Raw genomic sequence first — 288,358 nt, 5'->3', positions numbered from 1 at the left:
TAAATACCGGCCATGAAATTTTTAATATAAAAATACTGTCAGGGTGGCCAAAATACTAGCTGTGCCGGTAAAATACCGGCCAGGTGGCAACCCTATGCCCAATAGACCCAATTAACTTCCAATGGAATCCATTGTGGATCTGATGGGCAAAACTGCTGCTGGAGGCTCAAATTAAACAGTGGAAACTGAACCTTATGTTCCTTTTAAAGTTTAACTTTTTTTTAAAGAATTAGATGATGAATCTAGGCAGTCAATGTGACTCCGGGAGACAGTACAAGAGGCATGCCTGGAATGTACAAATATATTGACTGTAGGAGATTCAATAGTGTTGTGTTCCTGATTATCTGTATTTGACAGTGCAAAATGTCATCCGCTCCTGTAAGTGAACATCAAAGTCAACGCAATCTATAAATGCCTTAAGAGATACTGAGCACAATAGAAAACCAATAAGAGCCTCTTTTGTAGGGTGTATCCCTTAACTATACACCTTCCAGATTGATTGAATGGCAGACATCTAAGTCTTGTTAATCAATCTATGTATCTTCTTCACTCCGGGTATGGTATTTGGCTTCGCCAAGTATCCACCAAGACTGTGTATTACAGACTGACCACAGGGATGTACACACCTTAGAGGTCACCCCTGACTTCACTTTTTTGTGGGACTTACAGTTCGCTAAGCAAGTATGCAAGTAGTCACTATTAGGCAAATTTGGTCCATTAGAGACAATGGGCCCACTGTGGCTACACTGCGGTATACGTCACCGTACATTTTTGCTGTTATCCCAACATAAACTAGTGAGGTACCCCAAAATGAGATGTGAATTGAGCCTAAAGCACACCCAGGAGCTGTAACAGGGTCACTAATAATACAAATGCAGTTATAATACTAATGGCTTCCTATGACACAGTGGGTCTCCCCTTACACATTGGAGGTCCAGGGGAAAATGCTATCTCTGCACCTTCTATAGCAGGGCTCAAGTCCTGCAGGAACACATGGGCACAGAGTTCCTGCACTTTTGCTACAGCAGGAACACTGTTTCCATTAGCAGGCGTCCTACAGGACCAGCCCTTGAGTGAACATTTTGGGTGAGTTTCCATACTTTTTTTCCAGGGACCTGACCCCTGTTTTATAGCTGTGTTGCGGAAAGTGGCCTTATAGAAGCGCCAGCTAAGATGGTACAACGGTAACTGAAGTGTTTCTGGGCTCCAGGAGAATAAAAGTATCTACATAAGGAGGTGTTTAAGGTGAACTGTTGGCCAGAATTTGAAGAAAGTAATTTACACGTGCATCTGCGTTTGGAACATTGGTGATACACTGAGAGCACCTGCCAGAGTTATCAACCTGCTGTAAATATACCTAATGCTAAATCTAACTAGTTATGCAGTAATATTGGAGAAGGGAATCAGAAGTGTTATTAAGGCCAGGTTTAGATGACATTCGCAATCTCTCAGAAAGGAACACCGACATATATCAAGGTGTACCCATGAAAGGCCCGTTTAGCTTAAAGGGGTACTCCGCCCCTAGACATCTTATCCCCTATCTAAAGGATAGGGGATAAGATGTCTGATCATTGGGGTCCGGCCGCTGGGGACACCCGCGATCTCTCCTGCAGCACCCCAGCCGTCAAGCCCCCTCCCATAGACTTGCATCGAGGGTGTGGGGCGTGACCTCACAAGGGAGCGTAGCCGTGACGTCACGATACTCCATCCCCTGAATCGCCCGTCATCAGCCACAGAGCTATCCTCGCTCTGTGTAGCTGAGAAACCGTTGTGCTGCTGGAGAGATTGCAGGGGTCCCCAGTGGCAGAACCCCCATGATCAGACCCCTTATCCCATATTCTTTGGATAGGGGATAAGATGTCTAGGGGCGGAGAACCCCTTTAATTGACCAAACTTGTGAACTTTTCACTAGTGACTTATATTGGTCCATTTTCTGAATGTATATGGACTCAAAAGCTGAGCAGACCACACTTTGAGTTCTGCAATATACCAGTATATGTTCACAAAATGGACCAAATCTAGCTATTGACTAAGTGTTAAACTGCAACAGCCCTTTGAGTATATGTCAGGGTAAACCTCCACAGGGCTGTAGCTCCCATGAGGCGTTCGCCTCAGGTGCGCTGTTGCAAAGGGACGCAGCGCACCCAATCGGGGTGCTAGGACACTCTGGTGGGAAATATGGTGCTAACTTTTAGATTTTCCTGCATAGGTGAGTCACAGGTGTGCAGGCCATACGGGAGGGAAGTCTGTGTGCAGTGCTGGGACGGGTGATGCTGCAGCTCCAATCCTCCTGTATCCTCCCTCTCCTGTGGAGCAGCTCTGGACTCTGGATTCTCCATGGTCCCTCAGCAGAATGATGGGGATAGAGGGAAGGAGCAGGGGTGGCGCTGACAGAGGCCTACTCAGCTTCAGGGTAGTGCACCCCCACCCTTCTTTTACTCCTCTACACCTCTTTGTCACCCCTCGTAACCCCTGGATACCCCTCTGTTATCCCGTACACCCCTCTGTCATCCCTCTGCACCCTTCTGTCACCTCTTTCACCCCTGTACACCCCAGTTACCCCGTACACCCCTCTGTCACCCATGTACACCCCTGTCTCCCATGTACACCCCTCTGTCACTGTGTGGAGTAAGGCTGGAGGCATTGGCCCTCATTTACTATTCTAAACCTGACTTGTTTTGTCGGGTTTTTTTGGTGCATCTTTGTCTGCGACATGTCGCAGACATTGTGCGCCAGTCTGCGACACGATGCAACATTTTTTCCCGACGGACCCGATGTGGATTCTCCCAAACCCGAAAAAGGGGCGTAACCCGACATTTCTGAGCTTTCCCACGTATTTATAAAGGTTTCCAACCTGAATTTGTTGAATTGTTGTGGATTTTTTCCCGACAACTCAGAGGAGTTGGAAACCAGAACCAACAAAACCCACGTGCGACAAAGAGGATGCGACATAATAATAAATACCAGGGGAAAAAAGCAGTCGGGTAAGAAAGCAAGATAGACTTACAACACGATTTTCTAAGTAAATGAGGGCAATTGTGTGTGGGGAAGGCTGGATGAATATGGGTAAGGCAGGAGGCATTGGGTGTGCTTGGGGGCTGGAGGCATTTGAGTAAGGCTGGAAACATTGGGGGAGATTTATCAAAACCTGTGCAAAGGAAAAGTTGCCCATAGCAACCAATCAGATTGCTTATTTAATTTTGCAGAGGTCTTGTTCAAAATGAAAGAAGCAAGCTGGTTGCTATGGGTAACCTTTCCTCTGCACAGGTTTTGATAAATCTCCCCCCTTGTGCGTTGTGGGAAGGCTGAGGCATTGTGTTTGGAGGAGACTGGAGTCATTTGTAGGGAAAAGGGGAGGATAATGCTGGAAAAGTGCAGAGCCTAATATGTTTGTGTTGCAGGTTTTGCCCTGAAGAGTTTTGTACCGGAACAGATTATCAAGATGTCCTGGGCCAGATGAGGAAGAAAAAAAAAGTGACTCTGATCAGTGAATATGTCATTTGTGAGTCGCTGCAAAAAAACGTAATAAGAAACATATTTAAAAAAATAATTTGGTAGGGGTCGCCCACAAATTTTTTTTTTTCTGAGGGGTACCCGAGTCCAAATGGGGAGGGGGCGCAATCTTTTGTTCTTGCCTCTGGCACAAAAGGAGCTAGCTACAGCTCTGAACATCCGCATACCTTTTTGACAGGTTGCCAACATATACCTTCAATTGACCCTTTGACCCCAGCCTAACCATGGTAAAAATTGGAATGGAGTTGCTTTGTTAGTATGTGGAAGGCTTAATAAAGATGATCGTCTCATTTGCTGGGCCCCATTGCATTGGCTATCAGCCTATATACTATGAGGGGAGATTTCTCAGTACCTGTGTAGAGAAAGGGTAGTGCAGTTGCCCATAGCAACCAGATTTTTTTTCTTCTTCTAAAAGTCATCTGCAAAATAAAAGAAGCAACTGGTTGCTATAGGCGCCTGCACCACTTTTTCTCTATACAGGTTTTGATAAATTTCCCCTTAGACACCTTAAAGTATACCTTTAGTAGTGGGTGACAACCCCTGGTGTGAGACAGATGAGAATGGCAATGGTTGGTACCCAGCTGTCCTAGAATCAGACATAGGTTTTGGGAACTTGTGATGTAATTATACAGTAAGAAGGATTAGATTACATAACATCTGAGGTTAATTTAATTACAGGCATGCTACATGTATTAGACAGGGACAGACAGTAGCGACAAGTCATCCTGCTCCTCCCATGGGGAAAATGATCACTGATGCGCTACAGACTGAGACTAGTTCATTATTTATAGAACCAACCTAAAGCTGAACTATTGCTCAAACATTCATGAAGCTTATCTATACAATTTATTACATTAGGCCCGGAGCATGAAAAAGCTGCCCTAATGCATCCCCTGACCTCTGCCCATTGCACAATAATGCTGAGCTGCCCTAATGCACCCCCTGACCTCTGCCCATTGCACAATAATGCTGAGCTGCCCTAATGCATCCCCTGACCTCTGCCAATGCACAATAATGCTGAGCTGCCCTAATGCATCCCCTGACCTCTGCCCATTGCACAATAATGCTGAGCTGCCCTAATGCACCCCCTGACCTCTGCCAGTGCACAATAATGCTGAGCTGCCCTTATGCATCCCCTGACCTCTGCCCATTGCACAATAATGCTGAGCTGCCCTAATGCATCCCCTGACCTCTGCCCATTGCACAATAATGCTGAGCTGCCCTAATGCACCCCCTGACCTCTGCCAGTGCACAATAATGCTGAGCTGCCCTTATGCATCCCCTGACCTCTGCCCATTGCACAATAATGCTGAGCTGCCCTAATGCATCCCCTGACCTCTGCCAATGCACAATAATGCTGAGCTGCCCTAATGCATCCCCTGACCTCTGCCAATGCACAATAATGCTGAGCTGCCCTATTGCATCTCCTGACCTCTGCCCATTGCACAATAATGCTGAGCTGCCCTAATGCATCCCCTGACCTCTGCCCATTGCACAATAATGCTGAGCTGCCCTAATGCATAAGATGTCTAGGGGCAGAGTACCCCTTTAAAGAATATTGCTCTTCTAGGCCAGAATGTTTCACCTCACACATGATACCTTGGAGCAGAGTTGTTACTGACACATTGTGCTTTGTAAACACATCGTGACACATTATTGTCAGTTCTGCTCATGCTTCATGCAGACAAAAGTTGAAACACCAGTAGAGGTGAGGCTGTCAGGATAGGATCTTGCATTGTTGCTTTATGCAAAGCAAATGCTCAGAATGTTAAAAAAAAAAAAAAAAAAAGAAAAAAAAAAAAAAGGAACTGTCCAGAGCAGCCTATGTTTGCTATGGGGATTTTCTCCTGCTCTGGACAGTTCCTAAAATGGACAGCAGAGGTCAGCAGAGAGCACTGTGGTCATGATATCAGAGGAAATGCATTTCTTTTTTGGATTTCTCTTCAGTATACAGCCCCTAAAAAGTACTGTAAGGATTAAGATTTTTTTATAGAAGTGATTTACAAATCTGTTTAACTTTCTGGCACCAGTTGATTTAAAAAAAAAAAAAAAAGTTTTCCACGGGAGTACCCCTTTAATATCCTAGACTGACTACTGACACTGATGATGATGTGGAGAAGAGTGCTGATACCCAGACACTGTAATAGATTCATAAGCAATAACATCAATTATGCAAATGACAGCACAATGAAACTAAGGGTCCTTTAGGTTTCCAGTGCTGTAACTGCATGTGGAAGTCCAGTGACTCATTTGTACGTCCTCTTGCCACAAATCTTTGGCACATTGGTTTACTGCAAGTTGCCACAGTTAAACCTACCTTGTCGGACCCCCCGCGATCAGACACTTCTCCCCTATCCTGCGAATAGGGGATAAGTTGTCTATGGCTGCAGAACTCTTTAATGGTACATGGCTATACTAAAGGGGTACTCCGTCCCTAGACATCTTATGCCCAATCCTAAGGAGGGGATAAGATGTCTGATGCTGCACACGGCATTCCTTTAGAGGGTCAGGTTCAGTGCCGGAGGTTCGTGATGTCACGGCCACGCCCCCTCACTGCAAGTCTATGGGAGGGGCGTGACTACCGTCACACCCCCTCCCAAAGACTTGCATTGAGAAGGCGTGGCCATGATGTCACGAGCCTCTGCCCCGCATCGCCAGTCATCTGGCACGGAGCGAAGTTCACTCCATGCACGGGATGTCTGAGGTGCCGCAGCAGAGATCGCGGGGGACCCCCGAGATCAGACATCTTATCCCCTATCCAAAGGATTAGATGTCTAGTGGCAGAGTACCCCTTTTAGGGTGCGTTCCCACAGGGCGTATACGCAGCGTATTTCACGCTGCGCAAAATTTACCGCAGCAGCGGGAAGGAAATACGCTGCGTATTCCTTGCTCACTATACACACAGGGCTTTCCGGCGGCAACCCTATGTGTGCAATGAGATTTGGAGGGGGAGCCGCGCGTCAGTCACGCCGGCACATGGCCCCGCCTCCAAAACTCACTACACACATAGGGCTGCCGCCGGAAAGCCCTGTGTGTATAGTGAGCAAGGAATACACAGCGTATTTCCCGCTGCTGACGTAAATTTTGCGCAGTGTGAAATACGCTGTGTATACGCCCTGTGGGAATGCACCCTTAAAGGGTTTGTCCAGGAATAGACAACCAGAGATAATTACTTCCAAAAATAGCATCACCCCTGTCCTCAGGTTGTGTGTGGTATTACAACTTGTCTCTATTCAGTTCAATAGAACTGAGCTGCAATACCACATTCAACCTGAGGACAGGGGTAATGCTGTTTTTGGAAGAAATTAGCTCTGGTTTTCTATTCCTGGACAACCCCTTTAATAGCTATTACAAATTGGATGATATCAACTTATTAGGCCCTGCACTCCCAGTTTGAGGCATCTGAGATAATGATACATCAGTAGGTGGATTAGTCATTAGGTAAGAATAGTAGTCATGTATGGTGAAAACAACAGGGGTCCTGAAATTCACTGCTTGTAGCCTTTTAAGAGTCCATGTTGGTTAGATATTGAATAAAGGTGAGAAGATGTGATGTCATCTAAGTAAACCCTTATAAGCATTGCAAGACACAAAGCAGGAATCTGGGTGTCAACTCTACTTCTTGGTAATTGCTAAACTAAAACAGAAGATGACTCTGGAGAAGAGAAAATGATTTGGATCATGCCTAATTTTGTAGTCCTAAAACCTAGAAGTCCCCTCACTTGTTGCTCACTGCTGCCATGTTGGCCATTAGAACACCAGTCCTCCCACTTCACACAGAGCATTTTAGGGGTACACCTGTCTCCTAGCAGGTGGGAATAGAGTGTACACCCCACTTGTGGGTTACACTCGAACCATTTGACAGCTACCATCTTTGGTCAGACTGAGTACATAAAGAAACTTGGCAAGTGGTGGCATATGATTTCACCTGGAGGTTTTACAGACTATGCTGTTACTCTTTCTTAGCCCCTAACTTGGGCCAGAAACCCCCTAGGAAGGCCGATATGTCAGGACCTTCTCTGGCTGTGTACATTTGGCTGGAGATCCTGTTTCTAGGGCTGATTGTTCTCTTTGCACACCTAGCTCCATAACCTGAACCCTCAAGTGTGACAGGTCAGCATCTCTATGTTGTATACAGCAACTGCTAAGTACTGGAAGGATTAAGATTATTAAATAGAATCAACTAACAAATCTGTTTAACCTTTTGACACTAGTTGATTTGAAAAATATATATATATTTTTTTTTACATCTGAGTACCCCTTTAAGGTCCAATAGGGCATTGTTCCATTAGGATAAAACTTTTAAAAAGGGTATTCCAGGAAGAAGGGTTATACTGAAATGTATGAAGGAGCTGGCGTTCCGGTGGTTCCTCTGCAGGTTTGACTTCTATGGTAATGTTTTTGCACTTTGCTTGTGTTATACTCTTATTGTTGGAGCAGCAAGCAATAGCTTTGCCTAGTATTATGTTCATTCACTTTTGCAGTGTTGTTTTTTGTACACATTGTCTAATCACTCATAATACATTGTCTAACTAATCATACTAGCCATGTGAAGGCCATATGCATATTTTGCTAATGTTCGTCTATAAATATATATACATATACACACATATATAACAATTTGCAGCACTCAATATGGAGAATTAAAGTGAAAAAGGTGAAAATTTATTCCATCCAAATTGCAATGTTTCGGTCGCCCAAAATGGAGAATTAAAGTGAAAAAGGATCAAAATTTATTCCATCCAAATTGCTACATTTCGGTCGCCCATGGGCATGAGTGCTGCAATTTTTTATTTGTATTTGAAGAGCCCTGGACCGGGGCTGTTAAATTGCTGGCACAATTTGTGGTGGATGGATGGATATCAAAAAAATGTTGCAGTATCTTGTAATACCTTTTTTATTGGACAAACAGAATTTTGTATAGACAAGTCCAAAGCAAATCTAACTGTGACTTTCTTTGGACTTGATAAAGGGAGGAATCTTGAAAGCTTGTCTCTATAAAATTCTGTTTGTCCAATAAAAAAGGTATTACAAGATAATGCAACATTTTTTTGATTTGCATCTGCATCTGCATATATTCAATTTTTCTGGATATTTGCTATCAACAATTTTTTTCTGGGTATAGTATGGTCTGGCACTGTTGCATTCGGCATTATACATTGATTGGCTACTCTTGCCTAGGGCTACAAGGAATTGCATGACCCCCTGATTTGCATATACCCCCTGATTTAACCCCTGAGCATTTCCCGTGCAGTTGTTTGTTGAATAACAAGAAGCACAGATCTTAAAAACCATCAGAAATGAATACAGAAAGCATATAAGGAAATAGTATAGCTTCCTTATGTTTTCTAATGAATTATTATTTACTAGAGCTAAATAAAAACTCTACAGAGGCCTGAGATCATACAGGTGTGTCTCACTATTGGGTAATATATAAACCTTCGTCCTCGTGGTTTGCCAGCGTGCCACCTCCCTGCTTGGTATTCTACATGCTACCGAGTCCTGTTTGACGTACATTATATTTATCATCATTTACATATCTGCCAGGAACCTGGAGGTGTAAAGGGAGTTAATATTAGGGCTGTGGTTAAATATTTACAACCTATGAATGTTGGCACCTGAGAGTTTGGTGCTGAGAGACCAGGCAGTGGCGCTTACTAAAAACATCCGTTACTGATGTCTCACCGGTACTGAACCTGTCTGACCGGTGAGACATTTCTGACCTTTTCCTAGAAAAGCAGGCTTTTAAAACCACTTAAATGTGCAATATCGTAAGTAAATAGCAGCTCATTAAATCCTTTGTCCTTATTTCTTTGGCTGGGTTGTCATCTACCATGCTTCAGTGTAATATTGGGCCATAATGAAACTGTTTTACACATAATGCAACCATATTCAGTACCTACCATAAAGGCATGTCACACTGCTGCCAAGGAACCCGGCACTGACCCTACTATAGACTACTACCAGTTACCTTTTTTCTCACTGATTTCTTCAGCTACAAATTAAAGTGCACCTGTCACCAAACTAAACTTTTAATATGTTGTTCCTTATGTAATTATAAGACACTTTGCTATTTACTTGCTGTTAAAATTCTCAACCTTTATATGTTTTTAATGTGACTGAAAAAAATGGCCACTAGGTGGCTCTGTTCTGTTCCCAAACAGTTAATTTGGTCTCCACCCTGACTTGCAGAAGTCCAAACTCAGGAAGTGCGTGCGGGGCATGGTGAGGCACAGCTCTCGCAGGCTTCAGTGACGTAGCCCCTGCTGGGGAACACCCACTTTCTCCTGCCGGGAGCTCACACAATGTGTGCAAGGGGAAAGGTATGATACACAGCATTTTAGGGCAGGAGGGGTGTTGGAGTAGTTAGGGAATATAATCTGAGTTAGTTTAGAAAATATGGTTTGATGACAGGTACTCTTTAAGTTCAGTACTACTTGTAAAAATCCATATATAGTTATCTCCCCCTAGTGGTGAGGAATATTAGCCAGAACACAAATACACCAATTGGCCATACCCTTTTCAGCTGGAAAGGTGATGTGAATATATTAGTCAGAAAATGAACAGTCAATTGCAAAGGGGCCCTCCTCCAGAAGAAAGGGAGCTTACTGTCTGGTGCCACCTATTGGAGTTAGTATCCCTGCAAGTCAAAGAGCTTTCCAACACGACTGGGGAATATTAGCCTTTTGGCACCCTCATCAAGAAGAAACTTTACCCCTGCAGTCCAATGACAAGGGCCTCTCTGTTAGCCAGCCAGGACCTGCTGTGGACTGATGGGTGCAAGAACCCCAAAACAGCTGTCTATAGACAGACAACCCTTTCTTCCTTAAAAAAAAGTAAAATTTCAAGACTCTTTTTAAATGTCTCCGAACGAGGACGTGTCTCGCCATGTGCACGGAGAGACATGTCCGCTTGATGGGAGCGCTGAAGATACATCACTGCTGGTTATGATAGGAAGGTGTCAGAACACACAGGGTATTCCTGCTTGCTGTACATAGCGCTGTGCAGCCGCATGATACATAATATTAGGCAGGGAGCTTTAATGTTATGGTTGACCTTTGTATCATTTACCAAAGTATCCCAATACAGATATATTATGTCATTATTTTGGATATTAAAGGTTATTATCTGGCAGTCAGGCTGCCTTTAAAAATATGCCATACCCATCTGACCTTTTCCCCGTCCTCTGTGGACCAGTGCTTTTTGGGTGACACTTTGACACACAGGAAATGCCTGCTTTGGGCCATTGCTGCAAAAAATATTGGCTATAGGGTTATCTAATTTGTATCAAGACAGGAAGAGATACGGTATTTATCAACTCATGCCTTTTCTGATAGTTTTCAGTAATAGTTTTCTACATGCCACAACTATAATATATATATATATATATATATATTTTTTTTTTTTTTACCGCTGACCTATATGCATTTACATCAAATGACATAAATGTCTAAGTTAGGACCGCTTAAATTTCTGATAATATTTATCCTAATTTGTGCTACATAATGAACTCAGCTCTGCTACATCTGTGGTGGCCCAGTACGGGAGGTGTTACCCTGTGCTCCTGCTGTCCTGTCAGGCAGCCTCCTTCAGTATCCCCAAGGCCCCCTGCACTTGTTTCCCCATTGTAAATAAGTTTTACCATGTAAAGTGTTATAAAATGTAATGTTGCTTTAAGAGTTATACCATGTGATATGTCATGTGATTGTTACCCAGGAGGTACCAGTGACCAGGTGATCCCAAGAGTGACCTATGGGCTCCTTGCTTGTCTCCCCCCTATAAGCCCTGGGTGGAGCTTCTCTCTCTTTTGAGCTCTGCTTTTCTGCTAAGCTGAGGTCCAGTGCAGTCTTGTCTAGTGTGTGTGTGTCCAGAGTGTTGGAGACCTCAAAGTCAAGTCCTGCAGCCACCATTAAGTCAAGTAAGCTGAAATCACAGCTTTATGAGTCAAGTCAAGTCAGTCCCTGTCATCTGTCAAGTCAGCGTGGTCTGCATTCAATTGTCCATTCCTACTACAAGTCCCAGCAAACCCTTAAGGTCTCTACATCACTGGTCACCTCCTTGGGCCCTGACTGAACTGTATAGACCTTACCAACTGTCTAACCTCAGTAAAGCTACCATTGTCTCTAACTTGGTGTTGGAGTCTTTATTGCCCCCGTGCCTAGCCCAGGATCCAGCGGTATACCTTTGGGTGGTTATAGGCTAAACCACGCCCTGGCGTCAAGAATACAAGGGGTTAATGCCATCTGCCCCTAGGGTAACAACATCTTCCCTCATCACACCCCACCACAACACATCTTTCTGCCCTGTACATGTAACTGTTCTGTACAAATACTCCTCCCCTTATAGGTGACGATCGTTGCTTCTGCAATCCTTCCAGCGCAGGTCATGTGACTCTGAATTTACCTTTGCACCCTTTCTGTCTCTGCACAGATGAACAATACAACAACTGAACAGACTGTAACGATGGAGTCAAACGTGTCGCTGTCCACGCCGGTGGGTCAGACCGTGCTCAGCACCCTGGCAGACATACTTATTATGGACTCTGATACTGCTGCTGAGGTTCGGGCTGCTTCCAATACCTCCAATGGGGATCAGTTGTTTCTGACAACCGCGGCTGCTAAGGGCATCTCGGGGGTGTTTGTCTGGACGGCTCTGCTGCTTACTTGCCACCAGGTATGAAATGTTTTAATTGTTTAAATAATAATAATACAATAAAAAAAAATTTAAAAAATTAAAAAAAATATATATATATATATATTTGTTGAAAAAGTTGTATGGTGGATTGATCAGTCAGCTGTGCCAACCAGGTTTGGAAATGTTGAACCTATGTCAGTGGTCTCCAAACTGTGGACCTGCAGATGTTGCTAAACTACAACTCCAAGTATGCCCGGACAGCCAACAGCTGTCCGGGCATACTTGGAATTGTAGTTTAGCAACATCTGGCGGTCCACAGTTTGGGGACCACTGATCTATGTTATCTAAATATACCCCCCCCCCCCCCCCAAAAAAAAAAAAAATCTTAAGGCACCACCCCTACCCACAGGTTGAGCTTCAGTGGATCAGAGCTGCAATACCAGATACAACCAGTAGACCATTGTGGTGCTATTTATAGAAGAAAAAAAAAAGCAGTCTTGTTTTTTCTAATACTGTGCATATGCTGTTTTATGACAGCCTGAAGCCTACAGTCCATCGCCTCCCTATAGTTATCTGATCATTTCAGCCTTGCTTAACATTATCTGGGAGAAATGTAACAGATAATAATTCAATATGAGCAGGGGAAGGAGCGAAACGATCACTGGCACAGTGGAAGGGGGTGGTCCACACAGGGATTCTCAGTAAGTCTGGGTTCACACATACAGGATCCTGCTCAGATTTGATGCGCAGGATTGGTAAATGCCGATTAGAAGCTGTGCTCAGTCATTTAGTTTACATTGAAAGCTGCAGCAGAAAATCCTGTGCTTCAAATCTGCTTACGTGTGAACTTACCCTTATCACAGCTTTCAACTGTATTTGTGTCCTCAGGATGCACTCACAGTTGGAAAACATGACAGAGGGTGAGGGGGTAACTGCAGTCTCAGAGGCTGTTGGGGACTTCTCATTGCATGGAGTGTCACTGTACCCCGCTTCCTGCACAGAGAGCAGAGAAAGGGTGGACTGAATTATTATTATTATAATTTTTTTTTGAGGGGCCTAATTACTATATGGGGGTACAGGGCAGTGGCCTACCATGTGGGGGCAAAGAGGAGTCTAACTACTATATAGGTGCATAGTGTGTAGACACAGATGATCTTAATACTCTATGGGGTAACTCTATCAAATACACCATACGACAACTATAACAATTAAAACTGTATTAGAAATAACAAAAAAAATAGATAAAACCACATAAAAGGAGCGACCGTTATCAGATAAAAATGGTGGATTAATGGAGGAAAATTGAAAGTAACTATGGTTGAACTCACAATCTTTTAGGACAAGAGAATAAATAGAGTACAAATAAATATCAGCCGTATCACAAGTGCCAGCATAAAAATCTAGTATTGGTATGTGACACCAATGGTTTTGAAGTATACAGAAAGGGAATACACTATACTATATGGGGGCATAGTGTGGGTGCCTAATATGTGAGGACACAGAGGGGGTCTAACTACTATATGGGGGCACAGAGAGGGTCTAACTACTATATGATAGCATAGTGTAGGGGCCTAACATGTAAGGACACAGAGGGGGTCTAACTACTATATGATAGCGTAGTGTATGGGCCTATCATGTAAGGACACAGAGGGGGTCTAACTACTATATGATGGCATAGTTTAGGGGCCTACTATGTAAGGACACACGGGGTCTAACTACTGTATGATAGCATAGTGTAGGGGCCTACTATGTAAGGACACACAGGGGGTCTAACTACTATATGGGGGCACAGAGAGGGTCTAACTACTATATGATAGCGTAGTGTATGGGCCTACCATGTAAGGACACAGAGGGGGTCTAACTACTATATGATAGCATAGTGTAGGGGGCTACCATGTAAGGACACAGAGGGGGTCTAACTACTATATGATAGAATAGTGTAGGGGCCTACTATGTAAGGACACACAGGGGGTCTAACTACTATATGGGGGCACAGAGAGGGTCTAACTACTATATGATAGCGTAGTGCATGGGCCTACCATGTAAGGACACAGAGGGGGTCTAACTACTATATGATAGCATAGTGTAGGGGCCTACCATGTAAGGACACAGAGGGGGTCTAACTACTATATGATAGAATAGTGTAGGGGCCTACTATGTAAGGACACAGAGGGGGTCTAACTACTATATGATAGCGTAGTGTAGGGGCCTACCATGTTAGGACACAGAGGGGGTCTAACTACTATATGATAGCATAGTGTAGGGGCCTACCATGTAAGGACACAGAAGGGGTCTAACTACTATATGGAAGCACAGAGGGGGTCTAACTAGTATATGGTGGCCACAGAGGAATCCAAAATTTGTCCTTGGGCCCACATGACTCTAGTTCTATCACTTCCCTAAGTATTTCGGGGAAAACAAGGAACTGTACTGGGAGCGCTGGTACCTGTACACGTGAGCATTACAGCATTGTACTATGTCATGTGGAGATATGAAGCAGGATTAATAACTAACGCGGCAGGAGAGATATGAAAGGATTTTATCTTTTCTCGTCCTACAATATGATTAGAATTATGGTTGTTTGTAAATTAGTTCTGTATGTAAAGTGAACTGATGTGATCAGCGTATATGCTGGTACCTTGTACATTAATATATCTATTACACCAATCTGGTCCCTGAGAGTGAATAATGGTATGAGGATCTGTACAGAGGACATGACATGATGAATGTCAGGAAACATGTCTGACATCTATGCAGGGACGGTTCTGCCTATAGGCAAAATAGGCAGCTGCCTAGAGTGCTCTCTTGATGGGGGCGCTGCTCTGGCCGCTGCAAGAATATTAATAACCAGCCAGCACATGAAGCAACCACCGCTCATTCGAAGCACCCGCCCAGCCAGAACCACCGGTTGCGTGAGGAGGGGGTTTGTTACAGTGTATCACCCCAGTAGAAAGAGATCACATGAGGAGGAGGTTTGTTACAGTGTGTCACCCCAGTAGTAAGGTGATTACATGAGGAGGTTTGTTACAGTGTGTCACCCCAGTAGTAAGGTGGGGCGTGTCAAAGGGCGGAGCCAATGGGAGGGGGTCAAGGGCCTGCAAAATTAGCTTTTGCCTAGGGTGGCAATGATGGCCATGTGCACACAGGTATAATCTTTGCCCATGTGTAGTGCTGCGCCGCGGCCCTCTCTAAAGTAGGGGCAGTAATGGGAAGGCCTTCATGAAGTTCCCATTGACTTCAATTAAGGGTCAGAGCATAACAAGTTGGAACTGACCTTTCTTTTCTTCAAGGTTTTGCATCTCCACATGGTTCCTGTAGTTCCCCTGCCAAAAACCATGCTTGTCCTAAAGGTCTGCTCTGATTCTGGCAGATACAGTCATGGCCGTAAATGTTGGCACCCCTGAAATTTTTCAAGAAAATGAAGTGTTTCTCATGGGAAAGGTTTGCAGTAACACATGTTTTTCTATACACATGTTTATTCCCTTTGTGTGTATTGGAACTAAACCAAAATTGGAAATAATGTCACACCAAACTCCAAAAATGGGCTGTACAAAATTATTGGCACCCTTTCAAAATTGCGGAAAAATAAAATAGTTTCAAGCATGTGATGCTCCTTCAAACTCACCTGGGGAAAGTAACAGGTTTGGGCAATATAAAAATCACACCTGAAAGCAGATAAAAAGGAGAGAAGTTCACTTAGTCTTTGCATTGTGTGTCTGTGTGTGCCACACTAAGCATGGACAACAGAAAGAGGAGAAGAGAACTGTCTGAGGACTTGAGAACCAAAATTATGGAAAAATATCAACAATCTCAAGGTTACAAGTCCATCTCCAGAGGTCTAGATTTGCCTTTGTCCACAGTGCAACATTATCAAGAAGTTTGCAACCAATGGCACTGTAGCTAATCTCCCTGGGCATGGATGGAAGAGAAAAATTGATGAAAGGTGTCAACGCAGAATAGTCCGGATGGTTGATAAGCAGCCCCAAACAAGTTCCAAAGATATTCAAGTTGTCCTGAAGGCTCAGGAAGCATCAGTGTCAGCACGAACTATCCATCGACATTTAAATGAAATGAAACGCTATGGCAGGAGACCCAGGAGGACCCCACTGCTGACACAGAGACATAAAAAAGCAAGACTACATTTTGCCTAAATGAACTTGAGTAAGCCAAAATCCTTCTGGGAAAACGTCTTGTGGACAGATAAGACCAAGATAGAGCTTTTTGGTAAAGCACATCATTCTACTGTTTACTGGAAACGGAATGAGGCCTACAAAGAAAAGAACACAGAACCGACAGTGAAATATGGTGGAGGGTCAATGATGTTTTGGGGTTGTTTTGCTGCCCTTGAATGTGTACAAGGCATCATGAAATCTGAGGATTACCAACAGATTTTGGGTTGCACTGTACAGCCCAGTGTCAGAAAGCTGGGTGTGCGTCTGAGGTCTTGGGTCTTCCAGCAGGACAATGACCCCAAACATACGTCAAAAAGCCCCCAGAAATGGATGGCAACAAAGCGCTTGAGAGTCCAGATCTAAATCCCATTGAACACCTGTGGAGAGATCTTAAAATTGCTGTTGGGAAAAGGCGCCTTCCAATAAGAGAGATCTTGAGCAGCTTGCAAAGGAAGGTGTAAGAAGCTTATTGATGGTTATAGGAAGCCACTGATTTCAGTTATTTTTTCCAAAGGGTGTGCAACCAAATATTACGTTAAGGGTGCCAATAATTTTGCCCACTCCATTTTTGGAGTTTTTTGTGACATTATGTCCAATTTGCTTTTGTTCCTCCCTTTTTTGGTTTAGTTCCAATACACACGAAGGGAATAAACGTGTATAGCAAAACATGTGTTCCTGCAATCCTTTTCCATGAGAAATACTTCATTTTCTTGAAAAATTTCAGGGGTGCCAACATTTACAGCCATGACTGTAGATGACTACTCCCAGAGTAAAAGAGTGCCACTTTATTGTCCCACCCTGTAAACACTTGGGGACATGTGACACCCCATGTCCTGATTAAAGGGGTTCTCTGCTTTGGATAATTCCTGTTTGTTAGAGCAAAGTGTACTCCTACTGGAACCCCCAATGATTAGCTGGAATTTATATGGAAACCTGGCAGTAAGTGCTAAGTTTCCCTGCAGCTCCACCACAGGGGAAATGAAGCATTACACAGCGGCCATTCATATCAATGAGTAATCTGTGTGATGCAGGACAGGATTCAGAGCAAGACACACTTTGGCTGTATGGACATACTGGGAGTTGACATTTTGCAACAGCTGGAGGCACCCTGGTTAGGAAATACTACTATAGACTATAATAGAATCCATCAGTCTGGCTGTGCCAGGTAGTGATGTGTGCACTTGACCCGGCTATAACGGCTTGACCCGGCTTAAATCTTCTGGCGCATCATGCCGACATATAAAAAGCTTTGATCACTAGATGCAGCCAGGTGAAGCGTGCGGTACAGCAGTGACTGCAGTACATGGGCTCCATTGTAATCTAGGGAGCCTGTAACCTGCAACATGAAGGATTGAGTGCCGAGTTGGGGAGTGAAGTGTGGTGCCACTCACTTCACCCAGCTATATCTAGAGATAGGTGGGGGTCTTAATATTGAGATCCAGATCGCTTAAATTTTTTTTTATAATGACAGTAACTCTTAAATTTGAATAGTTTTTATTTTATTATGGAAGTGCAAATTGTTGAACGATAGGAGTCAATTTTCCAGACCCAACCAGTCCAGTGCTGAAAAACTTATCCGCTATCCTAAGGGGGGATATGTTTCAGATGGCAGGGAGTCCATCCGCTGGGAACCCCGCAATCTCCTCCTGTACAGGGCCTCGGCAGCCGGCGGGAAGGGGGCGTGTTGACCACCACACGAAGCGTCGGCTGACACGCCCCCTCAATACAACTCTATATGGCAGAGCCGGAGCGCTGTATTGAGGGGGCGTCAGCCGCCGCTTCGTGCTGTGGTCGACACCCGCTATCTGGCCAGCGAGCCGGGGCCCCGTTCGGGAGATCGCGGGGGGCCCCAGTGGTTGGACCCCCTGCGATCTGAAACTTATCCCCTATCCTTAGGATAGGGGATACGTTTTTCAGCACTGTACTACTCCTTTAAGTAACCCTTTGTTCCATGTCAGTAGTTGATGCTGATATAGAACCAGCTGTTATGTAATACCCATATTCTTTCATCCTACATCTCTGATTCCATGGACATGTGACCCGGGTGAGATCATTACTCAATGTGTTACTCATCTCTCATATACGGTATGTCACAAGTTGTTATTTTTTCTATACTTTTCCCTAGCCATCTATAGCTCAGTCATATTTTCCTTTCCATGATGGCACAGGGGGCGGCTCTGAGATAATGGTGGATCCCACGAGATATTGACTCATTTCTGACATAAGGTTACATTGCTGACGATCTGACTCATTGCCCGTGTCCTCTAATCTCGAGCTGGACATGTGCAATAAGGCAGAGGTGCTCGGATCCCGTGGTTTATTGCCTGTTGTCATACCTACAGCGATATCTCCATCTGTCACTGGCCCAAATGATGTTTGATCAGGGAAATGACCCTTGTACCATGTTTGCTGACAGCCGAGTGTCTCCCTCTTCCTGTTGGTTCAGGACAGGTATTGATCGGTCTATATACAGACCTGATGAACTCTATACTGACTGGGTCATCCCCAACACACCTGTACTATTGTTAACCTGTGATTTTTAATTATTTATTTATTTTTTATCTATCAGATCTACCTTCATCTCCGGAATTACACCATCCCGAATGAGCAGCGTTACATCATCCGGATCCTCTTCATCGTCCCCATTTACTCCTTTGACTCCTGGCTGAGTCTCTTGCTTATAGGCAATGACCAGTACTATGTGTATTTCGACTCGGTCAGGGATTGCTATGAAGGTGTGTCTCGATGTTTAAACAACAACAACAAAAAACTTTATTACTATATATAATAAAAGATTCTGTAATTTTTTTTATATATAATATACATTTTTTTAATTTATCACCATTTTTAAGATCTCTGTTGGGTGATGGTGAATGAAATCGTTTTTGAGCTAAATAGTCCTATATTGCAGTAATAGACGCAGCCACATATATGGAGACCCTTCGGTACCAGCCATTCTTTCCTGATCCTTCTATTCACATGAAGACTAGGGTTGCCACCTGGCTGGTATTTTGGCCACCCTGCCAGTATATTTATATAAAAAATACCGGCAATGCAATGGCTTGCATTTATCCAACCAATCCTCCAACTCCCGAAATGTTGCACCATATACTATACCAGTGTTTCCCAACTAGAGCACCTCCAGCTGTTGCAAAACTACAACTCCAGGCATGCTGGGAGTTGTAGTTTTGCAACAGCTGGAGGCCCTCTAGTTGGGAAACACTGACCTATACTATTATATAGTCCAACATGTTGAGAGTTGTAGGTTTCATTTGGGGCAGCTACTGAGGCAGAGGCTGTATCAGGGCATGCTGGGAGTTGAGTTAGTAACTAACTACAACTCCTGAATTTAATTTAAAAAACAGCGATGAAAAAGTCACATCAAGACAAAACTGTTAAAAACTGATCGGGGCGCAAAACTGTCCAGAGCAGCAGAGGTTTGCAATGGGGATTTTCTCCTGCTCTGGACAGTTCCTGATGCGGGCATCGGGTGTCAGCAGAGAGCACTGTGGACAAGACAAAAAATAAATTCAAAAATAAAAGAATTTCCTCTGTAGAATACAGCTGCTAAAAAGTACTGGAAGGATAAAGATTTTTTAATAGAAGTAATTTACAAATCTGTTTAACTTTCTGGCACTAGTTGATTTATATTTTAAAAAAAATTATAATAATAATTTACACCAGAGTACCCCTTTAACTTTGTGGAGCCAGCTGGTTTGAAAACTTTTGCTTTTGACCGGAGTACCCCTTTTGACTGACTATTTCTCTTTTAAATCCCCAAAAATAAACGCGCTACACATAATGTGAACTGAAAATCTACTTATGAGTCTGAGTTTGCCTGGCTGAACTCCAGCAATAGCAGCTTAAAGCGGTATTCCAGGAAAAAAAAAATTCTATATCCACTGGCTCCAGAAAGTTAAACAGATTTGTAAATTACTTCTATTAAAAAATCTTAATCCTTTCAATAATTATCAGCTGCTGAAGTTGAGTTGTTGTTTTCTGTCTGTCAACAGTGCTCTCTGCTGACATCTCTGCTTGGCTCGGGAACTGCACAGAGTAGAAGAGGTTTGCTATGGGGATTTGCTTCTAAACAGGGCGGTTTCCGAGACAGATGTCATCAGAGAGCACTTAGACAGGTAAGAACAACTCCACTTCAGCAGCTCATAAGTACTGAAAGGATTAAGATTTTTTAATAGAAGTAATTTACAAATCTGTTTAACTTTCTGGAGCCAGTTGATATATAGAAAAAAAAAATTTTTCCTGGATAACCCCGTTAATTAAATTACCAGATACAGTGATCAAACACTATACCCAAAGCCAGAGAATCAATGGAAAATGTAGACAGCATTACAGAATGACTTCAGGGATGGATTTACAAACCAAAATAGAGCCAATGTCATGCCTGCCACATCAACTAAAACAGGTTAGCACAAGGCACACACAAGAACCTCTACATTAATATCGTATAATAGCCTATTCTGCACTGTATAAGTAAATGTAAATTCTAGAATCATTTTATAAGGTCAGAAAACCCCTCTAAGGATAGTGTGTGGTTAAAACCACTAAACGTTTGAAATAATATTGTAATGAATAGCAACCAATGTGCTTTTGTGTTTGCTTTCTGTTATCAGCCTCATAAACTCTCTCATTTTGGTCTTACAGCGTTTGTTATATACAGTTTCCTCAGCCTGTGCTTTGAGTATCTCGGTGGAGAGAGTGCGATAATGACTGAGATACGTGGGAAGCCCGTAAAGTAAGTACCGTCCATTCACGGATTATGTAGTGAGGGGGAGATTTATCAAAACCTGGGTAGAGTAAAAGTTGCTGAGTTTCCCATAGCAACCAATCAGATCGCTTCTTTCATTTTTAACAGGTCTTTTCAAAAATGAAAGAAGCGATCTGATTGGTAGCTATGGGCAACTCAGCAACTTTTCCACTGGACAGGATTTGATAAATCTCCCCCTGTACAGTGTGTGTTTATTTTTCTGCTTCCTATTCGGCTCATGGTGTGTACGTCTTTCAGATCCAGCTGTTTCTATGGGACCTGCTGTCTCCAAGGCTTGTCCTATTCCATTGGCTTCCTTCGATTCTGCAAACAGGTAAGGGGAATTGTTCTGCTGGAGCTGGGATGGGGTTACTATACGTATATGATTCTTAGTAGGGCATTATTATAAATTATAAGAAGCTTATGCCCTCACTTTCTCTGTGTGGCATCTTTATATACATAGAGGTCTGAGAAATCTTCAAATTACACAGGCTGCCTAGATGTACTAGACTCATCCTGCAGGGGGCATCATTCCAGTAATAACAATATATTAGGGAATTACTTAAAGGGGTACTCTGGTGGAAAACTTTTTTCTTTAAATCAACTGGTGCCAGAAAGTTAAACAGATTTGTAAATTAATAGTATCAAAGAAAAGGGAAGTGGCACCGATACCTTAAACCTCCTAAGACCACGAGATGGAGACGGCGTTCCGCTAGTCTGGAAATCCACCCTGGCAGCGGAGGTGCTAGGACAATAAAGACCGTAGTCACCAAATAGCAATAAACAAAGAACAAAGGTGTCCTGCACTCACCGCTTAAATCCAGGTAATCCTGCTCCCATCTCGGGTCGCAGCTCGATAACGGAGGACATGGACAGTGGAGCGCTAGAGGCCTCTGAGTGCTCCACTGTCCATGTCCTCCGTGTTCGAGCCGTGACCCGAGATGGGAGCAGGATTACCTGGATTTAAGCGGTGAGTGCAGGACACCTTTTGTTCTTTGTTTACTGAGATTTGTAAATTACTTATATTAAAAAATCTTAATCCTTCCAGTACTTATTAGCTACTGAATACTACAGAGGAAATTATTTTCTTTTTGGAACACAGTGCTCTCTGCTGACATCTCTGTCCATTTTAGGAACTGTCCAGAGCAGCATATGTTTGCTATGGGGATCTTCTCCTACTCTGGACAGTTCTTAAAATGGACAGAGATGTCAGCGGAGAGCACTGTGCTCGTGATGTCAGCAGAAAGCTCTGTGTTCCAAAAAACAAAAAAAGTATTTCCTCTGTAGTATTCAGCAGCTAATAAGTACTGGAAGGATTAAGATTTATTTAATAGAAGTAATTTACAAATCTGTTTTAACTTTCTTGCACCAGGTGATTTAAAAATAAAAAGTTTTCCATCGGAGTACCCCTTTAAAGGAGAAATATCATGGGGAAAAAAGTATCCCCTTTGGATAGGGGCTAAGTTTTAGATCGCTGGGACCCCCGCAATCTCCTGTACAGGGTCCCGGCTCTACTTGATTAGTATGGGGGGATGTGACGCGCTGCTCCAGGGGTGAGCCGGGGCCCCATCCAGGAGATCGCGAGGAAGTCTGACTGCTTGGATCCCCCAGATCTCCTGTACGGGGCCCCAGCTCTCCCCGGGAGTGGCGGCCCCCTCCATATATCTCTATGGGAGAGCCGATCAGCTATCTTGTAGAGATATATGGAGGGGGTGTGTCGGCCGCTGTACAAGAGATTGCGGGGGTACCAGCGTGTGTGTGTAGATATAGATGTGGATGGATAGATAGATAGATATAACCTCTTTACATAGCACCAACATAGTCTGTAGCACTTGGCAACTAGGGAAGTAATAAACAAATATAATAAGAGAGACTGATAGGTCAGGCTGAAGTTCAACATGCCTGATCATTTGGTTCTCAGAGAAGATAAGCTGCTGCTATGTATATGGGGGTTGATGGAAAGGATAGCTGATATAAGAATTAGGCTGCGTTCACACGGCCGTCTAGACCCGTTCCGTTCTTCTCCCGTCAAAATAAAAAAATGACTATAACGGATGTTATCCATTTGGATCCGTTTTTGTTCAGTTAATAAACCCCAAATTTTTTTTTTTGTTCTGAGCATACTCAAAAGTAAAAACGGATCAAAAAACAGATTGAAAAAACGGATGCAAACGGATGACATTAAAGGCTCATCCATTTTCCATAGACTTCAATGTTAAATTTACTGTATCCGTTTTTTCTTCAGTTTTCTGGACAGAAGAAAAAATACTGCATGTGCCGTTTTTTCTGCTGTAAAAAAAACGGAAATGAGTGCAAACCGGTGCATTCGGATTGTAAAAAAAAATCCCATTGACATGAATGGGATTTTTTTTTAAACCATTTTGAATCGGTTTATAGCCTGCAAGAACAGAACCGAAACGGGGCTAAAAAAAAACTGGGACAGACGGCTGTGTGAAGGCACCCTAAATAAAGTGTATGGGCATAGTACATGGTGTTACTTTTGTCCTGTTGTATTGGCAATGGGGGATACAAGGAAGCCAGTATCACCAACCAGTATATCAGCCAACCTGATTATACTGTATAAGTGTAGCGTGATGCCACAACAGTAGATGGCTGAGATCAGGCAGAGATAGTGGAGCAAAAACATCTTACCATAGTACAGATGTTATGTGCACCAACACCAACCGCTACATGGTGTTACTGCAGCATGCAGGCTCCTGTGTACACGAGCGGTGGTGAACACTGTAAGCATCGGAGATCAGAATGGGAGGATGAGAGTTGTAGGTCATAGGCAGTACAAAAAAGCAATACAGCAGTGGTCTCCAAACGGTGGACCTCCCGCTGTTGCAAAGCTACAACTCCCAGCATGCTGGGAGTTGTAGTTTTGCCACAGCTGGAGGTCCACCGTTTGGAGACCACTGCAATAGAGGGTTAGTAGATGAAGCTAAGAACTAACCTATATCTATGGCCCATATTTGGGACCTATACAGTGGTCCCTCAACATACAATGGTAATCCGTTCCAAATGGACCATCGTTTGTTGAAACCATCGTATGTAGAGGGATCCGTGCAATGTAAAGTATAGGACAGTGGTCTACAACCTGCTGACCTCCAGATGTTGCAAAACTACAACACCCAGCATGGGAGTTGTAGTTTTGCAACATCTGGAGGTCCGCAGGTTGAAGACCACTGGTATAGGAAGTTATACTAATGTGTCCCCGCCGCTCTGGACCGTCACCGCTGCCCTGGCTGTTGCCTTCCATCGCTGTCGCCGCGTCCCCGACGCAGCGGCAAGGCCTCTGCTTCCCCGGCATTCTTGCTCTCAGTCGGCACCATCACGTCGCTACGCACGCCGCTCCTATTGGAAGGGACGGCGTGCACGTGATGACGACGATGGAGAGCGCCGACGATGCAGGGGATCCCGAAGAGGACGCGCCGGAGCCCCGAGGACAGGTAAGTGATCGTCAGCGGACCACACGGGGCACCGTAAACGGCTATCCGGTGGCAGCTGAAGCAGTCTGTGCTGCCGGATAGCCGTTTATGTGATGGCCCCAACATACAAAACCATCGTATGTTGAAATGATCGTATGTCGGGGCCATCGTAGGTCGGGGGGGGGGTCACTGTAATGGACAGTGTTTTTAGGGGGCACACAAGCTGCTGAAGGGGGTTTATACTGCAGACCTGCATAACAGCCTATGTTGCTTCCAAATGCCTAAAGCACTTAGAAAGGCAGCATATTAACCCTATAATTATACCAATACACCTATAACTAGAGAGGAATGTCTGCAGTGAGTCAGCACCCATCACAGCAATGCTTGTCCACTGGACACTAACTCTATACATAGCTGTCGCCTGTCTGGGGGGCTGCAGTGGGGATTATATCAGAAAGCTAGAGCATATAAAGGGATGTTCTTACCCATAGTCACCAGTCTGATCTCTCTAGTGCAGTTTTTCCCCAACCAGGGTGCCTCCAGCTGTTGCAAAACTACAACTCCCAGCATGCCCGGACAGCCGTTGGCTGTCCAGGCATGCTGGGAGTTGTAGTTTCGCAACAGCTGGAGGCACCCTTGTTGGGGAAACACTGCTCAAGTGACTACCTAATCTCTGCTAGACAAATGGCAGGTTGAATCTTGTTGCCTACTATAGACTAGTCTGACTTTATAAATATTTAGTTTGCATGCACTGAGCATCTGGGATTAATTGCTTTATGGGAATATGACTTTTTATAACTATTTTGCTTTTAAATAATAATTTAAGAATTTAATATTCATTATAAAACGGAGGGGGAAAAAAGGTGGTTCCACTGGGGCTCGAACCCAGGACCTTCTGCGTGTAAAGCAGACGTGATAACCACTACACTATGGAACCAGCTGATGTGCACAGCTTGTACAAACAGGAGATGTGGTTCAGTGATGTCACTTGTTTTAAGACATTTTTTTAATTTAATTTAATTTTTTTAATATATTTGCTTCTCTTTGTAGAAATTTCCTATATGGAAATAGGTCATTGAGTTGACGGATCACATGTCACATATGAAATAAATTACACATCGTCCTGCAGAAACTTGTTGTTTTTTTTTTTTATTTTTTTTTTAGTTCTTCACTTCCCAACCTGTTGCAAAACTACAACTCCCAGCATGCTGGGAGTTGTAGATTTCCAACAGCTGGGGAGCCCCAGTTTTGGGAACATTGCTCTATTTAATAGAATTTGTGTGACAGCTACACGTCCCCATCCTAACGTACACATGCACGCTCGACTCCACTGAGCGTGCATGCATTTCGAATGGGGACAGGGGAGAAAGCTGCCTAGCAGTGGCATATCTCCCCAAAAACAATACTATCCTGCATGTTGGATTTCGATATGCTCAATTCTTTTTCTCAGGTGGGGGGAGAGTCGGGCCCCTGTATGGCTCCTTTACACTAATAGGTTAACAGACATGTATACAGTGGTCCCTCAAGTTACAATATTAATTGGTTCTGGGACGACCATTGTATGTTGAAACCATTGTATGTTGAGACCAGAACTCTATGGAAATCTGGTAATTGGTTCTAAAGGCACCAAAATGTCATCTAAAAATAGGTAAAAGTGAGGATTAAAGAAAAACAAGTAGATAACTAATATAGATAAAGCAAATCCTTACATATAAAAGTAAGAAAGATCTGCTGGGAGCTGTAATCACTGTCTATTTCAGTGTTTCTCAAGCAGGGAGCCTCCAGCTGTTGCAAGACTACAACTCCCAGCATGGCCGGACAGCCAAAGGCTGTCCGGGCATGATGGAAGTTGTAGTTTTGCAACAGCTGGGGGCACCCTGCTTGGGAAACACTGGTCTATGTAGCGGACAGGAGCTTCTTCAGGGTCCTGTACAGTACACAGTGTCCTAAAAAAGTAACATGTAGTCGCCCTCACCTGGTGTCCAAAGGAGCAGCTAACCCTGGTACAGGTAAGGAGTACAGAACATGTAATACCTCCCTGTACTGTAGGGGGCGCTACCAGACACCAGTCAGTGCATACGCTTCAGTAATACAGATGTTTTACCAGTGAAATATCCATTCTGATTGGTCGTTCTTCCGGCCATTTACATGTTTCACAGATCTGGACTGTCTGTACACTGTATGTTGAGTCTGGTTTCAGCTTACAATGATCCTGAAAAGACCATTGTATGTTGAAACTATTGTATGTTGAGGCCATTGTAAGTTGAGGGATCACTGTACATTGTATATCATAATGGTGTACTATTTTTTTATTTTTTTTATAAAATTGTTTATTTATAGATTTGAAACATTTTAACCATAGAAAGGAAAATAGAACAGTTACAACAAAAAGACATTTTAATAATATGTGCATATAAAAAAAATAAAAAAAAAGTTTTCTATAGTAGGACACGAGAGAACAATAAGTAAATGTGACCATAATTAACTATGACATATCTGAGCACTGATAATATCAATTCTTACCAGTACCTAATTTTTTAGGATTCACCAATGGTGTACTATTTTTACAGGCAACCCTACAGTTCTGCATAGTGAAGCCCATCATGGCCGTGGTCACAATAATCCTACAAGCATTCGGGAAATACCACGATGGGGATTTCAAGTAAGTGATTCTTTGTGGCATTTTTACTTGAAATAAATGAATAAAATAATTATATATAAACAACAATAATAATAGTATTTATTATCATTATTATTATATTATTTATAATAATTATTATTATTGTTATTATTATTATTAAAATAAATAAATAATATAATTAATAATGTGGGTTTCTTTAAAGGAGAACTATTAAAATTAGGAAATGCTAAATGGGGTTATCCAGGCGTAGAAAACAGAGCTAATTTCTACAAAAAAAAAACAAAAAAAAACAGCACTACACTTGTCCTCAGGTTGTATGTGGCATTGCAACTCTGTTCTATTGAAGTGAATGGAGCCAGGTTGTAATACCACACACAACCTGAGGACAGGGGTGATGCTGTTTTTGGAAGAAATTAGCTCCTGATAATCCCTGGGGTATTACCATCTCAAATGACATATCGCTATTATTGGTGGGGGATTTAACTCTGGGACCCACACCGATTGTGAAAATAAAGAGGGACACACAGCAGCGCTACATCCCCTCCATTTTCATGACTGATGGGGAGTCTAGGAGCGAGACATCCCAACCAGCCTGATTCCACCTGTTGCAAAACTACAACTCCCAGCATGCCCGGACAGCCAACGGCTGTCCGGGCATGCTGGGAGTTGTAGTTTTGCAACAGCTTGAGGTGTCCTGTTTGGGAAACACTTGGTGTGGTTAATGTTCTGGTAGATAATAAGATAGTCTTACAGTACAATAGTGTTTTTTAAATAGCTGTCATGTTTGCAGAGAATATAATTTATTTCTTATAAAAATATTTACTTTATAATTTACATATAAAGTAATAGTCATAACACTGGTTGTGTGTGGGATTGCTCTTGCTTCTGGACTCTTCACTGCTCACATTCCAGCATAGACAACACCACGTGACAAGCAGTAACTCTATAATAAACTGGTGCCACCTACAGGCAAGCGGTTGAACTGCATATCTCTTGTAAAACTCTTAAAGGGCCAGAAACCTAAATTTGTAACAAGTACTTTTGAAGCTTCTTACTAAATTTTAAGACATAAGTCAATTTCATCTCTTTTCACATTAATATATCTATTATTTTTATCTATAATAAATATATATATATATATATATATATATATATATATATATGGGAATATACAAATCAGCTCATTACATCACCTTTTCAGGCGATGTTCCCTGGTATCAGCTTAGCTCCAGTTACGGAATATAAAAAGCTAATCGGGATTAATGCCAAACCAGAACTCTTTCTCCAGAAGGAAAGAGAGACCCATCTGCAGACAGCTGTTTCGGGGTTCTTGCCCCTCGTCAGTACAGAGCAGGGTGATTTGGTTTGACTGAGATGAGGGGCCTTAGACCAACTTAGACCCCTCATCTCAGCCAAGCCAGATTACCCTGCTCTGTACTGACGAGGGGCAAGAACCCCGAAACAGCTGTCTGCAGATGGGTCTCTTTCCTTCTGGAGAGAGAGTTCTGGTTTGGCATTAATCCTGATTAGCTTTGTATATTCCGTAACTGGAGCTAAGCTGATACCAAGGAACATCGCCTGAAAAGGTGATGTGATGAGCTGATTTGCATATTCCCCTACCCAGAATGCCTGCAGAGTGCTTAGTGGCCCTTGAAAGCTCCGTCACACCAGGAGTGGTGAACTCGCCCTGAGTTAAATACTCCTCCCGTATATACACATATATATATATATATATATATATACATATATATATACATATATATATATATATATATACATATATATATACATATATATATATATATACATATATACATATATATATATACATATATACATATATACATATATATATATATATACATATACATATATATATACATATACATATATATATACATATATATATATATATATATATACATATATATATACATATATATATACATATACATATATATACATATATATACATATACATATACATATATATATATATATATATACATATACATATACATATATATATATATATACATATACATATACATATATATACATATACATATATATATATATATACATATACATATATATATATATATATACATATACATATATATATACATATACATATATATATATATACATATACATATATATATATACATATATATATATATATATATATATATATATACACACATATATATATATATATATATATATATATATAAATATAAATAATATATATATATTATACTATTTATTACTAAATCTCCCTATTATCTGATCTTGTCTTTGCAGCGTTCAGAGCGGTTACCTGTACATCACGATTATATATAACTTTTCGGTCAGCCTGGCGCTCTACGCCCTATTTCTCTTCTATTTCGCCACCAAGGAGCTGCTGCATCCCTTTGAGCCTGTGCTGAAGTTTCTCACCATCAAAGCTGTCATCTTTTTGTCATTTTGGCAAGGTTGGTACACGTGACCCAATACTATAAATTTTATAATTTGTGTATCGAATCCTCACCCCCATGAGGCTTAGTGTCCACTTGGCAAAAATAAAAACATAGAAAAAAAAAACCTTAATTAAAACCTTAAAAAAAACCTCACGCTTCCAGATGTTAGCTTGGAGCCAATAGGATGATATGAAATGCCAAACCTACTTGACATTTTTTTATTTGGCATTTTTACACTCTTTATTGGTTCAGCAGTAGTTTTAAAAAAAAACTATGGCATTTTTTTAAGGGAATCTTGTTGTTTTTAACTCCCAAAGACTTCTATGGGAGGAAAAATAAAACGCCAAGAAAAAATGCAGTGTGGGCGTAACATTTCCCCCCATTCATCAATAGAAACCTTTGAGTCACAGGATAAAAGAAATCACACCAAAAAAAAAAAGGCAAAGAAAAAACGCCTACATTAAGATTTGATGTATTTAGGCTGTGATAACAGATAGAATTTTTACTGCATTTTAGCTGTTTTTGCAAGGCTTTTCCAAAATCTAATAAAAAATAATGCACTTTTACAGTTATTTGCACACATGCGGTACAATATCGCCATTTTTGCCATGATGTTGGAAAAATCACAGCAAAAAACTGAAAAAAGGCTGTAAGATATGCAATGTATGGACTCAGGGGACTTGTTTAACTACTATATATCCTGATCCCATAGAGATAGCAGTATATAGATAGAGCTGAGTGAAGGTGTGTAACTACTATATATATCCTTTTGTGTTTGGTTAATATATCCTGATCCCATAAAGATAGCAGCAGCAGTATACCGATAGCGCTGAATGGGTGGTGTATAACTACTTTATATCCTGATTGCATAGAGATAGCAGCAGCAGTATACATATAGAGCTGGAGAGGAGGTATATTACTACTTTATATCCTGATCCCATAAAGATAGCAGCAGCAGTATACAGATAGAGCTGGAGGGATGTGTATAACTACTATTTATTCTGATCCCATAGAGAAAACAGCAGCAGTATACAGATAGAGCTGGAGGGGGAGGTGTATAACTACTAAATATCCTGATCCAATAAAGATAGCAGATGGAGCTTGAGGAAAGGGATCTGGTAGGTGATGATGTCATCCTGTAATCCCCAGGAAATCAGAACCCCAAACGGACATCCTGTTCTAACTAATAAGCACTAGAAAATTTGGAAAGTCAGACTAGTGATCACATGACTTAGCTGCATCTATTACTTTTTTTTTTTTTTTTACTCTGTGTGCATTATATGGGCAAAAAACAAACTCCAATAACCTAGAGTGCTTCTTTAAGATCTGGAAATTGGGTAAAAAAAACTTTAGAACTACTACTACAAACATACTTCACATTTAGAATGTTTTAGCATGGCTGATGGGTAACTACTTAAAGCAGTTTTTCCCAACCAGGGTGCCTCCAGCTGTTGCAAAATTACAACTACCAGCAGTGCTGGAGGTTGTAATTTTGCAACAGCTGGAGGCACCTTGGTTGGGAAACAATGATTTTAATAAACAATAATGGCAAAACTGATGTGTACAAGCCCTGATGGTCATGTCCCATTCCCTTACGTCCCGTAAAAGTCAGATTATCATCAGCTTTGCCCAGAGAGTTCCTAGACATTTGGTATGGGATACGCTAACTTACTATATCTTACCTTTTTCTTGTAGGAATGCTCCTGGCAATACTGGAAAGATGTGGCGCAATTCCTGAAGTACAGATCATCAATGGAAACACGGTCGGCGCAGGGACAGTAGCTGCTGGATATCAGAACTTTATCATTTGCATTGAAATGCTGTTTGCAGCCATTGCTCTGCGCTACGCCTTCACCTGCCAAGTATACCGGGAGAAAAAAGAGAACTCTACAGGTAATGATTCCATATTGGGATTGAGACATAATGTAGGGGGTCACTGATGGACACTCCTGGATGGAGATTAGGACTCTTAAAGGGGTACCCCAGTGGAATTTTTTATTTTTTTTTAAATCAACTGGTGCCAGAAAGTACAACAGATTTTTCAATTACTTCTTTAAAAAAAAAAAAAATCTTAACCCTTCCAGTACTTATCAGCTGCTGTATACTATAGAGGAAGTTGAATTGTTCTTTTCTGTCTGACCACAGTGCTCTCTGCTGCCACCTCTGTGCATGTCAGGAACTGTCCAGAGCAGAGCAAATCCCCATAGCAAACCCTGTTCTGCTCTGGACAGTTCCTGACATGGACAGAGGTGTCAGCAGAGAGCACTGTGGTCAGACAGAAAATAAATTCCTCTGTAGTATACAGCAGCTGGTAAGTACTGGAAGGATTAAGATTTGTTTTAAATAGAAGTAATTTACAAATCTGTTTTACTTTCTGGCACCAGTTGAATTAAAAAAAATTCTTTCCAACGGAGAATTCCTTTTAAGAGGTCACACAGTTACGGCATCCTCGCTGAGTCTTTACGAAAAAATAAATAAATCAGATACATGTCGGTCTGCTAAGTAATGGCAGAAAACCTATCCTTACCTCTCAATCAGTCCACGTAGCTTATGGTATCACTGCTCCCACTCTTCGCCATGATACACCTCCTGGGTGCCACAGCGGTGCTCTGCCTAAGCCAGTAATTGGCTAAGCTGACATATTGACCCCCAGTACCCAGGAAGTGTATGACAGCGAAGAGTGGGAGCAGTGATACCGGAAGCTGTGGAGACCAAGAATGGTAAGGGTTTTTTGTTCTGTTTTTAATTTTTTTGGCAGTCTGGGTATGTTTGTAGACAAACCCTTTTTGCCGGACAACCCACATTTTAAAATGTATTATTATTGAAAAGGCCCCAAATGCATTAAAATAACAAAGTTAGCTAATTACCCATACAGGCTGCGGTGTGCCCCCCAGCCTTCTTTTTGGAGCTGACATCACGTGACCACCTCAGACAATCGGCAGTCTTGGTGGTCATGTGGTGTTTCGCCACCATCATAGCTACTAAATGGTGTTAAATGAAATCTAAAACCTGGATAAGTAAATATTACACAGTAACGTTTTAACAATACCTATGTGGATGCTCATAGTACTACAGGAGAAATGCGGCGGAAAACTTTTAACATCCCCTGTGCCCGGGCTGCAAAAACAAACAAACAAAAAAAAATAACTTTAACTCCCCTTCCTTCCCCTGTTGCGCCGATATTGGCGTTCCGTTACTCTGGCGCTGCTCGGGTCCCTGCTTCTTAGGCTCGGAGCGTCACACTATGCTTAGCGTATCGCTGGCCACAGCAATGTCCAGCCTCGGCTGATGATAGGCTGAGCGCACTATCATGTAAGGAGCCCGGGCAGCAGGGAGAAGGCAGGGGCAGAGCTCCTTACATGACAGTGCGCTCACCCTATCATCAGCCGAAGAGGGACTTCGCTGCGGCCAGCGATACGCTGTGCACAGTTTGACGTTCCGAGCCTAAGAAGCAGTTTGACGTTCCGAGCCGTGCAGCGCTGGAGGAAAGGGACGCCGATACCGGGGGAACATTGGAAGGTGAGTTAAAGTTTGCTTTTGCAGCCCAGGCACAGGGGATGTTAAAAGTTTTCTGCCACATTTCTCCTTAAGCATTTACTGAGAAAACAAAATTTTAAGCTTTTAGCAGTTAACCCTCCTAAACCCCTCCTTTGTAAATGGCTATAAGCAGTACCAGGACTGGTGTGATATGACCCAGGGCACCTCTACAGCCATTACTCAAAAGCAGCAAAGAGGGTTTTGTAGGTTTTACTGGCAAAAGCTCAGGTCACTAGACAACTAGGCATCACCGCTTTGGGTCCTTAAGAGTGTGAGAAGGTGATATGATTCTTTGAGGAGATCACCTACCTGGCCTACGGAGTATTATAGGCCAAGCAAGAAGCCCAAAACAGATGTCATTGTATTTAGTAGGAAATTCTGGTTTGGTTGATAATCTCTAGTCATGTTCCAAGGCTTGTCATGGGGTGAAAGCTTGTTCCAACAGGTAATGGGAGTATAGATAGGAAAAAACCGATTCGGCGAGGCGCTGCTCAGTCTGCGGCCGATAAATGAGGACTCGAGTAGCACAGGACATTAAAAAAGTTATTGATGTATTGGGGACAACGTGTTTCGGCATCCACTGATGCCTTCCTCAGGTCCACTAACAGTTCTAAAAGAATAAATGCATATAAACACATGTGGAAGGTGTATACCTTCTGGAGGGATAGATGGGGGGGGGGGGGTTGTATAGAAGGTATAAACCTTCCACATGTGTTTTATATGTATTTATTCTTTTACAACTGTAAGTGGACCTAAGGAAGGGATCAGTGGATGCCGAAACGCGTTGTCCCGAATACATCAATAACGTTTTTTTTATTGTTCTGTGCTACTAGAGTCCTCATTTATCGACCGCACACTGAGCAGCGCCTAGCCGAACCGTTTTTTTCCTGTCTATACTCCCATTGCCTTACTATCGGACACCACTCTGGGTGATCCGATACCAGTTAGAGAGCAGCAGCCAGTATACCCTGCACACCGCCACCTTCCCTAGCGCAGCCTAATCCAGCGCAAGTACATACAAGGTTGGTATATCACCCGGGTGTGGTGGAGGGTACACACAAGTGGATACACCTTACCAGGGAGCGCCCCCTGTATTTTTCACCCCTTCTCTCAAGCATCTTCCAACAGGTGGTACTAGGATACTTTGCATACTTTTTTTTCCCCCCAAAGAGCATTCCATGACCTGCAAGACTCCCAACACCAGCTTAGCTGTATCTCATTAGTCTTTGAGAGTGACTGGGAGAAACTTTCTATAACAATATTTAATTATATTTTTCTTACAGCAAATGTAGCACCCATGCAGAGCATTTCCAGTGGATTAAAAGAGACAATAAGCCCACATGACATTGTGCAAGATGCCATCCACAACTTCTCTCCAGCTTACCAACAGTACACCCAACAGTCCATGCAGGACATGCAGCAAAAATCTCAAGGACAGAACGGGCACGCAGTTGCCAGCAATGGGCAACAGGGCAGGAAAAAGAAACAGAACGAGAAGATGATGCTTATCATATCAGACGATGAACTCTAGGGCTCGAGAGGGACAAACCAAGATGTTCAACCAAAACTTTGGAGTTCCTGGGGCCAGTGACTCCAGCTGCTTTTGTTTACCATTGTTTCTGACCAGTGGGTGTCTTAAAGGACCCATTCCGTTCATGGGATCGATGTTCACCCACAAGATTGTACAGAAACTCTTGTATAAATTGAATTGGTCTGCATCAGGTCATGACCTTGCCAAGGATGGAGCGACTTGATTCTATGTATTAGCATCCTTAGCCAAACGTCTTCTGTCTGTTGTATTGTATTTGTGAGTAGATAGATCCTTTATACTGTTTTTACATTGTTTAATATTTTTGTAACAATTTTGAAGTGATGCCAAAAAAAAAATCTTTGTATGTTTTTATTAATTCTTGTAAATCGTTCTCTGCAATCACCAATGCAAATAGCAGAAACCCACTGGGGGCCTAATCTGTGAGTCCAAGGTCAGCGCGGCGTCCGGTCCGGTCTCCTCTTCATTTAGAGTTTACATTGATATTCTTCTCACATGCAATAACAGATGCTGAATAAAAATGGGACAATGCGTTAAAGTCATTTCAAATAATATGCTCTGTGTGTGCGCTGGCCGCTCCTCCGGGAAGATTGATGGAATAGTTTTTTACGGACAACCTTGAGGATTTCTGAAACCATTTTTGTCTCCTGGATTATTACGGGACAATGGATTGGCTGTGTTTTTTTTTTTTTCATTCGTTTGTGTAAATTTCTAAGAGGATACAGGAGTTCATTAAAGATGTGGATCCAGAAAAAAATAATTTAAATCATGTTTTTGTGTTGTTTTGAGTATATAGTAGGAACCATGCCTGAAGATGGATGCAATGATCATTACGTTACAAACCCTGTACATTATACATTTACATTTACACCAGTTTTTGGCTATGTTCCCATGGGGGAATTTCTGCACAAACATTCTGCTGCAGCAGAGTCCCATTGTTTGCAATGCGATTCTGCAGCACTGTGCACACAGTGGGACTTCCTCTATTTTTTATTTTTTTTAGTCTGCCCCGAGGGCCCTGCGACAGTTCTCATATTACACACACATATATATATATGCAAATCAAAAAATGTTGCAGTATCTTCTATTACCTTTTTTTATTGAACTAACAGAATTTTGTAGAGAGAAGCTTTCGGGATTCCTCCCTTTATCAAGTCCAAAGCAAATCTAAGCTCACAAGCAGAAGACACAGGTTACATCTCACAAATATGCAGGGGTTAAGACAATAGATGTGGAGAATTCACACTAAGATAGGCCATACATTGTCCTGCTATAGGAACATGTTCTCCACATCTATTGTCTTAACCCCTGCATATTTGTGAGATGTAACCTGTGTATTCTGCTTGTGAGCTTAGATTTGCTTTGGACTTGATAAAGGGAGGAATCCCGAAAGCTTCTCCACAAAATGCTGTTAGTCCAATAAAAAAGGTATTACAAGATACTGCATCACTGGACTAATATGGCTATTCAAATTTACAATATTATATATATATATATATATATATATATATATATATATATATATATATATATTCGATATTAAAATATTTTTATACATTAATTCTGATTATTTATAATCGGACTAGTTATTCTATCTATTATGTTTTCACCCTATATTCTCACATATCATATACCTTTTAAAGGCACTGGTTGGAATGATATATTTTTATATAATTTTATCTCTTAGAAATCCAGATTCCGGTGTCCATAAAAAGAATAGACTTGTCTATTCTTTCTGTGGAATCCGCTCGGAAACGCGTTGCCATTGATGGAAAGAGCGTATTTCCAAGCGGTCCTAACGCTGGCATGTTCTGTGGGTGTCTGCGGGATGTCCACCCAGAAGTTTTGTCAGACATGCCACCATGTGAACAAGGCCTTTGGCAACGCATACATGGACCACTGTCATGGTCCATGCCGCACCATCTAGGATAAGGATCCCATTCCTGTGAGGCTGGAGAGGGGTTTATCATGCATGTCCATTTCTCATCCCCCTGGGGTTAAAGAGAGTCAAGTGAAAAATTTCGGATTGCAAAGTGCATGAAGATCTATCATGGCGCTAAAGGAGTAGAAAAACACAGCTGGTTTCTTTTACAAACAGTGCAACTCTTGTCCTCAGTTTGTGTGTGCTATTGCAGCAGAGATCCATTAAAGTGAGTGGAGCAGAGTTGTTATACCACACACAACCTGAGGACAGGGGTGGTGCTGTTTTTGGAAGAAAACAGCTAAGCTTTTCTAATCCTGTATAACCCTCTTTAGGCTGGCTGTATACATTAGACCAGAATTTCCCAATCAGGGTGCCCCCAGCTGTTGCAAAACTACAACTCCCAGCAGGCCCGGACAGCTTTTGAATGAAACCCTTTTTAAGCTAAATAGCAGCACTGCAGTATTAGATTAAGCCATATAAACGGATACCATTCTGTATCAGCTTATCTCTTCTGATCCTTCCAATAACATGAACACTCAGCTCAGCCAAGTGGTCATGTGTTTGGAATGGAGTAGAATGGGTAACTTTCCCTAGGGGTTTGCTGTGTTGTGTTGATCAGTAGGGGACCCAAGGATTAGAACCTGCCATAGAAACCTTCAAGACCAGTGTTTCCCAACCAGGGTGCCTCCAGCTGTTGCAAAACTACAACTCCCAGCATGCTGGGAGTTGGTTTTGCAACAGCTGGAGGCACCCTGGTTGGGAAACACTGCATTACATTTATTACTCCTACTGGCCAATTTTAGGAGAACCAAAGACACCCATCTGTTGCAAAACTATAACTCCCAGCATACCCAAGACAGCCTGTGGCTGTCCAGGCAAGCTGAGAGTTGTAGTTTTGCAATGACAAATGGAACACTGGTACAGCATATCCAGCTTAAAGGGGAACTCCGGTAGAAACAAATGTTTTCAAATCAACTGGTGCAAGAAAGTTAAACAGATTTGTAAATTACTTTTATTTAAATATCCTAACCCTTCTAGCACATATCAGCTGCTGTATGCTCCAGAGGAAGTTGAGTTGTTCTTTTCAATCTGACCACGGTGCTCTCTGCTGACAACTCTGTCCATGTCAGGAACTGTCCAGATTAGAAGCAAATCCCCATAGAAAACCTCTCCTGCTCTGGACAGTACCTTATATGGACAGAGGTGTCAGCAGAGAGCACTGTGGTAAGACACAAAAGAACTCCACAACTTCCTCTGGAGCATACAGCAGCTAAGTACTGGAAGGATTAAGAAGATATTTAAATAGAAGTAATTTACTAATCTGTTTTAACTTTCTGGCACCAGTTGATTTGAAAACATTTTTTCCCACCGGAGTACCCCTTTGAGATAGTGGTGTGGCTCGAAATAAAAGAAAACTCTGGCATGATCCACCTGATTCTGTATGTAAAGAGGTATTTTTTATCCTAGAATATCTGTGTATGCAGTAAAAGAGTTTGTACAGAGCTGCTAAGCAGCATAAACAATGGTGGCAAATGTAGTGCCTGGTACAAGGTATTACCATAGTAATGGTTTTATAACCGTATGGCATAGTAAAAAGCTATAAAATTCATCTATAGAGCCAGTAGTGTTTCCCAACCAGTGTGGCATGGCTGTCTGGGCATGCTGGGAGTTGTAGTTTGGAACAGCTGGAGGCACCCTGGTTGGGAAATACTGACTGTCCATATATACCATGTTTGTTGTTTACAGGCCTAAGCTGGTGATCATTGTATGTATTAGCTTTCCTAATGCAAGCACTGAAGTACATCTGACATCTAGCGCTGGTATCAGCTATCACTCACCAACAGAGGATTACACAACCTACTAAAAGCAACACGCTGCAAACTGAGACCATGAAATGGCTGATTCAGCAAAAGCCGTAGCACACGGGGAACGGCTATGGGCACCCAGAAGACATTACTCATAGGGGAAGCTCCAGCCATACATCATTGGAGCGGGCCAGCTGGTGGAAGTGACAGTAGTTACAGCTGATGTAGAAGTGTAAATAGGCTGGAGATCCATATTAATGCTGTTTTAGAATCGGTTTTCATTAATTGGGGTTATTTCATGGCTTTACGGGGAGCTGTTACACTCTTATCATGAGAAATTTCCCTTGTTGGTCCATGGTAAGTGGGAGGGTGACTTGGGGCCCTTGTCATATGAAGAGTGGTCCTCTACTTTGTCCTATACTCCCCTGCTGTCCCTCTCTGAGGCTATCCGCTTGTCGCAGCTGTTCCTTCTACACAGGGTGTAACTCCTGGCTCCTGCGTAGACTGGGTCTTAGACCTGACTCTTCATGCCCTAAATGTGGCCAGTTGGGGGCTCATCTGTTTCACATGGTGTGGGAATGCCCAGTCTTGGTTCCTTTCTGGAGGGAGGTGCTGTCACTCATCCGTAGTGTGTATGGGATAGTGATAACATTGGAATCGAAGCCCTGTCTGCTGGGCCTAATAGGGTGTGGAACAGAGCCATTGGGGGGATTGAACTGGCAAGAAAGCTAATAGCAAAATACTGGATACGAGCGAGTCCCCCTATGGTAGCTAATTCAGTTGCTAGGGTTACACTTATTCGTTTAGAGAGGGTTATCTATGAAAAGCGTAAAGCCATGCGTAAGTTCCATATGGTTTGGGATCCCTGGGTGCAGGTTTATAGGTTAGGCCCCAACAGTTGGTAAGGGACCTGTTTGTATTATTATGTGTCTAATGTCTCATTGTTGCTATGACCTTTTTGGACGGTATTATTTCTTTGATCTTTCACGTGCACTCTCACTTTGGTCTCTTTCTCCAAGTGATGCTCTGTATTTCGACTCGTGGTGGTGTTAGGTGACAATGGGGAGTTGGGTTTCATGTAAATTGTACTTGTTAAAATTTTTTTTTTAAAAAAGCGTAAATAGGAACTTTTCATTGTACCGTCTAATTCTGACAACTATCACTACACCACCCATCCCATAGCAGTGCTTCCCAACCAAGGTGCCTCCAGATGTTGCAAAACTACAACTCCCAACATGCCTGGACAGCCTTTGGCAACAGAAATAAAAGTTCAATTGGGCTTTTCCGAGCTGATTCTGCCGAAAGAACAAAGAGGTTAGTTCTTTTGGTGGAATCTAGATCCTCCTTGGAGATTTATCAAAAACCTATCCAGAGGAAAAGTTGCACTCTCGCTTTGTTCTCTTTCTCCAAGTTGTGCTCTGGATCTGGAGTCGTGGTGGACTTGGGACCATTTTGTGTGTGTAAGAGATGTGTTATGTGACAATGGGGATTTGGGTTTCATTTAAATTGTACTTGCTGAAAAAAAATTTAAAAAAATTTATATATATATATATATAATCTGATTAAAAAAATTAAAGTGCATTTAGGAACTTTTCATTGTACCGTCTAATTCTGACAACTATCCCTATGCCAAATCCACACATCCCATAGCAGTGTTTCCCAACCAGGGTGTCTCCAGATGTTACAAAACTACAACTCCCAGCATGCCTGGACAGCCTTTGGCTGTCAAGGCATTCTGGGAGTTGTAGTTTTGCAACATCTGAAGGCACCCTGGTTGGGAAACACTGTCCCATAGAGTTGTATGGAGCAGCAGAACACAACCCTGCTCCACACAGAGCTTCCACACTGCAGACAAGCTAGAAAATGGAGGAAATTCAACGAGGAATCCGCACCGCCCTGAATCAGCTAATCTGTTGCACCAAATTTAACAACAGAAATAAAAGTTCAATTGGGCTTTTCCGAGCTGATTCTGCCGAAAGAACAAAGAGGTTAGTTCTTTTGGTGGAATCTGGATCCTCCTTGGAAGTTCCGGTACAGAACATCCAAAACACATAGAGAGCAGCAGAAACCCAGTGGAAACAAGAGGAGGCTGCTGTAAGCAGATTCAGCTAATCATTTCCTCTTGGAAATACAATTACCTTAGGGCGCATGGCCCCTACAGGATCATTCACACTACTGAATTTTCAAGCGGAAAAGTTTTGCCACAGAAATAAAAAAATGTAACTCATCAGATTCTGATTGGAAATACATTGCTGTCTATGAATGGTCTTAATGCTGATTTAGTCGGTGCCAGCAGTAGAGGGAATCTCTGGATGGAGATTCTGTAGTGTCAGGGTACATTCCATGCCAAAATCGCCAACAACAAATAGTGCAGATTATTTTAAAGGGGTACTACGGTGAAAACCTTTTTTCTTTTAAATCAACTGGTGGCAGAAAGTTAAACATATTTGTAAATTACTGTAAAAAATCTTAATCCTTCCAGTACTTATAAGCTGCTGAATACTATAGAGGAAATTCTTTTCTTTTTGGAATACTCTCTGATGACATCACAAGCACAGTTCTCTCTGCTGACGTTATTATAATAATAATAACGCTTTATTTATTGTTGTCCTTTTTTTGAACCCAAGGCCCCAGCACTGCAAGGCAGCAGTGCTAACCACTAAGCCACCATGCTGCCCTTAGCATACATCTGCTATGCATGGTTGCTAAAATGGACAGAGATGTCAGCAGAGAGCACTGTGCTCGTGATGTCGTCAATGTTCCAAAAAGAAAGGAATTTCCTCTGTAGCATTCAGCAGCTAATAAGTACTGGAAGGATTAAGATTTTTAATAGAAGTAATTTACAAATATGTTTAACTTTCTGCCACCAGTTGATTTAAAAGACAAAAGGTCTTCACCGGAGGAACCCCTTTAAATGGGCGCTGTCAGATATAAAAACTGTTGATATGGTGTAAAGCATGCAAAACCAATAAGTTTTGCAATTGCTTTCATTAAAAAAAAAATTCTGTATTTCATACTGAAAAAGCCAGTCATAAAACAGCCTCCCTGCCTCCTGGGATATATACCAGCCTGGCTATGTCCACTCGTCATCACCTACGTCATGGACCAGCTTCATGATTGACAGGTCTGCAGAGCTAAAGCTGCTGTGATCGGCTCCCTCACTGTCTGAGTTTACTTCACAGCCTCCTCTGTGAGGAGAAGGGGGGAGAAGGGGAGTACACTGCTGCCTGTGAGCAGATGATGAAAGAAGCTGGTGACTGAAGATGGGGACTGAATGGAGGATTTTTTTTTTTTTAAAGTAAACGTCCTTGCATGTATATATATGTGTGTGTGGATATATATGTATGTGTGTAAATCTGTGTTGTCTAGGTAATGTGCATGTGTATGAATAAATTAAGTCAGTGTGTGTGTGTGTGTGTGTGTGTGTGTGTGTGTGTGTGTGTCTAATAAAGAGGGACTACAATCATATGCCTCCAGCTGTTGAAAAACTACAAGTCCCAGCATGCCTGCACAGCCAAATGATGTATGGGCATGCTGGGAGTTGTAGTTTTGCAACAGTAGGAGGAACACAGCCTGCAGCAACACTGCTGTAAATCTGAGTTTTACCAATAATATGCCTCCAGCTGTTGCAAAACTACAACTCAAAGGATGGGTGGGAATGGTGGGAGCTGTAGTTTTGCAAAAGCTGTAAGCACACAGTGTGGCCGACGTTTATCACTGTCTCTAGACTGTTTTTTGTGCCTACAAAAAGGCACAAAAAAGGCGCAGGCAGGGTTTATTTGCGCTTTTTGCTTTACACATTTCTGCTGATTTTGAGTAGAAATCCACAGATTTTGGCAATACACAGGATATGGAAGGGTTTTATGAACTGCGACTTTTCACAAAAGGAACAAAGCCACTGAAAAGTCTCAAACTACACCAGCCCAGGCTTGGCTTCGCTTTATGGTGTATGTGAAGAGAGACATTTCAGAAAATGGGACCTGCACAAAATTTATCAAATGCTCTGTGACCATTTAATGACTTTGCTGCTCCTACACATTAACAGCACACAAAAAAAAAGGTGTAGAAAAATAATTCACTTACACCTACAATGATAAATGCCGGCCTGTGTGTGTATAGCATAAAACCAGAAAGGAAAGGGTTACAGAAGCTCACTCGAGACCAGTGACTGAGGAGAGTGAGGGAGGGGGAGTGGTTATGACCTGAGGAGAAGAAAAGGACCTGCCCCCCTGCTTCTTGTCGACAACGTTAAAGGGGTACTCCCGTGGAAATTTTTTTTTTTTTTTTTTTAATCAACTGGTGCCAGAAAGTTAAACAGATTTGTAAATTACTTCTATTACAAAATCTTAATCCTTCCAGTACTTATTAGCTGCTGAATACTACAGAAGAAATTATTTTCTTTTTGGAACACAGAGCTCTCTGCTGACAACACGAGCACAGTGCTCTCTGCTGATATCTCTGTTCATTTTAGGAACTGACCAGAGCAGCATATGTTTGCTATGGGGATTTTCTCCTACTCTGGACAGTTCCTAAAATGGACAGAGATGTCAGCAGAGAGCACTGTGGTCATGATGTCAACAGAGAGCTCTGTGTTCCAAAAAGAAAACAATTTCCTCTGTAGTATTCAGCAGCAAATAAGTACTGGAAGGATTACGATTTTGTAATAGAAGTAATTTACAAATCTGTTTAACTTTCTGGCACCAGTTGATAAAAAAAAAAAAAAAGTTTTCCCTTTAAGGTAATTCAAAAATAAAGCTAATTCTGAGAGAAATATAGGTCAGAGACACAAAAATAATATGTTCATGATCAGGATGAGATACTGAGAAACATATACCATATAACAGTTTAGTTTTCTTGGGGTGATCTGACAGGTACACTTTAACATTATACCTAATGTATTTAAAATCCAGTTGCAGATTCTTGCTGCAGATCTGCAGCATTTCATTTGCAGAATACCGTATACAAAAAGTGCAGAACGTGACTTCGCTATAAAAAAAAAAAAAATCTATGGGGAAAATCTACAGCATAAATGGACATGCTGTGTATTAAAAAAAAAAAAAAAAAAAAAGCGGAAAACTTCTACCATCCCGCATAAAATGACTAAACAAAGAGGGAGAATTATCAAAACCTGTCCAGAGGAAAAGTTGACCACTTGCCTATAGCAACCAATCAGATCACTTTTCATTTTTGAAGAAAGATTAAAGAAGCGATCTGATTTATCAAAACATGTGCAGAGGAAAAGTTGTCCAATTGTCCATAACAACCAATCAGATCGCTTCTTTAATTTTTCAGATGCCTTTTCAAGAATGAAAGAAGCGATCTGATTGATTGCTATGGGCAAGTGGTCAACTTTTCCTCTGCACAGGTTTTGATAAATCTCCCCCATATATTTGACTGTGTTTATGAGGTTACTTTAAGACAGTGAAAGAAGTGATGATGTATCACTAGTTTATGCCATTGCTTCCTAATAAGAGGGAGTTTTACTGTCTGTATACATGCATGCTAATACTAGAATGTTAGTTTTATCTCATTTACAGATCTTCCCTGCCGTATGATGCGCGCTGTCCACCAGCTATGCTACTCCGGTGGAGATTTAAAAAAAATATATATTTTTTTTTACTGATGCCAAAAAGTTAAACAGATTTGTAAATTACTTCTATTAAAAATTTTTTATCCTTCCAGTGCTTATTAGCAGCTGTATACTACAGAGGAAATTCTTTTCCTTTTGGAATTCTTTTCTGTCTGGCAGTGCTCTCTGCTGACACCTCTGTCCATGTCAGGAACTGTCCAGAACCCAGAACAGGAGAAAATCCCCATAGCAAACATACTGCTCTGGACAGTTCCTAAAATGGACAGAGGTGTCAGCAGAGAGCACAGTGGTCGTGACAGAAAAGAAATCCAAAAAGAAAAGAATTTCCTCTGTAGTATACAGCCGCTAATAAGTACTGGAAGGTTTAAAATTTTTTTTTTTTATAGAAGTCATTTATTTTCTGGCACCAGTTAAAAAATTTTTTTTTTTTTACACCGGAGTAGCCCTCTCTAAGTCATTCACATGAATGGGCCTCAGATACTCCTGCCCACCTGCTGTAGAGCATCACTGCTGCAAGACTAAAAAGGACTTCAGGGATAAGATGTTTAGAGCGGAGTACCCCTCTATCCAAAGTACAGGGTATAAGATGTTAGATTGCCGGAGTCCCGCCACTGGGGACCCACACGATCACCGGGCCAGCTGCGGCGGTGTCCAGCTTGCAGCTTCCGCATTCGTGTAGTCACACCACACCCCCTCCATTCATGTCTATGGGATGGGGCGAGGCAGATAATACATAGCAGTCACACCCCCTTCCATAGAGGTAAATAGAGGGGGCATGGCTGCTGGCATCGCCAGTCATCTGGCACTGAGCGGAGTTCGCTCCGGGCACCAATTGACTGGGGTGCCGCAGCTGAAATCACAGGGGTCCCCAGCGGCAGGACCTCCATGATCTAACATCTTATACCCTATCCTTTGGATAGGGATAAGATGTTTGCAACAGAGTACCCCTTTAAGTACCTTTGTTTTCCAGCTCGTCACGAGCCATAGGGTAGTGTTTTTCCAAGCAGTGTGCCTCCAGTTGTTGCAAAACTACAACACTCAGCATGCTCAGACAGCTGAAGACTGTCTGGGCATGCTGGGATTTGTAGTTTAAGAGCTGTAGTTGTTATAGCATACCCATAATATGCTTATGTGAGAACACCCCTGTAATGCTTAAATACGCCTTACAATTCCAGCCATTGTAAATCTGTCGTCTCTCCAGCCACTTACCCTTCCTTTTCACTTCATAGATTTGAATGGGCAGCATGTAATGTGATCCATCAGTAGGTTCATAATCCGTCTTCTTTCTGGACAGGAGCTGTTGCAGAGTTAACGATCAGTTTAGGAGAGAGGAGAGCAGGAAAGGAGACAGATATACAGAGAAATAGGCATTTCTGTTCTACTATAGGGTTTCTTCCTTTGTACAATTAAAAGGGGTTGTCCAGTGAAAACTCTCTTATCCACTAACCACAGGATAGGGGATAAGTAGCTGATTGGGGGGGGGGGTCCTACTGGTGGGACTACCTACGATCTCCCGAATGGGACCCTGGCTTCCAGTGAGGAACTCTTGCGCTCCATTCATTTCTATGGGAGTGGCGGAGAGGCCGAAGTACAGCAATTGGGCATCTCCGGCGCTCCTATAGAAATGAATAGAGCACATGCCGTCTACTGCACATGCTCCTCACTGAGGGCCAAGGTCTAATTGAGGAGATTGTGGGGGGTACAAGTGGTCAGATAACAGTTTTCATTGGACAACCCCTTAAATCCATAAATGGCCGCTGTGGTTTCAAACAAACCTATATAAAAAAAATTTTTTTTAACACAATCCACATAGATTCACAGATTTTTCAATGAGAACTCTTTATTGGAAAGGTACAAAACCAGTCACAGCAGTATTATATACAGCAATAAATTACTTTGTGGCTGTCAGATAAGGAGAAATTGGTGCACACATACAGTACACAGGATTACGGTCTTGACATACAAACATAAATCCACAATTACTTGGATATATCCCAATAATTTATTTTTTATTTTTTTATATTTATAATATGTATAAAAAAAAGCAGCACAGGAAAAAAAATAAAAAAAAAATAAATATTGAAATTAGGCCTACTGAATAAAACCACAGAGACGAATCAGGAGGCGATGAACTCTACAAATTATCTCTATTCTTAATGACAGGAAAGAAATTTGACTGCCCTTGTGGTTATGTTTTTAACCTAAAGACTCAGAAAAGTAAGAAAAAAAAATGATATGAAGATAAATAGAGGAAATAAAATCACATTTTAAAAACAGCATTAAAAAAAAAAAAAAAAAAAAAAAGAGGTATGGGCAGAACAAGGCCTCATTCTTATCTGCGTTGGAGGCTCAGTTCGGAGCCGGATAGTCCGTTGCGCAACGATCACTGATGGATCCCATTGACTTTAATGGGGTCCATCTGGTTTCTGTTTATTTAGCAGGATCTGACCAGACAAAAGATCACGGTTTGCAGCATTTTCTGTCCGCTCAGGTCCTGTAGCATCAATGCAGATGTGAACATAGCCTAATGGACTGTGAAACTATGCTTACATCCAGCTGAGGTTCCAGAATATTACAGCTCTGGATATTAAAATGGAGGATAACTTTTTTTCCCGCTAATATTCTCGTGAAGGGTGAGGGAAGCAATAAGACGGGTGCTTTCACTCTTACAAATATGTGCAATATAACATTGTAAATGCTCTTCCACCATACAATCACTGTTCACTTCAAAAAAGTACATACTTTTTATTTTATTATTTAACATTTGTTCAGGGAATTTTTTTTGTCTATAAAAAAAAAAAAAAAAAAAAAAAAAACATAAATTCCAATTATAGTTTTCTACACATCGAGTTCTCTGGTCATGACATGTGAGCATGTTACCGAAATCACAGACACGCGGCATGGACAGGTGCGATACACATAGTGGCGGTTTTCGATTATGGAGACGCGATGCCATATAGAGGCGCCTCTGTTGACGCAACCAGATAAAACCCCCAGTTAATAAAATTTTTTTAAAAAAAACACTTAACAGCGGCATCTTAGCTTTGATTGATAACAGCTACTAACACTGATACAGCGATTGGGTTATGTTGGCTTAAATAGATGCTCGGAGATTAAGGCAAATGCACCATTTAATAGTTGGAGGGGTTGGTTTATGAATCCATGACATTATACAGAGTACCAGCTGTTCAGTGACTTTCTGACTTAAGAAAACAGGATACAATTTTTTCAGTTTTGACAATCTTTCATTGAAATACACATACTAGAAGGAAACAACACAGCTACTTAACTGGTACAATACTGACACAGTGTGCATGGAAAGAATACACTGCAACCACCTATAGAGGCCACAATACCATAGAACATGTATTATTACGTGACGACATCTGAAGGCTTCATATGTGGTAAAGAACTTTAATCTGGAAGAAGAAGCAGCATGTTACCCCCTAGACCAGCATTAACAAGATTAACAGTAGACTGTGAAGGAAAGCGTGGGCCTCTGTCTTGACAGCAGCATATACTGACTACATGAGATAGCACAGAGTCCTCAAATACAGAGAGTAACAGATTCGACATGTATGGTTGTTATGGATTTCGGGAGGGATGTTGGACATTTTTTTTCTTTTTTTTTAACACACCCCTAACAGTCAGCATCTCTATATTCATTCATCTACTAAAATTTAAAACAGGTGAGTAAAGTACATTTATAGTAAGGCAACCATGGATGTAGGTTAATACTGCGAGTGCAATTCGTTCCCAAAGGATTCCCGGCATCAGTAGGATGATCCATCAAAGCTGAAGGGTGCTCACTCAATGACCCCACAAAATGCACATCAGGGGGTTAAACAATAGCTTGTTATTTAGACTCCTCCCTTCTGTGAGCATTTCCAACCATTCAGCAGTGGTCACATGACACTGCCAAGCAGCCCCTGGGTCCTAAGAACCAAGGATTGGTGCTGGCCATTGTAGATGCCATTGCACGCTCTAATTCAGAACTAGTATAAAAGATTTGCAGTCAACCAATTTTATTTTTTGTTCAGCTGGTATTTACAATAGATAAATATTTGAGGTACTCGACCCAAACGTCCACATATTTTAGTCAAACAATTGCCATCCATCTTTTGCGGTGGCTGAAAGGGAAAGTCCGGTACTAGATATCAGATCCCCTTTCCACTGTGTTGACCTCAGTTTCGGGTTGTGGTCGACAGTAATCTGGGAGAGATTGTGGAGATGGTTTCATGCATGTGGACTACTGGGCAGGAGATCATGGGGGACCAGACACTTTTCCCGTATCCTGTCGATAGGGAATAAGATGTCTAGTACCGGAGTTCCTCTTTAATGAAAACCATGGCTGCTTTCTTCCACAAACAGCGCTGTCTTGGATCAGAGCTCCTTTAGAGTTGCAATTCCACACACAAGAAAAGCAGCTATATATTATTTTTCGAATCCTGCCTGGAAACCCCCTTTCTAGAAACTGAACTAGCAGGCCAAAGGCAGGAGCTGCATGTTCACATGGATGCAGGTTCTGTTTTATAGCAAGTTATATGACGGCATTAATAGTTTAGATATAAAATATGAACTTGAGAGGGGAGCGGAATGGAGCAGTCCAAACTCTGCAATAAGTTCATGGAGAAAATAGGATAACTTGATTCCATCTCAATAGACCCGCATTTCCCAACCAGGGTGCCTTCTGCTGTTGCAAAACTACAACTCCCATCATGCCCGAACAGCTAACTGCTGTCAGGGCATGCTGGGAGTTGTAATTTTGCAACAATTGGAGGCACAGCGGTTGGGAAACACTACAATAGAGAAATTTCCTGGACAATAGGAGTGTTTGGAGGGACATGGGAAGAATTCTATTACGAACACACAACAAAAAACAAAAATAAAATCTGTATAACAGAATTACATAAACATGAATCCATAGGTGAAAGATGGCTGTGCAGAAAGAAAGAAATAAAAAAGAAAATTCAGAGGAACATTAACCCCTTGTACACCACAAGAGCTTAATACCAATGTTCACTTTTAAGCTATTGCAGGAAGCAAAGGGTTGATAATTTATTGTTTTTCTGATAATTTATCATCTTGACGTCAATTCTGGCTGGCCGATAGGGATTCAAAGGGAGGATTATTTTTTTTTTTTTCCTCTTCCCCTAAATTATTTTCACAGTAACCCATATATTTGCATTGTCTTCCAATAAAGAACTGCATTATTAAACATGAAAAAAAAAAAATAGATTTTTTTCCCCCATTAAGAAAAAAAATCTCTTTATGATAAAACTTTTTTTTTTCTTTTTTTAAATCTCTTTAAATATTTCCATATGTTCCTTATGGATATCCAATATGGATTACTTACCATTTTCATGGTATCAACAGCATAATGACGCCCAGGTCCCTGTTCTCCCTTTTACTCATTTAGCTTATCCGCCTCCTATAGGGCAGGAGGAGAGGAGTCACTTTTTTTTCGGGCTAGCAACTTCGTAGCCAAAAAACAATTTGGCACACGTCAAAATAAATAGATAGATCTCGAAACATATAATAAAAATAAAAGAAAAAACCTCCTCTGTGCAGCAGACGGCTGCTGTATCTATGTTTCTTTCTGTAATATATCACTATTAAACCTATGTGAGGACCACGTGTGGTCATATACTCTACCCACTAAGAGCGCACAGGCTCGGCTACGCAAAGGACTTGTCAGACAGGTGAAGGTAGAATTTCTTTTTCCCCTTGTTACAAAGAAAACATAACTTGGCTGTCTTTGAAAACCCATTGTCCGATTCGGGAACTACAAGCCTTGTTTTATGAACCAGGGAAATTGCCTGCATAGGTAAAATGGATATGGATTCGGACACCTTCAAAAACTGACAGTGTTCTTGTACTGCCTGGAAAAAAATATATTTTTAAATAAAAAAAAAGGCAACAACAAGTTTTACACACAATGTATATGTGTGTGTGTGTGTGTGTGTGTATGTATATATGTGTATATATATATATATATATATATATATATATATATATATATATATATATATATATATATATATACACACACACACACACACACACACACACACACACACACACACACACACACCCTATATCCCAAGACTTAAACAGATTTAAAAAGACTAAAATCTGACTAGCCAATCACAAGGACAAGGGTCCCTGTGGTGGTGCCTGTGCTGCATGCTCAGCCCCCACTAGAGTAACTCACTTTCATCTTTAGTTGGGGTCACAGAGGTCAGACCACCTCTCCTGAATCACATATTTATCCCCTATCCTGTGGACAAGCAATAACTTTAAATCTTGGGATATAACCCCTTTAAAAGTGGGTATCCAGGATTAAAAAAACAGCAGTGGGTGGTGCCGTTTCTGAAATAAAATAGCTCTGTTTTTCTCATCCTTGATAACTCCTTTAATGGGTTTGACTACATTCCTAAATTGCACGGTAAGGTTCCCATACTTTAACAACTACGATATGTGGCAGCCAATAAAATAAAAAAAATCACTTGATGTGATTGTGTACGACACTCCAATAACGATGAATAGCTAGCGATGTCCAGCTATCATACAATATTACATATACGAGACTTTAGAATGGAAACCTCTTCAGAAGACCACCTCCTTATCCAGACCATTTTTTGAGTTTTAACCTCTATTATGCATTCTCACCATCTTCTTTAAGAAGACTGTTTTTTTAGTTTGTTTTTAAATGCAATTTTTGGTGGTCTCCCCAAAAAGGCTTCATTGAATACGAAGCTTCCGCATATTACAGTATGTCATCATTCGCCTGTGTTATCTTAGAAATCCTCCCAACATGGGTGGAGATTACTTTTCACACGACACTGTGCACCTTCCAAATGACACATCTAGTCAGAAGGACACAGCTTGTGGGAAATAACGTGTCATTCAGATAACAGCCACTGGCTAATGCAGTGTAGACACCATACTGTAATAGTGAATGCAGGAATATACTATGTGATAAGCCGATTTAACATATGTGACTGCAGTTTTCCATTATTCGCACAAAAAGTAAAAATAGCAGCTATGAGTTTAGTGCTTCTGAAATGACTTCAGTCAATGTAACTGCAAAATGTTGGAAAGTGGAAAAAAAAAAACACCACATTTTTGGCCTATGCATCTGCAAAAATAAAATGCAACACCTTCACAGAAGTCAATTGAATGGTAGAGGAGCAGCAAAGTGAACAGGAACATGTTGCATGTGCGAGTTCTCAAGTATAGATTACAAAAAAACAAAACAACATAAAATGCACCTAAATAATCTTATGCACAAAACCACCGATCTCCAAACCTGTCCTCCAGTCAGCTCGTATACAAATGCATTTCCATTAACACTCACCCATTGAGAAAATCCTTTTTGGTCACAGACAGCGAGCCCTTACATCCTCACAAGAACATCACTATGACAACACTTCCAGATTGGCTACATTTTATCAGCTATTTTTGGAATTTTTAAAACATCACTAAATGAGGACGTCCCCCCCACCCCTTTGATGATCTGATTTACAGCTGTACTGTAATCCTATCCTTGGCATATGGTTACCATTTCCAAAAACTTGCCAACCACCAGTCCCTGTCCTAAAGTTCTTTTTTAAAGAAAACCCCCAAAAGGTACTGTGCATTACATTCCATATACATGTTTTGTCTAATCTATTACCAATGTGTGACTAATTCACTTTATAATAATACCATCCAGTCCCATCCCTGCCGATGCAGCAGTGGTCAATTCACACCAGGTACGTTAAAAAAGAAGTTTCCTACAAAACACCTACTAAGTGCAAACAAAACACTATAAACTTTATTTCGTGATAGCCTCAGCAACAAAATGCTCAAGAAGATTTGTCAGTAACTTTGTCCAATACTTTCAGGATAAACACAAAGGATTATGGTAGCACTCCTAAACATACGATACATGTATAAAGTGTAAAATAAAAATTAATAACCTACCAAAAACGACCCACAACACAATACAAAGGTCTTTCAAAAAGGTATAACATCTGCTTATCATACTGATAACACTTACTGAAGCCATCGATACATCTCCCTCTGTATGCAGCCCCTACAATAATTCGAACACCTTCTAAGCACAACGCCATTACCGGCTGTAACGTTCAACCATCACATCATCATTGTGACACTATTAAAGGAGTACTGCAGGAAAATAGGTACACTGGGGGATATTTATCAAAGCTGTCTGTCCTGCATCAATATAGACCAAACTACAGAGTGTTTGGCTGGTCTATTGTGCGCCTAATTTATCAAAAGGCGCACAGCTCTTGATAAATTCTGTGCACAGACTTCGGGATCTATGCTTTAGACTGTATTTAAACCTGCTCCAACATGGTCTGACATTTCGGCGTACTTTCAGCCGATGTGACTTGTCGCTCAAAAGTCGCTTTTGATAAATTAAGCACCAATGCATTTTTCCATCTAAAATAGACTAGAATGCACTAAAATAGACTAGAATGAATCATGTTCTAAAAATCCTCTAAAGCAAAAGTCGCAGAAAAGTCGCACATATTTAGACTGCGACTTTCTGTGCGACAAGTTTAGACAGGAAAAACGAGTCTAAATCCTTTGATAAATATCCCCCACTGTGTTATGCCTGGTAGAGGACCTGGAGCATTGAGAACTCTGAAGTACTAGTTTACACTATAGAATTTCTGTGCAGAATGTCCGCAAGGAACTTCTGCAAGCAGCAGCCTCCCATTGAATTTAATGGAATTCTGATGCTCTGTTAACACATCAGAAGTTCTGTCGTGGAACTTTCGGACAAGGAATTGGATTCCAGCAGAAGACTGAACATGTTCAATATTCTAGTGGAATCGCTAGAGAGGAGCCTTCTGTCATTGGAAGGTGCTTTTGTATGTGTCAGATTCCCAGAACATTAAGAGCCAATTATGGACAGCATGGATCCACTGATCAAATTCAGAAAGCAAATTCCTTGCTGAATTTCCTCAGTGGGCATGATTTCTTTATTTGGGATCTGTTCAGTCTCCTCAGGCCATTTATTAGGCATAACAGTCTATTAAGCTGGCCATACATTCCAAATGTGTTGGCTGAACCCTCCAATTCCAGTGGGACCAATCCACTATCCAATTTACACAGCCCAGCAGGCACATGTATGCGGGGAAACGGGAGACATAGCCAAATGATAATCATAGGTGTATGGTCAGTTTAAGTTGATGTGTTCCTTAAAGCCATCAACAACAATCAATTTGGGGAAGCTCAGACATTGCCAGTAGAATGTCTGGGATTTACAGGAAAGCAGTGAATCAATCTGCCAAAAGTAAATCCAAAAAATGTATTGGTGTGATCAGGCAGATCGACGCTCTACTGTAAGGATAACTCATCTGACTGAACAGGATTCAGCTCCTTCCAAAAAAAAAAAAAAAGAAAAAAAGAAGAAGAAAAAAAAAAAAACAACTAAGTAGAAAACTTGCCCTCTAGACTTATGTCATCATAGCCGAGGATGCCACCTCAGTATACTGAAATATATAAGGAAATCCTGAGTTTCATTACAAAGGCCATGTAAAAAAAAAATATCCCTTCAGAGAACAACATGCAACAAACCCCTCTCAACCAAATAACTTCACAGGTGCTGACCACAATCCTCACAAGGACAGGACGTCGGTGACATATAAATTATTACATATTCTTATCCAGCTTTGATTTCTGGTTACCCAAAAAAAGCAAAGCGAATGTCTTATTTTTCAAATAGAAAACATTTTTGAATAAATAAACAACAGGTTAAGCCGCTATCACTTTTCTAAAGTGACGTTTTTGAAGGGTCCAAGAAGATCCATAACTTAACATAAAATCCTACCGATAAATAAAATAAAAGATTTACCTCATCCAACTCAACAAGACATATTCCCTGGTACAATTACAACAAGGCCATAGTGTCCTGAACCTGTGTGTAACCTCTATGCGTCATGTTGGGGTGGGCTATGGAATAAAAGGCAATGCCTAACATCTCAATAGGCAGGAAAGGATCTGAGAAACAATATTAAGTGAATCCCATAATGTCCCACTTAGAACAGGCAGCTAGTTCTCTCTCCACTTTTTTCCCTCTTCTAGATACTAGGATGCTGCAGAGAATGGTATGGAGGTCGATGATAAATCGGTAGACTTCACAATGGTGATGACACTGGTGGTGGCAACCTTGGTCGGGGTGATGGGGCCCCTGGCAACTGTGCGGGCAAAGGTTTGGAGGGCTTCGTACTTGGACCGTAGAGCATCCAACTCAAGCTTCATACTGGAGTTTTCTCGCGCCAACTTATCCACTTCTTGCTGCAACTCCACACGCTGTCTCTCTAGCTCCTCTTTTTGGGTGACGCGCTTTACTCGGCAGCTGGCAGCGTAGCCGCGGTTCTTTAATGTACGCCTACGCTGCTTTAGGCGGATGATATCCTCTTTTGAGAGACCTCGGAGGTGCTGGTTTAGCTCCCGCACAGACATTGACACAAGCTCATCATCACTTAATACTGGGGCGTTCTCTCCCGCCTCCTTCTTTACCTGGAAGAAATGTTATATGTTAGCATATTGATCTGGACACATTTATTGCATAATATATTAATTAAGGTCAAACAATAAAAGGGATTATTCAGACACTCTCTCCTGTTGTATTGTCAGAGCCACAGTGAACGTTATAAGGTCAGGATGGCGGGTGAGAGTGAAGCTTCTGGACAATCACAGATGCAGACACACATTCTTACTCTTTCTTCAGAACAGAGCAGCCATGCCCTCATTTCCTTTAATTCATCATGGTGTATGCTAATAGAGACAGATTTCCCCGACCAACTGGCAGTGGACAGCAGATTGAGGGAAGGGAGACACCTAGTGGCTAAGATTTAGAGCAGTTTTCCTGGGTTAAAAGTAATGTTGGGCAAACAAAGCGATTTACAAAACTGTTACCACTCACACAGGGTAGCACATGGAGGGAAGTTGTTTGAATTGATATTGACCATTTATGTGTCAGTGATAACCAGAAGTGGCACATGGACAAAGATAAAAAATAAAAGAGCAGAACAATCCCTTGGAAATGGAGAAAGTACCAGGAAACAAACCCTCAGCAAATATCATGAAGTGAAATATTAATTTACAGATTAACCAGAATTTCACTTTAATACTAAAGATATTAATGAATCAGACCAAAAAATATGCAGTAAGACAGCAGGTCCATAATGATTAACAACATGGATTACTCCAAAAGCAAAACGTAAAAGACAAAGTTCAGGAGACGTTCACAGCATAGGTTGTGTATGTAAGCATAAAGGAAATTTACAACTTAAGCTACTTTTATATCAAGAGAGACAAAATATGAAAAGTAAATAAACTTTAACTTTACAGCCCCAACCTTAGATGCTAAGGTGAATTTTTTTTTAATACAGCAAATAAATAAACAAATTATTAATAATAAATAACTGTGGAATTTCCCTTAATGCAGAAATGATAAGTTATCTAAGAAGTAACAGCCAAATTCTAAGAATAACATTGCTTTAAATACAGATGTCTACATGGAGATCCTGGAGTTGTCCAGTTTGGAAATCCCCATTTTCATACACCCATTTAGTGAATTCTAAAAGAATAGAAGGTGGTCCCAGGTCCCATCCCTTGCCTTGCCAGAGTGGAGAAAGGTTACAAAAATGATCTCTCACTCTGGAAGACCGATTAAAATGTATGGGCACTAAGTAATGCTTAATCTTTCCCGTGGAGGCCATGCAGGTAAACTGAACACTTACTAGCAGGTTTCCACCCAGATTACAGCGGGTAACGGGGGGATTTATGACAAGCTTACTATCAAGTGATTCCATAACATAAATACCCTTGGTAGTCAGTAGGAGGATAGCCTTGTCTGCATTCCCTAAAACCCTGGTTCACAGAGCAGAAAAATAAGCGTTGAATTTTCCTTTAGGAGAGTATTTCCTTTAAAACAAAACGCAGTCGTTTTCTTCAGATTAATGACAAAAAAACAATGTGTAAAATATATATATTTGAACCCGGCCTACAAATAAAACACACAGTGGTGTGGCTTTCCAAGATGGCTCCTTTCAACACGGTGTTGTGTCCTCAAGTGTTGGGCTGAACCCAGGCGGTGCCGATAGTTTAATGTTTTCATTTTACAGTAGGAAAATAAGAAAATTCTGAGTTTTTTACCTTTAATGCCTTGTTTGGTTTGAGATTAGTCGTCATAACCTGTAAACAATCACCAGGACAGAACGGTGCAGAAAAAGCAACTAAAACAAAAACAAAAAAATAGTTACAATTACCATTATGTTCTTCAATCGTTACATCATTTCCATATATACAGCATTCAATAGAGCAAGAAATAAATAAATAAATACATCCTTGCAAATCAACTTACCATTGAGATACACAATAAAACGAAATCACCTAAAACTAAGTTTTGGCAAATGGCAGTAAAGTCAGCCTAAAGCAGTAAATGACAGAGATCCAGTGAATCTGACCAGTAAGCAATTTCTAAGATCATAACCAGCAGCAGCTTGGCGCAGTTGCCATTCGGTAAGAGCACGGAGTTGCAGTATCAGAGGTTGGGAACCTCCCTCCTTGCAATCAAACAAACGGCACCGGAACTGGATTCTTGCCCCCCCCCAATACAACAAAAATCACACACAGCTTATTACAAACCCCGGCATTTAAATCATTGATGAAAAGAAAATGTAGCTGAGACACTACAGATTTCCCAAGGATGGTTGTCATGGAAACCATCAAAAACCAGCCAACTTGGAGACTGTAACCATGGAGACAAAAGAAGACGACGAATAAGGGGGGGGGGGTCCAAGTGTGCAGATGACTTGAGGGCAAGTCCAACAAAGAAGGCAGAAGAAAAAGAGCAAACAATCTCATTGATGGCATGAAGGAGGGTGTGTTGGGAAGAGAGCCACTCGAAAGATGAAAGGACGCGTCCTGTATGCTTATGATGTGGAATTAGATCGCAGAGGGTCAGGACGACATTGAGACGGCTCAAAAACTGGAAGAGGTAAAAATAAATTAACGGCCTAGGCTTCCTAATTTCTTGGTACAAATGGTTAACACCTCCCTAACTCTTGTAGAACAGCCATAAGTTTTCCTTCCCTCTACAAGTTAAAGCAGTGAAATAAAAAAAAAGGATGGCTCTCCAAGCGAAGAATACAGCTTGTTTACTTCGCTTTGCAATGCTAGGCATCAGAAATTCATAAAAGAAACTCTAGACTTAGAAAGAAAAAAAAAAAATAAATAAGAAAAATAAGATGAAGAAAGTCATTACTAACTACATAGGACGCTCGCAGTTGGCTGCCTGGGGATCGTTCGTAATGAAAGGAAAAGTGCCACAAGTGAGATCACAACAAACAGTGCTCGCTTTCATTAACAACCAGATTATCATGTCTTCTTCAACCGATCTCTAAGATATTTGCCAGGATGCCGGTCGGCTACAACAGTAGTGGTGAACCTCAGCTCTAATGACTGTTTTTCCAATTCGGCGCCTTGTGATCTGTCTGCACTCAAATACACCACAAAGCCACCTGTGAACCGAGCTTCAAACAGAAGCCGCTGCTTATCATCCCCTGTGTTATGTACAAGGATAGGAGGACCTGTGCTCATGCCAATGTGTGCCCGCTTCTGCCAGCAACAGTGTGAATATATCAATCACTCTAATTTACTATAGTAAACAAACAAAATCCATTCAAAAAGTAAGATCTGCCATCGCCTTATACTTGTCAAATGTACAACGTGTTTCCATCCTACCAACTTAAAAACAAACCAAAGCTTTAAGTCCATAAATTTACACCATGCCAAGTCATAAGCTTAGTAACCCATGTTTTTAAAATGTGATCTAGTTATACGTTTTTCAAATAGTGTGCCCCCAGCTGTTGCAAAACGATAGCTCTCAGCACATCCGTACAGCGCTTAAAGGAGTAGTGCAGTAAAATATAACTTATACCCTATCCAAAGGATAGGGGATAAGTTATAGATGTGAGGGGGGATTCCGACAGCTGGGACCCCCCACGATCTTCTGAACGGGCCCCGGCAGTTTGCTGGAAGCGGCCGTTCTGACCCCCACACGACCCCCACTATAGGATACATGGAGGGGGCGTGTCGGCCGCCGCTCAGTGGGGGTCAGCACACCGCCTTTCAGCAATCTATAACTTATTCCCTATCATTAGGATAGGAGATTAGTTATATTTCACTACTACAGAAATCCTTTAAAGGAGAGGGTATAGGGGATAAGTAGCTGATCCTACCAGTGGGGCCCTCGCAATCTCCAGAACAGGACCTTGCTCCCAGTGAGGAGAGCACGTGCTCTATTCATTTCTATGGGAGCGCCAAAGAGACCCAAGTACAGCAATTGGACATCTCCGGCGCTCCTATACAAATGAATGGAGTGCGTGCAATCTACCGATACCTCCTCACTGACAGCTGGGGTCCTGTTGCAGAGATCCAGCTGGGACCCCACCTGGGATTAGCCATTTATCCTTTTGGGATACATTAGTTTTGGCTGGAGTTCTCCTTTAAAATATCCCCCCCCCCCATCCACACACACACACACAACCTGTGGCACGCCTATCATGTCAGGTCCTGATGAGAATAGTAGGTCTGCAACAGCTGGAGGGTGAAAGGGTTAAACACAGCTTACTCCATGTGGCAAAGCAAAACATTTTCTCACTGCACAACATACATGTGAGCATCAGGCCTGTGGCTGTAATACCAGCGCCCTCCCAATGCATTCAAAAGCCAAAAGAAATGAAAAAAAGAATCCAGCGTGAGGGACGGGAATCCAGCCGTACAGGACTCTGCATTCTCACCTGGTACAGCGATGGTGACCTAGTGCGGCGCCTAAAGTGTAAATATGCTGGAGGAGGCCCTGTTCCCTGTAAAGACATTGCAGGAGTACACCCACTGGCTTACACAGAAGGAAGCCACACTGAGGGAGGCCCTCCTCACTATGTGACATAGCAATGCTGTGACTCATCTGCTGTTTACAGGCTTTGCAGAGCTCGCATTCCCACAGACCAGACCAACACTCCCCCCAGCTCCCACGTGCTTGTGGCTGAAAACTATAGTAGTGCATAAGGAAGTCCCTCTACCACCACCTCCTCCTCCTAAATTCTTTATTTATAACTCTTATGTTCTGCACATGGAAAGCTCCGTGCAACAACACTGCGCACAAGTTTACACACTGGCCCTGATTTACTAAAGTACAAACAACTTTTTTTTCCTAGTTTATGCGCCTACATTTTTGTCGCACCATCCGTGCGACTAATTTTGCACCCAAATTTTACACCGCACAACCTACACTTTTGAAAACAGTGTTTTATTATTACAAGAAAATGGGTAACCAAAAAATGGGCGTGTTCCCAACAAAAAGCAGAAATGACTCGGAGTACTTCCAAAATCTCTCCTGAGAAAGTGTGAGTTTGCCTCACAGAATAACCGACAGCCAAGAGGATGTGTAGAAGCTACCAAAAGAGAGTGATTTTGGCAAAGGCACAGCTTAACGTGGTGGGGAGTGCTTAACCCCTTAAAGGAGAACTCCGGAATATAAAAATTGTTGCCCATACTGTCGGCAGTAAAAAAAATAAAGATGTACATACCTTCCTCCGGTAACCAGCAAAATTTTAACCAAATTAGTAATTTGAAATCCCCCTATTTTGAAGACCTATAACTTTTTCATTTTTCCGTATAAGCGGCGGTATGAGGGCTCCTTTTTTTGCGCCGTGATCTGTACTTTTTATTGATACCATATTTGCTTATGTAAAACTTTTAATACATTTTCATGTATTTCTTTTAATACATATCAATCAATATTATATAAAATGTTATAATAAAAAATAAATTAAAAAAAAGCAGCAATTCTGGACTTTTTTTTACGTTAACAACGTTCAGGATACGGTATCATTAACATTATATTTTAATAGTTCGGATATTTACGCACGGGGCGATATCAAATATGTATATTAATTTTATTTCTTTTTTCTTCACTTTTTGGGGCTGAAATAGGGAAAATGGGACAATTTACGTTTTTATTAGGGGAGAGGTTTTTCAAATTTTTTTCACTTTTTAAAAAAAAATTGTTACTTTTTTTTATTATTTTTTTTTTAACACTTTATTAGTCCCCATAGGGGACTATTTATAGCAATCATTCGATTGCTAATACTGTTCAGTGCTATGCATAGGACATAGCACTGATCAGTGTTATCGGTCATCATCTGCTCTGGTCTGCTCGATCTCAGAGCAGAAGACCCGTGGAAGGCAGCGGAGGCAGGTGAAGGGACCTCCGTCTGCCGTTCTGGATGATCCGATCATCCATTTTAGTGACCGCAGCGCTGCAGATGCAGTGATCTGTATTGATCACGGCATCTGACGGGTTAATGGCGGACATCCGCGCGATCTCGGATGTCGGTCATTACTGGCAGATCCCTGGCAGATCCTATCAGCAGCCGGGACCTAGCGCACATGACCCGAGCATCGCTCCAATGCTCGTGGTTATGTACAGGACGTAAATGTACATCCTGGTGCTTTAAGTACCAGCTCACCAGGACGTATATTTACGTCCTGTGTTGTTAAGGGGTTAAACTATTTTCTTTTCTTTTCCCATTGTTTTACAGTTCTACACAAGGTGTTTTTCAACTCCTGTATTAGATAGTCTAAGTCCATATAATTTTTTTAGTTCTATTTTGTTGCTTAAAGGGGTATTCTGGGCAAAAACATCTTATCCCCTATCGAAAGGATAGGGGATAAGATGTCTGATCGCGGAGGGCCCACCGCTGGGACCCCCCGCGATCTCCCTGCAGCAGCCCGCATTCTATACGTAGCTGCGTCTGCAGTTTCAGAAACCGCCGGGCTTCGGAGACGGGGACGTGACGTCACACCACTCCCCCTCCATTCATGTCTATGGGAGGGGGCATTGCGGCCGTTACGCCCCCTCCCATAGAAATGAATGGATGGGGCGTGGCGTCACGTCACGTCACGTCACGTCCCCGTCTTGGAAGCCCGGTGGTTTCCAAAACTGCAGACGCAGCTACGCATAGAATGCGGGCTGCTGCAGGGAGATCGCGGGGGGTCCCAGCGGTGGGCCCCCCGCGATCAGACATCTTATCCCCTATCCTTTCGATAGAGGATAAGATGTTTTTGCCCGGAATACCCCTTTAATTCCTGTTAAATCTTGTGTTTTGCTTGTTTGGTTTCACACATGCTATTGAGGATTTGGATTCTATACCCATGTTTTAAAGTTTTTTCCCTTTTAAGAGGGGACGCTGAAACGAGTCAGAGCACAACGGATACACTTGAATGGGGTCCATCAGGCATACAGTAGTTGAGCGAAGAAAAAAAATAAAATAAAAAATGTGCATGCACAATTTTTCTCCACCATTTGGAAGGAATTGCCGACAGAACTCTGTATAGTGGAGTCCAATGGCAATGTGAATTTAGCCCAATCCAGTGTTTCCCAACCAGGGTGCCTCCAGCTGTTGCAAAACTACAACACCCAGCATGCTGAGAGTTGTAGTTTTGCAAAAGCTGGAGCCACCCTGGTTGGAAAATACTGATCTAACCTCTGTGAAGAAAATAAACATTCCTAAGCTTTTCTGCAGGGAATAACAAAAACAAAAAAGCTGGAATGGCTTTACACGTTGCGGTTAGAGAAGATTAAAAAGGGGCGATTCTCGAGAAACCCAACGGTTCCGGGCTCTGTACCAGTGTGGTTTTTGGTGGGATTTTTATGAAGGAGGTATATACGCTCCTAAAGGAGTCTAGCTTAGGGGAATTTGACACTGAATGCAAAGACGCACAGTAAACAACTTTCAGAAAATCTGCCAGTCATGCTTCTAAATGCTTACGTGGTGTTTCTGGGTAAATTCACACACCGCAGATTCATTACAGACATTTCTGCTTCTGTTCTATTTTTTTCAGTCACAGAAATGTCTGCAACAAATTTGCCGTGTGTGTGTGAACTCACTCTAATGGCTCTGGCAAACATTCTATTTTATATTATATATATATATATATATATATATATATATATATATTTTTTTTTTATATTCTTTATTTTATTTTTATTTTTTTTTCTCCCTTCTTCACCAGTTTCCTAGTATTATTTTGCTTGTTTGACAGCAGATTGGTGTCCTCCATAAATACATTTTAAGGGCTCAAGCACATGGCTGTATAATGCACAAATTCAAGTGAGGGGATATTAATGACCACACAGGAGGAAGATGAGGGGACAATTTTTTTTTGCTAGCTCCTAGAGTCTCAAAATTTGTGAAGCCCTGGGATAGGGGACAAGAAGCTGATCCGTGGGAGTCCAACCACTGGGACCCCAGCGGAACCAGAGAATGCTCAACTTGGAAATGTTTTATGGCCCCATGAAGAATGAATAAAGTGCTGGACGTGTAATGCCCATTCTGGAGACCATTATTCTCCTGTTCTTGGGATCAGCAGGAATCCCACTGGTCAACATATCTCCCTATTCTGTATACGGCTTTTTCTTGCTGTATAAAAAGGTGATATGCTGCTCACAACGATGCATGAACAATGCGGTGACTGTTCATATGGCTCACACAAAAACTGAGCTGTGTAAGAGGCTTCTTAATTTAGCACCAGTCTACCAGACCTCCAATCTTATCGACATGGGTCCACCAAAGAACCCTCACAAAACAAAATTGTTGCCCAGATTCTGAATAGAAAATTTGCAAACACCACAAGATGCAGAACTGGCGGCCATACTGGTTGTCAATTACTGAATGCAGAAAATGGGTTGCAGCGCCATTCTTGTCTACAGACTTTTGAAGCTCATCTGCATTGAAACTAAAGAAGTTGAGTTGAAATACCAGACAAAACCCATGGACAAGAGTGGCGCTGTTTCTGGGTAGAACCCTTTTGCAGTCTCTGGACAATTCTTTTAATATTTAACAGAAGAGGACAAATCAAGAACTTTTAGTGATTTTATTAAATACCATTTGAACCTTTACAGATGTATACACTATTTTCTTCTAGATTTTACAACAGGAACAAAGGCCCCTAAAATTTATTTTAAACAATCAAATTAATAAGTACGAAAGTGGGGGCTGGTGGAAATGCTTATTTTGGTAGAGGAATTCTGACAGCTCCAGAGGAAACACTGACATACTTCTCATCTGACTCATGCCTGACTTGGCCAATAATTATAAGGCTGCTACAGTAAAGAGGGAGCGAAGGGAAAACACTGGAATCTAATGAAAAGACATTACGTGGAAACGGAGATGATATAATACTCAAAGACTTTAGGGGTAAACCAACGCGATAAACCAACGTACAGAAAATATGCAACGTGATAATCTGAACAAGAAATTATTAAAAGGGGGTCGATCAGCAGTTTTGAACAATTAAACAATTGCTGACAGCCTCATACAGACATTGTGAAGTCTGACCATACCGGAGGCATCAATTATGAAGTTTGCAGGACTAAAAAAAAAACAATGTTTAATCTAACAGATGAAGTGTCCGAGAGGTGGGGTCTTCTCCTTATGTACAAAGAGCTCCCTGTATTGAGAGTTTTCCCAGTCCCTCCGCTTAGCTGTTATGGACAGCTCCACAAATCACAGGATAGGTAATGATTGCTGGGAGTTCCACCAATCTCAAGAACAGGGGTCCTGTTCCCACAGCTTCAACTAAGCCATTGTTTGGCATGCATGCAGATGCCCTATTCAACGCCATGGAACTGATGGAAATGGGAATGCACAGTCCTCAGCATGTCCATTTGTTTCCTCATTCAAGATGGTGGGCGCGGACATACCTGTGATCATTGTTAGGAAGGGTTCCAATAGTTCTCCTTACAACACTTCTATTCCCTTTGAAATAATACTGGAATATCTTGATAAAATGTTTCGTTATGTGGTTTCTCTGTTATTCCTCTTGGAATCATATGTATGAATTGATAACCGGGCATTACCACAATAAGTCACAGGGACGTTTCTCTACACATTGACATAGTCCAATCAGTGTTGGGACACATCCGTGTCAGGATGAATGATAACACCCAGATTGTTTCTACATATATTTCCAAGAGGTATAGCAGATAAACAGCACAATGCTGATTAAAAGGAAATCTGTCATCAGTGTTACCTGCACTAACCTGTCCATACAGAGAGGTAGTTCAGGTGACACTGATGACAATGATACTTACCTGGTTCTGTTCCATGCTGTGGTTCCCTGGCTATCCTCTTCGGTATCTTCTGCTCTGGGCCCAACTTGGGGCATGGGCGGAGCTTAGTGACATCACCGCTGCTGTTCTCTGCTGGGCTCCGCCCATGCTCCAAGTCGGGCCCGGAGTGGAAGATACAGAACAGGATAGCTGGAGAACCACAGCACAGAACAAGCGCAGGTAAGTATGGCTATCATCAGAGTCACCTGCACTACCAGTCTGTATCGACAGGTTAGTGTAGGTGACACTGATGACAGATTTTCTTTAATATGAAAAAAAAGTTCAAATATTGTCATTTCATTTAGGGAATACAAATATCTACTAAAGCAGGCATGTGGTTGGAGATGTCAACTTTTAGGCTGGGTTCACATAAAGATTTGAGTGTCTGCAGCACATATGATTTTGGAACCTCAAATTGGCTGAAATCGTATCTGTGCACGGACATGTACGGACCCATTAATTTTTACGGGGCTGCTGACCCCATCGTAGTCACTACGATCTGGTCATTTTCTCAGCAGGTCAGATTTTTTACACTGACAGACAACGATTTTCAGTCCGTCAAAAATCTGACGTGCTGACAAAATGACCAGAACATAGTCACTAGCTGGCTACGATAGTGTCCACAGCCCCATTAAAGTTAATGAGTCTGTACATGTCCATGCACAGATACGATTTCAGCCGATTTGAGGTTCCGAAATTGTATCTGTGCTGCAGACACTCAAATCGTTACGTGAACCCAGCCTTAGTAAAGAATGATTTCCAACAGCAAGCTCAGAAGTTTGACCACAGTGATACCTACATGTGGTTCATAACATTAGAGTAAATGAACTAGTAAGTTATCTGCATGAGGTCAACACAGACATCCATACACATGGATGTCTATTTTAATTTTTGATGACTACTATAATGGCCATCCCAACAAAAACGCACAAGTCTGAATTGACATCTGCAAAGTGTTACTGTTCCATAAGCACTATAAGGCGAAGTTCACACTACGGATTTCCAAAGGGATTCAGCTTCCGCTGCACAATGCACACTGTAGAATTTCAGCAGCTTATATTCCGCCACTAAATTTCCGCCGCCAAAAGATTGCTCTCACTCATTCTTTTGGCGAAATCCGCCTGGAATACATTGCAGTCTATGGGAACTGATTCAGTCTCCGCTTGAGGTTCCATAGTGTAAACTTAGCCTTAAAGAACATATTCCCCTAGGAATACAATATACAGCATAATTCAACATATAAAGTTAAAGGGGTATTCCAGGAAATTTTTATATATATCTCAACTGGCTCCAGAAAGTTAAACAGATTTGTAAATGACTTCTATTAAAAAAAATCTTAATCCTTCCAATAATTATCAGCTGCTGAAGTGGAGTTGTTCTTTTCTGTCTGACAACAGTGCTCTCTGCTGACATCTCTGCTTGTTTCGGGAACTGCACAGAGCAGATGAGGTTTGCTATGGGGATTTGCTTCTACTCTGGGCAGTTCCCGAGACAGGTGTCATCAGAGAGCACTTAGACAGAAAAGAACAACTCAACTTCAGCAGCTCATAAGTACTGAAAGGATTAAGATTCTATTACCCCTTAAGGACCACGGGTTTTTCTGTTTTTGCACTTTCGTTTTTTCCTCCTCACCTTTTAAAAATCATAACCCTTGCAATGTGGCACCTAAAATTCCATATGATGGCTTATTTTATGCACCATCAATTTTACTTTGCAATGACATCAGTCATTTTTCCCAAAATTCTACGGCGAAACGGAAAAAAAAAAATCATTGTGCGACAAATTTGAAGAAAAAACGCCATTTTGTAAATTTTGGGGGCTTCCGTTTCTACGCAGTACATTTTTCGGTAAAAATTACACCTTATCTTTATTCTGTAGGTCCATATGATTAAAATGATACCCTACTTATATAGGTTTCATTTTGTCGCACTTCTGGAAAAAATATAACTATGTGCAAGAACTTTTATACATTTAAAATTGTCATATTCTGACCCTTATAACTTTTTATATTACCGCGTATGGGGCGGTAGAAGGGCTCATTTTTTGCACCGTGCTCTGAAGTTTTTAGCGGTACCATTTTTGTATTGATCGGACTTTTTGATCGCTTTTTATTGTTTCATCATATAAAAAGTGACCAAAAATACGTTATTTTGGACTTTGGATTTTTTTTTGAGCGTACGCCACTGACCGTGCGGTTTAATTAATGATATATTTTTATAGTTCGGACATTTACGCACGCGGCGATACTACATATGTTTATTTTTATTTACACTTTTTTTTATGGGAAAAGGGGGTGATTTAAACTTTTATTAGGGAAAGGGTTAAATCACATTTATTAACTTTTTTTTGCAGTGTTATAGCTCCTAGGGGGCTATAACACTGCACACACTGATCTTATACACTGATCACTGCAAAGCCATAGCTTTGCATTAATCAGTGTTATCGGCGGTCAATTGCTCAAGCCTGCATCTCAGGCTTGGAGCAATCAATCGCCGAACAGATGCGCCAGAGGCAGGTAAGAGGACCTCCGCTCGCGTCCTAGCTGATCGAGACACTACATTTTCATTGTGGTGGTCCCGATCAGCCCCACTGAGCAGCCAGGAAGCTTTTACTTTAGTTTTAGATGAGGCGTTCAACTTTGAACGCCGCGTCTAAAGGGTTAATAGCGCGCGGCACCGTGATTGCTGCAGTGTGCTATTAGCCCCGGGTACTGGCATGTAACCAACCAGATACGACACTGGGTCACCACGTGACCCCGCGTTATATTGTGGGAGCCGGCCAAGGATGTAAATATATGTCCCTGATCGTTAAGGGGTTAAGTAATTTACAAATCTGTTCAACTTTCTGGTAGGGCTGGGCGGTACGACCAAATATGTGCATCACTGTATTTTTGTAACTTACGGCGGTTCCACTGTATATAACGGTATTTCCCTTCTTTCCTCCCCCCCTCCCCCCCCAAAAAAAAGTATTATCAGTTCAACGCTGCGCTGTCCCCATCGGGGTAAATACTCACATATCACCCGCAAGCGCTGCCCTCCTTGTCCTCCTGTTTGACACTCTATACTGTGCGGCATCCCTATGCCCGGGCTGCAAATGGTAAACAAAATGAACTTTAATGCATGTTCCTACATCGGCCTTACGCTGGGGACGGGAACGTCGGAGAGCCGTCAGCCTATCAGCGGCCGCAGCGATGTTCCGCCTCGGCCAGTGATAGGCTGAGCACACTGTCATGTAAGAAGCCGGCTTCTTAGATGACAGTGTGCTAAGCCTATCACCGGCCGAGGCGGAACATCGCTGCGGCTGGTGATAGGCCGACGGCTGTCCGATGTTCCATTCCCTAGGAAGCAGGTCCGGACCAACGGGAAGGGTGAGTTAAAGTTTATTTGGTTACCATTTGCAGCCCGGGCATAGGGATACCGCACAGCTATAGAGTGTCAGCGCCGGTGGCCACAACAAATGGGAGGACGAGGAGGGCAGCGCTTGCAGGTGATATGTGAGCAGCACTGGGCTGATAATTTGGGGGAGGGGGGGGGGGGGCGAAGAACAGTGCTCGTGGGTCACATATGATTAGTTCCCTGATGGGGACAGCGCAGCGATGGGCTGATAACTAATTAATTCCCGAGGGGCCAAACCGGAATTGCGCTATGGGGAAAAATTTATATCGTGCAGGACAATAATTTTGGTATTCGGTATATATAGCCAGTTGATATATAAAAGTTTTTTCCTGAATAACCCCTTTAAGTAACTGTGTAACTACTTTATATTATTCAGCTCTTACAGATCAACATGAATTATAGTATATTATAGTACAAAGCCGCATTCATAATTGTGCAGCGTGCAGAACTTGCAGGATTACTTGCTGGCTCAGCATTTCTACCATTAATAACAAAACAAACTAGAACAAACTACAGAAATAGAGATAGATCAAAAAATGTGATGGCTGGGGTCTGGGTGTTCAGACCCTGAATGATTGATAAAATGAGCAGGGGGGGGAATGTTAGTGAAGCCCTTCTCCCCAATTGTTCTACAGACCGTGGGGGCCTATGCACCCGTACACCATCTAATCAAGTCGAAAGTTTATTCTTTTTTTCATGATACAAACACATTTGGAGGGATTTATTGAGTGCAGATTTTTGTACATTGTTGTGTATATCTACAGCTGATGTATGTCACCAACTGTGTATACAAGGCCTAACTGAAGTTTTAGATAAAAGGAGTAGTGCAGTGAAAAATAACATCCCCTATCCAAAGGATAGGGGATAAGTTATAGATCGTGGGGGGTCTGACCGCTGGGCCCCCCGCAATCTCCTGAATGGGGTCCCAGGAATCTGCCAGAAGGAGCCGTTCCGACCCCCCGGCTACCGAACCTAGCCTTAATGAGTGAATCAGTCACATTTGGCGGTCGGTGAGGCAGTGGAGCGGCTCGTCACAATCGTGTTGGGTCTCAGGAGCGAGACCCCAGTGGGATCTAAACTTTGGACAGTAACGCTTTAACAACTGATTATGGAAACATCTGTGATTAGGGTAAGGTCACACACAGCGCATCCGCAGGACTGGGTAGCTGTGTGTTAGCTGTCTCTACGAGCGACAGCAAAGAGGTACAGGCAGTTCACTCTGCCATGGCTCTGCGACTGGCAGCAGCGTATCTGCAGCGTCTAACAGAACCCCAACATGCGAGCTGCTACTTCGTTCACCAAAGGGTTTAAGGAACCTCCATTCCTGCAAACTGTGGCAGTCCCAGTGGTCAGATCCCCACTAATAGGATATTTATGATAATCTAGCCTGTCAATAGGTTTAAAGGGGTACTCCCGTGGAAAACTTTTTTTTTTTTAATCAACTGGTGCCAGAAAGTTAAACAGATTTGTAAATTACTTCTATTAAAAAAATCTTAATCCTTCCAGTACTTTTTAGGGTCTGTATACTACAGAGGAAATGCTATACTTTTTAGATTTCTCTGATGTCATGACCACAGTGCTCTCTGCTGACCATTTAAGGAACAGTCCACTGTGATCATGACATCAGAAAAATCTAAAAAGTAAAGCATTTCCTCTGTAGTATACAGCCCCTAATAAGTTCTGGAAGGAATACGATTTTTTAATAGAAGTAATTTACAAATCTCACAATTCACATAGAAGAAAGAGATCGCACTCACCAATCCTGAGCAATCGTGCTTTAATTCTTGCAGTGAACGGGGGTTACATCTTCAAAAAGCAGGTGAAAGAACGACACGTGTTTCGCGCTACAAGCGCATCGTCTGATTCTCCGGAACCAGACGATGCGCTTGTAGCGCGAAACAAGTGTTGTTCTTTCACCTGCTTTTTGAAGATGTAACCCCCGTTCACTGCAAGAATTAAAGCACGATTGCTCAGGATTGGCGAGTGCGATCTCTTTCTTCTATGTGAATTGTGTTCTATGGACATTGGGGGAACTTTCTGAGGTCAGCACCGCTCATATCCTTTGATGTGAATGTCCAGCCGTGGGACCCCTTACCATCGGTTGTGGTACAGATACATGAAAGCATAGAAAAACAGGTAGTGCCGGTTATTTCACCTCACTCTAAGACTGTAATTTACAAATCTGTTTAACTTTCTGGCACCAGTTGATTAAAAAAAAATAAAAAAAAGTTTTCCACGGGAGTACCCCTTTAAATCTTAGGACAAAATGTTCAAAAGTCTTGTCTTATTTTGCTAACATTCCAACAGACATGTGTGGTCTAAGAAAATATTGAAGGCAGATTTAAAAGTAAAAAAAAAGAAGAAAAAAAATAAAATAAAAATAAAATGCGAACATGAGCAAAATGTAAGAACAGATGCATGATGTGTCAGCATATTTGCAAGACTCTTGCTTGCTTTTGGGCGGCTTATGTTTGCAATTTCTACATCAGGTCACACGATAGGAGAGAGAAAGAGACATAGGGAGAGGTCACCCAGGTCCCTGCCTTTCTATCTGGTACAAGCACACACAGTAAACTGCTTTATTATGTATTTTTGGAGTAGGTGTATACCGTTTCCTTACATGCATCTTCACCGCTCATCACTTAGGTCGGTGGTCTCCAAACTGTGGACCACCAGATGTTGCAAAACTACAACTCCCAGCATGCCCGGACAGCCGTTGGCTGTCCGGGCATGCTGGGAGTTGTAGTTTTGCAACATCTGGAGGTTCACAGTTTGGAGACCACCGGCCTGGGCCAACAATGTACCCAAACCTTTGCAACCAGATGGAGGCACCTTGGTTGGGAAACACCAGTCTGGGGCGAGCTGTGGAAGCCATAAAGAGAGGGTCTATTCATGTGACATCGATGTGACAGTATGAAATGCACAAATACCCCGCAGTATTGCTGCTGTTAGTAATACACATGTGTAGAGGAGATCACTCCTTCCCCATCACATGGCAGCGATCAAGAGACAAACATGTGCGTTGGCAAGACAGTCAAAGACAAATCCGCGGGCATTCATGAAGCTGCAGACAGTCATCAACGTACAGTAGAAAAAATAAAATAAAAAAAGACGCTTATTTTCAACAGAGAGAAAACAAAATGATATAAAAAAGGTAAATAACTCGCAAAAAGGCCATGCATATGAGTCACTATTTACCCACTGCCAGGGATGCAACAATAAACAGACCAAGGAATAACACAAGATGCAGGAGTGCCATATAGAAAGTCACTGAAAGGTTGGCACCGAATACATATTGGGTATAGAGAATTTCTAGTTCAATGGTCCCAAACCTGTGACTCTACAGTTAATGCAAAACTACAACTCCCAGCATGCCCTGACAGTGACATACTGGGAGCTATTGTTTAGGGGTTAGGGTGATGGCTGACCAAGGTCCATATGTTATACTAGAAGTCACTGCAACCAGAAAGCCATCCGCTGTCAAAATGTAGCAACAAGAATGCATTTACTTACTAGCTGCGCAAATTATTTTCCTTCGCAACCAATATCGCAAAGTAGCCCTAGCCGCATGAGATCACATGTATTAATCAGCGAGGTGGAGCAGCTGCTCATGAATACCGAGGACCTCTTTCTCAAAGCGCAATGTAAAAACGGTAACTAATAAAGTATATATTTTTGAAAACAAAGAACAACGTTGAAGTCAACATGTATGTCACTACCTACCCTCAGAGAGGGCAGCAAAAAGGTGATGACTAATTCCTTATAAAGAAACACTAAACATAGAAAATGCTCATGCTGGCTGCAACAGGAGCCTCCCCTCTGAAGTAAAAATAAATAAATAAAATAATGAGATTGGGTACTCTGGTTATGCAAAACATATCCCCTTATCTCCACAGGATAAGACATACGGTAACTGTTTCGATTGTGGCGGTTCCGACTACCGGTGACCACCAAAACAGGGCCCAACTCTTATCTCTGAGTGCTCTGGGGTCCCACCTTCTAAGACGAACTGATCTTGGGAGTGACTGCCCGCTCTGCCAATTACTAGCTAAGGTGGGACATGGCTGCCATCGGTCATTGGTGGAGCAGGTGGTCACTCCCAAGACCAGCTAGTCTCGGGAGGGTAGGAAAACTCATAGGTAAAGGCAGGTCCTAAATTGGAGATCACATGGGGTCCCAGCAGTTAGTCCTTGCTATCAGACACTTCTACTATATCAGGATATAAGTTTTGCATAACAGGAGTACTCCTTTAGGGTCTATTCACACATACAGTATTCTGCGCAAATTTGATGCGCATGATTTGAAGCCGTGTTCAGTCATTTAGTTTCCATTAAAATCTGCAGCAGAAAATCCTGCACATCAAATCGGCACAGAATACTGTACATGTGAATAGAGCATTAAAGGGGTTCTCCGGTGCTTAGACATCTTATCCCCTATCCAAAGGATAGGGGATAAGATGCCCGATCGCAGGAGTCCCGCCGCTGGAGTCTTGCACGTGCACGTGGAGTCTTGAAATCAGTCCCCGGAACGTGTTCGCTCCGGGTCTAATTACTGTCGATCACGGGGCCGGCGGCGTGTGATCTCACGCCTCCGCCCCCGTGTGACCTCTTGCTCCGCCCCTCAATGCAAGTCTATGGGAGGGGCGTGACAGCTATCATGCCCCCTCCCATAGGCTTGCATTGAGGGGCGGAGCGTGACGTCACACGGGGGCGGAGGCGTGACGTCACACGCAGTCGGCCCTGTGGTCGCTGGTAATCAGACCTGGAGCGAACATGCTCCGGGGACTGATTATAAACGGGGTGCCACGTGCAAGATCAAAGGGGTCCCAAGCAGCGGGACTCCCGCGATCAGGCATCTTATCACCTATCCTTTAAAGTTCCACATCTTAGCTATGACCCACCCCTTTTTCCAATCTCCAAGAGAAAATTGAACGGATCAGCAGGTGATTAACCCCTGTGATCTCTGCAGGATTTCTACAAGATAGTTTTAAGGTCATGCAGAAAATCCTGAAGACTGACAAACCGTGGGGACAATCTTACCTTTATCACCTCTTCTAGTCAGTGCTCCTTTAACAAGACATCCATTACTTTTGGGAAAGAATAAACCTTGCTTATTGTTGACCACATGAACAAATATCTCTCAGAATGCTAACTAAAAGATCTTCTGGAAAGAAAGTTAAGAACACAGCGCCACAAAGCATGTAACCTAAATCAATGCCTATTCTTAAGTCTATATCACCTTTAACTGTAAATAGCTCAGACAGAATAAAGGTCATCACTGCTGCCGCATTCCCTGTAAACTCAACTACAACAATCCATAAAGATTTCTCTGCTGGACAAATTCCAAAAGCTCCTCAGCCACTGACGTCTAAGTTTTCGGAGTCAGACCTCTGTGTGTTTGATGACCAAAGTTATTTTAGCCACAATGACATAAAACATCTTATGTGCCAAAGCTTATTTCAGTGAGGGTATGGATGTCAAGACCCCCACCTGTTACTGGAGGGAAGAAGCAGAATTTGTGCCCCTGTGGCATTTGTAAATTCTTCTCAGAGACATGGAAAGGCTCTAGAACAGTGATGGCGAACCTTTTTGAGCCCGAGTGCCCAAACTGTAATGCACATCAACTTTTTTCCCTCAAAGTGCCAGCACAGCAATTAAATCAGTATACTGAGGTCTAAGTTTAGAAAAAACAACTTAGGTAGGCAGTATAATTTCCCCCACATTAGGTAGGCAGTTCCCCCACATTAGGTTGGCAGTATAGTTCCCCCACATTAGGTTGGCAGTATAGTTCCCCCACATCAGGTAGGCAGTACAGTTCCCCCATATTAGGTTGGCAGTACAGTTCCCCCACATTAGGTTGGCAGTATAGTTCCCCCACATTAGGTTGGCAGTATAGTTCCCCCACATTAGGTTGGCAGTATAGTTCCCCCACATCAGGTTGGCAGTATAGTTCCCCCACATCAGGTAGGCAGTACAGTTCCCCCACATCAGGTAGGCAGTACAGTTCCCCCACATCAGGTAGGCAGTACAGTTCCCCCACATCAGGTAGGCAGTACAGTTCCCCCACATCAGGTAGGCAGTACAGTTCCCCCACATTAGGTTGGCAGTATAGTTTCCCCCACATTAGGTTGTAGTTCCCCAACAGACATACAGCCTTCAGCCATATACAGTGTATGGCTGGAGGCTGTATGTCTGTGTACTGCCTCAAAGTGCTCCGTCCACCGCTCCTCCGGTCAGGGGTCACGATCTACTGTAGCAGTAGGTCCCAGGACCGGAGGAGCGGTGGTCGGAGCACTGGAGATGACGTGCGCGTCCTCCTCCTTGATGCTCTGTTCCTCCGTTCCTATGGGCACACACGGGACGTCAGTGGCGTCCCTGCGTGCGCTACCTCCCGGTGGCCCCAGCCTTTTTAAAGTTAACGTGGGGCCGCAGAAAGGTAACCGGACATTCTTGTGTCCCGAAAAGATCTTTAGGGACACAGGGATGTCCTGGTTTGCCCCGCCAGGCGAACTATGGCCGTGTGCCCACAGAGGGGGCACGGCGTGCCACCTGTGCCATAGGTTCACCATCACTGGTTTTGATAAATCTCCCCCAAAGTCTGCACTGAGAGACTATGAGAAACATCTGATGAAAGTTGGAGTCCTGATGTGCGCAGAGAAACTTACCTAATGTGAGTAACACATTTTGTGGCTGTTTCAGTGGGTGGCTAGTAGTAAGCCACCTGTACTGACAGGGAACAGTTACCTCTGGACAACCAGGATATATTTTGTATTACTTTGTGCCTGAAGTTAAAGAATATATTTGTTTAGTTACTGAAAATAAATACAGAAAGCCTATTTAAGTGATACTTACATGTCCCTGTCTGTCAATATCCTCATACTTTGGCACATGGACATAAGAGATGGTGCTTTGTTTGAAAACCTCTTTATAAGCCAGAACAGAGAGCTGCACTGTATCAGTGGCTCTGTACAGGTTACCTTGAGTTGTCCTTGCATTACAAAGACTGTTGCTTCAGAAAAAAAATTCCGACTACCTGCAAATTCCCTGGCAAAGTCAGCTGTCTGATGGGAATGGTACCCAGGCCCCAAGGGCTACATCTCGAAAAAGGGTTGTCTCTAATAATACATTGCCTTTAACTCAAAAGTCCCTAAACCAGACAACTTCTTTAAAGTCTCTAAGGCAGTTGTCTCAAATCTGTGTACCTCCAGCTATTGCAAAGCTCCCAACATGCTAGGAGTAGTAGTATTGCAACAGGTGGAGGTTCACCGTTTGGAGACCACTGCTCTAAGGCGATCAGATGTGCATAGGAATTCTTCAAGTGGTCCTACAGATCTCTTGCAGCAGACGTGTACTGCAATACCCATAGTCATAACATTATACTTCACCTTTTATTTGAACAGGCTTCAGACTTCGCATCTTAATAAGGCTCAGGGCTGTATTAGAACCCCATGTTAATACATTTTTATTCTTCTTGCATAGAAAACAACAATTGATACTGAAGAATATTGCCGTGATCATATTTGTTCAGATGTTCCAATGTTGGAGTTATAATTTTTTTGTATGCCTTGCAGAGCATCACCCCAGCGGTATAGTTTACGCACAACTATTACTAGGCAAGGCTCTGCTTACAGTTATTGCACTTGATAAATAGTCCATTATTTATCCTCTATTGAAGCCCTTACATGCACTTTCATCTGACAGGAATCAATAACCCCTAATGCAATATCCTTGGACGCTCCGGTAACCATTACGGGGACATGCCGTGACACAGGTGGCAGATCATCATGTACTACATGTGCAGGAGCTCTTGAGTCAGTGGGGATGTAGCAAACAAGGGCTGACCTGTTGGCGCCGGATTAACGCTTTTATTTTGGTATGTACCGTAATCAATCATAGTAAAGTTCCCAGTTGTCATGGAAACAGGACTTTGCTGTCACATCCATACATCCATTAAAGCTCAATGTCACCATGGAAGAATGTTCCGCTGCTTACAAAGAGGAAAAAAAAATAAAAGTAGCATAATAAAGCAAAATAAAAGTAGGGGCAAAGGAAAAGATGACGTGACCTTTAACTTCACCTACAGGAGCCAACAAGTGAGCCCAAAAAAGAAAAAAGCATGGGCGTGGTGCAAAAAATATGTGACTAAGCTTTCTATGTAGAGGACTGACTCATTAGTCTGAGTCCACACCTTGACACCAGCGCTCAAAGCTAGTAAGTGAATGTCTCCGCACACCGGCTGACCTTTACACAAGGAAACGCTGATTCCCTCTCTTCACCACGGAGTAGGAAGGTTTATATTAGATGTGCACATTTTAACCCTTTCACCACAACAAAAGCACAAGCACTGGCTGAAGTGTGAGAGAGAAGGACATAAGTGGGGGCACGCTCTGGTTATTCCACTGACGACATCTTAACATTAACAGAATGTCATGCGTGCCAAGCCTAAAAATAGTGAGGCTGGAGGTAACAATAAGAGGATGCACATTTATAAGTTTATGTATTCATACGCGCCAAATTCGTAGCAGAAATTTCTGTGACTCCCAATCAGTTTCCTTTATCTGAATGAGGCTGTTTTGGTGGCAAGCACATGGATAGCTGCAAGCGCTATTCAGGTGAAAAGGACGATTGCACAAATGTTTTGCCCTAGATTTAACTCACCCTGAGGCTATTTTCATACAGAGGAATTTATATAGGCTCTAAGCCTGTGTTTAGGTGTAGAAAAGGCGCACATTGTTTTGCAAGCCCCTGTTTGTGCAAAAATTTGTCACTTTTTGCCATATTACACTAGTAATGCCTATAAACTAGAAGATCTTTGGAGAAAACCGAGAAACGCAGACAATGTTAAACCTCACTGTGAAGCTTGTTCGATTTGTGATCGGGCTCATGTCCGCCACTAACCCCTCAGATGCTGTGATAAATACAGATCACGGCATCTGTGGAAGTACGGCGCTTTAAATAGCTAATCTGTTCGTCCACTGCACAGCCGTGGGGATCAGATCAGCCAAGATGGCAGATGGAGGTCCCCTCACCTGCCTCCGTCCATCCCCCAGCGTCGTCTTCTCTGGTCTGACATCGAGCAGACTAGAGAAGAAGATCGGCAATAATACATGAAATGATGTATATCAGCCATTGGCTGTCCGGGAATGCTAGGAGATGTAGTTTTGCAACAGCTGGAGGCACCCTATTTGGAAAACACCAGAGATCACTGGTAAATGGCATATACTGTAATAGCCTTTTTGTATGTACTTAAGTAAATACAGTGGTCCCTTAAGATACGATGGTAATCCGTTCTAAATGGACCATCGTTTGTTGAAACCATCGTTTGTTGAGGGATCCGTGCAATGTAAAGTATAGGACAGTGGTCTACAACCTGCGGACCTCCAGATGTTGCAAAACTACAACACCCAGCATGCCCGGACAGCCAACGGCTGTCCGGGCATGCTGGGAGTTGTAGTTTTGCAACATCTGGAAGTCCGCAGGTTGTAGACCACTGGTATTGGAGATTGTACTCACGTGTCCCCGCCGCTCCAGATCGTCACCGCTGCCCTGGATGTCGCCTTCCATCGCTATCGCCGAGTTCCCGACACTCCGGCAAGGCCTCTGCTTCCTCGGCATTCTCGCTCTCCGTCGCCGCCATCACGTCGCTACGCACGCCGCTCCTATTGGATGATGGGATGGCGTGCGCAGCGACGTGGTGACAACGATGGAGAGCGCTGACGATGCTGGGGATCCCGAAGAGGACGCGCCTGAGCCCCGAGGACAGGTAAGTAATCATCAGTGGACCACACGGGGCACCGTAAACGGCTATCCGGTGGCAGCTGAAGCAGTCTGCGCTGCCGGATAGCCGTTTATGCGATGGCGCCGACGTACAAAAGCATCGTATGTTGATGCTGCCTTCAACATGCGATGGCCTCTGAGAGGCCATCGCATGTAGAAATGATCGTATGTCGGGGCCATCGTGGGGGGGGTCACTGTACAGTCCTCTATCACTATCACTAAAGTTTTCTAGAATAAGGAGCAAATGTTCTATTACATGGTACGACTGAAGATATTAATAACCAGAGAACCTAAATATATATTAGTTTTGCTTCACCAATTTTCCCCTCCTGTTGCATGCTGGGAGTTGTGTGCTCAGAACAGCTGCATTCACATGTTGGAGACCACTAGTCTGTTCCAGAGGAAGATAATTATATGAACATATTAAAAGAGAAAATACTGTAGGGCTATTCCTTGTAACTTTCACTATCCTCATGGTCAGAAATGACTAAAACAATCCTTTTTACAAGTAATATTTATATTTTGACAGTAATAGTCTATTCATGGTATAAAAGAACACCCCTCAGAGCAATAAAATGCATGATAGACCCAAACGTTAAAGAGCCACTCCAACTAAATCTATGTGCAAAACCAGTAGGGGATTGAAGGATTCATTAAAGGAGTACTGCAGTCTTAGACACTTATCCCCTATCTGCAGGATAGGGGATAAGTGTCTGATCGTGGGGGTCCGACCGCTGGGATCCCCTTGCGATCTCCCGGCTTATGTGCGTGTCGTCGATACGCTTTCCATACAGCTCTATGGGAGAGGCAGGGATATGCATGAATGCGGCATCTTCGCCTCTCCCAAAGAGATACATGGAGGGGGGGTGTTGACGCAGCGTCATGCTACGGCCATCACGCCTCCTGCGCGGGAGAGCTGGGGCCCCGTACAGGTGATCGCGGGTGTTCCAGCATTCGGACCAACCGTGATCAGACACTTATCCCCTAGCTTACAGATAGGGAATAAAGTGTTTATTGCTGAGATCTCCGTTAATAGTCCTGCCAAACCGAAGTTGTTGTTTTTTTTCAGTAAAAACTTATTGGTAGTCTATACTCAGAATCGGTTGTCACTACCAGATTAACAGGGTGCCAACATCTGCACTACATAGTGAATGGAGCCAGAAGCAGAAATCTCCGTCCAATGGCTCTGATTTACTATTAAAAACCCGACCAACTCTCCATTTTACTGAGAAAAACTGAAAAAGGGGCATGCCCCCGACATTTAAAAAAAAAATCCCAACATATTTACTATTGTTTTCAGATAAAATGTGGTGGATTTAAACCTGGAAAACCTGACAGCTCAGAGGAGTTGTATAAAAAGCAAAACGCAGGGACACGTGCAAAACAACCCAGGGACACGTGCAAAACAACCCAGGGACACGTGCAAAACAACCCAGGGACACGTGCAAAACAACCCAGGGACACGTGCAAAACAACCCAGGGACACGTGCAAAACAACCCAGGGACACGTGCAAAACAACCCAGGGACACGTGCAAAACAACCCAGGGACACGTGCAAAACAACCCAGGGACACGTGCAAAACAACCCAGGGACATGTGCAAAACAACAACCTAGGGAAACATTAGTAAATACTGTGGAAAAACACCTGTCGGGAATCAAAACCATCAAAGAAACCTACACTCCACTTTTAGTAAATTAGGGCCAATGTGTCGTGGCTGTGCTGAGTTAGGCCATTGATTTTAATGGGATTCTGCTGCACTGTGTACAGGGTAAAATTTTCGCGCCAGATGTTTCTGGTGTGAAAATGCAGATTCCGGTGTCTGCAGGAAGCATGGACATGTCCATTCTTTCTACGGACTCCACAGGGAATGCATTGCTGTCTATGAGACGGTGCATTCCCGGGTGGTCCATGTCATGCCGGCGCCCGCAAGCTGCAGAATGTCCACACTGAGACCGTGCAGACATTCTGACGTCTGACCATAGCCTTGCTGCAGCTCCACTCCTATGAAAGTGAATAAGATCAGAGCTGCAGTAACACAGTACAACCACAACACATTATATGGAGCTATTTGCTTCTGGTTCCATTCACTACGTAGTGCGGGTGCTGATCAGATATTGACAGAAAATCCTCAAAATAGGCCATCTCTAAGTGTTCACTTAAAACCACTAAAGGCATAGTTGCATATTGCAAGTTTGTAGTGAACCTGAAAACCATCACACATGTGAATGGGGTTGTTCTTCTGAAAGCATGTAGATTTTTGCACCAAATCTGCTGTCTGTGCATATAACTTAAAAGTCTACTTACACATACAGTATCCTGCGCATATTTGATGTTGCAGATTTTGACTGAACAAAGCATCAAATCTGCAGTATCAAATATGGGAAGAATCCTGTACATGTAAACACACCATAAGGGTCAGCCAGCCTGAGACAGTCTGGCTGCTAAGGATGTACTTACTACCTGCGAAGATTTATTGCAACCAGCCTGTCAGCTGTGACTAAGTCCCTAGGACTAATCAGATTCTTCTACAAATAACCAGAATGCCAAAGGTCCATGAGATCTTACTTTACCACAAATAGCTATAAATGTGAATTTCTTTTATTTTTGTTACACTAGGATGACATCATATTATTTTTGAGGCTCCTGGAATCCAATGTCAGTGTTCACTGCAACTCCCAGCATGCTCTAACAAAGACTGCTTGCTACACACAACTAGTTGCAATTAAACTTCAGCTGGAAAGCCACCAATTCTGTAGGGTTTGTGCAATGATAAAGGTACAATGTAAGGCAAAAGTCAGTGACATTATAACCTGCAGATGTTTACTGCATTGCTTCCACATGGTGGAATACACAGCTTGCTTTACAACCAAGGCCATCTTCATCTGACAGTCACATCTCAAAATATGATGGTGCGCCTATCACTAGGGGAAATGTGAGTGGCTGTAATATGTAGACTATAGAGCTAGACAAGTTTTGATCAGTGAAGTTTTATGTGCGGAGGACCCTAACAACCTAAAAAACACCAAATCAGAAACAAGCAGTGGAGCCTTGCTCCTTTAGCCATGATCAACTGATCTTCAGAGAGGTGGGTTAGACCTCATTCACATTGCCGTCGGACTCTGCTATTCAGAGTTCCCTCAGCAATCCAAGGGTCGCGAGTTTAGCGGAGAAAAAAATAGTGCAAGCACTATTTTTTTCTCTGCTAAAATCCTGTAAAATTACTGTGTCACCAAGAGACCCAATGCAAGTGAATGGGGTCCGTCATGACCCAGTAGTAGCCGTTTGCATCCGACCCATTTTAGGGCCGGAGCCGATCGGACCATTAACGGGTCTGATGCAAACAGCTTGGGATCACAGGATGTAAAAAGAGTTCATACATCCATTTGCTCGGTCTTCAAGAAGAGCTGAACACAAAAAAAGTAGCGGAGATCTCAACCTAGCTCTTCTGCATTTGTGTTACCAATCATGGGCGTCTGAGGCACCAGGACGCTTACTGATCAAACCTCCGGACATGTCACAAGTTTCTTGTAAATAGAGATACACTTTAATACAGGGCTTGAAATATTTGTTAAAAATAAAAGAGCAAGCATAAAAAAAGTTAGTCATTTGATCAATTAGTGTTCCCTCATCTCCCCCATGTGTCGCAGTCATTACTGTCCCATCTCTCCCTGGGTCAGTCAGTTTCCCCTCACCTGTCCATGTGTCACAGTCAAGCCCTGCTTATATACCTGAGCTACATGACAATATCATCTGTAGGATCCCTGCAGTACTTACCGTATTTTTCGCCGTATAAGACGCACTTTTTCTTCCCCAAAACTGGGGGGGGAGTTAGTGTGTCTTATAAGGCGAATACACACCTATCGCGGCGGTCCCTGCGGCCATCAACAGCTGGGACCCGCGGCAAATACAGGACATCACAGATCGCGGTGATGCCCTGTATTAACCCTTCAGACAAAAGCTGACCGCCGCGTCTGAAGCAAAAGTGACACTAACCCGGCTGCTCAGTCGGGCTATTCTGGACCGCCGCGGTGAAATCACGGCGTCCCGAACAGCTTACAGGACACCTGGAGGGACCATACCTGCCTCCTCGGTGTCTGCTTCGTGCCGGGATCCCCTGCATGGCCGGCGCTCTCCTTCGTCATCATCACGTCGTCGCGCACGCCGTCACGTCATCCAATAGGAGCGGCATGCGTAGCAACGTCATGGCGGCGACAGAGAGCGAGGATACCGGGAAGCAGAAACGTTTCGGAGCGACGGGGACACCCCGGGGACGCGGCGACAGCGACATCCAGGGCAGCGGTGACGGGTCCGGAGCGGTGGGGACACGCGAGTACTACCTCCTATACCAGTGGTCTTCAACCTGCGGACCTCCAGATGTTGCAAAACTACAACGTTGGCTGTGCTGGGAGTTGTAGTTTTGCAACATCTGGAGGTCCGCAGGTTGAAGATCACTGTCCTATACTTTACATTGTATTTGGTTCAGAATCTTTACTTTCTAGATTTTTATCCTATAAAATTAGGTGCGTCTTATATGGCGAAAAATACGGTACATGACCAATTTGAGTGTACAGTGCTGCGGAATCTGTGTGCGCTATATAAATATAGAGTGATTATTGACCCTCTCATCAGAACAGAGACAAAGAGCAAATGGGCACAACCGTCATAGTTAATGATCTGCGATTTCAGGATAAGATTTCCTGATTGAGTATATGTGGAGTAGCACTATCTCTGGCCATGATGGGAGTAGTAGTTTTGCAACAGATGGAGAGCAATGGGTTGAGTAACACTGGTTGTTAAGACTGTAAACATTGTTGCAAAACTACAACTCCTATCATGCCCTGACAGCCTTCGGCTGTGTATTCAGTCTGATCAACCAGTGTTCCTGAACCTGTTGCAAAACTACAAGTTCAGTCAACCTGACAGCCTTCAGCTGGCTATGATGGAAGTTGTAGTTTTGCAACAGTAACACCTGTCTAGGCAACCCGTATTCTCCCAACCGCGGCTCTCCAGCTGTTGGACAACTACAACTCCCAGCATGTCCTGACAAGCTCCAGTTCTCAGGGCAAGATGGAAGTTGGAGTTTTGCAACAGCATCACTGTTCCCAGTCTAAACAACAAGTGTTCCTCAGCCCGTGGCTCTCCAGTTGATGCAAAACGACATGACAGGAGTTGTAGTTTTCCAAAGAAAATATGGAATCCATCATTTCTCAAGCTGCTGCATAACTACAGCTCTCATCATACCTTGACAGCCTAGTTTTGCAACAGTAGGAAAGTTACAGGTGATAAGTGTTGTACAAAATAAAAAAAATTTAAAATAAAGTTTTATTTAAAAAAAATAAAAGTACAAAAAAAATCTGTAAAAGTCAACCTGTCTGTTGCCCATAGCAACCAATCACACCTTTTGCTGACAAATGAGAGCTGTTATGACTGGTTGCCATGGGCAACAGACAGTTCTTCATTTAAAAAGTTCCCTTCATCTGATCTATAGGGTAATCAGGTCACGTGTCTGAAGGGGTCATGTGACCTGTTGGAAAATATGTTAAAAATGTAAACAAATAGTAACATTAAAAACGTATAAAAGGAGCCCAGCTGCGTGCAGAGCATGCTGGTAGCTGTGCAGTAGTGACAGGTCTCTGCAGACCAGTGTTTCCCAACCAGGGTGCCTCCAGCTGTTGCAAAACTACAACTCCCAGCATGCCCGGACAGCCGTTGGCTGTCCGGGCATGCTGGGAGTTGTAGTTTTACAACAGCTGGAGGCACCCTGGTTGGGAAACACTGGTATAGTCAGTGAGCTCCTCAGAGAGCAGCCGCCCGTCCTTCCTGTCAGTGACAGCGCAGTCTCCTCCGCGGTCCGCACCTCGTCACGTCACCGCACACGTGTTCCTACCGGGGTCTCCTCCGTACATATCGCGGCCTACTCTCCTCCTGTCACACCTGCGGCCTGGGAGACCCCGGCCAGTGAGCGTTCACACCGGTCACAAACGCCGCTAAAAGCCGCAACTACACCAACTGCAACCCGGCACCGTCCATGCTGTCCCCTCCGCCCGTCACCGCTCCAACGGCCGCTTACCTGCTTCGCCTACGTGGGCTTAGACGCGGAGCCAGGGGGGGGGCGCCTGCGACTTCTCACCACCGCCACCTCCACCACAACAACAACAACAACAACGGCCAGCTCCGCCGAGCGCACTCCACTTCCGGGAACTCTCCGTCACGGCAGACGTCACCGAAACGTCACCACACCACGCCCCCTTGCGTTATCCATTCATTCGAAAGCCAGCGGTGACGTCATGGAGCGGGAAGCGTCACGTGTTCATGCAAGAACAGAAGCACTCAGCAAAAAAGCGCCTTCCCCACACCACTGTCTATGTCCAACCATAGGGGATATATCAAAGGGGTTATCCAAGAGAACCAGCGCCGCCCTTATCCTCAGGTTGTGTGTGGTGTAACAACTTAGTTCCATTGAAGTGGATGGAGCCAAGTTGTAATACCACACACAACCTGAGGACAGAAGTGGCACTGTTTGAGGAAGAAATAAGCATAAAAAAAAAAAAAATAAAAAAAAAAAAAAATATATATATATATATATATATATTTTTTACTAACCTCTTTAAAGAAGTCTTGCGGAAAAAGTTATCTATCCGCAGGATAAGGGATACGTTTTAGATTGAGGGGGTCCGAGCACTGAGGCCCCCTCCATATAGCTATATTCCAAATTATCATGCAATTTATATTTTTCTTATTTACCTGAATAATTTATGTAAATAACAGTCAGCATCATTCTTAGATTATCAACATATTTAGGGTGCGTTCCCACATGGCGTATACGCAGCGTATTTCACGCTGCGCAAAATTTACGGAAAATATGCTGCGTATTCCTTGCTCACTATACACACAGGGCTTTCCGGCGGCAGCCCTCTGCGTGTAGTGAGTTTTAGAGGCGGGGCCAGGTGCCGATGTGACTGTGACGTGCGGCTCCGCCTCCAAAACCCACTGCACACATAGGGCTGCGAGGAATACGCAGCATATTTTCCGCTGCTGCCGTAAACTGCTGCCCAGCGTGAAATACGCTGCGTATACGCCAGCTGGGAACACACCCTAAGAGTACAATTCAAATTTTATTGAACAAACCTAAGGATAATAGTATTTTTATTAAACATAAAAAACTTACAATGCACTGTTCCATATTATTACACACATATTGAGGTTTATTTATGAAGAGTGCAGTGTAGTTTTCTTTGTGGGTTTTGATTTCTGACAGGTATTTAATAAGGTTTCCCTACATTTTGCTTTTTTTTTTACACCTGCTCTGATCTTTCGGGTTTTCCTCAGCTCAAATCCACCACATTTTCTGTGGAAACCTTAGTAAATATGTTGTGATTTTTCAAACCTATCGGGGGCACGCCTACTTTCTCCCATGACCACGCACTCTTTTTGGGTTTTCCTTGTTAAAATGGTTGTTTTTTTGGTCGCAAATTGTGTCGCTTGGAATGTGCAAGGCAATTTGGGCGCAAAACCTGAGAAAAAAAGTCGGGATCACGTTAGTAAATAAACCCCAGTAAGTTTCAAAACACTTTATAGGTTGTAAAGAAGTGAAAATTGTCATTTGTTGTGTTTGCAGCATATTTACTGAAATCAAAAGCTATTTGCATCAAACTTTTAACAACATTTTAACTTTTTAAACATTTTAACAGGTCACGTTACATGTTAACATAGGACCCCTTATTTGATAGCAGCTTCACAAGTCTTGCATCCATTGAACTTGTGAGTTTTTGGACAGTTTCTGCTTGAATTTGTTTGCAATATGTCAGAATAGCCTCCCAGAGCTGCTGTTTGGATGTAAACTGCCTTCCACCCTCATAGAGCTTTTGCTTGAGGATGCTCCAAAGGTTCTTAAAGGGGTAGTCCAGTGCTGAAAAACTTATCCTCTATCCTAAGGATAGGAGATAAGTTTCAGATCGCGGGGGGCCCGACCGCTGGGGCCCCCCTCAATCTCCTGTACGGGGCCCCGGCTCGCTGGCCAGATAGCAGGTGTCGACCACTGCACATAGCGGCAGCTGACACGCCACCTCAATACATCGCTATGGCCGAGCCGGAGATTGCCGAAGGCCCCATACAGGAGATCGCGGGGGGCCCCAGCAGTTGGACCCAAATCCCCCCCCCCCCCCCCCCCCCCCCGCGATCTGAAACTTATCCCCTATCCTTAGGATAGGGGATACGTTTTTCAGCACTGGATATCTCCTTTAATAGGATTGAGGTCAGGGGAGGATGGAGGCCACACCATGACTTTCTCTCCTTTTATCCCCATAGCAGCCATTGATGCAGAGGTATTCTTTGCAGCATGAGATGGTGCATTGTCATGCATGAAGATGATTTTATTACAGAAAGCATAGTTCTTCCTTCTGTACCAGGGAAGAAAGTGGTCAGTCAGAAACTTCATTTTACCATAAAGTGTATGGCGCAGCGAAAAATATTATTAAAGAAATCTGCAATTTTGCTACTTTTAGAGGGGCTTGTTTTCACACAGTGCACTTTATGGCACAACTGACAAGTACTCTTCACACTCTTTTGGTTTACATATTTCTGCTGATTTTGAGTTGCAGTCCACTGATTTTGGCAATACACATGATATGGAAGGGTTTTATGAACTGCGCCTTTTTGTGAAAAGACGCAAAGCCACTGAAAAGTCTCCAAAACTACACCAGCCGAGAGCTTAACTTTTTGGTGTATGTGAAGAGAGAAATTTCAGAAAATGTGACCTGCACAAAATATATCAATTGCTCTGTGACCATTTAATACATTTGGTTCTCCTACACATTACCAGCACACAAAAAAGGTGTAGAAAAATAATTCACTTACACCTACAATGATAAATGCCGGCCATAGCCATTAATGTCTAGACCTTGGCAACAAAAGAGAATACACCCCTAAGGCCATGTTCACACGGACGGTGTCTTTCATCCCGTTTCTTTCTTTTGACAGACAAACTGAAGTAAAAGGATGTAAATGGATGTTATCCGTTTGGATCCGTTATTGTTTAGTTAATAAACAAAAAGAAAATATATAAAAACAGATAGATACACACAGATGATATTAAAGGGGTAGTCCAGTGGTGAAAAACTTATCCCCTATCCTAAGGATAGGGGATAAGTTTGAGATCGCGGGGGTCCGACCGCTGGGGCCCCCTGCGATCTCTCTGTATGGGGCCCCGGCTCTCCGCCCAGATAGCGGGTGTCGACCCCCGCACGAAGCAGCGGCCAACACGCCCCCTCAATACATCTCTATTGCAGAGCCGGAGATTCAGCTCTGCCATAGAGTTGTATTGAGGGGGCGTGTCGGCCGCCGCCTCGTGCGGAGGTCGACACGCCCCCTTCCCGCGGGCTGTCGGGGCTCTATACAGGAGATCGCAGGGGGCCCCAGTGGTCGGACCCCCCGCAATCTGCAACTTATCCCCTATCCTTAGGATAGGGGATAAGTTGCTCACCACTGGACTACTCCTTTAAAGGCTCATCTGTTTCCCATAGACTTCTTTGTTAAATTTATTGTATCAGTTTTTGTTCCATTTTTTTGATGGAGAAAAAAATACTGCATGCACCGTCTTTTCTCTGGCAAAAAAAAAAAAAACAGAATAGAAAACAAATAAGTGACAAAGGACTGTAAAAAAAATCCCATTGACATCATTGGGCTCCTTTTACAGCCGTTTGCAAAAGTTTCAAACGGATTGCAGAACGGGCATGAATTAACGGGGACAGACGGCCGTGTGAACGAGCCCTAAGTAGAAATGTCCAAATTGGACCCAAAGTGTCAATATTTTTTGTAGCCACCATTATTTTCCAGCACTGCCTTAGGCTAGGTTTCCACTTTTTTTGTACACCTAAAAAAACGCCAGAAAAACTGCCACAGGTTTTTCCTGAGTTTTGGCAGTTTTTCTGGCGTTTTCCCTGGTGTGTGGAAACAGCCAGTTTTTTACCCTGTTTCAGTTTTTTCACAGTCTTCTGGGTACCACTCTGTGAGTCAGATGCTGAGCGCCCGGTCCTCAGAGTGTAAGGAGATGAGGAGTGTTGTACAGCATCACTACTCACCTCCCCCGGCCGTATAGTATACAGAGGTGCATAGTGTACCCGTGTATACTATACAGGAGCCGGGAATCCTGTTACCAGACTGACAGGACTCCCTGCTCCTATAGCCCCTTTGGGCGGTATACAGAATATACAGCTATCTATAGATAGCTGTATATAGTGTATACAGAACAGGAGGTCCACTTACCTCCCTCGTTTCTGTCACCGCCGGTCTGTGTAGCCCTGCCCCCTAGTGATGATGTCATTAGGGGGTGGAACTACAGACAGGATCCAGGCTCGTAAGTCTGCAGCTCTGTTCACATTGTCTGTTTTGGATAATGGGAACAGACCCTTCTGCCAGTGTCTATCCAGACAGGGAGAATCCAGCTGTTGCTAAACTACAACTCTCAGCATGCCCAGACAGCCAAAGGATGTCTGGGCATGCTGGGAGTTGTAGTTTAGCACCAATTGGCTCCCTGTTTAAGTAGACATTGCATTATGGGAGCTCTCCCCTGCAGAGAGCGCAAAAACATGTCCTAACCCATTATTTTGTGGTTTTATTTTTATTTCTCATTTCAGATTCGTGTATGCAGAAGATTACGGCGGATTCGATGGATTATGACAGATGAACTTGATTTATTTTATTTTAATAAAATGGTTAACGAGGGCTGTGGGGGGGTGTTTTTTTTAAAATAAAATAATTTTTCCAATGTGTTGTGTTTTTTTTTAAATTGAATATTCAGGCTTAGTAATGGAGGCTGTCTAATAGACGGAATCCATTACTAAGCCGGGGCTTAGCGTTAGCCCCAAAAACAGCTAGCGCTAACCCCCAATTATTACCCCAGTACCCACTGCCACAGGGGTGCCGGCAAGAGCCGGTACCAACAGACCCGGAGTGTCAAAAATGGTAACAGGCTGGCGTCATTTAGGCTGGGGAGGGCCAGTAACAATGGTCTTCGCCCACCCTGGTAATGTCAGGCAGTTGCTGCTTGGTTGGTATCTGGCTGATACTGAAAATAGGGGGAACCCTAATTGGGGCTAACGCTAAACCCCGGCTTAGTAATGGATTCCGTCTATTAGACAGCCTCCATTACTAAGCCTGAATACTCAATGAGAAAAAAAAACAACACATTGGAAAAATTATTTTATTTTAAAAAACACTCCCCCACAGCCCTTGTTAACCATTTAAAAAAAATTAAAAAAATCAAGTTCATCCGTCGTGATCCATCGAATCCGCCGTAATCATCTGCATACACGGATGTGAAATGAAAAGAAAAAAAAACACAAAAAAAATGGGTTAGGACATTTTTTGCGCTCTTCGCAGGGGAGTTGTTCTTGGCGTTTTTTCACTCCCATAGACTTCTATGGGAGGAAAACGCCAAGATTTTCCCCAAAAAAACGCCAAAGTCTCGACAAGAGGACATTTTTTTTTAAAACTGCCAAGGAGCCCAAAAACGCCAAAAGGATTTAAAAAATGGCAAACTGAAAAACGCCAAGTGGATTTGGCATTTTGTAGTTCCCTATTGACTTGCAGCTAACATCTGGCCTCAGCCTTTTTTCACACAAAATGGGCGTTTTTATTGGTATTTTTGTCCCCAAAAAAAACAAGTGGAAACCTAGCCTTAAAGAGTACCTGTCAACAAACCATATTTTCTAAACAAACTCAGATCATATTCCCTAACTACTCCTAATTTTTTCCAAGCTTTAACCTCTTAAGGACGCAGGGCGTATGGATACGCCCTGCATCCCGAGTCCTTAAGGACGCAGGGCGTATCCATACGCCCGTGGGAATTCCGGTCCCCACCGCTAGCCGGTTGGGGACCGGAGCCGGATGCCTGCTGAAATCTTTCAGCAGGCATCCCGGCATATCGCCCAGGGGGGTCATTATGCCCCCCCATGTCGGCGATCGCCGCAGATCGCTGGACAATTCAGTCCAGCGATCTGCGGCGATTCCGGGTCAATCGGGTCTCCAGTGACCCGGTGACCCGGAATAACTGGCTGTTCGGGGCCGTCTCTGACGGCCCCGAACAGCCAGAGCCTGCAGGGGTGAGGTGGCACTGGTGCCACCTCACGATCGCCCTGATTCGTCGGCCGGATTACCGGCCGACCAATCAGGGCGCCTGCTGCGGGTGTCACTCCCGCACCCGCTCCGCCCCTCTTCCGGAGGGCGTGAGCGGGTGCGGGAAGACGACCCCGGGTGCTGGGGACCCCGATCCCCGGCGTTAATGTTGGGATCGGGGCCCCAGGAGCGACGGCGGCGGCGTGGGACAGCCTGCGATGGAGCAGCAGCAGGAGGTGAGTTACAGCCTCCTGCTGTTGCTTAGCAACAGCTCCCAGCATGCAAAAAGGGCATGCTGGGAGCTGTAGTTATGCAACAGCAGGAGGCAGACCACCACAACTCCCAGCATTCCCTTATGGGCATGCTGGGACTTATGGTTTTGCAACAGCTGGAGGCACATTTTTTCTATGGAAAAGTGTACCTTCAGCTGTTGTATAACTACAACTCCCAGCTTGCACAAACAGCTAAAGTGCATGCTGGGAGTTGTAGTGGTGCATCTGCTGGTTGCATAACTACAACTCCCAGCATGCCCGTTGGCTGTCGGTGACTGCTGAGAGTTGTAGTTTTGCAACAGCTGAAGGCACACTGGTTGTGAAACTTAGTTTTTTTTTTACCTAACTCATTGTTTCACGACCGGTGTGCCTCCAGCTGTTGCAAACTACAACTCCCAGCAGTCACCTTACACGATGCACCGTACATGCTGGGAGTTGTAGTTTTGCAACAGCTGGAGGCACACTGGTTTTGAAACACTGAGTAAGGTCACAAACTCCGTGATACATAACCAGTGTGCCTACAGCTGTTGCAAAACTAAAACTCTCAGCATGTACAGTCTCTCAGCGCATGCTGGGAGTTGTAGTTTTGCAACAGCTGGATGTCCCCCCCAATGTGAATGTACAGGGTACACTCACATGGGCGGAGGCTTACAGTAGGTATCGGGCTGCAAGTTTGAGCTGCAGCAAATTTTCTGCAACAGCTCAAACTGCCAGCGAGAAACTACTGTGAACCCCCGCCCGTGTGACTGTACCCTAAAAACACTACACTACAATAACAAAAAATAAAATAAAAAGTAAAAAACACTACATATACACATACCTCTATACAGCCCCCCTCCCCTCCCCAATAAAAATGAAAAACGTCTGGTACGCCACGGTTTCCAAAACGGAGCCTCCAGCTGTTGCAAAACAACAACTCCCAGTATTGTCGGACAGCCGTTGACTGTCCAGGAATGCTGGGAGTTTTACAACAGCTGGAGGCACCCTGTTTGGGAATCACTGGCGTAGAATACCCCTATGTCCACCCCTATGCAATCCCTAATTTAGGCCTCAAATGCGCATGGCGCTCTCACTTTGGAGCCCTGTCGTATTTCAAGGCAACAGTTAAGGGTCACATATGGGGTATCGCCGTACTCCGGAGAAATTGGGCTTCAAATTTTGGGGGGTATTTTCTGCTTTAACCCTTTGTATAAATGTAATTTTTTTGGGAAACCAAGCATTTTAGGTAAATTTTTTTATTTTTTTTTACATATGCAAAAGTCGTGAAACACCTGTAGGGTATTAAGGTTCACTTAACCCCTTGTTACATTCCCCGAGGGCTCTAGTTTCCAAAATGGTATGCCATGTGGGGTTTTTTTGCGGTCCTGGCACCATAGGGGCTTCCTAAATGCGGCATGCCCCCAGAGCAAAATTTGCTTTCAAAAAGCCAAATGTGACTCCTTCTCTTCTGAGACCTGTAGTGCGCCAACAGAGCACTTTTCACCCCCATATGGGGTGTTTTCTGAATCGGGAGAAATTGGGCTTCAAATTTTGGGGGGTATTTTCTGCTTTAACCCTTCGTATAAATGTAAATTTTTTGGGAAACCAAGCATTTTAGGTAAATTTTTTTATTTTTTTTTACATATGCAAAAGTCGTGAAACACCTGTAGGGTATTAAGGTTCACTTTACCCCTTGTTACTTTCCCCGAGGGGTCTAGTTTCCAAAATGGTATGCCATGTGGTTTTTTTTTGCTGTCCTGGCACCATAGGGGCTTCCTAAATGCGGCATGCCCCCAGAGCAAAATTTTCTTCAAAAAAGCCAAATGTGACTCCTTCTCTTCTGAGACCTGTAGTGCGCCAGCAGAGCACTTTTCACCCCCATATGGGGTGTTTTCTGAATCGGGAGAAATTGGGCTTCAAATTTTGGGGGGTATTTTCTGCTATTACCCTTTTTAAAAATGTAAAACTTTAGAGAAACCAAGCATTTTAGGTAAAAAAAAATATATATTTTTTTTACATATGCAAAAGTCGTGAATCACCTGTGGGGTATTAAGGTTCACATTACCCCTTGTTACGTTCCCCGAGGGGTCTAGTTTCCAAAATGGTATGCCATGTGTTTTTTTTTGCTGTTCTGGCACCATAGGGGCTTCCTAAAGGTGACATGCCCCCCAAAAACCATTTGACGCTCCTTCCATTCTGAGCCCTCTACTGCGCCCGCCGAACAATTAACATAGACATATGAGGTATGTGCTTACTCGAGAGAAATTGGGTTTCAAATACAAGTAAAAATTTTCTCCTTTTTACCCCTTGCAAAAATTCAAAAATTGGGTCTACAAGAACATGCGAGTGTAAAAAATAAAGATTGTGAATTTTCTCCTTCACTTTGCTGCTATTCCTGTGAAACCCGTAAAGGGTTAAAACGCTTACTGAATGTCATTTTGAATACTTTCGGGGGTGCAGTTTTTATAATGGGGTAATTTATGGGGTATTTCTAATATGAAGACCCTTCAAATCCACTTCAAACCTGAACTGGTCCCTGAAAAAAAGCGAGTTTCAAAATTTTGTGAAAAATTGGAAAATTGCTGCGGAACTTTGAAGCCCTCTGGTGTCTTCCAAAAGTAAAAACTCATCAATTTTATGATGCAAATATAAAGTAGACATATTGTATATGTGAATAAAAAAAAAATTATTTGGAATATCCATTTTCCTTACAAGCAGAGAGCTTCAAAGTTAGAAAAATGCAAAATTTTCAAATTTTTCATCAAATTTTGGGATTTTTCACCAAGAAAGGGTGCAAGTTAGCAAAAAATTTTACCACTACGTTAAAGTAGAATATGTCACGAAAAAACAATCTCGGAATCAGAATGATAACTAAAAGCATTCCAGAGTTATTAATGTTTAAAGTGACAGTGGTCAGATTTGCAAAAAATGGCCGAGTCCTTAAGGTGAAAAAGGGCTCAGTCCTTAAGGGGTTAAAAAGCTGTGTATCATACCTTTCCCCTTGCTGACATTGTGTTAGCTCCCGGCAGTAGAAAGTGGGTGTTCCCCAGCTGGCACAACGTCACTGAAGCCTGCGAGACCTGTGCCCCACACTTCCTGAGTTTGGTCTCCTGCCAGGGCAGGAGGAAACCAAACTAACTGGTTGACTGCCGCGCAGATCCGATCATCCAGCATGACGGCCGGAGGTCCCCTCACCTGCCTCCGGCAGTCTCCAGGGGTCTGCTCTGGTCTGAGATCGAGCAGACCAGAGCAGAACATCGCTGATAATACTGATCAGTGCTATGCCCTATGCATAGCACTGAACCGTATTAGCAATGAAATTATTGCTATAAATAGTACCCTATGGTAAAGTAAAAAAAGGAGAAAAATCTCCTCCCCCAATAAAAATATAAATTGTCCCTTTTTCCCATTTTACCCCCAAAAAGCATAAAAAATTATTAATAAACACATTTTGTATTGCCACGTGCGTAAATGTTCGAACTATCAAAATATAATGTTAATTATTCCGTATGGTGAACGGCATAAACGTATACTTAATAAAAATTGATTAAAAAGTTAAATATAAGCAAGCGATAAAAACTACAGATCACAGGGCAAAAAATTAGCCCTCATACTGCCCCGTATACAGAAAAATGAGAAAGTTATAGGTGATCAAAATAGGGATATTTTAAAACATACTAATTTTGTTAAAATTGTTTGAGATTTTTTTTTAAGCGGTACAATTATAGAAAAGCATATAACATGGGTATCATTTTAATCGTATTGACCCACAGAATAAAGAAAACATGTCATTTTTACCGTAAAGTGTACAACGTGAAAACAAAACCTTCCAAAATGTCATAAATTAGTTTTCTTTCTAAATTTCCCCACATAAATAATATTTTTTTGGTTGCGCCGTAAATTTTATGGTAAGATGAGTGATGTCAATATAAAAGACAACTGGTTCCTCAAAAAAACAAGCTGGGTATGGGTCTGTGGATGAAAATATAACAGAGTTATGATTTTTAGAAGGTAAGGAGGAAAAAACAAAAATGAAAAAATAAAATTGGCATGGTCCTTAACCCCTCAACGACGCAAGATGTATATTTACGTCCTGCGCCGGCTCCCGTGATATGAAGCATATGAAGCATCATATCGCGTCGGTCCCGGCGCTCATCAACGGCCGGGACCCGCGGCTAATACCACACATCACCGATCGCGGCAATGTGCGGTATTAACCCTTTAGAAGCGGCAGTCAAAGCTGACCGCCGCTTCTAAAGTGAAAGTGAAACTATCCCGGCTAGTCAGTCGGGCTGTTCGGGACCGAACAGCTTACAGGACACCGGGAGGGCCCTTACCTGTCTCCTCAGTGTCCGATCGACGAATGACTGCTCCGTGCCTGAGATCCAGGCAGGAGCAGTCAAGCGCCGATAACGCTGATCACAGGCGTGTTAATACACGCCAGTGATCAGCATGAGAGATCAGTGTGTGCAGTGTTATAGGTCCCTATGGGAGCTATAACACTGCAAAAAAAAAGTAAAAAAAAAAAAAGTGTTACCGTAATAAAGGTCATTCAACCTAATAAAAGTGGGAATCACCCCCCTTTTCCCATAAAAAAAAAATAAAAGTGTAAATAAAAAAAAATAAAAAAATGTGGTATCGCCGCGTGCGTAAATGTCCGAACTATAAAAATATATAATTAATTAAACCGCACGGTCAATGGCGTATGCGCCAAAAATTCCAAAGTCCAAAAAAGCTTATTTTTGGTCACTTTTTATACCATTAAAAATGAATAAAAAGTGATCAAAAAGTCCGATCAACACAAAAATCATACCGATAAAAACTTCAGATCACGGCGCAAAAATGGGTCCTCATACTGCCCTGTACGTGGAAAAATAAAAAAGTTATAGGGGTAAGAAGATGACATTTTTAAACGTATAAATTTTCCTGCATGTAGTTATGATTTTTTCCAGAAGTACGACAATATCCAACCTATATAAGTAGGGTCTCATTTTAACCGTATGGACCTACAGAATAATGATAAGGTGTCATTTTTACCTAAATATGCACTGAGTAGAAACTGAAGCCCCCAAATTTACAAAATGGCGTTTTAGATCGTGGGGATCCGGCCGCTGGGGACCCCTGCGATCGCCGGCGCGCCCCCTCCATTCAGGTCTATGGGAGGAGGCGTGATGGCTACGTACTAGCCGTCATGCCTCCTCCCATAGACATGAATGGAGGGGGCTTGGCGTGACATCATGAACACGGGAGCTCCCCGCTTCCGTGTTCCGGATGCCGCAGCTGCCGGCCCAGAGTTTGCGGGGGTCCCTGGCGTCCCCCGCGATCTTACATCTTATCCCCTACCTATCCTTCTGATAGGGGATAAGATGTTTTGCACCAGAGTACCCCTTTAAGGCCAAAATGGGCCTTAAGGACCCGGGGTTTTTCCCATTTTGCACTTTCGTTTTTGTCTCCTTACCTTTAAAAAATCATAATTCTTTCAATTTTGCACCTAAAATTCCATATTTTGGCTTATTTTTTGTGCCACAAATTTTACTTTGTAATGACATCAGTCGTTTTTTACGGCGAAACGGAAAAAAATTATTGTGCGATAAAATTGAAGAAAAAAACGCTGTTTTGTAACTTTTGAGGGCTTCCGTTTCTACGCAGTACATATTTTGGTAAATATGAAACCTTATCATTATTCTGTAGGTCTATACGGTTAAAATGATCCCCTACTTATATAGGTTTGATTTTGTCGCACTTCTGGAAAAAATCATAACTATATGCAGGAAAATGTATACATATAAAATTGTCATCTTCTGACCCCTATAACTTTTTTATTTTTCCACGTACGGGGCGGTATGAGGACTCATTTTTTGCACCGTGATCTGAAGTTTTTAGCGGTACCATTTTTGTTTTGATCGGACTTTTTGATCGCTTTTTATTTAGGGGGGTGATTCAAACTTTTATAAGGGAAGGGGTTAAATGATCTTCATTAGCTTTTTTTCTGGCAATGTTATAGCCCCCACACTGATTGATCATTGTTATCCCATAGGATAACATTGATCGATGATTCTGCCACTTGACTGCTCATGCCTGGATCTCAGTCACTGAGCAGTCATTCGACGATCGGACACACAGGAGGAAGGTAGGGACCCTCCTTGTGTCCTCCAGCTGTTTGGAATGCCGCGATTTTGCCGCGGCAATCCCGAACAGCCCACTGAGCTAGCTGGCAGTAGTTTACTTTCACTTTAGATGTGGCAATCAACTTTGAACGCCGTGTCTTAAGGGTTAAAAGCACGCAGCACCGCGATCAGTGCCGCGCGCTATTAGCCACGGGTCCCAGCTGTTGTGGCCCCACGTTATAGAAAGGAAGAGGACTCAGGACATACAGGTATAGTTAAACAGATTTGTAAATCACTTCTATTTACAAATCTTAATCCTTCCAGTACTTATCAGCTGCTATATGCTCCACAGGAAGTTCTTTTCTCCTTGAATTTCTTTTCTGTCTGACCACAGTGCTCTCTGCTGACACCTCTGTCTGTGTCATGAACTGTCCAGAGCAGGAGAGCTTTGCTATGGGGATTTGCTCCTGCTCTGGACAGTTCCTGACATGGACAGAGGTGTCAGGAGAGAGCACTGCGGTCAGACAGAAAAGAAATTCAAAAAGAAAAGAACTTCCTGTGGAGCATACAGCAGCTGATAAGTACTGGAAGGATTAAGATTTGTAAATAGAAGTAATTTAAAAATCTGTTTACTTTCTGTCACCAGTTTCTGGTGGAAAAAAATGTTTTCCACCAGAGTACCCCTTTAAGCCTTTTGACCATGGAGTTTACCAGAGCTTCACAGGTTCCTACTGGAATCCTCTTCTATTCCTTCATGATGACATCACAGAGCTGTTGGATGTTAGAGACCTTGCGCTCCCCACCGTTTGAGGAGGCCCCACATATGCTCAGTATAGTTTAGGACTGGAGACTTGCTTGGCCTGTCCATCACCTTTACTCTGGGCTTCTTTAGCAAGGCAGAGGTCGTCTTGGAGGTGTTTGGGGTCAATGTCATGTTGGAATACTGCTCTGCAGCTCAGTCTCCGATGGGATCATGTTCTGCTTCAGTATGTCACAGTACATGTTGGCATTCATGGCTCCCTCAATGAACTGTCGCCCCCAGTACCAGCAGCACTCATGCAGGACCAAACCATGACAGTCCCACCACCATGATTCACTGTAGGCAAGACACAATTGTCTTTGTACTCCTCACCTGGTTGTCGCCACACACGCTTGACACCATCTGAACCAAATAAGTTTATCTTGGTCTTGTTGGACCACAGCACATGGTTCCAGTAATCCATGTCCTTAGTCTGCTTTTCTTCAGCAAACTGTTTGCAGGCTTTCTTGTCATCATCTTTAGAAAAGGCTTCCTTCGGGGACAAGAGCCATGCAGACCAATTTAATGCAGTGTGTGGCATATGAGCACTGACAGGCTTACACCCGACCCACTCCTTCAACCTCTGCAGCAATGCTGACAGCACTCATAAATCTTTTTCTCATAAAACAACCTCTAGATATGATGCTGAGCACATTCACTCAACTTTTCTGGTCGACAATGGCGAGGCCTGTTCTGAGTGGAACCTGTCCTGTAAAACCGCTGTATAATCATGTCCCCCGTGCTGCAGCTCAGTTTCAGGGTCTTGGCAATCTTCTTAGCCAAATCATCTTTATGTATTTATGTAACAATTCTTTTTTAAATCCACAGAGATTCCTTTGCCATAAGGTGCCATGTTGAACTTTTAGTGACCAGTATGAAAGAGAGTGAGAGCAATAATACCAAATTTAAGACACCTGTTTCCCATTCACAAATGAGACCTTGCAACACTAACGAGTCACATGATACTGGAAAGGGAAAACTTCTATTTTGGCCCAATTTGGACATTTCCATTTAGGGGTGCCCTCACTTTTGATGCCAAGGTTTAGACATTAATAGCTGTGTTAAGTTATTTTGAGGGGACACAACATTAAACACTGTCATACAGGCTGTGCACTCACTACTTAACATTGGAACAGAGGGTTATTTCTTCAGTGTTGTAACATGAAAAGATAGAATAAAATATTTACTAAATGTGAGGGGTGTACTTACGTATGTGAGATACTGTTTATAATATGTGGGGTGGACTCACTTATGGTGGATTTAAAGAGTGTTTTAAAACCATAAAAATCCCCTGTAATAAATTTAAATCATCACCTCCCATTTAAAAAAATAAATTAATTAATAAAAAAAAAAACTCACATATTTGGTATTTCCACATGCAGAAATGTCTAAAGTTTCAAAATGTGATGTTATTGATCCTACAGTGTTAAAGGAGTACTCCAGGATAGATTTTTTTTTTGAAAAGCTTGCCCAGAATGCCTGCATAGACAAAAAAAAAAACACTTACCTACAGCCGCGCCCCCCGATACCTCCGGTCTTCTACACTTGGCCTCCACAGTGATCCTCTTCCTGCTTCTTGTGATCGACTCTTCAAAGCGATGTCTCACCTTGGCTGGTGATGGGCTAAACAGCAGTGTGACAAATTGGGCCCCGGCACCAAGAAGATCAGGGCCAGGGTTTATTACATCACACTGCCGCTCAACCAATCACCAGCCGAGGGGGGACATTGCTGAAGCCAGCGATTAAGCCACAGTATGACAAAGATGCATGAAGAGGATCGATGCGAAGGGTGGGAACAGAATACTGGAGGCATCAGGGGAGTGACAGGATGTTTTTATTTTATTTTTATTTTTTTATGCCCGCATTCTAGGCAACTTTTTTTTTTAACCTTTTAACTGTATAAATTATTATTATTTTTGTCCCATCTACCTCAAAATGGTACCAATAAAAACTACTAATCATGGCACAAAATGGTCCCACACAGTTCTGTACACTAATATAAAAATGGCATCATATTTCGTAAATCACTAAATTTTCTTTAAAAGGTACTAAAACATAATATATATATATATATATATATATATATATATATATATATATATATATATATATGTGTATATATATAAATTGGATATCACTGTAATCATATTGACCTGCAGAATAAAGACAGAATGTCATTTTTACCACAAACTTAACAACGTAAAAATGAAACTCTCCAATAGTTGCAAAATAGTGGGAGTTTTGCTTCAGTTCAATTCAGTATATTTTAAAGCCCTCAGATGGAAACATTAAATAGTTATGGCTCTTAGGTGAGCAGGAAAAAATGCTGCATCCTTAAGTGGTTAAAAACTGTTTAACCACAAAAACAACAGCTATAGATCAAGCCGTAGTTGAAAAAAAAAAACAACAGCTGTTCAAAGATGCAAATTATAGTAAAGGACTGAGTCCTTAAAGTGTACCTGTTACTTAACCCCTTAACGACGCAGGATGTATATTTATGTCCTGCGCCGGCTCCCGCGATATAACGTGGGGTCATTCGGTGACCTCGCCTCATATTGGGTCGTCCCGGTGGCCATCCACGGCCGGGATCCGAGGCTAATACCAAACATCACCGATCGAGGTGTTGCCCAGTATTAACCCTTCAGACGTGGTGATCAAAGTTGATCGCCGCGTCTGAAGTGAAACCTTCCCGGCAGCTCAGTCAGGCTGATTGGGACCACCGCGGTAAAACCGCAGCGTCCCGATCAGCTGTACGGAAACGAGGAGGGTCCCTACCTGCCTCCTCGCTGTCCAATCGCCGAATTACTGCTCCGTGACTGAGTTCCAGGCAGGAGCAGTTGAGAGGCGATAACACTGATCAATGCTATGCGATTGCATAGCAGTGATAAGTGTAGGAAATCAGTGTGTGCAATGTTATAGTCCCCTAAGGGGGCTATAACATTGCAAAAAAAAAAAAGTGAAAAAAGTTATATTGGTCAGAGGAGGACATTTTTTTACGTATTAATTTCCGTGCATGTAGTTACAAAATCAAACCTATATAAGTAGGGTATCATTTTAATCGCATGGACCTACAGAATAAAGATAAGGTGTCATTTTTATCAAAAATGCACTGTGTAGAAACGGAAGCCCCAAAAGTTACAAAATGGCAGTTTTTTTTTCCAATTTTGTCACACAATGATTTTTTTAAATGTTTCGCCGTAGATTTTTGGGTAAAATTACTGTTGTCTTTACAAAGTAGAATTGGTGGTGCAAAAAATAAGCCATCATATGGATTTTTAGGTGGAAAATTGAAAGGATTATGATTTTTAAAATGTAAGGAGGAAAAAACGAAAATGCAAAAACAGAAAAACGTTGAGTCCTTAAGGGGTTAAAATCTTTTGACATGTCCTAGTGTTCAGACTTCCACCTATAAGGAGAATGAGCTGGGAGAAGTCTGCACGGCTTTGCGCTCCCCCTGCCTGCTCTGTGTCATGTGATCAAGATAGGCTCCATAGACTTACATTGACAGTGTGTCTCGATGAGACAGAACAAATAGAAAACTTTTTGACCACGGTCTCGTTCTCCTGATCTGTGGAGATCTGACAACTTAGAGCCCCGCCGATCAAACTTTTGACATGTCACTAGGACATGTCATAGGTTTTTTTCATGTGACAGTGCCTATTTAAAGGGGAGTTTCTAGCAAGAGATAATAAAGGGGTTTTCGGGCCTAAAACTATTGATGGCCTATGCACAGGAATCAAGTGCAAATCCTGAGTAGACCTGAATATTGAGGGAGATTTTTGAAAACCTGTGCAGAGTAAAGTTGACCTGTTGCCCATAGCAACAAATCAGATTGCTTCTTTAAAGCGCAACTGTCATCAATATTTGTTTAGTAAGCCCCTGCTGGCTCTGATGTGTACGCGCCAGTGATGTAAAGTTTTCTGGGATTTTTACATCACCGGTGCGTGCACGTCAGAGCCAGCAGGGGCACATGCGATGCGGACCTCTGTGTCTTACTACACTGCGGCCCAGCGCTGACAGAGAGGATAGACGTGGCAGCGGCGGGTCTTCCGTCGCTGTAACCCGGCGTTCTAAACATGCTGTTTAGAATGCTAGGTCCTTTGGATAGGGAATAAGATGTCTAGGGGTAGAGTACCCTTTTAAAACCACTGACAGGGCTCATATAAATGGCATCTGCCAAGGGGTGGGATATAATAAGCAGTAAGTGAACAGTCAGTTCTAAAAGTTGATGAGTTAGAAGACGAGACATAAACAAGTGGAAGGATCTGAGCGACTCTTAGGCTAAGTTTCCACTTGGTTTTTTTTCTGGCAGTTTTTTGGAATATTGCCACTGCAGTTTTTGAGCCAAAGCCAGAAGTGTATTCAAAAGGAATAGGACATATAAAGGAAGAACTTAGACTTCTCCTCCCTTACGGATCCACTTCTGACTTTGGCTCAAAAACTGCAGTGGCAGTATTCCAAAAACTGCCAGAAAAAAACCCAAGTGGAAACCTAGCCTAACAATGGATAAATCATAATGGTAGGAGGTTGGGTCAGAACATCTTCAAAAAGGCATGGATTGTGCAGTGTTGCTGGTATACAGTGTTTAGTACCTACAGGTGACTCATTATTAGGGTGGTGGGCATTCTAGGCTCATTGATGTGCATGGGGAGTGAAGGCTAGCCTGTCTGGACCAATCCCACAGAGGAGCTACTGTAGTAAAAATTGCTGTAAAAGTCAATACTTTGCAACACCTCACAAACTTAATTCACACTACACACTATTACTTAGGTCTGCAACACTTATTGCAAACACTATTAGGCCACAAGAGACCTGACAAAAAAAAAAAAAAAAAAGTATATACAGTATCAAGAGCTGTGATTAAACCCAAAATCAAAGAACTCGAAAGCTGCTGTTAGTATGTGCCTTTAACCCCTTCAGGACGGAGCCCATTTTGGCCTTAAGGACCGGAGCGTTTTTTTGCACATCTGACCACTGTCACTTCAAACATTAATAACTCTGGGATGCTTTTAGTTATCATTCTGATTCCGAGAATGTTTTTTCGTGACATATTCTACTTTAACATAGTGGTAAATTTTTGTCGATACTTGCATCCTTTCTTGGTGAAAAATCCGTAAATTTGATGAAAAATTTGAAAATTTAGCATTTTTCTAACTTTGAAGCTTTCTGCTTGTAAGGAAAATGGATATTACGAATACATTTTTTTTTGGTTCACATATACAATATGTCTACTTTATGTTTGCATCATAAAATTGACGTGTTTTTACTTTTGGAAGACACCAGAGGCTTCAACGGTCAGCAGCAATTTTCCGATTTTTCACAAAATTTTCAAACTCAGTATTTTTCAGGGACCAGTTCAGGTTTGAAGTGGATTTGAAGGGTCTTCATATTAGAAATACCCCATAAATGACCCCATTATAAAAACTCCACCCCCCAAAGTATTCAAAATGACATTTAGTCAGCGTTTTAACCCTTTAGGTGTTTCACCCGAATAGCAGCAAAGTGAAGGAGAAAATTCACAATCTTCATTTTTTACACTCACATGTTCTTGTAGACCCAATTTTTGAAGTTTTACAAGGGGTAAAAGGACAAAATTTTTACTTGTATTTGTAGCCCAATTTCTCTCCAGTAAGCACATACCTCATATGTCTATGTAAAGTGTTCGGCGGGCGCAGTAGAGGGCTCAGAAGGGAAGGAGCGACAAGGGGATTTTGGAGAGTACGTTTTTCTGAAATGGTTTTTGGGGGGCATGTTACCTTTAGGAAGCCCTTATGGTGCCAGAACAGCAAAAAAAAAACACATGGCATACCATTTTGGAAACTAGACCCCTCGGGGAATGTAACATGGGATAAAGTGAACCTTAATACCCCACAGGTGTTTCACGACTTTTGCAAATGTAAAAAAATAATAAAAATTTTTACCTAAAATGCTTGTTTTCCCAAAAAAAATTTATTTTTAAAAAGGGTAATAGCAGAAAATACCCCTAAAAAATTGAAGCCCAATTTCTCCCGATTCAGAAAACACCCAATATGGGGGTGAAAAGTGCTCTGCTGGCGCACTACAGGTCTCAGAAGAGAAGGAGTCACATTTGGCTTTTTGAACGCAAATTTTTCTCTGGGGGCATGCCGCATTTAGGAAGCCCCTATGGTGCCAGGATAGCAAAAAAAAAAACACATGGCATACCATTTTGGAAACTAGACCCCTCGGGGAACGTAACTAGGGGTTAAGTGAACCTTTATACCCCACAGGTGTTTCACGACTTTTGCATATGTAAAAATATATTTTTTTTTTTACCTAAAATGCTTGTTTTCCCAAAAATTTTACATTTTTAAAAAGGGTAAAAGCAGAAAATACCCCCCAAAATTTGTAACACAATTTCTCCCGAGTACGGCGATACCCCATATGTGACCCTAAACTGTTGCCTTGAAATACGACAGGGCTCCAAAGTGAGAGCGCCATGCGCATTTGAGGCCTAAATTAGGGATTGCATAGGGGTGGACATAGGGGTATTCTATGCCAGTGATTCCCAAACAGGGTGCCTCCAGCTGTTGCAAAACTCCCAGCATGCCTGGACAGTCAACGGCTGTCCGACAATACTGGGAGTTGTTTTGCAACAGCTGGAGGCTCCGTTCTGGAAACAGTGGCGTACCAGACGTTTTTCATTTTTATTGGGGAGGGGGGCTGTGTAGGGGTATGTGTATACGTAGTGTTTTTTACTTTTTATTTTATTTTTTGTGTTAGTGTAGTGTAGTGTTTTTAGGGTACAGTCGCACGGGCGGGGGTTCACAGTAGTTTCTCGCTGGCAATTTGAGCTGCAGCAGAAAGTTTGCGGCAGCTCAAATTTGCAGCCAGATACTTACTGTAATCCTCCGCCCATGTGAGTGTACCCTGTACGTTCACATTGGGGGGGGGGGGGGGGGGACATCCAGCTGTTGCATAACTACAACTCCCAGCATGCCCGTTGGCTGTCGGTGACTGCTGAGAGTTGCAGTTTTGCAACAACTGTAGGCACACTGGTTATGTATCACTGAGTTTGTGACCTAACTCAGTGTTTCACAACCAGTGTGCCTCCAGCTGTTGCAAAACTACAACTCCCAGCATGTACGGTGCATGGTGTACGTTGACTGCTGAGAGTTGTAGTTTGCAACAGCTGGAGGCACACCGGTCGTGAAACACTGAGTTAGGTAAAAAAAAACTCTGAGTTTCACAACCAGTGTGCCTTCAGCTGTTGCAAAACTACAACTCTCAGCAGTCACCGACAGCCAACGGGCATGCTGGGAGTTGTAGTTATGCAACCAGCAGATGCACCACTACAACTCCCAGCATGCACTTTAGCTGTTTGTGCAAGCTGGGAGTTGTAGTTAGACAACAGCTGAAGGTACACTTTTCCATAGAAAGAATGTGCCTCCAGCTGTTGCAAAACCATAAGTCCCAGCATGCCCATAAGGGAATGCTGGGAGTTGTGGTGGTCTGCCTCCTGCTGTTGCATAACTACAGCTCCCAGCATGCCCTTTTTGCATGCTGGGAGCTGTTGCTAAGCAACAGCAGGAGGCTGTCACTCACCTCCAACGATCCAGACGCTGCAGGTCAGTCCCGCCGCCGCAGCTGCTCCTGGGGCCCCGATCCCAACAGGGGCGCCGGGGATCGGGGTCCCCAGCACCGGGGGTCGTCTTCCCGCACCCGCTCACGTCCTCCAGAAGAGGGGCGGAGCGGGTGCGGGAGTGACACCCGCAGCAGGCGCCCTGATTGGTCGGCCGGTAATCCGGCCGACGAATCAGGGCGATCGTGCCAGTGCCACCTCACCCCTGCAGGCTCTGGCAAAGACGGCCCCGAACAGCCAGTAATTCCGGGTCACCGGAGACCCGATTGACCCGGAATCGCCGCAGATCGCTGGACTGAATTGTCCAGCGATCTGCGGCGATCGCCGACATGGGGGGGCATAATGACCCCCCTGGGCGATATGCCGGGATGCCTGCTGAACGATTTCAGCAGGCCTCCGGCTCCGGTCCCCAACCGGCTAGCGGTGGGGGCCGGAATTCCCACGGGCGTATGGATACGCCCTCGGTCCTTAAGGACTCGGGATTCAGGGCGTATCCATACGCCCTATGTCCTGAAGAGGTTAAAGGAGTACTCCGCCCCTAGAAATCTGATTGTGGGGGTCTGGTGCTGGGATCCCCTGCAATCTCCGGCGCAGCACCTCAGTCATCCGGTGCACGGAGCGAACTCCACTCTGTGCTTTTATGTCTAGTACATAGCTGTCACACCCCCTCTGTGACATCACAAGCACGGAAGCTCCAAACTTCCTTGTTCAGAACATTGCGGTGCCTGCCTGGAGATTGGGGGGTCCCAGCGGCCGAACCCCCCCCCCCGCGAACAGACATCTTATCCCCGATCCATTGTTCAAATTTTTTACTTCTTGTATGCATTAAATAAAAAATTCTAATATTTTTTAGAATATTTCCTCATGAGCTGGATCTTCTTTCTTACCTACTGATAGGGTATGTTCAGACGTGCGGATTTTCGAGGCGTATTTCGCTGCGGATCCGCTGAAGGACCTCCTTCAGCGGCGGATCTGCAGCGTAAAATACGCTGTAAATCCGCACGTGTAAACATACCCTTAGGGAGGAATTGAAATGTACTATTGTTTTATGCAGTGGCAGGTTATGGGTGAAAGCGCTATCCTGTTGCCTGAAACTACCGCCAATACTCAAGTCATTAGACGAACTGCCTGATGTTCCATCCTGGAAGCCACATTCAAATTTATGGAACTTCAGGCAGTCCGTATGAAAACGTGTATCGGCACAAGTCTCGTGCAACTGGATAGCGCTTTTAGTTTTACCCATATCCTGCCACCACCCGAAAAAGATAGTAAAGCAAGGATTTTTTTTATTTTATATGATTTTATAGAATTTTCCTATGACTGTTGGGTCATAGTCACGGCCACATGTGGGGTGGAATATAGTGCAACTCAATTTACTTACATTAGGTGCAATGCAGTGCAGCATGACCTATGGAAGTTCTCTTACCCACACTTTTCTGCCAATAACCAACTCTGACTGTTACAGTACTGCGTTCATCACTGTGTTCATTCTGTTTGTATATTTTTGGTTTATTTAAAATAAAAAGGCATTTGATAAAAAAAAATAATAACATATATACCGTATTTTTCACCATATAAGACGCTCCAGCATATAAGACGCACCCAATTTTAAAGTCCGGGCATGCCAGGAGTTGTAGTTTTGCAACATCTGGAGGTCCGCAGATTGAAGACCACTGGTATAGGAGGTAATACTCACGTGTCCCCGCCGCTCCGGACCCATCACCGCTGCCCTGGATGTCGCCCTCCATCGCTGTCGCCGTGTCCCCGACGCTCTGGAACGTCTCTGCTGCCCAGTATCCTCGCTCTCCGTTGCCGCCATCACGTCGCTACACACGCCGCTCCTATTGGATGACGGGATCGTGTGTACGACGACGTGATGACGACAAAGGAGAGCGCCGGCCATGCAGGTGATCCCGGCACGGAGCAGACACCGAGGAGGCAGGTAAGGTCCCTTCCGGTGTCCTGTAAGCTGTTCGGGACACCGCAATTTTACCGCGGCGGTCCCGAACAGCCGGGTTAGAGTCACTTTCGCTTCAGACGCGGCGGTCAGCTTTGATTGCCGCGTCTGAAAGGTTAATACAAGGCATCACCGCGATCAGTGATGTCCTGTATTAGCCGCAGGTCCTGGCCGTTGATGGCCGCAGGGACCGCCGCGATAGGACAGGGTATTAATGTGTATTTGCCGTATAAGACGCACCAACTTTTCCCCCCCATTTTTGGGGAAGAAAAAGTACATCTTATATGGCGAAAAATACGGTATATATATATATGTGTGTGTATATATAATAAAAAAGTTTCTGCTGGCTATGCTAAAACAGTGCCAGGACACACAGGGCATCACAGCTTTATGTACATGGGGCTGTGCAGCCAGAGTGCCCATGTTGACTCCTGCACACAGCAATTAGTGCCTACAATAAGGCTGGGTTCACACTACAGAATCTGTAGCCAGTGCCAACTGATAGATGGCAAAGTCTGCGGCACGGCTTCAGCCAGAGCCAAAGTTATGTGATCAGAATTTTCTGACAGAAATTCCATCCAGAAAATTCTGCAATGTCAATGGGTTAAAGGAAAACCCATTCACCTGAATTTTACCTTCATGCAGCAGAATTCCAGTCTGAAATTCCATAGTGTGAACACGGCCTTAGTTTGTAAGCATCCATGGAACAAGGAAAGATGGCAGCCTGGTCTGATAAATGATAGTTTCTTGTACATTATGTGGATGGCCGGGCGTGTGTGAGTCACTTACATGGAGAGGAGATTACACCAGGATCCTTTATGGCAGCTGACAGCTGAAAAACTACAACTCCCAGAATGCTCTGACAGTGTTTCCCGACCAGGGTTCCTCCAGCTGTTGCAAAACTACAACTCCCAGAATGCTCTGACAGTGTTTCCCGACCAGGGTTCCTCCAGCTGTTGCAAAACTACAACTCCCAGCATGCCCGGACAGCCAAAGGCTGTCTGGGCATGCTGGGAGTTGTATTTTTGCAACAGCCGGAGGCACCCTGGTTGGGAAACACTGCTCTGACAGCTGAAAAACTACAACTCCCAGAATGCTCTGACAGTGTTTCCCAACCAGGGTGCCTCCAGCTGTTGCAAAACTACAGCTCCCAGACTGCTCTGACACAGTGTTTCCCGAAGAGGGTGCCTCCAGCTGTTGCAAAACTACAACTCCCAGAATGCTCTGACACAGTGTTTCCCGACCAGGGTGCCTCCAGCTGTTGCAAAACTACAACTCCCGGCATGCTAGGAGCTGTAGTTTTGCAACAGCTGGAGGCACCCTGGTTGGGAAACACTGCTCTAACAGCTGAAAAACTACAACTCCCAGGATGCCTTGCAGTTGCATGCGGGGTGGTATAGTAGCATCACAGTTACAGTCTCCTATAACCTTACACCAGTGCTCCCCAGCCCGCGGTTTTCCAGTTCTCCACCATAATGGGAGTTGTAGTAGTTATGTTAGAGCTGGAGATCCACAGACAGGATACTCCTTCGTACACTATTGATCGCGTCTTGTGGGTGTTGCTCCGCCCCTTTCCCAACACGCAACCAATTACAAGCCGTTTTCTCCTCCAGGGGCGGGGCGAAGGCGTGGCCCGTACGTCCCCACGTTCCAATGACGCCATTGGCACGCAGCACCCGGAAGTGGAGGAGAGGAGTGTACGCCGAGCTGTATTGTGTTGGGAGGATCCGGTATTTACGTTCTCCTCGTGCAGCAGGTGATGGGGATGTGACTCGTGGGGTCAAAACAAATTGTCTGCGTCTTATACCAGTGCCGCACTGTGGTGTGTACAGCGCCAGTACTGGTCACTTCAGTTATCATGCGTCGTTTTGGGTGAAAAAAGTCTTATGGACGTCAGAGATGGCGCCAGTTTGTCTCAGCCTAGCGACATATGCTTGGAATGTATCATTGGACACGTCATATGTATCGCAACTACATGTGTGTATGTGCAGTGTTGTGGGTGACACCTGTATGTGCAGTGTTGTGGGTGACACCGGTATATGCTGTGCTGTGGGTGACACCGGTATGTGCAGTGTTGTGGGTGACACCGGTATGTGCAGTGCTGTGGATGACACCGGTATGTGCAGTGCTGTGGATGACACCGGTATGTGCAGTGCTGTGGGTGACACCGCTATGTGCAGTGCTGTGGGTGACACCGCTATGTGCAGTGCTGTGGGTGACACCGGTATGTGCAGTGCTGTGGGTGACACCGGTATGTGCAGTGCTGTGGGTGACACCGGTATGTGCAGTGCTGTGGGTGACACCGGTATGTGCAGTGCTGTGGGTGACACCGGTATGTGCAGTGCTGTGGGTGACACCGGTATGTGCAGTGCTGTGGGTGACACCGGTATGTGCAGTGCTGTGGGTGACACCGGTATGTGCAGTGCTGTGGGTGACACCGGTATGTGCAGTGTTGTGGGTGACACCGGTATGTGCAGTGTTGTGGGGGACACCGGTATGTGCAGTGCTGTGGGGGACACCGGTATGTGCAGTGCTGTGGGGGACACCGGTATGTGCAGTGCTGTGGGGGACACCGGTATGTGCAGTGTTGTTGGGGACACCGGTATGTGCAGTGTTGTGGGGGACACCGGTATGTGCAGTGTTGTTGGGAACACCGGTATGTGCAGTGTTGTGGGGGACACCGGTATGTGCAGTGTTGTGGGGGACACCGGTATGTGCAGTGTTGTGGGGGACACCGGTATGTGCAGTGTTGTGGGGGACACCGGTATGTGCAGTGTTGTGGGGGACACCGGTATGTGCAGTGTTGTGGGGGACACCGGTATGTGCAGTGTTGTGGGGGACACCGGTATGTGCAGTGTTGTGGGGGACACCGGTATGTGCTGTACTATGTATGACACAACACTGTGTAGTGCTATGGGTGACACTATAATGCTCTATGACTTGCTCAGATACAGGCCCTCTCACTACAATGCTCTAAACCTGCCACCATTTCAGAGAAATCATACTTTTAAGAAGAATGGGATATACAGTCGCTGAGCCATGCTGGGCTTCATTGACAGGTGTTTATAGATAATTTGGTAAAGACCCATTGGTCCAGACCAGTGAGGCCGGCAGCAGCGGTGATATCTTTTTCTTGACTGTATAGTAGGGTGGCTTGTCTTTCCACTTTTTTCTCTGATCAAATTCTATTGCCAGGCAAAAGTTTCCCATTCATAAGGGCAACTAGCCTGTAAAATTTGGTTCAGATCAGACACTATATTCTGTCTGCAGCACAAGCTTCATGGTTTACAGTTTGTCAATGTAGTAAATGCATCCATTCAAACAAATAAATTGTTTGCATTATCTGAAAACCTTCTTGTCAGTATGATGGCTGATTGTGTTAAAGGGGTATTCCGGGAAAAAACATTTTATCCTCTATCCAAAGGATAGAGGATAAGATGTCTTATCGTGGGGGGCCCACTGCTGAGACCCCCCGCGATCTCCCTGCAGCACCCGCATTCTATGCGGGGAGATCATGGGCGGGTTTTCCGCAGCTCAGCAGCGATTCCCCCCCCCCCGCGATCAGACCTCTTATCCCCTATCCTTTGGATAGGGGATAAAATGTTTTTGCCTGGAATACGCCTTTAAAATGAGAGTAGACACAATATTGTAGTGTACATTCATGTGTTCTTCCTCCTCTCTAGCTTTCTGAATATTTTGTAGTGCATCCTGGCAAACTAAAAAGTGAGGTGCATTGTAGGCAGGATGCCCATGCATATAGATTAGGCAGCATAGAACAGCTGACAGGTTCCCTGGTTTTAAAGGGGTACTCTGCCCCTAGACATGTTATTCCCTATCAAATGGATAGGGGATAAGATGTCTGATCGCGGGGAACCCGCCGCTGGAAACCCCTGCGATATCTGCTGCAGCACCCCCTGTCATCTGCTGCACGAACCAAACTTCACACCATGCCTGATGATGGGCGATACAGGAGCCAGAATATCATGCCCCCTCTATGCAAGTCTATGGGAGGGGGCATGGCAGCCATCACGAGGGGGCGGGGCCGTGACATCATGATACTCTGGCTCCTGTATCGCCCATCATCAGGCACGGAGAGAAGTTCGCTCCGTGTAGCAGATGACAAGGGGTGCTGCAGGAGAGATCACGGGGGGTTTCCAGTGGCGGGACCCCCGCGATCAGACATCTTATCCCCTATCCTTTGGATAGGATATGTCTAGGGGCGGATTACCCCTTTAAAGGGATTATCTAGCAGGGGTGGGGGTGTTAAGAACAATATACTTTCCACAAAAACAATATACTTTCCACACCTCCCATGCTCCTGCGGTGCCTCGGTTCTCCTGCTTTGGTCCCCAGCTACAATTCTCTTCCTGAGCTGCATTATTTGGCTTAAGCCCACAGTGACATTGGGGCCCCGTGCTTCATACTGTCGCTCAGCCAATCACTGGCCACATTGTGATAGCCAGTGATAGGTTGAGTGGCAGTTTGACACACTGGGCCCAAATGCCACCCCGGACCCAAGTGACGTGCTGCATCTCAGGAAGAGGATCGCAGCTGGGGACCAAAGCAGAACAACTGAGGCACCACAGAAGCACAGGAGTTAAGTATAGGTTTATTTTTTAATCAGCAGCTCGTTCTTGTGGTATGTGAACACTCATACCACAACCCATCAAAACTTTTGACCTGTCATAGGACATATCAAAACCTATTTATAGCTGTACTGACTCCCAGCATGTCGGCTGTCAGGGCAGTAGCAGGAGAGCCACGTGTTGGAGAGTATTGAACTGTATAATTGGAGGTAATAATATGCCCTATATATTTTCTCCTACAGGCTGGTGAAATGTAGACGTCTTCCAACCTCTTGCTGGTTGTTTCAGCTTGTTTTGCTATAAGATATTTTGAGGTATGTATTATTTCCATCTTCTAGATTTCGCCTATGTCTATATAGTATGACATTTAGACATGTTAGTCATAGTAAAGTGTGGGATTACTGTAATACAATCTCAGTGTTTCTTTATGGAAACCAATGTCATAAGAGACCAGTGCAGTAAATCAGTGTTGAACTTTTTTCCGAGGGATGTGAGGTCACTAAGGCAAAATTTTACATGACCTGGGGAGAAGGTAAAACAATGTGGGACATGTTGTTGTGCAAGCAGAATATGAAATAACTATTGGTTTGGAAATGTGCAAATCAAGGGCTAGTTCACATCTGTGTTCGGGAGCTCCGTCACAGATGCAGAAGAACTCAGCCAGGCAGCAGAGATCAATGGATTCCGTCTGGTCCCGTTGACTTTGAATAGGGTCCATCTGATTTCCATGTGGTGCCCGTTGTTGACTGGAGAAAAAAAAAACGAGGGTCCTTAGTCCTCACTGCTGACATTTCAGTAAGTCTGTGGTGCTGATGGAGATCGGTGAGTGCAGCGCTCAGCTTTTTCTTATGGACCCGTCCACCAATTACACGTTTACCAACTATCCAATGGTTAGGTGATGAATAACTTTTGTGGGACGTCTCTTTAACCCCTTTGCGCAGAATGTCATATATAAACGCCGGGTTGTGCAGTGCGTTCGCGCATCCCGGCGTTTATAAATGACATGCAGTTAACCCGGCGCTGCACAGCAGCGCAAGGGTTAACAGGCAGAAATCCTGTGCCCAGCGGCGGGAGACAAGTTCTGCTTGACATCCCAGGACCATCTGTAATTGGTCCTGGGATTAGAGCCCTGTGATTGGTCCCTGTGGACCAATCACAGTGTATCAGTGTCTTTGTTACAATAACACCGGCTCCGAAGCTTTCAGTTCGTTCTGAACAGCGATCGGAGCCGGTGTTAGTGTTAGGACAGAAGACAGAAGACAGAAGAGTGTTAAAAAGCTTTTCTAAAAGCTAAAAATTTAAGTGGAAGTAAAAGAACCCCCCCTGTAGTGCCCCTTACCCTGCTGCTGCTGCCGCCGTCTGAAGTCTGCAGCCTGTCCGATCTGACAGGCTGCAGTGAAGATCCTAGTGACTGTCACTGTATATAACAGTGACAGTCTTGTATAAATCTGTGCCCCAGTAGTGCCCAGCAGTGCCCCCCAGTGCCCATCTGTGCCCATCTGCTGCCTCCTAAGTCTGCAGCCTGTGCGATCTGACAGGCTGCAGTGAAGATCCTAGTGACTGTCACTGAATATAACAGTGACAGTCTAGTGCCCATCAGTGCCCATCAGTGTCCAGTAGTGCCCATCAGTGCCCAGCAGTGCCCATCAGTCTCCAGTAGTGCCCAGCAGTGCCCCTTCCAATTGCTGTCCTCCCTGTCTGAAGTCTGCAGCCTGTGTGATCTGACAGGCTGCAGTGAAGATTGTAACTTGTAACTGTAACTGAATATAGTTACATTCTACAGTACAGTACAGTAATAAAGTTTCAGTGCCCATCAGTGCCCCTTATCCTGCTGCTGATTCATTCATTCGTTCATTCATTCATTCATTCGTTCATTCATTCATTCATTCGTTCATTCATTCATTCATTCATCAGCTGTGAAGAAATTGAAGTCTGTCACTGACCATAACAGTGACAGTGAAGAATAATATAAAATACTGTGAGTGCCCCTGAAGTGACTGTCACCCTTTCATCCCATCACCACCTTGCACACCTCCATACTACCCTGTTACGTTTTTTCCTGGTGCGTCACTGATTAGTGACAGCAGTGACAGTTCGCCGCTGTTTTTTTTTAGTTCTAGTGGCGCTTTTTGTTTCAGTTTTTCCGTTGTTATAAAAAAAGTAAAAAAGTAAAAAAAATATATAAAAATATAAAAATACAAAAAAAATATTGTTCTAGTGTTGTACATCAGAGACACTTCGCCACTTATAGTGTCATCCAATATGTCAAGGCGTCGCATGTACAGCACTGAGGAGGCATATGCCTTCTTGGCATCTTCCTCTGGTTCAGATAGTGGTGAAGAGTTGTTATATTTGCCCTCTTCTTCTTCCTCTTCCACTGATTCTGACGAGGAACCTCCCCGCCACCGCCCTAGGCCAGGTCCTAGTACCAGTCCTAGTACCAATATTGAGCCAGGTCCTAGTGCCATCTCTGAGTGGGCTCCAGCTTCAAACTTTATACCCAATTTGCCTGAGTTTGTGGCCACTGCAGGCATTCGTGTTGACACCGTGGGGTTGAAAGAAGCTGATTTTTTTCAGCTCTTCTTTTCAGAAGAGCTGATTAATTTGATAGTGGAGGAAACCAACCGGTATGCTGAGCAATTCATTGCGGCCAATCCACAGGCATATCATGCTAGGCCTTATCAATGGACGCCAACCAATGCACTAGAGCTCAAAAAATTTTTTGCCCTTTTGTTTAACATGGGCATAGTTAAAAAGCCCACAATTCGCTCCTATTGGAGTAATGATATGCTTTACCATACTCCACTGTACCGGTCGGTCATGCCAAGGAATCGGTTTGAAGCCCTCCTCAAATTTCTACATTATGCTAATAATGAAAATTGTCCACCTCCCAGTGATCCAAATTTTGATCGCATATATAAAATTCGGCCCCTTGTTAATTATTTAAATCAAAAATTTTCTGAAGTTTACACCCCAGAAAAAGAGATTGCAGTGGACGAATCTCTTGTGCACTTCAAAGGAAGGTTGCACTTTAGGCAATACCTGCCTAACAAACGGGCCAGGTATGGGGTAAAACTTTATAAGTTGTGCGAGAGCACAACCGGCTATACGCACAAATTCAGAGTCTATGAGGGGAAAGACTCTAAAATAGAGCCCCCAGAGTGTCCCCCCGTACTAAAAACAACGGGAAAAATAGTATGGGATCTAGTTCACCCCCTGCTAGATCAAGGGTATAACATCTACCTTGATAATTTTTACACTAGCGTCCCATTACTACAATGCCTGTTTGCCAAGGGGACTGTGGCCTGTGGTACCATCAGGCGAAATCAAAGGGATCTGCCTAAAATTTTTGTACGGCAAAAGTTGAAGAAGGGGGAAAGCAAGGCTGTGTGCAAGGACAACATGATGCTTGTGAAGTACCAGGACAAGCGTGATGTTCTTGTACTAACCACCTTACACCCAGACAGATCCACCCCTGTCCAAGTCCGTGGTACCACAGAGAGTGCCCCTAAACCGGTGTGTATCCAGGACTATAATAAGTTCATGGGAGGGGTGGATCTGTCAGATCAGGCCTTGCAGCCGTACACTGCCCTACGCAAAACTAAGACCTGGTATAAAAAATTGGCACTGCACCTCTTCCAAATTACCATGTACAATTCATTTGTGGTGTACAAACGTGCAGGAAATACATGCACATACCTGCAATTCCAGAAAAATGTTATTAAGGACTTTCTGTTTGGGGATCCGGAAGGGGAGGAAAGCAGAGCCACAGGATCGGAGAACAGAATAGTTCCAGGGCAACATTTTCCTGCGGTAGTTCCCCGTAGAGAATCGGGGAGTAGGCAACAGAAGCGGTGTCGGGTGTGCTCCAAGCGTGGCATTAGAAAATGCACTATATACCACTGTGAGACATGTCCCCACAAACCCGGTCTGTGCATTGAAGACTGTTTTAAAATCTATCACACAACATATGATATCTAATTTTGTCCCCTTTAATTATTTTTAGAATGACTTTGGATAACTCTACCCAATGCACCCTTGGAATGACATGTGAGCAATTCATTTATTTCCCCCTTTTTCTCCACTAAACTATTAAAAAAAATCTAATTGGCAAACCCCTAATAAAACTAAAAATTCCCATTATACCCCTAGATGAATACCTTGGCAGGTATAGTTTTATATTTTCAACATTTTGCTAAACCCTTAACAAAAAAAAAAATTCCATTATACCCCTAGATGAATACCTTGGCAGGTATAGTTTTATTTTCACTATCTTGCTAAACCCCTAAACAAAACTTTAAAAAAATTCCATTATACCCCTAGATGAATACCTCAGCAGGTTCCCGGGGTTCTGGCTCCATAGGGGCTTCCTAAATCCGACATGCCCCCAAAAAATTCTCTCTCCAAATTTTGCTCCTTCCCTTCTGAGACCTGTAGTTCACCAGCAAAGCATTTTACGTGCTTTTATGGGTTATTTCCTTGCTCAAGGGAAATGGGGCTACAAATTTTGGGGTAATTTTTCAGCTATAACCCCTTGTAAAAATGAAAAATTTGGGGAAAAACAAGCATTTTAGTGATTTTTTTATTTTATTTTTTACATATGCAAAAGTCGTGAAACACCTGTGGGGTATTAAGGTTCACTTGACCCCTTGTTACATTCCCCAAGGGGTCTAGTTTCCGAAATGGTATGCCATGTGTTTTTTTTTTTGCTGTCCTGGCACCATAGGGTCTTCCTAAATGCGGCATGCCCCCAGAGCACTTCCAAAAAGCCAAAATGTGACTCCTTCTCTTCTGAGACCTGTAGTGTGTCAGCAGAGCACTTTTCACCCCCATATGGGGTGTTTTCTGAATCGGGAGAAATTGGGCTTCAAATTTTGGGGGGCATTTTCTGCTTTAACCCTTTGTAAAAATGTCAAATTTTTGAGAAACCAAGCATTTTAGGTAAAAAATATATATATTTTTTTACATATGCAAAAGTCGTGAAACACCTGTGGGGTATTAAGGTTCACTTTACCCCTTGTTACATTCCCCAAGGGGTCTAGTTTCCAAAATGGTATGCCATGTGTTTTTTTTTTGCTGTCCTGGCACCATAGGGGCTTCCTAAATGCGGCATGCCCCCAGAGCAAAATTTGCTTCCAAAAAGCCAAATGTGACTCCTTCTCTTCTGAGACCTGTAGTGCACCAGCAGAGCACTTTTCACCCCCATATGGGGTGTTTTCTGAATCGGGAGAAATTGGGCTTCAAATTTTGGGGGGTATTTTCTGCTTTAACCCTTTGTAAAAATGTAAAATTTTTGAGAAACCAAGCATTTTAGGTAAAAAATATATATTTTTTTTACATATGCAAAAGTCGTGAAACCCCTGTGGGGTATTAAGGTTCACTTTACCACTTGTTACGTTCCCCAAGGGGTCTAGTTTCCAAAATGGTATGTCATGTGTTTTTTTTTCCTGTCCTGGCACCATAGGGGCTTCCTAAATGCGGCATGCCCCCAGGGCAAAATTTGCTTCCAAAAAGCCAAATGTGACTCCTTCTCTTCTGAGACCTGTAGTGCACCAGCAGAGCACTTTTCACCCCCATATGGGGTGTTTTCTGAATCGGGAGAAATTGGGCTTCAAATATTGGGGGGTATTTTCTGCTTTAACCCTTTGTAAAAATGTAAAATTTTTGAGAAACCAAGCATTTTAGGTAAAAAATATATATATTTTTTTACATATGCAAAAGTCTTGAAACCCCTGTGGGGTATTAAGGTTCACTTTTCCCCTTGTTACGTTCCCCAAGGGGTCTAGTTTCCAAAATGGTATGTCAAGTGTTTTTTTTTTGCTGTCCTGGCACCATAGGGGCTTCCTAAATGCGACATGCCCCCAGAGCAAAATTTGCTTCCAAAAAGCCAAATGTGACTCCTTCTCTTTTGAGACATGTAGTGCGCCAGCAGAGCACTTTTCACCCCCATATGGGGTGTTTTCTGAATCGGGAGAAATTGGGCTTCAAATATTGGGGGGTATTTTCTGCTTTAACCCTTTGTAAAAATGTAAAATTTTTGAGAAACCAAGCATTTTAGGTAAAAAATATATATTTTTTTTTACATATGCAAAAGTCTTGAAACCCCTGTGGGGTATTAAGGTTCACTTTACCCCTTGTTACGTTCCCCAAGGGGTCTAGTTTCCAAAATGGTATGTCATGTGGTTTTTTTTTGCTGTCCTGGCACCATAGGGGCTTCCTAAATGCGGCATGCCCCCAGAGCAAAATTTGCTTCCAAAAAGCCAAATGTGACTCCTTCTCTTTTGAGACCTGTAGTGCGCCAGCAGAGCACTTTTCACCCCCATATGGGGTGTTTTCTGAATCGGGAGAAATTGGGCTTCAAATTTTGGGGGGCATTTTCTGCTTTAACCCTTTGCAAAAATGTAAAATTTTTGAGAAACCAAGCATTTTAGGTAAAAAATATATATATTTTTTTACATATGCAAAAGTCGTGAAACCCCTGTGGGGTATTAAGGTTCACTTTACCCCTTGTTACGTTCCCCAAGGGGTCTAGTTTCCAAAATGGTATGCCATGTGGTTTTTTTTTCTGTCCTGGCACCATAGGGGCTTCCTAAATGAGGCATGCCCCCAGAGCAAAATTTGCTTCAAAAAAGCCAAATGTGACTCCTTCTCTTCTGGGACCTGTAGTGCGCCAGCAGAGCACTTTTCACCCCCATATGGGGTGTTTTCTGAATTGGGAGAAATTGGGCTTCAAATTTTGGGGGGTATTTTCTGATTTAACCCTTTGTAAAAATGTCAAATTTTTGGGAAACCAAGCATTTTAGATATTTTTTTTTTTTTTTTTACATTTGCAAAAAGTTGTGAAACCCCTGTGGGGTATTAAGGCTCACTTAATTCCTTGTTACGTTCCTCAAGGGGTCTAGTTTCCAAAATGGTATGGCATGTGGGCGGTTTTAGCTGTTCTGGCACCATAGGGGCTTCCTAAATGCAACATGCCCCCCAAAAACCATTTCAGAAAAACATACTCTCCAAAATCCCCTTGTCGCTCCTTCGCTTCTGAGCCCTCTACTGCGCCCGCCGAACAATTAACATAGACATATGAGGTATGTGCTTACTCGAGAGAAATTGGGCTACAAACACAAGTAAAAATTTTCTCCTTTTACCCCTTGCAAACATTAAAAAATTGGGTCTACAAGAACATGCGAGTGTAAAAAATGAAGATTTTGAATTTTCTCCTTCACTTTGCTGCTATTCCTGTGAAACACCTAAAGGGTTAAAACACTTACTGAATGTCATTTTGAATACTTTGGGGGGTGCAGTTTTTATAATGGGGTCATTTGTGGGGTATTTCTAATATGAAGACCATTCAAATCCACTTCAAACCTGAACTGGTCCCTGAAAAATATTGAGTTTGAAAATTTTGTGAAAATTTGGAAAATTGCTGCTGAACTTTGAAGCCCTCTGGTGTCTTCCAAAAGTAAAAACTCGTCAATTTTATGATGCAATCGTAAAGTAGACATATTGTATATGTGAATAAAAAAAAAATGTATTTTTAATATCCATTTTCCTTACAAGCAGAGAGCTTCAAAGTTAGAAAAATGCTAAATTTTCAATTTTTTCGTCAAATTTGGGGATTTTTCACCAAGAAAGGATGCAAGTTACCATAAAATTTTACCACTATGTTAAAGTAGAATATGTCACGAAAAAACAATCTCGGAATCAGAATGATCAGTAAAAGCATTCCAGAGTTATTAATGTTTAAAGTGACAGTGGTCAGATTTGCAAAAAACGCTCTGGTCCTTAAGGCCAAAATGAGCTTGGTCCTGAAGGGGTTAAAGGGGTAGTCCGATTAATAAAAATTCTGTGATAATAGCCCCCTGCTGTAAAGTGTTACTTTTGAAAGTCACATAGTTTATCTTGCCTACCCCGTTCTCCTTTCTTGCAGCAGCACTTAGAAATGCTGTAAACTGTCTGGTCAGTCATCTACTCGTCTCCTGAGACCTTGCTCCTTTGCAGGGCCCCACCTGTAGAGACAGGAAACATGTGACACCGTCCCTGGCTGGGAGCCTGGCTTTCTTCTCCATCTCCACGATAAGCCAGGCCCCTATGCCTTGTCACTGATTCTTGAAAATCTGCTGCAGACAGGCCACGGAGACCCTGTCCCCTTTCAAACTCCCTGTGGGAAACACGCTGTGAGTTTGAAAGGAAATCTGCTCGTGTGAACAAGCCCTTAGGCTATGTTCACACACATTAATTTGATCAGGATTTTTAACCAAAACCAGTAGTGAACCGATACAGAGAAAAACTAATGGAAAGATTTGCACCTTTTTCTGTGTCTGTTCCACTCGCTTTTGGTTAACTACTTGACAAAATCCTGACCAAAATACCCTGAGGTAGCAGGTAATTCAGAATTCAGTCAAGTGAACCTTATATGGTGTTATCTTACTATTCAAAACTATTGGTGCTGGTGTCATTTAGGTGAGATTGCTCATTTTGGAAAAAATGAAAATAATTGTCTTCATCTGTATTCATTCTGCTTCTCTTTCCATAGTGTAAACAACATGAATCGCCCCAAGGCAACTGCTGTGCGTCGGCCCAGTGCTGCTGGAAAAGCCTCAGGTATTTCACTGTTCAGAGTATGAAATCTTCTTCTTCTTTGTTAGAACAACTTGTCAGAGTTTAATGATTCTATCCATGAGTTGGTATTGTTTTAGTCTTAGATCTGGTGTCTGGTGTCCGGAAGTTTAATTTCCTTAGATTTATTGTTTGTAGAATTGTGTAACTCATCATGAATAAGGTTCAATTCACATCAACATTGTGCTCCTACACGTTCAGGTTATGTATGGCTTTTTGGGTCTCATTGACTTTGAATGGGGTCCGACAAGTTTCCTGTCAGGTGCCTATTGTATTGCAGGAGTTATGCATAGTAAAAACTACCGCTTGCAGCATTTTCTTTCTCCACTCACGTCCCATAGTTTGAACGGACTCAGCCAGCAGAGCTCCCTTGAATGGAGCACAGCACTGGTGTGAACTCTGCCTAACCAGCAAGTACAGGGAACCAGTCACCAGGAATGTCTTGGGTTAGATTATGTTACATGTTCAGTGTCCTATGAAAACAAAACAAAAGGATGCAATATTACCCTGTAAAAAGCAGCCATGATGTTCTGCATAGAGATAACATTCTCTGTGCATCAAAGTGGTCATGTGACCCCCAGTTGTCCCATGTTGGATGTTTAGCACCTCACTTTTACCCTCTGTTTGTAAAGGCTTCTTTGTGCAGACAGTGTTTTACATAGAGCAATGCACTTGCATTGTAAACTTAACAGCATAAATATTGGAAGATGCTCTTGCTTAGTGTTTGTGTCGAAAATTTACATTTAGTTCTGCTGTTTATTTGTAGGTCATCCTCCTCCGGGGGATTTCATTGCTCTAGGCTCCAAGGGGCAAAGCAGTGATTCCAAAGCCCCCACCAATCTTCTGAAGCCAGCTGCGTCTGCATTGACCTCGGAAAGGAAGCGTGAGGCCTCATCTGCCCTAGCCAGCACTTCAGCACTGACCGGACTCACAAAACGCCCCAAACTTTCTTCCACTCCCCCTTTGAGCGCATTGGGGCGATTGGCTGAAGCTGCAGTAGCTGAGAAGAGGGCTATCTCCCCATCCATCAAAGAGCCGTCTGTTGTCCCCATTGAAGGTGGGAATCCATATTTACTGTGCAGAATGCATGCAGCAAGGCAATAGCAGCATATTACTCCTGTATTTTTATTTTTTTATCTATTTAGTTTTGTTTACTTTGCAATAAAGCAAAATATTAGCTACTGTAGGATTTTTTAGACAGATGATGTTTGCAGTGAAGTATTGCTAGTAAACCTAGAAATTTGCAGTTAAAACCATATCCAATTTCCTGCAGGTCTGTCCCAGCGATAACCTGTCTCTTCCTGCTTCTGTGCTTCCAGTCTCTGCTTATAATGACTGGCAGGAGCATGATTCTCATGGTCACATGACTGGTGTCTCTCTAAAGCAGTGTTTTCCAACCAGCATGCCTCCAGCTATTGCAAAACTACAACTCCCAGCATGCCTGGACAGCCGTTGGCTGTCCAGGCATGCTGGGAGCTGTAGTTTTGCAACAGCTTGAGGCACACCTGTTGAGAAACACTGCTCTAAAGTACATGGGAACATAAACCTTTTCCTCTCTCAGCTTCCTAGGAGTTAACAATATGGTGTTATCTTATTTTAGTCCCCCCTGCTTCATTGCTGGATGATGTCGAAGCTTCAGAGCAAGAGGGAAATGATGACAGAATTGAAGGGGTGCTCTGCGGAGCTGTAAAACAGTTAAAGATGAACCGTGCCAAGCCCGACATAACGTTGTACCTGAGCCTGATGTATTTGGCAAAAATGAAACCGAACATATTTGCGACTGAGGGTGTGATTGAGGTGAGAATTTTTCATCAAGATATCCTGTTGTATGTTAAAGCATGTTTTGTGTCATTCCAGTGATCACAATAGTGGCGGGGCCTAGTAGCCCAAATAGACAGAGGTGGTTGTTACATGTAAGGCTGGGTTCACACCACGTTTTTTCAATACAGTTCCCGTACCAGGTTTTTTGAATGAAAAACTGATTCCTCAAAACCTGACTAAACTGTATACAAACGTGTGTACAAATTTTAACCCGTATACGGTTTAAAACCATATATGGTTTGAAAAAGGATGTCCGGTTGCATCTGTTTTTTAAGAGAAAAACCGTATACATTTTTAACTTTTATGAATAAACTCCATTATGAATAAAGTTTCACTTGTTTGATTGAAATTCCAAGAAAGCAACTTTCGGTGGGCACTGCACTTTTGCAAAGTGAAAAACCGTATGACGCAAACCGGATGGAACTGTATACGGTTCTGTACGGTTCCCATTGACTCCCATGTGTAAAAAAAAATAAATAAATACGGTTTCAATACGATTTTTCACCTGGACCAAAAATTGTGGTAGGCTATGGTTTTGGGTACGGGAAAAAAACTGAGAAAACCGTACATGATGCAAAACGGACACAACCGGATGCATCTTTTGGCATACGGTTTTCAATACGACTCCATGGGGTTTTCAAGTTGAAAACGTATACAGGAACTGTATTGCAAAAACGTGTTGTGAACCCAGCCGAAGACCTTTTTTATTTTTATATAAATCGGATCCTTTTTATTAAACTTTTTCCATTTGAAACACAAACAGACAAAACAGTAAGCGCAATGAATAAAACAATAGGATACAAAATCGCAGAGCACAACTTACAAAAAGATATCAGACATCATGCACTGATATATCAACATTGTGCGCAAAAAAAAATAAAAAATATGATGAGACTGTTATAAAGCATACAGCAAACACAATAAACCATACAAACATAAAACAATGCATAAGCAGTTCCCCTATGACTCCATCAACATGCCCACAGTAACAGAGCGGAGCACATACAATATCATTCAAGGGAAGGTATAAGACCTTTTTAAATGGGCTTAAAATTTGTCGACTTTTTTGATTTTTTGTCCTAATGTTATACTTTAAATAAATAGTAAATGTAATAATTCCTTCCAGGCCTTGTGCAGTTTGCTGCGAAGAGATGCCTCCATAAATTTTAAAGCCAAAGGAAACAGCTTGGTGTCTGTCCTAGCCTGCAATCTCCTTATGGCAGCTTACGAAGAAGATGAAAACTGGCCAGAGATCTTTGTTAAGGTAAGAGTGCTACATTGTGGAAGAAGTATACAATAAGAAATTCTTAGTTAAATGAATGCTCCGGTGTTTCAACACTTATCCCCTATCCACAGAATATGAGAAGTGTCTGATCGCAGGGGGTAGGACCGCTGGGAGCCCCTGCAATCTACTGAATGGCACGCTGGCCCTTATCGTGCATGGCCTGGCGTCGACATGCCGTGCCATGCACCTCTATTGGAGTGTTGGTGATACACAAGTACAGCACTCGTGAATTTTAAAATGCTGCCATGCCCCTTTTATATAGAACTGTGGATAGAAATAATTGCATATGTGCATTAAACGGGATCAGGAAAAACAGGAATTGATGCTCAGAAAAGTCCTTTGCTCGTAAAAATAAAATTGAATGTAAGAAGCTTTCATATACAGTAAAATGACATAGTTTGTGTAGCTGAAAAAAAAAAAGGAAGACATTCTTCATTTCATGGAGAAAATTTCTTCCTAAGTTCCATAGATATGTCAAGTTTCAATCAGTCATATAGGGTGGAGTAGCGTGTGGCAACACACTTAATTACTCAGCTGGCCACTCAATCAGATGCATGCTTCTCCTTGCTATATCTCATCGTTGAGACCCCGACCGATCAAAACTTTTGACGAGTTTGTGTCACGTCAAAAGTGTATTTTTTATTTTATTTTTTAAAGCCAGTCATAGGTTCACGTATGTATTTTGCTGCATATTTTCCGCAGTTAATTTTGCAACCCCAATGAATATTGCGATGATGGAAGTATCCATACCACATCCACATGCGAATGGGATGTTTTACAATGTTTTTGTAACTACCATAGAAGTAAATTGGCGTAATGGTAGCAGCATAGCTCACGGTGCAACACAGAATATAATGGCTGAATGTCCATTGTGCACACAAATTGCTGCTTTCTTTTTTTCTTAGCACATTTTTATGATAATTTACCTAGTTATCTATTTTTTTTTTTTTTAGGTATATATAGAAGACTCTTTAGGAGAAAGGATTTGGGTTGACAGCCCTCACTGCAAAACATTTGTGGACAACATCCAGACTGCATTCTGCACAAAAATGCCCCCAAAGAACATGGCATTACAAGGAGAAGCTGGTCGAATAGCTGGAGACCTCAGTGCTGGTACGGATTGTATCCTTTTGATACTGATTGACTTTGGCTAACTCTTTCATTTCTGTTAGACTTTCCTACTGAGTATGAAAATCTACTGAATAATAAAAGCAGAATATTGTATTTTTAGGCAACAGTCCTCACCCTTCTTTGACAGAGGAGGAAGACAGTCAAACAGAGCTGCTTATTGCTGAAGAAAAGATGAGCCCCGAGCAGGAAGGACAGCTAATGCCACGGTATGTCATCTCTTACTGCGCATCTTGTCTGCCATTGAAAAACTTCTACATTTTTTTGTTTTGATGGGTTTTTAAATCTTCTAAAGTGATGCCATGTTATTATATATATATATATATATATATATATATATATATGATAGGCTGACCTCCTCCAATTCAATGCTATGGCCTAGTCCATTGTTTCCCAACTGGGGTGTCTCCAGCTGTTGCAAAAGTACAACTCCCAGCATGCCCGGACAGCCTTTGGCTGTCCGGGCATGCTGGGAATTGTAGTTTTGCAACAGCTAGAGGCCCCCTGGTTGGGAAACAATGGCCTAGTCTAATCCATTTGCTGTGCAGGGGGAAAGCAGAATAGCTGTCTTCAGTTGAATGGGTCTAGATGCATTTCCCTGCACAGTCAGGTATATAGGAGCAACACAGTGCAGAGAAAGGGGATGCAATGCTGAATCTATGCTGCGGTCTTTTCATTCTCATATCCTTGCAATATGCCATCACTTTTTGATAACGTAAAATCTGTTTTCAGCATAATGTCTCACAGTACAGAGTTGTACCCACATTGCTGGTGATTCTTCTCTTTGCTATTTTACAGACTCCTGTAGGTTTGCTTAGAGGAACAAGAAGTAGGCATTTGTATTTTGACCCTACTCCAATGTTCAAAATGTATTGCTAATGGCAGTGGGCATGTAGAGCAATTTGTCTTTTTTCTGTCTTTATTCTCGGTGCAGATACCCTTCTCACATCTTCGTGTTCCCCTAGGTATGAAGAGCTGGCTGAAGGTGTGGAGGAATATGTCCTAGATATGTTAAGAGACCAGTTGAATCGCCGGCAGCCCATGGATAATGTCTCTAGAAATCTCCTGCGGTTGCTTACTGCTACTTGTGGTTATAAAGAAGTGCGACTCATGGCAGTGCAGAGACTGGAGATGTGGCTGCAGAACCCAAAGGTATGCCCACAGCTTCTAATTGTATGATTGAGTGAGACCTCTTACATATTACAGTAAACTACCAAAGCTGGCAGATGTTTTGATCTGTTATAAACAACTTGAAAATTATAACTTTTTTTCATTATTACTTTTTAGTAGGTTACACCAGTGGTGGTGTAGATTTTGGTGTTTGGCCGCGGGGCTGGCCTTTTTTTTTTATTTTATTTTATTATTTTTTTTTTTTTTTTGCCTTCTACATTGAAGTAGGAAAATAGTGTTTGTGGGTTTTTCACTGTATCTTTAACAAGAAGTTTTGGAGGAAATAAGTACCAAATCATTTAGGAAATTGAGACCTGATATACACTGTCACAGAGCCAAGCAAAGGGAAGAGGCTTTATGATCATAAATAACTGTGGCGATTTCTTCTTTCTTAACATGTACCCGTCTCTAGTTCTCTGGAATTCACCTAACTTACGTTTCCTAATGGAATACACCAGTCTATGCAAACTTCAACCATTTAATCCAATTGTAAACAAAAAATGTGGTGTATACATCAGAAGCTTTTCCCAGCATATAGTTAAGATGGAGGACTAAAATGCAGCATGCACAGAGCCGAACTCTTACTGAAAAAGTTTGGCCTTTCCTGAGGAGCAGATTTCCTGCCTTAGTATAGTGATGGTAACTTTCCACTAGTTTAAGCTGCAGACATACATGCTCAGCTATGTATAACTTTTTCTGTATTTCTCTTTTCTGCATATAATGATGTACAGTACCTATAGGCCACAATGTGTAGCAAAATGCATTCAAACAGTGTATGGCATATAAAGCTCGATAGAGGTGTGTAAGGCATTGAGCTATGTAGCCGAGAATTTCACATAGTGGTTTTTTGTGTAGAAGAAAATAATCTTATTATTTAATTGAAGTTAAATATTAGAGATGAGCGAACTTACAGTAAATTCGATTTGTCACGAACTTCTCGGCTCGGCAGTTGATGACTTATCCTGCGTAAATTAGTTCAGCCTTCAGGTGCTCCGGTGGGCTGGAAAAGGTGGATACATTCCTAGGAAAGAGTCTCCTAGGACTGTATCCACCTTTTCCAGCCAATCGGAGCACCTGAAAGCTGAACTAATTTATGCTGGAAAAGTCATCAACTGCCGAGCCGAGAAGTTCGTGACGAATCGAATTTACTGTAAGTTCGCTCATCTCTAATGCCAACATGTACTGTGACATACTCAAGCAGAACATGATCCCATCCCTTCGGAGACTGAGCTGCAGAGCAGTATTCCAACACGACGTGACGAATCGAATTTACTGTAAGTTCGCTCATCTCTATTAAATATGTCAAATGCATTAGTATTGATTGATGTCACATGTGATTCTCTTTACACAATTCTTCCCTCTAAAACTGGTAACCTGTTTCTCTCCTGTCCTGTTACAAACAACCAGCTGACTCGGCCGGCCCAGGATCTGCTTATGTCTGTCTGCATGAACTGTAACACACACGGGTCTGATGACATGGAGGTTATTTCCAACCTGATTAAAATCCGCCTTAAGCCCAAAGTTCTCCTCAACCATTACATGCTGTCTGTGCGGTAAGTCGGATCCAGAACGAATCTCGCTGTCTGCAAGTTCTGAATGTGAGGCTTGTGTTGGGATAATACTCATCTGTATTGACTTTCTTGTGAATGTGTGCTGCATGAAAATGTTGCATTTTCTCAAGAATGTTTACCTATTTTTTTTTGTATGTATATGTTCTATGAAACTTTGTTATACTTCACCCTATCACAGTATAATCTCAGCATTACTGTACTAAGGTAACTTTTTTCCTATGGGGAAACATTGAAGTCCTGCTATTGACATGCTTAACAAAGCCTGAGTGTTTTGTGATTATTTCTTGTAACTTTGTTATATGATTTATATTGATGGCCGATCTGTCACCTTGTATTCTGCAGTTTCTTTTAAGCAGTAGAAGTGATTTGCTTTGCTTTATTTTTTTCCCTTAACACAGGGAGCTTCTGAATGCACACAGAGATAATCTTGGCACGATGGTGAAGTTTGTGATTTTTAATGAACTCTCGAATGCCAGAAACCCAAACAACATGCAAGTCTTGTACACTGTGCTGCAGCACAGCTCTGAGCAAGCACCAAAGGTAACAGCGTCATTTGCAAAACCCCAAGGATCTGTTGTATGAAAAAAGTGGGAAGTTGCCCTAGCAACTATTTAGATTAATTTTTTTTTAAAATCTGATGATTTTTATGAAATGTTTCAAAACTCATCCAACAAAACAAATGGAGCCTTTTGTTAATTGAAACAGGGCTTGTAAAGAAGAAGGTACAAAAGGTAATAAAAAGACAAAAACAAAAAAAAAAACATAACTCATAGGGCCTGCTCTGAGGTTGTAAGCAGGTGGGGGCACCAGTCCTCCAGGCCTGAAACATCAAACAACAATAAGACACAGAACAGATGTGAGTAGCCCGAGTCACGCTACATTAGGATTAAAGCGCAACTCCACCTGTATATGAAAAATTGTGCAGAACCCTACAACTTTTCTAAATTATATTCGTTACCAATTTGCCTACTAAATACCTCAGTAAGGCACCTTTCTCCTCGCTCCCTGCGCTGTCCGCAGCTCATAGCTGCCTAAAGTCCATATCCAGCGGCAGAACCAGTGTGATGTTTTTCTATGGCATTGCGTCTCTGTTTTCCAAGTGTTCCACCTATAAAAGCAAAGTGACAAGGAGCTTATCATGTTTACAAGAGTCCTTAGCTATAGGAGCTAATTTATCCTCCACCCTATATTAAGCTTTTGTCGTCTTGTAGCTGATCTTGGTGCAGAGAAGTAATTTCCACCTGTAAGGAGCCCGCTTCAGAAAAAAGGGAAGCGGGGTTCAGTGTTACTGTGTTATGACCAATTGACCCTGGGAGACAGCCTGTAGAGTAGATTTTGTTTCAGCCTGTGCTTGGTCGGCAGCCCCAGGTACCTAACCTTCTCCGCTATGGGAGCAGCTGATCTCTTTCCATCTTATCGCAATCATCTGGCAACTCTTCATTCTCCCAACTTAGTGGCACAAGTGCAGGTAGAGCACTGACATAATGATCTTTTGGCCGCCCAGCAGTTCTATAGAATCCTGCCAGCTTAGAAGTGTTTCCTGCTGCAAGCTACCTGCTTGAACACACTGCCAAGAGCAGTCTGCCAGTGCCATATTTTTGGTCCTTGTTTCCCAATCACGTCACTGATTTCTGTTTCTTCGTGGTTTCCCCAGCCATTAGGAAAGCTAAGGCATGTGGGCACAGGTAAGAGGCCCACTGGGCACTATTACAACACATGTTGAGAAGCTCTCAGGGTAGCTGGACATGTCACTGTGGTACAGAATGGCTTACATGCCCGACTAGGCCCCAACTATTTTAGATCAATGGTTTCAGTTTGTAAGCATTCATAAGAATGAATGCTTATAAGATGTTACTATGATCAACATATGCCACGTATCGGCACCCCAGAAATTACACCTGTTCTCCAATACTCGGCATGTTCTCAGATGGGTTAGTTCTCATGTAGTGCCTGTCGATCCTTGTGACATGTGCTTTGATTTCAGTTTGTAACTTTCACCACAATAAATGTCCACTGACTTTGTTTTTCCCTCTCAGTTTCTGGCTATGGTTTTCCAAGACTTACTTACCAACAAAGAGGATTATCTCCGGGCCTCACGTGCTCTGCTGCGAGAAATCATCAAACAGACGAAACATGAGATAAATTTCCAGGCGTTCTGCCTGGGACTAATGCAAGAGAGGAAGGAGGCTCCGTACACTGAAATGGAGTTTAAGGTAATCCATATGTTTAATGTATAGTATAATACATTATGTAGTTGTACAGAAGACAATATATCCACATATAATTATTTAGCAGTGTCATACATTATAAAGGGGTTTTCCTATTGTCCAAGTTTGCACATGTGTGTGGGTATCAAACATGTGAGCAGTCATGCAGCACAGTCCTCGTTCCCGAGGAGACTGGTTTGGCAAAGGATCTGAGATGTAACACCAGTACAGTTGGCACTTGATGCTGTCAGTACTTCATCAGCTGAGTTCACAGGCAGACCTCATAGGGTTAAATTGGCAGATCCTGACAGCAAAGAATATAATACACCACATTACCATACAGAGGGCAAGCTGTGTGCTTTAGTTCATTGATCAGATTACTGTCTGGCTGATCTATTGATGTCATTCCTGAGCTCTGTTTATTGCATCGCATTTTGTATTAGTTTAATAAAACTTTTAGTTAAATAGGATACTTTCTAAAGGGAATGCATTTCCTGAATAGAGCTAGATATTAAAAAAATTATTTTCTAGCCTTTCTTTTTCTGATTGTAATTTTTATTTATTTTATTAATTTTTTGGGGGAATTTATTATGGGCCATTCATTTTTTCTAAGCTGTTCTTTAACAGCAGTTAGAGCAGTGTTTCTCAGTAGGCTCCATTGGGGGACACAGACAGTGGGTGTAAGCTTAAAGCTTGGAATGCGGATGCCGCTTCCAAAAGGTCTCTGACTGAGCTTCCCTTTACGGGTGGCCATCTTTTTGGCAAACGCCTTGATGAGATTATCTCCGAGGCAACGGGGAGGTAAGAGTTCCTTGTTACCTCAAACCAAGACTCGCCCTACTTCCCAAAGGAGGTCCTTCTCCTTTCGGTCCTTTCGGACCTCTGGCTCCAACAAGGGGTCCGGGCAGGCGCCCTCGCGGGACAAGAAGGCTCCCTCGCTCCGGGCTCGCCTGTCTTGGAAGTCGGACTCCAACCGGTCCGGCCGTTTTGCGCCCAAATTAGGCAACTTCTGCATGAAGTGAGGCCCCCACCCGCGGTTTCTTCTCGGGTGGGAGGTCGTCTCTTGCTTTTTCGAGACATTTGGACCTCTCACATTCAAGACTCTTGGGTCTTGGTGTCAAACGGTTACCGGATCGAATTTGCATCCCTTCCGAGGGATCGCTTTTTTCGCTCCCTGGCCCCCCGGTCTCCTCCTCTGGCGAAGCAGTTTCGAGCGGCTCTCCAGTCTCTGCTTCTCCAGGGGGTTATTGTTCCTGTTCCTCCAGGGGAACGGTTTCGGGATTTCTATTCAAATCTTTTTATGGTCCCCAAGAAGGACTGTTCTGTGCGCCCAATTTTGAACCTCAAGCGTCTCAACCGTCATCTTCTCATCCGCCACTTCCGAATGGAATCTCTCCGTTCGGTGGTGGCGTCCCTGGAGCAAGGGGAGTTTCTTTCATCGGTGGACATCAAGGATGCCTACCTCCATGTGCCAATATTTCCGGGCCATCATCGGTACCTCCGCTTTGCGTTTCCGGAGGGGCACTTTCAATTTGTAGCCCTCCCCTTCGGTCTAGCCACGGCTCCTCGGGTCTTGCAAAGGTCCTTGCGCCGGTGATGGGCCTGTTATGGTCGAGGGGAATCTCGGTGGTACCCTATCTGGACGACCTGCTCATCAAGGCTCCAACCAGGGCCCAGACTCTGGAGAATCTGGACGTCACTCTCCACACTCTGACTCGCTCCGGGTGGATGGTCAACTGGGACAAGTCAGTCCTCCGTCCTACCCAGTCTCTAACCTTCCTGGGACTTCACTTCGACACGGCCTCTGCCCGAATTCGTCTTCCGACGGACAAGCGTCTGGCGCTCCGGTCGGGGGTCCGCTCCCTTCGGACCCAGGTATCAGTCTCCATCCGCACTTATATGGAAGTCCTGGGTCGGATGGTGGCAACTATGGCGGCCGTACCTTTTGCCCAGTTTCATTACCGCCCCCTTCAACTAGCGATTCTCTCCCGATGGAACAGGTCTCCTCTGTCCCTCGATCGTCAGATTGTTCTCCCTCGCAGGGTCCGTCAGTCTCTGCTCCCGTGGCTCCGCTCCCCCCCTTCTTCTCCTAGGGCGGTCGTTTCTTCCCCTTCACTGGCAGGTTGTTACAATGGATGCCAGCCTGTCGGACTGGGGCGGTGTGTTCAGGGATTGGACGGTTCAGGGACTCTGGTCTCCCCAGGAGACCCTTCTTCCGATAAACATATTGCAATTACGGGCGATTCTTCTTTGTCTGCTTCATTGGGAGTCCCATCTTCAGTCCCGTCCTGTCCGCGTTCAGTAGGACAATTCCACGGCCGTGGCGTACATAAATTGTCAGGGCGGCACTCGCAGCTCGGCAGCCATGGCCGAGGTGACCAAGATTCTCTCCTGGGCGGAGAGCAAGGTTCCTGCCATTTCGGCGATTCACATCCCGGGGGTTCTCAACTGGGAAGCGGACTTCCTCAGTCGGTCCTCACCTGACCCCGGCGAGTGGTCTCTACATTCAGAGGTCTTCGCGCAACTCTGCGACCTCTGGGGCTTTCCAGACGTGGACCTCTTCGCGTCCCGGCACAATCGGAAGATCCTTCCGTTTGTTTCAAAGTCCCGGGACCCTCAGGCTCTGGCCGTGGACGCCCTAGTGATTCCTTGGGCGGGGTTTGCCCTACCCTATCTGTTCCCTTCTCTTCCGCTCCTTCCCAGGGTGCTGAGGAAGCTCAAGGCAGAGGACGTCCCCGCCATTCTGGTAGCTCCAGATTGGCCCCGAAGGTCATGGTACGCCGACGTCGTCAGGCTCCTGGATGACACTCCACTGCGCCTTCCGCTCCGTCCGGACCTGCTCTCTCAGGGTCCTCTTTGCCACCCCAATTTACAGTCGCTGCACCATGCTCAATGCTCGTAAGCCCTCCTCCGCACGGATTTACCACCGTACTTGGAGGTCTTATTTTCGTTGGTGTGAAGCACAGGGCTTCTCCCCAGTGACCTTCTCTGTTCCCCATCTTCTCTCCTTTTTGCAGTCAGGGTTGGAACTGGGGTTGTCTCTCAGTTCCCTTAAGGGTCAGGTTTCGGCCCTTTCTTTTCTTTTCCAGCGGCCCCTGGCTTCTAATCCTCATGTCCGGACCTTCCTGCAAGGAGTGGTGCACACTGTTCCTCCTTATCGGTCACCCTCTCCTCCTTGGGACTTAAATTTGGTTCTGGGTGCCCTCCAGGGTGCACCTTTTGAGCCCCTTAGAGAGGTGTCTCTCCGCCTCCTTTCTTGGAACGTGGCGTTTCTGGTGGCTATCACCTCCATCCGGAGGGTGTCTGAATTGGCAGCCCTTTCCTGCCGTTCTCAGTTTCTGGTGATCCACCAGGACAAGGTTGTTTTCCGGCCAGACCCTTCCTTTTTACCTAAGGTGGTCTCGGCCTTTCATCTCAATGAGGATATTGTCTTTCCCATCATTTTGCCCGGCTCCTTCTCACCCTAGGGAACGCTTACTGCACAAGCTGGACGTGGTTCGGGCTGTTCGGTCTTATCTCTCCATCAGTTCTTCGTTTCGTCAGTGTGATTCCTTTTTCGTCCTTACAGAAGGTCGTCGCAAGGGACAACCTGCTTCCAAGGCCACCATTTCCAGGTGGATTCGGTCCGCCATTTCGGAGGCCTATCGCTGTAAGGGGAAGATTCCTCCTTTCAGGGTTTTGGCTCATTCCACACGTTCTGTTGGGGCATCCTGGGCTCTCCAGAATAGAGCCTCGGCCTTGCAGATTTGCAATGTGGCTACCTGGTCGTCTTTGCACACTTTCTCGAGGTTTTACCTGGTTCATACTTTCGCATCGGCTGATGCTAACCTGGGGCGTAAGGTGTTGCAGTCGGCAGTGGATCGGCCGTCTGCCTGACTGCTTATCTGCCCACCCAAGGGACGGCTTTGGTACGTCCCACGGTCTGTGTCCCCCAATGGAGCCGATAGAGAAAAGGAGATTTTTTAACACTTACCGTAAAATCTCTTTCTCGAAGGATCCATTGGGGGACACAGCTCCCACCCTTTTTGGTTATTTCCTTTGGTTCTCTGTCCGAGGGTGTGTTCAGTTATGTTTTTTCTTCTGGTTCTCGGACAGTTTTGGGTTTTTCCTTGACCTATTGGTCTCCTCCTATTGCTCTGGAACTTAAACTGACTAGCTCAGAGCCTGAAGGCGGGTGTATCCTGCTGGGAGGAGCTGACTTTTTTTGTATCACCATAGTGTCGCACCTCCTAGAGACAGCAAGATACACCCACTGTCTGTGTCCCCCAATGGATCCTTCGAAAAAGAGATTTTACGGTAAGTGTTAAAAAATCTCCTTTTTTCAACCAGGGTGCCTCCAGCTGTTGCAAAACTACAACTCCCAGCATGTCCGGACAGCCAAAGGCTGTCCGTGCATTCTGGGAGTTATAGTTTTGCAACAGCTGGAGGCACCCTGTTTGAAAAAAATGCTAAGTTAGAGAAATGCTTTACTGCAAGACCCATGGACACAGACAACAATAGACTAAAGCTGTCCCATTGACATAAATGGTATAGGTATCTTGGCTTTCTGTGACCTTTGCACAGGTCATTCTAAGGGAGGGGGAGGGTGATCTGTGAGCAGTAGCATTTGTTTGTTTCTCTGTTATCTTTAGACTGGTGTCACCTTTTCACCTTTCACTTTAATCCTTTTTGTGATAAGGAGGAGAGTGCTGGAACATGATCTTCACAGAACAGGAATTGTCAGCTTAGTTGTAGGCCTATTGGACAGAATGGAAGCTGCAAGGTTTCAGGACTATTTAAAAAAAAAAAAAAATAGTAAATAGAAATTGCAGATTAGGGCAGGTTCACACTAAGTTTGTAGTGTACGGTGCCAGATCCGGTTGGGAGGAGCGAAAAATGGCCGCTCCCTTACCCCACCCTGATCCGGCCAGAACCCCATTAATTTCAATGAGCCGACCTGAGTCAAATGCTGACTCAGGTTGGCAAATTTTTGCCCCGTATACGGTACTCTAACCGGACCTAAAACCGTGGAATACCGCTGTTTCTGGTCCGGTGGGAATACCGTATATGAGGCAGAAATCAGCATTTGACTCCGGTCGGCTCATTGAAATGAATGGGGTTCCGGCCCGATCCGGCTGGGGTACGGGAGTGGCCATTTTTCGCTCCTCCCAACCGGATCTGGTACCGTACACTACAAAGGTAGTGTGAACCCAGCCTAATGTAGAGAACTAAGCGTGTTAAGCGTGTTTTTCTGTCTTGTTCTCGTGATCAGTTGGGGTCTGAATACCAAAACCGATAAAAACTTTTGATATGTATCTGAATCATATCAAAAGTTTTTTTCATGACTGGTACACTTTATATTTTCTTTTTTAATATGATAGGCCAGTTCTTTGACATATCAATTGCATATACCTGTCCCAAAACTGTAGAGAAGACGGATGTTAGTTCAGATGGTGTCTATGACCGTAATGCTGTACTGAAGTTCACTTTCTTCCAGGAACGCTTTGTAATCCATATAACTGATCTGCTCGCTGTGTCCATGATGCTGGGGATTACTGTTCAAGTCAAAGAAGCTGGCGTTGCATGGGACAAAGGAGAGAAAAAGAGTAAGCCCCCAAATACCTTAGTACAATAATAAGTATAGTACATATATCTTCTGCTCTGTGTGTGTTTATCATTCACACTTTTTATTTGTTTAGTGATATTCTAATATCTATTAATAGGTTTGGAGGTCCTGCGATCATTTCAGAACCAGATTGCAGCAATTCAGCGGGATGCGGTATGGTGGCTTCACACAGTGGTGCCATCGATCAGCAAGCTTTCTCCTAAAGAATATGTACACTGGTATTGCCTTATATTTTTTTTTCTTTCTGTGATTTTAAGTCAATGTCTACTCTGGGCAAACCATTTTACTTCGAATTTGGTTTGTTTGCTTGAAGTCCACGTGTTCACTTGTACTGCAGCGCCACCACAGGAGAAATAAAGCATTGCACTGTGCCCAGTGAAATCTTTGTAGGCCATTTCGGTTTGATAGATGACCGTTGCAGAGGTAATGACCTTTGGTGTGTAACTATAGGGCACTGTTTCCCAACCAGGAGGCCTCCAGCTGTTGCAAAACTACAACTCCCAGCATGCCTGAATAGTCTTTGGGAGTTATAGTTTTGTAACAGCTTGAGACACCCTGGTTGGAAAACACGGCTATAGGGCAGAGGGTGGCCATCTTGTCTCATTTCCATAAGAGGAGACCAGTGCTATTAATGGGCCCCAGTTATAGATTTTACATTGCGGGAGATCGCGGGGATCCCAGCGGTCAGACCCCCTGCAATTTAAAACTTCTATAACATTGAAAGCCTATCGTAAGGGTTGTTCATCAGTGTTCTAGTCTTGAATTATCCCTAACTGTATAGATTATCAGTTTCCTGAAAACAGTCTTGCATTAAATTGTATATATAGTTACGTAGCAGCAAATGTTTACATCTTACAACCTTCTGCAAATTCATAAAGTGTTGTTGTCATTTAAAAATACTCTTGACATGATCGTTTAGGGTCTTTGTGCAAAGAACCCCACTGATAAGAATAACAAGCGAGAAGCATACTCCTCAATTGCCGGCTTGCAGTGATCTCCTCCAGTGTGTCTAGACGTCCCAATAGACTTAATGAACAGAGCGTTACAAGCCGCAGCTTCTCTTCACTCATTCTTCTGATTGTTGGGGGTCACCACTGAGACCCAAACTGATTAAAACTTTTAGCATGTCTCAAGGGCAGTGTTTCCCAACCAGGTGCCTCCAGATTTTGCAAAACTACAACTCCCAGCATGCCTGGACAGCCAAAGCTTTAGTTTTGCAACACCTGGAGGCACCCTGGTTCGGAAACACTGCTCTAAGGTATATAAAAGGTTTTTTATTTTTTTTCTTTAATGACAAGGATGCTGTAATTCTACATTTTATTTCTGATTATTATTTTTTTTTTTTTATATTTATCTATTTATTTTTTATCAGCTTACACAAAGTTCTGTTTACTGAACAACCGGAAACTTACTACAAATGGGACAACTGGCCACCAGAAAGTGACCGCAAGTATGCTATTATGTATTCTGTATTCTAGATCTCAAATGTACCAGGAAAGCAGTCAATTTCTTGGCACAAACATTGACATACTGTTAGGATATGCGCTCGCTGTTCTATTGGTGGGGGTCCAACTCCTTGAATGAAGTAACAGCAGCCCCAGGAAGCAAAATCCGCTTCTTGGCTGGAAATATGCTGCATATTCTCCTGTAAGCAGACACACAGGGCTTTCCTGCTGTGGCCCTGTGTGTGCATTAAAGGGGTTCTCCGGTGCTTACACATCTTATCCCCTATCCAAAGGATAGGGGATAAGATGCCTGATCGCGGGAGTCCCGCAGCTGGGGACGCCCGCGATCATGCACGCGTCGCCCCGTTTGTAATCGGTCCCCGGAGCGTGTTCGCTTCGGGTCTGATTACGGGCGACTACAGGGCCGGCGGCGTGTGACGTCACGCCTCCGCCCCCGTGTGACGTCACGCTCCGCCCCTCAATGCAAGCCGACGGGAAGGGGCGTGATAGCTGTCACGCCCCCTCCCATAAGCTTGCATTGAGGGGCGGAGCGTGACTTCACACGGGGGCGGGGGCGTGACGTCACACACCGCCGGCCCTGCGGTCGACCGTAATCAGACCCGAAGCGAACACACTCCGGGGACTGATTACAAACGGGGTGCCGCGTGCATGATCGCGGGCGTCCCCAGCTTCGGGACTCCCGCGATCAGGCATCTTATCCCCTATCCTTTGGATAGGGGATAAGATGTGTAAGCACCGGAGAACCCCTTTAAGGTTTGGAGGTGGGGCCAGCGGGCCAACCTGACTGTGACACGCAGGCCCGCCTCCAAACCTCACTGCGAACACAGGGCTGCGGCGGAGAAGCCCTGTGTGTCTGCTTATAGGAGAATATGCAGCGTTATTTGCGCAGCATGAAACACACTGTGTATACGCGATGTGTGACTACCCTAAATGTTTGTGCGGAGACGACCCTAACTGTAAAATGTACTACAAAATTGTGTCCTGGCATGCATGCTTTTGTTCAATCTTTTTCATGTTTTTCCTCACATCCATTTATTGCCTTGTCTTTTCCTGCTAAGCTTCTTCCTACGTCTGTGCTCTGAAGTTCCACTTTTAGAAGACACCTTGATGCGTATCCTGGTCATTGGTCTTTCCCGTGATCTCCCCCTTGGTCCTGCTGACGCCATGGAGCTTGCTGATCACTTGGTGAAAAGGGCAGCAGCGGTTCAGGCTGACGGTATGCAATACACAGTATATTACTAAGAGGAAATCGGAGGCACATTGCTAGTAAATCATCTTGAATGTGATGCATTAACCATTGGAAATATATTTTCTCTATCGGCTCCATTGGGGGACACAGACCATGGGTGTGTGCTGCTGTCACTAGGGTGCTCGACACTATGGCAACAAGAGAAGTCAGCTCCTCCCAGCAGGGTATACCCACCCACAGGCACCTGGGTAATCAGTTTTAGCTTAGTGTCTGAGGAGGTGGACATGGTCTGGAATTCTCCAGACCAGGTCTTATGTTTTATTATTTTCCTAGTTAGGGATGTGTTAGTTTTTTTTAATTCCTTTTTCTTTCCTTTTTTCAGGTGGGGATTCAGGAACTGCGACTCACTGTCTCCCCATTGCGATTGAGGGAGCACAGACATTGCGTATATGTGCTGTCAACTCCCTCTCGCCAACATTCAGCGCCTGGGGTTGTACCTCATGGGTCTGGATCCCCCTATTCCCTGCTCGCCTCGCTCGCACATGGTAGCCTGGCGTGATACAGGTGACAGAAAGCTGCTGAAGACCTCATAGAAGACTTCATTAGGTAAGTTCTTCTGACTGAGGTGAGTATATTCCCTTTCTCCCTTAGGTAACAGCCTTGCAACCTCTGGAGACCCTCACTTTTTGCCCACTTTTTCTCAGGGGCTGGCCTGGACAGGTCTTTTTTTCTATATTTATTGCTGGGGTGAGCAGGAGCATTTTTGGATTTCACTTTCTGAACGATATGTGTGTGTGGTGTGTGTGTTTCTTTAAGCGGCTGACAGCCGCAGAGTTTTTTTACTATGCGGGCGCATGAAGCGCCGGCTTACTTTCGCTTTTGGCAGCAGTCTGCTGCCAGCGGCGTCTCGCTCGCTCGCTCGCTTCCCCGCGAGCGCATATGTGAATGACATGTTCGCTCGGGGAGAGGAGCGGGCGTGGGCGCCATTACTGACCTTCTTGTCAGAAGCTGAGGGCACTATAGCTCCGCCCCCTCTGTTGGGGCTTCTAAGAGCCGCGAATTAGACTCCAATCAGCGCTGTGCCCGCGTTGAGAGGCAGGGGACAATCAGCAGTGCCCCTGCTCCTGGCCTGCCCCTCTTTTGCTATTGGCTGGCATTTCTCCCTTCTCTATCTACACTAGAACGGAGTTCGCCTCACAGTAGCTGCCCTGGGGTCACAGACTTGGGCTGCACAGACAACTGGAGCGTTAGTTCATCATTTTGTCTGTAAAAGCTGTAATTCCAAAATGCCTGGTTCTGCTGAACCACTTGTTCTGCCTGCTCCACTTCTCCCCCAGACCCCCCTGCTATTCTACCCTGGTTGTCTACAGACCCAGTGGGTTCGGCCGCCCCTCCAGCCTGGGTTCTCTCCTTCCCCCAGTCTATATCCGACTTGGCTCAGGTCTCCCGTTATGTGGTGACTGCATTGGAGAGGCCCTCCCGGCCCTCCGGAGGGTCCCGCTCTCGCAGCGTCATGGTTCTGTTATTCATCTGACTCATCCTCCGAGTCTTCTGGCAGGCACAGGTGCTCCCCTCACAAGCATCGCTTCGTTACTCCTCCCTATAGCAAGCGTCGGTCCCCTAGAGGACGCTCCCATGGTCGCCGCTCTGGCTCTCCAGACCCGCGTACCTGGTGAGTCTCCCTCTCTTCCAGGGCCGCCTCACACGTTCCCATTCACCTGGAGAACTTGTGGATGAAGTTTCCGATTCGGCCTCTGATTCAGAGGACCACACGGATATGTCGGACATGGTGCACTCATTAGTCTCGGCCACAAGAGACACCTTCCATCAAGAGGACCCAGGAACTTCGGACGTGGCTCTAGAAGTTTTCTTTAATCGTGCCCAACCTCCAGGGCTGCCTCACCTCGTTCCCATTCTCCCGGAGAACTTGTGGATGAGGTTTCTGATTCGGCCTCCGACTCAGAGGACCACACGGATATGCCTGATGTGGTGTACTCATTGGTTTTGGCCATAAGAGACACCGTCCATCTAAAGGACCCAGGAACTTCGGACTTGGCTCCAGAAGTCTCCTTTTTTTCATGCCCGACCGGCACCCAAGACCTTCAGCTCTCACGCTGAATTTTATGCCTGCTGGTATCCGCCTGGAGGCACCCTGACAAGAAGTTTCAGGAAACATAGAAGGTTCAAGCGCAATATCCCTTCGCCAAGGACCTCATTGCTCGGTGGACCTCCTCTCCAACTGTGGATCTGCCGGTCTCCCGCCTCTCTAAGGTGCCTACCTGGCCTTTGGCCTTCAAGGATCCAGCCGACATGAAGGTGGAGACTTTGGCAAAACTTTGCCTTTGAGACAGCAGGATCTTCCTGCTTTTGCTTCAGCCTGGGGGTCAAGGGCCCTTTCAGTATGGTCTCCCATCTCCGCCAGGGTAGTCTTCAAGATCCCTCTGGAGGATTTATTTAATCTAGCTCCCTATGCTTCGCAGCTGCAGATTTTCTGTGTTCTGCTTCCATGCGCAGCCACTGTGCTGCCTTTGCCACAAGCTACCTGGTAGCCACCATCCCTCCATGTGGCTTAAAGCCTGGAATGTGGACGCCGCTTTCAGGAAGGGAGGCATCGGGCGGAAAAAAGAGTTCTTTATTACCTCTGGATAATGCTCACAGAACCGCTTTCCGTCGTAAGTCCTCCTTCGGATTCTGCGGACCTTTGGTGCCACCAAAGGGTACCAACAAAGGGTGCCTTCACAGGAAGAGGGCTCCCTCCTTCCGGACCTGTCTCTCCTGGAGGTCAGCTATCCGTTCAGGCCATTTTGCGGCACCATTAGGCACCCGTAGGCCTTCCTCGATCTCATGGGTCGCCACCACCCGCCGACCTTTCTCGGGTGGTTGGTCGCCTCTTACTCTTCCGGGATGCCTGGACCATGCACATTCATTGTCCTGGTTCCTTCAAGGTTTATTCCAACCTCTTTGTGGTCCCCAAGAAAAGTGTTTCTGTTCGCACAATCTTGGTTCTCGAGTATCTCAGCCAGCATCTGCTGCTTCCCATCCCGAATGGAGTCTCTCCGTTTGCTGCTGCGTCCCTGGTTCATGGGGAATTTCCGTTCCTCGGTGGACATCAAGGATGCCTGCCTCCACATCTCATTGTTCCGGTCATCAGCGGTACCTCCGCTTTGCAGTTCCGGACGGTCATTTTCTATTGTGGCTCTCCATTTCGGCTGATCACTTCTCCGCAGACCTTTAACAAAGTCCTGGCGCCTGTGATAGTCCCTTTTACGGACAACAGTTGCTTCCGTGATTCCTTACTTGGACGACCTCCTGATCGGAGCTCCAGCCAGGGCCCAGATCCTGGAGAGTCTTAGTCTCAACCTCCAGACCTTGTGTCTCTTCGGTTGGATGGTCAATCGGGACAAGTCCAACCGCTTTCCTGGGGCTCCAGTTCGACGCGGCCTCTGCCCGCTTTCAACTCCGCCGACCAATCGGCTGACTCTATCAAGAGTCCGATGACTTCGGCACCCTGCTTCAGTTTTCATTCGCTTTTACATGGATGTCCTGGGTCGGTTAGCGGCGGCCGTGGAGGCCGTGCCATTTGCCCAGTTTCATCACCAACCCCTTCAATTGGTGATTCTCTTCCGGTGGGACAGGTCTCCATTGTCACTCGACAGTCTTGACGGTTCCTTCTATGGTGGCTTTGTTTCCCCCCTGCTTTTTCGGGGGAGCTCCTTCCTGCTCCTCCCTGCCAGTTTGTCGGGCTGTGGAGGTGTTTTTCAAGGACCGGCCGGTCTGGGGCCTTGGTCCCTCGAGAAGCCCTTTTCCCCTTCAACATGTTGGGGCCTAGGGCAATCCTTTCTTTGCTTGCTTCTTGGGAAATTCCCTTCTGGGCGGAACTCAGGTTTCCGGCCATCTCAGCACTTTTCATTCTGGGCGTTTCTGGGATGTGGTCTTTCTCAGCCAGTCCTCAGCCGTCCAAGGTGAGTGGTCCCTACATCCGGAGGTGTTTGCAGTGATCTGCAACCTCTGGGGCGCTCCAGGCGTGGACCTCTGCACGTCCCGCCACAACCAAGCGTTCCTCTTTCTTGGTCGGGCTTTGCCCTACCTTATCTGTTTCCTCCCCTTCCTCTCTTTTCGGGGTCCTGAAGAAACTCACAGCAGAGGGCGTTCCCGCCATTCTCGTGGCCTAGACTGGTCCCAGCGGGTGTGGTACGTCGTCGTGGTCAGGCTCCTGAACTACTTACCTCTGCACCTTCCCTATCGTCCAGACCTCCTAGATCAGGTCTCCTGTGCCACCCCTATTTAGCGTCTCTGCTTTTGACGGCGTGGCGGTTAAGACATCGGTTCTGAGGACCCGCGGTTTCTCTTCCCAAGTGGTTCGCACCATGCTGAGGGCTCACAAGCCTTCCTCTGCAAAGATTTACCACCATACCTGGCGGTCTTATTTCTGTTGGTGTGAAACTCAGCCTTTTTCTCCGGTCGTGGTTGGCTTTCAGCTCCCTTAGGGGTCAAAGGTTCGTCCCTTTTCCATTCTTTTTCAACGTTCTTTGGCGTTCAATTATCATGTCCGAACCTAGTTCAGGGAGTGGCACAGTCCCCTTCTTTCCCTTGGGACTTACACTTGGTCTTAGATGCACTGCAAGGCGCCCCTTTTGACCCTCTCGGGGACATTTCTCTTCGCCTCCTTCCCCGGAAGGTGGCGTTGCTTATTGCTCTTACCTCTGTTAGGAGGGTGTGAGAGCTGGTAGCTCTCTCCTGCCGTTCTCCCTTCCTGGTGGTATACCAGGACAAGTTGTTTTCCGTCCAGGTCTGTCCTTCTTACCTGAGATGGTTTTTGACTTTTTCATCTCAATGAGAACAATGTCCTACCGTCCTCTTGTCCGGCCCCTTCTCATCCCTGGAAGCATTTGTTCCACAACCTGGTTGTGGTGAGGGCTGTTCGGATTTATCTCTGTCACTCTTTCCTTTCGGCAGTGTGACCCCTCCCCCTTTTTTTGTTTTTCCGGAAGGTCGTTGTATAGGACAACCTGCTTCTATGACCACCATTTTTCGGTGGATCCGGTCTGCTATTTTGGGAGCTTACCGCTCAAGTAGAAGATCCCACCCACAGGTTTGGCTCATTCCACCCGTTTTTTGGGGCATCCTGGGCCCTCCGCTACGTGGCTTCGGCCTTGCAGTTCTGTAAGGCGTCCGCATGGTCGTCTTTGTCCACTTTCTCAAGGTGCTATCAGATTCATACCTTCGCATCAGTTGATGCTACTCTGGGCTGTAAGATGTTGCAGATGGCGGTGGTCCAACTGTCCACCTGTCTGATTCCTTACCCACCCAAGGGACGGCTTTGGTAAGTCCCGTGGTCTGTGTCCCCCAATGGAGCCGATAGAGAAAAGGAGATTTTTTTTATGCTTACCGTAAAATCTCTTTCTCGAAGGATCCATTGGGGGACACAGCTCCCACCCTTTTTCTGGTGTTCCTATTTCAGTTATCTGTCCGAAGGTTGTTCAGTTGCCTTTTCTTCTGATTGCACTGACAGTTTGTGGTTTTCTCTTGACCTGTCGGTCTTCTCCTATTGCTCTGGGACTAAAACTGATTACCTCAGGTGCCTGTGGGCGGGTATACACTGCTGGGAGGAGCCGACTTCTCTTGTTGCCATAGTGTTGAGCCTCCTAGTGACAGCAGCACACACACCCATGGTCTGTGTCCCCCAATGGATCCTTCGAGAAAGAGATTTTACGGTAAGCATAAAAAATCTCCTTTTTTCTTGTTCTTCAGGTTTTAGCAAATATTAGCCAAATATATTAAATCTGTAAAAAAAATAAAAATATTAACATCTATGTATTTTTCGTTCTTTGTAGACTTGGAAGTCCTAAAAATAGAAAGAATTCAGCTTCTCGACGCCGTATTAAACCTATGTACCTACCACCATCCTGAAAACATTCAGCTTCCTCCAGGGTATAGTCTTCTAACTTCCTTACCTACATTTTACATTCTTAGACAGTGTTAACTTAGGCATAACAGTCTTAGAATGATATATTTATCAGAGTCACTCAGGCTGTTTGATAAATCAGTGTCATTCTTAGACTATGTAGTCTAAATTTAGACCAACTAAATCGCAAGAAGTAGCCGGATTAAAGCGTGCGGCAGCCTTTGCTTCACTCCCCAGCTGTCAATACAATTTTACTCTTTCACTACATTAGTCTATGGCAGTGTTTCCCAACCAGAGTGCCTCCAGCTGTTGCAAAACTACAAGTTTCAGCACACCCAGACAGCCTTTGGCTGTCTGGACATGCTGGAAATTGTAGTTTTGCAACAGCTGGAGGCACCCTGGTTGGGAAACACTGGTCTATGGAGTGAAAGAGTTTGATCTGACAGGCCAGCTGGGGAGCGAAGAGCGATGTTGTGCACCTCACCGAATATTACTTCAGATCGCAGAAAGTCTCAGGACTTTTAGTCGGTGTCCTATAAATACAGCACTAGTGATAACTATTGAGTAGTAACTTGTCTTTTGATTTCTTCTGCTATTTCTAGATATCAGCCCCCTAATTTAGCCATTTCAACACTATACTGGAAGGCCTGGCCACTTTTACTTGTCGTAGCTGCCTTTAACCCTGAGAATATTGGTAAGCGAAAAAATATAAATAAAGCATACTACTGATATACGTACAGTAGTTGTATGTTGCTTTTTATATGAAGAAGTCTATTATTTGGCCATTCAAGATTTTTTTTTTCTTTAGGCCTGGCTGCTTGGGATGAATATCCAACATTAAAGATGCTTATGGAGATGGTTATGACAAAGTAAGTAAATAATAACAGACATATAATACATATATAATATATACATATATAATATAACATTGGTCATGTTGTTCTTTGAGATAGTTATAACGTCCGTGTGTTTTGGTTGCTCTGAGTCCTAGACAAATAATTTGCTATTTATTCAGGTGAATAAAGGAACCACGGCGCTCTGGCAAGTGTTGTAGCCTGTTCTCACAGCGCCATACATTTTGTTTCGGTACTGCAGCTCAATTGCATTCCAGTTAATGGGATTGGACTGTAACAAACATGTTTGGTAAACAACAGATAGGCTTTGGAGTGTTGTGGCCCCAAACAGTCAGCTGATCGGGGTAGCTGGCAGAAGTTGGACCCCTATCAATCTGATATTGGTGACCTAACCTATTAATAGTAAAGTCCCAAAAAAAACTCCTTTAGGGTCTATTCACATGTACAGTATTCTGCGCAGATTTGACGCTCGAGATTTCAAGCTGTGTTTAGTCAATCAGTTTACATTGAAATCTGCAGCCAGAAATTCTGCACATCAAATCTGCGCAGAATACTGTACGTGTGAATAAACCCTTAAGAGTATTTCTTGCCACAATGTCACATGCATATTGTTAACTTAATATTAGGAGTCTTTTATTTCTCTATCGGCTCCATTGGGGGACACAGACCTTGGGTATATGCTGCTGTCTCTAGGAGGCTTGACACTATGGTAACCAAAAAGTCGGCTCCTCCCAGCAGGATATACCTGCCTCCAGGCCACTGAGCTAATCAGTTTTAGCTTAGTGTCTTAAGGAGGTAGACACTGGTCTGGAGTTCGCCACACCAGGTCTCATATTTTTAATTTTTATAGGTTTAGGAGACGTGTTAGTGCTTTATTCCTTTTTCTTTCTGTTTTTAGGTGGGAGTCAGGAACTGCGGTTCACTGTTTCCCCATTGCGATTGAGGGGGCAGGCATCTAGGATGTACTGTTAACCCCCTCTCGCCAACAGTCAGCACTTGTGGTTGTACCTCATGGGTCCCCCTACCTCCCTGCTCGCCTCGCTATTACAGAAAGCCTGGCATGATGCAGGTGACCAGCTGGCTGAAGACTTCACTAGAAGACTTCTTTAGGTAAGTTCTTCAGCACAGGTGAGTATTTTTTCTCTCCTAAGGTCTTGCAACAGCTGGAGACCCCTGTTTTGGACCACTTTTATTCCTGAAGCTGGGGCTGGCCATGCAATAGTTTAATTCTTCCCTGCAGGGGGACTGTTTTTTATTATATGGGGGAGCAGTGTGTTCACAGTAAGGGGCACTTAGCCTGGCAAGTCTGTGTGGAACTTTGTGTGTACGCGCCGGCGGCTTCTTCACTGCGGGTGTGCACGCCTGTCTCACTTTCATTTTCGGCAGCCACGGCTGCCGACGGCACTTTGCCATTATTAGGTTAATCTGTATTTCTTTGGTGGACGTTAGCTCCGCCCACCAAGCCGCAGAAGTGCTTCAGGAGCGCGAACTGAGCCACCAATCAGCGCTGTGCATGCGTTTGGGACTATGCAAGGGCCAATCACAGCATCCTTGCACCTGACCCGACCCCTTCCTCCTATTGGCCGGCGTCTCTTTCTCTCTCCTGACAGCCCCGATTCGGAGTTCTCCTCACAGCAGCTTCTTGGGACACAGACTTGGGTGAGACTGTTCATTTTTTACTATGTCCGTGCCCAGAACTGTCCCTCCCTCAAAACAGATATCTGGAATATTAGTTACTCATTATGCTTGTAAAAACTGCTCTGCAAAAATGCCAGGTTCTGCTGAACCCACCTGTTCTGCCTGCTCCACTGCTCCCCCAGACCCCCCTGCTATTTCTAAGCCAGATGCTCTTTCAGACCTGGTGGGTTCGACCGCCCCTCCAGCCTGGGTTTCCTCCCTCTCTGTCTATATCCGACTTGGCACAGGTCTCACGTTCTGTGGTGACTGCCTTGGAGAGGTCTACCCTTCACCGGCTCTCTAGAAGGACCCGTTCCCCTTCTCCCTATGCTTCACACAAGCGTACTAGGGGTGTCTCCTCTGACTCATCCCTTGAGTCTTCTGGTAGACACGGGCGTTCTACTCGAAGGTCTCGCCCGGCCGCTTCTTCAGGCCACACGCGTCACTCTTCCAGAGGACGTTCCCGTGGTCACCACTCTGGCTCCCCTGAGCCACGTACCCGGTCGGAGTCTCCCTCTTCTAGGGCTGCCTCCACTAGTTCGCACTCTCCTGGAGAACTGGCGGACGAGGTTTCCGATTCGGCATCTGACTCAGAGGACCGTTCGGACACAGTGGACATGGTGAACTCATTGGTTACGGCCATAAGAGACACCTTTAATCTAGAGGACCCAGGAACTTTGGACGTAGCTCCAGAAGTATCCTTTCATCGTGCCCGACCGGCACCCAAATTTGATGCCATTCTAGATTCTGCCTGGAAGCACCCTGACAAGAAGTTTCAGGGACTGAAGAAAGTTCAAGCGCGATATCCTTTCCCCAAGGACCTGATCTCTAAGTTGACTTCCTCTCCGTTGGTGAATCCTCCGGTTTCCCGCCTCTCTAAAGCTACTACTCTACTGCCGGCGGATGCAGCTTCCTTCAAGGATCCAGCAGACAAGAAGGTTGAGTCTTTAGCGAAGTATGCCTTTGAAGCAGCGGGTTCCTCCCTGCTTCCTGCCTTCGCCTCCACCTGGGTGTCGAAGGCCCTTTCGGTTTGGTATTCCCAACTCCGTCAGGGCTTTCTTTCGGGATCTCCCCCGGAAGAACTGTCTGCTCTGGCCCTCCAATGTTCCTAAGCTGGAGACTTCCTGTGTTCTGCTTCCTTGCAATCAGCTCGCTGTGCTGCCTTTGCCACCGGTAACCTAGTGGCTCTCCGTCGTTCCATATGGCTTAAAGCATGGAACGCGGATGCTGCATCCAAGAAGTCTCTCACAGAGATTCCTTTTGCCGGTTCCCGACTTTTCGGCAAGCGCCTGGATGAGATTATCTCTGAGGCGACAGGTGGCAAGAGTTCTTTATTACCTCAAAACAAGTCTAGCACTTCTTTCCGCAGAAAGTCTTCTTCCTTTCGGTCCTTTTGGACTTCTTGCCCCCCTAAAGGGTCCAGCCAGGCGCCTTTGTGTGACAAGAAGGTTCCCTTTTTCAAGGTGCATCCCTCTTGGAAGTCGGATACCAACCGTTCCGGCCGTTTTGCGGCCAAACCGTGCAACCGCAAACCCACTTCTGCATGAAGGGACGCCCCCACCCGCAGTTTTTTCTCAGGTGGGAGGTCGCCTCTTGCTCTTTCGAGACGTTTGGACCACGCACATTAAGGACTCCTGGGTCAGGGACGTGGTATCCAACGGATAGCGGATAGAATTTGCCTCCCTTCCTAGGGATCGTTTTTTTCAATCCTGGACTCCCGATCTCCTTCGCTTGCGAAGGAATTTCGAGAGGCTCTTCAGTCCCTTCTTATCCAGGGTGTCATTGTCCCGGTTCCTTCAAGGGAACGTTTTTGGGGTTTCTATTCCAATCTTTTCGTGGTTCCCAAGAAAAGCGGTTCTGTGCGGCCAATCCTGGATCTCAAACGTCTCAACCAACATCTTCTGATCCGCCATTTCTGAATGGAATCTCTCCGTTCGGTGGGTGGCGTCTATGGATCAAGGGAAGTTTCTTTCCTCGGTGGACATCAAGGATGCCTACCTCCACGTTCCAATTTTTCCCGGCCACCAGCGGTACCTCTGCTTTGCGGTTCCGGAAGGTCATTTTCAATTTGAAGCTCTCCCCTTCGTTCGGGCCACAGCGCCACAAGTCTTTTCCAAGACCCTGGCGCCCGTGATAGCTCTGTTACGGTCAAGAGGGGTATCAGTGATACCTTACTTTTATGACCTTCTCATCAAGGCTTCCACCAGAGCCCAGACTCTGGAGAATGTGAGCCTCACTCTTCAGACCTTATGTCGCTTCGGGTGGATGGTCAACCAAGACAGGTCCTCTCCCCCACCCAGTCTCTGGTCTTCTTGGGACTTCAATTCGACTCTGCCTCTGCTCGGATTCGCCTCCCGCCAGACAAACGTCTGGCTCTCTTGTCAGGAGTCCGCTCCCTCTGGATACCATCCCCAGTCACCATCCGTACTTGCATGGAAGTCCTGGGTCGGATGGTGGCAGCCATGGAGGCCGTACCCTTTGCCCGGTTTATTACCGTCCTCTTCAACTGGCGATTCTTGCCCGGTGGGACAGGTCTCGCCTCTCTCTCGATCGCAAGATTGTTCTCCCTCTTCGGACCCGTCGGTCTCTGCTCTGGTGGCTCCGATCCCTCCTCCTTCAGGGGCGATCGTTCCTTCCCCTCCACTGGCAAGTGGTCACGACAGATGCCAGTCTGTCGGGCTGGGGGGGGGGGGGGGTGTTTTCAAGGACCAGACGGTTCAAGGCCTCTAGTCTCCCCAAGAAGCCCTTCTTTCCATAAACATTCTGGAACTGAGGCCGATATATCTTTGTCTGAAGCATTGGGAGTCCCTGCTTCAGGGCCACCCTGTCCGTGTCCAGTCGGACAACGCCACGGCTGTGGCATATAGTCAATCGGCAGGGCAGCACTCGCAGCTCAGCAGCCATGTATGAGGTGACAAAGATCCTCCTCTGGACGGAACACGAAGTTCCGGGAGTGCTCAACTGGGAAGCGTATTTCCTCAGTCGGTACTCAGCCGACCCCGGAGAGTGGTCTCTTCTTCCAGAGGTGTTCGCACAGATCTGCGACCTCTGGGGCACCCCGGACGTGGATCTCTTCACATCTCGACACAACCGGAAAATTCCGACGTTTGTGTCGAAGTCCAGGGACCCCCTGGCTCTAGCCGTGGATGCCCTAGTAATTCCGTGGTCGGGCTTCGTCCTGCCCTATCTGTTCCCTCCCCTCCTTCCCAGGGTCCTGAGGAAGCTCAAGGAAGGAGTCCCCGCCATTCTGGTGGCTCCAGACTGGCCCTGAAGGGCATGGTACGCCGACAGGGTCCCCTTTTCCACCCCAATATACAGTCGCTGCATTTAACGGCGTGGCGGTTGAGACCGCGGTTCTAAGGCCCGCAGTTTCTCTTCCCAGGTAATTCGCACCATGCTCAGGGCTCGCAAGCCCTCCTCTGGGAAAATTTATCACCGTACCTGGCGGTCTTACTTTCGTTGGTGCGAAACTCAGACCTTTTCTCCGGTTACTTTTTCCGTTCCCCGTCTCCTCTCCTTTTGGCGGGGTTGGAACAAGGGCTGGCTCTCAGCTCCCTTAAGGGTCAGGTTTCGGCCCTTTCTATTCTCTTTCAGCGTCCTCTTGCTTCCAATTCGCATGTCCGGACCTTCCTTCAGGGCGTGGCACACGCTGCCCCTCCTTATCGGTCCCCTTCTCCCCCTTGGGACTTGAACTTAGTTCTAGGCTCTCTCCAAGACGAACCTTTTGAACCTCTCAGGGAGGTTCCCATTCGCCTCCTATCCTGGAAGGTGGCTTTTCTTATAGCCATTACTTCCATTAGGAGAGTATCTGAACTGGCAGCTCTCTCCTGCCGTTCTCCTTTTCTGATAATTCATCAGGACAAGGTTGTTTTCCGGCCAGATCAGTCTTTCTTACCGAAGGTCGTTTCGGCTTTTCATCTCAACGAGGACATCGTCCTTCCGTCCTTTTGTCCCGCTCCTTCTCATCCCAGGGAGCGCTTACTCCACAAACTGGATGGGGTACGGGCTGATCGGACCTATCTCCCTTTCGTCAGTGCAATTCTTTTTTTCTTCCTTACGGAAGGTCGTCGAAAGGGACAGCCTGCTTCTAAGGCCACTATTTCTCGGTGGATCCAATCTGCTATTTCGGAAGCTTACCACTGCAAGGGGAAGATCCCACCCTTTAGGGTTTTGGCTCATTCCACCTGTTCTGTGGGGGCATCCTGGGCTCTTCGAAACAAGGCCTCGGCCTCGCAGATCTGTAAAGCGGCCACCTGGTCGTCTTTGCACACTTTCTCGAGGTTCTACCAGGTTCATACTTTCGCATCGGCTGATGCTAGTCTGGGCCGTAAAGTGTTGCAGGCGGCGGTGGTACAGCCGACTGCCTGACCTTTTTTCTCTGCCCACCCAAGGGACGGCTTTGGTACGTCCCAAGGTCTGTGTCCCCCAATGGAGTCGATAGAGAAAAGGAGATTTTTTTATACTTATCGTAAAATCTCTTTCTCGAAGGACCCATTGGGTGACACAGCTCCCGTCCTTTTCTGGTGTTCCTTTTCGGTTATCTGTCCGAGGGAGTGTTCAGTTATTTTTTCTTCTGGTTCTCGGACAGTTCATTGTTTTTTTCCTTTGACCTGTCGGTCTCCTCCTATTGCTCTGGGACTAAAACTGATTAGCTCAGTGGCCGGGAGGCGGGTATATCCTGCTGGGCGGAGCTGATTTTTTGGTTACCATAGTGTCAAGCCTCCTAGAGACAGCAGCACATACCCAAGGTCTGTGTCCCCCAATGGATCCTTTGAGAAAGAGATTTTACGGTAAGTATAAAAAAAAATCTCCTTTTTTCTGGGTTAGCTTGCATATTGAAAGTTTCCGATCCTTACATGGCAACATGCACAATGTAATGATTGTAGTATGTAAATATATTCCTTGTACTTATGTGGGGGAATTTATCATTATCTGCAAATAAATGAGACGCACTCATGATTCAAAGCAATCTATTTAGAGATGAGATTGGAGCTTAGAGATGTGAAATAAATGGATTGCTTTGAATCTCATTTCTACAAGTATATAGACTCAAGCTGAATTCTGCAGGCTGAGCACCATGTAAGCATATTTTGGCTACAGGTGAACAATGGTGTATGCTGCTGTACACACGTAGCGTTTTTTTCCATGCGATAGTAGTGCTGACTAGCTTTTTCTCTTGGAACATCTGTGCAAATAAAGGCCTTTTTACCCCTGTTTTCCTGGGCATTCATCATGTGTGCTGCCCTCACGTTAACCAAATATGTGCGTGTTCTTGATGAATAGGAAAGTGGTTTAGATGTAGATAAGTTTTTAAGTGTGGTCTGGGCTGGTGTGAGATTGCACAACAATTTTAGTGGTTGATAAATCTTCGACCACTCTGAAAAGCTAACCATGCCAAACTACATTCAAGTTGTTTTTTTTGAAAGAGTCTAAATGCATTGCACAAATTTTTACAACTTTCACCCATTGTTCAAAAATTTTAATAATCAACCATTAAAAACACAGTCAACCCTTTTGTCTTCAGTTTTCATTGTCTCTTCCTTATATTCATTTATTTATCTTTTGTCCTTTTTAAGCAATTACTCTTTCCCACCGTGCACTGTAACCGATGAAGAGACGAGGACGGAGATCATCAACAGAGAACTGCAAATTTCCCAAAGGGAGAAGCAAGAGATTCTAGCATTTGAGAGTCACTTGGCTGCGGCCTCCACCAAGCAAACTATAAATGAGAGTAATAGTCTGCTCCTTTCTCAGTTAACCAGCTTGGATCCACAGTATGTTGACTTCTGTGAATTTGTTTTATCTGAGTAAAATCTTGCTAGTTTCTCCTATACTTGCCTTGGTTTTTATTCATGTACAGTTGACTTAATTGAAAAAGCCTTTTATTCAGCGGTTTGAAAGTTTATACCATGACTACATTGACTAATATTTTCCATCTTTGTTTTCAGGGGACCTCCACGTCGTCCACCTCCTAACGCCATAGAGCAGGTCAAATCGTTGAACCAGTCATTACGTCTCGGCCATCTCCTTTGCCGTAGCCGCAATCCTGACTTTCTCCTGAATATCATACAAAGACAGGTTTGTTGATAATTGAATAAAAAATTTGTTTTTTATTGTCATATAGTCTGGAATTTGTGCAAGTCTTGCAAGCATCTGTACATAGAAGTAAGTGTCAGATGGCTGTCGTCTAAATTATCATTCCGCATACTTAAGTGGTCATGCTATTTCTGTGGATAGTGGAGATAAATGGCTGCTGACACCTCTGGCACCTTTTATCTAGGCAAAACAAGCAACAAAACTAAAAAAATCAACCTGTCCTTTGTGTTTTCCCTGGTTTGGTGGTGGTGGTGGGGGGACTTTGGCTGTCCGGGCATGCTGGGAGTTGGAGTTTGGCCACAGCTGGAAGCACACTGGTTTGGAAACACTGCTTTTAGGCCAATGTTCCCTAACATGTTGCTTTACAGCTCTTGCAAAACTACAAACGCTGTCAGGGGATGATGAGAGTTGTACCTTTTCAACATCTGGAGAACCAGAGATTGCGTAACACATTCGATTGTCTGTGGATCCATTGTTGGAACACATCCTGCACCAGAACAATACATTACCAGGTTGTGCCTAACTATCATAAACGTTTTCTGATTTCAGGCATCATCACAGTCTATGCCTTGGTTGGCAGATTTGGTGCAGTCTAGTGAAGGGTCCCTGGATGTCCTACCTGTTCAGTGCCTCTGTGAATTCCTCCTACACGATGCTGCTGATGAGTCTGGATCAGGGGAAGATGATGAGGAGAATGAGAGCAAGGAACAGAGAGCCAAGAAACACCAGGTTGGTTGTGACACTTCACATGCAGTAGTTTTTCCCAGATTTTTTTTTTGTGTTCTCTGTATATGTAATAACTGGCATAAATATTTTAGGGCAGACTGGAAAAACATTGTTTTGCTAGAAGAATTCTAACTGCGGTCATCCATCCTTTCTTTTTTATGGGTATTTTCCAGAACCGGAAAAAGGAGATTTTTTTTTTTTGTACTCACCGTAAAATCTCTCTCTCTCGTAGCCTTCATTGGGGGACACAGAGAATATGGGTATATGCTCTTGCCACTAGGAGGCGCTGACACTAGGAAAAAAAAGTCGGCTCCTCCCTGGCAGGATATACCCGCCCACTGGAAGTGAGGTAATCAGTTTTGTCACAAAGTAGTAGGAGAAACCAACCAAAAGACAAGTCCAAAGGACCCTAGAAAGGAATCCTGTAGAAAAACACAAGAACGGGAAAAGGCTATCCAGACAAGAATGAAGACATGGGTGGGTGCTGTGTCCCCCAATGAAGGCTACGAGAAAGAGATTTTACGGTGAGTACAAAAAAAAAATCTCCTTTTCTCGGTTGCTCTTCATTGGGGTACATGGAGACTATGGGATGTACCAAAGCAGTCCCTGGGTGGGAAGAACAACACCAGAGGAAGGGAGTCAGTACTGAGACTGAACCCCAGACGGCCATAAGACTCATGGACGAGACCCTGGGCTAAAAAGGCAAACCAAGGCCTTGGAGATGGACTAGGATGCCAAGGAAGGGACCGACCTTAGAAGAGGCTCTAAACCAGCAGGCTGAACCAACCTGGAAGGAGGTAGGAAACCAACTCCAAGAAGCACAGAACCAGACAGAGGGAGAGCCCGGTTGGGAACAAAAAAAGAAAAGGGAACAACAAGAGAACCCCGTACAGAGGACTAACCGAAATCAGAGAACCTGGCGAGAAAATGCCAGGGAGAGCCGACGGCGAGTCAGTCAAGATGAAGACCAGAAACTTCTGGAAAAGAGAGACCGGAAACTTGGAACGGCGACATGGAACTGGAGACAGCAGGTGCCCCACCTGTAGGGGGAGCAAACCCAACAACCGCAAAACGCTCCGGAAGACATACTGCTATGTCGGGAAAAGAAGAAGAGCTGTACAGAAAGACAGCCCCACAAAGGGAATGTGGAGAAGCCTAGGCAGTGGCACTACATTTGCCCAAGACCGCAATCCTCACGAAGGACCAGGAGGACCGACCCAGAAAATAAGGTACACCTTAGCAGTCTAGGAGAGAGTCCAAAACAAGGATTAGTTGGTCTTGGACCCAGCAGTTGGAGCGAACCAGAGCACTCCCAGCAAAGTCTCGTCAGGACGGGAATGGAAAGAGAAGCAAAAGGAAACCCAGCTGGGACTCCCAGGCTCTGGGCACAAGAAGGGTACTCCAAAAGATCGGAGTGGCAGTGTAGCGCCACCGACACGGACTAAGGGAAGGATGAGATCACCCTTACTGGATATTGCGCCAAGGAAGGAAGAGTGCAATGGCAGACTGGCTGTCGCTGAGCTATACATGATTGTATAAACCCCTCTTACAGAGGAAAATGTCCTAGCTGCATGAGCAGCAGTAGACAACCAGAAACAGGAGAGGAGCCAGGCTTCAATAGTGAGCAGTAAGCACACAAGCATGAAAGTAATGACTGGGACATATCCATACCAGGATACTCTATATACAGAAGAGACAGAGAAGGCAAGAAAGGAGGAGGAGTGGCCCTATATGTGAAAGATAGCATAAATTCTAACCTAATACAAGTTAGTGAGGCAAACATAGTCAGTTTGGGTTACGTTGCAGTTTGGTAATCGGACAGTAACTTGTGTAGGTGTGATATATAGACCACCTGGCCAAGTTAAAGAAGTAGATTATCTACTAGTTGAAGAAATAGCTAAAATGACAATGAAAGGAGAAGTTATCATTATGGGAGACTTCAATCGTCCGTATATAAACTGGAAAACCAAAATAGCTAGTTCTGCCAGGAGTACAGATATTCTAAATTCCCTACTGGGATTATCTACACAACAAGTGGTTGAGGAGCCAACCCGGAGGGAGGCCATACTGGATTTGGTATTCACAAATGGGGATTTGGTATATGATGTTATTGTAGGCGAAAGCTTGGGATCTAGAGATCACCAGTCAGTGTGGTTTAATATAAGAACAGTGAAGGAGTCACACCACACAAAAACAAAAGTTTTAAATTTTAGAAAAGCAGACTTTTCAAAAATGAGATTAGTCCTAAATTAGTCCCTATCAGACTGGAATGGATTACATGGAGTCCAGGAGAAATGGGACTACTTAAAAGACGCATTATTGAAGGCAACAGAAAACTGCATTAGACTTGTCAGTAAAAAACAGAAAAAGGAAGAGACCACTGTGATGCTCAGCAGAAGTGGCCAAAATCATAAAAAACTAAAAGCTAGCATTTAGTAGTTATAAAACAACCCAGAGCAATGAAGATAGGGAAATAAACAAGACTAGGCAGAAAGAGGCCAAGCAAGTTATAAGAACTTCTAAAGCGCATGCAGAAGAAAAACTAGCTCAGTCTGTAAAAAAAAAAAGGGGATAAGACATTCTTCAGAATTATAAATGAAAAAAGGAAATTAAAACAAGGCATAACTAAATTAAAAACAAAGGCAGGAAGGTATGTAGAAAAGAATAAAGGGCTAGCCGACTTCCTTAATGAATACTTCTGTTCAGTTTTTACAGAAGAAAAAGAAGGAAAAGGACCTCAATTAGGGAGGAAAACTAATGAATCGTTTGATGCATGTGTCTTTACAGAGGAAGAGGTTCTATGTTTTCTGTCTAAAGTGAAGACAAATAAGTCACATGGGCCTGATGGGATACACCAAAAATTATTAAAAGAGCTTAGTGGTGAGCTAGCAAAACCGTTAACAGATTTATTTAACCAATCACTTGTCTCAGGAGTCGTCCCTTAAGATTGGAAATTAGCAAATGTCGTGCCCATTCACAAGAAAGGTAGTAGGGAGGAATCAAGCAACTATAGGCCAGTAAGTCTGACATCAATAGTGGGGAAATTTATGGAAACCCTACTAAAGGATAGGATTGTGGAACATCTAAAATCCCATGGATTGCAAGATGAAAAACAACAAGGGTTTACTTCATGGGGATCATGTCAAACAAATCTTATTCATTTTTTTTGACTGGGTGACTAAAATAATAGATGGCGGAGGGGCAGTAGACATTGCATATCTAGATTTTAGTATGGCTTTTGACACTGTCCCATATAGAAGACTTATCAATAAACTGCAGTCATTGAGCTTGGACTCCCATATTGTTCAGTGGATTAGGTAGTGGCTGAGTGAGAGACAACAGAGGGTTGTAGGCAATGGAGTGTATTCAGAGCAAGGTCTTGTTACCAGTTGGGTACCTCAGGGATCTGTACTGGGACCAATATTGTTTAATATCTTCATTAGTGATATCGCAAAAGGTCTCGATGGTAAGGTGTGTCTTTTTGCTGATGACACAAAGATATGTAACAGGGTTGATGTTCCTGGAGGGATATGCCAAATGGAAAAGAATTTAGGAAAACTAGAAGAATGGTCAGAACTCTGGCAACTGAAATTTAATGTGGACAAGTGCAAGATAATGCACCTGTGGTGTAAAAACCCTCGGGCAGAATATAGAATATTTGACACAGCCCTGACCTCAGTATCTGATGAGAGGGATTTAGGAGTAATTATTTCAGAAGACTTAAAGGTAGGAAAACAATTTAATAGAGCAGCAGGAAACGCTAGCAGAATGCTTGGATGTATAGGGAGAGGTATAAGCAGTAGAAAGAGAGAAGTGCTCCTGCCACTGTACAGAACACTGGTGAAGCCTCACTTGAAGTATTGTGCACAATACTGGAGACCGTATCTCCAAAAGGATATAGATACTCTAGAGAGAGTTCAGAGAAGATACTAAACTAGTACATGGATTGCAGGATAAAACTTACCAGGAAAGGTTAAAGTACCTTAACATGTATAGCTTGGAAGAAAGAAGAGACAGAGGTGATATGATAGAGACTTTTAAATACATAAAGGGAATCAACACGGTAAAGGATGAGAGCATATTTAAAAGAAGAAAAACTACCACAAGAGGACATAGTTTTATATTAGAGGGGCAAAGGTTTTTGCAGTAATATCAGGAAGTATTACTTTACTGAGAGAGTAGTGGATGCATGGAATAGCCTTCCTTCAGAAGTGGTCACTGCAAATACAGTGAAAGAGTTTAAACATGAATGGGATGAGCATAAGGCTATCCTTCATATAAGATAGGGCCAGGGACTATTGACAGGATTCAGATTATTGGGCAGACTAGATGGGCCAAATGGTTCTTATCTGCCGACACGTTCTATGATTCTATCTATAAGGAGGGGAGGAAGTCATGGATAGAATCCCTGCCACCCTGGGAGATCGGGGGAGGCTGAGGAGCCATGGATGCTATCCCTGTCGCCCTGTATAGTATCCATAGGACCCGTCAGGGCACTTCTTCGGCCGCCGTGCACTGGTAGTGGGGTACTGGAGCTCTAGCTGCAGAGACATTAGGCATGTGAGAACTGACAGGCGGTCGAGGAACAACACACACCACTGTCTGGCTTACTGGTATGGGTCCATAGTATGCAACATGTTACTCCGTCGGACACATCGCACTGGCCGAGGGTTACCAGAATGTCAACCACGGATGCGGCAGAAATTAGATCGGTGACCTGTGGAGGAGTGAATCATAGTGTATGTACACGCCAAGAACCCTCCTCTAATGGATGCCCGTTGGAGGAAGAACCCCCAAAAGGCTCTGGGCGTCCACCAGGAACACAAAAGCCCTGTAAGGACCGGAGCCATGCCCCAATAGGGAGGGACTAGGACCGGTCGTGGGCACAGTAAACCAGACATCATGCGCAACGTTAGAGACCGTGTTACGGCCAGCCACCACGGTTCGCATATGCTCCCTCACAGAGTGAGAACTCTGCAGAATTAGGTATGGCAGAGGCATAGGGCAAAAAACTGGAAGTGCTATGGGGGAAGGAGAGAGGTGGAGCTAAACTCCATCTGAGAGAGGCGCAATATTGCACCGATCCTTGCCCATCAGGACGGGAGAAGAGAGGAACTGCAGGTGTCCTGTGAGACACGCTGGGAAAAGGGCCCACCCTCCAGGAAAGCGATGCTCGTGGGGGGGAAAGGATCCACAGGCTGCGACAAGCACCACCGGCACAAAGCCAGCAGCTGTGTAAAGCCAGCAGTGACTGTGAGCGCAGGGAGCCGCAAACTAAACGGGCGGTGATGGAGTGCACGCTGTAGGAGCGCTTGCTGCTCCAAGGCCAGTGGGGGGAGAGAGGAGGAGGTGGTCGTGACAGCGGTGCTCGGCTAGACAGGCTTCCGCTGAGCTGGAGGAGAAATGGCCTTGAACTAGGGATGTTAGAGGAGGAACACAGCCTCTGACATCCCTGATAGCGTTAACAACTACTGCAGTGCCCTAAACCTGGAGGCTGGAGGGCTCGCTGCGGGAGGAGGGGCGGAGCTAAGCTTTCATAACCATTCATGAGAGGCGCAGAAAGGCAATGGGCTTTTCCTATCCGGAGCTCCCAAGACAGCGCCGACAGAGGGTCCTCTCTGTTAGTCTCCAGATTCCCACGCCATGCACGGGCAGAAGGGGGATGGAGCTATCTGCGCCATTTATGGGTCCCGCTGGACAGCAAGCGCAGTAGTTGATCTGACCAGCTGAAGTAAAGAAAATCAGCAATCGCACAAAGTACAGGGAGCCGCTGCAAAAGCCGGCGGCTGCCCTGAGACAGAAATGGCTGAGATATATACTCGCCCACGGTCTTCTTATACTCACCCAGACGGCTTCAACCAGCTTATGGCCACGCTGCATCATACCAGGCTAAGATAGGGGGGCGAGCAGGGGCAGTGGGGGACCTGGACCCAGGGTACAACCTCCAGGTGCTGGCCATTGGCGAGAAGGGGTTAGCAGTACATACTGTTTGTGCCCCTTTGTCGCATATGGGGGAACAGGTAACACCATGCTCCTGAACCCCCACCTGAAACTTAGAAACAAACGGGAGGAAAAAAGGTAACTAAACAGCTCTTACTAAATAATAATAATAAAAAAAACAGGTCTGGAGAGCACCAGACCTGTGTCTTGCCTCCTACTGACACTAGCTAAAACTGATTACCTCACTTCTAGCGGGTGGGTATATTGTGCCAGAGAGGAGCCAACTTTTTTTTCCTAGTGTATGCGCCTCCTAGTGGCAAGAGCATAACCCATGGTCTCTGTGTCCCCAATGAAAAGACCATAGGACTATACCGTCACTTGTCATGCAACTGGAGGATCGCAGTGTCACATTGTTATGTTGCATGCAATGTGAGTCAATGATGACTAGCATATTGTGGTGCTACTGTTCAAAAAATTTAAAGCCTTGCGCTACATTGCCACCATTGACCTCAATGCAAGTTGCATATGACTGCAACTTGCTGTTTGGCTATTTTGTTGACAGAGAAATCGTGATTATAATCAAGTTGCACAAGATATTTTGGTGGAACGACATCCCAATAAGGGTGTTTTTCTACACTCAGTATTCAGTATCAAAGGGGGAGATTTATCAAAACCTGTCCAGAGAAAAAGTTGCTGAGTTGCCTATTGCAACCAATCAGATCACTTCTTTCATTTTTGAAAAGGCCTTTTCAATAATGAAAGAAGTAATCTGATTGGTTGCTATGGGCAACTCGGCAACTTTTTCTCTGGACAGGTTTTGATAAATCTCCCCCAAAGTGACCCTTGACAAGGGAAATGTAACACCAGTCTTGCAAGTAAGCCATGACATTTTTATTTTATAATTCATTTTTTTATTTTACTTTTCAGAGACAGCAGAAACAGAGGCAGCTTCTTAGCCGTCTTCAGGATTTGCTTTTAGGACCAAAAGCCGATGAGCAAACAACATGTGAAGTGTTGGACTATTTCCTGCGACGTCTTAGCTCCCCTCAGGTCTCCTCCAGAGTCCTGGCTATGAAGGTAGCATCATTATCTCTAATGTGTGATTTATGAATTATGAGAGTGTCATGTAATATTGAAAAGAACATCCTGGACTCCAATTGTTTTTCACGTTTTTCCAGGGTCTTTCCATGGTACTAACATCGAGAGGTCTACAGGACGGAGATGAGAAGGATCATTTAATGGATGATGATTCTTCTGACTCTGAGCTGATTCCTGGATATCAGTGGCTCCTAAGGGACTTGCCCAAACTTCCGCTGTTTGACAGTGTTAAGGGAACTACAGCTGTGGCATTACAACAGGTACTTATTCATGTGTTGAGGGAACCATACAAAGAACTTAAATTTAAAAGGGACAATGATTGTTTCTATAGCAGTTGTTTACTAGTGTTTCTCTCTTGTTTTGTTCTTCTCAGGCTATTCATATGGAGACTGACTTAAGAACCATAAGTGCCTATCTAGTGTACCTGTCCCAGCATGCACCAGTTGAAGACCAAGGACAACACAATGAACTTGCCCTGGTGAGGGTCAATGAATTATACAGTTGGACTTAACCAAGTATATTCAAAGTCGTAGAATTAACCCCTTAACGACCCTGGACGTGTATACACGTCCTTGTGCCGTTAAGCAGGTATTGCGCTGGCTCCCAACTCGAGCCCGTGCCCTACTGGCTGGCCCTCAGCTGATTCCCGCAGCGCGATCTGGGGGGGTTGAGGAGGATAGCCGGAGGGCTTACCTCTGCTCCTGTGTTGTGTGCTGCGCTGTGAATGATAAAGCCTGGCAGGACCAGGCTTTATCAATCGAGCGCATAGCACACAGATCAATGTGGTTCTATGGGACTACATAGATCTGTATGAGGAATCAAATGATTCCTCCTAACAGTCCCCTAAGGGGACTAAAAGTGTAAGGAAAGAAAAATGGTAAAAAACGCACATATTGACCCCTTCCTTGTTAAAAGTTTAAATCAGCCCCTTTTCCCAAATTCCTTATAAAAAATATATAAACATAATAAAAAATAAACATATGTGGTATCACCGCGTGAGTAGATATCTGAAGTGTAAAAATGTAATATTAATTAAACCGCTCGGTCAATGGTGTACACGTAAAAAAAAATTGCGTATTTTTGGTCACTTTGTATACCCTAAAAAAATGTATAAAAAATTATCAAAAAGTCCCATCAAAACAAAAATGGTACCAATGAAAACTTCAGATCATGATCAAAAAAGTTGTAGGGTTCAGATGAGGACATTTTTAACCTTCTAATTTTCATGCATAAAGTTATAATTTTTTAACAGAAGTAAAACAAAATCAAACCTATATAAGTAGGGTATCATTTTAATCGTACGGACCTACAGAAAAAAGATAAGGTATAATTTTTACGAAAAGTGCACTGCGTAGAAACGGAATCCCCCAAAAGTTACAAAATGCCATTTTTTTTTTTTTTCCCTTTTAGCCCCACAAATATTTTTGTCTGGTTTTGCCGTAAATTTCTCTATCGGCTCCATTGGGGGACACAGACAGTGGGTGTATCTTGCTGTCTCTAGGAGGTGTGACACTATGGTGATAAAAAAAAGTCAGCTCCTCCCAGCAGGATACACCCGCCTTCAGGTTCTGAGCTAGTCAGTTTAAGCTTAGTGTCTGAAGGAGGTGGATGTGGTCTGGATTGCTCCAGACAAGGTTTTCTGATTTTTTGTTTTCCTAGTTAGGGACGTGTTAGTTTTTTATTCCTTTTCTTTTCTGTTTTCAGGTGGGGACTTGGGGACTGTGGTTCCCCGTTTCCCCATTGCGAGTAAGGGGGCACAGACCTTGACTATATGCGCTGTTAACCCCCCCTCGCCAAGGTTCAGCGCTTGGGTTGGTACCTCATGGGTCCGGGTCCCCCTATTTCCCTGCTCGCCTTGCTCGCGCATAGCAGCCAGGCGTGATGCAGGTAACTAAAGCTGACTGAAGACTTCACTTAGACTCCATTAGGTAAGTTCTTCTGACTGAGGTAAGTACTTTCCCCTTTTTCTCCATAGGTACGGACTCGCAGCCTTTGGAGACCCCCTGTTTTGGCCCACCTTCAGGTTTTGGGGCTGGCTTACAGGGGCTGCACTTTATTTTTGGGGGAGCAGTGGCACCTGAAGGGACATCTTATATGGGGCACTTCATTTATGTGTGTACTTGGTGTTACTTCGTCCACAGCGCCTTATATGCGGCTGTCAGCCGTGGCGCTGTCCCGGGCAGGGCGCTCTCAGTGCCGGCTTACTTTCACTTTGCCGGCAGCGCCTTATATGCGGCTGACAGCCGCGGCGCTGCTATGAGCCGGGCGCTTCTGCGCCGGCTTATTTCTTTTCTCCGGCAGTCTCTGCCGGCGCTTGGCCGCCCGCTCTATTCCCCCGAGCGCACAAGCGGCCGACAGATGCGCTCGGGACAAGGAGCGGGCGCCATGACAGTTCTCTTCGGCCGGTCTGTAGCTCCACCCACAGGGCAGGGAGCGCTCAGAGGTGCGAAGCAGCCTCCAATCAGCGCCGTGGGCATGATTTTAAGTAGGAAGTGGTCAGTTACTTAGTGCCTTGCTTCAGGCACGCCCCTCTCTTCCTATTGGCTGGCCTGTTTCTCTGTCTCTAGCTGCACAGAGCGAGTTTCCTCACTGCAGCTGACAGGGGACACAGACTAGGGTGAGAAAGTTCCTATCTCCTTTTTTTCCCATATTATGTCCGTACCCAGAGCTGTTCCTCCCTCTAAACAGAGACCTGAAACTTGAGTGACTTACTATCTCTGTAAGCACTGTAATACCAAGATGTCTGGCTCTGCTGAGCCCACTTGCCCTGCCTGCTCCTCTGCTCCCCCAGACCCCCTGGTACCCCCTGATGCCCCTTCGGTCCCGGTGGATTCAGCCGCTCCACCAGCCTGGGTTTCTTCCCTGTCCCAGTATATGGCTGACTTGACCCAAGTCTCCCGCTCGGTGGCTGAGGCCTCCCGGGAGCTGGTGTCCGCCTTGAAGGGGTCTTCCCTGTGCAGGACCTCTGGAAGGGCACGCTCCTCGTCTCCACATACTTCACGCTCTCACAAGCGTCCTAGGGGTGCCTCGTCTGACTCTTCCAATGAGTCTTCAGATAGACATGAGCGTTCCCCTCGTGGGTCCCGCCCCCCTGGTCAACTGGACACAAACATCGCTCCTCCAGAGGATGTTTTCGGAGTCGCCGCTCTGCCACGCCAGAGCCGCGTACTCGGTCAGGGTCGCCCCCCTCCAGGACTGCCTCTACTCATTCTCATTCCCCTGGTGAACGAGGCTTCCGAGCCGGCATCTTACTCAGAGGACCGCTCGGACTCCGTTGCAATGGTGAACTCTTTGGTGACAGCCCTACGAGACACCTTTCACTTAGAGGACCCAGGATCTTCGGATGTCAATCCAGGAGTATCCTTTCATCGTGCTAAGCCAGCACCTCAGAAGTTCAGCTCTCACGCTGACTTTGACAACATTCTGGAAACCGCATGGAAACATCCAGACAAGAGGTTTCCGGGAATCAAGACAATCCAAGAACGTTATCCATTTGACAAAGTCTTTGTCACTAAGGTGGTTTCCCCTCCCTCAGTGGATCCACCAATTTCCCGGATCTCTAAGGCGACTACACTGCCTCTGGCAGATGCCGCTGCCTTCAAGGATCCCACGGACAAGAAGGTAGAATCCTTAGCGAAGTTTGCCACTGAAGCTGCTGGCTCTTCTCTTCTTCCCATCTTCGCCTCGACATGGGTGTCCAAGGGCCTGTCGGAGTGGTGCCAAAAGCCCCATCAGAATATCTTAGCGGGATCCCCCCCGGAGGATCTATCTGCTCTGGCTCTCCAATGCTCTAAAGCTGGGGATTTTCTGTGCGCAGCTTCCATACAGGCAGCCCGTTGTTCTGCCTTTGCTGTGGGTCACCTAGCGGCTCTCCGCCGCTCTATGTGGCTTAAAGCTTGGAATGTGGATGCCGCTTCCAAAAGGTCTCTCTCACTGAGCTTCCCTTTACGGGTGGCAATCTTTTTGGCAAACGCCTTGATGAGATTATCTCCGGGGCAACGGGAGGTAAGAGTTCCTTGTTAGCTCAAACTAAGACTCGCCCTACTTCCCAAAGGAGGTCCTTCTCCTTTCGGACCTCTGGCTCCAACAAGGGGTCCGGGCAGGCGCCCTCGCGGGACAAGAAGGGCTCGCTCGTTCCGGGCTCGCCCATCTTGGAAGTCGGACTCCAACCGGTCCGGCCGTTTTGCGCCCAAATCCGGCAACCGCAAGCCCACTTCTGCATGAAGTGAGGCCCCCACCCGCGGTTTCTTCTCAGGTGGGAGGTCGTCTCTTGCTTTTTCGAGACATTTGGACCTCTCACATTCAAGACCCTTGAGTCAGGGACGTGGTGTCCAATGGTTACCGGATCGAATTTGCATCCCTTCCGAGGGATCGCTTTTTTCGCTCCCGGGTCCCCCGGTCTCCTCCTCTGGCGAAGCAGTTTCGAGCGGCTCTCCAGTCTCTGCTTCTCCAGGGGGTTATTGTTCCTGTTCCTCCAGGGGAACGATTTCGGGATTTCTATTCAAATATTTTTGTGGTCCCCAAGAAGGATGGTTCTGTGCGCCCAATTTTGGACCTCAAGCGTCTCAACCATCATCTTCTCATCCGCCACTTCCGAATGGAATCTCTCCGTTCGGTGGTGGCGTCCCTGGAACAAGGGGAGTTCCTTTCATCGGTGGACATCAAGGATGCCTACCTCCATGTGCCAATATTTCCGGGCCATCATCGGTACCTCCGCTTTGCGGTCCCGGAGGGGCACTTTCACTTTTTAGCCCTCCCCTTCGGTCTAGCCACGGCTCCTCGGGTCTTTACAGAGGTCCTTGCGCCGGTGATGGGCCTGTTACGGTCGAGGGGAATCTCGGTGATACCCTATCTGGACGACGTTCTCATCAAGGCTCCAACCAGGGTCCAGACTCTGGAGAATATGGACGTCACTCTCCACACTCTGACTCGCTTCGGGTGGATCGTCAACCAGGACAAGTCAGTCCTCCGTTCTACCCAGTCTCTAACCTTCCTGGGACTTCACTTCAACACGGCCTCTGCCCGAATTCGTCTTCCGCCGGACAAACGTCTGGCGCTCCAGTCGGGGGTCCGCTCCCTTCGGAACCAGGTATCAGTCTCCATCCGCACTTGTATGGAAGTCCTTGGTCGGATGGTGGCAACTATGGCGGCCGTACCTTTTGCCCAGTTTCATTACCGCCCCCTTCAACTGGCGATTCTCTCCCGATGGAACAGGTCTCCTCTGTCCCTCATTCGTCAGATTGTTCTCCCTCACAGGGTCCATCAGTCTCTGCTCTGGTGGCTCCGCTCCCCCCTTCTTCTCCTAGGGCAGTCGTTTCTTCCCCTTCACTGGCAGGTTGTTACAACGGATGCCAGCCTGTCGGGCTGGGGCGGCGTGTTCAGGGATTGGATGGTTCAGGGACTCTGGTCTCCCCAGGAGACCCTTCTTCCCATAAACATATTGAAATTACGGGCGATTCTTCTTTGTCTGCTTCATTGGGAGTCCCATCTTCAGTCCCGTCCTGTCCGCGTTCAGTCGGACAATGCCACGGCCGTGGCGTACATACATCGTACGCAGCCATGGCCGAGGTGACCAAGATTCTCTCCTGGGCGGAGAGCAAGGTTCCAGCCATTTCGGTGATTCACATCCCGGGGGTGCTCAACTGGGAAGCGGACTTCCTCAGTCGGTCCTCACCCGACCCCGGCGAGTGGTCTCTACATCCAGAGGTCTTCACGCAACTCTGCGACCTCTGGGGCATTCCGGACGTGGACCTCTTCCCGGCACAATCGGAAGATCCTTCCGTTTGTTTCAAAGTCCCGGGACCCTCAGGCTATGGCCGTGGACGCCCTAGTGATTCCCTACCCTATCTTTTCCCTCCTCTTCCGCTCCTTCCCAGGGTGCTGAGGAAGCTCAAGGCAGAGGACGTCCCCGCCATTCTGGTAGCTCCAGATTTGCCCCGAAGGTCGTGGTACGCCGACGTAGTCAGGCTCCTGGACGACACTCCACTGCGCCTTCCACTCTGTCCGGACCTGCTCTCTCAGGGTCCTCTTTGCCACCCCAATTTACAGCCTCTGCATTTGACAGCGTGGCGGTTGAGACCGCGGTTTTGAGGGCCCGCGGGTTCTCTTCCCAAGTCATTCGCACCATGCTCAAGGCTCGTAAGCCCTCCTCCGCACGGATTTACCACCGTACTTAGTTTCGTTGGTGTGAAGCACAGGACTTCTCCCCGGTGACCTTCTCTGTTCCCCGTCTTCTCTTCTTTTTGCAGTCGGGGTTGGAACTGGGGTTGTCTCTCAGTTCACTTAAGGGTCAGGTTTCGGCCCTTACTGTTCTTTTCCAGCAGCCCCTGGCTTCTAATCCTCATGTCCGGACCTTCCTGCAAGGAGTGGCGCACGCTGTTCCTCCTTATCGGTCACCCTCTCCTCCTTGGGACTTGAATTTGGTTCTGAGTGCCCTCCAGGGTGCACCCTTTGAGCCCCTTAGAGAGGTGTCTCTCCGCCTCCTTTCTTGGAACGTGGCGTTTCTGGTGGCTATTACCTCCATCCGGAGGGTGTCTGAATTGGCAGCCCTTTCCTGCCGTTCTCAGTTTCTGGTGATCCACCAGGACAAGGTTGTTTTCCGGCCAGACCCTTCCTTTTTACCTAAGGTCGTCTTGGCCTTTCATCTCAATGAGGATATTGTCCTCCCGTCATTTTGCCCGGCTCTTTCTCATCCTAGGGAGTGCTTACCGCACAAGCTGGACGTGGTTCGGGCTGTTCGGTCTTATCTCTCCATCACTTCTTCGTTTCGTCAGTGTGATTCCTTTTTCGTCCTTACGGAAGGTCTTCGCAAGGGACAACCTGCTTCCAAGGCCACCATTTCTAGGTGGATTCGGTCCGCCATTTCGGAAGCCTATCGCTGTAAGGGGAAGATTCCTTCTTTCAGGGTTGTGGCTCATTCCACACATTCTGTTGGGGCATCCTGGGCTCTCCAGAATAGAGCCTCGGCCTCGCAGATTTTCAAGGTGGCTACCTGGTCGTCTTTGCACACTTTTTCGAGGTTTTACCGGGTTCATACTTTCGCATCGGCTGATGCTAACCTGGGGCGTAAGGTGTTGCAGGCGGCAGTGGATCAGCCGTCTGCCTGATTACTTATCTGCCCACCCAAGGGGCTGCTTTGGTACGTCCCACTGCCTGTGTCCCCCAATGGAGCCGATAGAGAAAAGGAGATTTTTTAACACTTGCCATAAAATCTCTTTCTCGAAGGATCCATTGGGGGACACAGCTCCCACCCTTTTTGAGTTTTTCCTTTGGTTCTCTGTCCAAGGGTGTGTTCAGTTATGTTTTTTCTTCTGGTTCTCGGACAGTTTTGGGTTTTTCCTTGACCTATTGGTCTCCTCCTATTGCTCTGGAACTTAAACTGACTAGCTCAGAGCCTGAAGGCGGGTGTATCCTGCTGGAAGGAGCTGACTTTTTTTTTATCACCATAGTGTCACACCTCCTAGAGACAGCAAGATACACCCACTGTCTGTGTCCCCCAATGGATCCATCGAGAAAGAGATTTTACGGTAAGTGTTAAAAAAAATCTCCATTTTGTGTTGAAATTATTGATGTCATTACAAAGTAAAAATTGGGGTGCAAAGAAAAAAGCCCTCAAATGGGTCTGTAGATGGAAGATTGAAAGCGTTAGGATTTTTACAAGGTGAGGAGGAAAGAACGAAAAAAAAAAACTGTGGTCCTTAAGGGGTTACATGCAAAACTATGTAGTTAAAGGAACTGGTTATTAACAGACATTGATGGTATGCTGCTAAGCTTTGCAGCACTGTTCAGACACCCTGCTTATCACAAGAAGAACCCTTGTGTATGCACATTGAATATAATGTTTGTACTATACATGCAGCCTCCAGAAGAAGCTAGTGGAATTGGAGGGCAACCTTTTTTTTCTAATCCTAGATAATCCCTTTAACTAGCTAGGAAAGTTGGTCAAAATGGCTCAAAGACGCTTTTGAATCAGAACACCTGTGCCCAGTGACAGCACAAAGCCTTTACTTTGCTAAGGTTGCCCAGTGGCTATTAGTTGTATCTGTTATCCTTCTGTTGCAGGATGTGGCTCGTCTGACAGTGGAGCGCTCCACAATAATGGGTCACCTGTTCTCCAAACTGTCTTACTGCTCGGAGTCCAATGCCGTTCTGGCCGCCCTTCTCTCCATTTTCTCGCGCTATGTCAAACGCATGCGAAAAAACAAGGAAGGAGATGAGGTTTATAGCTGGGTGCGTATATTTCAATTTATTGTTATATATATTTTTTTATATTTTACAATCCGTATACCTTTTCACATCAGCCTTTAAATGGCCCTATTTTGACCAGATATCATGGAAGTTTAGCGGATACCCAACAGCTGTGCTACTGCTTTAACTACCAGGACTGGAAAACCCTCTGACCCTGGTAGATTTACCCCTTATGTGCCATTGTAGTATCGTGTCCAAAGCATGTAAGTGACAAGATTGGCGGGTGTTGATGGGTTTCTATGGCAGCTGGCTGCCATATGAAGACCCTCAGGTCATCCGTATCCTTGCCTTTGGTTAGCCATCTGGTATAGGCTGGTATGAAATTCTTAGAGCCATTGTCATGCATTATGCTGGTGGAGTCGACTGGGTTCCTTCTGGTGCTGGACAATGCCTGACCTGTGTGTAGGAAATCCTTGGATTACAAAGACAGTTGTTGCCACTGATTTACACTCACATTTTCCAGCCCTGAATACAATCGAAAAACCTATAGGGACCTTATGTTTCAGTGCATTAAATTCTTTCAAATAAAGCTGCAGACTGTTCAGAAGCTCATTGTCCTGATTTAAGTTTGGTGCACCATTCATGCCTCATCAGGAGTGTATTGAGCCGTTGTGGGAGTGTATATTAGGACGTAGTGATCATACATTACTAAGTCGCATTGAAAGTTACTAGAGATGAGCGAACTTACAGTAAATTTGATTCGTCACGAACTTCTCGGCTCGGCAGTTGATGACTTTTCCTGCATAAATTAGTTCAGCTTTCAGGTGCTCCGGTGGGCTGGAAAAGGTGGATACAGTCCTAGGAGACTCTTTCCTAGGAATGTATCCACCTTTTCCAGCCCACCGGAGCACCTGAAAGCTGAACTAATTTACGCAGGATAAGTCATCAACTGCCGAGCCGAGAAGTTCGTGACAAATCAAATTTACTGTAAGTTCGCTCATCTCTAAAAGTTACCATTATAAGTCACATGAATTCGATCCGCCTGCGATTTCAATTATGTAGTTTGATTTTTAATTGGGATTTTGACTCCAGTCCTAGTCTGGGTGATACATTTGGTTTCCACTATTCATGTGATATTGTGTTCCCAATATCAGTAAAGAGTTTCAGCTTTAATCAATTATTCATTGAGATCAGATGAGTGATTTGTGTTACCTTAATTTTTTTAAGCAGTGTGTAACAGCCTGATTGTTCTAGAGCAGTGTTTCCCAATCAGGGTGCCTCCTGCTGTTGCAAAACTACAATTCCCAGCATGTCTGGACAGCCGAAGGCTGTCCGGGCATGCTGGGAGTTGTAGTTTTGCAACAACTGGAGGCATCCTGGTTGGGAAACACTGTTCTAGAGAATAACCTAGCAATTCATTCTGAAATCCTGTCTTGGCATTCTGGGAGTTGTAGTTTTGCAACAGCTGCAGGCACCCTGGTTGGGAAACACTGTTCTAGAGAATAACATAGCAATCCTTTCTGAAATCCTGAGAGATATCATTTGTAAATTTATTAGCTTTAAAAAAAAAAAAAAAAAAAAAAAAAATGTTAATACCTTGCCCACCTCAATAAATGTGTTGAGTTAAACATGTCTGGACTGTTTGTGTTAATCTTTGCTCAGCCTCGTATAAGCGGCCGCTTGAAGGGATCCATGCTTTGAATCTGCAGCATCTTCTCAGAAAATCTTTGCCAGTCATGTCATTATACTGCTTCACTATGGGGGAGATTCTCAAAAACGACTTTAATTTCTGTTCCAGGGATATTATTCACACCTTTTTTATTCTCCTCACATTTTCAAAGGTCTCTTGTGCTGCTTTTAAAATATGAAAATATGTGAAAATTTATTTTTTTGCCACTTTTTTTTGCGTCAAATAATTTTTTTGTTGCAGCCATATTGGATTTCTTTATGCCAAAATTGCAGAGTTTGGCACCCAAATCGTAAATTTTGGTGCCAAAATTGCAGATTTTTGCACCAAATTTTACATCCCAGAAAATTCTGCCGGTAAAATCTCAAGAAATATCCAATGGTTGCTAGTACCCAGACAAGTGATAACTGTATAAATAAAACATTTCTGAGCTTAAATGTGAGTGCAGATGCAGTGACCGAGAAAAGAAAAAAAAAAAAAATATATATATATATATTTTTTTTTTAAATAACATCTTCCAATAATATTTTCTTTTAAATAATTACTTAAATAACACCTCTCCCCCCCCCGAAAAAAAAAAACAAAGAAAAACAAAAACAATAAAACTATAACCATTTCTGTGATTTAAATATCGGTATAAATTTAGGATAAAATTCGCACATAGGAATAACGGCCAAATAGGATGGTGTGAATTAGCTCGTAGACAGCCACCTCAGGTTTTTCTAAATAGGATGTGATCCTTGTGTTATCCAGGTATCCAGTTCTTTCATGCAATTTTAATGTGATGACGCGGTAGGTCATGTGACCGGACCGCTCAGTATTTTAATCGTGTTTGTTATGAGATGTATTAGTCTACGATTAAGCCCTGCAAAGGGCGAAACGCGTCAGACATCTTTATCTGTATGTATCCTGCAGTGGAATAAATAAAGACAAGCCTTTTTTACCTCATACCTTGGTGCCGGACGGAGTTCTTTCTAGCATTTCTGTGATTTCTACACTATCAAAAATCTGGTGTGAAATTTTTGATGTAAGCTGGACTCTCACCCCTATCTTGAAAATATCATGTAAAGCAGACAATATACGTGGACACACCCACTTTTACATAATGGATGTGAACAGTGTAAACCGCGGCACAAAAGTTCTTTGAAAATGTGGTCGATACTTTTTGCGTCAAAATTTTGGCGCAAAATAGATTTTTTTTGCATATGCACTTTGCAGACTGAACCAGACCATTTTGTTACTTTGTTTTATTATACAGTTTATATTTAGTTTTTTTCTGTGCACACTTTGTGCAGTCTGAATCACAGGATCAAGTTTTCCTACGTTGGATCACAGGGGAAACGGCTACAATGCATATTCTGGTTGTCCACGCCATGGTCATTCTGCTGACCCTTGGACCTCCTCGTGGTAAGAATTGTGTTTTGTTAGTTAAGTTCCTTGAAAGATGTTCGTTTTACATCACTGGGCGTTTACCTTGTATTCTGTGATAGGTCCCAGTGACTTCTTTCTCTTGCTGGACATTTGGTTTCCTGAGAAGAAGCCTCTCCCCACAGCGTTCTTAGTGGACACATCAGAAGAGGCATTATTGCTTCCTGACTGGCTAAAACTCAGGATGATCCGCTCGGAGGTTCCTCGTCTTGTTGATGCTGGTAGGTGAAAGACACTTTAGGGCAAAGTCACAATGTAGTTTAGAAACTGTAAGAATTCCTATTTTGGTATTTCCACCTATAAAACACAAGTACACTCAGGTGGAAATTCTATGTATTGTAAGTCCCAGAAAGCACATAGGAGAATGGCTGTCCAGACCAGTGTTTCCAAACCAAGGTTCCTCCAGCTGTTGCAAAACTACAATTCCCATCATGCCCGGACAGCCGGGCATACTGGGAGATGTAATTTTGCAACACCTGGAGGCACCACCCAGGTTGGAAAACACTGGTATGGACAGTGGATGGCCAGCTGGTCCTGCAGTAACCAAAAAACTTCAGATTGTCCAGCCAAAAATGATGTAATCAGAAAAAGCTAAAATGTCTATCAGCTGCATTGTTTTGAGGAATAGACTAAAATGAACATACCTGCTGTGTATATTGCATTAAGTAGAAAATCTTAATATTCATACATAAAACCATAATATCATGTTTCTGCACATTTATTAAACACATTGTTTTCTTCCCAGAAATATTTGGCTAAATTGACAACTGGATGTTACCTTTCCCCCTTGTCAATAAGGTGTGTCATAAAGCACTGTGGCCCAGATTTATCTAAGAATGTCTACGGTAGAGCTATTTACCCACATTTATTTGGGTGGTGGGTTTGACTAGCGTGCATCTTATTTATCAAGAAGGTGCAGCAGGATGATGAATTTTGCGCAGCTCTTTTTCTAGACACTTGTGAGGGAGGGAAGTAGATGCTTTCCGGGATCCTGAATTTGGCAGGTTAGGGGTTTTTACTTCATTTCACAGAGCTGCCGGGACATTTTTACTTGCATTTTAGAGGCTATTATCAATTTGATTGCGGTGTCTAAGGGGTTAATCACCGTGATCAGTGATGTCTGGCATTAGAGATGGGTACTGGTGGCAGATAACCGCCAGGACCACCCAGCTGTGAACTGCGCACAGCTCCTCGTTGTTGTCCACAAGAGGTTAAAGGTTGAATTGCAGAAAGTAGAAGTGATTCTCACGCCTACTGGTAGGTGGTGTAGCTTTACACCTATAAAAAAAAGTACCTTTGCGCACTAAATAGCGACTTTTGACAAAAGTCGCAAATGATAAATGCGTGACCACTGCATGGTCAAAAAGAAAAAGTTCTATGGGTAGGCAAAAAGAGTGAAATTGTCTATATCAAAAGACGCATAAAAGTCGCTAAATATGCTGCTTGCGCCTGAACTGTGCCAAAACATAGACAAAAAAATGCTCTAAAAGCGATGATAAATCTCCCCCTGTGACCTTAAAGAAGTGAAGGAGAGCCAGGACTCTATAACTTATCCCTTATCCAGGGGTGTAAAAATTAAAAAAAAAAAACTACTTGTCCAAGGGACTAAAGCCGAACACAATCTACTTGTCCCTCATGACGATCCACTTGTCCTGGTAGATAAAATAATTTCAACCAAAATAGTACGAAAATAGGGCCTTTATTAGTTTCTGCACTTTCGTTTTTTTTTTCTCCTCGTCCTTTTTTCTCCTCATCCTATAATAGCCATAACTCTTATTTTTCCATCTACAGACTCATATGAGGCTTGTTTTTTTTTTTTTTGCGGGGAAATATACTTTTGTAATGACACTTTTCATTTTCCATAACTTATGCTCTGAAACAAAAAAAAATTATTTGAGAATTGAAAAAAATGCTAATTTTGGGGTTTCCTTTTTTTTTTTTGCCATTCACCTTGTGGTCAAAGGTACATATTATTTTGATACTTTAGGTTGGCCTGATTACACAAATACCAAATTTTTTTAGTTAACGTAATGTTTTAATAACTTTTTAATAAAAAAAAATAAAAATAAAATTATTTTTCTGCAAACAGGGCTAATTTTTTGGGCCGTAATTTATATATCGGTACTATTTTGGCATTGATCAGACTTTTTGAACACTTTGTTCTTCATTTTTTTCTGGGTTATGATGTTATAAACATAAAAAAACGCAATTCTGTGATTTGGTATTTTTTACGTTAACGCCATTTACCGTACGAGAGATAAAATAAATTTTTTAATAGTTCAGTCAATTATGCACGCGCCAATACCAAATATGTTTATTTTTATTACCTTATTTTTATATGGAAAAGGGGGGTGATATGAACTTTTCTTGTACGTTCACACGTGCGGGTTTCCAACTGCGTATTTGAAAGGGGGCGGGCTCTTCTCGGCTGTCCGCAACAGATTTTTTGATGTGGAATTTACACTGCGTAAAATGCGCCGCAAGCTTCATTGAAGTCAGAAGGGTCTGCGGCAGATTTTCCGCAGCGGAAATTCCGCCACGGACAGCCGAGAAGAGCCTGCCCTTTCAAATACACAGCGGGAAACCCGTAAAATTTATCTGCCCATGTGAACGTACCTCTAATATGGAAGGGGTTAATGGGTGTTTTTAAACTTTTTTTTATTAATGAGGCACTGTCATTGTTAAAAACGTTTCACATATTGCAGGACTCATTATAATATGACATTTCAAAATATACACCTGTTAAATTTTTTTTTAATTTTCACCTGAAATTGAAGCTCAAAATAGCCACCACTAGGGGTCACCTGTCTTTTAGCCAGACTAGTCTAGATTTTACAGCATACTGGATACCGGCCGTAAAGCATACCAGTATCCAGTATAGGAGATTTCTATTGTGTGTGCAAAACTACAGGTAAAGGATGTGTGGACATGCTGGGAGCTGTAGTTTTAAAACAGCTGGAGGCAACACTGCTCTAACACAGTTATTTACAAACATTGCAGCTTCAGTTGTTACTAAACTACAACTCCCAGCATGCTGAAATAGTCAAAGCTTTCCCAGACTCCTGAATGACAAAGAAGTTGATCAGACATTCAGGAGTCTGTGAAAGATGAATGACACACATAGTGACAGCTATGCTGATTAGCATCCAGCTTTACTAGGAGAAGATAAAACAGATAGAATATGTATTCATAAAAATGCTGTACTTTTATCTAAAAAATCCTTGCACTAATTTTACAAAGATCTATTCTTATATTTATACATTTTATCCTGTTATGAATTCACCATAATGTCTTCTGATTACTGCAGGCAAGCTCCAAGTATCTTCCTCTGACACATGACACAGCATAAAACTAGAGAGGAAAGGGTTACAGAGTAGAGAGTACTGATTGGCTGACTGCACAGGCTTGCTCCTGTGAGGGAGACAGACTGACACGCCCCCTCCAGCCTGCACAATGAAAAAGTAACTCACCAGCAGATAAATGCTTATATCTCTGGATATATAGGTCCGAGACACATACAAATTATATGCACATGATCAGGATTGGGTCCTGAGTAATCACTGTTTTTCTTTTTTTGCACTATGACAGGTTTGCTTTAAACTTTAAAAAAAAAAAATTTTATACACTTTTTATTTTATTTTTTTAGCAGGAATCATTTAGATTCCTCATACAGATCAATGCAGTTCTATTGAACTCCATTTGATCTGTGTTCACTTGATTTAACCTGCTCAAGGCAGGCTCAATCAAATGCAGATCTATGGTGGGCAGCCATGGATGCAGAGGTAAGCCCTCTGGCTACCTCCACAGGAGATCGCCTCCCTCCCCGCGATCATGCTGCAGGGGGGCCATCCACCCCACTAGACCACCAGGGATGGTTAAAAGATCAGATTCAGACACCGCTGGCAACTTTGACAGCAGTGATCTAAAGAGTTAATAGGCGGCCGCGATCGCCGCATGCTGGGCCATTAGCGGCGGCCCGCCTAGTGAAATCAGCTGGGGGCTGCCGAGTATGGAGCAGACAGGAGTCAGGAGCCCGCTCCATACACCCTGAGCGCTGGTGTGAGGTGCAGACTTGCGTCCCATGCAAGTCTGCATCCGCTCGCGCACCTCACACCGGCATTATGAAAAAAAAAGGGAGGGGGGTGGGGGGAAGTGGGCCCTGCTTGCCTGATACAGGGCTAAAGCTATGAAAAATTCATCTGACCGGCGCCCGGAATCTCAAGTCCCGGGATTCGGGCGATAGGATTTCCACATCCCTGCCTTATCATTCGGATAGGGGCTAAGTTTTAGATTGCGGGGGTCCGAGCGCTAGGGCCCCTGTGATCTCCTGTATGGAGCCCCAGCTCTCCTTCACTTCTTTAAGTATATAAGTTTTCTTCCATGATACTTCTCCTTTAAATGGGCACTGTCATTAAAATTAATTGTTGCAATTGCAACTCCTTTTGGTAAATAAAAAATCTTTCTAATATACTTTGTTTAAAAAAAAAAAGTTTTCTATGTTTTGTGTATAAAAAAAAGCTGCCACTATGTGTCTCCCTACTTGTCCAGAGAACATTTTTCCCCATCTCTTGCACAGACTTCGGACTCCTGCTGGCCTGCCAGAAGTCCAAAATCAGGAAATGCAGTCTTGAGTGTTGAGGGTGTGTGTGCAGCTTTAGCCAATTATAGCTCATCTCACACTGAACTGCTCTGGGCTGTATGTAGCAGAGTGAGGGAGGAAGTTCTCCCCTGTATGGCTTCAGATGATGTCATGCCTGCTGGGGAACGCCCCTTCCCAGTCTGTGAATCTGAGCAGAAAATACAGAGAAATATCAAGGTAGAAAATGAAAAAAAATAATAAAAATAAAGGCAGGGGGTGGTTTATCATGATGGGGCAGTGATTTGGGAGGATTATAAAATTTAACAAGATCATGAGAGATACTCTAAGCACTACTTGAACAGCATCATACTGGGTTAGAGACAAGCCCCATTGACAAGGTGAGTGATAACACCTGACATCACTATATTTACATTTAATTTTTACTTTGTGATTGCTTTTTAGCATTGCAAGATTTGGAGCCACAGCAGTTGCTGCTTTTCGTCCAGTCTTTTGGGATCCCAGTGTCCAGTATGAGCAAACTCCTGCAATACCTGGACCAGGCTGTATCCCATGAACCTCAGGCACTGGAACAAAACATCATGGATAAGAGTGAGTACTTCAGTCTGTACTGCTTGGTGTTATTAGTTGGTGTTCTTTGTATTTTGGCACAGGTTATATTTTTTTGTACTAAACAAGATACATTTCCAAATGTAAAGCAGAATACAAAAAGAAAATTTGAAAAACTATCCCTTTTTTAATGATTTTTTCTTTCTCTAGATTACATGGCTCATCTGGTGGAGGTTCAACATGAGAGAGGGGCAACTGGGGGCCAAACTTTTCACAGTCTTCTGACTGCTTCAATACCACCTAGAAGAGGTGGGTAAAATCTACCAGCTTCATCATACCATGGTTTTATATGATCAAAACATGTATTGGCATAGAGCGGACCGAATGTCGTCTAATGAAGCCTATTGAGCAGTATACATCTAAGTACCTCTTCAATGGTATTCCAATGTATACCTGCAGCAGAGTGCATTTGTTATGTAAGCACCATTGTGCCATTTCTCTGTTATTCCTCCTGCAAATGTTTTTGTTGACAATAGGATAATACTGATTTAATTATGTGCACAGCTTGCACAGCAGCTGTCAAATTATTTGTACATTTCCAGGAAGAATAAAAGAGGAACATTGTTATGTGGTATATGGAGACATGTCAGGATGGCTGATGTGTGCACTATAAGTGTTTCAGTTACTCTAATATATAATCACTTTTTTTCATGTCAACTGGCTCCAGAAAGTTAAACAGATTTGTAAATTACTTCTATTAAAAAATCTTAATCCTTCCAGTACTTATCAACTGCTGAAGTTGAGTCGTTCGTTTCTGTCTGACCACAGTGCTCTTTGCTGACACCTCTGTCTGTCTCAGGAACTGTCTAGAGCAGGAGCAAAGCCCCATAGCAAACCTCTCCTGCTCTGGACAGTTCCTGACAAGGACAGAGAGCACTGTGGTCAGACAGAAAATAACAACTCAACTTTAGCAGCTGATAAGTACTGGAAGGATTAAGATTTTTTTATATGAGTAATTTTCAAATCTGTTTAACTTTCTTGCACAAGTTGATTTGAAAAACATTGTTTTTCACTGGAGTACTTTAGGGTACGTTCACACATACAGGATCCTGCACAGATTTGATGCGCAGGATGTGTAACTGCTGATTAGAAGCTGTGCTCAGTCATTTAGTTTACATTGAAATCTGCAGCAGTAAATCCTGCGCATCAAGTCTGCGTACGTGTGAACTTACCCTTAATTTATAGCAGCATAAAAATAAATTCTGTGGATGTCAAAATGTTATCAAACACTATCCAGACATTGACGTTTGTGTTTGGCTGCACCTCACTGTTTGTACTGACTGTAAAAAGAGAGTGCGTGTAACTTGTCTTTTTTTCTCTTGATGCATCAGATGCAGACGTAGTAAAACGAAAACCTAGCACTGAAGTACCCCAAGGACAGGTGCGGCCTAGAGGTCTCACTCAGATCCCGGTGCTGGGACCAGAAGATGACTTAGCTGGAATGTTTCTGCAGGTAAATGATACAGAACTGCTTACATGTCTTTACACCTAGGTGAGAGAGGGCAGAACTCAGGACAATATTGTACAGTGGTCTCTCAACATACGATGGTAATCCGTTCTAAAATGAACCATCGTTTGTTGAAACCATCGTATGTTGAGGGATCCGTGCAATGTTAAATATAGGATGTTATACTCACCTGTCCCCGCTGCTCTGGACCGTCACCGCTGCCCTGTATGTCGCCGTCCATCGCTGTCACCGCATCCCCATGGTGTCCCCGTTGCTCCAGACAGTCTCCGCTGCTCGGGATCGTCGTTCCTTATCGCCGTCATCACGTCGCTATGCACGCCGCTCCTATTGGATGATGGGAAGGCGTGCGTGGTGACGTGATGACTATGATGGAGAGTGACGGTGATGCAGGGGATCCTGAAGAGGACGGTCTGGAGCGCCGGGGACATGTAAGTGATCGTCACCAGACCACACTGGCCACCTTACTTCTTTAAAAAAAAATCCTTCCAGTACTTATCAGCTGCTGTATATTACAGAGGAAGTTCTTTTCTTTTTAAAGGGATACTCAGCTGCCCCGGCGTTCGGAACATTCTTTTTCCGAACGCTGGGTGCGGGAGGCGGGGGTTGTGACATCACGGCCACGTCACCTCGTGACGCCACACCCCTCAATGCAAATCTATGGGAGGGGGCGTGACTTCATGAGGGGGTGTGGCCGTGGCGACTCCCGCACGCAGTGTTCTAAATGAACGTCGGGTGCTGCACATAGATTGTGGTGGTCCCAGCTGCGGGACTCCCGTGATCAGACATTTTATTTCTTTAAAGGGGTTCTCTGCTGCTCGGCGTTTGGATCAAAGCCGCGTCGGGAGCTTGTGATGTCATAGCCCCGCCCCCTCAATGCAAGTCTTTGGGGGCAGGGCTATGACGTCACAAGCTCCCGGCCCGGGCTCTAAGTGTTCAGAACATTTAAATTTATTTTCTGTCTGACTACAGTGCTCTCTGCTGACACCACTGCTTGTACTCTAGAGAGTTCCTGACATGGACAGGGGTGTCAGCAGAGAGCATTGTTTTCAGACATTCAGAAAGAAATACAACTTCCTCTGTAGTATACAGCAGCAGATAAGTACTGGAAGGATAAAAATTTTTAAATAGAGGTAATTTTCAAATTTGTTTAACTTTCTGGCACCAGTTGATTTAAAAAAAAATAATAATAAATAGAAAATGGTTTACCACTGGAGTACCCCTTTAACCCCTTAAGGACTGAGCCCTTTTTCACCTTAAGGACTGAGCCCTTTTTCGCAATTCTGACCACCGTCACTTTAAGCATTAATAACTCTAAAATGCTTTTACCAATTATTCTGATTCTGAGATTGTTTTTTCGTGACATATTCTACTTTATTTTGGTGGTAAATTTTCGTTGTTACTTGCATCCTTTCTTGGTGAAAAATCCCAAAATTTGGCTGTCTGGGCATGCTGGGAGTTGCAGTTTGGCAACCACTAGGAAGGGCAGCAGTAAATATCGCTTACTGCCCCCTTCCTTTAAGCGCCCCCCCCCCCCACCGGCGCCGCTGATCTCTGCTGTCTCTAGCGATGGTCTGCGGTCCCCACGGCATCTTCTGCACAGGTACAGGCCGCCACCTTCTCCCCCCGTTCTGCCAGACATCCATGGGTGGGCAGAACGGGGGGTTTCCATGGCAACCCCCTGTCATGCACTACCTACTATTGGTCAGAACTCAGTTCTGACTAATGGCAGGGGATTGGAGGAGATCGCGGCACTGACAGCACCTATCCCTCAGGATTATCGGGGCTGTCACTGACATCTCTATTTTCCGGGTGATCAAGTCACCAGAGACCCGATCAGCCCGGAATAGGAGAAAATCGCATGTCTGAATTGACATGCGATTTTCTCCGATCGCCGACATGGGGGGCTCTCAGGACCCCTCTAGGCGATGGCGAATGATTTCAGCAGACATCCCGGTCCGGTCCCCAACCGGCTAGCGGTGGGGACCGGAATTTCCACAGGCGTATCCATACGCCCTCAGTCCTTAAGGACTTTAAAACGGGGGCGTATGGATACGCCCGCCGTCCTTAACACGTTATGGGCCATATAGTTATCAGCAGAGTTTGCATTATCCATTTTCTTCTTTTTCAGCTTTTCCCCCTCAATCCAGACCCCAGGTGGCAGAACTCCAATCCAAGACCCATATCCCTAGCCCTTCAGCATGCACTGGGTCAGGAGCTGGCTCGTATCCGGCAGGGGAACACCCAGCTGACCGGCATTGCTGTGCGTCTGCTGCAGGCTGTGGCCGCCCTGCTCAGCTCCCCTCACAGTGGTGCACTGGTGTTGGCCATGAACAGAAATCATTTTATTTCTTGTCCTCTTATGAGGCAACTCTATCAGTATCAGGTGAGCAGTTATATGCACTCTTTATTATGGATACTATGTATCCAGGCTCCATCATGTGTAGTGTGGCTGCATTTTACATAGTTCAACCAAAGTGTAATAATTATTGGTACACATAAGGCAGTGTATCACAACCAGGGTGCCTTCAGCTGTTGCCAGACTACAACTCCCAGCATGCCCGGACAGCCAAAGACTGTCCAAGCATGCTGGGAGTTGTAGTTTTGCAACAGATCAAGGCACCCTGGTTGGGAAACACTGACATAAGGTGTAAGCTGGGTAAATTCAAACTGTATTACATGTCATAGTGGGGTCAGAAGCTTTGATCAGTAGGCTCTAGTTGCTGAGTCCTCCATTAATTACGAAAGAGAAGAAGCAGCACCCTTGTTTCTGATTGGCTCAGCTTTTCTCATGTACACACTTAGTTTAATGTCGGGCAGGGATAGAGTTCAGCCCTGATCTCGCCCACTCCCTCTGTCCCTGCCTACTTGCATACCCGCCCTAGGCAGAGAGTCCACAACCACAGTGCCGGTCCCTTCCTAAATAAGTGAAGGACAGCCTCAGGTCAAAACAATAAACTACAAAAACTGACAAAGGTCGGTAACAGCTGGAGGCACACAAAACTAACAGAAATAAACCTAAGCACACACACACTGAATGCTAAGTCAACGAGCTGAGTCAAAGCCAGGAAAGAAATAACAGAGAGCCAAAGAGTGGCCAAAAGCCAAGCCAAAAAGTCACTGAACCAGATCAGACAGTATAAGTACAGAGATAGCTAGTTGCAGTTACAAGAACTAATAAACAGCCATAGAAAAGGTAAAACTAATAACCAACGCAGAATTCAGCAGAGCTCAGGTTTAAATAGCCCCACCCGAGTTCCGATTGGCTAATCGCATTAACTATTCCTTAGCCAGGGAGAATAGCACAGAAAACAGTTCATACATAAAAACAACGTCTGAACAGGGCCTAAAATGGAAAAATACAAAAACGGACATTACACTTAGATTTTCTATGGATCAGTGCACCACTTGCTCAACTCTTTGAATAGGGTAAAGGCGCTGCATCACATAGGGACAGTCAAAGGTTTTCAGAACAAATGGTGTGTTAATAAAGTGGCCAAAATGTAAGATCTTGATAAAATAAATCTACAACTCTTCTTACAGCGTTGTGTACCCCAAGATACTGCCTTCTCGTCACTATTCTTCAAAGTGCTCATGCAGATGTTACAATGGCTGGACAGTCCTGGTGTGGAGGAGGGGCCCCTTAAAGCTCAGCTCAAGTCTTTTGCCACACACTATTCATCAAAGCATCGGATCAGTGATGGTACAATGCTCATTTTTTTTTATACTTTATGATCATTTTTTTTATTTGGAAAAAGCTGTTGTGTTTTGTTTCTTATAAGATACAGTCTTTAGTTATCTCTCATCTTTAATACGGAGTCCAAATTCTTAAAAATAAATTCTTTGAGCACTCCCTAGTCTTCCCCATACTAAGCCTCTTTGTCCTCAGTATATATGCTGCAATTTTTTGGTGATCTTTGTGTTTTATAATCACTGTCCTCATTGTAATGGAAATCTGCTCTTAAAAAGGTACTATGCTGGAAAGAAGTAATTTACAAATTTGTTTTACTTTCTTGAGCCAGCAGAGGACACCTCTCTTATGTCCATATTCCCTTAAAAGAGAGAATTAGTTTTATAGTCACGTTAAGTCCTATAATGTAAGGTCTACAGTGAGGTCTAAGCATTACATATATAATTATAATTGTGACCAAATGTTTTGAGACTGACACACCTTTTTGTTTTCACAAAGTTTGCTGCTTCAGTGTTTTAAGATCTTTTAGCCGGATGTTTCTAAGGTTAGTGAATTACATTTATAAGCATTTCATAAGGTTTTAGACTTTTATTGACAAATACATCAAGTTTATCCAAAGACTCTACATTTATAATGTTGTCGGTTCTTCTTTTTCAAGACTTCAGTTTCTGTTTTTGTTTGTCCATCTGCTTTTATTTTTAAAGATTTGTCAATAAAAGTGCAGAAACTTATGAAATGCTTATAATTATACTTCACTAACCATAGAAATAATTGACTAAAGGATACACTTGTAAACACAAAATTTGTGTCTGTCTCAAAACCTTTGGCCGCCACTGTACACAGTCCTGATTCACTATAACCATAATTGGTAAAAAAAAAAATTATAATAATTGCTGAATTGTTTCTTTCTTTTAACAAGTGCTGTGCTATTGATCTCTATTTGGCAGTGCGTGGTGGATTTTTGCATTTGGCAGAAGCGTTGGCATTTTGTCGGGAACCAGATGTTATCAATTCCACACTATGCGCTATCATTACTACACTGAAATCTGGAGATAAGTGCAATGTGGAACCTGAACTGATCGGCAAAGGTTAGACTGGTCCCTCTGGAGGTGTTTATTTTTTTTATTGTATTTTATATCTGATGTGGTGGCTCCTTACATATTTTTTCTTCCAAAGAAGCAGCCCGAAGCAAGACAAAGTATGATTATACAGCTCTGGACACTATATAACCATTTATCATCTGTATACAAACAGACCTAGCACATTATCCTGTGGAACAAAGCACAACATAATTGTGTACATTACATAACACAGGACACATTATTTAGTTATTTTCATCCTTAACCCCAACCAGTGCAATCCTAATGGTCAAGAAACATCTATTGTGATTTTTTATCAATTATGCTATAAGAGTGTGTGCCGTTTACTATGTTATCTATGCACTCTCTGGGGAAAATCAAACAGAGCAAACAGGAGATGAAATGGCACTGCACTTATGCCTCTTCATTGTGCTGATCAGCAAAAGTTGCCTCCTTTGTAACATGTTGATGGCATATTGTAGGAATATACCACCTGTGTATTTTCTTTTTAAAGAGCACCTGTCACCGAACTAAACGTTTAATATATTGTTCCTTATGTAAGTCTAAGACCCTTTGCTATTTATTTGCTGTTAAAATTCTCAACCTTTTATATGTTTTAATGTAAGTCGCAGGCTTCAGTGACATCACGTATCAACTTCTCAACATAATCAGACCACAGGTGTGCACATAATGGGTGGCTTCCCTATGTCTGTCTCGGGGCTCCGTCTCCTGAGTGCAGTAAACCATATATATGTAGAAACAGACATAGACTGGGAATTGCACTTAAAAAGTTCTTTATCTCCAAATTTATCCATATACAAATTAGCAGAGAGATGTACAGAACATAATCACCCGGTGCTCAATAGACTGCTCAGAGGTTATTCCACTCGGTGTCTTCAGAACCTTCCATCCCAGACTTGCTGCTTGCTGGACGGTGTGTTCCTGGCCATGTGGACGCTAATTTTGAGGGGGTGTGAAAACGCTCGCTGGCATTCTCAACATAGTTCCTGTGCACCCACCACCATACATTTATACAGGTACGTTCTCTCGCGAGAATTCATTTCTACATTCAAATTATAAAATAATTAAAACCAGGATTCTAATCGGACAGTATTCATAAGTAGACGTTAAAATTACAGCTTTCATTAATCCCCTTAGGTGCTAAAGAATTGAGACAGTGTATCCAAAAAACTTCTCTTTGATTTATTTCCTTCTTTATCTGTTCAGTATTCACGCCCTCTATGTCTTCTAGTATTAACCATTTTAGCTCACTTATCTGATGCCCATTCGTAACAAAATGTCTAGTTAGACTTGTCTCCCCAAATTTCTCTCTACTATAATCTTCGGATACACTATCTCCATTCTGTTTTCTTTTTAAACAACCTGATGGAACTTCTATGTTCATTTAGTCTAATTTTCATTGCACGAACCGTCTGTCCCACGTATGCCATTCCACATGGACATTTTAACATATAAATAACTTGTTTCGAATCACATGTATGGAAACCTTTTAATTTCATTTTATTCCCACGTGAAGGATGTATTACATTATCACCCCTAATTATACTGTTACAATTTTGGCATGACCTACAAGGGAACGTCCCCACTTTCTGAGTTCTTAAAAATGATTGTCTACTCTCCTTTCTCTCTGCTATATCTGCTCTAATCAAATGATTAGCTAAGTTTGAAGAAAAATTTATTCCAGCACACCCATTATCATCTCACGTTAAAAAATGGTTAAGATATGTGGACGATTGTTTTGTTATCTGGACAGGGACCCCAGAGGATTTAATGATATATATACAGTTTTTGAATAGCTGCCATCCGTTAATAGAGTTCACATGTGAATATAGCCCCAACCTTATACACTATCTAGATGTAGAGATACGTTGGGTTCGAGACCACCCTCTTTGCCAAGAAGAGTGACCGTAATAACTTGTTACATAAGAATAGTGGCCATGCTCCACAGGTATTTAGAGGGATACCTAAAGGTCAAATGATATGGGCCAAACGAATTTGTAGTACGGAAGAAGAATATGTTAAAAATAAAGAGATGTTAATTAAAAAGTTTGTACAAAGAGGGTACGAGGAAAAAGAATTAATTGAAACAGCAGCAGAGGTAGATCAAATTCCTAGGGAAGAATTAAGGAAGAAAAATAAGATGAAAAAAAATAAAGACAAAAATTTCACATATGTGTCAACATATGACGGTCATTCTAAAATGGTAAAGAAGGTGGTAAACAAATATTGGAATTTACTTAAAGCAGATGAAAAATATGGAAGTATGTTTAGACAAAAACCAAGATTTGTATATAGAAAAAATAGCTAATCATTTGATTAGAGCAGATATAGCAGAGAGAAAGGAGAGTAGACAATCATTTTTAAGAACTCAGAAAGTGGGGACGTTCCCTTGTAGGTCATGCCAAAATTGTAACAGTATAATTAGGGGTGATAATGTAATACATCCTTCACGTGGGAATAAAATAAAATCAAAAGGTTTCCATACATGTGATTCGAAACAAGTTATTTATATGTTAAAATGTCCATGTGGAATGGCATACGTGGGACAGACGGTTCGTGCAACGAAAATTAGACTAAATGAACATAGAAGTTCCATCAGGTTGTTTAAAAAGAAAAGAGAGAATGGAGATAGTGTATCCGAAGATTATAGTAGAGAGAAATTTGGGGAGACAAGTCTAGCTAGACATTTTGTTACGAATGGGCATCAGATAAGTGAGCTAAAATGGTTGATACTGGAAGAATGAGGGCATGAATACTGAACAGATAAAGAAGAAATTAAATCAAAGAGAAGTTTTTTGGATACACTGTCTTGATTCTTTAGCACCTAAGGGGATTAATGAAAGCTTTAATTTTAATGTCTACTTATGAATACTGTCCGATTAGAATCCTGGTTTTAATTATTTTATATTTTGTATGTAGAAATGAATTCTCGCGAGAGAACGTACCTGTATAAGTGTATGGTGGTGGGTGCACAGGAACTATGTTGAGAAAGGGAGGAGACTCCTGAAACGTCCAGCAGCTCGCATGCCAGCGAGCGTTTTCACCCCCCCCTCAGAATTAGCGTCCACATGGCCAGGAACACACCGTCCAGCAAGCAGCAAGTCTGGGATGGAAGGTTCTGAAGACACCGAGTGGAATAACCTCTGAGCAGTCTATTGAGCAGCGGGTGATTATGTTCTGTATATCTCTCTGCTAATTTGTATATGGATAAATTTGGAGATAAAGAACTTTTTAAGTGCAATTCCCAGTCTGTCTGTTTCTACATATATATGGTTCAGTGACATCACGCCTGCTGGGGAACGCTCACTTTCTCCTGCTGGGAGCTTATGCAATGTGAGCAAGGGGAAAGGTATGATAAAGAGCTCTTTAAAGCTTGGAAAAATTATTTAGGGGAAGGAGGGGTGTTAGGAGTAGTTAGGGAATATTATCTGAGTTAGTTTAGAAAATATGGTTTGGTGACAGGTACGCTTTAAAGAAGCACTCTTATAAAATGTGCAGCATAGGCTATTATTAGAGAATATTGTGTACGCCTTGCACTTATCTGTTTTAGATGATGTGGCAGACTTGGGTTTTCAGCCATATAGATTTTTGTGTCCATACTTAAAGGATTTCCTCATGCTGCCTACATGAAGCCCCTGGATTTGCAGAGAGGGGGGGGGGGTGTAGTGGAGTATCATCACTGCAGGTAACCTATCAAGAATGATCTGAAGGTGATGTCATCCTGTAGTTTAGTTCTCCTAGGACCGATTACTTCCTCAGGTCACCTAGGATTGATTACTTCCTCTTACACATTATACATTATTTATTTATTTTTTAATAATATGGTGCTGGGAAGTAATAACGCATACTTACCGAACTCTGGTCCGGCACAGCTTCTGTTAGCCTCAGTCTAGTCCCCTGATCTTCCTGCTTCCAACACAAGCACTCGTTGCAGGACCTGTTGGCTTGTAGTACACTGGATAACACCCTTTATACACTGATATTCTGTGGGGTCTGGCTGGTGATTGCATGACCCACATACAGTCATGAAATGCATGGATGCCGCTGTGCTGGAATGCAACAGATGGTGCCGTATGATTAGTGATAGTATGTGTGCATGATACGAGCTAAAAAAAAATCTGGTGTGCTTCTCCTAATTCCCCGAATCCCCCCCCCCCCCTTTTCCTAACCACCACCAGTTTTTTACATTTAAGCGTTAAGTGCAGAATCTACTCTTCCCAAAGGATGATTTCATTGTTCAGGAATGTGATTCTCTCCAGAGATATTTCCTATTAATTTTTTTCCCCATTTTATCATGGTTCTTAGTTCTCCAAGGATTGATTGAAGCAAAATCTCCCTATTTGGAAGAGTTTCTGACTGTCCTGATGTCTGTGACAGTAGAAACCACCTCCAGGTATACTGCCACAGGCCCTGTTGCTGTGGTAAGTTCTCTACTACTGCAGGAGCAGGAAGAGACACCAGGGAAGAAGGGAGCTGAAAGCTGCAGGTAGGTCTGCATAGGTAACTCTTTAACTATAAGTGTTTTTTTTTATTTCTAAATGACCAGACACTTTTTTAGCAATATTGTCCATGTGGTGGTCTAATAACCGTGAGGACACAGAGACCGTGGATATATCTTTCTGACACTAGGCATACGAAAAGAAAGACGGTCCCTCCTGGCAGGATATACCCTGAGCTAATCAGTTTTAGCTTAGTGTCAGTAGGAGACAGACACAGGTCCTGAGCTCTCCAGACCTGGTCTTCTTTTTTATTTTATAATGTAGGGCCTGTTGTAGGTTCTTTTCTCCTTTTTATTTCTTGTTTTTTAAGTGGGGGTACAGGAGCATGGCGCTACCCGTTTCCCCATATGCGGCTAAGGGGCACGGGGCATAGAGTGTGCACCGTTAACCCCTTCCCACCAACGGCCAGCATCTGGGGTTGCACCTTGGCTCCGGGTCCCCCTATCCTCCCTGCTCGTCCCGCTGTCTTAATCTGACATAACGCAGGTGACATATAGCTGGCTGAAGACATCTTAGGTGAGTATGTGCTGGACAATGGGGGAGTATCTCCCCCTCCTCTCTCCCCCTCCTTCTCTTTTCCTTACTTAGGGGGCCCCTTATACTGGGGCCCCAAGGGGATTTTTTATTCATTTTTATTATAGGGGCAGGGATCCCGGCTCCGGTCTTATATATGCAGTGTCGGGACTCCGAGGACTGCGGGGCAGCTCTCCTCCCCTCCCCTTTGCCATCCCTGACACTGCTTACTCACTTTCTTTCGGAGCACCAAATGCAGTGCCTGTCAGCTGGGCTGTGGTCGCGCGGTTGGCTCCACAGTTTACTTTTCATTTTCACCCGCTTCTCGGGCTAGTCGCTCGGCGGGCAGGAAATTAATTGAGGCAGCGGCCGGTTCCGTCACTTAACTCTGCCCACTCTTCTCATCGGGCACGCTAGAGGGGCTCCCGACCTCCTCCTGCTGCTGGCTAATGACCTTTTAGCGCATGCACCAGGGGTCACTGATTCTCCTACCAGCTCGGTGCATGCGTTTTGGGGGGGGGGGGGGGGGGGGTCAGTACTCCTACCTCTCCTCTTCCAATAGGGTCCAGCCCCCGGTCAGTGCAGCCTGCTTCTCCTTCCTGCTCTGCGGGCAACAACAGCTACCTGCCTCTTCATCTCTGGACCCAGGACAGCTACAGCCTGCTTCTCTGCTCCAGCTGCAGGACACAGGACCTGGGTGAGATTGCTCCAATTTATTTGCTGACTGCTTCCTTACTAGGACTTATGTCCGACCCCAGACTCGATCCTTCCCCCAGACAGGCGACCACAGCCTTAGTCACCTACTACGCTTGCGCGGGCTGCAAGACCAGAATGGCCAGTGGTTCCACTGAATCCACCTGTTCTGCCTTCTCCACCACGCGCACCATCTCCCCTGTGTCTGTATCTCAGGATGTCCCCCTGGAACGTACTGTGTCCGCCCCTCCCCCAGATGGGGATTCTTCCCTTTCTCAGTCGATCTCTGGCCTGGCTAGAGTCTCCATATCAGTGGCCTCTGCTTTGGAGTGGTCTTCCCTACTTACGACCCCCAGTCTCAGTCTCTCCTGACCCCCGCTTCCAGCGCTCTCGCAAGTGCTCTTCAGTGATATCGTCTGGCTCTTCTCCAGAGTCGCGTACTATGGATAGACATTCTTCCCGTAGATCTCGCTCCCCTTCCCTAGCTTGCCGGCAGCGCCCCCTCTCTAGGGGCTGCTCCCCCGGTGACCATCCCGGGTCCCTGACTCCTTGTTCTAGGTCTAACATGCCTCAGTCTAAGGCTACCACCACACGCTCCCACTTTCCAGGGGAAGTAGAAGATGACGGGTCGGAATCCACCTCTAATCATGAGGACCACTCTGCCATGTCTGATATGGTGGACGGCTTGGTGTCGGCCATCAGAGACACTTTTCATCTGGAGGACTCAAGAACTTTGGATCCTGATCCGGAAGTTTATTTTCGCCGCTCTCGACGTTGTCTCAAGGCTTTGAGTTCTCATGTTGGACGCGGCTTGGAAGCATCAGGACAAACGATTCCAGGGAACCAAGAAGATTCAAGCTCAGTTTTCCTTTCCTCCGGATCTGGTTTCCAAGTGGACGATGCCCCCTGCAGTTGATCCTCCAGTTTCTCATCTTTCCAAATCTACTACCCTGCCTCTGGCGGATGGGCATCCTTTAAGGATCCTGCGAACAAGAAGATCGAGAACTTGGTGAAATTTGCCTTTGAAGCGACAGGTTTGTCCTTGCTACCCACTTTCGCATCCACTTGGGTGGCCAAGGCAGTTTCGGTTTGGGCTTCTCAGCTACGGCAGGGCATCCTGTCAGGTGCACCTTGGGAGGACTCGGCGTATCTCGCTCGCCAACTGTCTCAGGCCGGAGACTTCCTCTGTTCAGCGGCCTTGGAGTCAGCCCGATGCACAGCTTTTGGCTCGGGTAATTTGGTTGTCATTCATCGCTTCATTTGGCTGAAGGCATGGGATGCAGATGCTGCTTCGAAGAAATCTCTAACAGAGTTGCCTTTCTCCAGTTCTTGGCTTTGGGAAACACCTAGATGAAATTATTTCCGAAGCTACTGGAGGTAAAAGTTCTCTGCTGCCGCAGAACAAATGTCGCCGCTCCGATCCCTGTTGGAAGGCAGCTTCCTTTAGGCCATTTCAGTCCTTTGCATCGGGTCGCCCTCCCAAACAGGCACGCTCCCAATCTGGGAAAGTCCCTTCTTTCAAGGCACGTCCTTCCTGGAAGTCAGACAACCAATCGGGCGGTTTTGTGGCCAAGTCTGGTAACCGTAAGCCTCCCTCCTCCTGAAGGGAGACCCCCACCCGTGTCCTCTTCTCGGGTGGGAGGGCGTCTGTCTTTTTTCGGGAGCACAGGTTCAGGACTCCTGGGCCCCGGACGTCGTATCCTATGGTTACCGGATAGAGTTCGCTTCACTTCCCAGGGATCATTTCTTCCGGTCCTGGCCGCCTCGTTCCCCTTCTTTGGCAGTGGCATTTCAGGTCACTTTAAGTACCTTCCTCTCTGTGTGATTGTACCAGTTCCTCCAGGTGAGCGTTTTTCGTGGTTATACTCGAATCTCTTTGTCATCCCCAAAAAAGAGGGCTCTGTTCTTCCCATTCTGGACCTCAAGCTACGTTGCGGTAACGTCATTTTCGCATGGAGTCCCTCTGCTCCGTGGTGGCTTCCATGGATCAGGGGAGTTACTTTCTTCTGTGGATATCTGGGGATGCCTATCTGCACATCCCTATTTTCCCTGCCCATCAGCGTTTCCTCCACTTCGCTGTCCCTGTCGGTCACTTATAGTTTGTGGCTCTTCATTTTGGCCTAGCTACGGCCCCCGGTGTTTTCACCAAAGGCATGCCGAGAGTGATAGCCATCCTTCGGAACCGATGTGAGTCTCCAGGGTTGTGGAGGTGTGTTTCAGGACCGGACGGTCCAGGGTTGCTGGTCTCCTTGGGGAGGCTCACCTTCCCATCAATCTTCTGGAGCTCCGTGCCCTCTTTCTTTTCCTCTTCCACTGGGAGATTCTCCTTCAGGGTTGTCCGGTTCGTGACCAATCGGACAACGCCACGGCTGAGGCATATATCAATCGCCAGGGTGGCACGCGCAGTTGCTCGGCTATGGAGGAGGTCTCCAAGATTCAGCTCTGGGCCGAGACTCAAGTTCCCGCCCTCTCCGCGATCCACATTCCGGGTGTGGAGATTTGGGAAGCGGATTTTCTCAGCCGCTCCTTTGCGGATCCAGGGGAGTGGTCTCTCCATCCGGAGGCGTTCGTGCAGATCTGCAATCTTTGGGCGTCCCCGGATGTGGATCTCTCTACGTCTTGCCACAACAGACAAGTTCCTTGCTTTGTCGCGAGACCCTCTGGTTCTGGCGGTGGATGAACTTGTCATCCCGTGGTCATCCTTCTGTCTTCCTTTCCTCCTTCCGCCTCTCCCTCCCCTGCCCAGGGTTCTGAGGAAACTCAAGGCGGAGGACATTCCCGCCATTCTGGTGGCTCCAACTGGCCAAGGCATGTGTGGTACGCTGACTTAATTCGGCTGGTCACTGACGCTCCACTGCGTCTTCCAGTTCGCCCCGTTCTGCTCTCCCAGGGTCCTCTCTGCCACCACAGTTTACTGTTGCTGCATTTGACGGCATGGCGGTATGATTTACCACCACACTTGGCGGGCTTTTCCGGTGGTGTGAGGCTCAGTCCATCTCCCCGGTCGTTTTTTCCTTTCCGCACCTTCTTGCTTTTTTGCAATCCAGTCTGTATCAGGACTTGGCACTCGGCTCTCTTAAAGGTCAAGTGTCAGCCCTTTCTATTCTGTTTCAGAGGCCGTTGGCTTCCAATTCTCACGTCTGCGCCTTCCTGCAGGACGTTGCCCATGCCGCGCCATTATTCAAGTCTCCCACTCCTCCTTGGGATCTCAATCTGGTGCTTAGCGCTTTGAAGTAGGCTCCGTTCGAACCTCTCTGGGACGCCTCTCTTCGTATCCTTTCGTGTAAGGTTGCCTTCCTCATCGCGATAACCTCCATTAGGAGGGTCTCCGAGCTGGCGGCTCTCTTGTCGCTCTCCCTTCTTGGTCCTTCATTAGGACAAGGTGGCTTTTCAGGCACCTCCCTCCTTTTTGCCCAAGGTGGTTTCCCCCTTTCACATGAACGAGGAGATTCTTCCTTCATTTTGTCCAGCTCCATCCAACGCTAAGGAGGGTTCTCTACATAGTCTGGACGTTGTTCGAGCTGTCCAGATCTATCTTTCCGTCACCATCTCCTTTTGGCAGGACGACTCCTTCTTTGTGATTCCGGAGGGTGGTCGCAAGGGTCTTCCGGCTTCCAAGGTGACCATTTTGCGGTGGATCCGTTCTGCCATCTCTAAATCGTACCATCGTAAAGGGAAAGTCCCACCTTTTCGGGTGACTGCGCATTCCACACGTTCCGTTGGGGCTTCTTAGGCGCTCCACAGTAGGGCTTCGGCCTTGCAAGTCTGTAAGGCGGCCACCTGGTCATCCTTGTACACTTTCACTAAATTCTACCAGGTGTACATGTTTGCGGCAGCTGAAGCTTGTTTGGGTTGCAAAGTGTTGCAGGCGAGTTTGGCATTTTTCCCACCCTGGGGACTGTTTTGGTACTACCCACGGTCTCTGTATCCCCCAATGGAGCTGACCGAGAAAAGTAGATTTTGTTTATGCTTACCGTAAAATCTCTTTCTCTGAGGATCCATTGGGGGACACAGCACCCACCCATTGTGTTTGTTGCTATGGTTCGGTTTTCTGTCCGAGGGGTAGTTTTCGGTTCCTTTTTTGTCTGGTTCCCTCGGACACCTCCTGGGTTCTTTCTCTGTCAGTCCTCTCCTACTGCTTTTGGACTAAACTGATTAGCTCAGGGTCAGTAGGCAGTGACTTTCTTTTTGAATGCCTAGTGTCAGCAAGATATACCCACGGTCTCTTGTGTCCCCACGGTCTCTGTGTCTCCCAATGGATCCTCCAAGAAAGAGATTTTACGATAAGCATAAAAAAAATCTGCTTTTTTTCAGCTCTGAAGCTTCTCGTGCCAAACCCTCTTCTGGTCTTCTCATTGACTGGCTGGATCTTCTGGATCCTGAAGTTATCAGCAGTTGTCCTGACCTGCAACAGCGCCTCCTATTTTCATGGAACAAGGCATGTAGACTGTCATCATCATCATCATCTGGTTTGACAGCACAGTGCGGGGTTACTATATTTTTTTTGCTGTTATTTTAGGGCACTCCTTGTGTCCTACTGTCCAACAGTTTTATGTTGCCAACATTTTTTCTTTATTATAACAGAAATCTGTCCAAGTACATGGCTGGTTTCTCAGTCTTTTTAGGGTGTATACACAAATGCATTAAGCCTCATATTGTAACTCTGTCCCATTTTAGTGTGTGAAAAACATCTGTAATAGGAGATTTTCTGCCAAGATTTGGCTTTGCTCCCATTAAAGGGGATGAACTAAATATTTATGTGTTTGGTACATTGGTACATCCATGGGGTATCTTCATTACAGTGCACTTTTGGAAACAGGAAAAAAAAAACATAGTTCTTGTATGCCTAGAATGGAGAATGCCCCCAAGTTTTCACCTAAGTCCATAGACAAAATGTTAGATGTGCTGGTGGATTTGCTATAAAAATGCATTGTAATACCTCTTTTTAAAGGAATACTGCAGCCATAGACCACTTATTCCCTATCTGCAGGATAGGGGATAACTGTCAGACCACTGGGACCCCTCCCCATCTCCTGTACGCCCATGTATCTCTATGGGAGAGACCGAAATGCAGCATTCGTTTTCCCCACCTCTCCCATAGAACTGAATGGAAGGGGCATGTCTGTCGACCTCTTAGTGAGGTTGACGTCATGAGCATTAGCCGCGTAGAGCCGGGGTAATGCCGGGTCCCCATACAGGACTATCCTGTCGATAGGGGATAAGTGTTTTATGGCTGCAGTACTCCTTTAAGTCTTTTGTGAGTTTAATCTTGTATATTGTGCCCTCCAGGTAAAGTCTCCCTCGGGGTCACAGTCTCCTTCCTTCCGACCCTACCTCCTGGCTCTTCTAACCCATCAGTCTAACTGGAGCACTTTACACCAGTGCATTAGCATCTTGCTGAGCAAACATCGAGAACAGAGGTGAATTGCTTATTTATGGATTTTTGCTGGTAACTTTGTTCAGAAATTAAGTTTAATGTTATATGTTGTGGCAGAATATTCAGTCTTATTTTACCAGAAAGGCAAACATTAATGGAGACAGCTAAAGGGGTATTCCAACAAACATTACTATGTTACCTTAGGGATTACTACCTTATTAGGAGCACTGGGGTCCTGTCTCCATATTGTGGCTTTTGAGACTGAAAACCTTGCTGCACAGGGGGAAATCAGGTGCATGCCACTGTTTTAGAGAAGAACTCTCTTAGAGTGAGTCTAATTGTAGCCTTGGGATGCGGTTACATTGTGACTTTGGCCACAGCTCAGGTTGCACAACCAAAGATCGCCATTTTGCGCTGCATGGTAGGTAATGAAAAGTTAAAGTAAATTGTAACTTATGTTACTCCCCAGGGCAGAGAGCAGCAGCAGAGACTATCTCCGTGACTACTTACCCTGGTTGCGGCAGCCTTTACAAACTATGATTTATCTGAAATGTCCCAGCATTTCAAACTAAACGCTGGTGACAGGTTCCCTTTAACCATGATGCAGCCAGCTTAGCATGGAGATCTATGGCTACTCAAGCTGTTTTGTGGCTAAAGTTGCCAGGTAGCCCTTGGCAATCATAGTAAAATCCCACTGTTGTTATATAAAACATGTGACCTCAAACATGGTGACATAATAATCTCAATATATTGACTTAGACAGAAAATGTTATTATTTCTTGCCCTGCATATAACAAACTGATCATCCCACCATAAAACAAGGCAAATTGTTTATAGGAATATAGGTTACTAACATTAGCAATTTAGTAGACCTGTGTACATAGTAGTAGACCTGTGTACATAGTGATATTAGTAACAGACTTATGTCATATAATAAGCCTTCGGTGAACATTGGTCTCATCACAGGCCTACATAATTGTCTTCTACAATACATACAACATACAGATTAAGTATCAAAATAGAGCCCCTAAGCTGTCTGGAATCAGCATGATACCACATCTTCAGCAGAGTAAAGAACTAAAGGAAAGTTACCTATTTTACTGCAGAAATGGATCTACGAGACACTAAATTGTCAGTGTATGTGTAACAAAAAGAATGTACAGGTGGCATGAACACACACAGCATGCAGGGTAGTCATGCTACTCGCAAGCTAGACCATAATCTGTAGGGCAATGCTTCCCAACCAGGGTGCCTCCAGCTGCTGCAAAACTACAACTCCCAGCATGCCCGGACAGCCAGAGGCTCTCCGGGCATGCTGGGAGTCGTAGTTTTGCAACAGCTGGAGGTGCCCTTGTTGGGATACACTGCTGTAGGGAGTTACATCTAAGCTTCATAATCTTTCGCAGACCTTAGATTAGACCAGTCCATTGCTGGGAGGCCGCCTGCAATATCAGGAAGCTTCTGGGTACAAGTACATTGTACAAGAACATTGCCCACTCTAGCTAGGTTCATCCACCTTAGTTGGTGCTGAACTGTACCAGTATTGTCATCTGTTGCTTAATTTTTTAATTTTGATTCTTGATATAACACATTAGGTTTGACCCATCAGCCTCTCTTGACTTCTTATGGGCTTGTGTTCATATCCCACGGATCTGGCAAGGAAGAGACCAGCGCACTCCACAGGTAAAAAATTGGAAATCTCTTCTGCAAACTCCACTATGACATTTTTCTCGAGCGCTTCATTGGGGGGACACGGGACCATGAGTATATGCTGTTTGCCGCTAGGAGGGCTGACACTAGGCAAAAAAACTAAAGAATGTCAGCTCCTCCCTGCAGGATATACCCACCTCCTTGCTCTGAGCAACTCTGTTTTATCTTAGTGTCAGCAGGAGGCAGACACAGGTCTGGAGCTCTCCTAGTTTTTTTTTTCCTAGTTTCAGCGTCTAGTTGGATTTTCTCTCCTTTTTTTGTTTTTTTCTAGTGTGGGGCTTCAGGAGCATGGCGCTAGGGGCACGGTGCATTGCTGAATGGGCCACTAACCCCTCCTTACTGCCAACCAGCGCCTGGTGGTGTACCCTGGGTCTGGGTTCCCCATTTGCCTCTGTTTGCCAGCCGGGTCTGGCTTAAGGTAGGTGGCCCATAGCTGGTTGAAGACTTCATGGGTGAGTATTTTCTATGTGTGTGAGGGTTTCCCCTCTCCCCCTCCCTCACTCCTCCATTACCCCACCATTCCCCTCCTGGGCCTCAGTTCTTCTACCATGGATGTTTTTGTTTGGTTTTTTTTTTTCTGGAGCGGGGAGGGTCTTTCTCAGGACATTAGGGGTTAACTCCCATTAGCACCCTCCGCTATCTAGCCTCTGACCTGTTTCATGCCTTGTGACTCATCTTTTCATCTGTAGCACGGCTCCAGTGTCATGCACGGGGGGCGCGTCCCTTAGTTTGTCTGTTCAGCCGGCTGTCTTCGGCCCGGGCTGTGGGCAGAGAACACATTGTACTCCGCGGCTCAGGCCTGACGGTGGCTCCGCTCACCGGGGCCTACATTGTTCCTGCGGCAGCGCTCAGTGCTGTGAGCACTGTGCTGCGGCCCTGCTGCTATGCGTGCCACATTGGTGTTCTCCCAGGAGGTGGCCTCCACATTGGGGCAGTCCTCCTTATGTTCGTCTCCTAGGGAGACTCTGGTGGGTCCACCCCCTTGCCATTCCCTACGGCCCTACTGTGGCCGTCCGGGTCGCCTTTCCTCCGCCTCATCCCCTGAGTCAGGCCGCGCGGGGTCCTCCCACCGCTCCTACTCCAGGCATCTCCGCAACTGGTCACCCTGTCTTCGTTCCTGGTCTCCGCACGTCCAGTACTCTCCCCAGGGGAGCTTGTGGACTCTGTTTCGGACCCTCCCTCTTACTCGGAAGAGACTTCCCGTATGTCAGATTTGGTGGACATTCTGGTGTCGGCAGTCAGAGACACCTTCCACCTGCAGGACCCAGGAACTTCAGGCGCGGTCCCTTCCACTGTGTTCGTCGGGCAACCCAAGTTTTCAGCACTCACACTGAATTTGACGAACTGTTAGAGGTGGCTTGGAAACATCCAGACAAACGCTTCCATGGGACTAAGAAGCTCTGTGCTCTCTTTCCCTTTCCTCAAGACCTGGTGGTGAAGTGGTCTTCTCCTCCTACGATAGACCCTCCTGTGTCGTGGCTGTCTAAATCCACTACCCTGCCGCTGGCAGACGCAGCCTCCTTTAAAGATCCCTCGGACAAGCATATCGAAAATTTGGCGAAATTCACTTTTGAGGCGGTGGGTTTGGCCTTGTCACCAGTCTTTGCTTCTACGTGGGTATCCAAAGCCCTCTCTGTTTGGGCTCTTCAATTGGGCCAGGGTATTTTAGCAGGTTCCTCCCCGGGCGATTTGGTGGATTTAGCTCAGCAAATTGCTAATGCCGGAGACTACCTCGGCTTGGCCTCCTTGTAGTCAGCTCGCTGCGCTGCCTTTGCCTCGGGCAACCTGGTGGCCCTTCAGCGCTCCATGTGGCTTAAGGCTTGGAATGATGATGCGGCCTCTAAGCGTTCCCTTACTGAACTTCCTTTCCTGGGGTCTTGTCTCTTTGGCAAATGCCTAAATGAGATCATCTTGGAGGCTACCGGCGGTCAAGAGTTCCCTCTTACCCCAGAATCGTCTGCGCCGTTCGGATTTGCATCGGCAGACTTCTTCCTTTCACCCCTTTCGCTTCTCCGACCGCCAGGACAAACCGGCGGCCTCACAGGCGTCCGGGACTCGCAAGCCTCCCACTGCCTGAGGGTGCGTCCCCATCAGAGTCTTCTCTTCTGGTGGGTGGTCGGCTATCCCTCTTTCGGGACATTTGACTGGCGCACTCCGTTTTTGAGCCTCCTGGTCAGGTTTCCCTTCGTTTCCTTTCCTTGAAGGTGGCTTTCCTTGTCGCAGTCAAGTCCATTCGCCGTTTGGCGTAATTGGCTGCCCTCTCTTGACGTTCACCTTTTCTGGTGCTTCACCAAGACAAGATGGTTCTTCGGCCGATACCTTCTTTTCAGTCCAAGGTCGTGACTTCCATTGACTTGAACGAGGAGATTGTGTTGCCTTCTTTCTGCCCGTCCCCTTCTCATCTGCGGGAGCACCAGCTTCACAAGCTGGACTTGGTTTGGGCGGTTGGGACCTATTTGTTATCTTTTCCTCCTTCTGGCCATGTGACTCTCTGTTTGTGCTTCCCGATGGGCGACGCACCGGCTCCTGTCTTCCAATGCCACTATCTCCTGGTGGATACACTCTGCCATTTCAGAGGCATATCGTTGCAAGGGTCAGGTACCCCCCTTTCGAGTGACGGCTCACTCCACCCGCGTGGTGGGGGCCTCCTGAGCGGTCAGCCACGGGGCTTAGGCTTTGCAGGTTTGTAAGGCGGCGGTCGTCTCTGCATACTTTTGCCAAGTATTACCGTGTTCATACCTTTGCGTCCTCCGACGTAGGCCTGGGCCGTAGGGTTTTGCAGGCAGCAGTTCAGCCATCCGCCTGATTTCTTTTCTGGTTGGCATGTTGGTCTTTCCCTCCCCAGGGACTGCTTTAGGACGTCCCATGGTCATGTGTCCCCAATGAAGCGCTTGAGAAAAGTAGATATTTGTACTTACCGTAAAATCTCTTTCTCTGAGCTTCTATTGGGGGACTGAGCCCCCGCCCATTGGTTTGTTTGGGGCCAGCCAGTTTCTGCCGCTGTGGTGCGGGTTTTTTTTTTTGTGGTTGGTCCCCTTCTTTTGTCTGGGATTTGTATGTATTTTTTTTTTTTTTTCGGACTGTTCTTGTTTCTTGGTCGGTTCTCCTTGTGCTTTGGGACTAACCTGAGTTGCTCAGAGCCAGGAGGCGGGTATATCCTGCCGGGAGGTGCCGACTTTCTTTAGTTTTTTTTCCCCTAGTGTCAGCCTCCTAGCGGCAAGCAGCATATACCCATGGTCCCGTGTCCCCCAATAGAAGCTCAGAGAAAGCGATTTTACAATGAGTACAAAAATCTACTTAAAGGTACTCCGATGGAAAAAATTTTTTTAAATCAACTGGTGCCAGAACATTAAACATATTTGTAAATTTCTTCTCTTTAAAACTTTTAATTCTTCCAGTACTTATCAGCTGCTGTATACTACAGAGAAAGTTATTTTCTTTTTGGATTTCTTTTTTTGTCTGTCCACATTGCTCTCTGCTGACACCTCTGTACATGTCAGGAACTGTCCAAAGCAGGAGCAAATCCCCATAGCAAACCTCTCCTGCTCTGGACAGTTCCTGGCATGGACAGAGGTGTCAGCAGAGAACACTGTTGTCAGACAGAAAGGAAATTCAAATAGAAAATAATTTCTTCTGTAGTATACAGCAGCTGATAAGCACTGGAAGGATTAAGATTTTTAAATAGAAGTAATTTACAAATCTGTTTAACTTTCTGGCACCAGTTGATCAGTTGATATAAAAAAAAACGGAGTACCCCTTTAATCCTTGTTTTCTTCCTACAGAAGGGCCGCGAGGAGTTTGTGCTGCAGCTAAAGGCATCTGAGCTCATTTGCCTTGTGGACCTTATTATAACAGAGTCAGAAACCAGAAGCCAGGGGTCCGAAGAAACCTCCTGCCCGCTGATCCAGTCTCGCCTGCCCCTACTTATTAACTGTTGCCATGGGAACCCGGAGAGCATCAGAAAGGTTATGGAGCATTTATCAAACTGTATAAAGCGGTGGGGAAACAGGTGAGGAGCCGGAGGCTTTATGGGGCATCACCCTCTGTAAACCTGAACATTATCACAATGCCTGTTCTTCTTCTGAGTATTATCATTCTACTTCACCAAAGCTGTGTAAGATTTTCTTTGGATTGTAGAGTTAAGCAGACACATTTGTTACCTGATCCTCTCAATAGAGTCTCTGTTATTACAAGCATGATCTTAAAGGTCAGTATAAATCCGCTAATGCACTGTTTATCTCTGCAGTTCTTTGGGGAAGCATTGCCGGGACTTTCTTCTGCAGCTTTATCTGCAGCTGCCAGAGATGATAACTCCAGTGCCGGAAATCTTACTGACCAGTGAAGGCACCACTGACAGCAGTACCTGTAAGGTAAGAAACTTATTTCCTTTTAGTCCTTAAAGGGGTACTCCCCTGAAAAACTTTTTTTTAAATCAACTGGTGCCAGAAAGTTAAACAAATTTGTAATTTACTTCTATTTAAAAATCTTAATCCTTTCAGTACTAAGCTGCTGTATGCTCCGCAGGAAGTTCTTTTCTTTTTGAATTTCCTTTCTGTCCGACCACAGTGCTCTCTGCTGACACCTCTGTCCATTTTAAGAACTGTCCGGAGCTATGGGGCTTTTCGCCTACTCTGCACTATTCCTAAAATGGACATTCTGTATACCGCTCACCTTAGGGTCTTAAACTGCACATATTGAAAATGTAGGGGCACAGCATGTGCAGTTAAGTGGGAACTCCAGTGGAAACAAGTGGAAAACAAATGTCTTCAAATCAACTGGTGGCAGAAAGTTATACGGATTTGTAAATTACTTCTATTTCAAAATCTTAATCCTTCCAGTACTTATCAGCTGCTGTATGCTCCAGAGGAAGCTGTGTAGTTCTTTCCAGTCTGACAACAGTGCTCTCTGCTGGCACCTCGGTCCATGTCAGGAACTGTCCAGATTAGAAGCAAATCTCCATAGAAAACCTATCCTACTCTGGACAGTCGCTGACACAGACAGGTGTCAGCAGAGAACACTGTGGTCAGACTGGGAAGAACTTTACAAATTTCTTTGTGGTATACAGCAGCTGTTAAGTACTGGAAGAGTTAAGGTTTTTAAATAGAAGTCATTTACAAATCTGTTTAACTTTCTGGCACCAGTTGATTGGAAAAAATATATATATATTTCCGTTGGAGTACCCCTTTAAGTACTTCTGACATGTCATGTCAAGATTGTTGAAATGATAGGTACACTTTAATATCCATTTCTGCATTTCTATGCCTTTACCATATACATTTTTTCATGTTTATGGCTACAATTGGAATTTTACAGTTTTTTTTTGCTATTTGTTGCATTATTACGTGTATTATAAAAAACTTCATTATAGAAAAGACACATGAAGACATAGCTAGAACATAAGTAATAATTAATTTTCATTTAGCTATTGAGATACTGCTGTGTATGTCAGATGCATAATTCATCAGTAATCCTAAATGCTGGCACAATTCCCATATTACCATTGTGGACTGTAGGGACAGACAGTTCAGTGTCATGTCCTAGCCTATCTCTGCCAGACATAAAGCACTTACACTTGGCTCCTTTGACCTCGCTATTGTACAGGTTAACAGATAATTCGGACTTTCCTGCTTCCTCCCCTTGGAGTGTGTACTGTTCACATTCTGCCTTCATTGTGTGCTTTTCTTCTGCTCTGAGAGGTTATTGCTGATTAACGTTCTTGCTCTCCCAACCCTGTTCCTGTCAGATGGACGGCCTTATACACCGCTTCATTACCCTTCTGGCCGACACCAGTGACTGCAAGGAGAGTCGAATGTCAGATGCCAATATGGCGTGCCGTAAGCTCGCTGTCGCACATCCCATCCTGCTGCTAAGGTACACAGTCTGCCGAGCCTAATGGTGACCATTAGAGATGAGCGAACTTACAGTAATTCGATTTGTCACAAACTTCTCGGCTCGGCATTTGAAGACTTTACCCTGCATAAATGAGTTCAGCGTTCAGGTGCTCTGGTGGGCTGTAAAAGGTGGATACAGTCCTAAGAGAGAGTCTCCTAGGACTGTATCCACCTTTTCCAGCCCACCGGAGCACCTGAAAGCTGAACTCATTTATGCAGGCTAAAGCCATCAACTGCCGAGCTGAGAAGTTCGTGACGAATCGAATTACTGGAAGTTTGCTCATCTCTAGTGACCATTCATTCCCTTCCATTGGGACCCTGGGATATTACTTGTAGGCACAAAATATGGTAAAATACCTGCACAACACATTGGGGATGACTTTGTTTTGCAGTGTTAAGTTTAGGCAGCATGTAGCTAGATCGGACAAGCAGAAACTGCTTCAAATTTATTACCTTGGCACATGATGTATGGTAAGTCTGGGGCATCCTACTAGACTTTTTAGAAACTTTTCTTTTATTTACACCATTTTATTTAGCAGGCCTACATTACATGAAGATTTTCTAGACACTTTTCAAAACTGTCTAGGAAAGGGCAAAAAGTCTCTAAAACACACAATAAACAATAAATCTGACTTGTTGACTATTTTTTTTGGTGCAATTCAAGACAAAATTATTTCACTTAGTAAATGTCCCCCAATGTGCATTAAAGGAAATCTGTCACCAGTGGCACTTGCACTAACCTGTCGGTACCGATGACAACGGTGCTTACCTTGTCCTGGTCTGTGACGGAGATCTCCTGTAATCTTCTCCGGTATCTTCGCTCCTTGCACCGGCTTTGGGCACGGGCGGAGCTTAATAACTTAACCGCTGCTGAGAGTAGCAGAAGCTTGGGGCATGGGTGGAGCTAAGTGATATCACCGCTGCCGCTCTCTGCTGGGTCCTGGGAACAGCAGTGGTTACGTCATTAAGCTCCGCCGGTGCCTCAAGCCGGTGCCCGGAGCGAAGATACCGGAAAAGATTACAGGAGATCCCTGCCACGGACCGGGACAAGGTAAGTACCGTTGTCATCAGTGTCACCTGCACTACCTATCGGTACCGACAGGTTAATGCTAGTGACACATTTCCTTTAACTTTTTCGCTATCCACAGGATAGGGGATAAGGGTGAGATTGAGCACTAGACCGCCGCCCTCCCCCCCCACTTTCCTTCTTTGTTTTGAATGAAGAAGCAGGTTGCTTACTGTTGGGTAGCGTTCTGGAGACTTGGCAGTCAGACTCCCTGAAATCTCACACTTCCCTGTGGATAGGGGATATGTTAATTTATAGTTACACTTTAGAATCCTATAATGATCCCAACTCTGTAGGGACACAACCTGTTGGCTCTATGGCCACCCACAGGGAGACTACAGCTGTAGTTCCCTGCATAGACATTAGACTGGAGTAGAATAAACAGGAAAAGGGCTGGAGAGATGAATTAGCACTACAGCCCCTTCATTCTGTGGATTAATAGGGTCACAGAGGTTGGATCCTCCGTGATCATGAAGTGATGGCATAGTCTGCTGCTATGGGAAATAATCCTTTAAGTTGTTATCTGTTTATGGGCAGTATGTGTTATAGAAAAGCCTACATCAGTGTTTCCCAACCAGTGTGCCTCCAGCTGTTGCAAAACTACAACTCCCAGCATTGCTGGGAGTTGTAGTTTTGCAACAGCTGGAGGCACACTGGTTGGGAAACACTGGCCTACTTGTATATAAACCTGTTGACCCTTGTCCTTTTTAGACATTTGCCAATGATTGCGGCTCTGCTACACGGCCGCGTGCACCTCAATTTCCATGAGTTTCGTCAGCAAAACCATCTCCCCTTGTTCACTCACGTCCTGGGAATTCTGGAGCTTCTTCAACCCCAAGTTTTTCACAGCGAGTATCAAGAAGCCTTGTGGGACTGTCTTATCTCGTTCATCAAACTTTTACAGGTATGCTACAGAGAATATAGATTCCTTGTCCTACTAATGTATAAGGAGCCAGCAGCTAATAAAATGATATTCTGTCTTCCATTCAGAATTACAGGAAATACTCCCGGCAGCTGGGCGGCTTTATCAGTAAGTTTGTACAGTTCATCCACAAGTACATCACATGTGACGCTCAGGCAGCTGTGTCTTTCCTGCAGAAACACTCGGATCCCCTTCAGTAAGTCATTTTGCCTGTGGTGTTGTCTGTGTATTTATTATTATCTGTCAAAATGTGTTCTGGTTCTCTGATATTCTGCAATGTCACTGGATCCTTGAAAGTTACAGTCTGTTGAATGCAGATTTATTTTATTTGGTTACCCTGTACTTTATTCTTCTGTACAGGGTCAGTACACCTCTCCAACCGTACATTTTGGATTGATGCAGTCTGGCATTCTCTACTCTTCTTAGATGACTTACGGCCACGGTTCTCCAGCTGTTGTGATACTCCCTTGCCGTAAAGGCGTTCTTGGAGAACACAGGTTGCAAAAAAGGCAATTTAAAGGGGTACTCTGCCCCTAGACATCTTATCCCCTATCCATAGGATAGGGGAGAAGATGTCTGATCACAGGGGGTCCCGATCTCTGTGCAGATCCTGGCATTCATTAAGAACGCTGGGTGCGGGCGGCAGGGGTTGTGACATCACGGCCACGCCCCTTGTGATGTCATGCTACGGCCCCTCAATGCAAGTCTATGGGAGGGGGCGTGACTGCATTGCTGTAATGATCCTGTACAGCAACCAGCGTAAATGTAAAAAATTATTTTTTTTTAACTCCAAAATTGCTGCTGTTTAGTCACATCACATGCTAGAAACTTTTAATATGGCCATTATACATAATTTTTCAAGTAGAATCAGCTGAACCCCTTTTTTGGGCATTTTGAAGTTTTTCCGATTAATCAATGAAATAATCGACAACTAATCGATTATTAAAATAATCGTTAGCTGCAGCCCTAATGTCATGCCCTTTTTTTCTCTAACTGAGCTCCTGCCTCAGGGTTTCTTTTCTTTAGGTCTAGCACAGTATGCAGAGTTACCTATTATAATGTAAAATGTATATTTGTACATTTATTATTTTCAAACAAGGAAAATACAGGTACCCAATAATATGCCAAAAAATGCATTAATAATAAGCATGACGAATAGAAATTCCACTTACACTTTTGCTGCTATGTTGTGTGGGGTGAGTCTTTACTGCAGTTCTGGCATTCTGTTAAAGGGGAACTCTGGTGGAAAACAAGTGGGAAATCAGCTGCTGTATACTTCAGAGAAAATTGTGTAGTTCTTTTCTGTTTGACCACAGTGCTCTCTGCTGACACCTCTGTCCGTGTCAGGAACTGACTAGGCTAGAAGAAAATCCCCATAACAAACCTATCCTGCTCTGAAAAGTTCCTGACAAAGGCAGAGGTGTCAGTAGAGAGCACTGTGGTCAGACTGGAAGTATATACTGTAGTATATCTGTAACATACAGCAGCTGATAAGTACTGGAAGGGTTAAGATTTGTAAATAGAATTCATTTACAAATTAGTATAACTTTCTGGTGCCAGTTGATTTAAAAACATTTTTTTCCACCAGAGTTCCCCTTTAAAGGATAGGGAAGAAGATGTCTGATCACGGGGGCCCACCGCTGGGACCCTCCGATCTCCCTGCAACACCCGGCGTTTGTTTAGAACGCCTGCTGCTGCACCAGAGGCTTGTGACGGCATGGTCACACCCCTCTCGTGATGTCACTAACCATGCCCCCTCCCCTAGACTTGCATTAAGAGGCAGGACTTGATGTTACAAGGGGGGTCCATGACGTTAGAGCCGCTTCGCTAGTCATCAGGCACGAAGCAAAGTTCGCTCCGTGCACCTGATGAGTGCAGTGCCGCAGGAGAGATGGGGGGGGGGGCTCCCAGCGGCACGACCCCATGATCAGACATCTTATGTCCTATCTTTTGGATAGAGGATAAGATGTCTAGGAGCGGAGTACCCCTTTAAGGATTTATGTGTTCCTAGAGCGTTATATGATTTATTAAGGATGTACAAAGATAAAAACAATTGGTAGGCAAGATAGGGGTAATTGTTGCAAAAAGGGAAACCCCCTGTCTTTTATTTCTTAGGCCCTGTGTGTCGTATTTTCAGGGAAGGCAGGATCAGCCATGTTACATTCTTTTAATAATGAGCTTATCGTATATTTCCTTACAGTGGTTTGTCATCTGAGAACAATGACCTTACAACCCTCAAGTCTCTCCTTGCTGGTCTGAGCTTGCCCAACAGAGGTGGAACTCTGGAGAAGAGTCCAGATGACGAGAAAGAAGGTATGTACAGTATCACTTACCCGCACATACCAATGTCTGCTATCAAGCTTAAGGATAAGCATATTCATATGATACAAAACTTGTTATGTGCGCAGAGATCCTATTAAGGCTCTCATTGAACAAAAAGGAAAGAGTGACTTCGACTGTACACAGATCTTGCTCAGCTTACTGGGCGACATTCACATGGTCCAGGGCAGGACCAAAACAGAGCCAAAAATTGGCATAAATAGCTACACTGAGATGTACACCAAGATACGGCAACATATTATGGTTGCAGAGGATTTATCTTCTGGGTCCCCCACCAATCCTGATAGTAAACCAGACACAGCACTATTTTAGCACTGTTTCTCCTTCTACATATTCCCTGTACAACAGCACCCTGGTCACAGAACTGTAACATGGGTTCATCCAATTGAATGTTGCCTCACTGAATTCCCTGTAGGGGACTTCAGTACTGCTATGCAGAGGAAAAACATTGGTAGATATTCTCAGTAGTGGTGGGGGTCTCCGAGATCAGACCTTTGCTGATTATAAATTGGTGGCATATTTTAGGAATATAATATCAGTTTAGAAGAGTTAATAAATAAAAAAAAAATAGAAAAAGTCTTCAGGTATCTCTGGGGTCCACCCTAAGACCCAAGACTGTCCCATAACACAGGAAACCTTGATCAGTAGATGACATCACTAGGTTTCTTGCTTAAAGTCAAGGGGAGGTTACAGGAACCAGATGAATGTCAAATGTGATCCAGTGAAAATCTAACTTTATTTAAGGCAGTTTCATAAAATATAGCAATACAAAAGAGCAAATACTACTGACAGTTATGTGTTTCAGGCCACTTAGGCCAGTGTTTCCCAACCAGGGTGCCTCCAGCTGTTGCAATTGTAGTTTTTCACCCTGGTTGGGAAACACTGACTTAGGCCCTTACTTATGACATAACAATGGCTTAAACGGGAAGTAAAATATCTAATTGTAGAGCACTATATAAAATGTATGCAACTTCTACAGAGACAACTATTTTATTCTTTACTTGGTTTATTATGATTTTATGCCATTAAATAGTTGTGCAGATTATATGACCATTACGAACCATTTAATATGACCATTACCACCATTTTCTTTTGTTCCTTACCTTGGTATAGATGAACCTGCTGCCGGTTCCCTTCCCCTGGTTAGCGTGTCTATGTTCACACCTTTAACTGCTGCTGAAATGGCTCCATACCTTAAAAGAATCTCCCGAAGTCACACAGTAGAGGGTAAGGATTCGGGTTTGGTTTCGAATTGTGCTAAAGACTAACCAAATACTTTATATAGTTTTACGAACAAAGAGTGAATGTGTTGTTCCAATAATCTAATGAATACTTCCAAACTGTGATCTGCAACCTGAAACACTCCAGCAATTTTAAATCTAATTATTTGAGTGGCTTTCCGGGCATGCTGGGAGTTGTAGTTTTAAAACAGCTACTAAGCAACAGATTGCACAGTTCTAAGGTGAGCAGTACCCTGCAGCATATTCCATTAACAGTATCATACAAAGGAGCTATCATTCCACCTCTGGCAATCCTCTGTATGAAGGGACTGCTGTGCTTGTGTGAGTGCTGTAGCCTCCTCAATGTTTACTTTGGCTTATACTGGGCACTATATGTAGCAGCATTGCAAGGTGCTGCAGTGTTATCCATACTGAGATTGCAGCCAATGCAAAGATTAAAGAAGCTGCAGCACTTGATCTAGTGCTATGACCCCTTATAAAGGAAATATGCAGCCATAACAACTTATCCCCTGTCTGATCGCGGGGGGGGGGGGTCCGACCGCTGGAATCCCTGAGATCTCTTGCATGGGTCCCCGGCTCTGCCGCGCAAGAGGCATGCCGGCCGCAGCATGACGCCATGGCCAACACGCTTCCTCCATGTAGTTCTGTGGGAGAGGCGGGGAGGCAGCGTTAATGCCTTCCCACCTCTCCCATAGAGCTGTATGCGGAGCGGGCGTACCGCCGACCTCACTGAGGTCGACGCTACGTGCGTTAGCCACTCTCACAGAGCAGCAATGCCAGGGCCCGTTTGGGAAATTCGGGAGGGGGGTCCTGTGGATAGGGGATAAGTTATGGCCACCGTTGTCCTTTAAACAGCTTTATGGTGTGGGTATAGACAGTCAGACCTGTACAGAAGTAATATAAATAGCCCATCTGGAAGCCATCAATTCTTAAAGGTTGGATAGCTTGGTTTAATCTAACATCTGTCTGTAGACCCCATACACATTAGGTCAATACCGCCAAAACCATCATTATGGCTATATCAAGATTTTGTTGTTAAATTATTTTATTTTTATTTTTTTTCCCTTTATGAGACAAGCAGAGCAACAATGGTAAATAAAGTATATGACAAAAGCCTTTCTTTAACCCTGCCATGTATTGTGTGAGATAAGGATGTGTAGCCTTACAGCCTATGAAGAAGTAACTAAAAATGTACACAGTCCTCAAGTTAATTTAAAAATACTAGAATATATATAGCTATATATATATATATTTATAGATAGATAGACAGATAGATATAAAAGGAGGTTGACTGCAGCACACAAGCGTATCCAATATAGAGTTCTAGCTTTATTCCATAGATACAATGACTACGTTTCTGTGGTCTCACACCACCATTGTCATGACTTGACAATGGTGGTGTGAGACCACAGAAACGTAGTCATTGTATCTATGGAATAAAGCTGCAACTTTTTATTGGATACGCTGGTGTGCTGCAGTCAACCTCCTTTTTTTTATCTACCTTGTTGGACCCAAGACCTGGGCCCTTCCGACTGACTTGCACCCACTACTTTTTCTACTCTGGAGTGCTGCTCCTTCCTATTTGTGTGTGTGTGTGTGTGTGTGTGTATATATATTTGTGTAATTACATTTAATACCTAATTATGCAGAAATGGACATATATTATGATCTCTTTAAAATTAATGAAATAATGTAAAGTAAAAGAATATATGGTCAAAAAGAAAAATATATCTATAAGTAGACTAGACTAGACTAGTATACATAATCTGCTGGCCAGACACTGGTTATATAACAAATTACAGATCTGTTAAAAATAGAATAGATCATTGTTACCCAACCAGGGTGCCTCCAGCTGTTGCAAAACTAAAACTCCCAGCATGCCTGTATATGTTTGTCCATACATATATCTAATCTCTGGGTTTTGACAGATCTGAAAAATACTGTTGTTTATTATCTTTTTCTTTTTCCCCTATATATTTTAATGTCACATTATTATTATGGTTACTTTAACACTCTGCTTCCCAACCAGGTTGCCTCCAGCGGTTACAAAACTACAACTCCCAGCATGCCCGGACAGCCGTTGGCTGTCCGCGCATGCTGGGAGATGTAGTTTTGCAACAGCTGGAGGCACCCTGGTTGGGAAGCACTGCTATAACATATGTCCATTTCTGCATAATTAGGTATTTTACTTTGTATTGCTAAAAGTGTTATTGCTTTTTAAAAATATTTTGCTATATTATGCGGTATTCTAGTATTTCTAAACACACTTAAGGACTGTCTACATTTTTCTTCTTTTATGATCATTACCACCTGCTGTGATGTTAGAGATGAACCTGTACCTTAAGATGTTGTTGTTCAGAGATGGATCTAGCTCTTATTTCTGGCAATTGTTGCCTTTTATACTTCAGACGGACGCAGATTGGCTTGAAGATGCATTCGGTAATACATGGCTGCATTTTGGTCACCCACAGGGCTAGAAAACACTTCTGATATCTCAGAACCTTTGGTGGAACGCCACAGTCTGCATTTATTAGAGGAAGTTTAGAAAGAGCCAAATATAATTAGAGAATTCCCACAAGCGGCACATAAGAAACATCTTAGATCCAATGGTTTTTTTTTCCCCCTTATTTATTTAATGCACCTCAGTTCCATTGCTGATAATTCTATGTCCACTGCCGCGTCCGCCTGCAATCTGATCAGTTTTAGAAAGCCAAAGCATTGCCCGAGGCAGCGTGAGTCGTGCAGAGCTGGCAGCTGGGCCCCTTCTCCCAGGATCCATGCCGATCTGTCATCACACTTCATTCTCTCTGCAAAATGAATTGCTTGATAGAAAGACTGTGATCTATCCCAGCCTCCGATTGTGTCCTGCTGACCCAGCTTCTCCCCGGCGTGGGCTTGTGATGGATTTAAGTTGATGTCTTTTAGACTTTTGTTTCCTTTTTCTTCCAGACATCCTGCAGGTCCTGAGCGACATAGATGAAATGTCCATGCGTAGGCCTGAAATCCTCTCCTTCTTTGCTGTGAGTATGTCCTGGCACTCCAACCGTGAAGGATGTAGATAAACGCGCAGTGTCGCGCTGTATGATTTAGCGCTTTTCGCTTATTTATCTGACAAGATGCATCCTCTCTGTATTAAGAACTATATCCAAGTGATTATGCTGATTTTACCTACATGTGTGATGAATGCAGTTACCGTATTTTTCGTCCTATAGGACGCACCGGCGTATAAGACGCACCCAATTTTTAGGGGCAAAATCTAAAAAAATTAAGATTTTGAACCCAATAGTGGTCTTCAACCTGTGGACCTCCAGATGTTGCAAAACTACAACTCCCAGCATGCCCGGACAGCCGTTGGCTGTCCGGGCATGCTGGGAGTTGTAGTTTTGCAACATCTGGACGTCCGCAGATTGAAGACCACTGCATAGGAGGTAATACTCACGTGTCCCCGCCGCTCCGGACCCGTCACCGCTGCCCTGGATGTCGCTCCATCGCTGTCGCCGTGTCCCCATCGCTCTGGGACGTCTCTGCTGCCGGCCGGGTATCCTTGCTCTCCGTCGCCGCCATCACGTCGTTACGCACGCCGACGCACGTACGCGACGACATAATGACAAGGAAGGAGAGCGCCGGCATACAGGGGATCCCTGAACGGAGAAGACACCGAGGAGGCAGGTAAGGTCCCCCCCCGGTGTCCTGTAAGCACTAACCCGGCTATTCAGTCGGGCTGTTCGGGACCGCCGCGATTTCACCAAACAGCCCGACTGAACAGCCGGGTTAGTGTCACTTTCCCTTCAGACGCGGTGGTCAGCTTTGATCGCCGCGTCTGAAGGGTTAATACAGGGCATCACTGCGATCGGTGATGTCCTGTAGTAGCCGCGGGTCCCGGCCATTGATGGCCGCAGGGACCGCCGTGATAGGGGTGTATTCGCCGTATAAGACGCACAGACTTTTTCCCCCCAGTTTTGGGGAAGAAAAAGTGCGTCTTATACGGCGAAAAATACGGTATATATGAAATAATCTAGATCCCATTTTAGGGTTTCCATTGCATGCTGTATTACCGTACCCCTCTATTACCATACAAAGGCAAAGCAGCCTTCACAAGTGTTCTGTGTCTGCCACCCAGCATGCTAGAAACATTTGTATGGCATTTTACTTTTCTGTGTAAATCTCTTTGCGGACAGCCCGTAATAAAGACATGCACTTGCATCATTGAGAAAGCTTACAGCCAAGAAGGAAAATTCCGGCACTGCACGATCAGCAACAGATCACATTTCATATGGCAGCGGAATAGCCACACTCGATCAACACCAGTGGGCCATATAGGTGGTACTAAACAATGCAGAGTAGCAAATATGACAACGAAGAGAGGAAAAAAAAAAAGTGGCACTCACCAAGTTCAGGAAAATTTATCTTAAATCTTCTTAAAAAGCACACGCAACAAGATTACAGCAGGTTATGTTATGTGTTCGGAGAACGCCCCTGCCATCTGTACCATATCCTGCTGTAATCTTGTCATGGGCTTTTTAAGAAAATTGAAGATTATTCGCCTGAATGTGGTGAGTGCCACTTTTTATTTCCTCTTTTCATTGTCATCATTGGAAAAGCTGTCTAATCTCCTGGCAAGTGTCCAGGAGGCGAGCTCTACTCCTTAGGTGCCCTGGACTCTCTCAGCAATGATTGACAGCTCTAGCAGTCTCCTGATTGCGCAAGAGTTGTCAATCATATCAGATAGGTGCAGCCAGGGAACTCAATACACCTAATAAGAATAGTCTGCCTTCTGGTCACTTGCCATGGTGGTCGCTGGGAGAGTGAACAATGTTTTTCTCAGTCATGCAGGTTGTTTGATGGTGACACCAGATAGGGATGTATTGGGCTGACAGCAGTTTGGATGACTGCTTTAATAGAGAAATGCAGCACAAAACTTTTGTGCCTGGGCTGCAAAAACAAAAAAAGAAACCTTAACTCACCTTCCTACGTTCTCCCGTTGTGTCGGTATCGGCGTCTCGTTTCTTGCACTGCTCAGCTCTCTGCTTCTTGCACGGAACATCACACTGCAGTCAGCGTATTGCCGGCCACAGCGATGTCCTGCAACGGCTGGTGATAGGCTGAGCGCACTGTCATGTAGGTAGCTCAGGCCCCGCCTTCTCCCTGCTGCCCGGGCTCCTTACATCACTAACTGCAGTGTGACGTTCCGAGCCTAAGAAGCAGGGACCCAAGCAGCGCCGGAGGAACGGGATGCCAATACCGGCGCAACAGGGGAACATAGGAAGGTGAGTAAAATTTTTTTTTTTTTCTTTTTCTTTTTTTAGATTTGCAGCCCGAGCACAGGGGAAGTTAAAAGTTTTGCGCTGCATTTCTCCCTTAAACTCCATTGATATATCTCAGAACATGGCACAGATTACTAGTCATGAATTTATCAGGTCTCTGCATTATTACTTTAAAATGCCATAGGAAGACATCTAAAGGGGGTTGTTTAAACAATAAAACTCCTTTTTAAATGAGTTTTCTTATGAAGAGATGCCCTTTCATATGCTCAGTAATAGCACTTTGGCATCATAGATTGGGGGCTGACCCTTCTCTATGTGAGAACAGAAAGCTGCTTTGTGACACAGACCCATGCATTCCATGGTTAGCCATTCACGTGAATGGCCAGCATGCATATTAAATGAATAGGGAGGCAAGTTATAGGTTATCAACATGGTCAGCTTCTATTTACAAACAGTTATCTTTACGGTTAAAGCAGTAAATGTCTTTACGTGAGGACAAAACTCCAACTGATTACATGTCATTGATCTACCATCTGCACATCAGGATTGCAGTGGTTGTGCGGAAGCCTTTTGTGTTAGTAACAGGAATACAATAGTGCCGGCCTGTGAAGTGAGCAGTGTGTAATTTCCTAAACCTTCCAGTATTCCTGGTGGGCCTGGTTTCTCTTATTCACACAGCAGGGGATGCTGCCATCTTGTCGACTTGTCTATGATCTTATGAACTCAGTATGGGGAAGAATCGATGCCGTGCCCAGTGTGCTTTCTTTATTGAAGATCTAGTAAGAGTCGCATGCCTCTTCTTTCTCCTTTTCGCAGAGTGATTTCCAGAGGCTTATGAGCTCCTCGGAGGAATCGTGTCGCAATCAGGCCTTCACCCTGGCTTTACGCGCCATTCAGTGTAATCCCAGGTGAGATTCGCAGCTTTGTCTTTGGAGGTAGCTTTTGCTTCACATTTAGTCTTATTGTTTTATTTAGCTCTGGTGTGTACAGAAGTCTTGGGTTACAGTAACATGTGGTCAGCATATTATTGCTCGAATGCTGAACCCGAAGCTTTACAGCAATACAATGGGGCATGTACATCAATAAAATGTGGGTCAATTTCTACATGATGTACAAAAATGATACACACTCTTAGAAAACCCTTCTGCAATATGTACCTGGTGTAGGCTGGTGAACATTTTATCTTCTACATACTCATTGGACACGTGTATGACCGCATTAGGCCACACTGAGGACTTTCATCTACATTTAAGTTATACGGAAATGGCATTTAGGAGCATGCTTTTTCATTGACCTTTTTCATTGACCTGATGGGTTATCCAGGAAAAATTTTATATATATATATATATATATATATATATATATATATATATATATATATATATAAATATATCAACTGACTCCAGAAAGTTAAACAGATTTTTAAATTACTTCTATTAAAAAGTCTTAATCCTTTCAGTACTCTTGAGCTGCTGAAGTTAAGTTGTTCTTTTCTGTCTAAGTGCTCTCTGATGACACGTGTCTCGGGAACTGTCCAGAGTAGAAGCAAATGCTTATAACAAACCTCTTCTACTCTGTGCAGTTCCTGAGACAAGTAGAGATGTCAGCAGAGAGCACTGTTGCCAGACAGAAAAGAACAACTCCACTTCAGCAGCTGATAATTATTGGAAGGATTAATATTTTTTAATAGAAGTAATTTACAAATCTGGAGCCAGTTGAGATATATATATATATATATATATATATATATATATATATATATATATATATAAGCTTTTAAGCTTTTTGAAGAGACCAAGTAGCCAAAGGGTATTCAGTGCACAGACCCTCTATTTCTGTATTCCTTCATAGAGTTGCGTGGAATAGCAGAGCACAGTGTGTCCTGTCCCATTTAGCTGGTCCCGAATGTGCTGTTTTATGTATGTGCACTGGCCCCCCACTTGGTTAGTGTTAACACCATACAGCACCACAACTCCCAACCAGGGTGCCTCCAGCCATTGCAAAACTACAACTCCCAGCATGCCCGGACAGCCTTTGGCTGTCCGGGCATGCTGGGAGTTGTAGTTTTGCAACAGCTGGAGGCACCCTGGTTGGTAAAAACACTGCCTTATGGAAATATAGCAACATTTACATCATTGCATTAGCCATATGTGAATCATCTTAAAGGGGTTATCCAGGAATAGAAAAAAAGCCTCACACCTGTCCTCGGGTTATGTGTGGTATTGCAACTTGGCTTTATTCATTTAAATTGAACTTTGCTGCAATGCCACACACAGCCTGAAGGCAGGTGTGGTGCAGTTTTCTTTCTCTAATCATGGATAACCACTTTAACTAATTGTTCTGACTCTCTTTTGTGTGTACAGTATTGCTTCAGACTTCCTGCCTACCTTCATGTATTGCTTGGGCAGCCGAGATTTCGAAGTAGTCCAGACAGCGCTAAGGAATCTGCCCGAGTACACACTGCTCTGCCAAGGTGAGTTCTGCTTATAGTAATAATCTAATCTATCTTTAAAAAATGCCATCAATTTATGATCATGGATGTCTGACCTCTGGGATCCCCCCACCAGTGCTGAGGATGAAGGGGCTGCTGCACAGATTCAGAGCTGTGGCTTCATAGCTTTTCCCTGTACACCAGCACCCAGACCACCCTCCATGCAGGTGAACTGCAGCACAGCTTTACTATAGTGCCGAATCTGTGCAGTGGCCCTTTCATTTTCAGGACTCGTGATGGTCCCAGCATTGGACCCCTATCGATCATAGTACTAGTTATGCACCATCATTTAATGAGGATGGGACAGACTCTTTAAAGTATGGGGTGGAAATAAAACTTATATACTGTGCTGTACCTTGTACCTGAGCTTGACACAAGGATCCTGTTCTGTGAATTGTCATGCTCTGCTCCTTATAACTGTGTCATTCTTGGCCAGTGTTTTATGTAATAATTACATTACTAATACTGAATACAGCTGTGTCAGAAATACAAATATATAAGGAGCCATTTTAGGATAGATGGGTAATTTTTATTTATTTACTCAGTTCTCCCTGGATCTCAAACATGGTTAAAATGATACCCTAAGCAAAAGTTCACTTTTTAAATGTATGCAAGTAGAGATAAGCGAACTTACAGTAAATTTGATTCGTCACGAACTTTTCGGCTCGTTCCTAGGAGACTCTTTCCTAGGACTGTATCCACCTTTTCCAGCCCACTGGAGCACCTGAAGGCTGAACTACTTTACGCAGGATAAGTCATCAACTGCCGAGCCGAGAAGTTCGTGACTAATCGAATTTACTGTAAATTCGCTCATCTCTATATGCAAGTGTTTAACAAAGACTTTCTTATTACAAATTGTGCATGCATTCTGAGATAATAGAGCCTCTCATCCCTTCTGGAAGTAGTGTAGGGCAGTGTTTCCCAAACAGGGTGCCTCATGCTGGGAGTTGTAGTTTTTCAACACCTTGAGGCACCCTGGTTCGGAAACACTGGTGTAGGGCATCACAGCGCCGCTCTGTGGCGCTGTCAGTGAGTGAGTAACATCATTCCTCTTCAAGCCCGCCCTGCTGCTGAGATGATTTATCAGAATAAAGAGAGCTGAGCTGCAGGGCTCTTAAAGGGGTACTCCGGTTGAAAACCTTTTTTTTTTTTTTTTAAATCAACTGGTGCCAGAAAGTTAAACAAATTTGTAAATTACTTCTATTAAAAAAAAATCTTAACCCTTCCAGTACTTTTAGCAGCTGTATGCTACAGAGGAAATTCTTTTCTTTTTTTAATTTCTTTTTTGTGTTGTCCACAGTGCTCTCTGCTGACACCTGGTGCCCGAATCAGGAACTGTCCAGAGCAGGAGAAAATTCTCATTTGCAAACCTATGCTGCTCTGGACAGTTCCTGACACGGACAGAGGTGTCAGCAGAGAGCACTGTGGACAAGACAAAAAAGAAATTCAAAAAGAAAAGAATTTCCTCTGTAGCATACAGCCGCTAAAAAGTACTTGAAGGGTAAAGAGTTACATTTACAAATCTGTTTAACTTTCTGGCACCAATTGATTTAAAAAAATGCTTTCCACCGGAGTACCCCTTGCTGACACCGAACGTGATGTCACCGCTTTGCTCTCACTGACTTAGCGCTGCGGGGAATGCCAGGTCTTGTAGTTTTGGGCAGCGCATGTCGAGCTGCCCATTACAGGAAGTAAAGGGACTGCAGGAAAATGGGCTAAAGAGGTGCAGAAGCCATGTCTTGGGTCTTATAAAGACATGGACAGCCCTAACTACACCTCCAGAACTATTTTATTTATTTATTTTGCCCTATGCCTGATAACCCCCCTAATGAACGCCCAATTAATATTTTTAAGGAAACGGATATACTTGGTAACCTGCTTGTAAATAAATGATTCTGTCTCCACAGAGCACGCAGCCATACTTCTGCACCGAGCCTTCCTGGTAGGGATGTATGGACAGATGGACACTAGCCCACAGATTTCCGAAGCATTAAAGCTCCTTCACATGGAAGCCATTGTGTAAAAACAGAAATAAGACCCTTTTCAAAGTGGATGAGAACAGTGATGTAATGACAGCTTATTGTTATGTAATTATTTTTTTATATTAAAATAATTTCTAACTGGAACGCAGGAATCTATTAGCGTTTATACAGTAGTGTACGGAGAATACAGTCAACCTTAAAGGGAACCTATTAACACTTTTATGCTGTCTGAACTACAAGTTGTTGAAGCGGTCCCTAGCGCCGTCTCCCTTCCCCACAAACCTTTATTGACTGATCTCATTTTGTTTGGATACAGGAAGAGATTTTTCTATCAAGCTTGGTAGGGCAGGGAGAAGCCATTAAGGACCATCCATTCAACAAACAACCACTCCATCCATTCACCAAACAAGGACTAGTTTCACAGTTTAAAATGTCATGATCAGTGAAGATTTATTATTCCATAGTGTAGTACAAGGACTCGTTTCGGCATGGGAGCCTTCCTCAGCTGTCTGCCATAGGCAGACAGCTGAGGAAGGCTCCCATGCCGAAACGCGTCCTTGTACTACACTAGGGCATAATTCATCTTCACTGTGCATCACTGGTGAGTGCTGGGTATCATCTACCTGTGGCTCGTGCACCACCGCAGATTCCATGGAAGTGCCAACATATCCCTATATTAAGATGTCATGCTGGCAACAAAAGAACAAACTTCATGCATATGCTGCCCTTGATGGGTTTCATTCCAGGACTCTAGTGTTACAAGGCAACAGTGTTTACCATGGAGCCACATAACTGCCTAATGATCTTTTTATTTAATTTTTTTATTTTACTATCAATATATTTATTTTTTGTCATTTCAATTTTTTTTGTTATTTTATACATTTTTATTTCCAACAAGACATAATATTACATATATATATAAAACACTCCAACATTGTCTACCCTTTATATTACCCCAACCTCCCAGTCTCGTAGGGGTGGGGGGGGGGGGGGACTAAACAAAACACAACTCAGTTTGGCCACTTATTCCAAATTTTTGAAAAATTTTTATATCCATTTTTGAGCCCATACTTTTCCACTTTTCGTAGAACTTAACTTGATTGAATAATCCAATCCATTGTACTACATCCTATTGATCTTAATTCATACCTGAAGAATCTCTCTGACAATGTCCCTGGCGAGACCAGTGACCAGGACGTTTCAGCTTGGAGGGTTCACTGAAAACACATCGCACATTGTATTACTCTGTTTGCATGTTATACATTCATTGAACTTGTTGATCTTATTTTGACTGTCTATTGCCATTAATTGCATTTTTAAGCAATATATATTCTATAACCCTAATTTGCTGAAATAAAGCAGGGTACCTGGAAGGAATTCACATCTTTACAATTGCCTTTAGCTCCTGGCAGAATATAGTTGAATACCCATCACATGAGGATAAGGCTTTTCTCATATAAAGTTTAAAGCCTTTGTGAAACATGTGAAGACACACACAGTAAAAGATGACCTGTGTTCAAATTAAAATAGATTTTTTTAGCATGTACAGATAGGGTAGGGGGACTGATTACATACTTGTTAATGGTATGTTAATCCGCCCCCTTGTTCCCGAGATAGGGAGCTTTGTTTCCTTCCGGTGGTCTGAGAATCCATCATATTGATACGGTTTCATTACAATAAGTGCTGCAGTGACGTTGCGGGCAGCTATGAGAGGGGCTTGATAATTGAAGGGGGTACGATCAGTGCTGGATGCCTGAGGCTGTACTAAGTGTACACATGCAGGAGCTACTGCTCAATAACCCCTAGTGACTTTACAGGTATGTGATGAGCCCCCTCTTTCCTTTCTGTACATAATATAAAAAAAAATGCTTCTTTTAATTTAACCACAGGCCTTCTTTAACAAATGCTGTTCACGTTTTGCCATACTGACAGGGTTGCAATGAAAGGGTGAAGAAATCCAGAAGAAAGTGTTACATTTTTCTACCTACAGCACCGCCACAGGAGAAAATAAGTATTACACAGTGCCTGCCCAAATCAGTGGGTCCTCCAGGGTGAGCGATGCTATTTCTAGACCCTCTCCACTATGGCACAGAGATGAGGATTCAGAACACCCATATCTTCCAGGTTCCTGGATTCTCTAAATGTTTCTAAATTCTCTAAGAGTATGAAAATGAGTTTTCTACTCTGGGCAACTCCTGTAATGGGGCAAGGTCAGTTTGGCACCCCGCAATGAGATTGAGGGGATCCGTTGTTATGGCAGACGTAATGATTCGGAAGGCCTTGGTGCTTGGCGTGGCAGGTTTGCTCTTACAGCCTCTGTTGCAATAGCAATGCATTGAATTGGATAAGCAATAAAATGATTGCTTATAAAGGTCCACTAGGGACCACTATTCATCTTACAGTTGTTTGCAGGATATCTGAAAGTGCTCATTTAAGGAGTTAAGCACTTAGGAAGCTTACACAAGTGGAACCTGCTCTTGTTGCGAATGACAGTATCGGCTCTAAGGAATCTCCTCTTAAAATAATCTTCTCTCACACAGAGACCAGGATGTTGGTCACTTATATAAACAAGAAAATGGAGGTCTCTGTGCACAGACATTGGAGATTTGATCTTTGGTTCTACAGAAATCTAGACTTGAAAGACAATTATACCCCAGGCTACGACAACAAATTATAAGACTTCTTTTTGTCGCAGAAATATTGATTTTCCTAGTAACCCTAAGGCATAATATTTTACAGAAGATAGAGGAACAATGGGGTAAGAGAGAAATTAGATCGCTTAAGAAACCTTTTCCCTGGTTTCAAAGTGTGTAGCCTAAATTTGTTTGGCAAAATCCTCGCGGGCAGATTTATCAGTTTGTGGGGCATCTCACAATCCTCTATGCATTTCACCAACATGCCCTTCTATCAAGAGTCCATTAGAGAATAAGGTACCTCCGATGGTGATAGAGTACCTGGTTTCCACCTTGAAGCCCAGAAATCCAAGACTCCCAGTTTATTACACTTGGTCAGAAGGTTCTTCTGTAGTTCAATGATTGTATTTAGGGCTTTGCCTGACTTACTGACCAGCCCTCCGCAGTTTTAATATTTTGTATGATTAATGTAATACACAATGGCTCTGCTTAAGAAACAGGATAGGAATTAAGCGTAAGAGTGAGTCCTCACAATCTTGAGAGCAGGACTTCAGAAATTCACATCTGGAGCAGCAGCTAAAGTGTGCCTGTAACCAGATTTAAAAAATAAATTAAAAAAAGTGCTCCAGGCTTATTCTTTAACTGGTACAGATCCTGTCCCTGTTCTTAACGGGGTTCTCCACCATAAGGAGATTTTAGTACGTACCTGGCAGACAGTAATGGACATGCATAGGAAGGATCTGCGCTTGTCTTGGGGCTATATGGCTATGTTGTGAGATTACCACAATACTGTGGATAGCTTTTTGTGAACTGTTTGTTTTCTTTTTTTGACTACAAATCCCATAATTCCATTTTCCTCCCTCCCACACATCATCCACCCCACCCATTGAAACATAAATGAGCTGCATACATTCAAAAGACCTGTGGTTTTCAATCAGGGTGCCTACAACTGTTGCATTAGTTGCAGATTGATCTCTCTCCCACCAAGCGATTCCTCCACCCATTGAAGCAGACAGCGTAACGCAGGACGCCGCAGGAGCCAGAAGTAGCGCAGACCCCAGGCCCCGGGAACAGGTAATTATAATACTAGGAATGGGGGAGGCAATGGGTCAGTGGTGGGGGGTGCGGTGCGGGAGGTGTGGTGCGGGGCATTATCGGATTATCAGCAAGGTAATTGCCGATACCGATAACGTCCAAAATCATGAATACCGGCCGATAATATCGGCCAAACCGATTATCAGTCGTTCCCTAGTGAAAATCACAGAAGAATTGTGAGAAAACCGTCACACACAGGTACAGACACTATATTATGAACTACACTAACTTTACAGCCCCTGTTGCATAGTCAAATAAAAAAAATTCCTGGAATACCCCTTTAAATCCTGGTTTTCATCCATTTATGGCTGCTAATTGCCTTGTCTGTTGCTCACACTGAATGCAGTTCACTAAGGAGGAGGGGGCGTTCTCTTGCTTGCCCTCACTTCTCATGTAGTAACTTCATCACCCCTCAGAGCTGACAGCTGGCTGCTCTGTGCACTGAGGCTCTATGGCACACCCCTGTCTCTCAGACTCACAAGCTGGGAGCAAGAATAGAGCCCTCACACTTCCTGCATTTTGTCTCAGCACAGAGACACACAGACAGTAGCTGCCCTACAAGACAGTGTTTTAGACAATGGAAGGACCCCTTGTGGTTCGGGATATGGGACATTTATTCACCCAAAAATACACATTCTTAACCAATGTATAATACAAATATGCATAAAATGTTATCTTCATTATATTAAAAGTTTTTGCAGAAGACAGTGCTTATGTAAGGAATCAATAGTGCTGGCCAACTTATTCTTTTGTTGTATTACACATACGGGGGAGTGGCTACCTCCATGTTGGCTCTTGCACCCCACCCACCTCTATTAGGTTTATATAAGGTGCCTTGGATGATTCGGACCTTGCAGTGCCTGCTGTACTGTTCACACAGAGGCATATTCATAGTGTAGGGTCCGTCCCAGAATGAGGTCACCTTACCGTGGTGGGACGGTCCACGCTATTTGGCGCCAAATTTGCAAGCTAAGTACAGTGGTCCCTCAAGTTACAATATTAATTGGTTCCAGGACGACCATTGTATGTGGAAACCATTGTATGTTGAAACCAGAACTCTATGGAAACCTGGTAATTGGTCCTAAAGCCCCAAAATGTCATCCAAAAATAGGAAAAAGTGAGAATTAAAGAAAAATAAGTAGATAAATAATATAAAGCAAATCCTTACATATAAAAGTAATAAGATCTGCTGGGAGCTGTAAATCACTGTCTATTTCAGTGTTTCCCAAGCAGGGAGCCTCCAGCTGTTGCAAAACTAAAACTCCTAGCATGCCCAGACAGCCAAAGGCTGTCCTGGCATGCTGGGAGTTGTAGTTTTGCAACAGCTGGGGGCACCCTGCTTGGGAAACACTGGTCTATGTAGAGGACAGGAGCTTCTTCTTGGTCCTGTACAGTACAGGCAATGTCCTAAAAAGTAGCATGGAGTCACCCTCACCTGGTGTCCAAAGGAGCAGGTAACCCTGGTACAGGTAAAGTGTACAGAACATGTAATACCTCCCTGTACTGTAGGGGGCGCTACCAGACACCAGTCAGTGCATACGCTTCAGTAATACAGGTGTTTTACCAGTAAATTGACCATTCTGATTGTTCAGTTCTTCCGGTCATTGACACGTTTCACATATCTGGACTGTGTCCGTAGTATTGTATGTTGAGTCTTGTTTCAACTTACAATGGTCCAGAAAAGACCATTGTATGTTGAAACTATTGTATGTTGAGGCCATTGTAAGTTGAGGGATCAATTTTACCTCATAATTTCATATCTTCATTTATTGCACTACAGCTGTATAGCTTTTCATGTTTTATCTATATACTCATGTTTCATCTATATCTTTGTGCTAGCAGTGTGCTGCTGTATTCTCCTGTTACCGTAAAATGTTATCTTCATTATATTAAAAGTTTTTTCAGAAGACAGTGCTCATGTAAGTATGCATATTGCTACTTCATTCATTGCCTATGACAAAAGATAGCTAAGTGCTATTTACTTGCTGCTTTGCTGGTATAATGGGGTAGCTCTCTAATAATGCATTAGAGATTCCATATTTCCTTGTACTGATCGAGCAGTGCCATTTTGTAAAGGGAAGAAGTGCTTGTGCCGAGGGTTGCCACCCGACCGGTATTTTACTGGTACAGCTGGTATTTTGGCCACCCTGACGGTATTTTTATATCAAAAATTGCATGGCCGGTATTTATCCAACCAATCCTCCAACTCCTGGAATGTTGCACCTTATACTATAGCAGTGTTTCCCAACCAGAGTGCAAAACTACAACTCCCAGCATGCCCGGACAGCCAACGGCTGTCCGGGCATGCTGGGAGTTGTAGTTTTGCAACAGCTGAAGGCACCTCTGGTTGGGAAACACTGACCTTTACTATATACTACTATAGAGTCCAACATGCTGGGAGTTGTAGTTTTTGTTTGGGGCAGCTTCTGACCCACAGGCTGTATCAGGGCATGCTGGGAGTTGTAGTTAGTAACTAACTGCAACTCTCTAATTTAATAAGAAAAAAAAACGCTATCAAAAAGTCACATCAAAACAAAAAATAGTACTGTTAAAATGCTGTGTCCCCAATGGATCCTCCGAGAAAGAGATTTTACTCGAGTATAAAAAAAAATCTACTTATCGGGGTGCAAAAAATGAGCCCCCATATAGGCCCGTATAAGGAGAAATAAAAAAGTTATTGGGGTCAGAATAGGACAAAATTTGCCCCGCATATGTGTATGCTCTGAAGTTACGCATATATAATTAATTATGCAAATTAGCATGGCCGGTATTTTTTTGGCAAGAAAGGTGGCAACCCTACTTGTGCCGCATATTCATATTTACCCCTGGTACTTCTGCATTCTCTATGGGTGGGATAACTGCTGGTGTGTTAGATGGTAAAGGGAAAGTAACATGATATATAAAGGGATTATCTCTTACAAAATATGGGGCTATCTGCGCGGAGTCTTGCAGGTTTAGCTTCTGAGACCCCCTGACAAAAGCAGCAACTCATTCCCCTGCAGTGACCACTATAGGAGAGATTCCAATACCACTCCAAACTCCACAGAGGATAATGGGCGCTGCCAATAAGGTGATCCAGGGATAATGATAAAAACGTATTTAATGAAAACGTGCTACCCGTTACGAAAATATTGCAGGAAATGACATAAACAGTACACACATTTTGCAATATATATATTTTATTTATATATATATATATATATATATATATATATATATATATATATATATATATAAATATTTTGCTAAATGTGTATATTTGATGTTGTTTCCTGTCATGTGATTGGAATTGTGGGTATTTATTCTGAGCATTAAGTGATTTTTGTCATGCCTGAAGAAGAGACCGGTCCGGGTTCGTAACTCGTAGCATATTTTCATAAAATAAGTTTTTATCATCCCTGGATCACCTTATTGGCAGCGCCTATTATCCTCTGTGGAGTTTAGAGTGGTATTGGAATCTATTATTCACGCTTGGGAGCATGAGGAGGAATGTGCAGCAGCCATAAAGGGGTTATCCAGGAAAAAAACTTTTTTAATATATCAACTGGCTCCAGAAAGTTAAACAGATTTGTAAATTACTTCTATTAAAAAATCTTAATCCTTTCAGTACTTATGAGCCGTTGAAGTTGAGTTGTTCTTTTCTGTCTAAGTGCTCTCTGATGACACCTGTCTCGGGAACTGCCTAGTTTAGAAGCAAATCCCCATAGCAAACCTCTTCTACTCTGTGCAGTTCCCGAGACAAGCAGAGATGTCAGCAGAGAGCACTGTTGCCAGACAGAAAACAACAACTCAACTTTAGCAGTTGATAATTATTGAAAGGATTAAGATTTTTTAATAGAAGTAATTTACAAATCTGTTTAACTTTCTGGAGCCAGTTGATATAAAAATAAAAAATAATTTTTTTTCCTGGAATACCCCTTTAAATGACCAAGTGCATATACGTGTTGTGCCAGAATATGCACAACCGTTTTAGGTGAGTTAACCTATTTTTTTATTCTTGTACTGAAGGTGTCACATGAGGGAGGACTTTTGTCTTTTGTATTTCACTATAGGAGAGAGGTAGTATTACATGTGTCCATTCCAATTGATAGCTGTGCTCATAGAGGGGACACAAGTCGGGGTCCCCTCTCTATGTCATCCATATCCCCTAATTATCAATATGGCACAATCCCTTTTTAGCAACTCCTAAATCTATCTTGAGACTTTGGTGTAATGTGATCACAGCTTTGAAGTGTCCTTGTGTGTTTAACAACAAGCCTTTAGTGTCCCGTAATGTGTTTTCGTTGCTGCACTTCTCTTACATTCATCCGTTCTCCCCAGAACTCCGCACATATGAACCAGTATCTGTGGCTTGGCTTTGAAGTCTGAGAGGTGAATGCTTTCCTCCAGACAGGGAGTATTTTGTTAGTTTGTGGCTTTTTACCATGAAGAGAAGTTTAGTTCTTCCTTCGTACCCTCTGCCAGCGACCCAGAACTAAGCCCTCCAACTGGCAGGAGATGAGATACAGGTATAATACCATGGGAATACCCTGGTGAATCCACCTCTCTAGAACAATGGTGGCTAATGTTCAGTGTCTGGTTAGGGTTTGGCTTTTCTTGTCTTTCGTCCAAAACAGATAAAATGTTTAAAAGGTAAAATGGCTATGGGGAATGTGCTAGTGACGACCAAATCATTGGACATGCTATCTGGATTAAAGGGGCTGATGAAGCAAAGGACATGTGAAACGTTCAGTGTTCACACCCAACCGAAGGTGGGAGAAGACCCTGCTAAGGCCCCTTTCACACTACAGGTATCATCCTGCTTTTTTACTGACGTTATTTTACAATAACTGATGAGAAAAAAAAACCAGATGCGATAAAGCTAGGTTCACACATCCGTTGGTTCCCGTCCCGATATTCACCCGTTCAAGTAAAATAACGGAACATGAAAAAAACAGGTGTGCAAACAGATTGCAAACGGGTCTAGTAACCCGTTATTAAGAGTTGAAAACTCCTATATTATATCCGTTTGCACCCGTTTTAAACCCGTTTTAATCCTTTAATCCGTTAATTCCTGGTTCATGTCATCCCTTCTGAGCATGCTCAGAAGAAAATAGAGGTGAAAAACGGATCGAAATTAACGGGGACAAACGGGTACATTAAAGGGTAATCCGTTTGTAACCCATTTCCCATAGACTTCAATGTTAAATTTAAAAGAACCGTTTTTCACCCGTTATTTTTGACGGGCAAATTTTTTTTTGCATGGAACGTCTATTGGCCATCAAAAATAACGGGTTAGAAACATAACGGGTGCAAACGGGTGATAAATAGAGATGAGCGAACTTACAGTAAATTCAATTCGTCACAAACTCGGCAGTTGATGACTTTTCCTGCGTAAATTAGTTCAGCTTTCAGGTGCTCCGGTGGGCTGGAAAAGGTGGATACAGTCCTAGGTAAGAGTCTCCTAGGATTGTATCCACCTTTCCCAGCCCACCGGAGCACCTGAAAGCTGAACTAATTTATGCAGGAAAAGTCATCAACTGCCAAGCGGAGAAGTTCGTGACGAATCGAATTTAGTGTAAGTTCGCTCATCTCTAGTGATAAAGGACTGTAATAAAATCCCATTGAGATCAATGGGATCCGTTTACAGCCCTTTACAACCCGTTTGCAAAATTAGCAAACGGGTTGCATAACGGGCATTTTTTGACGGGAGCAGGCGGCTGTGTGAATGAGCCCTAACTGGTAATAATGGATAGTAACTGATGACCATCATCCGTTATTTTTAATGGGTTTTTTCTTAAAAAACCTGATGTTGTTCATCCGTTATCACCAGTTACATCCGTTTTTTTTTTTTTTTTAAATCAGGTTTTTAACCCTTTTTTGTATGCTCAATACAAAAAAGCGGATGTTAAAAAACCTGACAATAACTGATGAGAACAGATTTTCTTTTGAACATCCGTTTCCCATAGACTTCAATGTTAAATTTTAATGTCCGGTTTTTCACCATTTTTATTGCCGGACCAAATATTAGTGCTTGCACTGTCTTTTGTGTCGGCAAAGATAACGGACATTAGTAAAAATGGACATGCCTGATGCAAAAGGAGGTTCAAAAAATCCTTTTGACATGAATGGGATTTTTTGACGGCCGTTTTCAGGACTTTTTGTTGGGAGTAATAACAGAGGATGATACCTGTAGTGTGAAAGGGGCCTATGAGTGTTTTTTCCTGGCTCTCTGTCATGTGACCCAGACAGCCTTTATAATGTAACTCAGCTCTCTGGGGCTGTCTTGGGTTGCGTCTACAACGAGCGCGGAAAGCAGCACTCAGCTGAGCAATCCACCCCTCTAATGCTAGTGATAATTCTAGTGAACATCTAGACCAGTGTTTCCCAACCAGGGTGCCTCCAGCTGTTGCAAAACTACAACTCCCAGCATGCCCGGACAGCCTTTGGCTGTCCGGGCATGTCGGGAGTTGTAGTTTTGCAACAGCTGGAGGCACCCTGGTTGGGAAACACTGATCTAGACTCATCAAAACAGTAACAGTTTTTTGGGTAGTTTAATTTGTTTCATTCAAGTTCATTTGCATCCATACGTTTGAAACCCTTTTATTAAGGCCCCTGGGTCATGTGATCTCAATTCAGACCACAAGTCTAGAGCTTGCCTTCCTGTGTAGACAGCATGTCAGTCTCCTCAAGTGGATAATATCATATGGAGGAGGATTACATCAGGATCTGTCAAATCTCTCCTGGTAGCTCTCAAAACCCTCCCCTCCCAGCTTAATCATCTATTTTACCTCCCATGCAAAGACCTCTACTAAAGATATCACTTCTGCTCTGTCTTTGACACACAGGAGTGCAGTGATATAGTAGGTGAGTCTTTAAATTGATTAGCTTCAGAGTTATAACTCTCCGGACGCTGCTCGCTGTGTGCAGTGTGTTACTATAACATGCTGCTTCCCTCTGCTATCCTCTACCACCTGCTTAGAATGCCTGAAAGCGAAAAAAGTAGGAGATGGAGAAGAGAAGAGTAAAGCAGCAACCTCATAAAAATACAACTGGAGATTTTGCACACTACATTCACAAATACAGACAAGCCATGTGAGTCGGGAGACTGAGGAAAGGAAAGACACATGGAGTGAAATAAAGTCCAATAAATAAGCTTTTTCTTCAGGGAACCCACTTATTGTGGACTGTGGTCCTGGTAAAGGGGGCCCATTAAAAATTTAGTCATGAAGGTGCTGGACCACAGGTCTGATAACCCAAACTGACAGATCTCCGCTCAGGTCAACAGAAACGCGGTGAGGCCAGGACTTGCCTCCGTAATGTGCTCATCGCATTTTGGAATCTTCCTGCTCTCATCATCAGGACCTGACAAATAGATCAGGAGGACCTTTAAATGTGTTGTCCATTTATATTCTAGCATTAATTATTTATTATTTTAACTTTTGTCTAGTATTATATTTTTGGTCTTCAGGTCCACCAATTAGCGCCCTCGTAGCATCAATCTTCCTTTGATTCCTTGGGATTGTTGTCTTTTAGATATTTATAACACTGGTGCTATTAGGTATTTATACCCACATGTATCTATATATAAAACTGTATGTATGAATGCTCCAGCATCACGTCCAAATGGCTAAAGATGTTAACATGAAACTGGGCACACATGTTACTAATATGTCAACAACCAACATAGGATAGGTAATTTAACCCTTACTCACCCCCATTTGCTAGGGTCGGGGTTTTTGTTTAAAGTCCCATACAAGTCTATGGGAAATGTATGTTCCAGCATAACTTTCATACGGCTGGAGATATTTCGATAATACTTGGTCACATATTACTTATATGTCCACTTAAAATATAGGATAGTTAATTTAACCCTTAACTACCCCCATTTGTGAGGGTCGGGGTTATTGTTTAAAGTCCCATGCAAATCAATTGGAAATATATGTTCTCACATAACTTCTGTACGGCTGGAGATATTTCAATAATACCTGGTACACATATTATGGGTCGGGATATGAGGACGGGATGGGAGGTCGGGATAGGAGAACGGGATATGAGGTAGAGATTAGAGGTCAGGATAGGAGGTCGAGATTAGAGGTCGGGATAGGAGGTCGAGATAGGAAGACGGGATAGAAGGTTAAGATAGAAGGTGGAGATAGGAGGTCGGGATAGGAGTTCGGGGTATTAGGACGGGATATGGGGTTGGGATATGAAGTCAAAAGCTTCCTCCTTTATTGATTTACCTCCCCAACAAGAATGAGGAAGGAAAAATGGGGGCCGGGTACTCAGCTAGTCTGTATATAAAACTCTATGTATGTATGTTCCAGCATCACGTCCAAAGGGCTAAACATATTAACATGAAACTGGGCACACATGTTACTAATATGTCAACAACAGACATAGGATAGGTGATTTAACCCTTACTCACCCCCATTTTGCCAGGGTCGGGGTTTTTGTTTAAAGTCCCATACAAGTCTATGGGAAATATATGTCACTGCATAACTTCCAAACGACTGGAGATATTTCGATAATACTTGGTCACATGATATTTACAGTATATGTCCACAAAAAATATAGGATAGTTAATTTAACCCTTAACTGCCCTAGTTTGTGAGGGTCAGGGGTATTGTTCAAAGTCCCATGCAAATCTATGGGAAATGTATGTAAACCCTTATATAAAAGATGGGTTTTTGTTTCCCATGCAAGTATATGGGACTTCCAGTACCTTACTCCACAAGCTCCGCTCTGCATCTCCTGGTGAATGTGTCAGTCCGCCTTGCAAGCCACACCCCATCTCACAAAGACACGCCCACTGTTTAAGCCACACCCCTTTTATTATCTACCCTTTTTGTGCATCGGTCTAGCTTGCAAATCACGCCCAGTCCCACAAACCACGTCCCCTTTTATTTTCAGCTTACAATATCTTCATCACAAATCAGTCCCACCTGAGGACAGGATATGAGGGTGGGCCATAAGGACAGGATATGAGGATGGGACATAAGGACGGGATATGAGGATGGGACATAAGGACGGGATATGAGGACAGCATATGAGGTCGGATATGAGGATGCTAGTATTACTATATAATCATAGATCTTTGGCTCTTGAAGGAGAATAGCATGTATCTGATCTCAGCACATTTTTCTGACTGTTGCTGATCTTTTTATTATGTTTTATATAATTGTGTATGTTCAATAAAGATATTTTTATACCTACAAATATACAATCAGTATTTTCTTTTATTCCAACAAGCATAATGTGCAGCTGTGGTCTTTGTGATCTATCTGTCAGGCTGTTCTGGGTGAATCCCTCTGGTAGAAGCCGCTGATGTACCTAATGCATGCAGGTGAGTGGAGCTAATTCAATTACCTGCTATTTGTAAGTGATTTGGATTGTCATTCTTTCCGCTGTGTTCTAGAGAGAAGGAATTTTCTCTTCTTTGAGAAAGTGATCTGGCTTCAAAGCTCATCTGGAGGTAATCCTGGCACAGGCAGTCCCCTTCTTTTTCCCTGTGTTAGCGCAATGCTATGGAATAGTCCTTCATTAATTTACTATAGTTTTTAAAGAATAACTGCATTGCTTTATGCTCAGGGAATTAGATATTTATTCAGTTGAAGGGGTTGTATGTGAGATATATATATATATATATATATATATATATATATATAATTTTTTATATTTAGCTTTTCCTGTAAATAGCACACCCAAATCCAACTTTATGTGTCTGCTATTAATGCTCTGCCCTAATGAAGTAAAGGAGGAACAGCTACATTATCGGACATAGCCTTCAGATAAATGGCGCTTTTATTGGAACCTTTTTCTAATGTTATCCAGACCTTTTACTTCTTAATTAATATTTTTATTTACTAGAAGAGTACCTGGTGTTGCCCAGTTTTCCTACTTAAACCTTATGGGAGATAAAAAGCAACAAAGTCCTTACATTTATTTGCTTTCCATTGTACTTGGCCTATAGCTATAGCTACTTGGAGCCATTTTTACAGTTTAAAATAATCTATCAATAATTAACGAATTAAGAAACTCAATCAATGTAATTTCAGAAAATACAGCAGCTAAGGAACAGCTGCTACATCTCTTCATGTCTGCAGTAAGGCTGCTTCCCCAGAGAAAAAAAAATCTCTTCAGGAGACTGGGAAAGCTGGGAGTACTGTCAGCCCTGCACTGTATACTGCCTGCCACCCTGCTTTCTCAGTCTCTGAACATTATATTTGTCTGCCACTCAGCTTTTCCAGTCTCATGAAGCCCCAGCAATCAGAAGCTGCTCATTCCTGCACTTCTTACTGCAAAAGTGCTGCCATGCCCTCTCCCTGCCCCGCTGAAATGTCTCTCAGGCAGTAATAAATCTTTTCTACCCTGCCCTCGCACTAACTATACTCTGCACCTGCCTGCTGGACAGTTAAATCATACTTTGCCATGAGGTTGGTCCAGTGGAAGAATGTTTAAAACTCCTGGGTAACCTCCACTTCTCAAGAGTAACACGATCATCAGATGTACCAAGAGTCCTATAGACTTGCATAGGACTTCTGATAGCGTCATGGTAAAGTATGATTTAACTGTCAGGGCTCTGCTGTTTTTCACTCAGGCTGCTGAAATTGGTGGTATTAGAACACCCCTAAATTATACTTTATTCTGCACAGGAGGAGGAAATCGGCTTCTAATCAAGGAACTTACACTTATATGAAAACTACAAGCTATGGACTACTTATAGGAAACATTGAGTTATTGCATATTATTGTTGCATTGTATATCATTATATGCTATAGTATGTAATATTAGCTTCCTGTACGGATCTAAATGTCACAACACACAAGCACCGTTAATTCTGTTTATTTGTATACTTTATTTTTATTTGACATAAAAGAAATATGTGCACCAAGTTGAATCAAAATATCTCCAGCCGTTTGCAACTAAGGTTGCGTTCTCAAGGCCGTCTGTCCCCGTTTTTTTAAATCCCCGTTTCGGTTCCATTCTTGCAGGCTGTAAACGGATTAAATACAGTTTAAAAAAAAAATCCCATTCATGTCAATGGGATTTTTTTTTACGATCCGTTTACATCCATTTGTCTGCACTCATTTCTGTTTTTTTGAAGGCAGAAAAAACGGCACATGCAGTATTTTGTCAAAAAAAGGAATAAAAAAATGGATACAGTAAAGTTAACATTAAAGTCTATGGAAAACGGATGAGCCTTTAATGTCATCCGTTTGCATCCGTTTTTTCAATCCGTTTTTTGATCCATTTTTACTTTTGTGCATGCTCAGAACAAAAAACGTATCCAAACGGATAAAATCTGTTTGCATCCTTTATTGTCCTTTTTTTTTTTTGTTCCATTTTTGACGGGAGAATAACGAAACAGATCTAGACGGCCATGTGAATGCAGCCTAAAACAGACATGTATATGTGATGTCCCAGTACAGGTACACGGTCCTGTACTACCTGTAGGCCCTGTCAGGTTGAGTCCCTCAGTAACCTGGGGGCTCCCCTGCAGAGACTCTCCTTGTTCTCCTGTTGGTTTAATAAATGTGGGTATGTTCCTTTAAAAGCATAGACAGGCTTCTTATGTCTAGATAGTATACAGGACCTGTGAAGGTCTCAAGAACCTGTGAGTAAGCCTGTCACATGTTATGTTATGCAGTTACATGATTTGTTGTAACATGTTCTCCCAGAGAGCACCAGCTTAACCTATGACCCACAGCTTGACCAATGGGCTTTAGTCCAGCCCCCCACTATATAAAGGGGTGTCCATTACAGTTTCTCTCAGATTCCATCTGCTCTTAGCTTCACCACCTGCTGCTGAGAACAAGTCTTTGCTGAGGCAGCAAGCACCAGAGGCCTTAGAGTCGTGTTCAGCATCTGGAGACCACAAAGCTACAACTCTCCAGTAAGTCTACAAGTCTATGTCAGCTGTCACTGAAGTTTGTCAAGTTCTGCACATAGTACAAGTCAAGTCTAAATTATAAGTCAAAGTCAAGTTAATTACAAGTATTGGTCCAGCAAGCTGCGAGGTCCTCTGGGTACTGGTCACCTCTCTGGGAATTCTGGCCTTAGCTGTGAAGATAATTACACCTGTTTTCTACTCAGTAAAGCTTCTGTTTACCCCTAACTGGTTGTGGACTCTTTATTCACTACTAGCCAGTGGGATAGCGGCGAATCCGGGCGTGTGGTGTTCCGGAACCTGAAAACCACACTGGCGTCACGAGCACATAGGGGTTAATACCATCCGACCCCCCCCGGGTTAATAACATCTGATTCCACCACTCTCACCCATGGTCCCGCCATTCACCGAAGCAGTGCACCACATTTATTTTTGGTGTCACGAACAGGATACGGGTGTGTGCTTTAACCATTCAGTCACCAAGTCAAGTCCGGCCACCTATCAGCAGTATGCGGGTGTGTGCCGAAGGCAAGTTGCCGCAAGTCCTACCCCCAAGTCTGAACTGTGTCTCATTGAAAGTTTCATGTCTTTGCAAAAAAGTGTGCGCCAGCAAAGTGTACAGGACTGTGTAATTGAAATACGTTTATGTGCTGGCTCTGAAGAAATAGTGGGGAGGCCAAGTTTACAGTATTGTCGGTAGCAAGAAAGTTTACAAACAGTGGATTTACAATGTGCAAGATAAGAAAGGAAATGATGTTGCGCGCCAAAATGTCTGTTGTACCTGAAAGGGTTAAAGATCTGCCGGAGAAGCAGGCCAAAGATACCCGCCAAGGCCAGCGTCCCACCCCAGGGTGTGGAAACAATGTCGTAGTGTCCAGCCCCAAGAGGAACTTGAAAGCTCCGCCCCCTGTTGCCAGGGGGGTGGATGAAGAGGATGCACCGCTGTGCCGCTTCCAGTAACAGGCCCCGCTGATGACGTAATTCCGGCTGGCGCCCTTCTTGTCGGAGACCAATATAAAAGGCAAGGCAAAGTTTGGCCTCTTCAGTCCATAGAAAGTACTGGCGGAGAGCAGCAAGATGGCGGAGAACCAGCAGTCCATGTGCATCGGGAGTCCCAAGATGGAACCGGAGCCTGCCCCCGAGGACAACCAGGGCAAAAAGACTGTTCCTGCCCCCCATCAACAAGTCTGTCAGATTTGCTCTAAGATGATAGAGGCTCTGACCCGAGAAGTGCAAACAAGAGACTTGAAATAAGTTGTCGACAAACTGATTCCAGGCCTCATAGGACAAAACATTGAAGTTAAAAAATGTAACTTATTGCCTGGGCCACTCCAGCAGCCACGGAGCTGAGACTGGGGTCTACAGGCCTCCAGAGACACATCCAAGGGGCCAACTATGGCCCCACCCTGCTTTTCCAAGGGACCTTTTGGTCTCCTCCCTCCAAGTGTTAAAGGAGCCGTAACCCAGGAGGAGCATCCTAATCCCTCAGCGATGGATCTTCAGTACCAAAGTGATCCACCTGCCATGGATCCCAAGTACCAAAGTCGTTCCAGTCAAGGTTCCTGTACAGATGTGCCCAGGCCTACTCCTATGAGCGAGGAGGTTTGGCCTGATCATAGGGCACCAACCAATGTACCCAGGCCTACTCCAACTGTCAGGGAGGTTTGGCCTAACCAGCAGGTTACAACGAAAGTACCTAGGCCTGCTCCTGCAGTGGCCGAGGTTTGGCCTGAAGAGCAGGCACCAACAAGTAATCCCTCTGTGGCACAAGCCGCTGCACTGCAAATGGTGGTTACAGTTAATCCCACCATCACTAATTCCAGTCTGTTCCAGGTGTCCTGGGACACCCACATTGACCCCATGCAAGGGGCCCAGTCTCGCAACCCTAGGTACATCTCTCAGCCTAGGACCCCACCTGGAAGGCGAGACTGGGAAAGAAGATTGCCTGAAAGAAAGAACGCTCTCGAAGTCACTTGTGTACAGTAAAATACCAAACTTGGTCGTAAGACTGTCTGTTGTGCAGGAGCACTTTTGTTGTTTCAGGTTTCCAACAACAGTTCAATATCTGTGCCTGACAAGACTGTGTCAAGAAAAGTTCATCCACTTGTAACGTAACCAATCTCGTAAGTCATGTGCAAAGCTTCGGCCGAGAGACTCCTTGGTGTTGGGGATTCTATTAGGTAATGTGCCCGGCATTAGCCGAGAGACTCCTTGTGGTAGGAGATTCTAATTGATCTGAACCAAACAAATGAACTCCTAATGTACGTGACCTACTGAGCAGTACATGAACTCTAAAGTAATATATTTTGGTTCATTAAAAATGGTTACGGAGGTATACTGAGTTGTCTTGGTCCTAATGTTATGGTCCCACAATGTGTTGTTGATGTCAATGATAAGTAAAAATGTATAAAGTTAGTGTACACCAAAAGTCATTGTGTACAGTCATGTATGATGTTTGGTTGTCTTCTTAGGCTGGGTTCACACCACGTTTTGTTAAATACGGTTCCCGTATACGGCTGATAGGAGGGGGCGGGGCTTAATCGCTGAGCCCGCACTCAGCCGTATTCGGGAACCGTATTTAATGCATGTCTATGAGCCGACCGCAGTGAACCGCAGCCTCCGGTTGGCTTCGTTTTCAGCCGTATGCATTAAATACGGTTCCCGAATACGGCTGAGTGCGGGCACCGCGATTAAGCCCTGCCCCCCCTCCTCCCAGCCATATACGGGAACCGTATTTAACAAAACGTGGTGTGAACCCAGCCTTACAGGGGTTTATCCTGACACGGTCGGGAGGAGCACATTTTACCCCCTTCACCAGCATCTAGTACAAATAAATGTAAATGGTATGTGTAAATACACTACAGTACCCATAGTTGTGTACACAAAGTTAATGTAGACAGTTCAGTATACACAAGTCAAGTATACTTCAGTCAGATAAAGTAGAGCTGTATCACTCACATTACACAGTCTACTAACAGTAACATGTCTAATGTATCTAATGTCATATATTATCCTGTTCGTGCACAGGAAACTTTCCGGGCCAGTAAGTATTCCTGAAACTAACCTAAAGCACGTAAACAGTAAAGGTAACATGAATGTCAAATTGTTATCCGTATCAAATATCTAGCATAAAAATATCTAGCATAAACTAAAAATAGTGTTCTGGGGAGATGTGTTTTATGCCAAGGGACCCCAGTAGCCAAGGCATTGGGCAGAGAGCCTCCGGCAACCCAATCCACTACTATAAGTCTACAGTCATAAGTCTAGTCATGTATATAGTGTCTAGTAAATAATGTCTAGTCATGTATATAGTGTCTAGTCATGTACAGTAAATAGTTATGCAAGTAAGTAAATGCATAGTGTATTATATGCATAGTCAAAAGTGTCAGTTGTGTATAGTTAATTATAACATGCATAGTAGAGTTATAAAGTGCATAGAAAAGGTCCTTACAAGTCAAGTAAATGTAAATATGTACCAGTTAGATATAACTACCAATCCTGTTCACAATCCCGTTCAACTTAAGTAAGAGCGTGTATGGACTATTATACAAAGACTCTAATGTTGTTTGTTATTTCATCAGCCTGAAATGGATGTTTGTGCATAAAATGTCTCAGGACTGTTGGTTTAATAAATGTGGGTATGTCCCTTTTTGTTTGTTTGTTCCTTTGACGGGAGAAGAACGGAACGGATCTAGAATGGCCATGTGAATGCAGCCTAAAACAGACATGTATATGTGATGTCCCAGTACAGGTACACGTTCCTGTACTACTTGTAGGCCCTGTCAGGTTGAGTCCCTCAGTGACCTGGGGGCTTCCCTGCAGAGACTCCCCTTGTTCTCTTGCTGGTTTAATAAATGTGGGTATGTTCCTTTAAAAGCATAGAAAGGCTTCTTATGTCTAGATAGTATACAGGACCTGTGAAGGTCTCAAGGACCTGTGAGTAATCTTGTCACATGTTATGTTATGCAGTTACATAATTTGTTGTAACATGTTCTCCCAGAGAGCACCAGCTTAACCTATGACCCACAGCTTGACCAATGGGCTTTGGCCCAGCCCCCCCCCCCCCCCCCCCACAATATAAAGGGGCGGCCATTACAGTTTCTCTCAGATTCCATCTGCTCTTAGCTTCACCACCTGCTGCTGAGAACAAGTCTTTGCTGAAGCAGCTACCAGGGGCCTTAGAGTCGTGTTCAGCATCTGGAGACCACAAAGCTACAAGTCTCCAGTAAGTCTACAAGTCTATGTCTGCTGTCACTGAAGTTAGTCAAGTCCTGCACATAGTCAAGTCCAGTCTAATTACAAATCAAAGTCAAGTTAATTACAAGCTGCGAGGTCCTCTGGGTCCTGGTCACCTCTCTGGGAATTCTGGCCTTAGCTGTGAAGATAATTACACCTGTCTTCTATTCAGTAAAGCCTCCATTCGACCATAACTGGTTGTGGACTCTTTATTCACTACTAGCCCATGGGATAGCGGAGAAACCGGGCATGTGGTGTTCCGGAACCCGAAAACCACACTGGCGTCACGAACACATAGGGGTTAATACCAATCGACCCCCAGGGTTAATAGCATCTAATCCCACCACTCACACCGACACACTCGCGGTCCCGCCATTCACCGCAGCGATGCACTACATATACACATACGTTGAGTTTATACACAAGTGATCTGCAACCAAATTACAACTCCTAGAAAACCCTGCCTATCCTGCAGCCAATACCCTGCCTATCCTGCAGCCAATACCCTGCCTATCCTGCAGCCAATACCCTGCCTATCCTGCAGCCAATACCCTGCCTATCCTGCAGCCAATACCCTGCCTATCCTGCAGCCAATACCCTGCCTATCCTGCAGCCACAAGTCAAAGAAAACTGATGTATACTAAAAAGCAGAGTGAGAGCTGGTAACAGATTGATACCTGATGACAGGTGAGTGGAATCCATACACTGTAAAAGATGTCTGGTTCAGTTATTGGTACATACGTTCTGTTATATGTGTATTATGTAATGTCTGAGTTTTTCTAGCAGACTGACCAAACATTCTTTTTTGCATTCATCATTGGAATGTCATCTATCATACTTGATCACTGGGCCATCAATTTTTTAGACAGGATAAGGTTGTGTTTTCCAACGAGTGAGCCCCCAGCTGCTGCAAAACTACAACTCCCAGCAGGCTTGCAGAAGCCTCCCAATCGCTCAGGTGGGAAACTTTTTTTTTTTTTTTATCAACTGGTGCCAGAAAGTTAAACAGATTTGTAAATTACTTCTATTAAAAAAAATCTTAATCCTTCCAGTACTTATTAGCTGCTGAATACTACAGAGGAAATGGATGTCTTTTTGGAACACAGAGCTCTCTGCTGACATCATGACCACAGTGCTCTCTGCTGACATCTCTGACCATTTTAAGAACTGTCCAGAGTAAGAGAAAATCCCCATAGAAAACATATGCTGCTCTGGACAGTTCCTAAAATGGACAGAGATGTCAACAGAGAGCACTGTGGTCATGATGTCAGCAGAGAGCTCTGTGTTCCAAAAAAAGAAAAGAATTTCCTCTGAAGTATCCAGCAGCTAATAAGTAATGGAAGGATTAAGATTTTTTTTTTTTTTATAGAAGTAATTTACAAACCTGTTTAACTTTCTGGCACCAGTTGATTTAAAAAAAAATAAAAAAAAATAATAATACATTTCCACCGGAGTAAGCCTTTAACATTTGTCCGGAATTAGAATTTCCGCCGTGTAAATCTGCAGCAGAATGTCCGTACGGGTGAAGGTGAGGGTCAGCCTGAGGGGGTGTATTGACGCAGGATGTATAGGCTGCGGATTTGCACACGGAAAACCTAAGACGTATATTACAGTAGCAGCACGGAAACTCAATTTATGTTATGGATACGCTGAAGTTTTTTCTCGAAGTCTGGCACAAATCTGCAATAAAATTTTTTTGGCAGATCTTGCTACGGAAACACTGTGGATCGGCAGAAAAAACTGCAAACGCAAAGTTTTTATATATAAAAAATATTATATAATCCCTACTCAAAATCTACACCAAAATCCAGTGTTTCCCAACCAGGGTGCCTCCTGCAGTTGCAAAACTACAACTCCCAGCATGCCCGGACAGCCAGCGGCTGTCCGGGCATGCTGGGAGTTGTAGTTTTGCAACTGCTGGAGGCACCCTGGTTGGGAAACACTGCCAAAATCCGTAGCACTTTTGCCCAGTGTAGTATTTCTACCAGTATATATAGCATTATCCCGCCCGTCTCCAGCACATTTACTGAGCTCATCTACCCAGTGACAGCTTGTTTCTGGGTCAGTGCTGTAGATGCATTAGGGATGAATATTTACTTAGTAATTTAATCTGGCTTCTCAATCACACTTCCCTCTAATTGACTGAAGAGTCCCTTTGAAGTTTTTGAGAAATAGCTCCTTGCTTGCCAGCGAATGATTGAGGAGGAACGGTTCCTCGGAAGCTCCAGGTAATGAGCTGTTGGTAGAGTTCACACCTGCATCAGGTGCCCGTCTAGTGACATCCCGACTCTCGGACTAGGACTTATTTTACGCTGAACGGGAAGATGTGGAGTGAATTTCTAGTCATACAGTCACACAATCTGAGTGTAAACTGACCGGAAGATTCAATCAACCCTGAGGCGGCTGGTGGAACATCTACAGCATTACAGGCAGGTGAGTGAAAGTTTTCTTAGATAGCAGATCCTTCCTTGAAGACCTGCAGAAGTCCTTCTAGGACAGTGGTCTCCAAACTATGGGCCGTCAGATGTTGTAAAACCCAGAGAGTTGTACTTCTGCAATATCTGTACGTACACAGTTTGGAGATCACTAGTGGACAGTGGACTAGATCAACTGTGGTTCTCAACCTGGGGTACAAGTACCCCCCAGGGGTACTTATCAGTTCTCCAGGGGGTACTTGAAGAAAAAGTAATGGCAGCCACAGCCACTGGTTACTGGTCTGGACCACTTTGAAAGAAATGGTAGACTGACGTCACTGCCGGTAGGCTGACGAGGAGCGGAGCAGGAGGACAGCAAAGGGGAAGCACGGGCACTGGGCTGCTGTGGGCAGTAACTACCTTCAGCTTTGTTGCTCCACTGCCCCTGCAGACCGGAGACCTACTGCTATGAGCCATAACAATAGGTCCCCAGACCAGACTAGCAGTGGAGCAACAAATTGGGACAGTATGATGGCCTACAACTATATATGGGGGCAGTTTGGGGGCCTACAGCTATATTTGGGGGCACAGAGGGGGCTCAACAATTTTATGGGGACTCAAAGCGGGTACTATTACTGTGTGTGACAATAAACATGGGGAGTTTGTAAATAGGGGGTATTGTACTGCAGAAAGGAGCCTAAAATGTTTAAGTGGCTGGTTCTGTGGAGAAGTCTTGTATGGGAGAAATCTTAATGGCGGTCAAGGCCAGATAGAGAAGAAAAGAAAACAACTCTGGTGAGAGAAGACGTCACCTGTAAATGGGGGACTGGGGAGATAGGGAGAGGAATGGGGGGCCTGTTAAAGCATATGAATTATACTATAATCATTACAAAATGTCTCTTATATGGGGGTATAATTTTTGGTGAATGGGCTGTCAAGGGGTACGCAGGCAAAAAAAGGTTGAGAACCACTGTTCTAAAACATAAGAGCCTCTTTACAACCCAGCAAATAATGACAATAGTGACATGATTGTTCCTGTTTCCCGATGATCCTTTATTAGTGAAAACACAGAATCCAGCTCCACCGGTGCGGTATAAAAATATTTTTTTATTTTAACATCCCAAACGAACACATGGTACACTACATCAAAACTTCAACGCGTTTCGGGTCTATGTGACCCTTAGCCATGACTTAGACCTGAGATGCATCGCTGTTTAGATGTAGTGTATCATGTGTTAGTTAAAAGGTCAATTTTTATACCGCATCGGTGGAGCTGGATTCCGTCTTGATATGGACTGGAGGCGCTGCCAGCCTTTCCGATTATGTGGTGGGATGTGAGAGCTGTTACCTGTGTTTAGAATGACCCTTTTATGGGATTTAGGTAATGTTTTTCCTTTCATGTGCCATAGTATTCTTCCCACTAAGCCAGTGTTTACCAACCAGGTTGACTCCAGCTGTTGCAAAACTACAACTCCCAGCATGCCCGGACAGCCGTTGGCTGTCCGGGCATGCTGGGAGTTATAGTTTTGCAACAGCTGGAGGCACCCTGGTTGGGAAACTCCGCACTAAGCAATGCTTCTAGGAGGAGGATACCGTAAGGCTCTGTTGTTGTTTCCCTGCCATTGTTTGTAGTCATACAGTAGCATAGGTTACCCCTAGGACCCCATATTAAAAATAAAGTTATACTGTGTGTGTGTTTTTTTCTTTCCTTGTACTGTACACTAAATATCGACATTCACACAAATTGGATCTGCTGCAGATTTGAAGTTGGATCCTGTGCGTTTGTGAATGAACCTTGAGGGTGCGTTCACACACTTTTAGTTTTTGCGGGTTTTCCGCTGCATATTTGAAAGTGGGCGGGCTCTTCTCTGCTGTCCAAAGCAGATTTTGCGCAGCGGAATTTACGCTGGAAAATCCGCCGCAGTCCCTACTGACTTCAATGGGGGCTTGCGGCGGATTTTCTGCAGCGTAAATTCCTCCACAGCTGAGCAGAGCCTGCCCCTTTCAAATACGCAGCGGACAACCGCAAAAACTAAAAGCGTGTGAACGCACCCTAAGGATACATTTTTATCCCATGATAGTGCATATGTGCTGAACATAGATTACAAATTAAGGGTGCGTTCCCACCTGGCGTAAACGCAGCATATTTCACGCTGCGCAAAATTTACGGCAGCAGCGGGAAATACGCAGCGTATTCCTTGCTCACTATACACACAGGTCTTTTTGGCGGCAACCCTATGTGTGTAGTGAGTTTTGGAGGCGGGGCCATGTGCCGGGGTGACCGTGACACGCGGCTCCGCCTCCAAAACTGACTACACACACAGGGCTGCCGCCGGAAAGCCCTGTGTGTATAGTGAGCAAGGAATACGCAGCATATTTCCCGCTGCTGCCGTAAATTTTGTGCAGCGTGAAATATGCTGCGTATACACCAAGTGGGAACGCACCCTAAAGGGGTATTTTAGCCAATAAAAATGTGTTGCTATTCACAAGATAGGGGATAAGAGTCTGATTGGTGGTGGTCCTACCTTTTTTTGACCCTCTGTGATTTTAAAGGGGTACTCATTGGAAAACGTTTTTTTTTTTTTTTTTTTTTTTTTTTTAATTAAATCAACTGATGCCAGAAAGTTAAACAGATTTGTAAATTACTTCTATAAAAAAAATCTTTATCCTTCCAGAACTTTTAAGCAGCTGTATGCTACAGAGGAAATTCTTTTCTTTTTGAATTTCTTTTTTTTCTTGTCCACAGTGCTTTCTGCTGACACCTGATGCCCGTATCAGGAACTGTCCAGAGCAGCATATGTTTGCTATGGGGATTTTCTCCTGCTCTGGACAGTTCCCGATACGGGCATCAGGTGTCAGCAGAGAGCACTGTGGATAAGACAAAAAATAAATTCAAAAAGAAAAGAATTTTCTCTGTAGCATACAGCTGCTAAAAAGTACTGGAAGGGTAAAGATTTTTTAACCCCTTCAGGACCAAGCCCATTTTGGCCTTAAGGACCAGAGCGTTTTTTGCACATCTGACCACTGTCACTTTAAACATTAATAACTCTGGAATGCTTTTAGTTATCATTCTGATTCCGAGATTGTTTTTTCGTGACATATTCTACTTTAACATGGTGGTAAATTTTTGTGGTAACTTGCATCCTTTCCTTGTGAAAAATCCTAAAATTTGATGAAAAATTTGAAAATTTTGCATTTTTCTAACTTTGAAGCTCTCTGCTTGTAAGGAAAATGGATATTACAAATAAAAAATTTTTTTATTCACATATACAATATGTCTACTTTATGTCTGCATCATAAAAGTGACGAGTTTTTACTTTTGGAAGACACCAGAGGGCTTCAAAGTTCAGCAGCAATTTTCCAATTCTTCACAAAATTTTCAAACTCACTATTTTTCTTGGACCAGTTCAGGTTTGAAGTGGATTTGAAGGGTCTTCATATTAGAAATACCCCACAAAAGACCCCATTATAAAAACTGCACCCCCCAAAGTATTCAAAATGACATTCAGTCATCATTTTAACCCTTTAGGTGTTTCACAGGAATAGAAGCAAAGTGAAGGAGAAAATTCACAATCTTCATTTTTTACACTCGCATGTTCTTGTAGACCCAATTTTTAATTTTTTACAAGGCGTAAAAGTAGAAAATGTATACTTATATTTGTAGCCCAATTTCTCTCGAGTAAGCACATACCTCATATGTCTATGTAAAGTGTTCGGCGGGCGCAGTAGAGGGCTCAGAAGGGAAAGAGCGATGAGGGGATTTTGGAGAGTACGTTTTTCTGAAATGGTTTTTGGGGGAATGTTGCATTTAGGAAGCCCCTATGGTGCCAGAACAGCAAAAAACCCTCACATGGCATACCATTTTGGAAACTAGACCCCTTGAGGTACGTAACAAGGAATAAAGTGAGCCTTAATACCCCACAGGTGTTTCACGACTTTTGCATATGTAAAAAAAATTTTTTTTTTTCACTAAAATGTGTGTTTCCCCCCAAATTTCACATTTTTCCAAGGGTTAATAGCAGGAAATACCCCCCAATATTTGTAACCCCTTCTCTTCTGAGTATGGAGGTACCCCATAAGTTGACCTGAAGTGCACTATGGGTGAACTACAATGCTCAGAAGAGAAGGAGTCATATTTGGCTTTTTGAGAGCAAATTTTGCTCGGGGGGCATGTCGCATTTAGGAAGCCCCTATGGTGCCAGAACAGCAAAAAATACCCACATGGCATACCATTTTGGAAACTAGACCCCTTGAGGAATGTAATAAGGAATAAAGTGAGCCGTATTACCCCACAGGTGTTTCATGACTTTTGCATATGTAAAAAAAAAATAAAAAATTTCCACTAAAATGTGTGTTTCCCCCCTTATTTCACCTTTTTGCAAGGGTTAATAGCAGAAAATACCCCCCAAAATTTGTAACCCCATCTCTTCTGAGTATGGAGGTACCCCATAAGTTGACCTGAAGTGCACTATGGGTGAACTACAATGCTCAGAAGAGAAGGAGTCATATTTGGCTTTTTGAGAGCAAATTTTGCTCGGGGGGCATGTCGCATTTAGGAAGCCCCTATGGTGCCAGAACAGCAAAAAATACCCACATGGCATACCATTTTGGAAACTAGACCCCTTGAGGAACGTAACAAGGGGTACAGTGAGCATTTGCCCCCCACTGGTGTCTGACAGATCTTTGGAACAGTGGGCTGTACAAGTTTTCATTTTCATGGACCACTGTTCCAAAGATCCGTCAGACACCTGTGGGGGGTAAATTCTCACTGCACCCCTCATTACATTCTGTGAGGGGTGTCGTTTCCGAAATGGGGTCACATGTGGGGTTTTGTTTTTTTTGCGTTTGTCAAAACCGCTGTAACAATCAGCCACCCCTGTGCAAATCACCTCAAATGTACATGGTGCGCTCTCCCTTCTGGGCCTTGTTGTGCGCCCCCAGAGCACTTTGCGCTCACATATGGGGTATCTCTGTAGTCGGGAGAAATTGCGTTACAAATTTTGGGGGGCTTTTTTCGCTTTTACCTCTTGTGAAAATGTAAAGTATAGGGCAACATCAGCATGTTAGTGTAAAAAATAAAAAATGTTTACACTAACATTCTGGTGTAGACCCCAACATTTCCTTTTCATGAAGGGTTAAAGAAGAAAAAGCCCCCCAAACCTTGTAACGCAATTTCTCCCGAGTACAGCGATACCCCATATGTTGCCCTAAACTGTTGCCCTGAAATACGACAGGGCTTCAAAGTGAGAGCGCCATGTGCATTTGAGGCCTAAATTAGGGATTTGCATAGGGGTGGACATAGGGGTATTCTACGCCAGTGATTCCCAAACAGGGTGCCTCCAGCTGTTGCAAAACTCCCAGCATGCCTGGACAGTCAACGGCTGTCCGACAATACTGGGAGTTGTTGTTTTTCAACAGCTGGAGGCTCTGCTTTGGAAACAGTGGTGTACCGGACGTTCTTATTGGGGGAGGGGGGCTGTGTAGGGGTATGTGTATATGTAGTGTTTTTAACTTTTTATTTTATTTTGTGTTAGTGTAGTGTAGTGTTTTTAGGGTACAGTCACATGGGCGGGGGATTACAGCGAGTTTCCCAGCGCAAAATTTGCTGCATCTCAAGATGCGAGAAACCCACTGTAAAAGCCTCGCCCATGTGAATGTACCCTGTACATCAGCTGTTGCAAAACCACAACTCCCAGCATGCATGGTCTGTTAGTGCATGCTGGGAGTCATAGTTTTGCAACAGCTGGAGGCACACAGGTTAGGAAACACTGAGTTAGAAACAGACAATGTTTCCCAACCAGTGTGTCTCCAGTTGTTGCAAAACTACAACTCCCAGCATGCCCAGACAGCTGAAGGGCATGCTGGGAGTTGTAGTTCGGCAACATCTGAAGGGCCAGATGTTGCTGAACTAAAACTCCCAGCATGCCTGGACAGTCAGTGCATACTGGGAGTTGTAGTTTTGCAACAGCTGGAAGAGCACAGATTGGAGACCATTATACAATGGTCTCCAAACTGGGGCCCTCCAGATGTTGCAAAACTACAACTCCCAGCATGCATGGTCTTTTAGTGCATGCTGGGAGTTATAGTTTTGCAACAGCTGGAGGCACACAGGTTAGGAAACACTGAGTTAGAAACAATGTTTCCCAAACAGTGTGTCTCCAGCTGTTGCAAAACTACAACTCCCAGCATGCCCAGACAGCTGAAGGGCATGCTGGGAGTTGTAGTTCGGCAACATCTGAAGGGCCAGATGTTGCTTAACTAAAACTCCCAGCATGCCTGGACAGTCAGTGCATGCTGGGAGTTGTAGTTTTGCAACAGCTGGAAGAGCACAGATTGGAGACCATTATACAATGGTCTCCAAACTAGGGCCCTCCAAATGTTGCAAAACTACAACTCCCAGCATGCCCAGACAGCCAAAGGCTGTCTAGGCATGCTGGGAGTTGTAGTTTTCAGACTCCTAGAAGCAGCAGTGAAGATCTTCACTGCTGCCTCTGAGGACCACATACTTACCCGCGCTGCTCCTCGGTCCCGCCGCTGGATCAGGTAAGTCCGCCGGTCCCCACGTGTTCCCCCCGAATGCCGCAGGTCCCCGTGAGCCCCTGCAGCCTTCGTCCCCCGTTCTGCCCGACTTCCAGGGGCGGGCAGTGCGGGGGATCTGAACTTTCACCCCAGATCACTGTGATTGGTCCACAGGGACCAATCACAGTGATCGCTGACCAGGACCATCAATTGATGGTCCTGGGGGTGAAGCAGAAGTTGTCCCCTGCTGGAAACAGCGGGACTTCTGCCAGTTAACCCGTGCGATGCTGCGCATCGCCTGGTTAACTGCATGTCATTTATAAACGCCGGGATGCGCGAACGCACTGCACAACCCGGCGTTTATATATGACATTCTGCGGGAAGGGGTTAATAGAAGTTATTTACAAATCTGTTTAACTTTCTGCCACCAGTTGATTAAAAAAAAAATAATAATTTTCACCGGAGTACCCCTTTAGAAATGGGGACCTGACTTTACCCGATGAGTAATGTGGTGGGTCAGCACATGCTTCTTAGATTCTCTATGGAGCTGCCCGAGTCAAATGCTGCGTGTGGCCATCTCCGGCTGCTGTACAGAAAATGAATGAAGTGTGTGCTGACCCACCGCTCTATTCAGCGCAGAGTCACGTCATTGTTCTCAAGATCGTCGGGGGGGTCTTAGAGGTAGGACCCCCGACAACCAGACATATATCCCCTATGCTGTATATAGGCGATATATTTATAGTGACTGCAAGTCTGAAGTCATCTAAACTCGGAATCCTGTAGAATATACCAGCATTTGGTTATCTTGCAGAATGTATGGAAATAAAATTTGTGCAATGGGTCAAAAAGTCACAAAAAAGTTGCAATGCATTTAGACTCTTTCAATAAAACAACTTGATTGTAATGTGATATGGTTAGCTTTTTGCAGTGGTCAGAGATTTATCAACTGATTTTTTTTTTTGTGCAAATTTCTGCTCAGACACCTGCAAAAAATTGCAAATTTACACCAGTTCTGACATGGTTTAGCTTTTTGGTGTGTGTAGAAAAAAAGTTGCAAATTTTTGGCAATGGGAGAAAAAATCCCAACAATTTGTGCAACTAATAAACCATAGAAAATAGTGTACATAGGTGAAATTACAGAAAATGTGTACCTGCGCAAAATCTATCAAATGCCCTGTGACCATCTCATAAATTTGGCGCATGTAGCAGCACACAAAATAAAGGTGTACAAAAATGTTTCGCCTACACCAACAAAAAATGATAAATTCCGAATGCACTACTGACTGTCCCTAGAGTGATCCTCCTGCTGTGCCCGTGTGTGTCTCGGGATTCGTGAGTCGCATGCATAGTTTAGGGTGCTTTCACACCACGTTTTGTACTTACGGTTCCCGAATACGGCTGGGAGGAGGGGGGGGGGTGGGGCTTCATCGCGGCACCCGCACTCAGCCGTATTCTGGAACCGTATTTAATGTATGTCTATGAGCCGACCAGAGTGAACCGCAGCATCCGGTTGGCTTTGTTTTCGGCCGTATGCGGTTTCCCGACCGCAGGCAAAAACGTGGTCAACCGCGTTTTTGCCTATGGTCGGGAAACCGCATACGGCCGAAAACGCAGCCGAACGGAGGCTGCGGTTCACTCCGGTCGGCGCCGCGATTAAGCCCCGCCCCCTCTCCTCCCAACCGTATTCGGGGAACCGTAAGTACAAAACGTGGTTACTCACAGGCATTGCGGTTGCTCCCCCTTCTCCCTGAGCTAGGCAGAGACCCGCCACGATGTCTGTGAGTAAACTGCGCATGCGCGCACAACTTGCCGATCCCGGTGTGTCTGCTCGTAGCGACAAATTGCTGCTACAAGACAACGCAAGGACACCTGGGCACAGCAGGAGGCTCACTCTAGGGACAGTGAGTAGCGCTATGTGTGACGCTACCCTATGACAACAAAATGGATGGGTAATATGGATGGGAGATGTGGAAGACCTGATTCTGTTAAAATATTGACAGCCCAGGGAGGGAGATTTATTAAGAACAGCTTAAAAGAAATGTGGAGCAGTTGCCCTTGGCAACCAGTGACCAGTTCTGATTTTGTCAGTCACCCCTTTGGAAACTGAAAGCTGCAGCCAGATTGGTTGCTATGGGCAACTGCTTCACTTTCCATCCTTCTAGTTTACATCCATACATGGACCCTTTCACACGGGGCAGCTTTCACACGGGGCAGCATATCCCCAAATGTGAACAGGGGCTGTACTGACAATATTAATTTAATCCCCTCAGGTCAATGGAAAATGACGATGAAAATAAATGAACGCCAATCCGCTCGCTACATCACCGATTGGCGATCATTTATGCCCTTCAAACAAAATATGTTTGTTCATGAAATGGCCGACTCTTTGTCTGTGAAAGTCGATGGCTTCACCTCAGGTACACCATGGTATACGCCTGGATATCGTATGGAAGATATCCCGACATATTCTGGACACAGCGCCCCAAAATGTGATGTGAACGGGGTCCTAGTCAACTGCAAAGCCTGAAATATCAACTATTTGTTTATTTTTTGGGAAGGTGACAAGAATGGCATAAAACTACAGGTTTTGGCTGTGTGCTAAAAATTATACTCTGCTTGTGGTATATGCAAAAAAAAATGGTATGCCGACGTATGCCTCAGTGTACCGTACCTGTGCCAGGTCCATTTAATTCCATGCTAGAAGTGACTGCACTTGGTCAGTTTTGTATGCTTACACATGGACCTAACATAGTCACTTTTAGAATATGTTTAGGCCATTGAAATGAATGGATCTGGGACAGGTACACAGTCGGCATATTGTTCAACAGATTTTTCGACATATACCGTATATACTCGAGTATAAGCCGAGTTTTTCAGCACAATTTTTCGTGCTGAAAACGCCCCCCTCGGCTTATAATCGAGTGAACTCTCCGCCCGTCAATCCCTTCTCAGTGGTCTTCAACCTGCGGACCTCCAGATGTTGCAAAACTACAACTCCCAGCATGCCCGGACCGCCATGGGCGGTCCGGGCATTCTGGGAGTTGTAGTTTTGCAACATCTGGAGGTCCTCAGGTTGAAGACCACTGATGAAGGGATTGACAGGCGGGGAGGGGATGATGACGGGGGTGTTAAGGACGGGGGTCTGGATGATGACGGGGGTCTGGATGATAACATGGGGGGGGGGGGATGATGTATTTCCCACCCTAGGCTTATAGTCGAGTCAATAAATTTTCCTGGGTTTCTGGTGTGAAATTAGGGGCCTCTGCTTATATTCGGGTCGGCTTATACTCGTGTATATACAGTACCAATGCTTGGATGTGAAGTTAGCCTAAACCTGTACAGTTCATAGACAAATAGCATACCAAAACATTCCTAAACTTAAAAAAAAAAAAATAAAGAAATCTAGTGTCTGAGGAGCTCATTCTTTTTTTTTAATATTCTTTATTTGAAGAAGAAAAGTCAGGCAAATACCTGCCAAGTCATAAACATGGTGCTTAAGTAAAGAAACCATGCAGAGATTAACAACACAGATAAAATAACCAATTGTACCATCTGATAAGCACTATGAGATGAATGTGTGACCTGAAGAGTCTATTTTAGGTTTAAAAAAACCAAGGTAGTTGCATACTACTAGGAAAAGAGGAGTGAGGGACAAGAAAGAGAAAAATGAGAAAAGATTGGGGCAGAGAAACAATGGGTGGGGCAAATCAGGCAATGGAGTGGGTTTATTAAAGGGGGACTCCGGTGGAAAACAAATTTTTTTTTTACTTCAACTGGTGCCAGAAAGTTATACAGATTTGTAAATTACTTGTGCTCCAGAGGAAGTCTGTGCAGCTTTCGGTAAGAATCTGTGGAGCTTTCACTTTCTGTGCAGCTGTCAATCAAGCTCAGCACATAGAGAAAGACTTCCTGAGTTTGGTCTCCTGCCAGGCCGGGAGGAGACCAAACTCACTGTATTAATTGTGGCAGGGAACAGAACAGATCCACCTAGTGGCCGTTTTTTTCTATTACATTTTAAACCTATTTATGTTGATAATTTTAAAAGCAAGAGAATGGTAAAGTGTCTACTAATTACGCAAGGAACACTATATTAAAAGATTTATTTGGTGACCGGTACTATTATTAACAGATCCAGGTTTTTTATTGTCACAATATCCCCTTAAAATTTAGAAATCTGATACCTGCTCCTTTTCTATAGCTTACAATTTGCTCCACCACAGTTGTCTAGTGTTGGATGAATGTCTAGTCATACCCACGATTCTTTTCTTCTCTCTAGGTTCTAACATGTTTGGTCCCGGCCACCAAATTCCTCCTCACCCACTGGCAGCCCACATCTATAGTCATGTCTTGCCCAACAGGTTTTCCAGCATCTTCTTCCCATCTCCTATTTTTGGATTTCAACTGTTTCAGCCCTGCAGCCATTCTGGAACTCATAAGGATGCCATGCTCTTCTCCCCCCAGACAAGGCCTTGTCATTTTCCAGGTACGTACATTTACTGTAAACATCGCCAACAAAGAAACTCATATAATATAATTTAGGCCAGTGTTCACCAACCAGGGTGCCTCCAGCTGTTGCAAAACTACAACTTCCAGCTAGCCCGGACAGCCAAAGGCTGTCCGGGCATGCTGGGAGTTGTAGTTTTGCAACAGTTGGAGGCATCCTGGTTGGGAAACACTGATCTAGGGGAGTTAGATGGAGCACCCCTTTACTTGAATGGCTCCCAATGCTGTAATTGAAGGGTCTGGTTAGGTTATGATGGCAGACAGGGTCTTAGTGCAGGCTTCCAGACTTGCCCTGATTGTGCTCCTGTTACACCCTGGCAGATTCAAGGTGTAAGTAAAGATCACTGAAGATCACTGAAATTTGCAAGTATTTTTTTTTTTTGCAAGACTTATTGTTTTGGTGACTTTACCTCCATAAAACCACAGATTAAAAGGCAATTAAAAAAAGATCCATAAAATTTCCACACAATGAAGTATATCTGAGCTTAAAAAAAAAAAGCATAGAAAAATTTTGTTACTCTTTAAAATTTATGGTACAAAAAAAAAAAAAAGGTTCAAGTTACTCCAAAATCATATCAATAAAAACTTCAGCACACCCTTGAAAAAATGAGCCCACACAACTCTGTAAATTAAATTTTTTTTTTATGTTATAGGCTGCAGAATATATAACTTTTTATTTATTTATTTATTTTACCCTATAATGACCCCAACTGTTATTGGACAGCAGGCGGTACAAGGCATCAGTTTACACCTCCGTGTTTTGGAGTCACTGAAGTTGAGGGGTATTTGCAGCTCCCGGTTACCGGTGCTATAGGGAACTGAGCTGCAAACTATAGCTTCACATGGTCATTGTTCTCCCGAACCCATTCAGGCTCTGTTCGTTCAGCACAAAAAAAGAAAAAAAGCTGGACCCTGAATGGGTTGGAGTACAACTGACACCGCCGGATCCTGACAGATCTTATTAATTTGAATGGGGTTTGTTGGGTGTCCGGTATTTTAAGGGAGTTGAGTGGAGAGAAAAAAATAGGACACAGTATTTTTTTTTTTTACTCTACTCAACTCCCAATTCCCATCGCTTCTCTGCCTTTTGGCTAAGATCAAGTGTAGTATCTGTTCTTATCAGTTTCATGCCGGTGGCAGGCGACGCCAGTGTGGAGCTGGTGAGGATGGGTGCTGTATGGAGGAGGTAGGTGTACCGGGGCGTTCCGGGGCTGGTTCTGAGGAATTATCTTGACGGCTGTCCCGATGTGACCTGTTTCTTCCGGGTCTCGCCATGAGGCTGAGAGGGTCTAGAGCTGAGGTACTTTAGTGCCTCGGGGAGTGTTGACCCCGAGGTGCCGAAACTCACTGGGAGGATGGGCTCACTGAGTTGAAGCACGGGCACCATAATCTCTTCACCTTGTGGCACTCACCTCTTGATTCCCGGCCTTCTGGCTAGGATCAGAGACATTTTTATAGATCCGGCTGGATGTCCGGGCAGTATATCTGCACACATTCACTTATTTATTTTTTGTCACTGTGACACTTTTTACGTGTTGTGTGTTCACAGGATTGTTGGGATGTGGTAGCCGTTCTGGGTGTCCCTCCTGACGGTCTAGGGGAGGTGTGTGTGGCCATCAGGTTCCTCACCTCCCTGCAAAATCCCCCGGGTACTCCTGCATGGGCAGGGTACCGACTGTTATCGGCTCTGCGGGCAGATACTTTGGCTAACACCAAGGGAGATGCCAGGAGCATTTGTGGTCCCTTAGTAGCTTTGTCGAAAAGGGACATCGAACCTGGAACCTTGAGGCGAAGGGTAAGGTTTGTTGTGGGCCTCTCTCCTATCAGAGAAGGGCTTGCAATAGACCCCATCCTTTGTGCACTTTTTATAGTGTAACATGTTTGCACTTTTTCTTGCACTTTGGGTGATTCGAGAGCATGTCTCTCGGCTCTTAGAAAAAAAAAAAACTCCCAACTCCCATCCGCTCAACTGACCGATGGAGCTCTCTTTTGCGGAGCACGTTGGCAGTGTGAACGAGCCCTTATAGCTCCAATCCTTAGAGCAGCCTCCTAAGTACGGCCAAAATCGGAGGTATCGTTGATTCCGACCATCCCTTTGATCGCCGCAGCATGACCGAAAGGGACTACCCACTCGCATTGGGTCTCCGGGTTTCCTAGAGAGAGCCTCTGCAGTCAACGATGTGTTCAGTACTCTGCTAATATATTATAAGTATTAAGCACAGTGCTAAAATAGTAATCTCTTAATGGGGTAAAAAAAAAATTTAAGTACAAAAATTCTGTAAAAAAAATTGAATAAACTTTGCACCGATCAGTAGTACAAGCGAATATAAGAAACTTTGTATTCAGGCTTATCCTAAAAAAAATGCTTCTTTCTCCAGTTATCAAGCTTTTACCCTTTACCCCCTGCAGATTGAGTGTCACAGCCCTGGCACACCTCCTCCCAGCCCCTCCATGACTGACAAATACGGCTCTTTACATCAATAAAGGTGGAGCAAGCAAGGAGGTGTGTCAGACAGTGGCACTTGAACAACTCTGGTCCGTCTCCTTGACACTTGGCTGAGGAATAAAAAGGAAATTTTATGTTTGGCAACCACCATCAGCTCCATGAAGGATAGTTTCCTTTTATATCTTAACAGCTATCCCTTGGTGTCTGCAGCTCTTTTGTCTGGCTACTCCACCTTTTTGTTTGCACCATTTTTCATAAATAAGACCCTGAAGGCACAGACCCCGATCCAGTGAGTGACTGTGTTCTATGTATCGTAGATTGTCATGTGATGTCCCGGTATGGGACATGCATCCCACAGTCCTATAAGCTTTAGTCCCTGTACGTCCTCAGGGCTCGCCTGCAGTGTTCCCCCATAATGTAATTAGTTATACATTGAAGGTAAAGGACCTTTGATATGGTCATATGGTTATTAGTCAGATGATAATGTTGTCACGTGTGGTGTCCTGGTACAGTATTGCATACAGTACCTAGTGTAGAGGTTCCCAAAGTCAGAGTAACTACGTTCAGGTAGGGTCCCTCAGGTGGGACAGCCCCTAGTTGCCTCTCCTTAAGTTTATCTTTAATAATAATAAATGTATATATTTAATAATTATATATATGTTCTATAAGTAATGTATAGTACTTACCTTGTTCAGTGTTGCAGGACCTTCGGTCATGTGACCATGCTAGTAACCTCTATGATATGTTGCAGGACCTTAGGAGGTCCATGGGTCACGTGTTACCCACAAATGTCTGTAATGGTGATTGACATCAGTATTGACCAATTAGCATTAGTCCAGCCCCTGCCCATATAAGGGAGCTGCGTCCAATTATCGCTCTCTTGGGTTGCTGCTCTCGTGGATGCCGGACTAACAGGATGGTGCTACGCAACTTTCAAAGACACGCTAGGCCTCAAAACCTCCGGCCTCAGCGGAACCAAAACCGTGAGTTCAAATCTAAATCCCCGCTAATGCTAGCGTGACTACTGGACCGCAACTAACCCCTAAATCCAGTGGAGCGACGCATAGTATCAAAAGACTCTTAATGCTAAAGTCCCAACCTTTGTCAATCATCAAGCAAAAGCTGTTGTTATACCCAGAGACTGTTGTAATATTGAAGCTTGCAGAAAACCTTCAGTAAACATTAATGCTGTTTCAGAAACTCTCCCGTTGTGACAATCTATTCTTCTTATCTACCTCCCTATCGCTCTTGGGAAGGGTGGCAATAGGAAAAGCTTTATTGAGGCGTCACGAATAGCAAGGGTTAACAAGCACCCATTAATTACCGCACAGCTACACTCCCCATACCCTACATCCCCCAGGCTATCACACATGTTAAAGTCACATGCTTTGTTACCCAGAGAGCACCAGGTGACCAGATGACCTGCAGCTAGCCTATGGGATCCTTGCACAGCCCCCCCTTTATAAGGAAGGGAAGAGCTGCAATCTGTCTCTTTTGCTCTTGTGTTACACTCTCTGCTGAGGTCAAGTCCAGTCCAGACGTCTCAGAGCCAGTGTCCAGAACATCTTGAGGCCTCAAGCCTAAATTACAGCCACAAGTCAGTAAGTCAAGTCATCTCTGTCTGCTGTCCCTATCTTCAGTCAAGTCAAGTCTATTATAGTCTGCATGGCTGTGCTAAAGTCTGACAAATCCCAGCAAGCTGCGAGGCCCCATGTGTTCCTGGTCACCTCTCTGGGATCCTGGCCTAGCTGTAAAGACTGTACCATCTGTCTACCTCAGTAAAGCTACCGTTAACCCTAACCTGGCCTTGGACTATTATTTGCCCTGCCTAACTAGGACTAGTGGTGCTACCGTTTGGGTGGTTCTCGGTTAAAACCACGCCCTGGCATCACGAACACGAAGGGGTTAACAACACCTGCCCCTGGGCTACAAAACCTGCCCCATACACCTCACTTCACACCCCGTGGCTTCACCACAGTCATATAAACCCTGAACGCTGCATCCTGTTAAAGCAGTGTCCCTCCAGGCGCAGTAATCATATTGATATACTGTACCGCTTCCTATTCAGGCGTACTCCACTGCCTAAATATATTCAGAGAAAACCTCATATAAATCACGTTTTTCAATCTTCATGTGACTTTTTACTGCCAGACTGTGCACTGACAAGATTATTGGCATTAAATATTAATTGCTGAAATAGTTTAATGTAACAATGAGCGTTACGTCTGTGCGGTATAATCTAGGAGTGTGTGTCGGAAGGCTCATGCCCTATGAATGTTTAAAAGCCGATACAAGTACAAGACGGGACTACATTTATCATAAAGGGGAAATCTGTTCATGACGATGTTGACTGGAGAAGAATAGATAGACAAGCAGTGTAGTGCCCCTAAACTCAGATCAACATCTTGGGGATGAGGTGAACCGTCAGCCCAGTCTGAGGTCCAGAGCACTCTGGATCAGATATGTATTACATATATCTCTGTACTTTGCTCCATTAAGCTTTCCTTCAACCCTGACCAGTCTCCCTGTCCCAGCCACTGAAAAACACCCCTACACCATGTTGCTTCATCTTCATGCTTCACAGTAGGGATGGTTTTGGGCAGTCTTCCATTAAATAATTATGGCGGCCGCTTTACTCTTGAGAACTTTCAGTGCAGGAAACAATTTCTGTTCTCTTCTCCAGATCTGTGCCTTTGTACAATCCTGTCTGTGAGCTCTACAGACAGTTCTTTCCTCCTCATGGCCTATGAATTGTCAGCTGTGAGATTTACTGAATGTATCACAGGTGACTCGAGTCATGGTGTAGAAACATCTCAGAGATGATCAATAGAAATTTCAAGTATCAAAGGGTTTGAATACTTTTGCCAGTTTTTACATTCTCATTATGGGTTACTGAATGCAGATTGATAGGAAATAAATCTTTGAACCAAATTTGAAAAAAATCTAAAGGGTCTGAAAACTTTCCAAATGCAGGGTATGTAACGAGCTTAGTTTTGGAACGGTTTGTTCTGGCACCATATCTATGTATTAAAGGGGTACTCTGCCCCTAGACATCTTATCCCCTATCCAAAGGATAGGGGATAAGAAGTCTATTCGCGGGGGTCCCGCCACTGGTGATCCCCGCGATTTCGACTGTGGCATCCCAGACATCTGGTGCAAGGAGAGAACTTCACTCCATGCCGGATGATGGGTGGAGGCTCGTGACGTCACAGCCACGGGGTGGAGCCACGGGGTGGAGCCACGGGGTGGAGGCTCGTGACATCACAGCCACGCCTCGCTCGTGATGTCACGACCACGCCCCCTCAATGCTAGTCTATGGGAGGGGGCGTGACAGACATCACGCCCCCTCCCATAGACTTGCATTGAGGGAGCGTAGTCATGACGTCACGAGCGGGGCATGCCTGTGATGTCATAAGCCTCTGGCGCTGCACCCGACGCTCTAAAGGAACACCGGGTGCAGCAGGGAGAGCATAGGGTCCCCAGCGGAGGAATCCCCCTGATCAGACATCTTATCTTAGAAAATTAAACAGATTTGTAAATGATTTCTATTCTAATATAAAATCTTAACCCTTCCAGTACTTATTAGCTGCTGAATACTACCGAGGAAATTCTTTTCTTTTTGGAACACAGAGCTCTCTGCTGACATCACGAGCACAGTGCTCTCTGCTGACATCTCTGTCCATTTTAAGAACTGTCCAGAGTAGGAGAAAATCCCCATAGCAAACATATGCTGCTCTGGACAGTTCCTCAAATGGACAGAGATGTCAGCAGAGAGCACTGTGATCACGATGTCAGCAGAGAGCACTGTTTCAAAAAGAAAAGAATTTCCTCTGTAGAATTCAGCAGCTAATAAGTACTGAAAGGATTAAGATTTTTTTTGATAGAAGTCTTTTCTTTCTAAGAACGAGTTGTTTAAAAAAAAAAAAAAAAAAAGTTTTCCACCGGAGTACCCTTTTAAATCTACATCTGTATCTGTACACTAAGTATATTTAGCATATTTATTAGTAATAGTAATGTGTTTTTTTGTATAGTGATAATTGTCTGTACCAATCTAGACCACCGGCACCCCACAGGCCTATCTTTTTCAGCCATGTAGGAAACTTGTTAAAAAACTTAAATCCCACCCCTGCCTGTCTCCTTATTCTAAGCCTTATCCTAGCTGAAGGCAAAATGGCCCGATTGAAGACATGGCACAGCGCACCAGCCGTGCCCACATCGTAGGACCATGACCCAAGGACACTATTGATGTCGATTGTATATTCCTCGCTCATTGTGTCCTAATCTTGTCAGCTCTGTGGGAGTCTTCATCTTCAATGGTTTTTCTATTTCCTCCGATTAGACAGGACTCACCGTATGAAGCAGCGTAGATCACGAGCGAACTACAGTAGTTGGCAGCTGGAGGAACTCGAGAAAGTGTTCCAGACAAACCATTACCCAGACATCTTCATGAGGGAGGCCCTGGCGCTGAAGCTGGACCTGTTAGAGACTAGAGTGCAGGTAAGGTGGGCATATTAACATGAGGTGGGACGGTAATAACACCATTACCTACAGTAACTAGAAAAGACTGCAGAAGTGAAGTTTAAGAGAACGTTCCCATGTGCCGTATTTTGCTGCGTATTTGCTGCTGCCTATTTTCTTACCCATTGAAGTTCAATGGGAAAGAAAATACAGTGATCCCTCAACTTACAATGGCCTCAACATACAATAGTTTCAACATACAATGGTCTTTTCTGGACCATTGTAAGTTGAAACCAGACTCAACATACAGGCCCTCATTTACTATTCTAACCCCGACTTGTTTTGTCGTTTTTTTGTTGCATCTTTGTCTGCGACATGTCGCATATATCGTGCGCCAGTCTGCGACACGATGCAACATTTTTTTCCCGACGGACCCGATGTGGATTCTCCCAAACTCGAAAAAGGGGCGTAACCCGGCATTTCTGAGCTTTCCCACGTATTTATAAAGGTTTCCAACCCGAATTTGTTGAATTGTTGTGGATTTTTTCCCGACAACTCATTGGCCCTCATTTACTAAGAAAATCGGGTTGTAAGTCTATGTTGCTTTCTTACCCGACTGCTTTTTTCCCCTGGTATTTATTATTATGTCGCATCCTGTTTGTCGCACGTGGGTTTTGTTGGTTTTGGTTTCCAACTCCTCTGAGTTTTCGGGAAAAAATCCACAACAATTCAACTAATTCGGGTTGGAAACCTTTATAAATACGTGGGAAAGCTCAGAAATGTCGGGTTACGCCCCTTTTTCGGGTTTGGGAGAATCCACATCGGGTCCGTCAGGAAAAAATGTTGCATCATGTCGCAGACAAAGATGCGCCAAAAAAAACCTGACAAAAGATGTCGGGTTTAGAATAGTAAATGAGGGCCAGAGGAGTTGGAAACCAAAACCAACAAAACCCACGTGCGACAAACAGGATGCGACATAATAATAAGTACTAGGGGAAAAAAGCAATCGGGTAAGAAAGCAACATAGACTTACAACCCGATTTTCTAAGTAAATGAGGGCCACAATGTACAGACAGTCCAGATTTGCAAAACATGTCAATGGCCGGAAGAACTGACCAATCAGAATGGGCAATTTACTGGTAAAACATCTGTATTACTGAAGTGCATGCACTGACTTGTGTCTGATAGCGCCCCCTACAGTACAGGGAGGTATAACATGTTCTGTACACATTACCTGTGCCAGGGTTAGCTGCTCCTTTGGACACCAGGTGAGGGAGACTCCATGTTACTTTTTTTGACACTCTGTGTACTGTACAGGACCCTGAAGAAGCTCCTGTCTTCTACACAGACTAGTGTTTCCCATGCAGGGTGCCTCCAGCTGTTGCAAAACTACAACTCCCAGCATGCCCGGACAGCCTTTGGCTGTCCGGGCATGCTGGGAGTTGTAGTTTTGCAACAGCTCGAGGCTCCCTGCTTCGGAAACACTGAAATAGACAGTGATTACAGCTCCCAGCAGATCTTTCTTACTTTTATATGTAAGGATTTGCTTTATTTATATTAATTATCTACTTATTTTTCTTTTAATCCTCACTTTTTCGTATTTTTGGATGACATTTTGGGGCTTTAGAACCAATTACCAGGTTTCCATAGAGTTCTGGTCTCAACATACAATGGTCGTCCTGGAACCAATTAATATTGTAACTTGAGGGACCACTTTACGCAGCAGCAAATACGCTGCAAAATATGGCACGTGGGAATGTGCCCTAAAATAGTCAAATGTATTCATTGGAGTGGGGGATGTATTGCAGCATAACTAGTGAGATTTACCATTCAGAAGTCTGGGAAAGTGTGCTGACGATGCATTGAAAATGTATTATGTTCCAAAGTTTTTTTTTTTTTTTTTATCTTCCAAAAATGGCGCTACTTTTGCCTATAGGTTTGTCCGGTACCGCAGCAGTATTCACTTGCCTGTAGCTGAAATGCAATACAAGACACAACCCATTGTATCTAGCTAAAAAGAATGGATGTAGTAGATAGGTATCAGACTAAAAAATAATCCTCACATTACTAGTATGACCTTTTCCAGTATCCAAATCTTAACTTATAGTTTTCTTATGACTTATTATCATTCCCTCATAGATCGTGGTTAGAGATGAGCGAACTTACAGTAAAGGATTCGTCACAAACTTCTCAGCTCAGCGGTTTATGAATTTTCCTGCATAAATTAGTTCAGCTTTCCGGTGCTCCGGTGGGCTGGAAAAGGTGGATACAGTCCTAAGAAAGAGTCTCCTAGGACTGTATCCACCTTTTCCAGCCCACGGGAGCACCTGAAAGCTGAACTCATTTATGCAGCAAAAGTCAGCAACTGCCGAGCCGAGAAGTTCGTGACGAATCGAATTTACTGTAAGTTCGCTCATCTCTAATCGTGGTAAGTAGTACTCCATTCGAAAAGTGAACATAAACGTGGGCAAGGATATAGACACAGCTAGTACTTACTTCCCGTCTCTTCCTGTATATGGTATGTGTTCAGATAGTACATCCTCCTTGTCTCTTTTTATTAATAATGAAGGCACAGATAGCAGTGCCTCCCTTCTTCCCACTGTAAATGATGCGGGCATAGAAAGCACTGCTTCCCTGTCTTTAATGGGCGCTGTCATTGAAACTAATTTTTTCTATTTAACTCTTTATGGTAAATAATAAAAAAAAATCTTTCTAATGTACTTTGTTTAAAAAAAAAAAAGAAGTTTTCTATGTTTTATTTGTGTTTAACCCCTTGGGGACGGAGCCCATTATGACCTTAAGGACGGGAGCATTTTTTGCAAATCTGACCACTGTCACTTTAAGCATTAATAACTCTGGGATGCTTTTACTTATAAATTTGATTCCGAGATAGTTTTTTCGTGACATATTCTTCTTTATGGTAGTGGTAAATTTTCGTCGATACTTGCATCATTTCTTGGTGAAAAATTCAAAAATTTGATGAAAAATTTGAAAATGTTGCATTTTCTAACTTTGAAGCTCTTTGCTTGTAAGGAAAATAGACATTCCAAATAAATTATATATTGATTCACAAATGCAATATGTCTACTTTATATTTGCATCATAAAGTTGACATGTTTTTACATTTGGAGGACATCAGAGGGCTTCAAAGTTCAGCAGCAATTTTCCAATTTTTCACAAAATTTTCAACATCGGAATTTTTCAGGGACCAGTTCAGTTTTGAAGTGGATTTAAAGTGGATTTGAAGGGCCTTCAAATTAGAAATACCCCACAAATGACCTCATTATAAAAACTGCACCCCTCAAAGTATCCAAAATGACATTCAGTAAGTTTAACCCTTTAGGTGTTTCACAGGAATAGCAGAAAAGTGAAGAAGATTCAAAATCGTCATTTTTTACACTAGCATGTTGTTGTAGACCCAGTTTTTTTATTTTTACAAGTGGTAATAGGAGAAAAAGCACCCCAAAATTTGTAACCCAATTTCTCTCGATTAAGGAAATACCTCATATGTGTATGTCAAGTGTTCGGCGGGCGCAGTAGAGGACTCAGAAGGGAAGGAGCAACAATGGGATTTTGGAGAGTGAATTTTGCAGAAATGGTTTTTGGGGGGCATGTCACCTTTAGGAAGCCCTTATGGTGACAGAACAGCAGAAAAAAACCCACATGGCATTCCATTTTGGAAACTACACCCCTCAAGGCACGTAACAAGGGGTCCAGTGAGCCTTAACACCTCACAGGTGTTTGACGACTTTTCGTTAAAATCGGATGTGTAAATGAAAAAAAAATTTTTTTCACTAAAGTGCAGTTTTTTCCACAAATTTACCATTTTTACAAAAGGTAATGGGAGAAAATGCCCCCCAAAATTTGTAACCCCATCACTTCTGAGTATGGAAATACCCCATGTGTGGACGTCAATTGCTCTGCTGGCGCAGTACGATGCTCAGAAGAGGAGGAGCGCCATTGAGCTTTTGGAAAGAGAATTTGTTTGGAATGGTAGTCAGGGGCCATGTGCGTTTACAAAGCCCCCCGTGGTGCCAGAACAGTGGACCCCCCCACATGTGACCCCATTTTGGAAACTACACCCCTCACAGAATTTAATAAGGGGTGCAGTGAGTATTTATTGATCAACCTTTAAGGGGTTGCCCCCTCTCGGGGATAAGCCCTTACTAGATACCCTCCCCTAAAAATCAACTTTTATTGAATTTGTATAAAATCTCGCAACCCTTGACAAAGCGGATTCTTCCGCGAAACGTCGGGGAGGTTCTGAATGAGTTTTAACCAGCGGCAGGTTGAATCATAAGAGGACTGGTAGTTTATGGTTAGGTGATGCAGACACTACAGCACGCCAATCATATACAATAATCAAGTACCATAGCTCCAGTGATACCGGACACAGTAGGGGGTCAATACAATACCCCCACTGAAGCACAGTACTGCATCGCTGATAATTTTAAAACGTGTGAAGGGGTTATGAGATTTTATACAAATTCAATAAAAGTTGATTTTTAGGGGAGGGTATCTAGTAAGGGCTTATCCCCGAGAGGGGGCAACCCCTTAAAGGTTGATCAATATACAATTACCCTGAGACCCTCAGGGACTTTTTCTTGTTTGTTTTTCACAGTGAGTATTTACACCCCACTGGCATTTGACAGATCTTTGGAACAGTGGGCTGTGCAAATGAAAAATTAAATTTTTCATTTTCACGGACCACTGTTCCAAAAATCTGTCAGACACCTGTGGGGCGTAAATGCTCACTGTACCACTTAATACATTACATGAGGGGTGTAGTTTCCAAAATGGGGTCACATGTGGGGGGGCGGGTCCATTGTTCTTGCACTATGGGGGCTTTGTAAACACACATGGCCTTCAATTCCGGACAAATTTTCTCTTCAAAATACCAATGGCGCTCCTTCTCTTCTGAGCATTGTAGTTCGCCCGCAGAGCACCTTACATCAAAATATGGGGCATTTTCTTACTCAGAAGAAATGGGGTTACAAATTTTGGGGTGCTTTTTTTTCCTATTTTCCCTTGTGAAAATGAAAAATTTAGGATAAAACCAGCATTTCAGTGCAAACTTTTTTTTTTTCATTTTCCCATCCAAATTTTATGAAAATTCGTCAAACACCTGTGGGGTGTTTAGGCTCACTATACCCCTTGTCACGTTCCGTGAGGGGTGTAGTTTCCAAAATGGGGTCACATGTGGGTATTTATTTTTTTGTGTTTGTCAGAACCGCTGTAAAATCAGCCACCCCTGTGCAAATCACCAATTTAGGCCTCAAATGTACATAGTGCGCTCTCACTCCTGAGCCTTGTTGTGCGCCCACAGAGCATTTTACGCCCACAGATGGGGTATTTCCGTACTCAGGAGAAATTGCGTTACAACTTTTGGGGGTCTTTTTTTCTTTTACTGCTTGTGAAAATAAAAAGTATGGGGCAACACCAGCATGTTAGTGTAATTTTTTTAATTTTTTTACACTAACAGGCTGGTGTAGCCCACAACTTTTCCTTTTCATAAGGGGTAAAAGGAGAAAAAGCCCCCCAAAATTTGTAGTGCAATTTCTACCGAGTACGGAAATACCCCATATGTGGCCTTAAACTGTTTCCTTGAAATACGACAGGGCTCTGAAATAAGAGAGCGCCATGCGCATTTGAGGACTAAATTAGGGATTGCATAGGGGTGGACATAGGGGTATTCTATGCCAATGATTCCCAAACAGGGTGCCTCCAGCTGTTGCTAAATTCCTAGCATGCCTGGACAGTCAGTGGCTGTCCAGAAATGCTGGGAGTTGTTGTTTTGCAACAGCTGGAGGCTCCGTTTTGGAAACACTGCTGCACGATACGTTTTTCATTTTTATTGAGGGGGACAGTGTAAGGTATGTTTATGTAGTGTTTTACCCATTATTATGTGTTAGTGTAGTGTAGTGTTTTTAGGGTACATTCGCACTGGCGGGTTACGGTGAGTTTCCCGCTAGGAGCTTGCGCTGCGGCGAAAAATTTACTGCAGCCCAAACTTGAAGCAGGAAACTTACTGTAAACCTGCTCTTGTGAATGTACCCTGTACATTCACATGGGGGGGGGCAAAACTCCAGCTGTTTCAAAACTACAACTCCCAGCATGTACTGACTGAGGAGTTGTACTTTTGCAACAGCTGGAGGCACACTGGTTGGAATAACTTCAGTTAGGTTCTGTTACCTAACTCAGTATTTTCCAACCAGTGTGCCTCCAGCTGTTGCAAAACTACAACTCCCAGCATGTACTGACAGACCGTGCATGCTGGGAGTTGTACTTTTGCAACAGCTGGAGGCACACTGGTTGGAAAACCTTCAGTTAGGTTCTGTTACCTAACTCAATATTTTCCAACCAGTGTGCCTCCAGCTGTTGCAAAACTACAACTCCCAGCATGTACTGATCGCCGAAGGGGATGCTGGGAGATGTTGTTATGCAATAGCTGGAGGTACGCAACTACAACTCCCAGCATGCCGAGACAGCTGTTTGCTGTTTGGGCATGCTGGGATTTGCAGTTTTGCAACATCTGGAGGACTACAGTTTATAGACCACTGCCCAGTGATCTCTAAACTGGGACCCTCCAGACCCTCCAAAGAGCTGTTTGGGCATGCTAGGAGTTGTAGTTTTGCAAGATCTGGAGGGTTACAGTTTAGAGATCACTGTATAGTGGTCTCAAACTGCAGTCCTCCAGCTGTTGCAAAACTACATATTCTAGCATGCCCAAACAGCTGTTTGGGCATGCTGGGAGTTGTAGTTTTGCAACATCTGGAGGGCTACAGGTTAGAGACCACTGTATAATGGTCTCAGACTGTTGCCCCCCCCGATGTTGTTAGGCAATTTACCGGCTTCCGTCGGATCCTCAGGGCTTGCTGGGACTTGTAGTGGACTGGGACAATATTGCTGCAGGTCCACACTGACTGAAGACAGATGACTATGACTTGACTGACTTGAATGGGACTGACTATACCCCAATTGTAGTTTACTTGAAGACTTGTGGCTGCTGGACAGACTTGAGGCCTCCTATGGACTCCAGACACAATCTTAGGACTTGACTTGGCTAGACCTCAGAAGAGACTCCTCCCAGGACTTATTTAGGGGAGACTCTGGTGGGGTCCCATCGGTCACCCTTAGGTCACATGGTCACTGACAACTCACATGACAACATGGGTTACACTCACATGACAACAGGTTAACCACATGACAAATATTCTTAAAAGGTACAACACTCTTATATACAATACATAGCATAAAACCAATTGTACAAAGGGAACAGGTGAAGGGGGCCCAGGGGACACTACATACTGGGCCTATACTGGGCCACCACACACCCATGTAGCATAGACCTTTATCAACATCTACAGGATCTACAGCCAGAAATGCCCTGTACATATTATTTCCGGTGTAGTTTCCATAGGTGACACCATTTTTTATTTCTTTTCTCAGGTGTGGTTTCAGAACAGGCGAGCAAAGATGAGAAGGCAAATGAAGATGCAGACGTTTCAGGTCCTATTAGAGGAGAAGAGTAGATCAGACTGTAAAACTGATAAAATGCCAAAGCAGAAGCCATCAGGGGACACACAATGTATTAACAACAAAGTATCGGACCCCCCAAACCACATGAAAGAACATTCGTGCCAAGCGGAGGACAAAGCAACCTGTGGTATTGTTACCCTGCGTACAAAGGCCCAGGAACATGAGGCTGGGATTCATAGCTTGATAGCAACACAAGAGGGACCTCAAAAGACCCCAGTGAATCCAGACTCCGATGTCAATGTCAGAGATCTGGAACCACAAGAAGTGAAATCTTCCTAACATTACTACTGATGGAGGAAATTCAGGAAAGTGCCAATTTCTTACTATGGATTTCTACTGTTTTCTGATTTGGTGAAGCCAAATAAACGTGTACTTCACAATGGAAGATATCATTATCTGTGCCTTCTATCAGCTAAACCAATGTTAAAGGGGTACTCTGGGGAACTAAACCCATAGCCCATCCTTTCCCTCTCGCCAACCTATTTATTTGCCTAAATATCATTCATTAGCTATATAGAGCATTTTCCCTCTTTCAGCTGTCAGTTACATGCAGAGAATGAGAGAAAGACGTCCTAATCAGATCCTGCTTGTATTGCAGGAGGGTGGGGGCTAGGTCTCAGTGAGGAGTTTACACAAAGACAAGCACCACGTGATTTCTGGCTTCACAGCCACAGCTCACCTCCCTGTGTGCTGGTGAGAGAAGCCCAGGGAAGATTCTCAGTCACAACTCAGCACATAACGCTGCTCTTTTCCTGCTGTAGATCTAATCACTGACTACTGCCATTCAGATTATATAGCATGATTTATTGCTGGGGGGAAGGATAGTTTAAAAGAAAAGACATGTAGTGTGTGCTGCTGACAGCAACACAGCATGCACACAGATAGTGAAAGCAATTGGCTGGCAGCCATTACACAGAGCTGCACTGACTTCTGGGAGTTGTAGTCTGGGCTGCAAGCAAGGAAAAAGAATATTTAGGAGACAACTGGTGCCAAAGGAGCTGCGAAGACCACATGGATAAATACAGGGGATACAGAACAGGTATTGTGGTGTCTTTGGGGTATTTTTATTTTTCTTAACTTCCCGGGAGCACATCTAGAACATTTTCTTGTCACCATCCAGCTAACTACCCACAGGGCTCAAGAACCCTCATAAAAAGCAGGAACTTTTTATACGGAGAGTTTATGGAGATCAGATGGTGGAGAACGTATCCATACTGTCCTGTAAGAGCCATACTGCAGTTATATATTTAGCAGTGAATTGTCAAGTCTACAGCCAGTTTTGTGAAGAATATTTAAATGAATATACATATTGCTGAGTTTGAAGAATCCATTTCAGAGCTGTCAGAAGATGTCATTTCAGAGCTCTATAGATTGGGACTCAAATTATGAGTGATTATTTATTATGACCTCAAGGGCCATGCTATGTCTCCACCATGGGTACGAGAACAGGACTTTGTGGAAAAAGGCAACTTGTCAAGATACATCTTTTTATTACGAGGTGCAAATAAACTAGTCATAGTGTCAGATGATAGTTAACCAAATGTTCTCCACCAACCAAAAGATAAAAAATTTCAGGATGTGACATGTTTAAAGAGTACCTCTCATCAAATTTTTTTAAATATTCACTCGTCCCCGTGACTACTAAGCCGAGTCCCAGCTGCTGCTTTGAACTATGATTCCTCTAAAAAAATATATATATACTGGCCCACATTTATCATTGCACTGCAAGTGAAGCATTTTTTTACACCTTTATTTTTGTGTGCTGATAATGTGTAAGAACACCAAATATATTAAAGGGTAAAAGAGCTTTGATAAATTTTGTGCAGGTCACATTTTCTGAAATTTCTGTCTACACATACACCAAAAAGCTGCACCATGTCTGGGCTGGTGTAGTTTTAGAGACTTTTCAGTGGCTTTGCGCCTTTTTTGCTCCTTTTTACAAAAAGGGGCAATGATAAAACCCTTCCATATCATGTCTATTGCCAAAATCAGTGGATTGCAACTCAAAATAAGCAGAAATGTGTAAACAAAAAGGGGCAAAAAAAGGCGCAAAAAACCCTGCTTGCGCCTTTTTTGCCCCTTTTTTTAGACACAAAAACAGTCTAAAGACAATGATAAATGTGGGCCACTGTGTTTTGGAGTAAATCATTGTTTTCTGGGACTCCACTTACTGCACCTGTTCATGCTATTGTGTTTTGGGACATAGGCATTCCTCTTATCGGCCTACTGTATCCCAGTGTGACTATGGCATCTATCTATCTCTAGTCTTTCTTTCCTTCAGATGTTTTCTTAGAACCAACAAGCATGAAGACTGCCACCCAATGATGCCAATAGCCTTCACGATCCCTGTGGATCTTACTTATCTTTGCCACAAATTGTAATGTAACAGTTTTCATTATAAAGAAAATACACTGGATCCTTATCGTTCTGGATTTTAGGATTTTCTGCCATTCTTCTCTGCAGATCGTCTCAAGCTCTGTCAGGTTGGATGGTGACCGTCAGTAGAAGCCTTCAATATTTTATTCAGAAAAGTGATGAACTGTACAAAATGTTTTCAGGTTATAAAACAAGTTACTTTCACACAAAACACAATGACAAACAGTCCCTTGTTAGAAATCGCTCCATTTTTGGAATTTCACTCGGCCTCTTGGCTGTCGGTTATTGTGCGAGGCAAACTCACACTTTTTCTCGAGTGATTTTGGAAGTACTCCGAGTATTTTTTGGTTTTTGTCGGGAACGCGCCCATTTTTGCATAAAACACGCCCATTTCAGAGTTAAAAAAAACCACTCCGAGTGGTTTCTAAAGTGTCGGCTGTGCAGCGTAAAATTTTGTCGCAGAAATAGTCGCACAGATGTTGCGACAAAAATTTAGGCGCAATAACCGAGAAAAATAGTCGGTTGGACTTAATCGGGGGCCTATATCTTCTTTGCAAGGCGGGGTTCATATCACGTTTTCTACCATACGGGAGCGCATACGGCAGGGGGGAGCTAAAACCTCGCGCTCCCGTATGCTTTCGTATGCGCTCCCGTATGTGATTCATTTCAATGAGCCGGCCGGAGTGAAACGTTCGGTCCGGTCAGCTCATTTTTTCGCTGTATGCGCTTTTTCTCCGGACCTAAAACTGTGGTCATTGAGCCGACCGGACCGAACGTTTCACTCCGGCCGGCTCATTGAAATGAATTACATACGGGAGCGCATACGAAAGCATACGGGAGCGCATACGAAAGCATACGGGAGCGCATACGGGAGCGCATACGGGAGCGCATACGAAAGCATACGAAAGCATACGGGAGCGCATACGAAAGCATACGGGAGCGCATACGAAAGCATACGGGAGCGCATACGAAAGCATACGGGAGCGCATACGAAAGCATACGGGAGCGCGAGGTTTTAGCTCCCCCCTGCCGTATGCGCTCCCGTATGGGAGAAAACGTGATGTGAACCAGCCCTTATCTGTAGAAGAATAGGGGCATTTTTTCTATATTTGCAATTACATCTAAGGCTGAGTACACATCAGGTTTTTGCCATACTGTTTTCTATCAGTTTATCTAAAGAAAACCCTATGGCAAAAAAAACGGATGGAACAGTATGGAAAAAAGTAAACCATATGCGTTTTTAAACCGTATACACCGTACATACGTTTTTGAAAATTTTGTCCATGTTTAATGGGAGGGGTCTTGGGTGGGGACTTTAGGATGCAAATGCGCATGTGCAAAGTAAAAACCGTATACGTTTTCCCGTATGGAACCGTATACATGTGCGTTTCCCATTGATGTCCATACTAAATAAAAAAGTATGCGGTTGCAGTACGGTTTTTAAACCAGAGACAAAATTGTGGTCAACTACGGTTTTGAGTACGGGAGAAAACCGTATTGCAAGCAAACCGGATGTATACGCTTTTCAATGATTTGTCTATGTATACGATTTTCAATACGGTTCCATACGTTTTCAATAATGAAAACGTATACGGGAACCGAACTTGAAAAACGTGGTGTGAACTCGCCCTAATACACATCTACCAGAGTAATACGATAAATATGACAGGGCATGCTGGGAGTTGTTGTGTTGCAGCAGCTGAAGAGTCGCAAGTTGTGGGACATGCTCTGAAGGTTTTCTTCAAATTTTACAACCTAGCCCATATTGCACGTGAGGGTTTTATACTGACGTAAATACAGTATTTCCTGGTTACTTTATGGCTTGTTGGATTGCCGGCCAAAGAGACTACTACAGTATTTTCTAACCAGGGTGCCTCCAGCTGTTGCAAAACTACAACTCCCAGCATGCCCGGACAGCCGTTGGCTGTCCGGGCATGCTGGGAGTTGTAGTTTTGCAACAGCTGGAGGCACCCTGGTTGAAAAACAATGGTCTACTAGTTAAATAAGCCATGTGCTGTAAAGGGGTGGTCATCTCATGTCCACTATTCTTTATAGGGATCAAATGCTGAATTATCATGTGTGTGATGTGACGGTCAAATAAATGGATTTCATAAATTCTTATAACTCTTATTGTTGGTTTTCTGATAGGTGGGGGTCCCAACTTTTATTATCCCCCACCTGAAAAAAAAAGCATTGGTTCCCAGACCCCTGATCAGCACTACAAGTTTTGACAATTAGGCTATTCACACAGCAGAATGTCCGGCCATATCATTTCCGGGCTGATCATTCCGCAGACAGCGGGCACTGCCAGAACATGCAGATGCTAGGACCACTCAGAAATACACTTTCTTCATAGACGGCAATGCATTTTCAACTGTATTTCACAGAAAGACTAGACATGTCAATTCTTGTATGTGGAGGCTGCAATCGGAATTTTTTCCGTAGCAGATGTTTTTGCCGTTTGCACGATGCAGCAGAATCCCATTACAAACAATGGGACTCTGCTGCAACGGAATTTCCTAGTTGAATTTTTCCACCGAGATCCGCTCAGAAATGCTGCCATGTGAACATGGCCTTAAAGGGGTACTGCAGTGGAAAACATTTTTGCCAGAAAGTTATACAGATTTGTAAATTACTTCTATAAAATTATTGTAACCCTTCCAGTAGTTATTAGCTGCTGTATGCACCACAGGAAGTTGTGTAGTTCTTTCCAGTCTGACCACAGTGCTCTCTGCTGACATCTCTGTCCATGTCGGGAACTGTCCAGAGCAGGAGACTTTTGCTATGGGGATTTGCTCCTACTCTGGACAGTTCCTGACATGGACAGAGGTGTCAGCAGAGAGCACTGTGGTCAGACAGGAAAGAACTACACAACTTCCTCTGGAGCATACAGTAGCTGAGAAGTACTGGAAGGATAAAGATTTTTAAATAGAAGTCATTTACAAATCTGTTTAAAGGGGCATGCTGGGAGTTGTAGTTTTGCAACAGCTGGAGGTTCAAAGTTTGAAGACCACTGGTCTATATTGATGTGGGACATAGACATCTTTGATAAATCTCCCCCAATGTCTGTTATTCTAGCTGCAGTACACACTTGGTCCACCAGATGGAGCCAGTGCCTTATGGATAATAAATGATTTACAAAAAAAAATAAAACTTGTTACATAGGAAATACATTCCATACAACTAAGCCTGTGAATCATTTCCATCCCATTTAATGCATATTTGCCTGATGCAAAGGAATTTTAATTATATTGAAGAAGAAAAAAAAAAAAGTATTAAAATAAAGCAATACTTTTTGGGAAAACAAGTTTTATATGCTCTGTAAACATCTGGCTTCTGTTAGTGCAGTGTTTCCCAACCAGTGTGCCTCCAGCTGTTTCAAAACTACAACTCCGGGCATGCTGGGAGTTGTAGTTTTGCAACAGCTGGAGGCACACTGGTTAGGAAACATTGATATAATGGACTGTATAAGGGTAGAGCCGTCCATATATTTTTGAATTCTGCGGATAAACACGATTTTGGCCAACAGCTATCTTTCCGATTCCTATATAGACATTCACACGGGATCTGTTTTTCATTAGAAGAAGGGAGAAAGCCGCTGCCAGACACTTCTGCCGGTAAGTTATCACCATGAAAACAAATGGATCGAGAATGTTGAAAGCCAAAATGTTGACTCTTTACACCCTCAATATCTGTCAGAGGAAAAGTCGAATGTTCACACACCAGTCTTTGAGGCTTATTTATTTATTTATATTTTTTGAAGGCCTAAGACATATAAAGTTTTTCAAGGCAATTTTTTTTTTTTTTTTTTTACATTTTTTCCCCACGCAGCGGTCCACCCCCCCCCCCCCCCCCCCCCCCGCGTGGGGAAAAAATGTAAAAAAAAAAATTGCCCTGAAAAACTTTATGCCTTAGGCCTTCAAAAAGAATAAAAAAAATAAAAATAAAAAATTTGTTTTTTAAATATATGGGTATGGGTTGGGTGGTGGGGAGGTATTATGAGTATTATGAACATGTAAGATAAGATAACACAGGCTAAGATATTATGTGTCTATGTATGTATTATAAAATAAAAAATACTATTATCAATGGGAATTAAAAAATTTTTTATTTACTTATTTAATTTTTTTGCCAGTTTATTGTTTTTGTTTTTTTTAAGCAACTTTTTTTCAGTTTTCCATGAGCCATTTTTACTGCTGAAATGTGGCCTATTTCTTCTACAATGTGAGACATTTTGGTTTGTAGGTCCCGTGATTGAAATAAATGTACAATTTACCCATTTCCCATTTGATGCCACCCCCCTCCCAATCTATAACTCGTTATATAAATACCATAGTCATTATAAGCATGTAAATGACACCCCTTCAGGACAGTGCGGATTATACAGGTGTCACATAATGATACGGTGTGATAATACTCGTCTATACGTTTGACATGTGTTACAAGCCATTAAATGTCCTAATTAATTATGTATCACTTTTCTATGAAGAATGTTATATTAATAATACTGTTATAAAAAATAATACCGTATTTTTCGTCCTATAGGACGCACCGACGTATAAGACGCACCCAATTTTTAGGGGCAAAATCTATAAAAATAAAGATTTTGAACCCAATAGTGGTCTTCAACCTGCAGACCTCCAGATGTTGCAAAACTACAACTCCCAGCATGCCCGGACAGCCGTTGGCTGTCCGGGCATGCTGGGAGTTGTAGTTTTGCAACATCTGGAGGTCCGCAGATTGAAGACCACTGCATAGGAGGTAATACTCACGTGTCCCCGCCGCTCCGAACATTCACCGCTGCCCTGGATGTCGCCCTCCATCGCTGTCGGCGCGTCCCCGTCGCTCCGGAACGTCTCTGCTGCCGGACAGGTATCCTCGCTCTCCGTCGCCGTCATCACGTCGTTACGCACGCCGACGCACGTACGCGACGACGTGATGACGAGGAAGGAGAGCGCCGGCCATACAGGGGATCCCTGAACGGAGAAGACACCGAGGAGGCAGGTAAGGTCCCTCCCGGTGTCCTGTAAGCACTAACCCGGCTATTCAGTCGGGCTGTTCGGGACCGCCGCGGTGAAATCGTGGTGGTCCCGAACAGCCCGACTGAACAGCCGGGTTAGTGTCACTTTCCCTTCAGATGCGGCGGTCAGCTTTGATCGCCGCGTCTGAAGGGATAATACAGGGCATCACCGCGATCGGTGATGTCCTGTATTAGCCGTGGGTCCCAGCCGTTGATGGCCGCAGGGACCGCCGCGATAGGGGTGTATTAGCCGTATAAGACGCACCGACTTTTTCCCCCCAGTTTTGGGGAAGAAAAAGTGCGTCTTATACGGCGAAAAATACGGTACTTTATAACCAAGACATAAAAACTGATACAATAAGAAAAAGAAAAAGGGGAAAATCTAGGATATGACAAACAAATGTCTCTTTGGTTAAAGGACCCAGCAGAATGATCATGAATTACACTGATAACCTCCGGATTTGAATGGGGACTGTGTGTGTAATACTTTATTTCTCCTGTTGGGGGCACTGCAGAGAAATTGGAAACTTATTGGCAGGTTCCTGCACAGTTCCTCACTAAGGTCCTGGCAGAGAACCTAAAGTGGACACCTCCTTAAAGGGGTACTCCGGTGGAAAACTTTATATATTTTTTTAAAATCAACTGGTGCCAGAAAGTTAAACAGATTTGTAAATTCCTTCTATTAAAAAAAAAATCTTAATCCTTCCAGTACTTATTAGCTGCTGAATACTACAGAGGAAATTATTTTCTTTTTGGAACACAGAGCTCTCTGCTGACATCACGAGCACAGTGCTCTCTGCTGAAATCTCTGTCCATTTTAAGAGCTGTCCAGAGTAGGAGAAAATCCCCATAGAAAACATATGCTTCTTTGGACAGTTCTTAAAATGGACAGAGGTGTCAGCAGAGAGCACTGTGCTCGAGATGTCAGCAGAGAGTACTGTGTTCCAAAAAAGAAAATAATTTCCTCTGTAGTATTCAACAGCTAATAAGTACTAGAAGGATTAAGATTTTTTAATAGAAGTAATTTACAAATCTGTTTAACTTTCTGTAACCAGTTAATTAAAAATAAAAAATAAACACAAAAACATATATACCAAATGCATTGTTTGATAGACAGCTGGAAGCCGAGCCTTGTTTCCAAATTTAACACCTGCATACAATTTGTATGCACAGAACAGGAATGAGCTTTGAAAACAGAGCTCGGCTTCTAGCTACCCTCTCTACTGCTTAAACCTTTCCCTATACACCCATGAGCACTACTCTCTCTACTGCTTATACCTTTCCCTATACACCCATGAGCACTAATCTCTCTACTGCTTATACCTTTCCCTATACACCCATGAGCACTTCCCTCTCTTCTGCTAATATCTCTCACCATACACCCATGGGCACTTCCCTCTCTACTGCTGATACCTCTCCCTTTACACCCATGAGCACTTCCCTCTCTACTGCTAATACCTCTCTCACTATACACCCATGAGCACTTCCCTCTCTTCTGCTAATATCTCTCACCATACACCCATGAGCACTACCCTCTCTACTGCTTATACCTTTCCCCATACACCCATGAGCACTTCCCTCTCTTCTGCTAATATCTCTCACCATACACTCATGGGCACTTCCCTCTCTACTGCTGATACCTCTCCCTTTACACCCATGAGCACCTCCCTCTCTACTGCTAATACCTCTCTCACACCCAGGAGCACTTCACTCTCTATTGCTCATACCTTTCCCTATACACCCATGAGCACTACTCTCTCTACTGCTAATACCTTTCCCTATACACCCATGGGCACTTCCCTCTCTACTGCTTATACCTCTCCCTTTACACCCATGAGCACTTCCCTATCTACTGCTAAAATCTCTCCCTATACATCCATGAGCATTTTCATTTACTGCTAATACTTCTCCCTATACACCCATGAGCACTTCCCTCTCTACTGCTAATACCTCTCTCCCTATACACCCATGGGCACTTCCCTCTCTACTGCTAATACCTCTCTCACTATACACCCATGAGCACTTCCCTCTCTTCTTCTAATATCTCTCACCATACACCCATGAGCACTTCCCTCTCAATTGCTAATACCTCTCCCTATACACCCATGAACACCCTTCATTCTACTCTTTCACCTTGAGTCCCTACAAATATACTATATATACCTGTACATGGTATATCTACCTATAGCTATCTATGGTATATCTATCTATACCTATATAGACGTAGGAACTGTATCATTTTTCAAAAACTTGTTGAAAAACTTGAATTAACAGAAAAAAATAAACATAAAAAACACCACTGCGTGAGATAAAGCTGTGATTCTGGGAAGACATTTTTCAATGCAGATCAGACAAGCCTATTAAAGAACACACCGGGGAGCCCAGAATGGAAATAACAGGACAATAGTTTTCACTCGCCGAGCAATTCTACTGCCGTAAATGTTTATGTAATTTTTGGAGTGCGCCTCAAGCCTGGCAGGAAGTGTCTCCTGTAAATGTGGGATATAAAACATACCGACACCATATATATATATATATATATATATATATATATATATATATATATGAGGTTTCCTATAAAGCAACAATGTGGTCCCCGTACGAGGAGAATCATTTTGTTTCCTTTGTGCCTGGCGCTGTCAGCGGGGTCACAGGTCACTGCTTGCAGTCATGGTAACAATGTTCCTTATTGCTGATCATAAGTCCCAGTAGGGCCGCCTTCTGACATCACCCTTGTTAATCTGTGTCTTTTGTATCCCATTCATTATGCATGTGGGAGAAGGAACGGGGGCAACATGCAAAATAGCTTCCGCAACACAACACCAAATCTGTTAATGGCCAAAAACAATGACATGTCTTACATGACACTTTCATTAAATGGAGATGCCGGAGCGGGCCGCAGCTGATCCCTAGGGTGTGCGCCACAGTAGCTTTCCTGTAAGAATCAAATACCCAATAATTCGACTCTCTTTTGATGGAAATTGGTGCATTATGTTTCTAAAAGATAATCCTGTACGGGCAGAAATCCCAACCCCAAAATTTATTTTAGGCCAGTGTTTCACAACCAGCGCGCCTACAGCTGTTGCGAAACTACAACTTCAAGCATGCCCGGACAGCCGAAGGCTGTCCGGGCATGCTTGAAGTTGTAGTTTCGCAACAGCTGGAGGCACACTGTTGTAGGGTCATGGCTTTTGTTTATAATGAAGTCATGACAATCCCTATTGAATTTTAAAGGGGTACTCAATTATTTTTTTTTTAAATCAACTGGTGCCAGAAAGTTATACAGATTTGTAAATTACTTCTATTTAAAAAAATCTTAATCCTTCCAGTACTTATTAGCTGCTGTATGCTCCACAGGAAGTTCTTTTCTTTTTGAATTTCTTTTCTGTCTGACCACAGTGCTCTCTGCTGACACCTCTGTCCATAATAGGAACTGTCCAGAGTTGGAGCAAATGCTCATAGCAAACCTCTCCTGCTCTGGACAGTTCATGACACGGACAGAGGTGTCAGCAGAGAGCACTTTGGTCGCACAGAAAAGAAATTCAAAAAGAAAAGAACTTCCTGTGGAGCATACAGCAGCTAAGTAGTGATGAGCAACATTGCCCATATTCGAATTTGCGATATTTCGCGAATATATAGACGAATATTCGGCCTATATTCGTGAATTTTGCGTATTCGTCATAGCCGCGTATTCGAGGAAGAAAGCAGTGAGGGGGTAGGCAACTTTACTATTGGTTGCTGAGGATGTTGTTGATAACCTCTGACAAGTGTATTTGCATCATTCTAATTGGCCTAAAGTGAATAGAAGGAATATGCAAATATTCACATATGAGAATATGTGCACATCCGAATATGCGCAATTTCGAATATATATAGCAAATATATTCGCAATATTTGCGAACTCGTGAATTTGCGATATTCGCAATAAAAATTAGAAATGCGAATATTCGCTCCCAACACTACTGATAAGTACTGGAAGGATTAAGTTTAGGGGCAGAGAGAAGAGGCTAATTTACAGAGTGGAAACATAGGGGGCTTAACCGCAATATGGGGGCACAGGGGGACTAATTACTTTTGGGGGAAAATATGGGGGATTAACTGCAATGTGGGGGCACAGAGAGGGTTATTACAATAGGAAACAATAGGGGTGGTTAACTGCAATTTCTAGGCACAAGTGGGACTAATTACAGTGTGGGAACATTGGAGGGAATTACTGCAATGTGGGGCCACAGGGGGGCTAATTATAGTGGGGGAACATAGGAATGGTTAACTGTAATATGGGGGCACAAGTAGGACTAATTACAGTGTGGGAGCATAGGTAGATTAGCTGCAATGTGGGCGGGGGAATTAATTACAGGGTTGGAACATAGGGGAATTTATTGCAATGTGGGCGCACAAAGGAGACTAATTACAGTGGGGGAACATAGAGGGGGATTAACAGCAATGTGGGGGGCACAAGGGGGACTAATTACAGTGTGGGAACATAGAGGGGGATTAACAGCAATGTGGGGGCACAAGGGGGGCTAAATACAGTATTTAAAGGCACATGGGGGTCTGGCTTTCTAGTGGGGTACAAAGGAACCTAACAACAGTGCAGCACACATAGGGGGGCTAATTACAGTAGGAGAACCAAGGGGGCTAACCATAGTGTGAGGGCCGAAAGGAGAACCAAGGGGGCTAACCATAGTGTGAGGGCCGAAAGGAGAACCAAGGGGGCTAACCATAGTGTGAGGGCAGAAAGGAGAACCAAGGGGGCTAACCATAGTGTGAGGGCAGAAAGGAGAACCAAGGGGGCTAACCATAGTGTGAGGGCAGAAAGGAGAACCAAGGGGGCTAACCATAGTGTGAGGGCAGAAAGGAGAACCAAGGGGGCTAACCATAGTGTGAGGGCCGAAAGGAGAACCAAGGGGGCTAACCATAGTGTGAGGGCCGAAAGGAGAACCAAGGGGGCTAACCATAGTGTGAGGGCAGAAAGGAGAACCAAGGGGGCTAACCATAGTGTGAGGGCCGAAAGGAGAACCAAGGGGGCTAACCATAGTGTGAGGGCAGAAAGGAGAACCAAGGGGGCTAACCATAGTGTGAGGGCAGAAAGGAGAACCAAGGGGGCTAACCATAGTGTGAGGGCAGAAAGGAGAACCAAGGGGCTAACCATAGTGTGAGGGCCGAAAGGAGAACCAAGGGGGCTAACCATAGTGTGAGGGCCGAAAGGAGAACCAAGGGGCTAACCATAGTGTGAGGGCAGAAAGGAGAACCAAGGGGGCTAACCATAGTGTGAGGGCAGAAAGGAGAACCAAGGGGGCTAACCATAGTGTGAGGGCAGAAAGGAGAACCAAGGGGGCTAACCATAGTGTGAGGGCAGAAAGGAGAACCAAGGGGGCTAACCATAGTGTGAGGGCAGAAAGGAGAACCAAGGGGGCTAACCATAGTGTGAGGGCAGAAAGGAGAACCAAGGGGGCTAACCATAGTGTGAGGGCAGAAAGAAAGGTTAATTACAGTGAAACAACATACCGTAAGTGGGCTTAACTGTAATATGGGCCACAAGGGGACTAATCACAGTGTGGAAAGATATATAGGAGCCTAACAACATTGTAGGGTACAAAAAGGGGTTAACTTTCAGTGTGGGGTGCAAAGGGTGGCTAATTACATTAGGGCCACAGAAGGGGGACCTGACAATATTTTGGGGAACATAGGCTTGATACACAATAACATTTATCAGCGCTCAGCAGTTGCTGTACCTGGTAAGTTCTGCTTTGAAATAAAAGGTTCACCTGAACGATAACATCAAATTTTGGGTATATGCAATCATTATTAAGCCCCTGTGTCTGTGCTGTACGATAAATAACTTTCCCTTTAGCTTTTACGTGTTGTTTTTCAGCTGTTTGACCCTTTCACTCCTGGTTCAAGCCAAGATGGTATCATGTCTATGGGGCATGGAGAACAATATAACGGTGTTGAAATGTGTTGGGTGACTGTCACCGGCCGAGGATCATATATCCAACCTCATTACATCTGGGCCTGAGGTGACTAGGACTTCCAGGCTGACTCACTCACCATCTGTTTAATTGATAAACAGTCCTTATGGTCAGACTAAACATTTATGCCCCCCCTGTATACAGAATTCTAAAATACAAAATTCCAACCCAAGAAAAAAAAAAGACAATGTGTATTGCTTTCCAGAAATAACATATTATAAACCTTGTGGTTTCCCTTTTTGTCCATTTGTAACCTCTCTACATCCTGCTGATTTCTCCAGTGGCAGGAGATGTTTTATTAGAGGCTTGTCATCTCTTGGCTGCTGTGTGTATATTTTGTGGTTAGAGGCTTTTTTGGTACTGTAAGGCCGCTTCCACGCGAGGTGGTTTTGCTGTAGATTGTGAAGTGTAACAAAGCTAGCTAATCACTAGGTGGCAAAACTGGCCTTTATTAGTCACCTTTTTCTGGGTCCTGACTGTGGCTCCCAGTACTTAGATACCCCCAGGACTTACAGAAGGGCTAAACAGTTTGACAAGTTGACAGTTGCGAGAAAAAGCATACAACACATGTATTAAAGGGGTACTCCGGTAGAAAACAACATTTTTTTTTAAATCAACTGGTGCCAGAAAGTTAAACAGATAGCAAACCTCTCCTGCTCTGGACAGTTCCTGTTACAGACAGAGATGTCAGCAGAGAGCACTGTGGTCAGACTGAATAGAACTCCAGAAAGAAATACAACTTCATGTGGAGCATACAGCAGCTAATACGTACTGGAAGGATTAAGATTTTTATATAGAAGTAATTTAGAAATCTGTTTAACTTTCTGGCACCAGTTGATTTAAAAAAATAAAAAAAAAGAGTACCCCTTTAATACTAGAAGGTAATAGGAATAGATGACTGGAACCAAAGATGATGTTATGGATTAGGGCAGTAAAGAATAAAGTAGAATAAGATGACCAAATACAAAGGACTGACCTAAACTACCTGAACGTAATATTTTTCCTAGATCTTTCCCTGAACACTAACACCAGACAAACAAATCCCACTGTCCCTACAATGTCCCTATGGAATCCCTGGACTAGCTCTGGTGAGCAGAAATAGCAAAAAGGCTCTAGAACCTAAAGAAGCAAAGGAGAGAAGAAATCTCAAACATGGAAACTTGCAACAAGATACAAAATCTAAAGAATGTCAACTGCTAAATAAAAGAAAGAAGCAAAAAGAAAAAAAACAAGATGAAGAGCTAGGAAGTAGACAAGATTAAGGTACTAAAGAGATACAAGAAAAACTGGGTTCAAACTCACAGAGAATATGCTATAATGCAAACAGAATTATATTAGATGAGCGGAGAGGGCATAGTAACTGGCTTGTCCTTTAAATGGCCATCAATAACAGATTTGGGGGAGGTCATCTCTTGGCACTTTGGGCCATCAATTGAAGCACCAATTCCCCTTTATTGTTTATCAGGCAAAGCTTAGTACTTTTTAACAGTTTATTTGATTGGTATTGCAGTTCAGATCAGCCCAATGTAATGCCAGGTACAGCCACTACTAAAAGTATGGCGCTGTTCCTGGTAAACAATGAAGGGCATGCAGGGCTTAGTAGAGAGCGGTGGTCCCTTTAGTCAAATAATAAGTGGGGGGTAGCAAGAGTCCTCTAATATTTATCTGCTGATCTTCTGATATTAAAACCTTGCTGCTGCCTATGCCTGTTCTACATCAGGACACTGGCACTATAAATTACAGCTTTTGCATTGAAACCTATAAATGTCATGGTATAATAACTTCTTTTTCAATCAAGTTTTTACCTTAAATGGGCACTGTCAGATACCAAAACTTTTGATAAGTTGTAAAGCATGTATAACCAATAGGTTTTGCAATTGCTTTCATTAGAAAAGTTTCAGTATTTCATACTGTAAAAACGAGTCAAACATCTGCCCCCCTGCCTGCTCGGACATATACTAGTCCTGCTGTGTCCATGCATCGTCACCTATGTCATGGACACATTTCCTTGATTGACAGCTGTGAGCGCAGGACTCACAGCTAGAGGAAAAATCCTCCCACTGTCAGCTTATGTCCCGCTACTGTCAGTGAGGACAAGCTGGGAGTTGTAGTTTTGCTAATGCTAGGGGAGATGTGAGCAGACAGCATACTGAGGGAGGGGGCGGAGACCTGCACAGTGAGGCCACGCCTCCTCCCTTTGAGAGGAATTCAGACTAGTGATCTAAATTAAAAGTGTAATAAAAAAATAAATAAAGGTGCTAGACACATAAAAATTAGTGTACATGGTCAGGATTAGGTACTGAGTGATATATTTAAAAAAAATTTTTTTGTTGGATCTAACGGGTACGCTTTAAACATTTTTTTAGGAATTTTTGGTGATGTCTTTTTAATTCTCCCTTTTTCTATCCATATTTTAAAATAACCCTGAAATCTTGCAGTTTTCACTTTGGCCACTAAGCCTAACAATAAGCTGAGACTTTCTGTTCTGTAGAAGAAAACTTCTATGCTCCCTCCCCTTTATCATCATAGGCAAGATTATTATAAAAGGTAACTCAAGTCTATAGATAAGATGGTATCCGTTAATTCACAATAGGAGGTGGACACAGCTCAGCTCCTCCGCCTCCTAGCACACTGACTTCTACACAGGTCACAGGTCACAGGGCATAACTAGAAAATTCTTCCACAGACAAAATATGTCAATTTTCTTTGTCCATGGGGCTGCTGTAAAACATATTTCTAAACACTGTTACTATAGCAGAAGCTCAGGCAGTAGGACAACCCCCATAATAATGTACAAAAAATAAAAATACTAATTCCACTATATTCTCTATAATTGTGCAGAAATACCTATACAAGGCATAACCAATGGGTACTTGTTTAGCTCCTTAGTTTACAAGAGCACAAGTGCAGCCCATTTAAGTGCCTAAACCTTTATTTCGGTTTTGGTGTTCTGGACTCTACCACATCCCTCCCTGCAAATAAAACTACATAGAAAAAAAAATAATTGACGCTGCTTTTAAGTCAGCACAGCTTACCAAGAAGATAGGTATGCTAACATTTCAATATATACCTCCAACTAATCTCCTTCACCGGCGCTTTCGTGGGGTACAATCTGTGGCTTCGCAAAGTTACGTTTCACTTCGCAGATTTTAATGAAATCCCCTTGCTTTTCCTTGCTTCCCTGCTCCCGAGAGATATCTCCCCTCTCTAGGAATACAGTTTCTTTATTTTTTTTCCCTCATACTCAATTATTTTTAGCAAATATAATCCAACCCAATTTTTTTTTGCGGCACACATCTTTAAATCATGCCCTTTTTACCAAAGGCTAATGCTTCAGCTAATGAAACCTGAAGATTATAACACAGAACTGTTGGAACTCTCAGCAACAATTAAGAATTTAATTAAAATACAATAAGATAGTTATTGCAGGGTAATTAAGATGGAATAATTGATAAATGTCCTATTAGCATTTAATAATTACAAATAGAACTGATAACATAAAAGTTAGGAAGGAAAAATGACTCTCTTCTATTCCACTGATAATCATTTTAAAACTAAGCTACAATAATAGATTCCCAAGAAGGTTTATAAACGCCCTTCAATGACTTGTATGGGAGCCTATGTGCTAAATAAGTGCCGTATGCTGCTAAGCTTTCCTGCTGCAAGGACAGTGCATTATTCCACATGGGCGCTATTAACCTTGCCGCTATCTGACCCTTATTGAAACCTTCAAGGGGGTAAACATGACATGATGGGCAAAGACTATGTGGTACATGCGGTTATGCTACTTGATAGTAATTCAGTACATAATCTACATTCAGGAGCAGAGACTCTAGAGATTACTCTAAAACAGACACCAGATTTACTGATACTGGGACAAATTGTAATACCAGGCTGAATTAACACATATGTCTGCCTCATGCAAATATGTCATATCCCCCTTTCCCCTTCTATTCAATACTGCGGGCGCCACAGGAGACGATGGAAGTGGACTAATGCTACAAGGGGCATAATACTACAGAGAAGGCTAATACTACAGGTTAGTCCAAAACTTCATGGGGCCTAATACTACAGGGGGCTTAAAAATACAGAGGAGCCAAATACTTCAGGGGGCCTAATACTACAGGGAGATAATACTACAGTACCTGTCTGGCCTGCCCTGCACTCCTCCCTCCCTCCTTACTGGGGTGTCTGCTCCAGTAAGGAGGGAGGGAGGAGGAGTGCAGGGCAGGCCAGACAGGTAGGTACTGGTAGTGGGGGACTCAATTATTAGGGGTACAGACAGGGCGATCTGTCACAAAGACCGGGATTGCTGAACAGTGTGTTGTCTTCCTGGCGCTCGAGTTTGGCACATTGCGTATCGGGTTGACAAGTTGCTGGGTGGGGCTAGAGAGCACCCAGCAGTCATGGTACATATTGGCACCAATGACAAAGTAGGAGGTAGGTGGAGTGTCCATAAAAATGATTTCAGGGACTTGGCAAGGACCTCCAAGGTAATATTTTCTGAAATATTACCTGTACCACGAGCCACACCAGAGAGGCAGCAGGAGATTAGGGAGGTAAACAAGTGGCTCAGAAGCTGGTGTAGGAAGGAAGGGTTTGGGTTCATGGAGAACTGGGACGACTTCGCTGTCGGTTACCGGCTCTACCGTAGGGATGGGCTGCACCTCAATGGGGAGGGTGCAGCTGTGCTTGGGGAGAAGATGGCTAGAAGGGTGGAGGAGTGTTTAAATTAGGGACTGGGGGGGGGGGGGGGGAACCTATAACATAGAGGGGGAACACAGTGTGGATAGAGAGGGGTGACTCATTAATATACCTGGGGGTGGAGCGGAGGGTGGGGTTAGAATAGTTAATAGGGATAGGCTTCATCGAAAAAAAAACATACACCATTGAATTGCATGTTGACTAATGCCAGAAGTCTGTCCGATAAAACAGAGGAACTGGAGTTGATAATGTTTGAGGAGGATTGTGACATAATGGGTATAACAGAGACTTGATTGGACGATACCTGTGACTGGGCGGTCAATATACAGGATTACAGTCTATTCAGGAAGGATCGGACAAAAGGGGGAGGGGTTTGTCTTTATGTAAAGTCCAGTCTGAAGGCCGCACTGCGGGAGGATATTTGGGAGGGAAACGAGAATGTGGAGTCATTATGGGTAGAAATATATGGAGATAAAAATAAAAAAAAATCCTGATAGGGGTTTGCTATAAGCCACCAAACATAATGGAAGAGGCAGAAGATCAATTACTGAGGCAAATAAACAAAGCAGCAAATCAGAATGAGGAGATAATATTGGGGACTTTAACTATCCTGATATAAACTGGGAGACTGAGACCTGTGAATCATAAAGGAAACAGGTTTCTGACTATAACTAAAGACAATTATCTGTCCCTAATGGTACAGGGCCCGACCAGAGGGGGCGCCCTAATAGACTTAATATTAACCAACAGACCTGACAGAGTAACTAATGTGCAAGTAGATGGACACCTAGGAAATAGTGATCATAATTTAATACATTATAACTTGTTCTTCAATAAGGGAATCTCTCGAGGGGCCACAAAAACAATGAACTTTAGGAAGGTAAAGTTCGATCAACTCAGAGAAGCCTATAATAATATAAAATGGGATAATGTCCTCAAAAACAAGAATACTGACTAAATGGGAGACTTTTAAAAATATCTTAAACTCTCACTGTAAGATGCATATACTTTATGGGAATAAAAGGGTAAGAAATAAAAGAAAACCAATATGGATGAATAAAAATGATAAGGAGACAATAAATGAAAAAAATAAAGCATTTAAACTACTAAAAGAGGACGGCAGTGAAGAAGCATTAAAAAGCTATAGAGAAAAATGTAAAATATGTAAAAACAGATAGAAGTACAGTGCCACCTACAAAAAATCTAAATAGACAAATCACCAGGTCCAGATGGCATTCACCCCCGTGTTCTAAAGGAATTAAGTGATGTAATAGACAGACCCCTATTTTTAATATTCAGGGACTCTATAGTAACAGGGACTGTTCCCCAGGACTGGCGCCAATATTTAAAAAGGGGACAAAAGGTGTCCCAGGGAATCATAGGCCTGTTAGTTTAACCTCCGTTGTATTTAAATTGTTTGAGGTTTCCTAAGGGATGCTATTTTGGCTATCTTGATAAAAATAAATGTATGACCCCATATCAGCATGGCTTTATGAGGGATCGGTCCTGTCAAACTAACCTGATCAGCTATTATGAGGAGGTGAGCACCAGACTGGACCAGGGGGAATTGCTGGATGTTGTATATCTGGATTTTTCCAAAGCATTTGATACGGTGCCACAAAAAAGGTTGGTGCATAAAATGAGAAGGATTGGGCTGGGGGAGAATGTGTGTAAGTGGGTAAGTAACTGGCTCAGTGATAGGAAACAGGGTGGTTATTAATGGTACTTATTCTGATTGGGTGACTGTTACTAGTGGGGTACCACAGGGGTCAGTCATGGGTCCTGTCCTATTTAATATATTTATTAATGACTTTGTAGAGGGGTTGAATACAGGGGCGTAGCTAAAAAAAAAAAAACAGGGCCCCGGTGCAAAAAATTGCTCTGGGCCCCCCTACCACCTGACAACCCACTTTCACAATCCTGGACAACCCCTTACTCAGCCACTCAAAGATATCAGTGACTACAGCACTGATGGGACACAGTCAGGAGAATACAAAACAATATAAGTTACTAACAGGCAGGGCCGGACAGACAAAACAGACATTTAAGAATAAGCAGCCCATTTCTCTGGTGGGGGTCCAACTGCTGGGACCCCCACCAATCACCTTGGTTCCAGTTTCTCTCCAGCTGTTATAAAGCTATAACTCCCATCATGTCTGGAGAGCCTAAGGCATTATGGGAGTTGTAGTTTTGCAACAGATGGAGAGCCACAGATTAGGGTACAGCATCATTCATACATCATACACATCATTCATACATCATACATATAGTACATACACACATCATTCTTACATTATACATACAAAACATAAACACATCATTAATACATCATACATATAGTACATACACAGATCATTCATACATTATACATACAGTACATACACAAATCATTCATACATCATACATACAGTACATACACACATCATTCATACTACACAGATACAGTACATACACACATCATTCATACATACAGTACATACACACACACATCATATATACACACATCATTCATACATGATACAAACAGTAAATACACACACATACATACACACATCATTCATACATCATACATACACTACATACATACAAATCATACATACACACACACATCATTCATACATCATACATACAGTACATACACACATCATACATACACACATCATTCATACATCATACATACACACATCATTCATACATCATACATACACTACATACACACACATTATACATACACACATCATTCATACATCATACATACAGTACATACACACATCATTCTTAGATCATACGTACAGTAAATACATACACATCCTTCCTACATCATTCATACATCATACATACATTACATACACACACAATTCATACATCATACAGTACATACACACACACCATTCATACATCATACATACACACGCTGCCTCCGCACCCCAAATTCTATGATAGCCTCAAGAACAAGCAGATACCATTATTGAGGATGTCTGAACGTGTGCAGCCCACAAATCCCCCCCCCCCACAGATTCAATAACTGCTTCCACTCCCCCCCCCCCAGACCACAGATTCAAGTTCACTGCTTCGCCGCCGCTCCACCACCTCCTCACCTGCGGCTGCCATGAAGATCAGCGCTGAGGCCTGCTGGTGATCGGGTCCCGGCGGAGGTAGCACTGCGCTGGTGGCCCACGGTACTTGCCTGCATGTGCTGGGGGGGAGGGGGGATTTCAAAAACCTGATACGGGAACTGTATTGCAAAAACGTGGTGTGCATGCTCCCTTAAACTGGAGAATTGCTTTGTTGCAGCATTCCTTACCACTTACCGCTAATGGAGGATGGTTCCAAGCAGGTAACCCCACTTTAACATCTTATAACATATGTTCTAGGCAAGTTTAATGCAATGTTCCCCAACCGGTGACTCTGCAGCTTTTGCAAAACTACAACTCCCAGCATGCCCTGATAGGGATTGTAGTTTTACAACAGCTGGAGCGTGGAACACTTTACATACGGAACACTGTACAAACCCATTCTATTTAGCAGTGGTCTCCAAAGGGTTAGCCTCCAGCTGTTGCAAAACTACAACTCCCAGCATGCCTGGACAGCCAATGGCTGTCCGGGCATGCTGGGAGTTGTAGTTTTGCAACAGCTGGAGGTCAACTATTTGGAGACCACTGCAATATACTAGAAGATTATTTAGACAAAAGGTCACGGCTACATTAGCTATACTGTTAGTAGAAGTAATGTCTCCTTTAGTTTCACTTACATATAATGGGCTCGGCCCACAATGGCGCTGGCTTACAGGAATCCATTACACTGTTCCGTCTCATTAGTTATGCCGAGTGTGGATAGGGACCTGTTAATCAGTTTCTTGTAAGTTATCCTGTAACCGAAGCCCTATGGTGAAATGTATACTGTCAGCCGGGATGTATCATGATTTATGTATACATTACTGAAGGAGGGGGGCAATGGTCTCTAACAAAGAACGGAATTGTGTATAATACAACAAGCCCACTGGGGGACATTTAACATTGCTTTACACAACTTCAACGTTTTAAATGCCCCAGCAAATTTTGCGCAATTGCTTTTTTTGGTGCAATTTTTTGGCACAATTGTTGGTAGAACATCTTTCAAAGTTGTCCATGGTTTGGTGTACCGTACCCCATTTCTGCAGTGGAGCTGTATTTATTATTTGCACAAATTAAATTTAGAAGTGCTTTTTTTTTGGGCGCAAACCTACACCACCTATTAGGACACATGCAAAAGTGTCAGATGCCAGAGCACAAAGCTTAAAGGGGTACTCCGGTGGAAAACTTTTTTATTTTAAAAACAACTGATGCCAGAAAGTTAAACAGATTTGTAAATTACTTCTATAAAAAAATCTTAATCCTTCCAGGTTTTTTTAAGGGCTGTATACTACAGAAGAAATTCTTTTCTTTTTGGATTTCTCTTCTGTTACGACCACAGTGCTCTCTGCTGTCCATTTTAGGAACTGTCCAGAGCAGGAGAAAATCCCCATAGCAAACATATGCTGCTCTTGACAGTTCCTAAAATGGACAGCAGAGGTCAGCAGAGAGCACTGTGGTCGTGACATAAGAGAAATCCAAAAAGATAAACATTTCCTCTGTTGTTTACAGCCCCTAAAAAGTACTGGAAGGATTGAGATTTTTTTTAATGGAAGTAACTTACAAATCTGTTTAACTTTCTGGTACCAGTTGATTAAAAAAAAAAAAGTTTTCCATGGGAGTACCCCTTTAAACCAATCTCTGTCATCCACTGTTGTTTTTTGGTAAATTTTTAGCAACTGTGCAAACAATGCACCAAACAGACAGGTGTAAAATCTTTACTACCTTACACCACCATTGATAAATGTCCCCCCTTGAGTCTATTGTAGGGTTTATAAATACAGGTATACTCCACTGTACGCCAGGCAAATTAGGATTGGGGGTTTAGCCAGGGACGGGTACACATATATACATATAAATGATACCACTGTTCCAGGACCAAATAATACCACCATACAGCCATTAAATATTACCTCCATATTACTGAACATAGGACACTATACAATGATTACCAAAGTAATATATTACCATAGATCACACTATGCAAGGCCCAAGTAATTCGGCCACATCATGCCTGAATAATACCTCCATACTGTTACTGAACAAAGCACACAATACAATGATTAACAATGTATGATATTTCCATAGATAACACTATTCAAGGCCCAAATAGTTCCGCCACTTCATGACCAGGATAAATACTGGGATGGGGGATAGGGTACAGGTGAGTGTCTACACTAAAGGCCCTGCCTGTCTACGAGGGAACTCCTAAATGTAAGTGTTGATAGGGTTAAGTAAACATATAACATAGTACAGTAGGTAAGTGAAAATAGGCCCTCTTGTTCACTATGTTATATGTTTCCTAAACCCTATCCACACTTAAATTTAGGAGTTCCCTCGTAGACAGGCAGGGCCTTTAGTGTAGACACTCACCTGTACCCTATCCCCCATCCCAGATCATACAGTTGATTTTGTGCACTGTATTTTGTGATCAATTTATTAAATTAAGAATTGAGTTTTATTTTGGGTCTAATTGGTGAATATTTGTATATACTGAATTGGTTTCACCTAGGGACTTTTGTATCCATTTGGCATTGGGTGCCTGAATCATATACCCAGAGTGTGTACAGGATAAATACTGCAACATAATGACAGAATAATACCTCCATACTGTTACTGAACATAGTACACTATACAATGATTACCAAAGTATGATATTACCATAGATAACACTATTCAAGGCCCAATTAATTCCACCATATCACGACCAGGACAATTACTGCAACATAATAACTGAATAATACCCTCTTAAAAAACATTATTTCCACTATACAATGACTATCCAGTGGTAGGTGTCAGTACCTCGGAAAACCTATACCCAGTTCGGTCCCCATTACTGCTCTATTTGCTTCTATTAACGCACCTCCTGTGTTGCACAGTGACACCAAACACTTCAGAAACAATGGTACTATAACTGTGGCCCCCCCTCTTCCTCATCCATTAAGCATCTGAGGCCTGTACAGTCTGTGACTGGGGACAGGTGGCATCATTCAGTGATGCCACTGTGCCCCCTGCGCAGCATGCTGAGGTCCTGTTAGTGGAGCGGGCTCCTTGTTGGTGACACGTCCATTAGAGAGAAGAAGAGAGGGCAGGAAGCCAATAGCTCCCTGCTCAGTCATAGGTTTCAACTGTATCCTGAAGAGAATTGGGAAAAAATGTGTTTGCTATTTCCCATGTAGATTTGGTCACTAGAGGTGGAGGGCACTGTACGCTTGGAATGTATAGCTAATGATGACTAGAATGGGCGGGGAGAAAAGCATGCACCCACCAAGACAATACCATAGACTTACATTCAAGTTTGTCTCACTTAGCATTCTCTTTTCCTGGCTTAGTGATCAGTCAGGGTCTGAAAACTCAGACCCTGACAGATCAAAACTTTTGACATGTCTCTACAACATGTCAAAAGTTTTTTTAAGTGACAGCACGCATTTAAAGTGCATCTGTCACTAATGTAGACTTGTTAAGCTGCACACACATGACTAGGGGATATCCTAGCTGCTTCCCTTTGACCACCCCCCAGAAGATCTTTCACCCAAATAATGACTGG

The 288,358-nt window shown here is 43.9% G+C and overlaps 5 protein-coding genes, 1 non-coding gene and 1 pseudogene across 23 annotated transcripts in view; 5 read left to right on the top strand and 2 right to left on the bottom strand.

Annotated features, from left to right (window-relative positions):
• TMEM184A (transmembrane protein 184A) overlaps nucleotides 1-34,686 on the top strand; it is a 42,307-nt gene extending 7,621 nt beyond the window's left edge. For 2 of the 3 annotated variants that reach the window (XM_056534059.1, XM_056534061.1), the window contains exons 2-9: nucleotides 11,944-12,186; nucleotides 18,889-19,054; nucleotides 20,982-21,072; nucleotides 21,343-21,418; nucleotides 27,086-27,177; nucleotides 29,464-29,633; nucleotides 31,314-31,511; nucleotides 34,439-34,686. In XM_056534059.1, the coding sequence (XP_056390034.1) occupies nucleotides 11,944-12,186; nucleotides 18,889-19,054; nucleotides 20,982-21,072; nucleotides 21,343-21,418; nucleotides 27,086-27,177; nucleotides 29,464-29,633; nucleotides 31,314-31,511; nucleotides 34,439-34,686 (1,284 nt within the window). Of the gene's footprint in view, nucleotides 1-11,307; nucleotides 11,432-11,943; nucleotides 12,187-18,888; nucleotides 19,055-20,981; nucleotides 21,073-21,342; nucleotides 21,419-27,085; nucleotides 27,178-29,463; nucleotides 29,634-31,313; nucleotides 31,512-34,438 lie in introns of those variants that run through there. The other variant, XM_056534060.1, reaches the window with a different exon arrangement.
• Nucleotides 25,380-25,452, bottom strand: TRNAV-UAC (transfer RNA valine (anticodon UAC)). The gene has a single exon. It is a non-coding gene; the product is annotated as a tRNA-Val (tRNA).
• A 391-nt stretch (nucleotides 34,687-35,077) lies between the features above and the next one.
• MAFK (MAF bZIP transcription factor K) lies at nucleotides 35,078-83,759 on the bottom strand. 9 transcript variants are annotated; one of them, XR_008846915.1, is made up of 5 exons: nucleotides 83,470-83,751; nucleotides 56,204-56,283; nucleotides 53,895-54,562; nucleotides 45,233-45,320; nucleotides 35,078-35,214 (listed from the first exon to the last, which is right to left on the bottom strand). XR_008846915.1 is itself a non-coding variant. In XM_056534062.1 (3 exons), the coding sequence occupies exons 2-3, from the start codon at nucleotides 56,237-56,239 to the stop codon at nucleotides 54,128-54,130; spliced, it is 471 nt and encodes a 156-aa protein (XP_056390037.1). In that variant the 5' UTR covers nucleotides 56,240-56,283; nucleotides 83,470-83,751; the 3' UTR covers nucleotides 50,084-54,127. The 9 variants fall into 9 exon arrangements, 1 of the variants encoding a protein (XP_056390037.1); XR_008846916.1 differs by lacking the exon at nucleotides 35,078-35,214 and adding an exon at nucleotides 35,353-35,415; XR_008846917.1 differs by lacking the exons at nucleotides 35,078-35,214; nucleotides 45,233-45,320 and adding exons at nucleotides 45,870-47,442; nucleotides 49,380-49,454.
• A 24,088-nt stretch (nucleotides 83,760-107,847) lies between these two features.
• On the top strand, nucleotides 107,848-216,061 carry INTS1 (integrator complex subunit 1). Of its 3 annotated transcripts, none has more exons than XM_056536856.1 (49): nucleotides 107,848-107,983; nucleotides 111,056-111,127; nucleotides 119,344-119,411; nucleotides 120,193-120,483; nucleotides 121,027-121,223; nucleotides 122,374-122,511; nucleotides 123,486-123,645; nucleotides 123,764-123,869; nucleotides 124,626-124,812; nucleotides 126,238-126,383; nucleotides 126,800-126,941; nucleotides 128,438-128,614; nucleotides 134,085-134,193; nucleotides 134,311-134,431; nucleotides 135,586-135,663; nucleotides 136,738-136,895; nucleotides 142,703-142,799; nucleotides 143,376-143,467; nucleotides 143,582-143,642; nucleotides 150,881-151,078; nucleotides 151,253-151,382; nucleotides 151,950-152,129; nucleotides 158,994-159,143; nucleotides 159,245-159,424; nucleotides 159,538-159,642; nucleotides 167,226-167,393; nucleotides 170,334-170,445; nucleotides 170,529-170,687; nucleotides 175,508-175,654; nucleotides 175,823-175,921; nucleotides 177,004-177,125; nucleotides 179,269-179,523; nucleotides 180,681-180,840; nucleotides 181,776-181,916; nucleotides 186,234-186,414; nucleotides 191,948-192,071; nucleotides 192,923-193,053; nucleotides 194,606-194,693; nucleotides 198,503-198,729; nucleotides 198,967-199,090; nucleotides 200,464-200,591; nucleotides 202,389-202,581; nucleotides 202,668-202,795; nucleotides 204,800-204,912; nucleotides 206,053-206,166; nucleotides 209,130-209,200; nucleotides 212,261-212,352; nucleotides 213,808-213,917; nucleotides 215,843-216,061. In XM_056536856.1, the coding sequence occupies exons 3-49, from the start codon at nucleotides 119,354-119,356 to the stop codon at nucleotides 215,956-215,958; spliced, it is 6,564 nt and encodes a 2,187-aa protein (XP_056392831.1). In that variant the 5' UTR covers nucleotides 107,848-107,983; nucleotides 111,056-111,127; nucleotides 119,344-119,353; the 3' UTR covers nucleotides 215,959-216,061. The 3 variants fall into 3 exon arrangements, with proteins under 3 accessions (XP_056392831.1, XP_056392832.1, XP_056392833.1); XM_056536857.1 differs by having other exon boundaries at nucleotides 107,977-108,049; XM_056536858.1 differs by lacking the exon at nucleotides 107,848-107,983 and adding an exon at nucleotides 109,267-109,286.
• Nucleotides 113,076-114,794, top strand: LOC130285317 (piggyBac transposable element-derived protein 4-like). Its single transcript, XM_056536674.1, has one exon. The coding sequence runs from the start codon at nucleotides 113,076-113,078 to the stop codon at nucleotides 114,792-114,794; it is 1,719 nt and encodes a 572-aa protein (XP_056392649.1).
• A 20,074-nt stretch (nucleotides 216,062-236,135) lies between the features above and the next one.
• On the top strand, nucleotides 236,136-264,032 carry LOC130285454 (paired mesoderm homeobox protein 2-like). Of its 6 annotated transcripts, none has more exons than XM_056536861.1 (4): nucleotides 236,136-236,437; nucleotides 248,960-249,166; nucleotides 255,972-256,129; nucleotides 263,540-264,031. In XM_056536861.1, exons 1-4 carry the CDS (start codon nucleotides 236,431-236,433, stop codon nucleotides 263,906-263,908), a joined length of 741 nt encoding a protein of 246 aa, XP_056392836.1. In that variant the 5' UTR covers nucleotides 236,136-236,430; the 3' UTR covers nucleotides 263,909-264,031. The 6 variants fall into 6 exon arrangements, with proteins under 6 accessions (XP_056392836.1, XP_056392838.1, XP_056392839.1 ...); XM_056536863.1 differs by lacking the exon at nucleotides 236,136-236,437 and adding an exon at nucleotides 238,041-238,183; XM_056536864.1 differs by lacking the exon at nucleotides 236,136-236,437 and adding an exon at nucleotides 246,437-246,461.
• Nucleotides 250,258-250,348, top strand: LOC130290020 (U2 spliceosomal RNA; annotated as a pseudogene).
• Nucleotides 264,033-288,358: the final 24,326 nt, after the last annotated feature.

The sequence above is a fragment of the Hyla sarda genome, chromosome 8 (assembly GCF_029499605.1).
Source record: "Hyla sarda isolate aHylSar1 chromosome 8, aHylSar1.hap1, whole genome shotgun sequence".
Lineage (NCBI taxonomy): Eukaryota > Metazoa > Chordata > Amphibia > Anura > Hylidae > Hyla > Hyla sarda.
The sequence above is the reverse complement of the archived record's forward strand: the minus strand, read 5'-3'. Positions and strand labels throughout refer to the sequence as shown.

Coding starts and splice junctions, on each gene's coding strand:
- MAFK (XM_056534062.1), bottom strand. CDS start 56,239: ATGACGACTAATCTCAAACCAAACAAGGCATTAAAG. Junction 54,563..56,203: donor AACCAAACAAGGCATTAAAG/GTAAAAAACTCA, acceptor CATTTCTTCCAG/GTAAAGAAGGAGGCGGGAGA.
- LOC130285317 (XM_056536674.1), top strand. CDS start 113,076: ATGTCAAGGCGTCGCATGTACAGCACTGAGGAGGCATATGCCTTCTTG.
- INTS1 (XM_056536856.1), top strand. CDS start 119,354: ATGAATCGCCCCAAGGCAACTGCTGTGCGTCGGCCCAGTGCTGCTGGA. Junction 124,813..126,237: donor TGTGGCTGCAGAACCCAAAG/GTATGCCCACAG, acceptor ACAAACAACCAG/CTGACTCGGCCGGCCCAGGA. Junction 151,383..151,949: donor TGAATATCATACAAAGACAG/GTTTGTTGATAA, acceptor TTCTGATTTCAG/GCATCATCACAGTCTATGCC.
- LOC130285454 (XM_056536859.1), top strand. CDS start 246,965: ATGACGATGAAAATAAATGAACGCCAATCCGCTCGCTACATCACCGAT. Junction 249,167..255,971: donor AAGGCCTTGTCATTTTCCAG/GTACGTACATTT, acceptor TCCTCCGATTAG/ACAGGACTCACCGTATGAAG. Junction 256,130..263,539: donor TGTTAGAGACTAGAGTGCAG/GTAAGGTGGGCA, acceptor TTCTTTTCTCAG/GTGTGGTTTCAGAACAGGCG.